This window comes from Pezoporus wallicus, unplaced genomic scaffold (assembly GCF_028554395.1).
Source record: "Pezoporus wallicus isolate ANWC-B61680 ecotype Strahan unplaced genomic scaffold, APGP_CSIRO_Pwel_v1 contig_10514, whole genome shotgun sequence".
In the NCBI taxonomy this organism is placed as follows: Eukaryota; Metazoa; Chordata; class Aves; order Psittaciformes; family Psittacidae; genus Pezoporus; species Pezoporus wallicus.
This window is the reverse complement of record NW_026637640.1, coordinates 775,507-1,059,920: the sequence shown is the minus strand read 5'-3', so window position 1 is coordinate 1,059,920 and position 284,414 is coordinate 775,507. Positions and strand designations below refer to the sequence as shown.

Sequence of the window (284,414 nt, the reverse complement as noted above, 5' to 3'; positions counted from 1 at the left end):
CCAGCCAGCTCTAAACCATCTCTTTCCTTCCTTCCCATCCACATCTTTGCACTGATGAAACTTTCTGAGAACTCTTCATGTGAAGTTTCTCAATTCCAGTGCTTGACATACAACTGCTTGGAAAAAATCAGGACTAACTGAATAGAAAGAGTATTTTTGTGGCTGAGCCATGTTGCACCATAGGCTGAGGAAGATGAGTTGTTCTGACAAGGTAGTTGTTACAAATGGTATTTAGCAGAGCTTAATAAAGCACAGCAGAGGAATAAAGCTGTTAGGCATGAAATAATTTCATTTTTTCTAACCCATAGGTCAATTACTGTTTATGTTACAGTTCTAAATAGAGCTGGGTATTGATAAAAGCTCTCTGTGAAACGTTTCCTTGTCCACTCAAGTGTACCGGCAATTACATTCCAGGAGCCTGCCAGGGTAGATAATTTTAATGATGGTTGTTGGTAAATTCCAGATGTTGTTAAGAAATTGCTCTACTTGTAGGACTAAATCTGAGCATTTCAAGGTAATTTTTGTCACTGTCTCTTGCAACTGCATTTTGGAGCCTCGTAATGGAAGTCGAGCTCATCGTAGCCTGGGGGAACCATGCCCACAAAATCAATAACTTGTCTCCAGTTCCCGTAACTTTTTTTGGCTGATCCTCCCACCACATTAGATTGCAGACATTGTACTTTGTCACTGCACATGCCTGCTGAATGTCCCAGTGATTGTTCTCTGATCTTGAGCCTAGAATTGTTGGCAGCTCTTCTGTTTGAAATTACAGCTTTTTCTTCCAGATTTGGGACTGCTTTGCAGCAGGGTGGTTGCTTTCTGTGCAGCCTCTAAGCGTGAGGAAAGAGTTCTGGACGTGTTCCCCTTGGTTTTCTTTGGTTCTTCTCTAGCTCTTACCCCTTTTCATTGAAGGATTTGGTCCCTGATCTGTCACCTACAAATACAGAAACATCAATTAATAATGCAACAGGACGTTGGCCTTCCTAGTTAAATAAAACCCCAACTAATCCAAAAGCACTGTCCCCTCAAGAAAACCCTCAGGTAAGTGATTTCTAGATGGAATAGTTTACACTCCTATCAAAGGTTATGGACTTGTAGAGATTCAACATGGTGCTGGAGTCTTCATGCAACTTTGTGGAATAGTAGGTGAGCAAGGAATTCCATCTGGAGGGGGAGCATATGCAGTCCTTCCGGCATGCAGCATGCTTCCTTGGTATAACTCTACCTCTTTCTATCCTCACTGCCTGTTTTGTGCAGCTCTTCTGCTAGCAGGCAGGCTGGCAGCCCTCTGTGTCAGCCAGTCCTGTGTCTCAGCAGATGCAGAACAGTTGGCTTGTCATCTGTGCTGGTTATTTGAGCTGCTGCTGTTACCTGATAACCTGCAGCAGTGGGATGAAATCCCGTCCACTCCCACAGCTTTTTCCTCAGGAGAACTGTGTGTGCCTGTTGTGAACATCAAGTAATTTTGTTGTTTGTTTCCCCCCCCAATTCCAGGTGATTCCTCCCAAGGAATGGAAGCCTCGGAAAACCTATGATGACATAGATGACATGATTATCCCAGCTCCTATTCAGCAGGTTGTTACTGGGCAGTCGGGGTTGTTCACCCAGTATAATATACAGAAGAAACCGATGACTGTGGGAGAGTACCGGCGTCTGGCTAACAGCGAGAAGTATGTTGGTGTCAAATGATGGGGAGGAGTTGTGTGGAAAGCCTTTCTTTCTAGAAACAAGCTGAAAAGCAAATGCAGCCTTGTTGAAGAGGAAGCATTTGGGGGGAAACTGCTTTCTCTTGGAAGTTTACATCCAGAATCTCAAATAAGTTTGTAACTTGGTGGCTTTTGGTGTAGCTTGAATCTGCCTGAAAGGAATGACTTTTCAGTCATTTATCTGTCTGTGATGAGCGTCCCTCAGGGGTTCTTGCATCCTTATCTTTTCCATGTCCTTACCAGGTACTGTACTCCACGCCATCAAGATTTTGAAGACTTGGAACGCAAATACTGGAAGAATCTTACATTTGTCTCACCAATCTATGGGGCTGATATCAGCGGCTCACTGTATGATGCCGTAAGTAGAATGTTCCTCATTTATTTTAAAAACGGACACTGACTTCCTTATTGCTTTTCTCTCCTCTAGGAACAGTAATTCAGAATTTAGAAACCTTAAAAAAGCAGGTATCTTTATTTTTCCGCCATTACCAAGGGGTGACTAAACTTCCCACCTTGATCCCGATCTTTATCATACTAGGCTTTTTTTCCCCTTTGTTTTTAAAAGGAATAAAATGTGTCAGGGGAGGTGACAGAACCAGACACAAATGCAGGCTTTAGGAGAAGCAGCTTTTGCAATGGATTGAACATACATTGTGATTCCTTAAGTTCCTGTAAGCAGATATTAAAGAATGGAATTACCAGTCACACCTAAAGAATGCTCCCTGTTGGTGCAAGCAGTGAGGTGTGAGTGTCATGGAAGACATTCTCCTTCTGCATCAGCTCACTTTGCATCTTGCTTTCACCTGCTTCCTTTCTTCAGCCCTTTCCTCCCTGTCCCTCTTCAGGTTAATTTAGACAGCGTGAAGACTGAGCAGCTTGAGTTTCACTGTCTTGCAGTTACTCCAGCCAGCAGGACGAAGCTGGGATTGCTCACATACTTGAGTGCATATTAAGCACACTGGGGAAAAGGGGTGTGAAGGTGACTCTTAGTTTCCTTTTGGGTTGTATTACTCTTCAAGCAATCTCAAGGTTAAAGATTTTGCAGAGGCTTCTGCCGCTTTGGTCATATTGAAGTCTAGTGTTTCTCATCAGCTGATAAGTGTTCATCAAATGAAGAACATCTGGATGGAATATGGCATTGAGAGAAGTGTCTTTTACCTCTACTTGTGTTTATTAGTAGAATGGTTACTTAATGGTAGGATATCACATAGTACAAGTGCCTCTTCAGAGAGTGAGAAGCCAGCAGTCATCCCTTTGCCACAAAGCGCTGGTAGCACATCCTTTTCCTGGTTATTGCTGAGCATTAAAAGTAGGCTTTCTGGAAGCAGATGGGATTAAATTAGCGTAGATGACATCAGGATATCCCCATTTTAAGGCACTGAAAGGAAGCTGTGGCTATTAGTCAGTTATAGCAAGTTCAGATGTGTTCCAGTACAAAACATTTCTTTTGAATTACAGGATGTGGAAGAATGGAATATTGGCAATCTGAACACCCTCTTAGATATGGTGGAACATGAGTGTGGCATTATCATAGAAGGTGTAAACACTCCCTACCTCTACTTTGGGATGTGGAAGACAACATTTGCTTGGCATACCGAGGACATGGATCTCTACAGCATCAACTACTTGCATTTTGGGGAGCCAAAATCCTGGTAAGTGACAGAGTACTAAGCAGATGGTGATTATGTACCTTTACTCTCTACTTTGAGACCGCTGCAGTATCTCTTTTTCCAAGTCCACCTATTTCCATCAATCTGATCTCTCCCCATTTTTTTTTTCTCCTTTCCTATTCCACAATTGAAAAGAATTTTACTTCCTTTCATGCTAACTTGCTCAGAGGCCTGATTCCCATCTTTCTAGAAAGGAGCAGAATTAGGGAGACTTGTTGACTTCACAGGTAAAGCAAGATTTCAACAGCTTGGGGAGTTTTGCAAAGTAATGCACAGGAGAGCCCTTCCACTAATGTGGGAGAGCAAATGGTGATGGGAATATGGGGATGTTTCAGGTGCACTTTAATAGTGAAAGTCTGTTCTGCATGGAGCTGTAGGCAGGAAACATCTGTTACTTTAAAACTTCCAGGATTTGAATGTGCTTACAACTCCCACGGACAAGGTGAGTCAAAGGGTTACTTTTTCAAGGTCAATTCGTAGAACACTGGGAAGCATTTTTCGTCTCTCTGATGCATAGACTGGTTTGAAAGGAATTTTCACCAAAAAAATCAATAGATAAGGGTGAAATGAAGAACCTGAGGAATCTGGGGTAAGTTACCAAGAGCTGGTGGTGTTCTTTCTCAAGCCTCCTACTTAAAAGCATAACCACAGAGACTTAGCAACCCAGAAGAGCTTTGCTGAAGATCTTGATGTGACTAATAAATATTGACATTTACGTGCAAATTGGAGTTTAAATGTCACTGGGAAGCTGCTGTCACTGTGCCCTGGCAGAGGCAGACAAGATCCTTCCATGTCCCTGCAGTATGAGTCTCTAGTGACACCAAGTATCTCCAGGCTCTTAGTGCCTGTGGGCATATAAGAGCTACTGACAGCAAAGAGACTGTAATGAATGGATGTAGTGTTCTTTTACAGTCTAGAAAAGGAGGGGCTGAATCTGTCTATTCAGCTCTAGTCTTCATGTGAACTTTAACAATCTTTCCAGCATGTCAGAAAATCTTTCCCTAGTAGATCTGAATCTTAGTCTCCCTCTTTCAAGCAGATGCACAAGAATTTTGCAGAATCTCTTATGATACATCTGTTAAACGACCTTGATCATCTCTGGAGTAGGAACAGAATGTGCCACTCTTTAGGTACTCTCAGTTTTTCCCTTCATTTTCAGCAGTGGTTCATTGAAACCCGGTTTTATTCAGTCCCCATCTCCAGTAGATGGTGCCACCAGCACACAAGAAGCACTTCCTCTCCTTTGCCCTGGTGACCACCAGCAGTGCCAGTGTCATCTTTGATGTGGTGGTTTCAGAACACAGGGGTTGGCTGCTTTAAGAGTTGTATGAAGAACTGACCTGAGGTTTTTAGGAGGGTCGTGCCATTGTGGCTGTGTCCAGCTGCTCTTTTCATACCTGCCTCTTAATCAGCCCTGCCTCATCTGTCTTCTGCTTGCTTTTTGTTCTGAACTCAGAATAGGGGATTATGGCTTTAAAAAGTAGCAATTAAGAACAGATCAGCTTGAAAAGAGAAGCTGATCCCAGCATGAAAGTAATGGCCGTTCCACAAACTCGCACTGTGAGCAGAAGTTGGAGAACAGGTAATTCATGCATACTTCATTTTGGATTTATACCTCACCTAAACTGGTTTTCTTCTTGCATGCATCTTAGGAACTTCATGCTCTTGTTTGGTATATGTGGATATCCGCATACTGTGCGTATCATAAAGATGATACTCAAAACTCAGTGCGTGAAACTGTTCCCTCACCTTTACTAAACAGTGTTGTTTCCTTAAGTTTGCTGTTGTTTCCATGGGAAGTATGGCTTGCATAGTAAAGAAAGAAACCAAAGAGGACTTCAGTCACTGCTGTTTAGAATAGAGATCATAAAATCATCTTGTAAAGTTGCTCGGGTGTTGGTGGTTAAAACTCAAAGCAGGAACATGCTCTGCACCTGCTTGGGTTTGGGTTTACTATGCTATTCGGTAAGTACTTTTCCCCCAGGGAGGGTTTTTATCCAGCCATTCTGTGTTTGTGTAGTCCTTTTATAGTAACTAGCTCTATAAACCTTACGCAGTTGGGAGAAGATGGGGATTTTGAGGACAGATCATGTTTTGGGCAAAACATTTTCCCTTTCAATGGAGTGTTCTTATTATACAGATGACAGTGTATAACACAAAACGGAATATATTGTGACAGGATGCTGCTGCTGGTTTGGCAAGCCTCTCTGCTGTTCCCTTAAGCATAAGGCAAGAGTATGCCACTTGCCCAAGTCATTTCTTCCATGTTCTTCACTATGACAGCTTCTGTTAATGAGTTCTTAAGCTCTTCTGTGGCTTCTGAGGAGTAAAGCTGAATACCCCTTAGAGCAGATCTGGAACTTTCCTGGTACCCGGGCAATCGCCAGTCTTCTGGTTGTGGTTGCAGTCATTGCAGAGCACAGCTGGGGGAGCTCTTGGACTTCAGTGATGAAATTCCAGTGGTGCAGCCTGGCTTTACCCAAGGATGGCTGAAATGGTCTGGCTTTCTGGCACCATCTCTGTGGAAATTTCCCAGCTTTCTTCATCCTTTTTATAGTCTCTTTGACTCTAACAGTGATCATCTGAGAAGCACCTCAGGGGATAGCAGGAGTGTGGAGAGTTACAAAGCCTACCACTTTGGGCTGAGCTCTAAAATAGGAGGCAGAGTTATTGTTTGGCTGTCAGAGATATTTATGTAGTGAAACCAAGGACTCTGTAGTATTCTGCTTAAAATTGTCTGCTAAAAACCATAACTCCTCTTCATGTCTCTCATAAGTTATCTGAGGCTACTTTAACCCAGGCTGTGCATCCCAAGCCTTGCTTTGCAGGTAGTGTGTAGGAGTGATGAGAAGCCACCAGCTCTGCTTTCTTGTGAAGGAAGGTGAGAAGGGAATCTGGCCAATGGAGGTTGCTGTGTGGGTTCTGCAAGAGTTTCCTGTTCAATTGCTGTGGAAGAGGTGCAGTACCTTCTTGGGGAGGTCTGCAGGATGTGTTTGGACCATGAGAAGCCACCTCAGTGGACAAAGATAAGCTGAGAAAGGAATCTGTCTCATGAGTCAGGGAGGATAGTTACTGACATAGGATTTCATAGGGGTCTTTCATTCCTGTCTTTGAAATTCTGGGTTACAGCTCTTACACAGCATGTGCTTTGGGGACTGGGATTACCAATGAAACAAATATCTGAAGATGGCTTCTTTGTACAGCTTAAAGAGCATTTGCTTGGTCATACAGCTCCTTGATTAATGTGTTGCTGTCACTGCAGAGAAGTCCTGCTGCCAACACTTTCTTGTACTGTTTCTTTCCCATAAGCAGAGTAGAGCAAGCTGCAGCAGTGTGAGCTGTCTGCACAGAGCTGTGTCACTGGGGGATGCAGGTTAAAAGCAGTGTTCAGCACTAAGTGAGGTACTTGAGCAGTAAAGGATCATCCAGTGATGAGGCAGAGGAAAGGGAGTGATGTAAGTCTCATTAAATGATTTCTCTGTGCCTGCAGATTGCACTCCATTTATTTCTGAAGTTCTTCCTTGTACTAAGAAGAATGAGCACTGTTACATATCTTTCTTTAGCCACAATGATTGCTGCTGCACAGATACCCACACTACCCCTTCCAGGTCACACTTGCCTTGCATCGAAGATGCACAGCTTTTCTGATGTGCTGTTGCTCACACGTATGCAGCTGGTCCATGTTGTAGCCACACTGCTGTTGGTATGAACTGGCAAATCAGCCTGACAGGCTGGAGAGGTCACGCAGGAGGTGTGGGCACTTTGCATCAGAGCTGTTGTGTAACTCGGTGTTGGGCTGCTCAGGCAGGGAGCTGCCAGCTTGAGGCTCCTGCTTGCTTGTTTCCCAAATGACAAAAGAATGCCCCTCTCCCATTAGTAGTTTAATTACAACCTTTTCACAGTCTTTGTTTTTTCCAAACTTTGAATGTATTTCATTTTGCAGCCCTGTATTAAACCTCTTGTGGTAGGAGCTTTTACTGTATCAATTATACATATTATGTATAATTACCTTATACGTTCGTATGCCGAGAGCTAAAATAGAGCATATTGTCAAACGATGCTAAGAGAAGATTTTTATAATGACAGAAGCAACAAAACTGAATGCCAAGCCTCATACTTCATGGTTATTATGGCATTTTATTGAGGAGCGTGTGTGTCTCAGCCCTTGCAGTTTCAGAAGTGTATTTTTAAACCCTGCAATACCCCACCGTTGCTTTGTTTCATCTCTACCAACATGTGCAATAGCCACCTGAGGGGCTTCCTGTGGGAGAGAAGTGCTGAAGGAAATGTTAAATCTCACTAATGGGAATGTGATGGATGTTCTTTGGAGGTGGAAAGTCTCTATCTTGTTTTGTCAACACCGTAACACCTGTCTGGGTAAGAAGGTATTTTGTGGCTGATCTTGCTGTATAGCAACAATATTTAATGTACCTTCTGTAAGTACTAATGGGCTCTCACACTGTATTGGTTCAGAAGCTGCAGGTGTGAACCCAGAGTGACACTGGGGACAGTAATTGATTTTTATGAAATGTCCCTGTTTCCTTATCATGATGGATGTTTAATCCCCTTTAATTAAAGCAGGGAGCCAGCTTTAGCTTTTAAGTTATATGGTCTTCTCTCCAAAACATTCCCTTGCTGAAAGTGGATCATGCCTAATCTGTTTGCCTTTGCTATCACAAAGTGTGCTCTATGCCAGAACGGCAGTTTATGTGGAATTAAGGACAAATTACCAAAGGCATTTTAAAATGATGTGATTAGCTGAAAGCAGTGGTCAGAGCTACAGTTACCTGTTAAGAAAGCACTTCTGGACTTCTGTAGTGAAAGCCTTAAGACTGCTTATTTGAAAGTCCCCAGTGTTACTGGAAGGCTTTGTTGGCTGAAGTACTATGGAATTCCTGCCTACTTTCCTTCAGGAGTAGGGCGAGTCTGTCTGTAGGAATCAAGGGACACGAGTCCTTGGGAGGACTTGCTTGTCACATCTACAGTTAATAAACTCGTAGTATCTGTTATTGATGGAGATTAGGGAAATCTCCCATTTTCTACCAGTGTTAGGATGGGGAGATTGGAAGGAAGATGTGATTGTTCCCCTGGGAGAAGGTTGTAAAAGGAGCCCTCTTTATTCTTGGCTACAAGCATACACCAAAGCAGCAGCAGATCTGAAGTGCTGAGGGTCTTGCTGCTGATTTCAGTTGTCATTGTTGTCTTAGGGAGCATTGCAGCTGTCTCAGAACTCTTGTCCTCTCTTCCCCCCAGGATAGAAAATATTAATCCCTGGAAAACTACCTTGGAGAAAGAACATGACCTAGTACTATCCCGGAGCGTAACTCTTCCAGCTTGTCTTCCTTATCCCCATTTCCCCAGCATGGTATTCCGAACCATCCCTCTGCTTTGACACACTCTACATACGTTGCAGTTTTCTGGGAGCTGGATGTCCTCTCATTTAAAGCAGATGGGCTTAATGGTTGATTCTGAATTGTATGGCAGCAGCGGGGAAGGACACTTGGCCTTTGCATCATTTGCTGCCTTCTATTCTATTCCCTCAGGGGGCCAATGCACAGGGTGCTTGAATTGATCAGATGTGACTCTAAGTGTTGATTATTGGGATCTCTCCCTTGCACCCTGGAGATCCTGTGAGTTCCTTAAAGTGAGGTTAGCTGGAATCACAGAGCTGTTTTGCCCTTGAGGGGGCTGAGGACTCTGAATTAGTTACACTGACTTTTTGTTTTGCTCCATATGGGTAATTCCCTCCCTCCCCCCCCCCCCCCCCCCCCCAAGTTTTACTTTTGCTATTTCTTGGCATTAGGGAATTCAAAAGAAGATTTTTGCAGCCTTTGCTCCCTCAGTGCCCAAGGTCTGCATCAGCCTTCTGTGTGAAATGTGTGAGTGAGGTTGTTTTGCTCTTAAATGAGTGCACACATTTGCTGTTTGTGTGTTCCACTCTGACAGTAGAGATTTATAGGCTTGTTGGGGTGGAGTGGGGGAGAAAGGAGGGGCACAGGAAGACCATTGGGCTATGATGGGCTCCTTGCAGCTCACAAATTTCCTTCCTGCCTCTGCTATCCCATGTAATCTGTTTTACAGTCCTGCAGCTTTGGATGGGGAAAGAGGAGAATTTATGGTGATGGTTGATTTATAGATTAACTGCAACACCATTTGCTCTCGGGCAGCTTTGGCAAAACAAACCCCTTTTCTGATGATAAAGGGAGAGAGGAAGGCACAGTGATACCCATTAAAGGAAATAAAATGAAAGGGAGAGAGAAAGCATGGCTGGGCAGAACAGCTTTTCACTCTCCTACCCCTTCCAAAACTGTTATAGGTGAAAGCTGCTTTGGAACAGGCTTTCTGCATTGAGAATCCACGTGCATGTTGATCTGCTCAGAGGTTCATGAAAGGAGTGATATATCGAGATGCAGAGTTGTATCCCCCTGTAATACCCTGCTAAATGGGAGCGGTGCAGCAGTGAGTTATTAATACAGCCTTTCGGCTTCATACACCGCAGTCATTAGTTAATCAATACAAACCACTCTACTGCTAATACTCAGGCGAGGCTGCCCTCGGGTCTGAGCTGGGCTGTACCTCCTGGAGGTGGTGCTGTGGGTGAAGGATGATGGAAATCTGGTGGGGAAGGGAACAGTGCTCGGTGCCAGGCTGCTCTCAATCCCAGGGGTCAGCACATTGTACAGAGGCTGAAGGAGCTCTGACCTGTGTTGTGTGGATTATCTTCCCCATCAGGTGCTTGTGATTGGAACAGTGGAGGTTTTTCTTTTTAATAGATTGTTGTTGTGTTTTATTATGCTGTTGTAGACAGATTATGGAAAGGTATTTTTTTGCGATGCAGAGGAGGCACAGTGTTCTGGGGGGGTAGGACTCGTGTTGTCTGTCTCCCTTCAACCTCATCAAACACTGAGAGGAAATGCCAGGAAGATCAAGCCAAAGTCTTGGACTGATGGGGACTGAGGAGGGACTGTGACTCTAAGAAAAGAGATGAAATTTGCTCAGCAGCCAGCTGGATGCTCATACCCATTTGGTCTCCCTCCTCCTTTCACTCAGCTCTGTGCTGTGTATGTGCTTCCTCCTCTAGAGTCCTCTTTCTGTTTCTGGTCCAAATTCACCCCATGCAAGGGGCATGGTATTAATCCATACTTCAGTGCCATTTTTGTTTCAGTCATGCATTTTATGTCCATCTTGATGGGCCTGTTTAGTTAGTTTGCTGAAATGCTAAACTCTTGGAGGCTGGGGTTCACCTGTGACTTGTGGTACCTAACTCAGCGAAGTGGAGATCCTTCTGATCTGTGCTTTGTAGCTCTCCATAATGATCTTGGAAGGTGGTAACGCTGCTGTGTGATCACATCCTCCTTTGCACAGCAGTGTCTTCAAATGGGCTCCTACTCCACTGACAGTGTTTAAGGCATGCACTGCTGTTTCCGCCAGCACTAATAATTCATCACAGCTCAGTGGTCCCAGGCTGGATTGTGAGAAGCACGTCTTTGATCCAAGAAGGCTCTTGCTGCAACTCATTCGTGTGTTTTGAAAGTGTCTGCTCAAAGCTCAGGCCTGATTTGAAATGAAGATCTGTGGAAGTCTGACAGGATCACAGATTGGTTTTAATAACTGAGGCTTTTGAACGGTGTACTCTGCCACTGAGACAAGATGGGAGGGAGATGGGCTTCCATGCTTCATATAACTCTTTCAGCCTGATCTGACTTGGGCCCTGGGGGAGAATGAGCTTGCAGATTCTGCCTTGGCATGGCGCTGAAAGCAGGGGCTGGAAGCACCAGAAGGAAGCACCAGTGGTGCTGCAGAGCTTTGTCTTTATTCACATTTTGTCAACGCTTTGGCAGAAATCAGCAGGGATTTTTTTTTTCTTTACTCAGCACAGAAAATTGACATTGGGTGATGCCAAGTGCAGTGCAAGTGGAGTTTAAAATAACAGAAGCCTATAGGAATGACAGTACTTAAATAGCACTCTGCATCCTGCATCCTCTGAGTGCCACGCAGTTGTTAACTAGTTAATGTTCTGAGGTTTCCATCCACTTCATTTCTCACTAACCAATCAACATGACAAAGGGGATCAAGTAGAAGAAATAAAGGAAACTTTACACACTGTGCCACTGATCTTCATCATGTCTTAGCTGAAACAGTTCTAGCTTTGATGCTAACAAGAACATAGGCCCTAGCTTCAGAGTAGTAGCTGTAGTTTGAAACAGTGCAGCTGGGTGGGTGAGGAGCATTAACCCTTTGGAATTTGTTTTTCCTCAAGAAAAGAAGAGTGTCAGTGCATTGTCATGGCAGTGGCATTGTACCGCCAGTGTAAGGGGGTGCCTAATCCAAAATACCTTTCCTTGCTAGCAAGCAGATTCCTTTTGTTCTCCTGTAAGCAATTATCCGTAAGTTTTTCCAAAAGCAGCGAGCAGGAGCGTGGCTGTGCCTCTGCACTGTGAAGGAGGCCAGTTGGTACAAGGCAGGAACATCTGTGATCTCCCCTGGTTACCTTCTTTCCCCTTGTTGCTTGAGTTGCAGTGAGGTAATATAAGGTCTTTGAAGCCTGATCTTCACTTGTATTTAGGTTTCTACAGTGTCCACTGCAAAAAGCAAGCAGGAATTAATAATGGTGCCAGTTTTGGGAAATAAATCTGATGTGAACAGGTTCTTCAAAACAAATACTAGAGAATGGCAAGGGATGTATATTGTAGTCATTCATCTCTGTTGGATTGTGTAGTAATTATCTTCTTGGCCAAAGTGAATGAATAAATGATTTCATAATGTTTTTCCCCAAACACCTTTTCTTAGCAAAATGCCTTCTTCATGCTGCTCATTCACTGCATGCAGAAGCAGACTATGGCTTTATTTGTATGGGTGGAAGGAGAGTCACTCCAGTGTGATTTGTAATTGTGTGCTTTGTGCCTGGCATTTGTTGCGATGAAGCTAACTGGACTGGTACATGGGTACCATTTCCAGGAGCAGATGGCTGTTCATATTAAGCTCTCTGCTTTAAAATAGTATTTAAAAATTGCATTAGAGTTCTGGAAAAATCTCCTTTCTGTCGTCATTGAGGTTTGGGTTAGTGAGCCCCTAGGAAAGCAGCCAAACGTTCAGTGGTTTTGTGCAAATCTTGTAGTTATGACTTCAGGTGTACCTCTTAAACTCATATATTTAATACTCTTTCCAGGCCATGGTGACTTTAAGGGTTAAGGAGTCTTTTAGCAGTGTGTGATTGGCACGGGTTAAGTTTGATTCTGATCTTCCAACAGTCAATCCATAAGGATTTGATCCCAGTGCCAGAGTAACCTGAGAGAATTCTGCCCATCGTCACTGGAAAGCAAATGGAGAGTTTGCAATTGCACAAACTGTAGTTTCTTAAGGGAAGAAGGAAATTCCTCATCTTACTTTACTGTTCTGTTAGCAGCAATCCTGCTTGTTGGTTCTTCATGTTGTGCTTGGCAGTGGGGTTGACAATCAGGCAGCACAGAAGAGATCTTACCCAGTGAAATAAGCCCTGTGGTCCAAGCGCTGGGAATGCTGACTGTGAGCCAGGCCCTTTCTGGGCAGGTTTGGTCCTGATTTTCTTCCTGCGCTGGTTCCCAAAGGATTGTATTGGAGCAGCTGCCTGCAGAGCTCATTTTTCCCCAAGCTTTAGAAGACAGGTTGATTTGGTGCCTTGTGTGGTTGTAATCTTGTTCTGTCATTACCTATTTACTCCTTAGTATGGCTTTTTGAGCAGATACTCCCCAGCCTCTGTGTTTATCTTTCTTCCTATGTGTATTTCAATAAAAATGTCATTATTTGAAATCATTGACACTGCTGGTTAAAGATACTGAATTCCATCATCCATTGTCCTGTGAAATGATCCATTAAAGATAAAACTGCAGACACTCGATAAAGGTTCTTTCCTAGGAACAAGGAGCTCTCTGATCCATGTGTGATCTTATCTCCAGAGCATGTGTTTGCATCCTAGATGTAAAGGAGCCACAAAAGAAGGGGACAGACAAGAGAGGCCAGAGATTTTCCTTTCCAAATAGTGATCGTGAAGAGGGAAATTGGATACTTACAGCGAATTCACCCTGGGATAACCTCAGATATTGATGAGGAGAAGAAGAAAGGGAGTTAATTTCTGTCTTTTAACAAACTGGGAGGGAGACACAGATCAAGGGAGGTTAAACAGGGAGGAACAGAGAAGTGACCACGAAAGAGAGGGAGGTGACAGCAATATCGACAAAGGACCAATCCGTTCTTGTTGAAATGCCTTTTTTGTTCATACTGGCTGCAAACTAGCTTAAAAACAGTGTGGAAAAAACTACTTTTGTTGCTCTGAGCTTTTATTTGACACTGTGAGGAGATGTCAGGTTCTAAGAGTTTTACCTGGTAGAGAAATTAGGCTGTAGAAGCAGGATATGAACTTTGCAAATGAGGGACCACCTCTCTGCAGTGATGGTTTTTAACAGCTTCTATTGAGTGATAAATACATTCTTGATAGACTAAGGGATTTTCTTTGGAGGCATTTCTGCTGTTGTGGGGGGCTAAAGATGTTGAAGATCAGGGTTCAGATTATGCATTTATGGACTCACTTTGTCTTTCAGAGAGTGAAATAATAGCTTTTTATTCTGCCTGTCATGTACGAGAGTAGGCTGGCATTTGAATCTTCAAAGGGTCGGTATTCTTGACACAACTAAATCTGCTTTGAAGACACATAACTGACCTCCAGTTTGACACATGGTCTTAGACATTTAAAATGTGCTGTTCTCTTGGTTTCTGTTCCTTATTCCAGTAATTAGAGCATGTTAAACTGTGTGGGGCCTGTTTGGCCAGACCTTGTGCAGACCCTGTGAAATTAACTTTCTTACCTTCTCCTATGGATTGCGCTGAAGTGACATTTCCAAGGCCTTGTGATTGAACCCCCTCCTGCCCAGGGAGACCAGAGAATGGGTGCACAAGATTTCCTAATCTAAGGACTGCTTAATTGCTCTGAGTTGGTGCCTCAGCTTTTGGGAGGGGCTGAGCTGAGGGGCAGGATGGCCAGGTCCTCTACCAAAGCCATAGCTTCAGGTGAGAACAGTCCCTCTTAAACAGGAAGACACCAGCAGAGAGGGCATGAGCAGGCTGAGGATTGCCTTTGATGTGGAGAAGGTATTTAACAGCTTTCAGTGCCCAAGAAGAAGAACACATTGACTTACAACTCCTTTGGAGAAGCTGCAGTGAGGAAAGAATCGGAGTTTGACTGCAAAGTCCCTGAAGAGCCTCTGATGCTGGAAGTTGCTGCTGTAGTGAATTCCCTGTTCTGTTATCCCTGGGTGACTTCGGAGCTAGTCCTTGGATCCCAGGATGGCCTGTCTGCTCTTTCTCACTGACACACTCGTTACATTCTTAACTCACAAGACATTTGCTTATTTATTTTCATTGTTCCTGATAATAATTCTTAGCCATTAGAGGGGAAAATTGTATTCAGAAATGCTGTTTCACACTTTATTTGTTTGATGATTTAGAGCGATAGAAAATAGCACATTTGCTGGCTTTTATAGTCTGATAATTATCTGCATCCATCAAGCCAGATTCCAGGGGAATAAACAAAACACCAAGAAAATTACACTATTAATGACATCCTTTATGGCAGATAGGAAGGATCTTGCTTTTATGTTAAGGATAAAAAGGGGACTGTCCAGTTCAAGTTGTATTAACAAAAGTCACCACTGTCGGGAGGTGACTGGCCAATGCATTTGTTGCTTTAGGGCAAATACCATGACCCTGGTGTCTAGGAATTGCAATCAGTTTTGCTCAGGAACTCAGCAAACTATACAGGAGTAGAGATCAGAAATGCTGGGAATGGCTTTTGTGAAACAAGTGGGGAAGCTGAAAGTCTTCTCACATACCACAGCAAGTTCTGTATTAATTCATTTCAGGGAACTGCTCTTGTTTTTGTAGAAGGAGTAGCAAAAGGTAATTTAGAAGGATCAGGATATTACTTTGAGATTGTTGGCTTCGGGGGAAGATGACATTTGAGTCATACACCTATAACTTGAGATTCGTTTCTTCCCTGTTCTGTAAATCTTGTGTTCCCTGGCAAAGCAGCAAGCCATTATTCATGCCTAATGTGACAAATCGCTGAGCAGCAGGTTTTCAGCTTAAGCTCAGCCCTTTGTCTTGGTCAACCACTGCAAGGCTGGCCCTTGGAGCTCCATACTTAAGGCACTGGTGCCTTGGTTCATTTGCAAGCCCAGTTGCTTGCAGGTTTGATAGGTCTAAAACCCGTTGCTGGTTTAACACTACATTGACTTCTCTTTTACTGGGGAACCAGGCTGAACCAGGAGGGGCAGATTCTGCACTCGAGGACAATGAGTATTTTCAGCAGTGTTGTGTGTTCTCTTGGCTGTTGCAGATGTTTGCTCTGATGCAGCAGCAGTCTATTAAAAGATGGTTATTAAGAAGGGCTGTTAAAATATTGATGCTGCCACATTCACTTCCCTTTGGTTGAGCTTGTTGGGGGCAATGGAAAATCCTTGCTCTGTCTTTGCTGTGGTTTAAAGGAAGCGTCTGTTGGAAGCTGTGGTTCAGCTGGTCCTGCTCTGTGCCCAATTCAGGCTTGCCCAGGCAGAGGGATATCATGAACCTGCTTTATAGTCCATACTACTGGTTGGGAAGACCCCACCTGAAAAGTATTCCCAGTCATGCATATAGAAAAGAAAATGATTGGATGTGCTTTACCAGGCAGCATCTTGTCACTTGGCTCTGGAATGAAAGCCATTTTGCTGTGAGCTGAGCCCCAGCCTGTGGGTGCAGGAGGGGTGGTAACAAATCCTACCGGATGACAGCATTTTGTCAGTTCCCTCTGCCAAGGAGGTTTGTCCCCAACAAGTGCCTGGCAGTTTTTCATGGTGAAAGCAGGAGGATGATACCATAAGGTTGTGCACAAAAGCCAGCCCTTGGTGGATGCTGATAATGCTCAATAACAGCACTCCTTTGATTGCAGCAGTTTTTAATCTTTCCGTGTCACCTCCATTGTTCTTGTACCTTGTAATCAATCATTTCATGTCTAGATTGAGCAAGCTCAATCTGTGCCATGCTTGCAGGAGCCTTCTGTTGCTCTTGCTGGTTTTAAATAGCAGCCCAAAGTCTTCCTTTATTGCCTATCTCTATGTAAATCAGTCGGATCTGTGAGTTTAACTTAAAACAGAATTTGACCTACTTTGAATTCTCTTCTGCAGTTGGTATTTTGAATTCCTAAGAATAAATGCAGAAGGACAGAGGTTCAAAGACTGGCCCAAAGAGAAGTTAATTTCTAAACCTGGAGCCAACTGTTACCAAGAGGCTGTTGTGTGGTTGGGCGTTCTGATTTGTGTATTATTCCATAGAGTTCTTCTAAAGAAGCTGGAATTCCTCCTTCCTTGCTGGTTTCTATCCAAACAAGTCCTTTTTCTTTTCTCTCTGTGGACTGTTCTCCAAAGCTCAGCTTGGCTTTTTGCAGGCTGCAGTCTCAGATAACACAATAACCATGTTCCAATGTATTAAACTTTGAACATCCTCAAGATTTAATTAATCTTATCTTTACAACTCCCAATTACAGGCACTAATGAAGTGAAGGTTGCATTGTAGACTGGGGATATTACATTAATCATCTGCAGCCTTGGAGCCATAAATGAGTCCTTTCCCAATCCTTCAGCACTTTTCCCAGAAGGAATGGAATGTCTCATTTCCCTGTTTTAAGGGATGTTAATCCTACAAAGAAGCTTTGGATCGGGATTAGTTTTATCACATTTATGTAAGTGATGAATGGGCTTTGTAAGGGGAAGGTTCTGAGCTTTGTCCCAGACAGATGAAATTGAATTGTTTGATAATTATGCAGTTGCAGGCACTGTCAAACTTTGGTCAGAGGATGTTGGGAGACTGTTGCTGTATTTATTATTTTATAAGATTAGGTGCTACATAGTGTTTTCCCTTCGATTTCATTTAAGCCATCAGTTGAAATCGGCTTAATGTCTAAATCTTGAAGCATCCTACGTATGATTTCTGTCCTTTGTTATCCTTCCTAACCTGGCAGAGCACAACAGGTAAGCTGGGGTTTTGTACAAAAGCAGTACAGGAGAGGGCTTCTATCTGTTTTGAGACATCCTGATGTAAGTAGAGCAATACTGTTCACCTGTGTGGTTGCCCACTGCAATATCCTGTTTGCAGCCTGTTCTAATGAGCTGTGAGGATTTTGATGTCTTTATTGGAAATAACAAAAATAATGGATGTTTTATTATTCGCATTGAAGCAGAGTTATAGCTGGCAATAAATGTCAGTGAGGGAAATGTAAATTCTCAAAACTCTGTTACAAGAAGTGCTACAAGCACCACATTTGATTTGATGCAGTGTGTGAACAGTAACTCACAGAATTCCATTGACATTAGAATGTGTTGTCATGTTAAATGTGTCCCAGGATCCCAGCCTGGTTTGAGTTGGAAGGGACCTTAAAGCTCATCCAGCTCCAATCCCTGCCACAGGCAGGGACATCTTCCACTGGAGCAGCTTGCTCCAAGCCCTGTCCAACCTGGTCTTGTAGGTACAGCAACGAACACATCCCTCCTTCACACCTTTCCAGTCCATCTGCAGTTAGTTGTGTGTTAATCTGTATCACAGGTTTTGTTTTTCAGGTATCTTCCCAGCAGAAACCATGGCTGCTCTTCCCTGTACTGATTCGTTTCTCTTTTGTCTAGTGCTGTGTCATCCCTTTGTCTTCTCAGTGTTTTCTTCTACCTTGTGAACTCCTGTGATGCTGTTGGGAAACATGAAGGCAAATGACACACATAACCTGTCTGAGGACTTTGAGTGAATTACGGGCCTTCTTCCGTGTATTACGTGTGACTGATACCTTCCAGCCTTAGGAAATACTGGTGTTATTTCCAGCCATTATTTGTGAATGTGCCGTGCTACAAGTTCTGACCACACTTGTTTCCAGCCTTTGTTTTCTTTTGCTGTTTTTACATTAGTGATGATTTTCTTCTGTGTCAACTCTCTCCCAGGTATGCCATACCTCCTGAGCACGGCAAGAGATTGGAACGCCTGGCAAAAGGTGAGCTTTGCTTCAGAGAATCACAGAATCCCAGCCTGGTTTGGGTTGTAAAGGACCTTAAAGCTCCTCCAGCTCCAACCCCTACCACAGGCAGGGACCCCTTCCACTGGAGCAGCTTGCTCCAAGCCCCTGTGTCCAACCTGGCCTTGAGCACTGCCAGGGATGGGGCAGCCACAGCTTCTCTGGGCACCCTGTGCCAGTGCCTCGGCACCTTCATTGTGTTTGGACTTGTACCTTCCTCCTGTGTTTGGACCAACACATGGGTATGTTCTTGGTGGAACCCAAAGCATGGCAGGGGAGAATCCTGCCCTTGTTTGAAACAGATTGATAAGGACTTGTCTTCAAACTGGTTCTTCCAGTTCTCGTGCGAGAGCTGCTTGGTGAACCTGCTGCATTGGTAGAATGGCTTCAGAGGCAGAAAACCTGTGGCTGAATTTTCCTACTGGTACAACTTGCCAGGTTTTCTAAAAGTTACTTTTTAAGCTATTAAGAGCCAGTAAATGCAGATGACCTGTAGGATGTGCAGTACCAGTGTCTGACATAAGTAGAGCATAAGTCTCTTGCTCTTTGTAACTTACTTTTACTGATGATCACTATCTAGTGGTTGGCGATGTATCAACCAGAAGCAAATTATCAATGATCTCATCTTTACGTTAGTTTTCTGTTGCTTAATACCTTTAGTAGTTGGGATGGGTGATGTTTTGAAACAACAGTGAAATAGAATTACTACTGCTTGGGCATTCTTCCTGCCCCATGCATCAGTGGTTTATACTATGAGGAAGTTTACTATGGAGAAATGAGTGTGCAATTAATATGGAAAATGAATAGTGGAGCTGTAAATGGGCTCACTGGGAGAGCTGTGGAGCCCATGGAGAGAATGTTAATGTGTTGCCATGTTATTGGTGCTAATCACTTAAAATGTGCTTCTTTATTAGTAGCCTTAATGAGAGCCACTTAAACTGTGCATTAAAAAGAGAAACTGCAGAGAGGGACGACAGGCTGGTAGCAGACAGTCATAATTCTAATGGAAATGCTTTTAGGACAAAAATACAAGAAAATCTGGAATCCAGTAATCCTTTCCACTTCCTGAAACCCTTTCCATTGCCTTTCATCCATTAGTTTTGTTTCCAGACCTTGGATTATTTATTTTCCTCAATGGTGATGGGTGTTGATCCTTGTGAACACATAATTTGTTACTGAATCACCCACTTGGAGTGAAACACATGGTCTTGAAGCAAAGGGTGTTACACTGGTTGAGCTGCCATTCCTGGGAGTAAAGTGCTGACATCAAGGGGTTTATTTAGGTTTTATATTGCAATTTGAGTGTGTTTAATTATTTGTGATGGGTGTGATAGCTCAGTGTGGCTCTTGTAGCTCTTTAATGGTGCTGAGATGCTGAGTCAGCTCACACTGGCTCTGCGAGCATTGTGAGTGACCACTGTGGCCAGCGAATGTGTGTTCCCCCTTCCACTGCCTTGTGAGGAATATTAACATCTAAGCATTAACATGCTTATTTTTTTCCTTTAAGGGGGTGATACATAGGGCAGATTGGTCTGGAACCATAGAATGGTTTGGGTTGGAAGGGACCTTAAAGCTCATCTGGTTCCAACCGCCTGGACGGGCAGGGACATCTCACACTAGACCATGTCACCCAAGACTCCATCCAACCTGGCCTTGAACACTGCCAGGGATGGAGCATTCACCACTTCTGTGGTTCCAGTGCCTCAGCACCCTCACAGGAAGAGCTTCTTCCTTATCAACCTGAACTTCCCCTGGTTCAGTTTGAACCCCACCCCCTGCCCTGTCGCTCCAGTCCCTGATGAAGGGTCCATCCCCAGAATCCTTGTAGCCCCCTTCAGACACTGGAAGCTGCTCTGAGGTCTCCACGCAGCTTCTCCTCTCCAGGCTGACCAGCCCCAGTGTTCTCAGCCTGGCTCCATGCGGTGGAAAAGGACATGTTCATATTCAGAGGAGGTGGTGCATACTTGTTGCTTTTGCCTTGTTCGTATTCAGAAAAAGGCTGGCCCAGGGGTGAGGTCGAGCCAAAACTCGAGCCAGACAGGTTCTGGTTCTTAATGTGCTATGCTTTTACGGAGATTTTGGCCAAGATACTCACTCCCAGACACAAGAGACTTGGATTGCTCTCAATTTAAATGGAATTTAGACTTGATGTGCCTCAGCGTGCAAGGCTTTGTCACAAAATTGATGTGGTATTTTAAGCAAGGAGGGATGTGCTAATTACAGCTTCAGTTGTGTGCTTGTTGTCTTGATCTATATATTTAGGCAGGTTTTGATTTTGTCAGCTTCTCTCTACTTAAATCCTTGATTTGATACAAGATTCCTTTAGCGCCTGCTCCTCTTTTATTGTCTTTACAGGATTTTTTCCAGGAAGCTCTCAGGGATGTGATGCTTTCCTCCGTCACAAGATGACCCTCATTTCACCCTCAATATTGAAGAAATACGGCATTCCTTTTGACCGGGTATGTACAAAGGATGCATTGAACACACTGGTGGGTTGTTGAGGTGCACAAAGCACCGCACCCCTCTCCTAAGGAAACAATTCGTCACAGGCCTGAGGAGCAGCTTGCTTCATTTCTAAACACATTATTATGCTGAGTGTATCCTATCAGTTTAAACCAGGTGCCTGCCTGTAAATGAGGATTTGTGGTTTGGCTGAAACACTCGCTGTGAAGTGCCTCTCTTCATAAGAGCTTTCACTAGAACTAACTTTGTCAACTGGGGGGCCTCTGCAGGTGGAGAGGGGCAAACTGTAATGCAAATGCTGGGGCTTATCAATGGGCAGCATAACTCACTGGGAATTTTGGAACACACTTTTTTCTCCTGGATCCAGTATGAACCAAGAACTGGAGCTGGATGTACTGGTTCAGTTGTATAAGCATTCACTGTACACCAGGCCAGTGAGGATCCATGAAATCTCTTAAGCGCTCTTATTTGAAATGAGGGGTCAGGTTTATTTGGTCTGATCATTTTAATGTGCTTATTTTTAAAGTCTTCTGGCAAGAAGTAAATGTCTTCAGCCAGGTGTGCTTACTGTGGACTTAACACAATCAAACAGCTACTGCTGCTGCATGCTGCCAGCACAGAGCCTGTCCTGCCTTTGGATGTGGAAAAGGAATTGAGTTAGAGGTACTGGGAGTCTTAACTCCAAACTCCAACGGGAAGTAGCAGAGGATGCTTGGTTCAAATTGATTTCATCCTTCCCCATCCCCTTTGCATCATCATCTGTGGATATTATGGCTATTTTTTTCTAAATAAGAGCTCTTGAGTTCTGGTATTTCTTTTTTACATGGTTTTTTGGAGTTATTCCACCTGAGACAAAGTATTGAACCTATTTGATGAGCCTGGTGATTCTTTAAGATGGAAGTAAAAGATCTGGGCTCTTTTATAGCATAAGAGCTATGAATTCATTCAATTTACTGCTCCAGGGACTGTTTCATTTTTCCTAGCGGGAGGCTGTGATGAATGAAATTTGAAGTGTGATCAAGCAGTTTATGAGATGAGCTCGCTGTCAGGGCAGGGGAGAGTAGCATGGAGCAATGTGGTGCTTATGGTTCAACATCAGTGGCCAGACTTGGCCTGGTTTGTACATGATGGTTGATATTAAATTGTTCATAGAAAGCCACAAACCGTTTTCTTTCATCATTCTATCTGTGGAACCTGATTCCCAAGTGTGAGAACACAGGTACCTGCTACCCATGGTTGAAAATAGTAAGGAAAATACCCAGCTGTGGGCTCTGACTTTGTGATAAGGATTTTCACTTTACAAATTTCAGGAAAGTGGGCATGTGGATTGGAATAATGGGGGACATCTCAGTTTATTGCATAGATGCTCCTCTGAGAAATGACTTTGGAGAGAGGAGAAGGCATTCTCTATCTTAACCATATACAGAAAAGAATACATAATCTGTAACCAGCGCAAGCTCCTGAGACATCTGACTTGAACTGTGAAGTTTAAGGCTTTCTTATGCTGCTTTCTACTTCAGTATCAGTTGCAGGCTGTGTCTTGCTGCTTCTTGTGGTGTTTATCTTGTGAAGTTTGTTTTAACCAGAAGCCAGAAGTGGTGCAATGGCTAAAAAGCATGCACTGCTTGTCTAAAGATGCAGCTGAAAATGAATCTCTGCCATTTCATTCAAGAAGTGTGTTGGGGCAGTGCTCTTGGGTCTGTTGGAGCTCAGAAAACAAAGGAAGTTCTTACAGGACTTCAAATGTTTGAATGTTGTCGGTGGGCATCATTTTCTCCAGCATAACCCATTGTTATATGTTTGCTTTTCCATCTGTCTGAGGAAAGCACCATTGACTTTGTATACTGAGTGATTTCTCATCAATAACCAGGTAAGGCAACCAAAGGAGGCTGTCAAAAGGCAGTAGATGAATACTTTCCTTCCAAGCTTATCCCAGGTCATTGTTGGTGAGCTGTGTGGTGATAGGGATGTGATACAAAGTGGTTTAAATAAGGGAGTTTCTAATTTATTGCTTGGTAGAAAGTCCTTACCTGCTTTCTGAAGCCTAACTTGGCTTCCTGCTATGAACCTTTGATTTGTGACATGATGATTCTTTGCAAATTGATGTCTGGGGTCTCCTCCATGCGGAGTATATGTAAATGCTAAGAATCTGATTTCTGTCTCCCTATTACTTACACACAGACACAAAGGAGAGGGCAGTGTACACGTGGAGGATGCTATTAATGTCAAACCCAAACTTTCTCTTTTAAGGCAAGAGGGATTATTAACATGTTACTTAAATGCAGTTCCTAATCTTGACTTACAGGAGTGTGTTTTTTATGGTGGCTTCTTTCTTCTCTATGGCACTCACTGGAAGGATGCTCTTACATGCAAAAAGGAGGAGGAGATCTCTTTAGTCTGAGCAGCCTATATCTGAATACCTCCTGTCCTGAAATAGTAGCTTTTGAAGAGGATCGCTATTATTCAGAAGCAGGGAACATATGCCATTTTTCTTTAGAAACAGAGATAGGATCCCTTCATCTGAATTCTTGGCAGATTTCAATGAAGTGAATAGGCCCACATTTATAAATCTCTATAGTGGTATTCTGTGGGAAAAAAAAAAAGAAACAGATCCATACTGGGGCTTTTTAATAATTAAAAATGTGTATTTCTGTAATCTCCTATTGATTTTTCCATTTATTTCTCAAGAGCTTGCAGAAGTCAGTAAATTTAGGGCTTTCTCCATGAGTGGCAGTTTATGCTGGCTTTCCTTCAATAGTTATTACTTTTCTGCATGGCCTATCCATCATCTTGAGTGCTTTCTAATTTATGGTAGGGATAATGTTGACAGCAGTGACATAGAGGACATACACTGTGGGCTTGAAATGAAGACACCAGGATGTAGATTTTCTGACAGAAACATAATCTTTCTGTCTTCTGAAGTTAGCAATCTACCCCTCTGCCTTGATTGATGGATGGGGTGGGTGGAAGGATGCTCCACAAAGCTGGGTAGGACTGGACTTCAGCACCTCTCATCCAGAAGTACTGCAGGAGCTTCTTGTATCATAGCAGCTTGTATTCTCTCTCCTCTTTTACTCATTCTGCTAATGCTAGTGTCAGCAGCAAGTTCAGGTGTTGGTGAAAGTTTTGACTTCTGTCTGCTCACATTTTCTGTTTGGACCCATCCTCGTGTTTGTGAGTGTAAGTTGTTTGAAATCTCCATAGGCTCAGAACTGCTGCGTGCTGAGTTACTGCTGGTGGGAAGGGATCCAAATGGAAGTGCTTTGGCATGTGACTGCTGTGAAAGGTCTGTCAGCACTTCTGGCTTGGAAAGACAGGGAAGGTCAAACTTTGCCTCTTTCACACCCTGTGGAAGGGAGGTGCTGGTGAAGGCTTGCTAAGCTGGAGAGCTGGGCTGGAAGGGTGGCTCCAGGCACTCTGCATCTTAGGATCTGTGCTGTACTCAATGACAGCCCTATTTTCCTCAATGTTGTGTCTGCATAAGATGTAAAAAGAGGATTTTTTAGAAGCATCACAGATTGATTGGCCTGTGATTACAGCTGTAATCTGTAGAGGTTTTAACCCTTATATTGATAATGTTTATAATGCTTATTGTAGTTTTAATTTTACTGCAGTGGATAAATGGTGGGCTGTAGCTTTTAGGGTGTTTGGCTTTTGGGTGTAATGGAAGTAAGACTGATAAATGTGAGTGAGGAAATAAATGTAATGCAATGTAGCATGTACTTCAGTAGGACCCTGCAATGCAGAGTGCATGTTAGGAAGGAAACCCAGTGTTCTTGGCTCCACTAGCCTGGTGGTAGGAGTGTAGATTTGGACTTAGAATGAGCTGAAGTGGTCATGATCTAAAGATTTGATTTTATAGGTGTCTGCTCTCCAGCTGCTACATTAACTGATCCATGGGGTATCTCATCCTTTTGTTTTTCAGATCACCCAGGAAGCTGGGGAGTTCATGATTACATTTCCTTATGGATACCATGCTGGCTTCAATCATGGCTTCAACTGTGCTGAGTCTACCAACTTTGCCACTTTGCGATGGATCGACTATGGAAAAATGGCAACCCAAGTAGGTGTCTGTTGGGATGAAGGGCTCTTTAAAACCATGAGCTCATGAAATACAAAGGAGAGTGGGACGCCTACCCTTAAGAACACAGAGGAAAGTGCTATTGTTTTGATGATGTGCTCTTTCAGTTGTGCTGGTTTATGCCTGTTGATACCTCTTGTCATTTTGAGGGCAAAGTAATAACTTTCTCAAATGCTGGATGTTACACACACCTTGTAAAGAGGTTGTTTTGAGACTAGTAGGTTTGGATTAGTTTTCTCATGCATCCAAACTGCTTTCTTCTCAGTGAATAAGGTGACTGATGTAACTGAATACAATTCATTAGGTACACACTGAAGGAGAAGGAATAAGCTGGGAATACTTTTAAGCTTTAATAAGACTATGGTAATAACCTTCTGAAAGGGTCTGAGTTCCTCTAATCTGTGCACTCGGTTAACTCTGAAGAACAGAGTCATGTTGAAATGCCTGTGTGGCTATTTCCATTTGGGCAAGTGTCCTGCACGTGTTGTTACTCCTGGCAGTTCTGGAGTCAGTGACAGCTTTCACGCCAGCACACGCACGCCATTCTCTTGGGTTTAAGTGTGAAGTGCAACTGATTCAACAGCATCTGTGAAGTTTTTAAGTGGGTGTCAGTTCCACGTGGTCTTTGGGGAAAGGAGAGATGATTGCGAGGGGGGGCATTTGGAAATTGCTTCAGATATTTCTTTCCAAAAAGGCAGGCTCACTTTTTGCTTTCCAATAGCATTTATAACCTTTTCTGCATTTATTTTTCTTCTGTCCACTCAGCTTGACTCTGTAGCTTTTGTAATGCATCCTAACGCTTTCCTCTGGACAAAACCAGCTCTGTTCAAAGCAGACTGCAAGTCCATCTGTGTCTCAGTCTGTGGAGCAACGTGGTGATATCCATTTTTCCTTCACAAAGCTTTATACTGAGAGTAGCAAAAGGCAGATGATTGCTGCCTGTCATCATTCCCTTCTCAGGGTTGGGATCCTGGCATCTCTTTGACCTTCCACCTTTTTGCTGTAATGCCTTTGGGCAGTTTGGAGCCAAGCTGGATTTTCTGCACAGGATTATATTGGGCAGTGATCAATGTGTGTTGATCAGCCCCAGTGGCTGCTTTGTGCCTAATGTGAGTCACTGGGTTTTGCTTCCGGAGGCTGGTGCTGTTCCTGGCACTGCAGGCTTCGGGGGATCTTGTAGAATCACAAAAACCCTTGTGCCATTTCTTCTCATTTTCCCTTTTAATAAATGAAGAGCATTAAATTGATGTAATGGCAAGTGAAATTCTCTCCCAACCAAAAAATCCTCGTGCTGAAAAGTTACTCTTTGTCCTGTGTCCACCGGTGTTCAAGTAGTGAACTCTGCATTGGTGTTTGTATCCCACTGTTCATATTCCACTGATGCTGCAGTGGCAATAACCGAGGCTCCAGGGCTTGGTGGAGGCTGGAATGGGAGTCATACATTGAATTTGTGCTGGAGTTAAAGGGATGGGTAAGAAAAACCTAGAAACATAAAAGGCCTCAAATCGGTGTTAAGTGTCTTCAACTCAGAAACAGCCAAGCAAACTTGGTTTGAAAAGGTAAAGGATCGTGTTTGTCTGCTGTGACCTTGTATAGCAGGTTTATCTGTGGCAAATGGTCATGGTATTACACCCCAGAAAATGGGGTTTATCGTCGGAATTCTGACAGACCCTTAACTACAACAGTGCCAGCAGGCACCGCTCTAATATTAAAAGCAATTTTGGCTTCAGCCATGTGTTCACAAACAAGTGACATTTGGGAAGTGCAGCTTTAGATTGAGCCTCCATGCTTACATTGTTAAGCAGCGTAGCGTGAAATTACTGAACAAGCAGCACAGAGAGCTCTGAGCAAATCTGGGCAGAGAAAGTTGAAGTGTGGAAGGAGCTGCCCAATTTATTTCCATTGCACTCTCTGACACTTGCCTGTTCAGAGGTTTCTGCTTAATATTGCCTAAAGCACACACTGCACACGTGTTAATTAACCCTTTGGTGCTTTGCTCTGGGGTTCCAGATGAGGTATGAATGCTGTTACACTGCAAGGGCAAAAGGTTTGTTTAAATCTCATTTGAAGTTAAACAGGATCTGAATGAAATACCAGCCGACTCTGTGCACTCAAGCTGGGGAGAATTCATGGAGAAGGGGGGCTTCCTGGAGGGTGTGAGTTTGGTTAACTGCTGCAGGTTTGCTGAATTTAGGGAACGGCTCTATTGACTGCAGTGCTCTCAGGCACGAATAGATTGTCCTGCCCCACATCAAAGCAGGATTTCTTCTTCTTGTCACACACTCCTTTATAAAGTTCTCAAAGTCTCGACTGTGCAGCACTCTGCAGGGACATCCTCTTACTACCCCAAAGCCACTTGGCTGGAAGATGATTCCTCTCCTTTCCTGAGGTTAGCAATACAGCTCTCATGTCCTGCCAGCACTCCTGAGACTGGGGACAAGGTGAGGTTCAGAATTAGCCACTTGTAATGTTCTCCTGAACATTATCCTGGGGATGAGATTTGGATTGTGCTCCACTGAGAGCTATGTAAGTCAATGGCATAGCACGAGAGAGAGCTCACATAGGAAGGTAATGGCTCACCTCAGAGAAACATGAACAGAGCTCTGCTAATTGCCTGCCAGATGGATGAAATGTTCTCCTAACCACAGCAGAACCTGCCGGGGCTGTAAAAATACATAATAACCAGAGTGAAGTTTAAAGATCAGCTTCTCAGGCACTGGTTCTGCTCTAATTGTACAACAAGCATGAGCATTAGCACAGGAAAGAAAAGCGATGGCTGCAGGGTTGTGTAGGAAGGTAATAGTGGGAATTTGTGCTTGTGTCAGTGCAAAATTGTCACCAGGATGAACAGATGCTTCAAAATTCCAGTAGAAATTGCTTTGGTGAATCCTGAAGTGAAAGAACTGCCTGTCCTGGTTGGCTCAAAGCTTTTTGAGAGCCTGGTGGGAGTTGTGGAGTCTCTTTCAGAACTGCTTGGCAGAAGTTGATGGGAAGGAACTGGAAGGGGACACTGCGAGGGTGTGTGCTCGTGGGGTTCATGTCCTTAGGTTGAAGTTGTAACCATTGCCTCTTACTGTAAGAACATACTGACCAAAGCATCCCTTTGATTTGCTGATCCTTCTCATAATTGCTTCTCTAGCCTCAGTGCTGAGTGCTGGGATGTGACAGACAAAATTCATGTCATCTCTCATGCTGGGTATAAATCCTCCACACTGATTGCTCTCTGTTCCCAGTGAGTGTCAATCTCCTTACATTCAGAGGAAAGGTATAACATCCTCCTTCCCTTCAGGTTTCAATGACATGGTGACAGACCACTGGGAAATAGATGCCTTGCATACAGCTGGACATTGTGCCCAGAAGTCTAAGAATTAAGAGCTCTTTAACTGTTACCCCATTTACTGTCAATGTAAATGTCTCCATCTGTCCTCGAGGAACCTCGTGTTACAGCTGACTTCTTTCCAGCCAAGGTGACTTGGAGGCCAAGCACAGCTTGCCTCTGCCACCTCATCAGTGTGAAAGGCTGTGGTTGAACAGCACATCTGTCAGTGCCTTGTCTCGGGATGGGAGAGGGACCTTCAGTTAATCATGGGGCTCCCATAGATAATCCTGGTGTGCTGTCACTAGGTCTTCCCAAATACGTGATGGGAATTCACGTTGGCATCCTTTGCGGATCAAATCCGGGGAATGCTTTTTTAGAATACAGCACTGTTTGACCAACATGAGTTTGTCACACCTGTCACAGTGTGCAAAGTAAGAAGAGATGCAGAAGGAATGAGTTAAACTTATTTTAAATCCCAAACATAGTTATAAACTGCTCAGGACTTGATGCACGGTAACCGGGACGTTCCCACCTTGGGCTGGGGTGACTTGGGGCACCTTGCTTCTGTCTGTGCTCAGGGCTTGGGGTAACCCTTGGAACACTGACCTGGGAAGGTGCTGGGTTTTAAACAGGTATTTGTTAAATGGATGAGGCCCATTTATGCTTCTCAGCCTAATTTGCTTAATTACTGCAAGGTGTAAAGCATGGTCTTGACATTTTGAATGCTGCTTAATAATGACTTTGCCAGGCCAGGCTGACTCTCCAGGAGCCCGTGATGGAAGTGCTGGATCTCTGGGATGGAAAGCTGCCCTGAACCCTGGAGTCCTGACGTTGCTGGGCTGCCACAGTCTCCCATTCCCTCTCTGCCTCGCTAACCCTGTGATTTATCGTGTGGAGGTTGTGGTGTGCTTTGTGGCTGTGGTAAATAGCGACATGAAGAATGTGCTCCCTGCAGCTTGTTCATTCAGCTTCTCTGTCGCATGGGAGACCCTGATAAAGTGTACCAGCCCCAATCATTCATGTGTCAGAGTGGAGGCTTAAGGGTCGTCTGGCTTTGGGGCTGCTAGTATGGCAAGGCCATCAAAAACCCCTTTTCGAAGCTGCCATAGATTGTGCTTTCATATGCAGCTGGTGTTGCTCTGTTGGAACTGCTTCAGGGCTGACACATGGGGGCATAGATAGGAAGAGCAGTCTTACATTCCAGCTAAGAACAAATAACTGTTCTGTTCAAGAATTGCAGAAATGGTGATGTTAGAGCTCTGAAAGGCAGTGTGAAAGCATAAAGAAGCTGTGAATGGACATTACACTTTCTCATCAGGTACCTTTCCTTTTTGATGTCCTCTGCAGCAAGTCCTTCAGTATACTGAAAGGCAACATTTTTTACCCTTCGGCCCCTTCACTTTGTGCATGAAGAGCACTTTAAAGCCCACTTTTTATTACAGTGCAGTGGGAGTAGATTGCTTATGAACAACCTCTTTTATTGTTTAACTCCATTTGGCTTCATTACTTGCCTTTCCTGATAGCCCATGCTGCTGACGCCATCTCCCACCTTGCTTCCCTGGTGGCAGTTTGCAGTTTCAGCGTTTTCCTGGGGCGGCTCATAGCTGGGTGCTTCTGAATCCTGATGTCTGAGGTTGGGCTCTTGCTTTACCAGGCTCTTTAACTGCTTCAGAAATACATGCAAGTGGGTCTGGATTATTACAGGAGAGAGACAGAAGTGCTTCATTTGGGGTGCGGTTCTCAGAGGGGTCTAATCAAGGCACTGATACACAACCTCTTGCCTCAGTATGCATCAGACCTCCCTTGATTCTAAATCATAGCATTTAGAGTTGCAAAAGATGTATTTTAGCTTTGTATCCTTTTGAAAAATGTTGCTGTGAAATACTTGCTATTACCAGGGCAAAGAATTGGATGATGTGCTAGAAGCAAACCTGAGGTTGTCACTTCATGTACCGACACGTCATATTCCACCAAGCATCATTATTCATGTTCCTACAAACTGCCTATAGATCTTGTTTGTCATCCATGGGATCCAAAATAGTGGATTTTACTACTTCATCTGTTGGTTTACAGATGTAATGCAGCACAGCATTCGCCTTTCTGTTGAAAAGAATAAAGAGCAGACGATCAAACCAGAGGATAAAAGGATATCTTCAGTCACTTAGCAAGAATCGTCTCGTGTGCCTGGCACTTCAGAGCTGTAGCTCTTCACCAAGCCATGTCAGTTCATGCTTTCTGAGCAGTTCATGCATGAGCCCAGGTTGCTGACCTGCAGCAATGCCATGGGGTGGTCAGGGTAGGCTCCTCTCACCAACTGCAAGCCTCATGGTGCAGAAGAAATGATACCTTGGGATAACCTCAGAGTGATGTTCACTATAGACAACATCATAACCCCTGGATAAAAGTCTTACTTTGTTTATTCATTGTGCTGGAATGAGTGTCACAACAGAAGGGAACTAATACTTCATTGAATCCCCTTCTTGTAGTGCTGCTGAGAGCACTGAATTTCCCTCTGTGTTCTTTCAGCCTTGTCTGAGACATGTATATAAACCAGGACCCCACTGAGATGATCCCCTCCTGCCCCACCGCTGTGGTTGTGTTTGTCTTGCAGGGATGAAGATTACATATGTTTGAAAGATTTGGGAGTATGTGGCATCCTTACAGGTATAGCCTACAGAATAGGAAGAGGTAGAAAGGAATTCTGGTGGAGGCTGCAAAATAGCTTTGCCAAACGAGAAAAAGCCAGCTCTCTACCCACAGAAATCCACATGGAACGTTATGGAAGCACATTAAGGAAGCACACAAGGAGAAGTCATGCCTGCAGCCAAGGACCAGGGGGAGTCCTTGGAAATCTTTCCCTAATTGTTTTGTTTATGAACCTCTGCAGAGGATTTCCAGTGGGTTTCCTAATGAACTGGTTTGTTGTCGAGACTCACGGCAATGCTGATAATTACACTAGAAACAGGGGGTCAAGACTCATCTTCTTTCCCACAAGCTTTCAACTACCAACCATTAAACATGAAAACTACGTGTTTTAGGTTTTTCTCCTTCTCCTCAAAGTTTAACTCCTCATGCACTTGCAGGATCCCTGCTGCTCGTGTCAGGCCTGTCCTTGGAATCCGAGTGCTTGTGTCGCTTCTGAAAGCTTGGCTAGCTGTGAGAGCATTGCTGTGCAGGACAAGTGGCTTTGAGCTGAGTGGGAGGAAAATGAGACTGGAGCCTAACCTAGTTTATTCTGTCATCGTGGCCGAGTATTGACTAGATCTCGAGTACCACGTCTGCACTGCACTAGCGAATTGGATAACTGTTCAAGAGTATTAGACTGGGAGGACTTTGTGTTTCTTCCAAAAGCTGCCGTTCTTGCCTCAGCCTGGAAATGTGTGGAGAGCAGCTTAGGAGTGTCATCTGCATTAGCAATGTGTGTTCCCATCAGTCCAGCAGGAATTTCTTAGCTGCCTTTTGCATGTAATCATCTTTCTCTCCCAGCAGCTTGCTTTTAGGCTTCATTGTTATGAAAAAGCAGGTAGGAAAAGCTTTAAGCACAGTTTTTTTTTTCCTCTGGCATTTAATGGTGCCATAATAGCTGGAAGAGCCTCAACTTGGAGTGTGTTGGGGGTTATATGTTTTAATTCCCATTAAGGCAAAGTGGGAGGCTACTGGGTCTTAAACAGCTGTGCAGTGGGCCCTGATTCCATCTGAATGTGAGGGGGTTTTCTATGAGAACCGGAGGTGCCAATTGAAGTACATCATTTTGGTGACTACTTCTACATAAGGAGAAGGGTTATTTTACATTAACGTTTTATGTGTTATGGAACAGATGGGGTTCAGTTTAGTGTTAATAGCTGGGAAGTGAGGGAAATAGCTGTACAAAAATGCTGCTGCTGAAGGTTGAGGTTGAATGAGGCTGCATTTTCCCATCTATCCTTTGATTTTATTACTTGGAGGAGACAGTCTTTTCGTTTGACTGTTATTTTCTATAGACTTATTCGTGTTTTTATTAAAAGAAAAACACTGCAGAGAAGATAATGGTTACACATCCAGTAGCCACAGATTTCCCACTATCAGTTTTGGAGTTCTAATTGATGAGACAGGGCTCCTGGTGTGGTCAGATGTTTTACCACAGTCTCCAACTTTGAGTAGCAGAGAATAAAATAAGAAGTAGAGGAAGAATGTTGGGTTTCTGTGTTTGAAAAGTGCTTCACTCTGCGTTTTCTTACAGTATTTGAGCTTAGATTGCAAATTGCCTTAACATGTCCTTATCCGGGCTGGTTAATAGTCATTAGCTCATGAAAAAGGAGAGGTGAGGCCAGGGTAAGCCTTCAGAGGGTGGAACAAATTAAGTTCTTGCAGATTTGGTGAATATATGGAAGCTCTTATTGCTGTTTTGGGTCTGAAATCCCTGGAACCGAAGGCAAAGAGCTAACCCTAAAGCTGTTTTGATTTTTGTCTTGTTTTCCACCCCCATTTTCAGGACTTGCAGCCAGTCCTTGGAGATGCCAAGTTGGGAATATTCTGTTGTTTGCTCTGTTGCTGAGACAGCTTTGTGGTTCCTGAGCACTCTGGTGTGATGGTCTGGCTACCAAATGGGGAGCAACAGAGAAAAGATGGAAAGATACTTCATTAGATCTCAGAGTTCCGTACATTTCTCACTGATCATTTGGAAGGGATGGGTCTGTCCTCCAGGTAGCCATTTAGTCATGCTCTGTGCTTTGGGTGACCACATCGCTCTTCAGTCTGTGTTTATGATTAAATACTTTGAAAGAAATAGAGCTCTCTGTATGGAAGGAGAGGCAATACATGGAAATGGGTATCATTGCCAGGGAAACACAGGCTTACTGCTTTTGTCTTGCTCTAATGGATAAAGCAGGTAGTTCATTGCAAAGGGAATTTCTTGCCCTTCTCTCTGCCCACAGTCTCCTCCTGATCTTCTCCCATCTCCTTCTCCTCCCTCTCCCACCCCTCACACACACGTGCACGTTCCCTTTTGCAGCTGTGGGAAGCGTCTGCTGTACTAAGTAGGATTTTGCTGCTGGGTCTGAGGGAAGGGTATGGAAAAATACCTTGACCATTATGGGAATGTGAATGTGACACAACTGCAGCAGCTGAGGAAATATAGCGGCATGGTCTGGAAGAAGCCCCAGAGGGAAGAGGCTTTGTGCATTATTCATGCTTGCTAGTATGAAAGCAATAAAATGAAATTAAAATTGAAATATAAACATACATCATGTTAGATTTGTGTAAGGAAAAGAACTTGGGCTACTGCAGGCTCCTGGAGATTGCAGCCCACAAAGGCATTTCTCTGACGAGCATCCAGATAGCTCAGCGTGTGCTTTCCTGATGATCTCTGTACTCTTTACATCTCTGTGAGACTCTTAAGCTGCTGGTGGTTGGAGCTGTACTGGAGACCTTTAGCCCTGCCCAACTTGGGATTTGCTCCACTTGATTTGAAGGCATTGACACAAGTGTGCTGCAGTGTGTCGGTTCGAGGGTAGGATCACAAAGCAGGCTGTTGCCCTTTTAAGCCATTTTTCATCCTTTGCTAAAGGCAGAGGAGGTCAATCTCCATAGCTCATTGATGATGTGTGCTGTGGGGTGCTCTCCTCTATTCCTCTTCGTAGCAGTGCACAGGTGCTTTGAAAACGTCTTAAGGAAAAGGGATGGAAAATGTGCTCAATACAAATCCCTTAAGCCACTCTTGCCAGTGATGCTGGTGAGAAGCTTCTGCTTGGCCAGGGATTTGAAGCATGGGCACCATGTGTGTTCCTGCTGGTCTTTGGCCAAATTGCATTTCCAGCCTTTCTGTCCTGCACTAGTTTTCATTAAGTGAATTGGGTTTTCCTAACAGTGCTCTCCATAAATCCTGCTTCCCGCTCGGCACACTCCCAGGCCGAGCAGCATTGAAATAGCCAGTGGTCCTGTGGGACAGTAGGTGAGGAGTCTATGGCTTTCAGTCACCAGAAGGTTTTAGCTTGCTCTGACCTGCTGTTGACACGTGGTTCTTTCTTGCAGTGTACGTGCCGCAAGGACATGGTGAAGATCTCCATGGATGTCTTTGTGCGGATTTTGCAACCGGAACGTTACGATTTATGGAAACAAGGAAAAGATATCACTGTCCTGGACCACATGAAACCCACAGCTCTGACTAGCCCAGAACTAGATGCCTGGAATGAGACGAAGGCGGAGTTGAAGACTAAACTGCTTCGCAGGTAAAGAGAAAAGCCAGGAAGGCAGAGAGCTGTGCCTGAGCACTGTGCTGGATTTCTGTTGCTAGGATTTTCAGCGCTGTGATTCCTAGTCTGGGATAGTTCAAACTCTCCTTTTGTTCTGTTTGTTTTGAATGATTCCTCTTGTGATTTTTCTTGGGTAATGTGCTCCCTCATTGTTCTGTTTCCGTTAAATGTTAGAGAAGCACATGTTTTCTGAAAGTAGGCCACCGTGTGCCCCCTCACATCTCATCTCTTAGCCTGCAAGACAAAAAAATCTATAGGAAACATTTATAGCTTCACTCATCAGAATGCAGGAGGACAAAAAAGCCCCATCAGTTGCAAAAGGGATTTTATGCATGCCTTTCTGTGCTTCCTTTGATCTCTGTATTAATTTTCTACACGTTGGCGGGTTTTGTGTGTTACAGCATGCTGGAGTTGAAAAATTGGCATGCTAACCTTTTACTGTTGGAATCTTGCTTTTATAGGATAGGAGATGAGGAAGAGGACAACAAACACCGGTATGTGACTTCCCCCATCAACTCTATGACTTCATTCTTTTCCCTGTCAAGTTTCTTAAAGCAGTCACTCTGAAAGCGTTTTTCACTTCGTTTGGTCATGTCTGCTCCCTTAAGGGGGCACAGAAAGTCTTTGGGCATCGAGGTTTCTCATACTGCATCTTGGGTTTGTGTAGTGTCCTGAGGTCTCCTCTTGCATCATTAGAGGACTCCAGCGCTCTCATGCCTGGTCTGGTTTTCCATTCTTGAGAGTACAGATAATCTGCTGAATTGGTAGTGGTGTGTGACGGTGAACTGGTTGTGGATAAAGCTAACTGCTCACCAGAGCAGATAAGGAAACGCTGCTGCTGCTGTCTCAGACAGTGGACTTGACCTAGAGTGTTGTAGACATAGGCTGCCAATGGGAGAACTTCTCTTCCTTCCTCAAGCTTGCTTGAAAAATGAGACTGTATTCTAGGAAATGGCATTATCACAGGGCTTTAATGTACTCAGATATAAAGTGTGTGCCCATCCATATGCTGCCTTACCCTTCTTTTTTATATCATTCCCGTTCCTGCTCTGCCTGTTACCCAAATGCGTGCAGTGTAGCACATAAGCTTACTTCTTTCTGCTGTCATCTAGTATTTGTTGAATTTCTGGGTGTGAGTGTTGGCAGTCTCTGGGAATTGTGCTGCCTTATCCAGATCCAATAGCACTTCTCTGAAATCCAGGGAAAAAAAGCTTTACAGAGACTTTAGGTTTCTGGGACCATCTTTGATAGGGACTTTGAGTAACAGTCTAAAAACTGTTGACCTAGTAATTTGATAATAGCTGATTTATTTAGGCCTTCTAGCAATGAATAAGGTAACATACCAGCTTCTCTAGCACTGGGGATTGTCTTCCAGGAGTTTTCACCCACTGTGGCATTGGACTGGTGCTCCTTTCTTTGTCTTTTCTATGTGAAATGATTCATCCATTATTTTACAACTGCTGCAGTGGGGAAGCCTGTTCCCTGCTAAATCCATGCTCCAAAAGGCATCATAAATACAGTATTTGGCAGGTAACTGACCTCTGCAATGTCGCTCCACTCCAGAGGTTATATTCCTGAAAGGTTTTCAACTATTCCATCTCTAGTGAGCTCCAGGAAAAGCAGGGCAGTCTCAGGGGCAGAAGTCGTGATTTATGCTCTGTGGGCAGTGATTCTCTGAACTCCAGTGGGGCCCTGCATCTTTTTCTTCCTCATCTGGAAACTGGGAATCTCTTTACTGCCTGTGGCTATTAAGGGTTACTTAGATAGGTGTAATGTTTGCAGTGTAAGGTGCTGTATGAGCACCAAGGATTATTTTCCCTTGTTAAGCCTATGACTTAGTAGAGAAGCCTCTCTCTTAACCTGAGCCTATTGCAAGAGATCCAGGTATTTATTTTTCCTTATCTATCCATTGTTTCCTAGACCATTTCAGTATTATCCCGAAGCAGTTCTGAAGCTGTTGCATGCTGCTTAGCAGTAGTATCTCTCCTATTCTTGCGTCTTGGAAAGACATAATTTTACTTGAAGACTGACTGTTCTCAGCAGGATGGCCTTTACTGGAAGAATGGGGTTCACCTCTGCCCAAACCTCTTCACAGATGTATCTACTTAAATTACTTTGTGGTCTGATCTTCAAAGAGAACAAACGCTGCTTTTTTTGCCAGCTCTCTTGGAAAATGGAGCTTTTAAACTCTGCAGAGAGATGCGTTATTTCTTCTCTAAGGTCATTCATCCTTAGTTACCTTGAAAAACTCAATTCCGTTTACTTTATAGCCTCAGCAAAGAGACTGGTTTAGTCTGATCCACAAAAAGCCCGGTTCTGATATGCAGATTGTCAGCTACAGAACAGCTTCATTTCTGGAGCATACAGCCTTCAGCATGCAGTTCTGGAAGCGCAGTTGCTTTCAGTAATTTGCTTTTTGCCTCTCTTCGTTTCCCCCCAGCTCCAGAGTGAGAAGAGCACTGCAAAAAAATCTTTTTTTATCTACTGGGAGTATAAAGCTTTGTGATTTAGTTCTTTTTTTTTTTGCCTGGCATTTCTACACGGCAGGAATAAAACACACACTTTACTAAAAATAGCTTCTAGCACTTGGTTCTGCTCCAGTGCTTGCTTCACCAGCTATGGAAAGTTCCAGCTGCAGTGGAAAAGTCTGACAGGTTTAGCTTCTCCTCCCACCTTGCTTTTCTCCCTGGGAGAAGGTGGTGTGTTCTTAGACTATGGGTGAAAAGTTGATGCTTCTGGGTTCAGCTCTGTGTTCCTGCTGATGAATGCCTTGCAAAGTTCACATCTCTACTTGGAGGGTTACCATATGGGTAGAGTCTGGCCATTATAAATTGCTGCTCATATTCTGTACTATTAATTCGGCTCAGGTTGAATTTCCTTCTTCCTTCTTCACTGGCCACCTGACGAAGGGCTCTGGATTCCAGTGTGCTCCAAATCTAATGAGCGGGGTGGGAGGCTGAATTCTAGAGTTTGGGGCTGATGAAAGCAGCGTGGTTGTGTTCTGCACTTGGTTACAGGGTGGGAGGTGCAAAGCCATGTGGAAGATGCAACTCTCAACAAGTTTACTTTCTTCATAGAAGCTTAGGGGGCTGCTTGGGCTTTGGGGCTGATAAGGCCCTGATGTGTTGGCTGTTGCTGAAGAGTGCTCGCACGATTCAAGGCTTTATTTTTGCCCCACTCTGCTCCCTGCCCAGTGAATTGGATGGGGCTGGGCAGGGGCTTGGGAGGGGACACAGCTGGGACAATGGGCAGAAGGATGTTCTATGCCATAAAACATTACACAGAGCAATAAATGCTGGGGTAGAGAAAGAGGGAGGGGGGTTGGCTTCCAAGGTGGCTGTTTGGAGGCTGGCTGCGCACTGGTCTGCCTGTAGGAGCTGGTGAGTGGGTTTCCTTTATGATTTATTTCTCTTTTTATTCTTTTCTGTCTCAACCTACAAGTTTTCTGACTCTTGTTCTTCCTCTTTTTCCCTCCCTGCCCCACTTGAGCAGGGGGAGGGAGTGAGTGAGTGCCTGTCTGTGTGGGTGCTTTGCTCCTAATGCAGTTCCTAACCAAAAGACATTATCCTGCATTTGGTTTTTGCATTGTGGCTGCTGTAATCTCCTCATCTCAGTGGAGCTGACTCTTTAGAAAGAACAGCATCACTCTTGGCTTGTTAGTATTAGTCTGATCATATTAATATGCAATTTTCTTTTAGTTAGACTTGTTCATAGGCCTTGGACCTTGTGGATTATACTACTGAAAAGTCACAAACTGCTTACTGATGATGCTATAAGCATTCATTATGCTGTGTTTTTAGAAAGTGGGTAATGCCTCAGAGCTGGATGGTGATGGGGAGGCATGTACAGAATGAAAAGAGATGATGGAATGGAGGCAGAAGATTAAAGAAAAATTTATAACAAGTTTTCATCTATATTTTGAACTACAAGTAAAGCAGATTTAAAATACAATTAAAATAATTCTAGCTGCAGCTTGTGGGCTTACATTAGTAATGGTGGGAAAAAGCTCTTTGGGAAGCCTGGACAATTAATGGCTGCTGTGAATGGGTCATAAATGTTGTGTTATACAAGGTTCATCTGTTTCCATTCAGATATCTGTTTTGCCCTGTAGCTACTGTTAGCTACCTTGTGTTTTCTCTCCAAAGAAGGTCCTTTTGTTTTGTATTCAGCTAAGTCACTGATCGTTTTGTGTATTGAAGGCTGTTCTTTTATGTCAAATCACACTTCTGTTCTCCTAGGTCTCAGCGAAAAAGAAGTCAACCCAGAAGACACAAAACAGAGGATCAGAAATCTCTTGGAGATGTCATGGCTATGGAAACTGCCTTGGAAGACGTGAAAGTAAAAGAGGAACTGAAAAGAGGGCCAGACCTAGAGGAAGAGGACAGAAGCAAAATGATTGAGGGAGAAGGTAAGGGCCCTGCTCACTGATGGCAGATCACTTCAGTGAAGAATTAGGGTGAGCTACCTCTCTAAAACACATTTGTAAATGACTTGTCTGCTGCTCTTTATTTCTGTTGAAATAGTAGTGGAATCTTTCCCAATATTAGAACTATGCTCACTGAAATACACCATCATTTACAACAGCCATTGATTTTTTCCCCTCTCTTTAAGGATTTGGTGCAAATAGCTTTCTTAGCAGGGCTTGAAAATTCTGCCCAAACTGTTCCAGGTTTGTAAAACACATTTATTAGGGGGGGAATGTTTTAAAATATGTCAGAGAGAAACAAATAAATATATTTTGTGTCCTCCTCTGAAAAGGAATGAAAAGTGACCTCCCCCATGCAGTTAATCTTTCCTTCTCTCCCTCCCCATTTCCCACAGAGACTGAACCAAATCAGCCTTAGGTTGTGTGGGATCCACAGCTGCTCCATGAGTCCAAGTTGCAGCTTTGTTTTTCTTAAGGCTTAGCTGAAGGAGGGAGGCTTTTGAGCTTTCTTTGCATGGCTGAGATTAATACCAGTCCTTGAGAGCTCCCAGTCCTTTCTGATTCCTTCTGCGTATGGATAGTCCAAAGGCCTGACCTCAGCCTTGGAGCCTGGGTTCTCTTTCTGTGATACCTGGAGGCTCTTCTTGTGGTACCTGTTTTTTTCCTTGCCTGTCTATGAAAGGTTGCAGTTCTTGCTGGCAGAAAGATGCTTTCTCCCCCTGATGTGTGTGGTCAGGTTGTTGTGTCTGTGAGGCACTCTCAAGCATTTCATACACACTGGCAAATTCATTTTCATCTATTGTATATATCCATTATTTGTTTAGTGCTTGAAGGAAACCGATGCTGGAAACTGTTTAGAGAGCCTTGATAATGATCTGAAAGGAGATCTGTGGAAGCTCTGGGACAAGAATTGAGGGTTTTGTTCACTTCCAGAGTCTCTTTGCTAGACAGTGGATTTCCTCTTTTCATGGGAAATAAGGACTTTGGAAATGGTTGTTGTACAGAGCAGGAGTGGCACAGTGCAGATAGTTAATTTCTATTGCCCTAAGCTTGGAAGTGTCAGCAGTGTGTTAAATTGTCTCTTGTACAAGTCTAACAGTTGGTGCTTGTAATAAATGGCCCGAAAATGCTGATATCCCTTCAGAGAAAAGAGATAAGTGACGGGGACAGATCTGAGATCATTAGAATGGCAGAGGAACAATAAAGGCTCTGTTCTAGCTGACTAGGTTCCAAATTGTACACTTAGACTACATGTTAAGAGGTCTTTAACTGTTAGCACAGGAGAGAAAAACTGATTTTCAGCACCATTGCAGAAAGTGTCACTAGAACGGGGCTATTTGCTTTGCAGTTGTGGAGGGGTCTGGTGCTCAGTGTGGCTGTGAGCAAATAACACAAGGTTCTTCATGCAGTACAGCAGTTAAATACCAGTGAGTTCTCTAGTTGTCTACATCCTACTGTCTACTTTCTCACAAGTCTATTACAGTTTCATCTTGACACCCCTTCCCCTCAAAGGGGTTGTACACCTGCAAGTTCAGCGAGCTCCCTGTAGCGTTTCACATTGTCCCTAGACAAGCAAGTCTTCTCACCATGAAGAAGCATCATCATACTACTGCTCTGCTATGTGTGTGTGTGTTGTCCTCAGCAGCAGGGCAGCTGGGAGGCATTCCTCTTTTAACCTACCACATCCATTTGTGCATAAAGGTCCCGTTCATGATAGCCAGATAGGGACTTGGAATGTTACCTTCCTTTTTCCTGACTTTTAATTTTATGGATTTGCTTGCAAACTCCTTCATTCACCTTAATGCAAAAACTTTGTTTCAGAGTTCTTCACACCAGCTGCTGTCAAATTGCCCATTTAGAAGTTAATGAAGTTGGTGAATGGCTTTTGTCGTGTTGCTGGGTAGAGAGTTTTTGGAGTGTACAGGGAGTGAATCTGATCTGGTTTTGTGCGACTGGGGAAACATCCAATTTGCCTTTCATTCAATGTTGTTGTTTCTCTAAGGAAATTCAATATTCCTTTCTCTGTGACAGAGCAAACCAGTTTATCTGAGGGACTGCCTGCACAAGTACAGCAACAACTATTTGGGCTGGGCTTGTTCCCTTTCTGTAAATGAGTGTAAATAAAGTCATCAGAGCAGACTTCTGGATAGCAACGATATGGAGGAGATTTCAGCAGGGATTTTAGCACGCAGTGTGGGATTATTCACCTTCTCTTTTCAAGCCCTTTCTCTTGCAGCTGCCTCATCATATGTGATGCTTTGTCTGGTTTTCTGTTCACTGGTTTGGCTAGTCCTTACTGGAGGAGTCTCAGTAGGTTGGAGTTGGTCATGATTAGGGTTAGTGGTCTTTTATCATCAGCAGTTTTCCTCCCCACCCTGTTGGAGGGAAAATGACCTTTTGAAGAAGTCTCATCTAGTCGTAGCGTCTGCGGGTGAAAACCAATCTCTTATGAAATAAATTAAGCACTGGCATCTGTCTGTGGAACATCTATTATTTGCTTCCCTTTGAGTGAATTGATAACTTCATTCATGAAGTGAGGGAAGTGTTGGGCAAAGGGAGCATCCATCATTCTAGATGGAATAAGGTGAGATGTGAAGGCATTTCCTGCCCTAACTTCGCTCAGTGGCCGGTAGGAATTCTAATTACTGCTGTAAAATCAGTGTATAGGGGTCCTTTAACAGATTTATATTGGGAAGGTAGGCAGGAAAGGCTTTTATGGGTCATTACTGCCTCTGGTAAAAACACCGAGAAGTCTTATCTGTTCAAGAAGTGTTTCTGTTGTTACAGCCATGTAAGAGACCTGCAGTGCTATGCAGATAAGATGAATGACAGTAAGCTAGGAGAAACAAGGACAAACAAGGGTGCTGGAAAGGATATCTCGGTAACCACCGCTGGCACTGTGTCTGTAATAAGCTTAGCTCAATGCTGTACTTGAGTTGTGCTTTAAAGGCATCTTTTAAAAAGACCTTACAGTGGAAATCTTTTGGTAATAATGATTCAGGTATCTTTGTTCAATTCCCCATTTCCTAAGGCTGGTGAATGCATCGACACGCAGTAATGCTCAGATAAGAGCTGCGCTTGCACATAGAGGGAGGAGGAAATGGGGGTGGCTCAGACACTGGAACAAACTGGTGACTAGAACAGCGTGTGCCCCCTTATCAGCCAAAAACTTTGGAGCACACCTCCTCATACATGTAGATCTATTTTTCTTTCTGTTCTTATTTAGTGTTTAGACTTTTAGATATCATTATAATAGAGTTGTTATTTATAGCTATTCCTGTGCTCATCTCTTATGTCTGTTATAAAACATGCACAAAAATAGAGATTAAAAGAAAGGATGAGGGAAAGATGACATAAACACTATTTCAGAAATACGTTTTGTTTTATTTTATTAATGGGTGAAAAATATTTTCCTCCTGCAGCCCCTTGGAGGGTTTTGTGCACCCCATTTTGGGGACTGCTGAGGCAGAAAACTTGAAATACAGAGTGAGGGCTATGTGGGTTTCGGCTTCTTAAGGGTTTCTTACGGGTTTAGATCTTTTCCCTTCAGGCAGCTCCGCTCCAGTCAGAGATTCCACAGAAATGACACAGGTCTTGTCTTCCTAAAGTGGACTTGTCTAAGTCAGCGCTGAAGTACAGCAGAGTTTGTCTCCAGGTTTCAGCCTGCCTTGTTTGAAAGGAGCAATAACACCAGGATGGAATCTGTTAGCACAGAGCTGGAGCTTTTTGATGAAGGGAGAAAAGTACCAAAAGCCTGGAGCTGTTGGTGTATGAAGCTAAACATTGCCTTTGTCTTGGAACAGGTGACGGCAAAGTGAAGGCTCGTCCTCCAAAGGTGAAAGGGGAGAGGAAGAGGAAGCACCTTTTCCACCAACACCAGCACCATCTACAAGCACCTCCTGCTCCGCTGCAGCAGCAGCCACCGCTGCCACCACCTCCTGCAGCCCGGCAGGCGCTGGCAGAGGGCGAGGCCTCGACAGCACGGCCACCAGTGCCCCCGGCAGTGCCCACCTCGACCGCAGCAGGGAAGAGCTTGTCCCCAACTCCCCTCAACATCATCCAGCCCTTGGAGGCACCAGTTGAGGAAGATGACTTTAAACCTCGGCCGATCATTCCCATGCTTTACGTGGTTCCACGGACCAAAAAGGTGGTGTTTGACAAGGAGCGCATGTCCTGCCAGCAGGCCTTTGAGCAGTTTGCCACACAGAAGAGTCCGAGTTGGCAGGAGCCGGAAGTCCCTATGGAAATCTCTGGGAAGGAGGAGGAGAATGCAGAAGCAGAAAATCGAGAGGTTGCTGCAGAAGTCGGTGATTTACAGGTACGTGTGGGCAAGGAGGTGGCAATAAGATTTGCTGGTTTTAAGCAACCACTCGAGGACCAAACTTGGAAGGAGAGGATGACTTGTGCTTGAGCCTCCAGTGGAATGATGTTGTGTTGGTGAGCCAGAGTGCTTTTAGTGGAAGAGATGGGTTATTTTGTCACTGTTCAGTCCATTGTTGCATTGATGCTAGCTGATAAATCAAACTTGTTATTGTCTGCAAAGGATAGAGAATCAATTTTTGTGCTACAGTAGTACAGATACTACTGAAATGATCATCTCAAGCAAAAGGCAGGAGACCTCTGCTGCTGCAGAGCATTGAATTCTTGAGAGTGGTAAAACCAAACAGTCCCCAGGGGAACTTTGATTGCACCAACCTTTTAATAATTCTTCTCCATTGTTTTTGACTTCCTCAGCTGATGTGCTTTGCAGTTCTCCAGCATGAGCCTTATGCCTCCGAGTGCTGGCCTGCTACGTGGTGTTGCCTAGGGATCTTTTCCATCATGAGATCTAGCACTGGAAAAGTTGGCAGAAAACTTTTCCGTGGACAACACAGTTCATGACACGTAATCTGTCTCGGGCATCTCTTTTCCTTGGGGAGTACTTGCCTGAAGACAGTTTCCAAAATAGGAAGGAGGAAAATGCTTAGGACTTAGCAGCAAGTCGGAGCAATGTGATGTAGCTCTTGTTTTCCTGCACGATGCTGCTGAAAGAGCCAATGGAATGGCAAAGCAGTTAGGGTTTGTGGGGGCAGGGAGAGATGTGCACTGCCTTACCAGCATGGCACAGAGCCTACCTTTCATGTCACTGTTTCAAAGACATAATGGCTGCAGATTTGAGAGGCAAAAACTGCTTTGCTGTGCTGCTGTAAGTACCTTCATTTCTGCTCACTCCTGTCTTAACATGGAATGTTCTTGGATTTCATTCTTAATGCTGCAGCCCTGCTGCTTGTCCTCATGTTTGTGAAGCAAAGCACGTGGCACTGTCAATTCCTAATGCAAGGGAACTCACCTGTGATGCAGTCAGTGCCTTGCACCAAGCAGACTGTGAGCCCTGTGATTAGACTGCAGTACTTAAAGTGCTCGCTGTTACAGGGGCAGTGGGTACAGCACAGTGTGACTGTGCTTGTCAGGAAGCACACTGTAATGTTCTGGTTAAATGCTTCTGGTCCTGTGCACTCTGTACATCATTCTTGTGCTACAGTTCCTCTCTGTTGATGTGATTGATCAGACTTCATAAGCTAATGGAATTGGCAGCCTTGAAGCTGGTGGGAGGCTGCTCTGATTTTAAGCAACACTGTAGTTTACCTTTACGTGACATCTCAAGAGATAGCATTTGCTTTATCTCCCACAATAATTGGCTCACAAGGCTTTATTGATCGCAGCCAAAGGCGGTGAGCAGTTTGCTGTGTAAATCCAAGAGCCTTTTCTGACAAGGATACAGCCTCTGCTGTCCTGTTCTCTCCTTTGCTTGCCAAGATGTTCTGGGGTTCCCATCGAGCGTGTTCTGGTTTGTTACAGACTGCTTCTGCTTTCTCAAAAATGAAGATGGAGATAAAGAAGAGTCGTCGTCATCCCCTGGGCAAACCCCCAACCCGCTCCCCACTGTCGGTGGTTAAACAGGAGACTTCGAGCGATGAGGGTGAGTGCACAGGAATGTTCATTGCACGTTGAATGCTCCAGTGTCTTGTCTGAGCTGAAAAAGTGCTGAAGCCGTTAACAGGACTGGATGGCCTGAAATGTTTTGTGTTACACTTAACTGGTAGAAAATGCAGCATGTTCCCATTTTGATAACCCAGTTGGAAACTGCATCCACGGGAGGTGTCCCTTCTCACTTCCTACCCCTTTTTTCTCTCAAGAAGATGATTTTGCTTTTTCTTCCAAGAAAAAGATTCTGCTGGCTGCAGAATGAGGCAGTATTTTGGGCAAAAAGGAAAAAAAAAGTTCAGAGAAAATAACGTCTTAAAGTAAAAGCTCCTTCTTGGATATTGCATTAAAATGAGGTCTGTTCACCTCCTAGGGTGGTGGAAGTTAGGTCTGCTCGTAGGTATATCAGGGAAAGTGAATTCTAACTTCTGGTTGGCTTTTTAATTGATGTGAATGTTGGGGTCCAACTTTTCTTGGCAGATTCAGAAATGGGAATTAGAAAGTTGGTGCTTAACTGCACATCCCTGGTTTTATTTTTCCCACATTCCAGTCACTTAGAATGCCCCAGCAGTCTGGATGAAGTGGTTGTGTGATGTAATTTACCACTTCTGGGTCTGGCCTACATTATAAAGTACTCAGAATATTGAGAAGTTCCCAGTAAGAGGCTGTTGCATGCTGGGGCAGGTACGTGAAGGTGTACCTGTCAGTCCCTGCCTTCAAGGTACTTACCACTTCACATTCAGAGGGACACCTTTCTTGTTCATTTGCCTTCAGAGAATATGGCCGTTGATTTTGGAGAGACTTTGCGTAGGAAGGAGCTATTCTGTACATGCTTAACTCCATTTCCTTACCAAGGATGCTACATTTGGTGTCTTGCATATGTGGAATATGAGGCAGTGAAAAGGAGTTGAGACTAGCTACCCTGTTCTGGTGTGAGCCCTTGCAGCAAACTTTGTGCTGAAGGATCCTCATTAGAAAGATCCTTTTCCCTGTTCTGACTTGTTGGATGGTGGTGTACAGGGACCTTGCTGCCTGACTCAGGAGCAGCTTTCTGTGGAAGCTGGCATTTCTTGAGGGCTGATTTACAGCACTGTTGGGCAAAATCTGATCAAACACATTCTTCCCTTCCCAGCCTGGGAATAGCAGCAGCTTTCTTCACTCTGTGCTTTTTCAGGACTAAGGTAGAAGGATGAGCTGGAGGCTGCAGCAAGGAAGAGTGAGCATGGAAATGAAGGGAATGCACATGCTGCACTAAGATTCAGTTGAGACAGATCGTTAGACTTTTCTACTTGCATGTAATTTGCTTGAAATGTAGGAGCCATCCTGAACACTGTGTCACCTAGAATCCATCCTGGAATGAGGGAAGGTGATGATAACACACAACAGTCATTTCCTTTTTCTCTCTGTCTGTCACTCTGGATTAGGCTGTCAGTTCCATTGATTTCACAGGTATCATAAATCCTTCCCTGTCTCCTGATGTGCCTTGGCTAACATGTGGTTTGGTTTTTACTACAAGTTCCTTTTCTCCTTTCTGATAACCTCAGAGCCTGAAAATCTTAAGAGGGAGGTAGGAGTGAGGAGGAGCCTCAGACTTGTTGAGAGCAGAACACTAACTACATGCTTCCACTAGTGAGCAGTGAAGCAGTGAACTCTTTGGTTTAATGTGCTGAGCTCTGGGGATAATGTTGCACTAAGATGTTTTGAGTTGCCTTGGCCAAAGCTGATCTTTTGGAACCTTTGCAGATGAACAGTGCAAGGAGTGATTTACATTTATCTTGGGTGGAGCATTTCTTGAATACTTGTAATGATTCACAATTCCTTAATAAGCAATGGCAGGAAACGTGGACCCCCAGACTGACACAAATGGATTCTGTGGAAGTCTCATCATAAAATGCCAAAGGCCTTTTAAAGGTTTTGTAGAAACAGAGAATTGGCAAAGTAATTAGCACAAGTGGTAGCTATCAGAGCTCTGGCAGGAGAGGACTGGTGGTGGATACAGATCAGAGGCTTAGTGGGGTGAACTGATGGAAGTAGCTCTGAAGCAGCTGCAGGAAAGTAAAATGAAAACTTGAACCCAGGGTATCTCATAGCCAAGATCTGTGTTTGCAGAAACAGGTATGGGGTGCACTTTGGGAAGGTGGAAACAGACTTGCTGCTGACTGGTGGGAATTGGGAGCTGCATTTGTGTCTTCCAGGGAATGCAGCTCCCAGCTGGAGAAAAGAAAGGAGGATTTCCTTGCACTTGAATCACACATTTTGAACTTGGCTTCATTAAAATGATGTAGTAGGTTTCTACAGCCAGAAAGTGGAGAGTTGTGAAGGCGTTAAATCTGGATTCTCTTCCTTCTTCTTCCTCATGGCTGGTTCCATTGGGTCATCAGTGTCTCTCTCTTGCCTACCTTCCCCGTAAAGTGGAGATTATATCAGTTCAGGGAAGTATTTGAGGCATACACATGGATGAGTTGAATGCTCTTTATGGCACTCTGCGTGTTGTCAACACATGAGCTGTTTGACCCTATCTTGCTGCATGTTGTCTCTCCTGTCTCCGCACTGGTTTGCATTTGCTGACTGTCCATGATCCTTATTTTTATTTTCTAGAAACATTTCCATTTTCTGGAGAGGAAGATATGAGTGACCCGGAGGCTTTGAAGTCCTTAATTGCCCTCCAGTGGAAGAATAAAGTACCTAATTTCCTAGCTGAAAGAAAATTCAATGCAGCCGCCGCCCTGAGCGAGCCATACTGTGCTGTCTGTACCCTCTTTTACCCCTATAACCAGGTAATTCCTGATGCTGCTCAGGTGGCCGTGGCCGTGGTGGATGCTGCGTGGTGGGGACTGGCTAAGTTATGGTGCACCCCTCTAGAATAATGAAATCAGACCCAAAGGAGTGTGTTTGGATTTGGCTGAGGCAGTGGATGGAGCCTTTGTTATTCTCTTCCCTGGCTTCTCTGCCTTTCCCTGCTTTCATTTTTCAACTCCCATTTAAAGAGCTTTGCACTGCACCCACTGTTTGATGCAGAGAAAAGATGCCATGTCAGGCATGTGATCACTCTTGTTTCCATCTCCCAGACTTCTGAATATATGCAAACAAGCAACAAAATACAAACTTCCTCAGTAAGCACATCATTTCTTAGAAACTACCAAGATGCTTTGGGATATGTTATGAGCACAAAGACAAAATCTATCAGATGAACGACTTATTTGTTCAGTTGTGTATTGATTTGTTCTTGCCTGCTTATAGAGCCAGATCTGGCTTTGTCTGTCCACTAGGAATACGTGCTTTAGATGCATATATAGATATATATATGTCTTGGAAGCTTTTCCTGAGAAAAGCAGAACCCACTCCTCCCCCCCCCCCCCCCCCCTTAAAATCCCGTGATTTATTACACAGACTGAAAATAAAACACCTGTTCTGATTGCTGGATGTTGTATGATGGATGTGAGGAAGCTGGGTACAGCTGGCCTGGTTTAATCTGTTGCTTTTAACTTGGGTCTCCTACCAGAAACCTTGAAGTGCCCTTCAGGAGAAATCCTGGTGGGAAGAGTAGGGAAGGATGGCAAAAGGATGGGAGAGGTGAAGGGAAGGTCTTGCTTTTATTGATAGGTTCCTCTTTTTGTGTTTGTTGGTGTTTCCAGCTGCAGTTTAGGAATTCCCATTTTCACAGAAGAAAACCAAGGAAGGCTTCTCCTTACTCTGATGCTTCTTTGAGCTTTCAGAATAAACCACAGATCCCAGTGCAGGCCTAAGGAGTAGAGGGAAGGAAAAGGCAGGGCTGGGGGTGTGCATGACAAAACAGGATTCAAGTTTGTTATTGGTGCACTTTGCGAGGGGGGTGCTCAGATGTTAAAATTCCAACTGTGACCAGGAAAGAGGCGATTCCATCTGATGATGTTTTCTCTTGAAGTCCTTACAGATGGATAAAGAAGCTGTCCCGGTCTCTGCAGCAGAGACCTCCTCTTTCGTCCACCTTTCCAAGTGTGGACAGAAGACCAAGCCTCTGATCCCGGAGATGTGCTTTACCTCAAGTGGAGAAAACACGGAGCCGCTTCCTTCAAATTCCTATATTGGAGAAGATGGAACCAGTCCCTTGATATCCTGTGCCAAATGCTGCCTGCAGGTTCATGCTAGTGAGTGTTTCCTTCTTCACCAAAGCCTTTTGGGCATTGAGAAACAAGTTTCTTTGTATGTTGCCTAGATTTGAATTCCTTCTTGACATTCTTACTATACCTGTCACTGAATAGTGATTCAGCTGTTTGATCCTGACAGATGGGGGATCTTATTTGACTTGCATCAGCAGGAATTACTATTGTTGTTCCCATTTTGTAGTCTGTGGGTCACTGTGCAGCTTGGCATGACTATGTATGCAACTGTTACTTCTGTACTGCATTTGTGATTGGGGTCACTTCTGGCTCAGGTGACGCAGAATGAGCATGAGGACAATGACTGCTTTCACTGCACAAATTGCAGTCTCTGTAGTGATCCAAACAGAGATGCTGCATCTTGTACACGCACATTTTCAATAGTCCAGTCTATCCATATGGTTTCAGTGGCCAAATCCTCTAGGGACAGAGGAATGTGGGCAAGATGTTCATCTGCAGTCTCAGGCAGGGTGCAGAGGAATTTAGCTTTCTGTTTTGCCTGTGCTCTACCGTGAGGACAGGACAGAAGTTAAATCTAGTCTGCTGTAGTCTCCAGTGTCTTGTTGCTTCCTTGTCGCTGTTTGTACTTCTAGACTGCAATATCCCTTTGACTTTGCTGCAGAGATTCCATTTGCTTTTATTACAGGGTTGCAGTGTTGAGGTGTGTTGTGGTTAAGCTGGCAGCATGCTGTAAAACCAGTTGGCAGCCTGCTTGTTCCGAAGAATTGCTCTCACCCAGCTGTGCTGGGTCACACCGGGAGCAAGGACGGGCAGAGAAGAAAGATTTGTGGAGGTTTCTGGACTTCTAAGGTGTTGGCAAGTCCATAATGAGGCAGAGTTGAATCCGCTTTCTTGATTCACCATATGATAAAAAGAGACTTCAGGCGCAGCAAGCAGCTGTGGATCTATATTATTGACTTTTTTGGATGTAATGTTTATCTGGTTAAGTGGATGATTTTTATGTATCAGGTTCTTGATACATAAAGTACTCAGGTGCTTTCTGAGTAACTCCGTGTGAGTTGAATTCAGTCATTTGATACTTGTTCCCCCCTGAAATATTATGGTTTTGTTAGGATAGGTACAGGCCGTGGGCTGAGCTTTGTGGTACTTAGGATGCTGGCCAGCAATTTGTGATATGTTTAGTTCTCTGCTCACTTTGTGAGCTCATGGGAATTGTATAGATCCACATCTTCAAAACTATTTTTGTGTCTTTCCCCCATTGTCTTCAGTGGCAAACCTCAGTGCCTTCTCCAGCATTTTAAGGGCTTTTCTTTGTCTTGCTTCCCTGCCTTTATCAGGGGTATAATACCACTTTCCTATTTTGGTGCTGCAGAGAAGTATGTAGGAGGATTTGATGCTTGCATTTTACAGTAATAAATGCTCTGTAAAGTCAGATGTTTCTAACATTAAATATAACTAGAAATTAGTTTAAATACTGTTAAATACGTGAAGTGCATGTATTTAATTTCTTTGAAATAATACCACTTAGCAAAGATGACTGCTTCAGACAGGCTAAAATTCACTGGTCTTATCTGTCTTAGTGCGTGAGTGCATTCCAGCAGTAGCAGCATCACTCCTGAGCCCAGATCTTCCCTTAGGGGTCAAAGTACTGCTGTTGTAGCTCTTACACAAGAGGGGGGAAAAATGCTGAGGGTTACCTGTGTGTGGTTTTCTGTTTGTTCAGTTTTAAACCTGCTGGTCCCAAATTCTTCCCCGCTTCCCAAAGATGACTTTCCTTATGCCTTTTTTTCTGCGCTTAGACTTAAATGTAGTGATTTAAATGCTACACCTGATTCCAAAGATGTTTCTGAATTGAAAAGTCAGCAGGTCAATTCTACAGCTGTTTTGGCACAACTCTGAAGGCTGTAACTTGGTTTCTTTCAGGCTGTTACGGAATACGTCCAGACTTGGTGAATGAAAGTTGGTCTTGCTCACGGTGCTCAGCCAATGCATGGGCAGCGGTGAGTGTCCATCCTCTCGGGACAGAGATGGAGAGTGGGGGGGTACAGTTTGCCTTTGTGCCATTATCTGGGATAGACATACAGTGTAGGAGAGGCTTTTGGTCCAGTTCTGAAGGAGTTTTATTCCTACAGGAGTGTTGCCTGTGTAATCTCAGGGGAGGAGCTCTTCAGATGACCACTGATGGGCGGTAAGTTTTTCCTTCCATACTGCATACTTCTGTTTCTAATCTTGTCATGCTGTGAATTTGGCCTTGATGCTCAGTGTAGCAGTTAGTTTTGGCTTTATGGAGGCAGCTGCTACTCACTGACTTGGCAGGATGAGCTTGGCTAACTGTCTTCCACTGTGCACCAGGCTTCTCAATAGCAGAGGTTAACGTGGCTCTGAGCACTTGTTGAATTTGGTTATTTCTCAGAGAAAAGTCTCTTCAGAGAATGTTTAGTTTCATGCAAGATCAGATGAATAAGAAGGTGGATCCCTGTTGTTCGGAGGCATTTACCGTGTGCAACCATGATTAACAATCAGTTGGTAATGTTGCCAAGGCTGCCAACCACCATAAATATGCCTTGATGCTAAGGGAGTCAGAGAAATGTTAAATACCCTCTTGAGTATTTAATTCAAATAATGCTAGACTGATTTGTCCCTTCACTTTTTTTTTCCAGGTGGGTCCATATAATCTGTGCTATTGCTGTCCCTGAGGCCCGTTTTCTCAATGTAATAGAGCGTCATCCTGTGGATATTAGTGCTATTCCAGAGCAGAGATGGAAACTGGTAGGTGTCTTGTGTCTGCAGAGAGTGTGAACAAGAGCCTGAAAGAAAAAGGTTTTAAGTAGACAGCTCAACATTATGTGAGGTCATAAAGTAGTCAAGATTGGAGGTGATGTTCTCTCATTTCCAGCAAGTGCACCAGGAAGCTGAATCATTTGGATGTCTTCTGAGGTACTGTCTCAGTGCTTTAGCACACAAACAGGTTGTGATTACCCTTTCCTCTCTAGGAGTGTGCTGTTTTGCTGGGCAGAGCCTAGGACACTTACCTACATGGCAGTCATGTCTAAACTACCTGAAAGCTTCATTTCCTGAAAGTACTGCACAGTGGGAGTGTGAAGGGTTGTGATAACTGGGAAGAAGCTGATGTATTGCTCCCTTGTTCATCTGTAGTTTGATTTGTCTTTCTTTACAACATTTCTCATTTTCTATCAAGAAATACCTTTTAGAAATGAATAAACATTTCTTTTTGACCATGACTGCAAGGGGAGACTCTGCAAAGGTTTTAATCCAAGTCCAGCTACAACTTGTTATTTAGTTGTATAGCCTCATCTGAGAGATTAGTAATGGATGATGCATTAGCTCAGAGCAATTAATCTTAACGTTAGTTAATGGCCCATCACTATAGTGTGTTATTGCAAAATAAATTGTGCTTTTGCTGCTTTTTTTTTTTGTACAGAAGTCAGCTGGGTGTTGGTTGGGACTGTGGTACAGGAAGGTGGTGGAGCAGTGATACATTGGTTAGCATTGATGTATTTGTTAACTGTGCAGCTGTTTAGTGCAGGCAGCCCAGGCAGGGCCTGGATGAGACATTAGGAAGAATCTCTCTCTGCTTCTAGAGTTATTTCTCTGTTGTGCAAATGGGTTTTGTACACAAATGTGAATGTAAAAAGCATTCATTATTCAGGTGGAGTGACAGAGCAGTGGGATGTGAGAGGGATAACTCTTGCAGCAGTGGTTCTTTATGGATCATCTGACATTTCCAGCATGCATCCTCTTCATTACAAGCACTTGTAACGATGAACTTAAAAATCCTTTTACACAAGACTCACTTGTATTGCTTAATGGAGCCTCATAAGGAAACATGACTTAATTCTTTAACTCTTCTGTGGCTGCCTTACAGCCCTATAAAGCTAGGGCAGTATTAATGGACATAAAACTCTGTGGCGTCACTCTGCTCTGGAGCGTTGGCTATGCCATGCACAGCCCTGCTCCACATCTTTCTGTTTCATTCCTGAAGTAAAGCTTCAGTTTTTTCATTTCTTTTCATTGTGTTCCATTTGCACCTCCTGTTATCTTGATGTCTTGGGGGAAAGGTGGAGAGTTTTTATTTGAAGTACCTTGACTTACACACTCTACTGATGTGATTTACAGGCAGCCTCAAGTTCAGGTCTTGGTCTTGAGTTTCTGTCAGCATGTTAGTGAGTAAAATGTCTTGTGCCCCAGCTGGCTCAGCTGTAGGGATGTAAAAAGTAGACTTTAATTACTCTGTGTTCGAGAGCATCAGTAGGCGAGTCCTGTTGTGTTTAGTCTGATTACAGAAACCTTTCCTCTCTGTGTTGGTCTTCAGTTGTGAGCACCATTACAACATGTGTGCATGCACCAGCAATGTCTGTTGAAAGCCGTTTGTTGGTGGTGTCACCACATACAAAGTGGAAGAAAGCAAATAAATTATCTCAAGCAAAAACCGAAATGGGTTTTAGAGTTCTGAGGTTAGATAAAGTAAAATGCATTTGGATGGCAGAATGCAAAGGCAGTGATGCTTCCAGTAGCAGCATTGGGGTGGTGTGTGGAGAAGTACAGAGGAAATCCAAATTGCTTAAGATTGTGCAGAGAAACACGCTGCCGTTGTGGAGAGTTTTGGCATTCCTGATAGGAATTCTTGGAGCACGAAGAGGAGTCCATGGAGGAGTTGGGGGGTGTCTGATGTGGAGGTGTGCAGCTGCCTTTAGGAAGATAAATTGAAGATGACTAAAAGGTGGTGGTGCAGGACCTGATGCTTTGGCAGTGACAGAGATGCTGCAGAATGAGATGAAATTGGAGAGATGGCCTGTGCTGAAAAGATAGAAAAGGAGGGAAGGAATTATCTGAAAAGATGGAAAAGGAGGGAAGGAATGATGGGGAGGTTGAGGACAGCTGAAGTGAAGGGATGGAGACAATGGAGGAAAGAGGGGTGGGGGTTGCCTTGATTATTTTTCTATGGTTTTAAATATGTCTGGTTTTAAGTGACTGTGACAGGGAGTTGCAGTGATCTCTAAAGGTACCTCCTGTTCCTTGAGTGTGGGCCAGGCCTCCCCTTTCAAACACAGAGTTTTCAGTCCGTATGTGGGTATGGCTTCATTTTAACGAATGCCGTTTCCATGCTCCCTGATGAATGGTGGATTCCGGGCCGGGGCGTGTAAATTATTTATGGCGTGGAAATTTGGAATAATGAGCTGTCATTCCTCAGTGGGGTAAATGAATTGCAGTGCTCATCAGGCAGGAGACAGCCCATTTCTTACTCTCAGCTATGACCCGACTCTCCGCTGTGCGTTTCTCCTGGAGATTTGTCTCCTGTGCTTTCAGCCTTCTCTCTTCCTGCTACCTCTTCTCCCATAGTAAATGGCTCTAAATCTACACATGCTGCCTTCCCATGGCACTGGTGCTTCTGTCCATGCCTTCTCCCTCTTCTGCATCTTTATAGAATCCCAGACTGGTTTGTGTTGGAAGGGAGCTTAAAGCTCATCCAGTCCCAACTCCCTGCCACAGACAGGGACACCTTCCACTGGAGCAGCTTGCTCCAAGCCCCATCCAACCTGGCCTTGAACACTGCCAAGGACCAGGACTTCTTCACCCCTTCCACCCTCTTCTGCAGTTCAGTCTCACTGTAGCTCACACTGGTCCTTACCTTTTGATCATATTTGCTGGGAATATTCTGTTGGTGTAGCTCTTTTGCCTGTATAAGGAGTTTTTCTTGCCACTGGGGTGTCATGAGATGCGTGCTAATTCTTTTGGCTTGGAAGAATCCTGTTTGCATCAGTAAAGGCAGATTCCTGATACTGGAGGGTTAATGTTCCCTTGTGAGGCAGTATTGAGCACACTGTAGATCAGCAGTTGTCCCTGCCGGCAGGAGAATTAGGTATTGACAGTTTAATAATGAGATCTCATTGCTATTGACTTGCTTTCAGTGCCGTGTTCCTGCTGTGCACTTTGCTGTGGTGCTTATCTGGGTTTTGAAGAGGGTTTACAGAGCGATAAAGGCACAGCTTATTAAATACTAAACCCCACGCTCTGGCAACACTGGGGCTCTGCCTTTGAATTTCCTGCCTTTTGTTAGTGTAAGTAAAAAAGCCAAATGAATCTTTGGTGTAAACTTAGTGACTTCAGTTAATTCACAGGAAGTGAATTTGATTCAGTTCAGATACCTGTGGGGCAGACCCCGGTCAGGGAGGGGGGACACTGCACAGAAATAGAGAGGAATCCATCCCCCTTTCTTTAGCGTATTTTGCTTTCAAGGAAGAGAAATCCTTTTTGGAGAAGAAATGCTCTTTTATTTGTCTTGGCTTTGGCTCTTTGCTATGGTAACATAAAACCTAACACTGAAATGTGGTCATTCTTATTTTAATTCACTGCATAGTTGATAGTGTGGTACTCCTCTTATTTTTGAGGGTACATTTTAAAGATGGCTCAGATCTAGAAGCAGAGTGACCTTGTATTTCTGGGGGTTGTATTGGCTTATTGTGTGATCTCAGGCAGCTTATGTTATATTTCTGATCCTATGGGATGCAGCAATTCATATGGATCTTAAAATTTAGGTCATGTATTGTGTAATGTTGCATACTTCGAGCACCGCTTTAATGGGAGCGAGGTGAATGAGAGGCCATGAAGAGTGGAAGAGGGGAAGAAAGATTCTGTTTAATCTCAGATGCTGCAGAAAGAAAAAGAGCCTGTTATTCATAGTATCCCAGTATGTTTATAGTGCATTTATGTTTAGGTGAGTGCATGGACTGGGGGGAGGCAGGGGTCAGTCCTGAGGGCAGTGGCTGGCGCAAGCCAGCGTGGTGTGCTTTGGAGATGCTCATCTGGAAATGGGCACTAAGAATCAGTTTCTTCTTTCCTCCTGGTATGTGGAAACCCTTTCTTTGTAACAGATAAATTACATGGCTGCATAGTCAGGTTCGTGGGCATATAATATCCCTCAGGATCTTATTTATGTGGGCTGTTCATTCTAACAAGTAAAATGCCTTTTCATCTCAAGCGTGTGATAGTGAATGAGAGGTCATGAAGAGGGGAATGTTACAGACTTCTGCCATGTAGGGTGACAGTGCCATACATTGTGTTGAAGCTGCTGCTTGCTGCTGGCATAACCCTGACCTGCGTTTCCTTGCAGAAATGTGTGTACTGTCGGAAACGGATGAAGAAAGTGTCTGGTGCCTGCATCCAGTGCTCCTACGAGCACTGCTCCACCTCCTTCCACGTCACCTGCGCGCACGCAGCCGGCGTGCCCATGGAGCCGGATGACTGGCCCTATGTTGTGTCCATTACCTGCTTCAAACACAAAGCAGCTAACCAGAACGTATGTCCGTTGGGTCGGGGCTTGGTTTTTGGTGGTTGCTGGGTTGATTGTAGAGCAGTTTCCCTGCACCCATATTTTTGCTGCAGCTTTTATGATTGCAAATGACAAATGATTCCCTTTTCTCTATCCCACAGATCCCGTTTCGAAGGGAGGTGACTCTCGGGCAGACTGTGATCACAAAGAACCGGAATGGACTCTACTACAGATGTAAAGTGATTGGCATGACCACACAGACTTTCTATGAAGTAAACTTTGACGATGGCTCATACAGTGACAACGTTTACCCAGAAAGCATTATTGTAAGCAGCTCTCTGTGGAGACTATTCCAAATGAGTACAAAGTGCAGTGTGTGCATTCCTCTTCTCTGTGCTTTGGGGTGGAACAATGAAGTAAAACTTAAAAAAACCCCGTAAAATTAAAAAGCGAAGTTGCTGCTTGCATAGAAAACCTCATACTGCTCTTCGTTACTGTTCTTCTTCTCTATGACATTCTCATTTCATGGTTTTTGTTCCATCACAAAGATGTGATTTTGCTATATGCAGATGACTTAACAGAAAGCAATGTTTGTTTTAAGTTGGATCTTTGTTTTGTGGTTGAATAAGCTCTTATTTTTCAACTGACAAGCGTGATTCATGGGGGAAGCAGATTGTTTGTAAGCACTTGTGGTTCAAAACAGGGAATTCACTTAATAGAAGGAATGTCTAGAAGGGGCTGACTTGTCAACTCATACATTCTTTTCCTGATTGTGCTTTTGATTCACCATGTGAAACAGAGCAGGTTACCCTGCTTCGTTTTGTGGATATAGAACCATAGGATGGTTTGGATTGGGAAGGACCTTAATCTCATCTAGTTCCAACCCTCTGTAATGTTATGTAGCAACTTTCATGAGCTTTGCCTAGTTCTTGAGCTTTGTTGGCTGACCTCTTTCACCCTGTGTCTTTAGAGCAGAGACTGCGTCCAACTGGGACCCCCTCCAGAGGGTGAGTTGGTTCAACTGCAGTGGACAGATGGAATTGTCTATAAGGCCAAATTTATTGCAGCCCAGATCAGCCAGATTTACCAGGTGAGTATGGAAGAGAACCCATGTGTTGCATTCCCAGAGAGGCATTTGCATGCTTGTGTGAAGCTTGATGGTGACCAGCACTGGCTCTCTGGTTTCTTGTACTGCCTGCCTATATCCACCAGTCACCTCTTATCCTACATGCAGGGTACATATACTTTCAGACAAAGACTGAGATTTTTAGTTGTGTGTTTAGATGGTGTCTAGCAGTAGGGCTTCTGGGAATGATAATAATGACAGCAGCAAGAACACTAATAAATTAAGACTATAACCCAGGACTTGCATACCGCGTGGTACAATGGAACCAAAAGCCATGGCACACAGTAGCAGCTCCAACTTCTGGTGACCAACACTGAGATGTTGTCTTTTCTCCTCTTCTTCTTGTCCTCTTCATTTGATTAAATCCTTTTTAAATGGTACCAAGGCATTGAAAATTACAGATTTGAGAAGTAGACTTTGTGCACATAATCTTGAAAAATATATGTTGAAATTTGTAAATTAATGTTATCTTAAGAGGTTTTTTTTGTCCAGTGCCTCTGGACAAAAGGCATAGGAAATCCCATATCTTTTATTTGTTTAAAATGGGTTCTGGTTTCTATCCTTTTTACACAGTGTTTAATATCTGTGTGCAAAGAGCATAATAATCCATGTTGACAGTTAATGGTCTTTTTGGTGTGTACAATGGATGTCAACTGCTTGAGAGAAGATGTGATCTAAGGTGACCCTGGTTATGAATAAGTACAATATATGGTTCCATGAAGATCTATTGTTATGCATGCTTTCCAGTTTAATCACAGCACAGGAAATTGTCATTGATTTCTTGAAGGTACAATAATTTGAAATAGGCTATTCCACAGATAGTGCCAGATGACAGAAAAATATGCATGAGTCGTCTGTGGTTTTCAAATCACACAGTAAGCTTTAAGTAAAGCTCTTATCCATGGGGAAAATAGCCTGAGTAGCTTTCCACGTTAGTTCCCTGTGTAGGTACTTTTTCAATACATCTCTCTTGGCTGTTCTGGAATAGGATTATATTTAAAAACACAGGAACAGCCTTACTCTGAAGTAAGTTGTAACTTGCTCTGATGTGTGCTCATAACAGTGGTCTAGCCCATATCAGTAATTTAGAACTGAAACAAGGTGAGGCACTGTGATAGTTGAAGGTGGCACTGCCTTCAGTACCAAATCCTGCCTTTCTACTAGGAGCTGAGCTGGTGTAGAGGAACCGCAGACAGCAGTCTGCCTCAGCTCCCTTCTGACTCTGCTCTGGTAAAACCAGAGTGGGTTTATGGTTTAAAAATGGGACCAGTAACATCTGGAACTGGCTCAACAGAGCTCACCTTTCCAAGCCTGTTCTCCCACCTGCATGGTTTCTCCAGCTGCTGTTTGCTGCACACTGAGCTTGCACAACTGAGGAGCTGCAAGACCTGGGCAGGGCAGGAGGAGTTGTTCAGAGCACAGATGCTTTCTTCTTTATGAATTGGTCTGTTCTGAACCTGACATCCCATATTAAACTGTGGTGTTTGTCCTCCTGCATTAGCCAGAAGAGTGTAGTCATTCGTGAGCAAAGGAAATCATAATCTCTTAAAAACTTTTAATAGTTCTAACATTTTTAGGTGCACGATTTCATGAATAAACATTGCTGGAAGATCAGATGCATAATTCATGAGATAATCGGTGCTTAGCAAAAAGGTTTGATGTGAGGAGTCACCACTGGTTTTTTGTACCTGGCTTTCTATTTCTTGTTAAAATACAAGTGGATTTTAGTAGCTGGAGTTGTTTTCTTGTGACATGTGAAAATGCTTTGTTTGAGATGAAAGAAATTCTTATCACCATATTGGCCTGGATACAGAGCTCCCTTTTACTGTCAGTGAAAAGATACTTTTTTCAGGCTTTGAATCAAAAATCAGTAGAAATCTGCAGTGATCTGGTTGGGAGTGGGGAGCAGAGGTGTAGTAAAGGCATTTTGGGACCCACAGGAGCACTGAATGACACAACTTGTGCTGGATAAGACAGGGGTGCCTAGCAGCACTGAAACCAGCACTTGTGGGGTTCAGCATCCTTAACACAGCTTAGGGATGCTCTTTCTACAGCAGTCCTAGAGACATGCACTGCCAGGAGCCAGGGAATCATCCATGGGAGCTGGCCCCTGATGCTTCCTTGGTATTCCCATGAAGGAACTATCATTGTCTGGGAATGGACTGTTTGAGTACAGTAAATGTGGACGCCAAGTTCTTACTTCATCCTCTGCCTACTCTACAGGTTGAGTTTGAAGACGGCTCCCAGCTAATGGTTAAGCGTGGTGATATCTACACCTTGGAGGAAGAGCTTCCCAAGAGAGTGAAGTCTCGCCTGGTGCGTATCAGAGTAACAGAAGCAGTAAAGTGGCCATGGCTTGCAGTCCTCGGTCACGTTTTCTGAGCATATTTTAGACATTAGGTGAAAGCAGCCTCCAGTTGCTGTGGCTGTAAAACCACTTGTCATTCACCAAATAGAGTAGAAGAAAGCTTTGGAAATGCTTGAGAAGCATTTAAATGATTTTCCCTTTTGCATGTTCAGGGCCGAGTTTTGTTTTCTCTGGTTAAAAGATTATGCTCGAATCACTTTACACCATATGAATTTAGTTTTATGGACTGCCATTCTGGCTGAATACTGCCTTTCATCAGAAGTGAGGTGAATGGGTCTATAGCTAAGTGGTTTCTGGAGAACTGATTAGCAGCATGGCACCAAGCCCCCATTTCTCACCAAGCAGGAGATTCAGAACACAGCTCTTACCTATAAAGCTCTTAATCTCAAAGATTAGGCTGTCTTTAACCACATACAGTGAAATTATTGAGCCTAGAAAATAGGGAGTTATTTCGTAGCTTTCTTGGTTTCACACTTGCCAGGTGTTTTCAAACCTGGTGCTTTAACCTTTAAAGCCATCTCATCTAAACAAATGATGAAACTGGGTTTTATACAAATGGAAAACAGACAGTTTTCGTCTTCATTCTGAATGTCCATCATGTCAGCTGCTGCAGGACAGGGATGGATCCACAGAGTTAACCTGTGCTAAGGAGCTCGGCTTCTGTCTTTTACAAGATGACAAGAGGGTGGTCCAGCCTTCCCTTAGGAATGCCTGAATTGCTGTGCCAAGTTAAACCAGTGATTCACTTTGAATCCTTGGCCGCTGGCAGAAGTGTGAGATGCACATGGTAAAAATGGCCTGGTGAGAGGCAGTTGTGTGGAAGGACTGGTGACAATTTGGAGGCAGCTTTGGGTGCTCATTCATAAACTCTTCAAGGGTTTTACCCCAGAGTACTTGTAACGTGTTTTCTGTAGCATAGCTCTGAATGGCTTCTCCATCTAGTTTGAGGTTGCTTATCTCAGTAGGACCTCATGGCAGAGACTGAGAGGTGAGGTTAATAATTTACTTTGTTATTCTTGAAAGACTCCTGGTGGCCAAGAAGCACCTTAGAATTAATTTCTAAGATGTGCACAGTGTTCCATTTTATTTCAGCTTGTCTAATAATAAAGACAACAGATTGGAGCCCTGAAACACAGGATTTGGAAAGAAACATAATCTCTGCAGTGAAGACATTAGGTTTTATAACAGTTCCAGAGAAAGGAAGGCAAGCTGGAAAGTGAATAGGAAGTTTCAAGCTTGATTGAAAGCTAAGGCTTTTCTCATGTACTTTCTGCTGCCAGGAGTGTTAAGCTATGCTCTGTGGACGTGATACTCACAGTGTTTTAATGTAGTACAGCAGAACAAAGGAACAAAGCAATAGGAGATAATAATTTCTACCAAGAAATGCATCTTATTTGAGAGTGGAAGAGCAGGATGAGCAGAAGCAAGTATTTGTGCAGTGATCCCCAAATGCTCTCTTTGGGCCTTTTGGTTTTTAAAGGCATTAGGGAAGCCCCAATTTCTTCTGTGCCTTCTACTAAGAGTGAATAACCTGAAGAGGCAGAGGAGGATAAGAGTATACAGAGAATTGGCAAGGCAGGAGCTGAAGTGAAAGATACTGTGAAACAAAAAGAAGGCAACTTGCAGGTTTCTCTTTCCAGTTTGGTTTCAGAAGCCCAGAATTTGTAATTTCAGCTGTTTTGCATGTTTTGGAGGTCACTTGTTCTACAGAAATACTCTGAAGCAAACCTTGCTGCCCCTGTTGTCCTGGGACACAGGCGTGCTCTCTCCCTGTTTTCCTGCTGTGCCTCTAACCCTTGTACTTCTGTGTCTCCTGCAGTCCCTCAGCACTGGGGCCCCTCAGGAAGATGTGTTTTCGGGAGATGAAGTGAGAGCAGCCAAACGTCCCCGGCTGGGGAATTCACGGAATCCAGACGAATACGGACAAAACCCAGATTACTTGGCCTTTATGGAGAGCCTCTTGCAGACACAGTATCAGCCAGGAACTCAGAGCAACATGTTTTAACCAGATTTAATAAAAGTTATTCAATTAACCCTTTTCAAGTCTGTGGATAAATAACCAGGAAACTGTGGAATTGAAGACCACGCTTGTGCAATAGCCTGCTGTGAATCTCTTTTGTCTGCTCTTGGTTTGGACTGCAAAGAAACCCTGGTCTGGCTGCACACTACCTCTACTTTGCCAGACGATGCTGACCAATGGAGTAGGGAGCTTGAGAAACCTTTAGACAGCACTTGTAGACTTTGAAAGAGCTTTGTCCTAAGGGGCCTTTGGGACTCACTCCTTTTTCTGAGGCTTGGAAAGGGTTAACATTTAACAGAGTGACTTTTTACACTATGTCAAACTCTTTTGTCTTTCAAGGTGCTATTACACTGACTACTGAAGCAGCCTTTGGAATTGTGTTTCCTGTACATAGATGTCACCTTTGTGAAGTTTTCTATGAATGAGCATTATTAAAAAAAAAAAATCAAAAATAGGAAAACAAAAAGTTTCCAAAAAAAAAGAGAAAGAAATACAAAAACATTTTTCTAGATTATGGCTTTAAAACAGAAACAAAATCCTCTCCTCTCCCCCCATCTGAAACGTGACAAAGAGAGCGGGGAGAGAGAGGGCAAGAGCAGATGTCCTGGGCAGTCCTGGGTTCTTTTTCTTTTTGTAAAGAAACACTATCCTCTTTGTAAGCTGGGGAAGATGGGCAAAGAAATGTTTCATCACTGGGGTGTTTCTTACCATTAGTTCTCTTAAAGACCTGTGATAGATGTGCGTGTTTCTACCCTGTCACCGGGAAGGGACTTGGGGGAAGAAATGGCCAAGTTCTGGTCATTCTTGTCATCTTCCTGCCCCATCTTTGCCATCACAGTTGCTTTCTAGTTAAAAATCAGCATGGCTTTCAGTTCCAATATGCCACTCCGTTTTGGCAGGTGTTCTGTTGCTGCTGCTTGTGTTAGTTCCTTTACGAGCCATCCCCCTTCCCCAGCGGTAGGCTAGAGCAGCGAGGGGTTGCTCTAGCTCTCTGGTAGGCATGTCTCCCATAGGAACCTTTTTCTTTTCTTTGTCTCCTAATTTTTATTTTATTTTTTAATTATTATTATTATTATTATTATTTTTGAGTTGTGCTCCTCACAGTGTGAGAATCATTCCATGACAGAAGCCTGGGAGGTGTTTGTATGGGTTTTCTTTTATTCTATTAAAGAAGAAATTCCCCAAATGTCTTTGATTGGTGTGACCTCCTTTCCTGAAGTAAAGACTGAGCCTTTGAATGACTCCTGGGGAAGAGGAATGCAAACTCTGCATTTGATTGGACTCAGTTCACTGAGAACTGAGCGAGCGTTAAAGGCAAAACCAGATCCTAAAGTATTGAGTGGGCAGCTCCCACTTGAACACTTGAAAATCACCTCCGGTCAAAGAGCTGTTACGGAGCAGTGCTCTGTAAAAGAGCCTGAGCCAAAACCCTGCTGAAGTCACTGGAAAGTCTTCCACTCTCTTTGGTGGACCTCTGTCAGTTCAGAGGGAAAGAAAAAGGAAGCCCTAGCACAGAGTTGGGACGGGGACGTGGCAGAGCAGAGCTAGCCAGAATGCTGCACATTTTTTCCACTTAATTCCCTGCAATTACTGGGCAGAAAGAGACAATGTTATTACCATGTTTTGGTTTTATTTTAAGCCCCTTCGCAAGGTGGTCAGTGCTTGGTGGAGAGGGTTTTAAACAATGCTAGAGCTGGATCTTAATAAGTGGGAAGGATTTGTGGGCTGGCAGATGCTAGATTAGCATCCTAAGAGACTTGATGAGTATTAAACTGTCCTAGTGAAGGAGTGGAGATAGAATCAAGCCATTTCTTTACATTTTCTTTTGGTTTTTGCTCTCCCTTGAGAAGAGACTTGGAGTTCTCTTGGTTTCTTCCTGCCTCTGCTATGGGTTCTTTCCTGTGGGGGGGTTTGTGAGCCGTTTGAAGCGGGTTCTCTTTGCGTACCTGACTTTTGGATGTTTGCAATAGCTGTGTCCAGGAATAAAACCAAACCGAGACCAATGAACGGTTCCCAATTGGGCAAGGTTCTTCCAAGCCTCGGGTGTTGCTGCTGCAGAGCTGGTTCCTGTCCGTGATGACACGATGCAGTGGAGAACTTTGCTTGGATAAAGGAATCACAATGTCGCCAGGCCGCAAGAGAAACAGTTAAAACAATGGCAAGGGAGTTTGTAAGCAGCAGAGGGTTTGGTTTTGGAGGTGGGGAGGGGAAGGGTGGGCTGGGATGAGTGGTTGGGAGCAATGGGGAATTGCCTCTGCATGTTGAAGTCCTGACTGCAATAGCACCATTGCTGTATTCATATGTAGTACCTTTTAAAACTAACTATTTATATTGTAAAAAACCCAAGTGTGTTTCCTCACCCCATATTCAGATTCTGTTGAAACGTGACCCTGGAACTGTAGAGAGCCCTTCCTTGGTGCAAGGGTGCTCCCTTTTTGTTGATTTTTCAATCCTTCTCTTTGCTTTAGGAATGACTTGTGCAGATCCTCTATAATGACCGTATTGATGGCCTCTGTGCATCAGACTGTTGAAAAGGGAAGAGGAAATGCACATTCCTCCCCTTCCTCCAGTGAAATATATTTGTAAGTGTCTGATTATGTGCTAAAAAAATAATGATTTTTTCCCCCTGTCCCCTAGATAAAGGATGTGATGTATTTTTTGCATATTTTCTCCCTCTGCCTCTAGGTTCATAATGAATTAAAGGCTGTTGAGCACTTCAGAATGACACTTTCTGGGGGGTTGAAGTCTCTTCATTTCTAAGCTTAAAGTCTTGTGTACTGCAGGAGAAGGTGGCTCCCAGATCTGATGGGTAAAGCTGGCTGCTAAAACTGAGCCGAGAGGAGCTGAGCCTGATGAAGACGAGCGTGGTCCTTTCCTTCCTCTCTGTTAACCATGCAGGAGGTTTGTCCTTGCACCCTTCCCAAAATGAAGAACCGAGCTTGCAGTCCATTTTTGTCCAAGGTCCAGGACTTGCTCGTTCAGGAGAACCATGGTTGTTCAATAGTGGTTCTAAACCCCTTTGTCTTTTCAATCACCACTTTGCTGTTCCCCTCTTTAAGTAGCATCTTCCTGAAGCTTCATTTAAACCTTTCTTTCCCATCCTGAGCCCTGATACTTTCCTACAAATTCCTCTCCAATTATTGCAGGATGAGGCTAATGCTGGAGATCATGGGAAAGAAATCTCCAACTTCCACTCTTCTGCAGTTTAACAGTTGGTTTGGAAGTAATCTGCGGAATCGCCCTAGAGGGAAGAAGCTGCTGCTACAAAGTCAGTTGGGATTCACACGCACGCCAAGCTTACCTTTGAATTTCAGATCTGCGATGTTGCTCTGAAATCGTATTAGTTCTTATTAAAGATGTCTTAAGAAGCAGCACGTGAAGTAACTGCCTGGATCAGTGATCAAAAGGCAAGGATCAAACCTTCCCGTCGCTCTAGCACAGCCTTGCAGGGTGGAATAGACATTTCCACACAAACCTCGCGAAGTCACAGTGAGTTTTTGTTATTTCCTGAGGTTTCTACAGCAAAATAGAGGTGATGTAGGGCTATAGGAAATCCTGCTGTGCCCAGGAGTCCTCAGGGAGACCATGTGAATGACTCCTGTAGTGAAGTGCTTTGCTTCCTATGCTTTCCTGTTAAGCATCATTCGGGGCTGGATGGAAGAGAGCACAACTCATTACCCTCTTTGTCTAACCTCTGCATCTCTTTTTATCCGTGGAGAAACTGTATGTCTGTGTGTGTCTGTTAAACCTAAGCAGCTGAGCTGCATCTCTTCCTGAAGCATGTTTCAATTCCCTCCTTTTGCTCTTCCACGTTCTCCGTTTGAGCCAGCTCCATCCTCTTGAGGTCTTAAGATTCCACCTCCAGCCCCGGGCAGCATGTTCATACAGCGGTACCTGCTGTGCAGCTCCATCCTGCCTGGTGCTTGCCTCTGGAGAGGGTTTTGCTTAGGACTTGGCCACTAATGGACCTGGGTTGCCCAGGTAGGGCTGAGCTGCTTTGTCTTGCACTGCAGTTTCTTCTTGCTGCGTTGCAGCAGTCCGGCTCGTTGGGCTGGTGAACAGCAGGGTGCCTTCACACAAGCAGATGTTTTGAAACCTGGCACGCAGGAGCCGCTAACACTGCCTGAGTCAGTGTCACCAACTGTCACAGGCACAATGAAGTCATTTTGTGGTCATTGCTGGCAGCAGTGGGAAGGTGGGGATCAACAGCCTGCTCGTTCCTCCTCTGAGGCCAGTGGAGGGTGGAACAGTGGATGGAGATTCATTAACTCCTCCTCTGGTGAGAGAAAGATCTTGCTGAGAAGAAATGGAGGAGGGAATTCCCTGCTTTTCCTTTGTAAAGGCCAGGATTATTTGGAAAACTAAAAATGGTGGTGGTGTTTGGGTGGAGCTCTTCAGTGGTGGGCTCCATTCATGGAGAGCCCCAGCTTCCAGGAAGCTTGTTTAGTGTCTGCTTCTTGTTCCAATAGGACTAGAAGATACCACAGTTCTTCTTGCAGATGCATTTCTGCAAGGCTCTGGCATTCCGATCCCTGGGTGCATGTTCACACGTGGGGTTTTGTGGCTTTCCCATTCACTGTTGCTCCTCTGGCTTCCAGTTCCTCTGCTTGTCCATGGGAGAGCATCCCAGGCTTTCAGGCCCTCCCTGTTTGGTGCGCTCGCTCCTTTCCTTTTTGCTTTGCTATTGGGGCTGTTCAGTTTAGGGAGGGAGCAGCTGATGGAAACCCCTTGCCGTGTGCTTTGGGCAGTTCTGCAGAACTTTGGTTCCTTGAGCTTGTTCTGTGGGTTTTTTCAGTTCCTCTTCCCTTGCTGTTCATATTGGTTCTTCACCAGTAGTTCTCCTTCAGCTTGAACAAATCACACTGGTTTGATAAGTTACTCATGAAACAGGTACACTTCCCATTGTTTTGCTTGCAATGCTTTACTCGGGGTTTTAGCTTAAGGTAGTCAGGAGCCATTTAAAACGAACTTTGCTTTGAGTTGCTTTGCATCTGGACATGCTATTTTAGTTTAACAGCAATTTCTGTTGAACTAGTGGGATTTGTCACAAGGGCTTGTCTTCTGTGTGGTGGGCATCACTCAGCTGAGGCCTCAGAGGTAGATGGTAGTAGATCAGCACATTGCTTACGTCCATTCTCTGTCTGGTTTCAGTTTCTTCACAGCAGAAGGTGAAGCCTTCCCTGCAGTAGGTTCCTTTGCTAGGGCTGCAGTAGGCAGGTCTGTGTTACTTTCCTTGTTTGGGCTTCTTTTCCCTGCTCTACCTATAGCTAAAGGTGGTCTAATAAACTTTCTGCACCCTTTTTGTACTAAAAGAGCTTTGAGCCCCCTGCTCTACTGGAAGGTAAATCAGGTAGAGCATGGCAGGGGGTTGGAACTGGATGAGCTTTAAGGTCCCTTCCAACCCAAACCAGGCTGGGATTCTGTGCTAATTAAATGATTGCAAAGTCCTGACGTGCAAATAGACCAAGCTGGAAAGAGCGCAGGTTTGTAGAGAGCTTTTTCCAGGCGTGCGGTTGTGCTTGGATGGATGAAAGTGAGGAGCAATGCTGCCAAGTGCCTGTGCTGCCCCTCTCACCAGGTAGGTGTGATAACAGCTACGTGCAGCTATTTCCACACTCTCCCATCGTCTCACACCCTGCTGCTGCGTCCCAGGGTGCCCGTGGGATGTGTGGATGGAGCCTTGTGATGAGCACCTCCCATGGCCTGAAATCACCTCCTGTTTCCTGTGGCATTAGTTTCATATTTCTTGGGTTAGAAGGACAGTTCATCCCTTTATCTCATTACAGGTTAATGAGGAGGCCCTACAAATGAGTTTAACCCCAGGGTATTTAAATGATGTCTGCGTCAGAGTACCTGGTACAGGTGATAACTGCCAGTGTTCTTTGCAGCAGAAGGTGAAGCCTTTCCTGCTCCTTCAGTTTGCCAACAGGAATAAAGATGGAACAACTCCCTTGAGACTCCAGCAGAAAACACTGAGTTCCTGTAGGTTCCTATTGTCCAGCCCCACATTCAGGTCATCTCTCTTGCTTCTCATCCCATGGAAACTCTACTGGCACACACACACACACACACACACACACACACACACACACACAAAAGCAAATTGACTTTGGCAAAATACTGTGATTCAAATGAACTGGAGATGTTGAGCTAGAATTATTTGGCAGCTTTGATAGCAGAAAAAGATAACTGCTTGCTTGACTTGCACACCAATAGGAAATTACAGGGAGTCATTTATTCTGCATGAGAGGAGCAAAAGAATTAATTTCTTTTGTTTCCAAGAGGGGAAATGTAAAGGTCGCTGTGCAGATACTGTTTGGAATCACACAGCGACCACAGCTCAGCCACTTTTCCTGTGGGATAAATAAGAATTTGGCTGTCTTTCAGCACAGTTGACTTTGGCTTACCTCTATACCTTCGCTTTGCCATCTCAGATGCCAGCTGCTAATATCCCCCAGCAAATGAGCTTGTAGCCAAGCTGCCTCTGAAGCAGGAGTGGTTCCCTCCCCTGTGCCCCAGATCATGGTTTAAAAATAAGTCAATGGACAGATCCACTGCTCATCTGCTCCATTTAACGGAGCCATCTCTCGGAAACACAGCAAATTTCCTTTGATTAGGGCTGCATGGTCACTTACCCGTGATACAGGCCAAGATGCTGCTGCCCTTTACAATAGCAGGGATTCATCTGTCTGCCTAAAAAGATCAAATGTGAGTTGATTGTGGGTACAGAAGGGTCACTGGGCAATTTTCTGTGTGGAGGAGCAATGAGACAGGGAGGAAGAGCTGTTGTGCAAGTCTCATTTCTTTCAAGGTTTAGTTCCTTTTGTTATCTTCACAGCTTGGAGTCACTAGAGAATATGGAGGTTGAAGAAGTGGTGCATCTGATTAAGCTGGGATTCAGATAGGACATGGAATTCACACTGCAATCCAGGAGCTTTGTGTCCTGGGGTGGGTGATTGCTGTGATGGGAGCTCTCCTGTAGGAAAATGGCCCAGGGATTTCCCAGCAACTGTGTGTGATAATGCTGGGAAGGGGACCCTGACATCGAGCCTCCCAACCCCACTGTGATTTATGCTTACGGGTGCTTTCCTTGACTTTGGACATCACTTTGTGTTTTCAGATTTACTCTCAAAGCTCCAAGAGCAAACTTCATGTCTGGTTGTGGCCCTGCAGCAATCACTGCAGTAGTTCACCAGGTGATTGACTGCAAAGAGGGGAAACAAAACACCGTTTCCTTGGGCACACTGGGGTTTTCTGTACACAGTTTCCATTGCAGCCTGGGCTGCTTTGGGTGCTCCTAGTCCCAGAGCAGAGTATTTCTAACCTCATGCTCCTACCTCTCCCCCTCACCAAAAGCCCAGGAAAAGGGAACATCCCTTGGGTTTCTTCCTGTGGGATAGGACCCAATGCAACATGAGTACAGCCTGTCAGTGTCTTGTCACTTCTCAGATGTGCTTCTATTTACTGCCATAATCAGTGTCCCTGACAGGCAAGGCTCAACCACTGCTCTTGAGTAGAATTGTCATCATGACAGGTCTGTTGTGGGAGAGAAAATGTGCGCCTTTCAGAGTTGTCTCTCGGATAAAGAGCAGCAGCAGAATTGGAGATTAACCCCCTGACACAGGGCTGACGTGGGGATTGGGGCAGGGGCTGCGCTCCCCTTGCCTTCAGCGGCGGGCTGCTGTTTTCTTCCCTTATCCCCTCTTGGAACAGAGAAAGGCAAAGCATTAACTGTCCTCTGTGTGCTCCTCTCCACAGATTTGCACACCTTGGATGTGTTGGGGGACACCCACACGTACCTGGATCAACTGGGCCACCTTCTAGGCTGAGCTTGGGACCCAGGCTGTGAGCTGGACCCACCGAGAAGGTGCAGTTGCACAGCTCCAGATGGAGGTAAGTGAATTCTCTCCTGCTCCTGAGCTCTTGGGGGATCCCTTCTGGTTGTGTCTGGTGGACTTCCCTCGCTGAACACCGGGAGGAATCCATCCTCCTCTGGGGACCTGGACTGAGGCTCTTCCCTCATCGTCAAATGATGGCACTTCAGTTAAAGGCGAGTTGGCACAAGCTAGTGCTACCAGAGCACTAACTATAGTTCCCTTCCAGCCCTTGCTTCAAGCTGTTTGTTCCTATGTGAGCAAAGCAGCACTGAGGCATCTCGTGATCTTGGGCCTCAGATGTATCTTGGAGACACGGGTTGGTGACATTCAATTGCTCTGCCGGTTTCCCTCTCCTGACGTCTGCCTGGATGCAGCTGAGCACAGAAACCCCTCAGCTGAGTTCCTGTGGATCTTTCAAACAGCTTCTCCTAAAATACTGGGGCTCAGTCACTGTGTGGTGGAAGAGCTTGGGCGAGCCGGGAGCCGCGCGCAAACCGCCTCCAGCATCACACCTGGGACCCGGGACCCCGTCAGTGCAGGCACAAAAACCGGGGTAAAAGGAGCTCCTGGAGGCCCAGTGGAGCTCAGGAGCAGGCAGGGCTGCCCGCCCCAAGAGCTGCTGCGTCCCAGCGTGGCTTCCTGGTGCCCGTGTTCATCCTGCATCGCCTTCTGCCGTGGGTACCGCAGCTCGCTCTTGTGGGCCTCAGTTCCTGCATCTGTCTGGCGATGCTTAGAATCCTGCCATCCCTTTCCTTCTTGTGTCTATCTCAGTTCTCAGCAGGGGAAATTCTTTCTTTTGAGCAGCCTTGCTTTCGGTTTAACAGCTCTGCTTTCCTCCAGAAAATTGCAAATACATTCACTCCAGCTGCTTTGTTCCTACACTGGGTTCATTGCTTTCCTCGGGACTTGACTGCACCGTGTTGGGTGAGGAGGAGGGAAATGCCTGCCACGAGCAGGCCTTCAGTGCTGAGCATCTCCTCTGAGTTCCAGGCATTTCCCTTAGGGCTTTCTCCAGTCTACAGCAAGGAAAAGAAAAGTAACTCGAGGTAGTGGATTGTTGGCAAGCAGCCCTTGTTTTCTATTTCAGTATTTTTGTGAGGTATTAACTCCAGAGCAGACCAGGGAAATTCACTGCATTGCGTTTTTGTGTCACAGGAGCATCCTGCATACATGATTGGGATTAAGACTGTTTGACACAGGAGTAATAAACCACAGTTGAGACAGGCTGGTGCTCTGGAAAGGGTTTGCAGTCTGTTGGGGAGATGCCACAGCTCTGCCTAGGACACAGTGAAAGGGGATGATGGTGAAACTAATGGGGACATGGGGTTTGCTGTGCCTGGAATTGTGAGCCTTCTGGCTATTTGATTTTAGTGCTGCAGTAGACAACAAGCTAATAAAGCATCAATAACACTTGAGGCAGTTGGCCACCGCTGATGTGGTTGTGGTTGCTCTTACAGGAGGGTTTGAAGGTTACAGTTTCAGGGTCAATTTGGGCAAGAAGCAAGAGTATGACATAGTATTTCTGCCACCTTTGTAGCTGCCTTCTTGCAGTGACAGGCACATGTAGGGTGCAGTGAGATTAGGAATGGATAGATTTGTTTGGAATGCTTTATTTCTTTAAAGTGACGAGCTGTTGCCACATCTGTAGACATACACTGAGCTTCCAGAGATGTGGAGAAGCTCGGAAGAAAACAAAATAAACCCGATTGAATGGCTTGTGCATTGTAAGGGTTTCACGGGTCGGGGCTGTCTCAGGTGTTAGGAGCTGAAGTGTAGAACTGCCTTTGGTGCAGATCCAGCATCCCCCCCTTAGGAAAGGCGTGAGGATTACCCATGAGAGACGCATCAAATGCACCGGCCAGGCTGGATCCTGCTGCCACCGCAGTTCCCTGGGAGAAAACCAACTTTAGATGGCTTAGAAAAGGAAAAGTCAAATCCCTGCGAATTGCTCAAGGCTCCTTTGCATTCATCCTGCATCCCCCCTTGGAAAGGAGGGGTGGGTGGGAGCCAGCTCCTCCCAGCAGCAGTGGCGGGGGGATAGGGACCCAGAGCAGGGGCCTCAGCCACTGTGTGCCCAGGGCTTCACTCATGGACCCCCCAGCTGTTGCTGCTTTCCCCCTGTGAACAAGGGAGCAGACAAAAGCTGCCAAGATCTGATAATAGAATCTGTTTGGAACAGCTGTCTGCTGACAAGTATAATAAACTGTATTAATGGTGTCATTATTATTCCCTAATTAAAAGCTAATAACTAAGAGTTAATTGCCTTTAAAAGATGAAGCAGGGCTATGGCAGGGATTTATCTCTGTTTTTCTGAGCTTGCCTGGCTCTGCTGATATTTTCAGGCTAATTAATTGAATCAAATCTTACTGAAAACTAATAATCTCTCCGTGTCGATTCAACCAATTGAATTAAAAGGTGTTTGCTGTGTGCTCGGGTTAAAACCAAAACAGATGAGTGTTCCTTGCAACTCCTTACCTGGGGTGATGACAGCCAGCGGGGCTCAGGGCGGCACGGGGCGCAGGGGCTCTCCATGGCTCCGTGGTTTATGGGGAGCCAGCAGGTTCCCCTGCTGTTGAGAGGAGCTGGTGGAACCCCATTGTCTCTAACTTGGTTATTGCTGAATAACTGCTCTTGTGTGGATGGACACAAAGCACCTGCAGCCTTAATAAATGGGTTTTTTCCAGAGACAGCAATAAAACGAGATAGATGCTGAGGTTTTCTCTTTGGCTGTCGATGAAGATTTCTGCAGTGAGTGCAGGATGAAGTCTTGTGTGAGGATCTGGTTTCATTTCATCTGATGGGCAATAAGCCATTCACAAACCTTTACTCCCAAGAGCTGGGACTGTTTGGAGGCAGGGCTGCTGGTTTCTGCTGTCCCTCATTGTCCCTCCATCACCACTGTCCCACGGGGGGGTGTTTTTGGGATGTAGGTGCCACCCCAGAGCTGTGCAGGAGCCTCCCATCCCTGCCCCAAAAAGGAGCACTTCAGTATCCCCCTTATAAAGCTCCTGATAGTTGTGTGATGCGAATTGAAAGGAACCAAATGTTCTCGTTGGAAGTTCACTTTATCAGTGTTAATCTTCTGTGTGGAGTAATTTTGTTAAAGCTCCCCAAAGAGTAAACTGTAAATTCATTAGTGCCCGTTTTGGACTGCACCTTCCTTCATTTTGGGTAAAAAAGAGATTAGAAGTCATCTGGGCTCCGTGTTAATTAAAAAGAAGATGCTCAAACATAATTCTTAATTAAACAGTAATGAGATAAGAACTTGTGTAGTCTGCTTTTAGGCTGTTGGAAAGATGCAGAGGTTCCCATTGTAATTATGTGATTTATGATCTTCCACACAAAGATGTAATTAGGCTCCCCCCCCCCCTTTTAAAAAATTAAACATTATTTAGATAAAAAATCACACAGAAATGTGAATGTGCTTTTCCTGCTGGAATAGCAATTGGGTTTGATTTATTTTTATGGTTCAACCTAAAACCTTCCCCCATAACTAAGAGGTGATGCCCTAAACTACAGGAACTTCCCCCTGCGCCTCAGAGAGCCCTATGGCTCGGGAGGCAGGTTGTTGGATGGGATGGGGTGGAAGAGGGAGATGGGGAGTGAGACATTCGAGGCCAAGAAACTGTGGAAGTGGTTTTTTCTGCTTAAAAAGGTGAAATCTGTGTTCCCAGGTGACACCTGCACAAGGCTTCCCCCTGCTCAGACCCATAAATGGTTTGTTTCTGCCTCTCATCTTCTGGGAAGAGATGGAGCCCTCAGCATGCAAATCCCCACTGGTGAGTTTGAACACCTCTGCCTCAGGGGGGTCGTGGAACTGTTCCACACAGGCACCCAGCGGAGCATCAAACAGCATCCTGCCCTGCAGGAAAGCACGCCAAAGGGGAGCCAGCTCTTCAGGGTTTCTTCCTTCAGGCGCCTGCCTGAGTCTGCTGTTGAAGCTCGGATCCCTTGGACCAGCATTGCTCCAGAGCTCATCTTCTTGTCCCAGATTCTCCTCATCCCATTTTGCTGCAGGATAGACTGTGCCTAACAGCCAAGGTGGGGAACCCACCTCGCTGGTGCAGGGGAAAAGGAAGGGCACGGTGGTTTCAGGTCAGATTGGTGCCTGAAGGGAGGGGCTGTGTGGACAGCAGTGAGGAGAGCTTCAGGTCTCACCCCTGGAACAAGCGGCCGGGTTAGAGGAGCAGGGTTCCTGGACCTTGCTGAAATAACATGAAAGAACCAACACCAGATCTCTGGATTTTGGTGCTTTGCAGAGAGTCAGCTTGGAATGGGAAGGCTCAGGGCAGAGGTGTTCATTGTGGAAACCCACAGAGGTTTGGTCAAAGGCCTGTTGCTGGTACGAGGTCTGTTTAAGGAAGGAATTGCTCATCAGTCGCAGCACCTGAAGAGCCCTGAGGTCCCACACCCAGCTGCCTTGGCACTGGCACAGGTGGTTTCTGTCGTGCCCTTCCCAGCTTAACCTGGCTGAGCAGACTGTGCTGATCCTCCTGGCACCTTCGTCCCCCTTTAGGGGAGCAGGCACAGAGCAGTTTCCCCCCTTTCCTCGTAAGGAGCAGAGCATCTCCACCTGCCCCACAGGCAGCTCTGTACGGCTGGGCAGGTGCCCGGGAGTGTGAGCAGCATCTCCTGAGTACAGCAGCCTCCAAAGTGGGGCACATGGGGGTCAGCAAGCGGTTCCCTTTTAACTTTGGAAATGCATTTCCTGGCAATTGTATTCCCAAACACTTCTAAGGCCCCTTTGTGCAGTAGATTTTCCCTTTGCTTCTCTAAAGCAGCAGAGAAGAACATGAGTTCCTTTGTTCATGGTCAGGAAGGGGCTGTTAATGCCCCACAGCTGCATTGCTACCCAAATTACACACCTGATGCCACTTTGCAATGCTCAGGGTCCTGATCAGTTCCAGTCCTGCTGTGTTCTAGCTTGCTGCTTCATTTTGCATGTGCTTGACCTGGGGTAGGAGCTCAGCAACACCAAGAGGCTTCTTTCCCTAGGGATGGAGGTTATGAATGAGGATTAGTCGTCTTTGTGTGGCAAGATGTGGTGGGTCTGGAGCTGCAGGTACTACTGGTTTCTTAGCAATAATCCTCCCAGTTTATTCTGCTTTAACACTATGGCCCTGTCCCTCCTCCAAGGCATTTTTGCCTTCTTGCTGTTTGTCCCATGGGTGTGAGGTGGTTGGGTATCGAAATGTCTCTGTCCTGCCCCCCAGATCAATGTTGTTGGTGGGTATGAAGAGCCTGGGCACCAGCTGCTTCGGGAGGCTGTAAGGAGGTTTTGGGGGTGGTGTGATAAAGCTCACACATAGAACCACCCGTCCTGGTGGTCGTAGCATCTAGAGAGGGCCCCCCCCGAGATGAGTCAGCGTCAGTGGAGGTGCCAGGAGATGGAGAAGCACAGCACCGCTCGCCCTGCCTGCGTCTGGGGGCACTGCTCCTCTGAAGGTGCCTCTCCAGCATCTCCTCCCCACCCCTTACCAGCCTCCCGTGGGTGCTGCTGCAGGGCCTGGGGGGAGATTTGTGCTTGGTTTGGGTTTGTCCTCCCCCAGATCTTGACAGCAGCGCTGGAGGGGCCGGCGCTGTCCTGTCTGTTGGCACTGGGGCACGGGGGAGATGCCACTGGAACCTCCGGCCTGCTGAGGTGGGTCGTTGTGATCGTGCCCTGAGGAGCTCTGAGAAGTCCAGGCTCAGGTTTTGTTGGGGAAAGTGCCCTTGGTGCCTGGCAGAAAGGAGCGAGGTGGCTGCAGGGGAATGACAAAGCCAGGAACCACAAACGCACGTTTCCATTGGGCTGCTCCGTGTGTTCCTTGCTGTTGCCTGCCTTTGGCCAAGGGAAGGGAAGGGGAGGATGCTGCTCTGGTGTAGCTGTGAGAGTGAGGAAGAGCCGCATCCGAACTAGGAGCTCATTGGCAAACCCAGATCCAAGGCATTTGAGGTGGGTTTCCCAAAGGGCTCCCACCTCCCCTTCACCCCTCCGCAGGAGCAGGGCCCCCACGGGTTTTAGTGGTGAATCCTGGAGCTGCAGGCTCTCGCAGGGGGCCGGTGGGCTTTGCGGTCCCCATCCGCATCCATCCCCTCGTCCACAGCTGCAGGAGGGCACCAGAACCACCTCACCTCCCTCCCCCAGCAGGTACCACGTGCGCCGGTGCCTCTCGAGTCTTAAGCGGGGCATTTGTTGCCCTAAGGAAACGGTTCGGTCCCTATTGAACGAGTGTGGGGTGTTCTCTGTTCACGGAGCCCCCAGTGCGTGAGCCCCATCCCTGCCGTGGTGGTTCTGCAGGTAAGGGCTTGGCTCTCCCAGCCAGGAGATGGAGGAGGAAGTGGGACCTGAGTTGGTCGTGTTTAGCAATTTCCTGCTCAACACCTTAGAGCGGCTCAGGCCGAACGTTGTGTTTGAAGAAAGGAGATTTTATTGGGTTTAATCATTGGGAAACATCTTAATTCCCGTTTAGAAAGGGGTTTATTATCCTCAGTAAGCCTGGGATAAACCCCTTGTGTAACCCATTAATCTAGGACTGCCATCTGCATGTATGTGTGTGCCTGTACGTGTGCATCGCGGCCTCCACACACGGATGGATGGAGCCCAAACTCTTTCAAGAGATGAAGGCGTGATGAGATGGCAGCATCGGGCCTGGGCTCTGTGCAGGCTCAAGAGGGATCTGGAGTTGCTGCTGCAGCCCATCCTTGGGTGGGTAGATAAGGAGACAGTAGAAGAACAGGCAGATTAAAGACAGACCAGGGTGAGTGTGTTGAATGCCCGGAAAGAGGTGCTGCTAATAAACAGGATCACAGCAGGTAGCTCAGGCTTCAGCTGTCTCCTAGGTCTGAGGTGCTGTGGTGATGTGATTGATGTGATGGTGGGCAGTTATGGCGAGCACAGGAAGCAGGCTGGGCTCTGTGCATGGCGGAGGTTAAAGCAATCACCACCTCGTTCTGAGGACTTGAGGCTGGTTGAGCCCTGCTTCGTCTCCAGCATGGAGTTCTCTTCAGCATCCTCAGAGCTCTGTGTTCTGCGCTTGCTGTATCCGAAATACAAGTTTAAAATACAAGCACCCCCCTCCCTTCCACCCCAGAGATGTTCCCAACAGCAGCAGGAGCAGAGGGGCTCTGCTGCACGCTCCCTCCCTGGCCTGCCTCGTGTGCCGGGCAGGGCTCTTTCCTTTCTGAGACCCTTTAATGCCTCCTCTGCCGTCTCACACAAAGTGCGGGTCAGCAGGAGCAGCGCTTGGGATTCACTCAGATTTGTCTTTGGGATCTTCGCTGCCGGCAGAGCCGGCTCCAGTCCCGCTGTTAGCTGAGGGGTCGGTGCGTGCCGTGAGACGGGCGGCGTCGAGGTGGATTTGGTGAGCAGGACGTGGGGACATGCAGGGCTCCATCCCTCCCAAACCCAGCCCCAGCCAGCACAGCACCGTCGGGGCCCCTCATCCCAAGGGGGGATGTCCAGGGCTGCTCTCTTCTGCACGCTGCCAGGGTCCTGGGACCACCCTTGCAGTCAAAGGCCTTGTGCTGCTTCCAGCAGCCGCTCTAATAGGGTTTCACTGGTGAACCAGGTCCTCTGCAGGCTCATGGGGGGTTTGGCTTCACAGGAGCAGCCACAAGGATCCGGGATGGCTCCGGCTGTGCCCAGAGTTGGTGCTGGATGAGCTGAGGGTGGTGCCGAGAGCAGGAGGGACGTGAGCAGCTGGCGATGGCCAGGGATGGGCTTTTTCTTCAGCCCCTGCTGGGATGGTTCTTGTGCTGCAGCACGGGGGCTGCTCCGAGGGGCAGGAGTTCTGCACAGCCACGGGCACGGGGCGCCTGGTGTGACTGCAGTGGGAGTGACTGAACTTGTGCTTTCCTGAAGACACCCGGGACCCATCTCCCTGCATCCCCGTGGATGAGCTGCTCGTGCTGGGAAGTTCTCTCCGTGCCTACCGGGGTATTTACTTTTTCCATTTCAGTTGTACATCTGTTCAATTACCGACTTGGAATCTGCAACCGTCTCATTGAGGAGAAGGAATTGATTTCTCAGTCCGTTACTGCTTCTCTTGCTCTAATTAAAGCCTATTGCAACCAGAAGAACACCTCCTGGCCTGGGAACTGCTTTGCCACTTGGGTAATTGTGTAAACCAAGAAAGGCTTTTCCTTTTCCTCTGGAATGTAAATCACAGCCACTTTCAAGTCTTTGTTCTGCCGGGGGACTGACGGGGCTCCTGCTCTGGGGTTGTGCAGAGGCACGGAGGCTTTTGCACATGACCCCCTCCGTGGTTTGCCATTGAGGGCTGCTGCAGCAGCTGGGTTTGCCTGCTCCCTCCCACCCCCTCAGAAGGGCTTTTCCCTGCCAGGCACCACCTCTGCTGCTCCGGTCTGAGCCCCTCTCCCCACCGCTGTGGGAGCTGCAGCTCCATGCAGCAGCACCGGGGTGGCTGCGGGGCTCCGGGTGCTGCTCATGGTCCCGCAGCAGACGGATGGGGACGGGTGGCCAGGGTGGGCTTGGTGTGGGGTAGGAAGGGGTCTGGGAGCCGCAGTGGCCCCAGAAGGGGGCTTGGTGGCTTCCAGCAGCTGCGCTCGAGCAGAGGAGGAGTAATTCAGGGCTGACCTCCGGATGGAGCAGGAGTTGTGTTAAAGGGAGAGCAGAGCGAGGGCTGTGAGGGACATTTCTCACCCTGGGCTAAAAGCTCATCAGGGTTTGCACATAAACCATGGCAGAAACACTGTGAGTCAGTTCCTGATTGCAGGAACACTGGGCTCAGCTGCGGGGTCCCCGGTGATGGGACCAGCAGGGCCAGGGATGCTCCCGGCTGCATCCGCTCCATGGGATGCTGCTTGGAGCAAACACTGAAATAGAGCCTGGACTCTCCATAAGGAGAACCTGCACTGTGATGGGTTTGGCTCCGGTCTCGATGTTTCTCTGCCCTTTAATGAAGGAGGGCTCTGCAGCTGAGCTTTCCTTGTAAAGCCCCTGTATGAGCTTTAACCCTGATCCTCTGTAAGGAACCGTATCCATTTACATCCCGAGCCCTGGTGACAGTCCTTGTCTGTAAAAACATCACCTGCAGTGATTTACTCCTTCCGCCGTGTGCTGGCATCGCTAATAAAGCTGCTGTCAAAGCTGCTGTCAAAGCTGCCTGTCAGAGCTCATATTAAAGACAGAGGAGAGAGACAGAGATTTCAAAAAGACCCTTGGATCAATAAGAAACAAGAGTTTTCCCTGCTGAAAATGGGCATTAATGGAGCATCACTTAGTGTGTAATTAAAGCAAAGGGAAGTCAGCTGCGTGCCAGGTTTCAGGCTGGTGCAGGCTGAGCTTAGAGCAAGAACTCAGGTTTGGTTTCTCTTTGCAGCCGGGGTTGGACCAGGCACATCCTCAGGCCCCAGCACGTGGGTCCAGCATGTTCAGAAGCTGCAGGCTGGGAGCTGAGCACTTTCTGTGTGCAGGTAAAAGGCTGCATCAGCGGGGCTGGGAGGTGCAGATGGTTCCGTGCTTTCAGCAGTGAGCAGAAAACCTGGTGCTTGACTTGGGTGGTGGAATGAGCTTTGCAGTCTGAAGGTGATGTAACCCCACTCACCTGAGGTGGGTCCTGGCTCTGTGCTGTATCTTGCTCATTATAATTCAGGCTGGAGCGCAAATGCTGCCGGTGCTCTTGGAGCAGGGAGAGGGGTTGGGCTGGTAAAAGGGAGGGGGGAAAATACCTGGTGGAGAATGCTTCCATTGGCCTCCAACAGCCAGGGTCCTCCCTGGCCCTTCCCTGCTCAGCTCCTTTGTGTCTTAACAGGGATGGAGCAGGGAGCTGAGGCTGGACCAAGCCGCCCAGTGAGCAGGAGCTGCTGCAGAGCCCTGCTGGGGTGATGGTTTGGTTTGGTTTGGTTTAGGTCAGTAGGTGCCGGCTGCAGCTGGCATTGAGCAGGCAGCAGTTTCTGCTTTGACTCGGCCGCCCCATCACGGTGTGGGTCCCGGCAACCCTCTGCAGTCACGCCTGGGCACCAGCAATGAGCCTCCTGCAGTGGCTGCATCACACAGAGCAACTGCAGCGGTGGGTGCCCGCTCCTGCCAACAAAGAGGTTTGCACTCAGGCCTTTCAGACAATCTTCCTTTAATACAAAGTCAATATATCTACATACACAGTGGTGTGAAAACCACTTACTGTTTCAGTTTGAAAGAACAGTGTGAAAGCAACAGCACTTTGCTCTCATACAAAGGAAAAAAACCTCCCCCCTCCCCCCAGCTTGTCCAGTCAGATTTTGCTGCAACAGACTTAGAAATTTGGGCAACTTTCACACAAATAAGAAGTAAAATCTCGAAGAAGCCTTTCATTCGATTCTGGGTTTGCTCTCAGTTCACGACAGGACCGGGACGTGGCGGGGGGGGGGGGGGGGGGTCTGGGTGGCACTTGCTGGCCAGGATTAACCCCTTGGAGAATAAAAAAGGACAAGTCACAGAGCAGTGCTCAGGGCAGCGCTGGCCTCGGGCACCCCCAGGACCCCTCCTCAGCACCTGCACGCACAAGAGCATCTTCCCCCCAGCCCCGCGCCCGGACGGCCGTGGGCTCTTCCCTACAGCACAACATCCACGGTCGGACCCTGCCTGTGCTGAGCCCCCCTTCGGCCTCGGTAAGACCCTGGTGTGGTTTTAATCCCCCAGTTCACCCCCGGCCCTGTTAAGAGCCGGAGGCGAAGGGGAGCGGGGTTGGCGCTGCCACCACCTCCAGGCCTGCCCCTCCAGAGCCATGGGATATGTCTGAAAAGCAAAAGAACCCCAAAATAAGGAAATCCAGCAAGGACGTTTTTGTTCTGACATGAGCAAGTTCAACCTTTTCAATGGTAGAAAAGCAGTATGTCGAAGGAGCAATTTGCACTGCATTTTTATATATCACAGCCATTACACGTAACGTTTCTACAGTGAAAAAATAGACTGTCTTTGAACAGAATATGAACAAATAAGCAAATTTTTCTTTTTAAATTCATTGACTGATATTCTTTGTCTTTTTTCTTTAAAAAAAAAAAGGAAAAAATACACTATTTAAAAAAAAAAGGTAATGTCACTTGTTACAGTTACATCGATGCTTTAAAGAAAGCCACTCACGGGATCTGCCTTGGAACCATCTCACTTGGGCTTTCCCACCCACTCCTACAGCTGTGCCAACGGGCGCGGGCTGGGACGGCACCGGGGCAGCCCTGGGGTCTCTGCACCAGGAGCTGGCGCCTGCTGAAGTGAATTCCTTGGGCTCCTTGCAGTGGGAGGGCCGGGGGGGCAGCGCTGGGGCTGGGTGAGTGGGCAATGAAAGGGGCAGGGGGGGCCCAGCTCTGCTCAGGTGAATGCCTTAGGGGCAGCTGGAGGTGCTGAAAAGGGGGAGCAGAGCCGGGAGCTGCCACCTCTACCTGTGGCACTGGGAGGGAGGGGGCACGGAGCCCAGGCAGGGCTGGGGTCGTGCCCCTCTCGCTGTGTGGGGTTTTCAGTATCCTAAAAAAGAAGTTTTGGAATTAGAAGAAATGAGGAATGTTCCAAGTATTCCAAAGGTGAGCTATAAAACCTCGCGCGGGGCAGGGGCTGGCTGCAAGGTGCCTGTAAGCCCAGAATCATCCCAGTGCTGATACTGAGGTTATTAAGACTCCAGCTAGAAGAACTCCTGACCCTAAGGGTTGAGATTTAGTTCCTTGTCTTTTACAGAACCCCTTCAATTCTGCAAGTGACTTCCTTTAAAGCCTGCCAACTAGATTAGTAAATGAACTGAACTCTAATGGTGTAACCAAAGTCTGTTCCTTCCCTTCTCCAGCGGTAACGTCGCCAAGGTGGGGTTTGGCTTTCGGGTCTGCCTCCCGCTGTCCGTACGTCCTCCCCAGCGAACACCACGTGAGGTAACAAGAGCAGGTCACCACTTAAAGCAGTCCTTCAGCAACCTCCTGAGCTGCCTCTTCACGGTCCAGGTTACAACATGGAGTTCCTGAAGGGGTGTTCCTCTCAGTCCTTCCCCCTGCTCCCCAATGCATTGTCCAGATGAAAAGGTACTTCTTCTGATTCAGTTTTGTAAGTTCAAGCACTCCTCCTGGGTCAAAAGAGGCCTTCCAGGACTTAAGTGGTTGGTAAAGTCTGCACAACGGATGGCTTTTTATGTTGCATAGTGATCAAAACTTCCCAGATACTCCAGAGCTGCCTGGTAACAGAACTGGTATTCATCCTATGGACAGGAAAGAGAACAAGCTTCAGAGGTTTGCAAGAGCTCCTCGGGCTCCCTGCCCTGCTTTCCAGCCTGCTTGGGCAGGAACCAGGCACAGGCTCTTTTAATCCCAAAGAGCTGCAGACTATGGGGGAAGGAAACCCCTTCCCTTTACTGTTTGTGCATCTCCTCGACACCCATCATCCCCCCAGGAACCCTTGGGACTGGGGGCTGGTTTGGAGGCACTGAGGTGGGGATGAGGGAAGACTCGAGGCTGGCAGCTGGGGTGGAAGCTTTAAGAGACTTTATAGCTGAGGTGAGCTCGGAGCAGCCTGGGCTGAGCAAGCTTCAGGTGAGGTTTCTGCCTGGGCTTGGTTAGGAAGGCAAAACACAGGCTCCAACTCAGCCAGGGCAGCGCGGGGCTTGGCTGCAGCCTCTCTCGCTGTGGCAGGATGGGTGCCCCAGTGCCCTTACCTCTGTTTGCACCATTGCAGGTCGTTGTGTTCGCAGCATCTTGACTGTCTGGAAAATATCTACAACACCCTCGTAACGCATCCTCTCCAGGACGATGCTCAGCGTGATGAACACTCCGGTCCTGCCCACGCCAGCGCTGCAGGAACGGGAGGCAAAAAGGGAGCTGAACGTTACAGTGTGCAAATGGTGCTCTAATGCTGAGGCTACACCATGGCTGAGCTGGGTCTTATGCCCACGTGAGAACTGGAGGTAGGAAAGAGCGGAACTGCCAGAGTGGGTGACCCAAAGGCATGGCGGAGAAAGTGGAATAAAATAAAAGACTCAAAAGCTTTGGGTAGTGGTGACCAGCATCAGCGTGGAAATCATTCCCACTATGCAGCATCAGGCTTCTTCAATTACAGACTGTGCAGAATGCCTCCATTCTCCTACCCAGGGGATGGGAGGTACAATTCTTGCTATCAGCAAATACCCCCAGTAGGGGCAGAGGTGCAGAACTAGGTTAAGACTGGTACAAAACACTTCTAATTCTGCAGGTCAGCTACTGATGAACAGTGTGGGTCCCATCTCCTTCAGAGCATCAGCAGTTCATACCTCTCCCTTAGGTACAAAGGGCTAAAGGCCTTGTGGGCCTGACAGGATGTGAGGTGGGGTGGCAGAAGCGTTTGGCACCCCCCCCCCCCCTCCAGACACCCCCAGGAATCTGCCCCAAAGACGGGCTGGGGAAGGAGGGGGAGAACTCCGGGATCTGAATTCTCTCTGCTCTTTCGCATGCAGAGCCCAACGGGATGTGGCCATTGGCACGAGCCTACCTGCAATGGACAGAGATGGGGCCGTCCTGGCCGAACTGCTCCTTGGTCTTATGGACCTGGCCGATGAAATCGATGAAACCTTCTCCCGATTTGGGCACGCCCTGCTCGGGCCAGTCCGTGAACTGGAACTGCCGCACGGTCCGGGACTGCCCATCCTGGGGGGAACAGCAACACTCAAACAGCCCGGCCACGCACGGCAAAGAGGATCCCCCCGTGCTGCTGCCTCACTGAGGGGCACAAACCCGACCCGGTTTGTTACAGGCAGGTGGAGGGGTGCGTGCGGGATCGGGACCCACAGCGATGAAGCCGTTTCGTGTTGAGGCTGTCAGTCCTGAGCTGTGCTCCACTGCAAACCTGCACACACGGAGGCTGCAGCAAAAGGACCATTCAAGGTGAGGTCGTGGCCTCTCCATCAATCCTGAGCCGGAGTTGCCACGGTGTCAGAACTGCAGCTGACAGGAGGATAAATCTTGTCCTGCCGGGACCGAGGAGGCATCCTCCTCCTCAACCCTGCAACTCCAATGAGCAGGTTCTATAACTGGCACCCTCCGAAGCAGGAGCCTGCTTTGAGAGGGAGGGTTCCATTTGCTAAACACACTTCTGAGATGTTCCTTTGGATGAGAAATCCGACACTGAATCTACAATGATTTGAGGGAATGTGGCCCTTTGAGTACGAGTAGCAGTGCCTCCCCTCCGTGCCACGCATCTGCCGCAGGGTGCAGAGGCTCCTGGGGTTTGTAGTGGCTGTTTGGAGAGATGCTGTTTTCTGCTTTCATCTCAAATAAGCTGCAGGTAAAACCAGAAGCTGGGTACGGCTCTACCCGAGTGAGTCACTACTGTGATTAGTGAGCACAGGTTACAAAACTACTTTCCATCTGTAAGAAGAGTCAAGCATATTCAAGTATAGTCTGTGTTTGTGTGCTCTCTTCCTCACTGCAACTAATAGGATGCTAATCCTCTCCTCCACTGATGCTAATCCCAGACTCTGTCTCACAGAGGAAGTGTTTACGCCTCAGTCTTTCCTATGAGAGCTAAACCACACCAAACTCCATTGTCTTCTGTACCCACCTCCCCTGTTGCACGGGTTTGAACCACTCCAGCCCAGCCCCAACCCTCACAAGCACATCCCGCCCCACTTACCCTGGCATCAGTGACCTTGAACTCCCGCAGGATGTACTGGGGCATGTTGTACTCAGCCATGGGATCCACCACGAAGTACTGGTACCGGGCCGAGCGCTCCGCTGGCCAGTACTGGTGGCACTTCTCCTGCCAAGGGCAAAGGAAGGGCTCCGTTAGCCCTTGTGCTGCAGCCTCCCCCCCGCTCCTCCTCGGCACGCACTCACCCGCCCCATCTCCCGCAGCTTCGTCAGCATCACCACGATGGTGGAGTTGTTCTCCCACAGCATCCGCCAGAAATCTTCCGTGGTCTCTGCCAGGGGCCCTTGAGTGGCAATGTAAGCCTTCTGCTGCCTGCAGGAGAGCCCAAACCCCGCGCTGGGTCAGCGGCGTGGGGAGGGCTGCTTGGGAAGAAGCTTTGGGAAACGCATGCAAGGGCTGGAGAGGAGGAAATCAAATGGGAATGCTAGGGAGGAACAGGACCAGGGCAAGGAGGTGGCTCTGGTGCTGACGGGCTGTCCCTGACTACATTTCCCAGCAGGCTCTCCTGGATGGAAGAAGGTGCAGAAACGTGCACGTGGGGTTGCGTTGCTGCCTCAGTTAAGGCTCAGCTTTAGGTGCCTGGGCTCTGAGCACACCAGGGGAAGGCTGCAGCTCGGGGCATGGATTGCCTGTGGGAAGCTGTCAGAAGCCATACAGAAGCAACAAAAAAGCTCATCTGTTTTTAGAAACCTCCCACTGGCACAGTGCACCCCGCACTCGCACGCTATGTTTAGGACCTGCAGCTGGAGAAGGCTTTGGTTTCTTTTAGGGAATAAGTAATTTTAAGATCACAGGGAATAAAGCTGATCAGAAGGTTCTATTTGAGTCTGTGTGGGGGTTGTTGGCCGTCAGGAAGCGGGAATTCACCTCTAGCATTGTACCACTGCATGCACGGAACCGAACAACTGACTCCCCCTGTTAAGAGCTAGTCCAGCCCTTCCCACCTCTGCATCCTTGGACTCGTACCCAGAGACCTCCCAGAGCGTGGTGGGCGGCCAGGCACTGGTTACCTGTAGCCATCGATGAAGCTGGCATTGATGTAGTCGGAGCCCTCCACCCCTCGGATGGGCTGGAGGCAGACGCGGGTGGTCTCGTAGGGCATGATGTTCACCAGGCGGTTCTTGAACTTGTTGCAGGGGAGGTTGGCGCTGATGAACCTGGAGGTGTGAGCCTTGGAGTTGGCGAGGCGCTGCGGGCAAAGCAGAGCACAACCACTGCTCACCTGCTGGGTTCCGGCTTGAGCCCTATGGAGCCCGCTTGCCCCCGTGTCCCACCGCGCTGTCCTGCCTCCTGCGGCCTCCTGTTTATTCGAAGGGAGCGGGGCAGAGCCCGAGCCGTGCCCTGAGCAGAACTTCCCAGAGGACAACTTAAACCCCCCTCATGCAAGGAGGGAGCAAATTCAGCCTCAGTGGGCAATGACCGGCGCAGCCCCCCGGGAGCAGCAGCAGTGTAAGTCAGAACAGTAATTACTTCTCTAACATGAAAGTTCCCATCAGCCTTGTAAAGGCTCCCTGTGTGCTGTGGATGCCAGCAGAACAACGCTCCTGGGGGGAACACGGAGCCTTCCCCAGGGCCTGCTGTCCCCATCCAAGCACCCACCATTACCTTGAACTCCAGCTCCATGCCTGTCACGTGCTCTCTGGCTTCGATCTGTGCCAGCTTCTGGATGTAGGTGTAGAGATTCCTGGCTGGGACCTCTGTGTTGCCACAAGCAACAGCCTCAAGCAAGGCATCGTGTATAAAGCTGTACTGGTCTTCTGTCTGTACCATGTAGTTGCGCTGTGACCTCATGAGGGTGACGTGCCCGTAAATGTCCACTGTCTTCTCATGCTTTATCCTCTCCAGCATGGCATCGATCACAATGAAGCAGCCGGTCCGTCCAACGCCCGCGCTGGGAAGGAAGGGCAGAGGATGAAGCAATGGCTTGTTCTGCCCCTGAGGAAGGGTTTCCCCTTCCCCGAGTGCCACAGGCTGCAGTAAACACAGGGTACAAACAGATGCACGAGGCCAAGAGGTGACCAAGAGACACTCAAGTGCCTGAGGAGGAACCACAGGTACTGATGGAAGGTGCGAAGCTGCCCCTGGTGCTGTGCCTGTTGTCCCTCCCCATTTCTCCTCCTCTTGCCCTGTGACAGCCTCAGGACAGATGTCTCCCACCAGACACCCACTTAGGACAATTCTAGGCAGGGGGCTCTGGGCTGAACTAAAGGCTGGCCTGACCCAAGGGCTCAAAAAGCCCCTTTAATCACTCAGATCTTCAGCAGCTGAGACACTGCTGATGCTGTAACGGTAACGTTTGTCACCTCTCTTCCTCAGTGTGCCTGTGCGTGGGGGCAACATCAAACCTGTGTGGAAATGGCATTTGGGCCTCGGCAGGGCTCTGCGGGGCCAGGCACCTGCTGCTGTTAACGAAGGGTCTCCTTTTACCACTGCAGTGCAGCCCCTTTCCTCCTGGAGCCCCCCTGGTCTGTGTTAAGGAGACCAGCGCCTGGCTCAGGCGGGTGACTGGAGCTGTGGCAAGGATTCAGCAGCTGATGTGGGGCTGGGCTCCGCATGGGGTGAGCTCACAGCTCTTTGGTCAGCCTCTGGGGCACGTGGCAATTGCCTTCTGCAAGGTTAGCGATAAGTTGCCCACTTACAAAGCCTGTTTAGAGGCAGCATTGGCTCCCCAGCAGCCTGTACAGAACTCAGATGTCTTCCCCCAGTGCAGAGTAAGCTGCAGGCTCCTCCACACCTGCCTGAGAACACGGGGATGCATCCAAGTTGAGGCTGCAGCCATCCCTCTTGGGCTGGAAACTGAATTAGGGAAAATACCTGCCCAAAGCAGCTTCTTCCAGTCTGTCATCCTCAGAGTGGCTGCAGCACTCAACCCCCCCTCTTTCAGTCACCGTCAGCTCTCTTCTTGACAGCAGCTCTGCCTCCCAAACACCCACTGCAGCGACACCCAGCAGCTTCCTAGGTCACATCCATCCTCCTCCTTTCTCAGTGTGACAAGAAACAACCCCTACACAAACCAGACACCAGCGCAGCAGGGGCTGCTTCCCACTGCTAACACGAGCCCAGTGCTTGGTGCAAACTGAACCCCTCGCTCATCAGCTCAGGGAATTCTGCACTCAGTGAAGACCCCAAGGAGCCTCCTCAGATGGTGCCTGGGACAGGAGAGCTCTGGTTGGGCACTCGCCAGGAGACTGCACCCATCTCCTAGGTGCAAATCCACATCCCTCTGAGCTGCCTCCCTTGCAGACGGTGCCGTGCAAGAGTGGGGTGAAGGAAATCAATACCTGCAGTGCACCACGATGGGACCAGCATCAGGGGGGTTGCAGGTTTTCACCCGTCTCAGGAAGGCCAGGAACGGGGTTGGGTACTCGGGAACACCGTGGTCAGGCCACGCGGTGAACTGGAACTGGCGAACCTCCCGCTTCTCACTGGAGCCATTCTGCACAGACAGAAGGGCACCGGGAGTAATGGGAGGTGCCAACACAGGCCATGCCCTGCCTGTGCCGGGTACAGGGAGCCCAGCCCCAGATAAAACCAGGCTAAAGCTCACCTTATGAAGGGAGAACGTTCGGATGCAGAACGTGGCCAATTCAATGGTGTCGAGTAACGTCACCTGAATCATGCCGTAGGTGTCTGTACCTCGGCCTGGCCAGTACTGGTCACACTTTATCTGCAAGACAAGAGGCATTGCTGAGAGCTGAACAAACCCTGCAGGGGAGGCCCATTCCAGAACCATCTTGTGCTGCCCAGGTCGCAAAAGGGAGGGAAGCACAAGAACTGTCTGTCCAGAGCTCCACAGCAGGGACAAACCCAGCACGAAAAGCTCCTACTAAGCACAGCTTTGATGCACCACATCAATCATGTAGACAATAGACTGGAATGATCCTGAAGACCAGAGTGAATGTACTGGGGCTTGTTAAACAAGAGAACTGAATGTGAAACTTGCCACATGATTAACTCGGAGACAGACCCACAAAGCATGCAGTGGGATTGAGTGTCCTCTTCTCTTGGAACTGCAAAGGAGGCTGCAGCTTTCCAGGGTGAATGCTTTGGGGTTTTTTCCAAAGCAATGAATCACGGGACTTTTAGGGTGCTGGCAAAGCAGCAGCAATCCCCCACTGACATCCATGTGGGCTGCAGATCAAAGGGATCTGCTGTTCCCCAGCCCTACCCTCCAATCCCCCAGGATTATGACTAACCAGTCATCCCTCTCCTGCATCTTACCCGTGATTTCTCCTCCAGCTTAGTCATCATAACAATAGTGGCTGAACGCTGCTCCCACACCATCCTCCAAAAGTCTCCAAAGGTCTCTGGCAGAGGCCCCTGCGTGGCAATGTAGGCATTCTGCTTCCGATAGCCATCAATGTAGTTGGCGTTAATGTAATCACTGCCCACAATTCCTGCATTAGATCAGAGCAAAAGCCAGTGAGTGAATTGCACAGGACTTTCTATATAGCTGGAAGTGTGAGGAGATGTTGGTACAGAGAATCCCCCTGCAAAAGTACTGGAGACATTGTGGCTCCATGGGGTAGAATCACAGCTGGGAGTAACAGGCTTAAAGCTTCTCCTAGCTCAAGCTCCTGCCTCGAGGGTCTGCATTGCAGGGAGACAAATAACTGCTTGCACAAGGCATTAAAGAGACCGAATCTCAAGCCTTGAAATCACGGTCATCTCACTGGTGTGCTAACAGGAGCAAAAGTCCTGGTCCAGGGCTCTTGCTTCTCTGGTCCCAAAAGGACAAAACTAAGTCCTTGTCCCAGAGCGCCCGGCAAATGGAGCTGGCTGACGCGCTGTGCTGTCCATAGTCTAATTCCAGGTGGTGAGCTACAGCTGGGCAAAGCAAGGGATAAAACCAGGCTTGATTCAGCCAGGAAAGGCTTTGAAATGAGAGCCTCTGACTTGCTCTGAGCTGCCCGCTGTCCTTTCTAGGAGTGGGCTTTTTCCCATTCACGAGTTCCAGGCTATTGAGTTACAGCTGCTTCGCCCATGTCCTCGCTTGAGGGCTTCGAGATGAGTGGCAGGAGGTGCTGCCAGAGCGAGGAGGGTGACTGGGCCGTGGCGGCAGCAAAGTGCTCTGAAGTGAGAACAGACCCTGGCAAGCGCCGATGCTCGGGCTGAGCTTCAGAGAGCCCCGAGGCTGGCACCGAGGAGCTGCTGGCGAGGGGCAGGCTCCTGCTCCCCTGTGGTTAACTCCGCACCGAGCCCTTAACTCCTGCCTCCAGGGGAGCCAGCAGGAGGGGAGCGCTACCACGATGAGATGGGGCTGCTGGGCCCCATCCCGCTGCAGGAAGGGCCATGGCTGCGTCTGCTGGCCAGGAGCGATCCACACCATCGCCTGCCAGGCCTCCAGGGTGCCTGGGGATTTCAGCTGTGGTAGAAATGGCTTTTGGTTAGATTTCTGGAGGGCTCCCTGCCCCCTTCCTGCCCGAGCTCAGACTCCAGGGGAAAGCGGCCGCGCTGCAGCAGCAGGAACGTCATCAAGGCTGAGCTTCTGGAATTAAACTCCTCTCCAGCCCCCTCGGGTCCACTCTGTGACTTCAAATGGTGGCCATGAGCCCCTGCAATGTGTCGCTGGGTGACAGAGAAGTCCCAGAATTAAAGCCACTGCTTCTTCCTGACCAAGCAGACGGCGGCAATCTGCAGCCTTGACAAATCCAGCTTTAAACAAAGAGAAAGCAACAACCAATTCCTCCAGCTCCTTTCATCTGCCAGCCCTCAGCATAAAACACAGCCTGGTAGGATGAACACAGCAGCCAAGGCATCTCAGAACCTCTCAGATGCTTGAAAATTAAGCCCTGGCCAGTCACACTTGCACCATCGGTCCCTCACGATGCCACCTGGGCAGAGATGGGATTGCTGCCTGCATCCAGCTCCTTCCTGAGAGCCAAGACCAGCCCAAAGAGCCCTTCGCTTCTACACTTGTGCTCTGTTCTTTTCCCTTCAATGACAAGGCAACTTTTTAGAGCCATTGCTTGGCTCATACAATATTAATCTCAGAATCAAACCAAGCCAGAACAATCATCTTCACAGTCAGAAAAGTTTCAAACCCCCTAATGGCAGACAGGACCAAAGCAGATTTGTGCAGCTTCTTGGCAGATCACCACGATCTCTTGTTACCTCAGAACAGCTCTGCCACTTCTCCACGTCCCTCAGCATTACCTCGGCACAGGGAGATTATTCCAGCAATTCCCTTGTCAGGAAGGCTTCTGTGTTAACCTTTCCATTCAGCAGGGGGTTATGAGGACATCCCATAGCCTCTCTACTTCGATGATCAGCTCTTGGCCACCCAAGACCAGTCTTAAATGCTTTATCTGCGCAGCACAGCCACACACAACCCGAGACGATGGATCTAAAGTATTATCTCAGCAGCAGCAACCAAAGCACGTGCCCTGCTCAACTGCATCATCTCCATCACCAAAAGCCCCCTCTCACCCCAGCGCGCACCAGAGCAGCTCTGTCAAGAGCCACGAGTTGTGAAATCCACTGTGAATTTCCTGCCTGCACCATCCCTCATGAAGCAATTTCTGACCTACGAGGCTACCACTGACCCCTTCTCTGCTGAGCCTTGCAGGGGCCAGGACTGCAGCTGGAGCTGCCCAGCGAGCACACCTCTGCGGTGCTGCTGGCACCCGCACTGCGCGGTTAGCCCTGGCCTTACTTCTCACTCATCCCCTCTCCACAGGAACGCTCCACGTTCACTGCCACCCACTGACCTGCTCCTGCTCCTCTGAAGCCCTGTGTGGGCTGAATGCTTCCTGTTAGATATGCATCGAGCCAGGATCAACAAGTGAAGGGAAGAGAGTGTCTTGCTAAACCAGCTCTTGGGATGAGGGACTACAGGGAACGTGCAGCCACCAGAGAGGTGCAGCCTGCTTCAGAGAGGTGCCTCCTCCTTGCCAAGCTCCCAGGGAGATGCAAAGAGAATATAAGGAGAGGGGAGCAGGGAAGGGAAAAGGGCATTTGCCACACGTTTCCCTGCAGCAACTTCAGGTGCTACCACGCAGGAGCGGAGGTGCTCAGTACCTTCGATGGGCAGCAGGATGACGCGCGAGTGGTCGTAGGCAATCACGTTGGCGTATCGGTTTTTGGGCTTGTTCACTTCGAGGTTGGAGTGCTCCCAGGTGAACTGCTGGCCAGGGTCAATGGACTGCAGGAAGCGGGAGAGAAATGAGAGTCAGAGAGGGGAAAAGCAGCAAATCAAGCTCTCAATGCCTCATTCCACACGGGACAGATCCTGGCTCTGAAGACGGAGCTCAGGAACGCAGCGTTCACTGTTTGCTTCCCTCAAGAACTGATCTTTAGCGTGGAAAGGCCCCAGCCTGGTGGCACATGGTGCTTATGTCCCATCTCCCCTGGTCCCAAGTGCACCCAGAGCGGTACCTGACACAATTCCCCCTCTGGCATGGTGCAACCTGGTGGCAGAAGCATCAGTGTAATTCCAGGCTGCAATACAGAGGCCCCGGAGCCTACTTCTGCACTGGATTAGTTACAGCCCTGCTGATAAACGGCCAGCAAAGGGGAGAGAACAGGCACAAGCACATCAGGATATATTTATGAAATGATGAAGAGCCTCAATCTGTGCATGGTTAAACTGAACAACCATTAAGCGGGCATAAATATACCAGTGTCTTGGTGAGTACTAATACCTAGGAAGAAGATGATTAAGCTAGGACAAGGTTTATAACCACATGTGCTAATGGGATATGAAACATCAGGGAAAAAAACTCGCTGTCATGGGCAGCAGGAAGGGACTTGGCTGCTCTGTACAGAGCAGAGACAGCAGAGAAAGCATCACTTGGGGCCACAATTCAGTGCTGAAGGTCTCCCAGGTCCAAAGGAGGGAGGAAGCACCATGGAGCCTGGCAGGGTGCATGTGAGGAGCGTGTCTGCCTGGACAGAGGAGGGGTAAGGACCCTGGCCTTAAGCAAAGGAATCAACATGGCTTTTTCCTGGAAGGGATGAAGGAGTACTCAGTGAAATGCTCTGGACAGAAAAATCCTCTCTCTTGTCTGGGTGATTCATGCCAGGTTTGGGCAGTTGCGTTGGGTTTTTCCCCCCCTCTAAAGTCCATCTGTCCCAGATATGGAAATTAGGTTAATTACATTTACCTCTAAATCCTCAGCCAGCAAATTAAATAAAACAAGGGCTTAATTCCTTCATCAGTTTGCAGAGCCCTTGGGGTTTGCCTCAATTGGAGGCTTGGCAGGAACGTGCAGAGCTGCCTTCCCCACTGCTCGCTCTCCCTCTCCCTGCCACTGTTGGATGCTGGGACAGGGTCCTGCACACACTGACCTGCATTCATCCCTCTGATCCCTCGCCGTGCACCCACTGCCCTTCCCTGCCCGTGCTCACCCAGAGCTCCCCAGGCACAGCTCAGCTCCAGTGATGGCACAAAACCACCTCACAAAATGTCCTCCTGTTGCTGCGGAGCATCTCTAACTAACAGGTATTTATCCCATTGTAACGTGCCTGCTTGCTCTCCATCCCTCTCATCATGCCTCGTGCTCACTTCATTAGTGATGTTTGTTTAGCTCTGGCTCTCCCAGCAGAGGAGGTTGTGCTGGAATGAAGCCAGGGCACTTGGGATATTGCATTATGCAAATCAGCCTTTGAAATCTGGATAGAGCATATTAAGAGCCTGCTGCTCCCCCTGCACCCCATCGCGGGGTGGAAGACCCCAGCAGAGCAAAACCCCTCCCAGTGGGTGCAGAGCCGTGAGGATGGAGCTGCTTCACGCATGATGATGTCTGCAAGTCAGACCAGGGAGAAACCATCCCAGAACCAGTCCTCTGCTCAGGAACTATCCCCTTGCTCTCTGCCTGCACACAGCACTGGGCAGTCGAGACCAGTTATCAGTCTGCAAACACCAGGGCATTTGGTGTCTTTGAACAACAACAAAGAACATTCAGTTATATGGCCAATCTGCAGTGAAAGCAGCCCATGTACCAGTGGCCCCAGCAGCACCACTGGGATTTAACCAGTGCTGATGCAGCCACAGAACCAGGAGCGGACAGGAACACGTTTGTGCCAGCACACAGCCCTTCCCAACAAGGACGCTGTGCTATGCAGAGGTAATGAGGGGGCTATGATGCTCATCACCTTCCCCCCCTCAGGCTGCCTTGGGGCTGGCCCAGCCCCTTAGCCCTGGCAAGGTGGGAATTTTACAGCCTGGGATAGCAATTGGGAATGCTGGTCACTGCGGGAGCAAAACTGAGCAACTAAACACGAGCAGGAAGGAGACAGTGAGAGCACGAAGCATCCAGGCAGGACATGGAAGGCACAAATCACCCTGTTTTCTCAGCTTTATCTCCGTGGCTGCTGATGGTGTCAGCTGTGGAGGACTCACTGCTCCTCCCAAGTACCTTCAGCTCTCTGAACCCGGGTATCACATTCCTTGGCTCGGTCCTCTCCGTGCTCCGCATTAAGACACAGGCACCCCCAAGGACAACTCCCCATCCCATCTGTCTGGCTGCCACCTTCCAGGAATGCATCCCTTTTCCTGAAGGGAGCTCGGACCCTGCCCAAGAGTCTTGCTCTTTGGCTCATAGGCCAAACCTCTTTCTGATCTGGAACTGAACAGAGCAAAGCACTGAGCAAGGACTTCATTTTCAATACACACATAGCTTCTTTATGTCAGCTAAACCCTTCTGTTTATGTGGGTGAGGGCCTTGCTGAATTCCCTGATTCCTAGCTCTGCAAAGCCATGCACAGCACTCACTCTTGCTCATACCTCATACTCTTGGGACAATTTCAGGTTATCATTAGCTTTGAGATGCTCTGTGTGTTCAGCCAGCTCGGAAACGGGGATTGGTGGGTGACTGAGCATACCTAAAAGACAAGACAGCAGGAAAAGAATCTCATTTAATAATACCTAAAATTCACCACCATTGCACACGTTATAAGAAAGAAGAAACAAGAAAGGAAAATAAATTACAATGTAAGATCTGCAATGAAAGTAGGGAGGTTAGAAGAGAAGAATTCAGGGCTCGAAATTGTGTCCTTGGAAGTAACAAATCAAAACCAAGGAAATCATAAAACCAGTAAAATGAGCGTGGTCCCTGATGGCCCCGTTTTCAATGTGTAAATCAGAGCAAACCAAAAAGGAAAATCCAAAGAGCAGATGCGTGTGAGCGATTCCAATAGTGGACTTCAAATGAGCAAACGCTGCCAGAGGAACCTACGCAGCAAATGTTCCAGCACCCGCAATGATCAGAAACCAACTCCAACACAAAGGGAAGGGAAGGGGCAGGGATCCAGCCAACCATGGTGATGTGGGGCAGGGGAAGGGAATGCAGATGGGGGGAAGCAGGGGAGGCTTTTCGGGAATTGTCCTTTGCACAGCCACTGGCTCTGTAAGCTTCTTGGTGAGCTCGTGGATGTGGTGGTCTGAGCTTCACTGCTCCGAGAGTACAACCAGGTATGGAATGGGAAGTACTGGCTCCTCTTCCTGCTCACGGCTGGGGGATGATGCTCCTCCTAGAGCACAGCCTGCAGATGGCCAGTGCTGCTCTGTCCTCACCCTCTTCCATCTGCAGGACAGGCTGTGCCAGCCCTGCCACAGCCTCTGCTGGGGATGCCATTACCTTTTGTGATGGATGGGGAGGCAAAAGATCCTCTTGCCCCTTCTCAGACTAAGTGATGGGAAGCAATTTGCTGCGGAGACTGATGCCTCCTGACCCTGGCTCACCCTTGCAATCCTCACCAGCACTCCACTGTGCCGGTTCTGATGCATTCAGTACTGCCAGGGAGCAGACCTCTTCTCCTCCAAGACACACTGGAGGGTCACACTGCGTCCCCCCACGAATGGGGCTGAGCAGCGCCTCTGTTTTCAGTCTGAAGTGCGATCTGCACACCCTGCTCCCAGAGGGGCAGCTGGAGCTCTGCGAAGAGCAGGGATCCTTCCCATCCTCCCCTCTCAAAGCCACGCTAGAAAACGAGGTGGAAAAGCGCTCCGTGCTTTGCTCATCTGCATTGGATCATGTTTTTCCAGAGGCTTCCCATGCTGTCTGCCAGCCGATCCTGCTGTGAGTGACAGCAGACAGGCAAGGACAGCAGCATGCCGAGAAGCCCTGGGCAGTGCCCCCAGTGAGGACAGGGGTGGAGAAGAGATGGAAGCCAGGGAGAATTTCGAGCCCCGTGGGTGTTGGTGTGTGACAAAGCAGCGGCGGTGGCAGCAGCATGGTCAGATACTCCGAAAACTCAGCACAGAGATGGCAAAGCAAGCATGACATCTGCAGTTTTACAGTGACTTCTGGAGAGATGCTGCCTCCCCCAGGCCTGGGGACAGGATGAGTCTGCACAGAGTGGGCATCTGAGCCACCACTCCAACAGGGCTCTCCTAAGCTAACTGGACCTTCAGCGTAGCCACCACTCAAACCAGGCATCCTGTGGCTAACTAGGCACGAGGAAACTGGCTCTGAATAGAAGGGGCAGGGGGGCACAGACAAAGAAACCTTCACAAAAACAACCCCAAAGTATTCCGGAGCCTGCCCTGGCTCCATTCTAAGCTGCTGAGGATCAGGGCAGGAAGTGCCTCCCTGCTCATGGAGGGAAAGCTCCAAGTGTGTCTTGGTGTCCTGTAGCCCACTGCACCTGGACAAGGATTTCTCCTCTGCTTCTCACCCTGGACTGGAAGGTGGCTGCCATCCAGCCCAGTACCACAGCCCCGGATGCACACTGGGGGGTTGGAAGAACCGGTCCTGTCTCTGCCCATGCGGGAGGGGAAGAACACCCTGGCTGAGAGCCCAAACCAAGCGAGTATCATAAGCACTTTGCTCAGTGTGTGTCCCTCTGCCTCTGAAAGCAAGGGCTGAAGAGGGCAGGAAGCACACCTTGAGCTGCAGCATTAAAGCCAAACACGACTCAGAACTCCTGGCAACCCAACAAAAGCTGCCTCCAGATCTCTGTGGATCTCTCTCCCTGACTTCCTTCCCCCTGGGCTGGAGGCAGCCGGGCAGTGCTTGGCCCAGCAGCACAAAGCTGGAGGCCGTTTGCTTCAGAACACAGCAGCTATGCGAAACCCCACGCGGGGTGGAAGGAAAACTATCCACAGAGAGCCCCAGCAAGGAAACTAATCCCAGATCCTCCTTGGCTCAGAAGTCAGGGAGCAGTATGGCATTCCCTCCTATGGGAAAGGCCCACTGTGCCCATCTGGAACGGGAGTCATGCTCCCCCCGAAGGCATTTCACAAGTTTCCTTCATAAAAGCTCCAGGAAAACTCATCGCTGTGACCAGCTCCTGCCAGCCAGCTCTGCCTCTTTGCTGGGGGACATCCCCAGCTCCACCCCGCTGCGAACAGCCCCTGGCTGTGAGCACATGGGCCCTTGCCTTGTTCCGCTGCTGTTAGAGACAGAAATCCCCTGGTGGGACCCATTTCTGGGGCCCTTTAGAATAAAAGAGGACCGGAAACCTCGGCAGGGATGAAGGCTTTCCCGGTCAAAACACCAAGTGCACGGGGGATCCCATTAAGGTCCAGGAGGAGCCCGATACGAAACGAGCCAGGAGCGCTGCTCCCCGGGGGCACCAGCGGCACCGCTGCGGCAGCTGCAGCAGCTCCCCTTTTGTCTGCTTTACTTCAATAACTTTGCAGAGATGAAGGGAACCGGCTCACGGGCTCCTCTGCTCAGTGGCCTCCTGGCTACCTGCAGGGCTGCCAGCCAGGGAGCCCTCCCAGCGGCATGGGGGCAGAGGGACCATTGCCATGGGCTGAGGGTCAGCCAAGGATCAGTGTGGCTGGAAAAGCCACACAGACCCCTCTGTTCTAAGGAGAGGGTTAAGGGGAGGGGGCAGGTGGACTGGGACAGTATTGACAGGAGCACTCAACCCCAAAGAGATCAATATTGGGATTAAAGTATTCAGAGACACATCCCAGCCCTCCCATCTCTGAGCACAAGCAGCAGCTGCGACTTCACACTTGTCAGCTCACATCTACCCCCCTGTTCAGCATTAAAACAATAAAATCAAACCCGCCCAGCAAAGCTGGGATCTTGGCTTCTAATGGGATGAAGTCTTTCAGAGGCAGTCTCATCGAACATTTCAATCACTTGAGTCTCTCTAATCTTATCACAAAAGACTTGATTCTCTGTGCAGCAGCCAACTTGCCAGCAACGTCACCCTAACATCTGTTCCATGGGCCAGAGCCCATCTATCCCTGCAAAGCCACTGTGCCTGGATGGCCTTCTGCATGAAACCAGGGTGTGAGGAGGACCACGGACAGGCCTCTGGTCTTTGTGCTCCTGGAACAAGGCGATGCCAAGGAACAGACACCTGCCACAGATGGGAAATGGCTCTTTCCTCGTCGGACACAAAAAGGTGCCTGTGCGGCTCTATCCACAAAAAGACAGGGGCTCCTCAGCTGCAGCTCTGGCTCTTCTCTTTCCCTGCTTTAAGAAGCAATGGACACAAAAGCACAGGCACACACACAGCGCTCACACACTGGGACACAAAGATCACTTCCTGCCCGTGAGGGACATTTAGCCAAGCTTCAGAAACGAAACATCTTTGACAATGGTGGAAAAGGAAGCCTCAAACCCGAGGTCTTTCTCCTGAAAGAGCAAGAGGATGGGCAGTGTCCCACGCTGCTACCTGGGGCTCTATTCTGCTGCTGCTGCTACCCTTGTCTTGCAAAAGGCCTGTTGTTTGATACTGTAAAACTGGAAGCGCAGTTCAGACAAACAGATGGCACAGAAACGGGGATGAGATGGGCAAACACTGCAGGAATACAGAGAATTTGGCAAAAAATAAGTATTAATAATAACAGGAACAAAACAGAACTGGAAAAGGAAAGCGACAGAAGAGAAAAAACTAATAATGGGGGGGGAAATGAAACCAACAGGAACAAAAACACACAGGAACTAACTTTCAAAGTCAAACTCAGGGTCACTGAGAGGGCTGCTCAGACCAGAATCTGCAGAAAACAGTAAAAAATAAAGAAATAAAATATACACTTGTTTAAAACTTTCATGCTAATAAAACAAAAAAACCAACATAAATCTGAAGAGGAAAAGAAAAGTTATTTTTGTGCTGCTCAGGCTAGGACACGATACCAACATGTGCTGGCCTTTCCCCTCTCCGAGCTGCAGAGATGCTCACACACGCTCCCATGCCCACCTCCCCTCTCTGTTTCGTTGCTGGGGACACTACAGGGGCTCTGCTGCTGGGTCCTCTGGCTGGAGAAGAGCCTGCAGGTCCTCTTCTAAACCACAGTGTACAGAATTCAAATTCCCTCAGTTCAGACAGCACTTCCCTACGAGCTGCACCACAATCTCTCCATCACCACCAACGCACTCCAAGCTCTGATTTTCCATTTCCATCTTCACCCAACTCTTTGCAAAATTCTGTGGGAGGCAGTTGACAAACTCTCCCAAACCCTTTAAAACCTCTCTCTGCTTTACAAGCTCTAGAGCAGTAACTGAGCTGGATAAAACTCTTTGCCTAGATAAACTCATAAAGGAAAGGTGACATCTTTCTAAAGCCAGACTGGACAAAGCCCTTTAGAGATGTGCAGACCTCTGCCCAGCAGAGCATTAGTGACAGGTTTGCACGTCTGAGCTACCTTTTACAAGCCTCTTAGACCAGAGGTACAGCATGACCAAACCAGCAGGGTCAGTGAAGACAGGCTCGCCCATCTATCCATCACTTGGAAGTGCCCTCAGCTGACTCTGTTACCCTGTGGGGACAAGGAGAAATACCCAGCAAGGGAAACACATGGAACAGCACTTCCAGCTGCTTCCTGGCACCCAGGCTAAGCTGGATGCCCGCAACCTGGTATCTTTATTTTCATCTCAATGTAGATTTTACCTGGGGGAGCTCAGCTCTTTCTCTTGGATCTCACATCACCACCTCAAGCTCCAAGAAGCCAACCTGAACACTCCCAAAGGGAGCTCCTGTTTGCACCCAGTATAGAACACTGAGCCCAGAGAAACCCAAACTGGTGCTGAGCTGAAGCTGGGAACACTCAAAAGATCCTGAACACCTTCAGACCCTCCAGCAAGAGCACCACTAAGAGCTGATTCAGGGACCTGCTGCTGAACTGCTCTGTGTTGAGTCCCTCCATGCTGGATCGAGCATTATCCTATCCCTCCACTGAGACTCAACCATTCCTAAGCTTGGGCTGATACCAATGGGCTGTTCCTAACTCTTTTTGATATGAAACCCTCAGCTCAGTGCTGCCTTTGTGCTTCCCTCTGGGTACCTACTGACCTACCAACCCTACCCTAGGAAGACTCAGACAACGCTAAGGACAGGACTGAGATGGGAAGGGCAAACAGGCGCTGCAGAAACATTACTAACAAGCACAACACAGCAAAAAAATACAAACAAACTGAAAACAACAGCCAGCCCCCCAAAAGCACAATAAATTCCCTTCCAACTCCTCAAGCACCAGGAACTCGGAGCAGAGGTGGGCACCAGAGTGCAGGCACTGCTCAGCACTGCCAAGCGTCTGTCTGTGTGAGGACGTGCCTGCGCCGTGCCAGGTCAGTGGTGGCTTGCAGAGGTGCCATGCAGGCAGCTTCGACATGCATGTGCGTGGGACACACGTGTACAAGAGGAGGGTGCTTCGAGCTGCTCTGCCCAGGAGTGAAGTGCAGTTACACGCCTGCCCAGCGGCTGCTTGCAGCGATGGGGTCTGCACCAAGAGAGGAGATGCTCCCCTCAAGCAACCCGCTGCACCCCTGGGGCAGGCCTGGCTCCTCCCCACGGTGGTTTGGCACGTATGCAGACAGCACCAGTTCCAGACGTGCCTGAAGCCCTGGGTGCTGGGGAACACGCCACGCTTCATCCCCATCACCCCAGGGTGTGGGGCACGGAGCAGTGTGGCAGCACCGGTGGTCTGGCAAAGCTTGGCATGGCCACGGCTCCTGCAGCTGCACACTTAGCTCGGAATGCACCAATTTAGTAGGTGGGAAAGCCCTTCTTCCTGCCTTGCCACTGCTGAGTAGAGGCTGTGCAAGGTCCTTGAGGCTCCCCAGCAAAGCTTTTGCTCAGCGGGCTTGCTCAGCATAGACAAAGCACGAGGTTCCTTGGCTGCACCCTGCGTGTCAAAGGCAGCACTGCAGCAGCCTTCCCGCAGGCAGGAAGGGGCTAAGGAAAGGGCAGTTGCTCCACTGCTGCCTTCCCAAGTGAGAAAGGCTGGTTAGCAGCTGGTTACCTGGGGTCTGGAAGTTGATGCGCCTCATTTCCACAGGGTCCTTTGGGTGGTGCGGGGTGATCTCTGCGTTGTTCAGCAGGCATTTTGTCCGCGGCTCCGAATCCTTCCGTTTGCTTTAGAGAACAACAACGATAACAAAAGAACTGAAAAAACAACCCCCAAAACCCCAGGACAAAAGACAAAGCCATTTATGGGCCTTTTAGTCCCTTCTGTCTTCAGCTCCTCGGGCCATGTGGAGACCTGAGCACAGCTCCCACCAAAATCAGGGTCAGATGCAGCCAAGGATCTAAGTAAGTTACCTAAAGTGTCTCAGAAAAGGGGTGAGGTTTGGAGGGGTTTCAGTGCTGCACTGGATGGGTTCACATCCCCCCAGCAGCTTTTGGGCAAGTCTGGAAGTTCCTCCTCACAGCAGCACCAGCACAGGAAGGAGCAGCTGAGGTGTGTGAGCTCCCTCCCTGCACACACAAGCCTCCTCTGGACTCTGCAGAGCTCAGCAAGCAGAAACCTTCCAGTGCTGGCCAAGCCATTCCAGCCTGGAAGAATCCGAGCCAAAACAATCATTTGGAAAAGTACACAACCTTCTGCTGTGACCTTGGCCATCAAATCCTGCTGTTGCTCTGCTGGCTTGTTTAGGAGCTGCACGCAGAGAAGTCAGAGCAGTGGTTTCCAACCTGTTCCGATCTGCAGAACCCTAAAAACGTGGGTTCAAAAACCAGTGCAGACACATACATCCTCGCCCATCACAGCTGGGCCTGCTGAGATCTGTCTCAGCTCCTTGCCAGAAGCTGAAGCCTGCCCCAACCTGCCAGCTGGGCTGCACATCCAAGTGCTTCCTACTATGTTTGCCTCAAAATGGCAAAGGTTAGAGGAGGCAATGAAAGTCTTTGCTGATGTGGCTGCTTCTCCTTGAGAAACACCTGGAAGCAAAGTCCAGTGCTGGTCTGGAGCTGTGACAACCTCTAGCAAGAGAACAGTGCTGGGAGCAGAACTTCTCCAGGGGGCAGAGAAGACGTACCCATACCCTGAGGCTTGCAAACACTGCCCTAGCCCTTCTTTAGCAAGGTGGCTCTAGAGCTCCTCACCTCTCCTGCCTGGGCTGCACATAATATGCCTGCAGCAATAAGGGCAACTACATAAGCAGAGAGGAGGTTACCGAGTACATTTTTAGCCGCTTCTTAATGTCATTAATAGCCAGAAGAAGGGACACGAGCTCTGCCAGCACTGCACGGGGCAGCATTTTGGAATGACCCCACTTTACAGCTTGGCAGCAGTTCATTTTTGCCACAGCTCTGAAACTGCTGTTACCAGCCCATTGCTTAAACCCATCAGCTACTTCCAGTGAAAGCTCTCCCAGCCTTGGAAATGGCTTGAAATAAGTCTCATTTTTACAGGCATAAACGCACTCTGTCAGAAGTCCCTGGCTAATGGGGCAACAACAGCTTCTGCAAGGGGGTGAGGACAGCTCAGCTGGGGAGATTCTGCTTCCAGTATGCCAGTGGCTCAGGGACAGCCTGGATGGAGCAGTCAGACATGGAGAAAACCCACTTTCACCTCTGACTGCAACACAAATGGGTGTTTCTCTGCTCCATTAACCCAACGTTTTATGAGCCATTTACTGTCACTGCTGCTCAGCTTGAGAAAGGGCCATTAAGCCTAGGAATGGACAAGCAGCAGAAAGCTGGCCTTTTCCTTCCTTTCCCTGCCCTGATTCAAACATGGCCCCATGCTAGTCTGACACAGGCTTTCTGTTAGAACAGATCTAGTGGTAAGAACTGTACCAGCAAAGCCCCACCACCATGGACAGGAAAACACTACCTAACACACAGCAAGAAAGAACCTCAGTAAAGGGCGAATCTGATGCTCTTACCTGTCTGGTTTGCTGTCCAGGAAAGCAGCAAGTGGAGAGAAGACAAGACAAATGTTCAGGTTAGAAAGGACTTGCAGAAGAAAGGGGAAGCACTTGCTCAGCCCTAACCCTGGCAGCATAGGTGGGACCAGCAAAGATCACCCAATGCAGATCAGTGCTAATGAGCACCAACAAGGACCACGTGTGGCCCTGACCCCAGAGTACTTGTGTGCATGGGTTCAGGTGCTGGGATGTGACACAGGCACGCGTATAATCAAACACACCTGTGCAGATGGAAGACGGAGCAGGGTTAAACGAGCTCCCTCCAGCCATGGTATGAGAGGTCCCAGACAAGGACAGCCTGGCACTGGCCACAGCTTCCATCCTGCCCCCTTGGACCTATTCTGCTCAGCATCTGCTTCCTCTCCGGTTCTCTTTCATTGCACAGTGTGGCCTGTGTGTGCTCAAGGGTCCCCCACTCTCATCCACACACCATGAGCTGCTCAGAAAGCCAAGGAAAGGGAGAGGTTTCCAGGGGTGTTCCCTCCTCTCTCCTGCAGACTCGCAGTACAGCCCTGCTCTCATCTCCCAACTCCAGCTGAAAACCAGCTGGAGAACAGGGGAGGTCCCTGCAGCTCCACAGCACAAAGGTGCTTTCTCTGCATCACCCCCACTGTGCACACACACACAGAGAGCACAGACGGGGCCTGAGGCTGTGGCTGAGAACAGGTCTTCTGAAGGAGACAGGCACAAGACCTGACAAACTCATTGCACACATGCCACAGCAGACTGTAAGACCAGCACAACTCTACTGAGGGTGCCAGTGGGTAGACTCTGAAGCAGCAAGTCCCTGCAACCTGCTGCTAATCTCTCCTGCCCCAGTCAGACCCTTCCATTCCAGCATTTGTGCCTTAGGGCTCCTCTCTCCTTGCTGGTGGAAGGATTTGCCCTCAGCTGACTACAGCACCAAGGAGGGAATTCCCTTCGGGGCTCAGAGCTGGGGACATTTAGAATGGTCACAGATGTGGACAAGAAGCATCTCTTACTTTTTGTAGAGTAGGATGGCAATGACAATGCAGATGATGAACACGACGGCCAGGACGGGCCCGATGACCCAGATCAGCCCCTCCTCTCCATCAATGATGGGCTGTGGATCAGGGTTGTCCAGCTGGATGGGGTCAGAGAATGGACTAGCAGCAAAAGTCTGAAAGACATGAAAGATTGTGGAACCCAGTTCAGAGATGGAGTGGGGACTGAAAACAGTGGGCAAGCAGACAGTATTCCACAAGAGGAACTTCTAGAGAAGATGTGAGCTCTCTGCAGCACAAACCAAATAACACCAGAGAAAATGTACTCTTCATCCTATAGAAAAGACCCTTGCCTGTGAGCATCCACATGACAGGTACCTTCCTCCTCCAGTGGTCCTGGCAAGACACACCACTGGAAGATCACATCCACTTGATGTTGTGGACTGCCTTGTGCCTATGGTTTACCTGGTCCTGCAGCCAGGGAAGTGCTTTTAGAAAACCAGTTGACTCTGACTGTGCTTCACCACAACCCTGAGCCCTCTCCATGCCACAAACACACAAACCCTTCTTGGGTTCAAAGCCTTCATGGAACCATCTGGATTTTGACAGTCAGATGGATTACAGAGAAAGAGGGAAGGGATTAAACCAAGAATTAATGCTTAGGAACACTCGGGTCTGGTAACTGGAAAAGCCCAACCCTTGCAATTAAATATAGATTAATAAAATACAGTATGTCTCCTCTGCAGGGAGAGGAGAATCAGGCACATTGAAACTCATCCGACTCCTAGCTACTGAGCATTGCCTGCTTGTTCTTCATGAGTGCTACCATCTCCCCACCCCAGGAAGGATGCAGAGACATAGAAACTACAGAAACCAAAATGCACAGAGCTCTGGGACAGGACAAGAACAGGGGATTTGGGCTGTGTCCTTGAACTCTATCAGCTCTCAGCAAGACTGAAGCAGCGCTGCATACTTGGGAGCTGCAGTGCATCCAGGCTGTTGGGAGATGCAGGACCTTGTTCTAAAGCAGAAATTACCACAAGCTGCAGTAATCCGATTGAGAATCCCATTCAGAAGCGTGTCAGCCTAATCCTTTAATATCAAATCAACAACTAAATATTTATTTGGGGAAAAAAAAACCCTTCTGAAAACCCTTCATTTCAAATAGCTCCCTGCTATAACTCCACAGGGGGATTTAAAGACAACAGAGTATTAGACTGCTTCCTATTGTGTATGTGGGAGGAGGCAGGTAAATATTAACCCAGTTGTTTTCCTAAAGCCAAACAGCACCGCTGAAGGTGCTGAAGTGGTAGAGAGCACATGGAATCTGCCACAAGAAAATGCTCCCCTCTCTGCTTGGCGAGGAACTTTGGAATGACTGGGGGTGCGACATGCTGCTCGCAAAGCAGGATGCCCGGGGGCACGGCTCTAAGGAATAACAGGACAGGCTTTACAAGAAATCACTCCCTGGAAAGGGGTTTGACTTAAAGAACTCTGGCCTTCAGTGCGGTTCTGAGCTGACAGTTCAGTCCTCTCCATTCTGGACTCCAATCCGGAGCCATAAGTGGAGCACGTCCTGCTTATGAGGACTGTCAAAATGCAGCAGCAGTGCACAAACTCAGGGCACCCTGGGAGAGCACATTTGCTGCATGCAGACCCCAGCACAAACGGCTCCAAGAGCCACACGCAAAAGCTGCACGGCTGGACTGGAAGGACTTTACAAAGCAAGCTTCAAGCTGTGGGATCTGGTGGGAGAGGTATGGAGAATGCCAGGAGGATACCAGGGTCCCTGGTCAGCAGTGGGCATGGAGGGACCCCTGAAGAGGGCGAGAGAAAGCAGCAGCACTCACAGCCTCGGGCTCCTGGAGCACAGCCAGGATGAAGATGACGTATTTCTGCCCTGGCTCCAGGGCTCTGTTCTCGAAGTTGTCGTAGTGCTTCATGTCCCCAAGGATGAAGTGGGAAGGGAGGGAGCGGAACCGGGCAGCGATGTAGGGCTTGGGGAAGTCCAGCTGTCGGGAGTGACGCAGGCTTCGGCGGCGGAGCCTGGCGATGTCCTGCACGAGCTGCGGGAAGCAAAGGAACGCTCTGAGCCCTGGTGCCTTCAGCACCATCACGGGAGCAGGAAGGAAGAAGAGCCAAACCATCCCACTCAGATACCCAAACCCCACCCTTCCCAGGCTCTCAGGTCACCATCCCATCCGTTAGAGCTCTCTCCCTACAGCTGCCTTCAGCTTCACCCACACTCACCTCCTCCAGGTCCATCTCCTCCGGGCTGCCCAAGGGGTTGAGGAATTGTCCTCCTCGGGACTTCCTTAGAGGCACCACCACAATGTAAAAAGCTCTAAGAAATGGGAACAATCACAAGAAATAGAAGGGATTACTCTCCTTCTACAAGCCACAGAAGAAGAGAGTGCACACACTGATGTGGAAGGCTGGGTTTGCCTAAACAGCCCCACTGGCTCAACCCAGCAAGCCCTTGCTTTTCATTTAGCACTGCTGTTATTGCTGCTCCTAGAATGAGCTTGGATCCAGTGGCAGCCCCTTATTTACTCCCTTTGCATTTCTCTGATATCCCCTGTTATAGCTGGGAATTGGTTCCAAAAGACAACAGTCAGGAGGCTGAAAAAGCAGGGAATGCCCCCCTGTACTGCACATGCGGCCTCCCCTCGCAACACAAACTCAGCCCCACACATCCGCAGCTTAACAGAAACCTACTGGACAGGCACCGAGCTCTTCACATCTGGGAGAATCACCACCACGTTGCCATCAGCATCAGGTTTATAGGTCACCTCTGGCTTCTTGGACAACATGTCAGCAGCGGTCCAGGCCGCCACGTTCTGCTGCAGCCCACCCATGCTATTGCCCCGGCTCATCAGGACGAAGTTGTAGAACGTGCGGGGCTTCAGGTTGGTGATGAGCTTCTTGGTGGTGCGGCCGTCCACATCCACGTTCAGCCCGTTGTACTGGATCTGCGGGAGGCAAAGAGGCACCAGAGTTGTCCCAGGAGCAAGGCTGAGACTGCTCGAGCAACCAAACTCCTTCCTCCCCCGGGCACCAGAGCTGGGGCAGACACAGGAATGGAGGGATTTGAATGGGGGGTGTCTGTCTCTTGTACCCACTGCAGGGTCCCCAAGCATAAAGCAGATGCAGGTCAAAGCCCTGAGACTTCTCCGGGAGGAGGAATTTGGGATGAGTTCCCTAGGGTGGAAGTGAGTTGGTAACAGAGGTGGGAATGGGACCCCCCAGCCCCAATTTCCAGTTCACCTCCTTGATCTAACAGTGACTGACCATTCCCTGCCCATACCCTCTTACCATCTCGTGCTCAAACCAACAGACAAAACTGCCAGGAAACTGGGAAGAAACACAGGTCTGCCTCCTCCATTGCACTTGCCTTGTATGGGGTGGGAGAGTTGTAGTTCTCAGGGAACTCCCAGCTCAGAAGGACAGATGTCTTTGTGACCATCTTCACCTTGAAGTTTTTGGGTAAAACTGCGGAGAGAAAAGTGAGGAGGAAGGGGAGAAAGGAGAAGAAAAGGCAGCAGAGGGAAGGAAGAGCAAGAAAGAGAAGGAAGAGAATGTCAGGCACTGGCAAAGGGGCCTGCCAGGCTGGGTCTGGCTGCCACTGCAGGAATGGAAGCGCTTGCTCCCTCCTCCACATTTTGCTTGAGTTTTGCCAAGTTCCATCTCCCTGCGCTCCCTATCCCCATGCCTAACCCCAGGGAGGGGTGAAAGAGGGATGTGTGGCTTTGCCCACACGCTTATGGGTCTGGGTGGCTGCTGCAGGAACGAGGTGCTGGCTTTCTGAGCATGCTCAAGTGAGGAAACCCATCCCAGGTCACGTCCTGAGGATCTGTGATGGTTCTGTTTTCTTTTGGCTGGTTGCAAAAGCTGAAGAAAACGCTCTTCCCACCTGTACAGCGACCGAGCCCCACTTCAGGTGCCCGTGAAAGAAGGGTGTCCGGACTTAACTTAGAAGAAAGTGGTAAAAGGGACTTACCTGGCACAAGGCAGAGAGGAGCTGAGGGACTCAGTGGGAAACCAGAGTGCTTTGCATTTACTCACGAGCCTGGCTGAGCCTGGCTTGACCTCTCCAGCTCTCTGCCTCCTGGCACCAGCCCCGGTTACAAGGGGAGAGAGGGAGGAGAAACCGGTAAATCCTACCTTGATCCAGCTGGAACGTCCGATACTGGACAATGGGGCTGTATGGCCCGGGGCCTTTACTGGTGTGAGCCCGGATTTTAACATCATAGGCGGTGTTGGGTTTGAGGCCGTTGAGGGTGTAGGAGTTCTCTGGGGAGGGGGGCAGGTCTTTTTCCAGCAGGTTGCCGGGAGAACCGGCTTCCCGGTAGGCCACAGTGTATTTGACGATGGCTCCGTTCCTCTCGGCCAGCACGGGCGGGAGCCAGCCAAACTGGACCGACATGGCGGTGATGTTGCTCGCCTCGAGGATCTGGGGGTAACCCTTGGGGATGTCTTCAGGGGTGGTGAGTTCCTGCACGGCTTCCTCCCCAAAGCCAGCCCGGCTTTTCACGGCCAGCTTGAAAACGTACGTGGCGCCTTTGTGGATGCTGGGAGCGGTGTACTTATCCTCCAGGGCTGTGAACTCCAAGGTAGCCAAGGGATCAACATCCTTGCGCCCAAACTGGAGCCGGTAGCCCATCACCTGGCCTTCTGCATCCAATGGAGGCTCCCATTTGACCAGAAGAGTGTTCTCCTCTGTCTGGTGCACAGACAGGATGGGCTTCCCTGGGACTGGGAGAGAAGAGAGACACCTTCTGTCAAACACAAGATAGGGTTGCTGGTGAGGAGATGCAGAGACTCAAACTGCACAGCAGCAGGCTCCTTAAATCACAGAACCCCAGACTGGTTTGGGTTGAAGGGACCTTAAAGCTCCTCCAGCTCCAACCCCTGCCATGGGCAGGGACCCCTTCCACTGGAGCAGCTTGCTCCAAGCCCCTGTGTCCAACCTGGCCTTGAACACTGCCAGGGATGGGGCAGCCACAGCTTCTCTGGGCAAATCACAGCAAGTTCTCAGCTCCACTCTGTACTTCAGTGTATCCCCTTGTAAACTGAGCTCTGCTGCCCATCCGTGGTACACGTGGAGGGTCTATCAAGTTTAGGAAAGGAGGTGCACTGCCAGCGGGAGGCACTGACATTTCTGGACTTCTTCCCTCTTCTCAGGACGGAAAGGTCCCTCTGTCTCCATTAGACAGCACAATTCATGCAGAAAGACTGGAACAGATTGGCTCAGGCTGCGAAGTCCAGAGCAACTGAGGGTGAAGTAATGAAGGATGGGAAAGGAAGGCTGGGCAGCCCCAGGTCCTGAGCAGCAGGCACGAGTCCAGCTAAGTGGTACAGAAAGAAGGAAGCACACAAGAGAGTGCAAACAGAGCCCCAGATCTGTGCGAGGCAGAGGGTAGGGAGAGCTGCTGTGTTTTCAGCCAGCTCCCTCTGTAACGTGTCAGTCAGCTCCTCCACACGTGGGGGATACTGCAGCTCAGCAGTACTGTGCCTCTGCCTAATGAGCCCTGGCACTGCCCAACTGCTAAGCGAGCCCACAGCCACAGCTAAATGACATGTGCAGGCCCAGAGGCTCCTGAAGCTGGAGAAACCAGAGCATTAATTCCAGCAGCTCACGCGTCATTTACACTCAACTCCACTATTAGAGAACTGATTTCCTTCTCTCCGCCTTGGCATTTCTTCTGGTTGAACAGGAGGAGGAGAGAGAAGGGAGTTAGGAGAGATCCTGGCCCGCTCTGGCAGCACAAGTCCAGGCTGGGAAGCTGCAGCGTGGTTAAGGGAGAGGGCAGGAGGGAGCTGGCAGGGAAGGATGGGGATCCCGACAAAGTGGGGAAACCACTCTGCCTGCTGCACCGACTGCCATCTGACCATGCGCGTGAAGGGCTGCCCCTGAAACAAACCACAGCATCACAGAACGGTTTGGGTTGGAAAGGATCTTAAGATCACCCAGTTCCAACCCCCTGCCATGGGCAAGGGTGCCAAAGGATGGCTAAGGAGCAGTGCTGGGAGAGCCTCCCCTGGAAATGCTCAGAAAGACATTAAAGAAAAGGGCAATGCCATTACCTTGATGTCTCAGTTTTATCACAAATGTTACTTTTATCAGCTGAGCTCAAAAATACTACATTTGCACAACAAATATCATTTGCAAGAAAGGAGAGAAGAAAGTGAAAGGGGGGGCTGAAGTGTTTTATTTTGCAATTGGTTTGGACAGTAAAGGAGAAAACTGGATGTATTATGGTATTTAAATTCATTCCCGAGCCCTGAATGATAAAGAAAGAAATCTTTCCTCACAGAAGCTCTATTGACTGAACACTGCAAAGGAGGTAAGACTGTTACAGAGCCATTTGAAAGATTTCTTTTAAAATGGCTATTTCAAGTTGGGGGGAAATTGAGTTTTGGGTAATAGCTGCTGTGCTGGAGAAAACATCCCTCTGTGACTGATCACCTGCACTGCAAATCCTAATGGGGAGAGATGAGGGAGGGTGACAAGAGAGAGTGATGAGGGAGGGAGGCAGAGAGAAAGGCTCTGGGAGAGAAGAGTGGAAGGGGGAGAGAGCCTTGGGAAGAAGGAGATGAGAGGAGAGAACCAGGGAGCTTGTGAGAAGAAACATGGACAAAGCCAGAGGGGGAAGAAGAAGGGGAGTGAAGGAAAGCACATTGACACTACAAGGCTGGGGACAGGAGCCTGGATGCTGACATCCAAACATACCCTGCTGTAACATCTGCAAGAGCTGGTGTCCTGGAAAGCAACCTTGCCCTCTTGTGTACTGTTCTCCAGGCAGGAGAGGAAAGAGGGCAGAGGAAGGCTGACATCCCACTCCCTTGTCTGAACACAAGAACGTAAAATGAGATGAAGATGTGAGTTAGGGCAGGGAAAAGGCAAGGGCAGGGAGGGCAGCCGCGGCTCCAGCCCTGGGTGCTTCAGGCCAGGGCTCCTGAGCCCGCTCTGTCCTGTACCCTCAGCTGAGTGTCTGTGCTGCCTCCAGGGCCTGAGCAGAGGTTTCAGGTTAATTATGCAGTGTGTCCAAAGGCCTTTGATCCCTGCAGAGGCACAGAGCAGTGTTCTTCCTGAAACAAGGGGTGATGTCAGCTTGTGCAGCTGCTGCAGGCAGGCTGAAGATGACTGCCCCCAAACTAAGAAAGAAACAGCCAGGGATGGGAAGTGAGCAGACAAAGGAAAGAAATGAAAAGAGGAAAAGCAATTCTGACAGCAGGAACAAAAGAAAAGAGATGGGCAAAACAGGCAACCAGAGTCCAACAAAAGATGGGCTGGACGAGGGACAACTCCAGATCTAAGCACCGTAGTCTTCCTCCATTACACGAGGCCATTCCCATACTGCGCAAGTGGGAATCCGGATGCTGAGAGGGCAGATGGAGTGTGCACCTCTCCTTTCTGCCTGCAGCACAACTGTCTGGAGGAGCTGGGATACCCTGCTGCCCTTTGTCATTCCTCTGGTTCAGCCCTGCCATCCTGGCGTGGCACTACATCCTCTGTACTCAGGCTGGCAGATACTTTGCCACAAAGAATAGGTCAAAGGGAGGAATGAATCCGGGTGGTATGTGGAGGCAGAGCCCAGGTCCCAGGAATGCTAGTGATGAAAGGGCAATACTGTCAGTCCTTTTCCCTCCACTGGTCCTGAACAAAGAGGGGATATATATTCAGACAGGATACGAGAAGAAGAGTGGGCAGTGTAAGGCACCACTGCCTGCCTGCTGCTTTCAGATCCTTGCAAGTCAGCACCATGACAGCAGACCTCTGGCTCTCCTGCTCCCCAGGGTACCTGTGTGTGCCAACCATCAAAGCCTCAGAGTCTCTCCAGCGCCAGACCAGGCAGAGTCTCCTTACTTCTGCTGCACTGGAATTTATTGCACAAGAGATTACAAGCAATGAATTCATCCTCTGTTGCATTTCTGGGTGTGTCTGGGCTTTCTGCAGCACTGCACAGAACACTGTCACTTAGTGAGGGCTACATGTGAGCAGCGACTTTACTACAAACACTTCTGGCTTCGGGGCAGCATGGCGGCTGTTGCAAGTCTGCCCCTCCTGAAGGGAGTGGGATGAAAGAAGCTGGGTCTGGAGAAAGAGCCTCTTGGCTTTAGTAAGCTGCTGAACCCCAATGGCTCAGGAAGACTCTTACCTGCACCCTTCGTGGTGACCACTTTTGGTTTGCTGCGAGCACCATCTCCCTTCATGGTGTAGGCGGCTACAGTGATGGAATAGGAAGTTTCAGGCTGGAGCCCAGCAATGATCATTTCCTGTTTGTGAGATTCCAAAGGGAAATCGTGTCAATATTCAGGTACAGACACACGAGTAGAGCTCTCCCCCCCGCAGGAGTCTCAGCCCTTTTCTAGCATGCAGGAACATTCACTGAATCTGAAACACAAGACACTGGGGTAGATGTGGCACTTGGCAGGAGGATGAGAGCCACGTTCCCTTAGCAAGAGGCACGCACACCCTGGCTGCAAACAGTCCCTCTGTCAACAGAGCATGTCTGCAGGGCCCTGCTTCGATGTGTTCTCTTCCAGATCTACCTCTCAGACATTCCCTATTCCAACACAAACTGCTTCAGCCATCAAAACGCTCTTCAAAGCCTTCGTTCCTCTGCAGCAGGCAGTCTCAGAGGAGGTCTCAGTGGTTGCAGGGAGATTCCATTTCTTTGCCACTTCCCCCCTTCCCTTCTCTCCTCAGAGATATTTTTTAATGCCTTCATAATAGTAAAGGGATTGCTCGAACACCAAGTGCAAGGGGACGTTTTCTGCTCTTGGCTAAATCCCCAGCACCCTCCTTCCTCCACCCTGCATCACCCTCACCACCCCTCCCTCCCAAGAGCTTTTGTAAGAGTGGCCTCAAGAGGAGCCCTTCCCCATCACATATTCAGCCCTTCCAAGGGCTGTGTTGTGAAAGGAATACCCGTGCTAAATCAAACAGGATGAGAGCCTATGCAGCAGGGTTTTCTCCAAGGCCCTGGAAAGGAGGGAGATGGGAATGTTGTGCACGTTTTATGGCCTTCCTTTCTCCTTACCCTCCCCACTGCCCCTTTGTGCTTCCAATATTAAATCTCAAGGCAGCACTTGGGAAGAATCTGCTGGTCCTGTATTGGCCCCAAAGCTGAGGAGGGAGTGGAACAGCAGAACTCCAGAGCAGGGGGCTTTTGATCAACAAGCCTGGAAGCCATTAGCTGCAGACAGGTCTGTGTTCCACAAGTCAAGAAACCTGTTCTGCTTTCACACTTGCACCAAGTTTCATTATGGTTTCAGGCACGAGGCTTTGCCTTTCACAGGACTCAGTTTCTCCATCTGCAGAAGAGAGGCCCCTCACTTTTTGTCACTAAAGAGACACGAAAGCAATCAATCCAGTAGTGCATTATCTTGGGAACCTGCCATTCCAGGAGGGAAATGCCTTCTCCTCCTGCTTTGTAGCTGTAAGATCAGGGAACACATTTAGCATTTTAGCAGCAGTAATGCCAAATGCCAAAGAGCCAAGCTGATTTTGAGGGCTACTTAAAAGGTTAAAGTGTCAATCGTGATTTACTGCTTTGTATCAACAAGTGTCTAAGCATCTTGTCCCTTGAAGGGCACAAAGCGCTTGTTCCTGCCCTCATAGCTCAGGACTTGTGAGGCTTTGAATTCCCAGTGCTTTTCAGCCTATGTTTTTCAGACACAACACAGAAGTGCTTGCAGACCTGCTCATCTCTAAGCATACGTTTGGGTAGTCCCAAATCCCATGTCCCATCTGCTTGCCCATGAATCACGGAGGAGAAGCAGCACACTCATCTCTCCTTCAGAGCTGAGAGGAAAACCCTGCAGCATTGCTGCATGCTGACAAAGTACACCATCACATGGGGCTGCAGAGCAAAGTGAGCAGGGTGGGGACAAGGCATGGGAACACCAATAACAGGCTTTAAAACAGGCACATTGGCACTGCAAACTAAAAATAAAGGAAAAAGGAAAATATCACATCACACCAGGAAATGGGAGAGGGAAGGGACAGAACCAGGATGGGAGGATTTGTACTTTTTTACTTACGTATTCTGCAGTGTCATCTGTTTCCCACTGGGCAGAGAACAAGAGAGGTTTTGCACATGAGAATACAAGAGGGGAAAGAAGGGAAAGACAGAGACACAGCATGAGGAAGGAGTCCCTGAGCAAGCAGTCACACAAGGTCAGATGTTACCAGGCCAGCATGAAGGAAGAAGTAGAGTGGGAGAAATTAGTAGATTCCACTGTGGCCTTTGCCTGTCCTAAAAGACTTCCTAGACACAGGGAGGATGCTTGTATTTAGTTCAGTGCTGGGACAGCAGTTCAGACTCTTCCACAATAGCTATTGTCTGAGTCTGCAGAACTGCAGAACGACAACATTCACCTTGTCATAGATACACTCATCTGCTCTGTCCAGCATCACTGTCGCTTGGGATGAGACAAGGCGGTGGGAGCACCCCCCCCGCCCCAACCCTTCCGCAGGAGGAGAGCAGGAGGTGAGCCCTTACCTGGGCATCAGCCAGCATGATGTCCTTGATGTGGGGCAGCCCCCGGGCCTCTCCGTTCTCCATGCGCACGTAGTGGACCTGGTAGCCGCGGATCTGGCCGTGCTGGCGGCTCTGCACTGGGGAGCGCCAGAACACCTGGATCGCGGTGGAGTTCAGCACCTCCACCTCCACCTTGCGAGGCGGCGCGCTGGGCACTGCGAGCGAGGCAACAGAGGGAAGAGTCACCTGGGGCCTGCAATGTGGAGCTTGCAGCTTCACCCCTGGGGCAGCCGGGGCCGAGCGGGAGGCTTAAAGGGGACAGCCCTCATCCGTCACCGGCCTTTATTCAGTGCGACAGGGAAGCAGTGTGAGGGATCCGATCTACGTGCATGGGAACAGATCCATCTCACAGCCCGCTCTCCTACAGGCTCCTCTGTCCTCAGAGGGAAAACCCACCTAGGTCCAGATCACAGCCGGAGGGCAAAGGCCATTTCTAATGAGCCAGAAAAGTTCTGGTCCTGCCTGTGGGGTATGAGGGTGGAGAGGGTGGGGAGAGGGGCTTGCCCTTGGCTTCCAGGCAAGGCAGGTGGGTTGGTGTAGACTCAGAACAGGAAACAAGAGCTGTCTTGGATGGAATCTGGGCTGGTTTTTACAAATGTTACTATTAATAATAATTAATTATTATTATTAATAATAATAATACAGGGCGGGACAGCTTCATGTGCAAGAAAGCCACACTTTCTCTGAGCAAGGTGTCCTACCCATTGGATGTGGGCACATGCTCAAGGAAACAGGACCCACACCGGGGCAAACTTCCTGCCTTTTTTTACACTTCTTCTATGGGATGGTGGAAATTGGGAATTTCCTTCTGTAACTTGACAAATACTCCTTGAAGGCCCTGTGTCCCCCTCACAGTGAGGGTGTTTCATGAACACATTCCCATTTCCTCCTGGTTTTATTTTACTGGAGAAATACCAGGACAATTCAAGTCTCGATGTTCCTGTTTGTGCTAAAGTCCCTGAGCTGAGCCACTTAACTGGATTCTCAACTGCTTGTCACTGGAGTGCTTTGGAAACTTGAACAGAGATTCTTCCTTTTCATCACGAACCAGAACTCGGACTTAAGGAGGAGCTGGGAACAAGGAGTGTGGGGGAAGAACTCTTAATACGTTAAAACGCTTTCTGGCAGCGACCATCTCCTCTGATTTAATTTCCTTGCTGCCTCCTTGCTCACTAAGAGCATCTTTCCAGGACAAGTGGTGCATTAACGGGTCAGAAGCTTGAGACTAAAGAACCCCCATGAAGCCAAAACCCCAAAGCAGGGAAGGACAACTCTAGGGACCCCAGTTCTCAGGGGGGGAGTCGGCAGCAAAGGATGCTGCGCGTCTCGGATCGGAGTCTCTCTGAAACCCCGTTCAGGCTTTGCTCTTGCACCACACAAGCCACGAGCAGGGCCTCGACGTGTCCTCCCTGGCGGGGGAAAAGCCCATTCCAAGGACACGTTATTCCCCAAGGGAACTCAGGAGAAAACCAGAAGAAGTGCAATTACCATCTTCATCTGTCCGGACGATAACCGGCGAGCTCTCCGGGCCCGGCCCCACCTCCGTATGAGCCACGACAGTGATGCGATACTCTGTCCACTTCTCCAGGGATTCCAGTAGGATCTGACTGGTGGTTGGGGGGATATCATTCACCTCCTTAAGCTCCGTGTCCTCCGAGTCCAGCGCTCGATAGTAGACGCTGTATCCAGCCAGGACTCCGTTTTGGCTTTCGGCCGGAGGCGGCCGCCAACTTACCAGAATGGCGGTGGATCTGGTGCTGACACATTTTACATCTTGAGGGGGGGCAGACGGTTCTACGAGGGGGGAAAATTCAGGAAGGGGAAAGGGAAGAAGGAAAAGGGGGGAGGGGGGAGGGGAAAAAAAACAACAAACAAAAGATGGGAAAGATAAAAGAAAAAAAAAAAAGGAAAATGGTAACAAAAAATCTAAAATAAAACGTACAAAAATTTGGTTTAGGAAGATAAAATTAAAAGAGAAGAGCTTTTTGTTGTTGTCTTTTGTTTTGGGGTTGTTGTTGAAACGAAAAGGTAAAACCAAAAAGCCAACGGAAATCAAATGGGGCATCGAAACGGAAATGACACAAAGCAAAGGACTAAAGCAGCGCGTGGGCTAGCCAAGAGGGGTCCTGCTGCGCCTGCCAGGGTGGCTGCTGCGAAACCACGCACCCAGCTTCACCCCAGAGAGGCCTTTTCCTTTAGCTCCCTGCTCTACCGCAGTCTGGCACTGCCCTGCCTGGGAAAGCGCTTCCTCCCCAGCTGCAGTCTCTAGGATCCTGGATTTCTTTGAAGGGATCTGTGGAAAGGAAGCAAGAAAAGGAAATCTTTTGCCAGGAGGCGTAAAATGAAGAGGCTGAACCTCCAGACAGGAGTTATTCGCTGTCCGTAGACTGAAGGAGGGGAAAAACCATGGTGGCAATGGCCAGGATACCGCCAAGCAGTGAGCCCACAGTGTGCTTCGATAGGAGGGTTTTAGAGAAGAGACTTGCAAAGGAGCAAGGCAGGGGGTTGTGGGGGTGTTCGGGTGCCCAGTGGGGTTTCCACAAGCAGCAGCAGGTCCAGCCCCCTCTGCGCTCGCTGCCTGAACCCCATCAGGGTGTTTCTGAGCATCCCAGGAGGACACCTTTGGGAGCGGGACCCTACACGCTCCATTTCTGCGGGTGGCAGCAGACAACTGTCTAAGGGCTGGGTTTCAGGCGATGGGGAAGGTGCAAAGCACAGCTTTCGAGCGCAGGGCTGCTCACTTTGGTGTTCCTGAGCTGCAGAAGGTAATTTTAGCACGCTCAGCTCAGTAGGAAGCAGGACGCCGACACCGGCTCCGTCAGACACTACGTGCTGGGGCACACACTGCCATGGCACGGCCCTGCCTTCAGGTGCTGCTAGGGAGAGCTGCAGGAGCACGGCTTTGCTGGTAGAGACACCACAGGTCTGAGACCCTGGCAAAGCCTGGGCTGAGTCACTTCTGTACCCCAACCGGGGCACTTGAGGAGAGCCTGGACCAGGCTCTTTCAGTAATCACTAATTGCAATCCATCAGGTAAGCAGAGAGAGCGATGTATTGTTCAAGGCAAATCTGCAAATCCAATCTCACCCAATGCAGTCAAACTGCAATAAATCACTTTTAACTCTCTGCAGACACTGCCAGAAACTGGGGCGTCCTTGTAAGCCCCTAAAGCATCACCTGCAAGCAGCACGGCAGCAGATAAATGCTGGTCACCATTTCTCACTTCTCTGCTGCTTGCTCATCAACAAAAAGCTCTTTTACTGAGGACTGATTTTCCCAAGTCTCTCAGTCCCATCCCTGAGTCACAAACAGATGTTTGGGCCCAGCCTGCTTTGAGGACTCAGCTAAATCAAGTCCCACGTCGCCCAGTTTGCACTGGAGTGACAGCCATGCGCTGTGCACTCCTTCACTGTGGTGCTGAGCACTCCGTCCAGTAGGACATTTTGGGTGTTACCCTCCTAATTTCAGGTTTTATCACTGGACTGAAGGGCAGAATGGATCCCCTGTCCTCAGAAATGCCCCTGCAGAGGGTGCTGACCCCCAGCCCTGGCTAGCCACGCAAAGTAATACAGAATGTGTCAAACAAACAAAACCAAAAGGAACAAACTGGAAAACAAAACAAAATCCAGCAATTTGAAACAAACAAAAGAAACCAAACATCAGAAAGGAAATCATAACAACAAAATAATGCTGGTACAAAAAGTGACTCCTTCCAGAACATTCCCAGTCTTTACCTACCTTCCACGCTTCAACTGCTAACTTATAAGACTTTCTTACGAGAGAATAAGAGCAACTGAGCTACGAGGCCAGACCAAGCTCCTGGTGGGTTTCTGCATGTGACTGGCTTTGCAAACGCCATCCTGCCCCACTGCTGGCTCCCTGGGGTGAGCAGAGCCTGAGCTACTGCAGCAAGGGCAATTCTGGACCCCAATCTACTTTCCTTTGCTAAGGAGACCAGAGAGCAGGGTGGCAGAGTCCCAAGGATGGATTTTCTCCCCCCTCTCTCCATCTGCTGTGATTGCACCTCCAGACTGCTCCTTCCCACACCCCTGCAGCAACTTAAATCTCTTTCAGGGTATGGAGGAAAAGACTCAACCCTCTTCCAGCACCCACCAGGATGCTGTTTGCTTCTTGTTTAACCCCCTCGGTGGCTGGTAGCATTAAAAGCCACCTTTCCTGCTTAGCCAAAGCCTCCATGGCTGAGAAACCCACTGCAGAGAGGGTCTGACCTGACCTACCCTTTCCATCCTGATACTCATTATGAAAGCCCCAGTGAGCAGAGCCGGAGCTCCCGCGGGCACCTGGGTTCTGGGTTTGCACTGGCGTGGTCACGCTCTCGCTTGCTCACTCACCCTCTACGCTCCAGCACAGGGACCTACCGAGAGGCCCTGGAGCGAGGCCTCCTTTGGGGATGCTCTGCACCTTCTCTGGTCAAAAAGGCAGGGTGGGTGGGTGGGTGACGGGGGAGAAGGCCCAGATCCCCCGCGGACCCTCTCCCCATCGCTCTCATCAACTACAGCACCTGGATGAGAACAGCCACCAAGTGCTGGCCGGCCATCCTGGAGACCCAGCTGGGGAAGTTCATGGCACTGTGAGTTTCCTTCACAATCCAGCCCAACCTGCGTGACCCTGGAGACGTGCATGTGCGTGGGGACAGCACGGAGATGGTGGGAGCTGTGTGCAGGACCGAAGCATCGCAGCCCAAACCAGAGGCTGCGAGCCCACCTCTGCAACAAGCCCCTTGGCTGGCGAGGGAGCCACAGCATAGGTGGGAGCCCCCCGGCCGGGAGAGGAGCATCTTTGTCTGCTGGCCTCTGTTTTCAGCAGGCAGACAGCTCTTTGGGAACCCCTTCCCACCCTCCCAGGGGCTCCAGGACACAGGAGTGTGTGCAGATCCACGCACGTGGGGGTGAGCCTGCAGCGACAGGGTGGACTGTATTTGTGAATCCGCTTGAGACCAGCCAGTACTCACCTGAGCTGCATCTTTTACATGCTTTAAAGTTGACTGTCCAAGCCACAAGAATGACCCTTACTGACCTTGTACAATACAATGTTTTTTAACCCTTTAGGTACCATAGACTTCGTATAAGTTTCATTCACTTCATCTACTGTGAGGAAGGGGGAAGGGAAGGAGAGCACAGCTAATGGGTGGGGGGAACATCCTTTCTTAGGAAGGAGCAGAGGGTAAGAAAGCCCCCGTTGCTCCTCTACGCCTGCACATGCAGCCTCACAGCACCCACCCTGCCACCCCTGTCTGGTGATGCATGCTTTGCACTCTGACATTTCCCAGTAGGAGAGTTGCCAAGGAGCCCTGGGAAGGTCATGGCTGCTCAGAGAGGGCAAACCTGCTCCTTCCAGCCATGAGATTCTGTTCAGTTTTACAAGCTACGTCTCTGGTACTTGAAGAGTTAAAACCCAGCTACTTCAAGAAGAAAAAGATACTTTACCTTTAGTTTAATGGATTTTACTTGGGTTATGATGCTCAGGAGGAGCCACCCTGACAGAGGGAGGTGGAAGGGGGTGTGCAGAAAGGTGTGCGATGCAGGGAGGGCTGCGGCATGCAGGCACATGCAGCTCAGCTCGGAGGGGCAGAGCACGGAGAGCCTGGGCAGGCTGCAGGAGGACAGAGGAGGCTTTGCTGCTGCAGACAAGATGCCATCGTGGTGTGAAACCGCCCAGCAAGAGACAGACAGAGCAGGGAGCCGGTGTCATCGGGCTGCGAGAGCATGCAGGCAGGCAAGCAGACAGCAGAAGAGAAGAGAAAGGAGAGCCAAGGAGCAGGCCAAGGAGGAGCTGAACAGAAAACGAGCTGCAGAGGAAGACACAAAAGCCTGTCCCGAGCCCGAAGGTCTGTGAGCCGAAGGATGCCGCCCGGACCAGGGAGAATTGACTCGTTCCTCCAACAGCCAGCCAGGAAAAAGTGTTTCACTGTGTTCCAGGACACTGCCAGCTCCCAGCTCATGTTCCTGAGAGCCTTCAGGCACTGAAACTATCCCTATGAAAGCTGAGCCCAACGAAACAAACCCGGCCTCAACCTGGGCATGCGCCAAGTTAGGGAAAACCCCAAAGCCTTTTCCTTTCCCAGATCCTCTTCTCTCCACCCTTCAGGGTGCACCTGCAGGGTCACTGAGCCCCCCTTCCATCAGCTCCCACCCCCCTCTTCCAGCCTGTTTTTATCAAACCAGAAAGCACAGATCCCAAACCCTCCTCTTCCGCCCATCTCCCGTGAATCTCAAGGAGGAAAACCTCTTGGAAACCAGAAGCAGAGCGTTTGACACTTCTTTTTCAGGTCCTTTCAGTTCATTTTCCCCCACCCCACAGTGATGCTCCCTCTGAAAAGTAACACACTGGAATCAGAACCAGCAGATGTGTAGCAGAGTCAGGAAAGGATTTTCTTTCAATACAGAGTAAGGAGAAAGGAAAGGAAAGGAAAGGAAAGAAAAGGGGAGGGGGACATTTGAAGGAAAGAAGGAAATAAAATCTCTTTGAATGGAGTGGAGGCCTGAGAAAGCACCAGTAAGGAATTGTGTCTATGCAGAAGCAGGCTCCCCTTTCCTCCCACTCCTGGGGGGAGAGGAAGAGGAGAGAGACAGGGGGAGAGGAGGATGTGACAGTTAAACCAGAAAGATGCTGCTCCCCCTTGTTAAGGACTCTGAGAGATGGGGGCAGGCGCCCGCTCTCCTCACACTGGTGACCAGAGCCATTTCTGAGTTAGTTCTGCTCCCGGCTACTCCAAACTGCAGCGGAGTGATTTAGTAGAGATGAGAGGAGACAGAAAACACAAAGAACAGCTGCCACAGCCACTCATGCAGTGAAAAAAACACCTCGTTTAAAAGCAAAGATCTGTGAAAAGCCCAGGTTGAAATATTGCCATCCAGGGTTATTGTCCCCGGGGCAACAGCGAAGGGAGACAATCCATTAAACTAAAACCAGCACGTTTTGGTTGCATACACTCCATCCTGGTGTCACTAACAGCCGCTCCCTCCAAGCCTCCACATGACTCCTCTTCCCCGCTCTGCCAGAGCCCAAATGGGACCATTCCCAAGCCATTCCAGGCTTGCTGCCTTCCTCCCTGCGGCTACAAAGTCGCTCATGGAAAAGAGCACGAGGACCACTTCCCCAAAGGCTGGTAAAGACGCTGGACTTGTGATGAATCACCTTCCCTTCTCTTCCTCCCGATTCCCCCACCATCTCCCTGCTCCATTGCTTGTGCCCCGCTTCCAGCCAGCTGGCTGCTGGTGGAGGGACAGGCAAGCTGCTGCGTGATGCTGGGTGACGTCCTCCCTGAGCATGCTCAGCACCACGGGCCAGCGCAGCCCATCAAGGAGCTCCTCACTGCTCCCCACCCTTCCAAGCAGATCTGGCCTCCCATCACCCCCAAAAAGCATGCACCAGCTCCGCTCCTCCTTCACACCTCAGCTCTCTGGGTCAGCAAAGGGAGAAGGTCCCCGAGGTTCCTGGAGGTGTGAACCGCCGCCGCAGCGCGCACGTCCGCCCCACAGCTCCGTACCCCTGTGCCCACCATCAATGGCTCCCTGACTGTCTTCCCCTCAGAGAAGGGTGGGAAAAGGAGAGACACCTACTAGACTGCAAGGTGCGCTCTCTGACCTCCGGGGTGAAGGCCCCCAGGCCCAGAGCCGAGCGGGCGGCCAGGCGGAAGACATACTCAGTGTTGGGCTTCAGGCCTTCCACAGTGAAGGAGGTCGCTGGCTCGAAGTTCTTCTGCACCTGGGATGGGCGAGGGGGGAAGAGAAAAATAAACCCAAACAAAAAGGGAGCAGAGGCAAACCCTGCCCCGAGGCACCGGCCCTGCTGGGGAGCAGAGGACCAGGATGCTCCGTGGGCGCCCCAACCCTCTGCGCTGCTCCCCTCCAGACTCACCTCCCTGCCGTGCTGTCCCTCCTTATAGAGGAGCTCGTACTTCACTATGATCTCCTGGCGGGGAGCGCTCCACGACAACACGATGCTCGTTTCTGTCTTGGCTTCTGCTCGGAAGTTCATCGGCTGCCCAGGAACTGACACAGCCACGGAGACGATGGGGCAGAGGAGGCAAGACCGGGGAAACCACGTTAACTAAGGAGAAGATTCCTACCCTGTGCTCTTCAAAGCCTGTGTGTGAGGAGCATGTCAGCAGCAAAATGCCACATGGCAGGGGGGCAGGCCCTTCCTTTAAAGCAATGGAGGGTTAAGTCCCACTGCAAGACTCCAGCTTATCCAGAGCTGCTGGAGATGGAAGAGTCCTACTGGATCATATGCCTTTATCCTGGCAGTGCAGAATACTGCTTTTCCCATTAATCCCAGTATTAAAAGGTTCTGGAGGTGGGAAGCCCATTGAGGACACGGGGTTTTCTCAGCAGAACCCCCAAAAGCACACTGGGGGACAGCCTGTGACAAAACATCTTTTCTTCTCAGCTCAACACATCTGCTGTGACAATTCAGGCTCTGTTTTGCTCCCTGTTATGAGAAAGGCATAAAGGGGTTCCCAGCTCATCCCTGAGAAGGTAGTTTCTGGGCAGAAGAAACTTTAGGAAGACACAAGCTTCACCACTGCCTGGGCAGTGCTTTTAGGTCTATTAAAGCCATTTAGGAACTAGAAGCAATAAGATTCATCTCTGAAACATGGCACAGCAGAAACGGATTCTCTTGGCAGACCTGCCTTCCCCACCCATGTAACCAACCACCAGGTCAGAAACCACACACCAGGCTCTCTGGATCCAGCTACTGGACTCAGCTTCCTCCCAGGAGGTTACTGCTTTAGCAAAGCGGAGTCAATAACGAAGGAAGAGCTCTAGTGCCACAGCAGCCACAGCCAGCCAACGCTATAGACAACACCACTCCCCCCCGCAGCCCAGTGCATCCCACATAGCGACCAGGTGCTCACCTCCTTGCTGTGTCTTAACCTGGATGGGGTCGGAAAGAGGCCCATCTCCCACGGAGGTGAAGGCCAGGACCCGCACTGTGTAGGTTTCGTCCTCGAGCAGGCTGCCCACCGTGGTGAGGAGGCTGTCGTCCACGTTGTGCTTCTGCCAGTTGCTGACGGGTTGATCAGGCTCCATGGTGTAATACACACGATAGCCACGGATCTGCCCGTTGGGCTCCACCGGTTCTTCCCACTGGATGATCATGGTGGTGCTGCTCAGCATCCGGCCCTGCACGTTACGGGGGGCACTGGCAGGAGCTTGTTCCCCAGTGCGAGTGACCACGGACTCGCTGGGAGGCCCCTGCCCGATGCTGTTGACTGCAGAGACCCAGATCTCGTACTCAGAGTTGGGGCTGAGCCCCCCAATGCTGTAGCGCGTGGTGGTGATGTCTTCTTTGATCTGATACGGTCCATCCTGGCTTTTAGACTTGTACTCAATGACATAGTAGGACACGGGGTCTGGGTTTCCAGAGTCCCAGGTGATGGTGATACTTGTTGCTGTTGTCTCTGTCACCACGGGCGTCCCAGGAGCCTTGGGGAGTGCTGAGAATCGGGAAGAACAGACATTTAAATAAACCCCACAGAAGCTGAAATGGTGCCTAATTGGGCTGGTTATGGCTGTAGGAGCCAGAGGCACAGCACCAATCCCAGCGCCGCAGCTCAGTAAAGTGCTGCTGAAATATTATGAACCTAGTTATCCACTCTATTATCCTCCTTAAACTGCTCCATCAAAAGGGAAGTGTTCAGCTAAACATCTGGAATCATTAGCACAGGCTTCAGCTGCACATCCGCCAGCTCACGTGGCACTAAGGAAAAGCTCCTTCCGAGCACGTAATCGGATCTTCCGACAGGCGCCGGCTCTGCCGATGCTCCAGGTTGAGTGCGCGGGCAGCGGGAGGGTGAGGATGAGCTCTCCAGAACCAAAGTACTTGGAGTGCTTCCTCTCAAGCCACAAGCATGTGTTAATGCTCATCCTCCCTGCCCCTCACCCACAACATCACCTTTGGCTTTGTTTAAGGAAGTTAAGGCCAGGCTGAACGGGGCTTGGAGCAAGCTGCTCCAGTGGAAGAGGTCCCTGCCCGGCGCAGGGGTTGGAGCTGGAGGAGCTTTAAGGTCCCTTCCAACCCAAACCACTCCATGATTCTACGACTGAGCTCACTGGAGATCGCACGCACGATGTCAGACACTCAGCAGGAAGCTGCACGTGTTTTACTACATGTTTTAGACCCTTTCCAACCTCGTCTTCTCTAGACCTGAGCACCTCTAAAGCTCTAATTTCTCCTTTCATCCTCCGCCTGGGAAGGACTGCGGATGCTTACATGCAGGACCAGAAGGGGGAACAGAATAGGAATAAAATGACAAAAGGCAGAAGGTACCAGCAGGGCAAGATTCCTCATCTGAGGAGACAGAATAGAAGCAGAAGCAATGTATCTTACGCAGCAGCTTCCTGAACTGATACGGTAAGACAGGGAAAAAGGAGAAGGAAGAAAATACTCAGGAAAATAAAGAGCACCTCAGTCCAGCCCCAGGCATCCTCCTGCTAGCACGAGCCCACTCCCTGTGCAGAAGCTCAGGAAGCGTCACATCAAGATTCTCTTGTCCCTACTCATTTCTATTGTCAGACCTTCCTCAGTGTGATGCACTGACACAACAGGATTGGTTTTCTTCATCCCTCCCCTTCTCCAAAGTATTTCTCCTCCTCTCCCCCAACCCCCCCGCATCCTTTCCCACCCCCTTTTCTCCCCAGATCCCTCGTGGGCATTGCCATCACTCAGAGCAGACACCAGCTCAGACAAAGAGCTCTACACTCACCCAACCACAGGGGCATCCCGCTTGGGTTTTAATACTCCCCTGCTGAGGACAGAATAGATTGAAGATTGCACCCGTGCTCCTCTTGGGAATTGCTAGCTGGAAGCTGGGGTTATTCCCCCTCTTGCTGAGGCAACAGCGGCCACTAAGACTCTGGAACTAGGCTCTACTGCAAGGGTACACGTGCCAGAGATCCTCAGAGCCTTGGCCGAATCTCTAACCTTGGAACAGGATGGCATGCAGGCTTCAAGGCACCCAAGGCTCCTTGCAAACTGCCCAGCAAGCCTCACAGCCCAGGACAGAAACAAGCATGCAGGGGTCTCAATCCCACTTTTCTTCATAACAAACAGCCCAGTGGTCCTAAAGCGAGGACAGATCTCAAGCCACCAGCTTCCCCCTCACTGTGGGTTTCTTTGTGCGTGGGATCCCCAAAGACACATGCACAGATCCCAGCACACGGCACTCGTGTGCCCAAGCCTGTCTTCCTGCTCATGCTCACACACCTACGCATGTACATACAGGCTGCTAACAACACGGGCTTACACACATGCAGTCAGGCACCCGCATGCCCACGCAGCCACCGTGCCCCTTCTCCCATGCACGACCATCGTTTTACATGCTTAACTGCGTCCCCACGCTCCTCACACGCACGTCAGAAAGCACAGGCACAGGCAGCAACAGGAACCACAGCCACCCAGGGGCAGTGCCACTCATGCACCGGGAAGGCTGACGGGCAGGACTGAGCTCACCTCCCCATGCTCACATGCACGAACACAACACGTGCCCACGTTTGCTCCGGTCCTGCCGTGCACCCCACGCGTGCTCTGCGCATCCCCACACGCGAGCAGGGAACCCATGCACTCGCTCACGCAGGCGTGCTCACACTCCCTTACATTTCACCGTGATCTGAGCAACGGCTTCTATGACTCCCAGACTGGACATGGCCACACACGTGTAGTTGGCTGAGTCCTTGACATCCGTGAGCTCCAAGACATTACGGCCCACGGGCATGTCATCTTCAGGCGTGAGGTCCTCGGCTCCCTGCATCCACTTGACGTAGGGCATGGGCGAACCCACGGCCACGCAGGTGATGTTGACGTTGCCCCCGGGCATGATTTCGTGGCTGACGGGTAAGATGGAGAAGCGAGGGGCCACCCGGCGAACTGCGGACGAGACGCACAGAGGTAACACAAAAACAAAAGGGACAAAGCAAAGCAAAATGAAAAACAAAAGGAAAGGAAAAGAAAAGAAAAGGAAAACAAAAGAATAATAAAGGAAAAGGAAAGGAAAAGAAAAGAAGGGAGAAAAAAGAAAAAAGAGCAAAAGAGAATTTAAATATAGATGGGGTTTGTCATCGTTTCTTTTCTTCCTTCATTCAAAACCAAAACGAAAAGAATAAATGAAAAAAAACAAAAAACCAAAAGCCAACGAAATGAAACTTCAAATAAATTCTTACTTCACAAACAATATATAGAATAGAGACATAAAAGCGGTATTTCATAGCAACAGGGTTCCATTGATCAAGATTAGACCCATCACAGCACAGATAAATACACAAAAATTTATTAGCAATTTCTCATCTTTACTGGCACGAGCTGGCTTGGCGAGCGATGAGAATGTCCTCGAGAGCGCTGGGGCCCCCAGCTCCCCGCTCCGCACCCCAGGAAACCTGCTCCTCCCCTTCTCCAGTGGAGTCTGACACCCACATCACCTTCTCCCACATCAAAACGGCTCCACCACCAGGCCTGGAGTGGTCCAGGTGCCTCCCCTCCCTCCGGCCGCTCTGCCCGAGGGATGCTGCAGAGGCAGGCTGGTGGCGAGGAGAAGGCTGGGATGGAGATGGAAACTTCTCAAGGGTTTGGTTTTTTTTTGCCTTGTTGGACTCGAAGAATTCAACAAAGAGAATTTTCACATCCCCGAATGCCAGAGGGGCACCACTTGGAAAGCAAAGAGGCAAAAACGTTTAAAAGGGAGGAGAGGGAGTCCCCGGAGCGGGATAGAATTTAGTTGGTGTCTGCGTGTGAGAACCGCCCAGGGGGAGCAGCCCCCCCTGGGGCGAGAGGGAGGTGGAAAAGATGAGAAACTCTAATGAAATTTTTGTGGTTTTCGGGTATAGAAACCCTAACGAAGCCTCTTTAAGATCTGACACGGTTCCATCGATAGATGCAGCTCTCAGAGTCACAAACATCATGCAAAATAGGTAAAAAAGAGAGAGAGAAAAAGAGAGAAAGAGAGAGGAAAATGCAGAGAAATATCATTTCTGGGCGGCTAGCAAATGCCCACATGGATACTGAATAGAAAGTGAGCGACAGAGAAAGGAAGGAAGACCAGGAGAAGGAGAACAAGGAGGGGAAGGGAGAAAGAAGAGAGAGAAAGAGAGGGAGGGGAGGGGGAAACCCACTTTAATGCTGCATACTTTTTCTAGCTGATGTGACCCAATGTGGTGGCTCACATTGTCACATCTCAGCCCTGGCGGAATAATAAATAGAATAGAATTAATAAGAAAAACAAGGTAATGAAACTTTAACGTTGAGAAAACAGTGACATGTTCTGTGCATCTCCTTAGCAGAGAGGTGGATGCAGCTTCCAGACCTTACACAGTAAGAACATGGACGCAAAGGGGAGGCTGCGGTTTCCGTGGCTCCATTTTCTGAACTAACTGGGCTGGCTGAGGTTGGGGGCTCTTCCTTAGGGATGAAAGCAGGGGAATGCGCAAGAGAGGCCCTAGGGAGGGAGCTGAGGGCAAGGACCCATCCTGCAAGCAAAGACAAAAGGATACAGACAGACCCCGAGGAGATGCAGGCACAGCAGCAGGGAGCGGGAGTCCTCCAGCTTCAGAGAGCCATGCAGTGAGCTCCCCACAGGCAGGGGGAGCAAGGGGGCAGGCACAGTGGGAGCACCGGGGGACTGAGGTATCTGTCCCTGCTGTCCTATTCCCAGGTAACCTCTCCAAAACATCAGTGGCAACTGCATCCATGCAAAAGCAATGCAAAGGACACCAGAGCTTAGCTTGCCATTGCTCTTCCCAAGTCCTAGTGCCTTCAGATGTCCCCTGGAAGCGATGTCTTGGGTTTTTCTAGTGTTTATCTTCCAGCCCCCTTCCCTGGCTGTTATTCCACATCGTGGATCTTTGCAGCTGGGAAGGGCACTGCCAGGAGAGGTAGTGGCTGTTTTCCATTTAGTGGGGCTTTGTTGAACAAAAGGCAGCTACAGCCCCGTCTCCTCCTGCAAGCTGACAAGGAGATGTCTTCACAGACGGTGTGTTCCTCCCATCGGGCTATAGGATCCTTTTCTGCACGGTTACCAGTACCCAGGAACCAGTACTGAGAGGCAAGGAAGAGAAGACTTCCAGATTTGCAGCATTAGGAGCTCAGAGATGTCAAAGGAGAATTCCTGCATGCAGGGATTTGCCAAGAGAACGGACAGCATGCCCTCACCTCCAGTGTGGCTGGGGAAGAGACTGGAATGGGGAGGGAGGGACTGCGAACTCACCTGGATGCTAACACTAGGAGATGACTTTCTGCTCAAAGGTACAAGGAGAGTGCCAGGGTATTTGCACCACCTCAGGCACTAGCACTGGCTCAAGAGACCAGGCAATACGATCCTTTCTCCCTCCTGTTATGCTGCAAGGGAAGACTTTTAGCCCTGGACATGAGGGCACGGCCCTACTGGCCACTCCATCCTTCTGTCCACTGCCTGCTTCAGGAGGTACCACGCTTCAGAAAATGGAGCCATGCGAAGACCACGCCGGTCACAATCTGAGACAAGATGGAGAGAACTTGGAAAGGAACAAGTGGGGTCAACATGCAGACAGATCTGGGGAGGGGGGGATGACTCTTCTGAGGAGGGGCTGGTATATGTCACCTTCTGGACAGGGGAGGCAAGGTGGGAAGAGGTGAGGAGAAATGGGGAGACATACGCCGGACAGGATCCGGCCAGCAAACAGCATCAACAGCAAACAACGGCAGGTGGGATGCAGACACTGAGTTGTCATGGAAACGCAACAAGACAATTAATTCAAACCGAGGCTAATTACAGAGAAATCAAAACCGAACTGAAAGAGAAAGGAAACCAAAGAGAAAAATAAGAAGAAAAAGAAAGAACGAACCAGAATTTAAGAACTGAAAAGCATCATTTGATGTATGGTGGAGTGCTGAGAATCGGAGTCTGAAGGGAACAGAGCGCTGCTGCCTGCCTGCTTCTGGGCAGGGATGGAAGAGATCCACTCACACAACACAAGCTCAGGGCTGGGGCTGTGCAGAGCATGGTCACAGCACTGCCAGGCAGCTCTGCCCACCCTCCCTGCAGCAGCCCGGGTTTTAACAGCATTTAGCACACTTAACTAAGGGGAAGCAACATCCGGGTGCCACCAGCCCAAGCTGATGTGCGTTCTGTGAAAAGGAAGGGTTTAGATTAGGGTTAGTGCTACCCGAGACCCAAAGAGGTCGCAGCACTTCTGCTGTGAATCCTGGTTTAAAAAAAGCTACACACTTGTATGTGCACAAATATACAAACATCCACGCACCGGTCTTGGGATGTGAAAATAACTCCACCATTAAACGCTGGAGAGCTCCGAGAGTCCCTGGATACATCCCTGCTATGGCTCAGGGCTGTGGCAACTGAACTGAGTTTACCAGGCAGCTCTTGGAGGGCTCGTCTCTGGGTAGCAGGAGCCATCCTGCTGCTGGTTGTTTTAATTGCCCTACTGCTCTGATTTGGCTGTTGACGTGAGATTTGTCCAGCTGAGACTTTCTGGGTCAGTGTTTAGGTCAGGGCCGAGGAGGAGCTGCAGTGGTGGGAAGAAAGGGCAGCTAGAGCTTGAGTCAAGGGCAATTTCAGCTCTGGGTCCAGCTGGGTTTCACACAGAGCAGCTGAAAGACTGAAATTTTACATGGAAGAAACCATGGGGAAGAGATTCCTTCCACTGCGCTACCCAACACTTCCAAAGGACTGGAAAGAAAGGAACAACTGCCCTCTTTGGAAAGGAAAGGTCGGGATGAGACACTCAGGGCTCGACTACAGACACTTATCTAAGAGTTTTCACCAATTTCTGGTCTCAAGAAGCACCTTCCCTGAGTTTCAGGGATGTTTGATTTCCACGGCAGCTTTGTCAGACCTGTTTTACGAAGCCAACCTTGCATGCATACACGTATGTGCATGCTCCATGTGCATGTGCAACATCTCCCGACAGACACACACAAGCAGGCACACACAAACACACAGTTCCAATGGCCAAAAAACTCCCAGGAGCTTTTTTCAAACAAGGATACAGCTTGTCATTGGTAGAACCAGGTTTTAGAACTGGAGCTGGACATTTGTGACAAGTTAATTCAATGCAGAGAAGCCATTTTGGAGGCAAGGAAAGATTTAAGTGCAGTTAGTTATGCGTCTGGTTTAATATTATCTGCTAGGTAAGTATTTCACCCAGGCAAATCTGCACCCCAAATTGTGCTTAACATCAATGTCATTAGAAATGGAACAGTTCCATAACTTCAGAGCATTGTAAAGCCAATTGGTTTTGCTGCTGCTCACGGGTGCAGGGAGGTTTCACCCAGTTTGTGTTCTGTGAGTGGCTTTTTTGGTGCATTCTTCTTTCCAATGAGAAGGTAGCAATCAACATCGCTGAGGTTCCCCACCACCACCACTCAGTTAAAACCAGAGCTGGGGTCCACAGGGTGAGAGACGTTTTGGAAAGGGACAGATTTACAGACCTGATCGGAAGAGACACTGGGAGATCCAGGGTTGACTTTTGCAACACCAGAATCCATCCTTACAATGTGTTCCCAGGAAGCTGCTAGTGAGAGAAATCTGAGGACCAGCCAAGCAGTTTGTGCTGAGGAAACCCCACCAGTTCCACTTTTTATGCCCCTTCCAGATTAGCTCAAGGAGAGAAGTGTTGGAGGAGGAGCGAGGTGGGGAAGGGAGAACGTACTAGACAAGAACCCGTCACTTCAAACCCCGATTCACATTAAACCAACTCAAAGAGAAACATAGTCTGTAATCTTCAAGGAGGAAATTAATCGGAAAAGGAAACCAAAGAAAGTGAAGTGACTGGTTGAAAGCACCAAACAAAACCAAATGGTATTAAACATTTTGACACTCAGCAAGCTGCTGCTCCAAATGAGGTGAGAAGGCGGACATTATTGGCCATTTTGGGGAGACAGGAGTCATTCCGTCTTGCTCCAAAATGAGGAGGGGGTAGGGGAAAGGGTGCCAAAATAATGTGCAGCCTCTACATTATTAGTGAAGCTTAGATTACACCTGTCCTCCCCTCCCAAAAGGTGGTCCCTGCCCCTGTGCTGTCCATGCAGCCGCCTCTGCCTCTCCCTCTCCCATTCCAATTGCAGGTTCATTCCGCTGGGGCGAGACGCTGTTCGGGTTTGGATTTCCGACCTCCGTCCCTCCAGAGGACGAGACAGTTCCCTCCTCAGGCCCATCTCCTTCCTAATTTCCTTCACAGTAAATAAACGTAAGTAAATAGGGAGATAAATAAAGCATGAGACCAAGGCTTGCGTTTGGTCCGGAGGAAATCCGTTCCCTTCCCAATCATCGTTACTTTCCCAGTTAAAGCACATCAGCTGAGTGACCGGCTGGCTGAACATCTCTGGTCTTTTGCAATTCTTTTGTTTTTCTGCTGCTTTTGATAGGATTGAACAGAAAATAATCTGATCCCAATTGGAGTTTGGTTTTCCAAGCAGCTCTGTAACACTGAACACGCACTTCACCGGTTTAGTTTTGCTATTTGAATTTGACAAGGTGTAATCTAATTTTTTCCCCTAAAACAAAGAGAACAGCGATGCAAAAGGTGTAAGAGACACAGGCAGGCAGAGATTTCAAGATCAGTACAGCACAGTGTTCCTGCAAAGTGCCCTCTATAGAGAGAGATTCATATATATACATATATATATGTACAGTTTTGATTTGGTTTTGGGGGGTGGCTTTTTGTATCCATTCCCATTCCCTGATACCCTTGAGAAATCCTTCTGCAGAAACACAGCAAAGTTGCTTGTTTTGCTTTGATTGAACTAGAATTTCAGAGCTGAGGACACCCCGAACACGGACAGGGGGCTCCCCCACCCATGGAAGTGCTAACGTCACATTCAATAGCCATCATAGACCTCTCCCTCCCTAAACTCCAGTGCCTGGCAAATGGCACTACAGGGGCAGCTCTACAAAGCAGCAGTGGTTCTGCCTCCCTCCTTTTCCACTGAAGAGCTTAGCAAGGCTAGGCTAAAAAGGTATTAAAATGGTACATTTTAAAACACCAGTGAGGGTTTTGACCTTGTTAAGTCTATCGTGCAAGGGAAATGATTTCCTTCTGACCTCGAAATGGCACTGGAAGCAAAAGCTGAGCACCCATCCACTTGTCTACTGGCGGAAGGGCCGAGCACCAGCAGCTCTGGTTTGATGCTCCAATTATACATGAGCCAAACTTAACCCAGGAGCAGGCTACAGGCTAAATTATTTGTGGAATTAGGCACATTTTAATACATTTTGATCTTGATTTCCAGAGGTCCTAGGCGCGCTATTTGTACATTTCCTATGGTCTTTATTTTAATGGATTTCAAATGGGTTTTGTTATTCTGTGTTTAGCCCTGGCCTGGTTTTATCTTTGCTTCTCTCAATGAGTCGAGGTTTTCTAGAGAGCCTTGAAAAAGGAAGTGCTCTCAGCAGGACCTGGGCTGCAGAACCTGCTTCTGGGTGACTCAGCACCGTGCTCCTGCAGCAGAAGAGGCGCGGGCCGAGCAGGCACAGCAAGGGCCTGCGCTGCTCTGAATGCCTGCAGAACCATTTCAAACTGCCTGAGCTTGAAAAGAGCAGAGCAATGAGAAGCTCGAGCCGAGGGGGAAAGGACTATCCCCGCAGCACCACAACCGCGGCCTTTTGTAACTCCTGGCAGGGCATCACTGCGTGGAAGAGGGGGATGTTCTAACTCCGGTCAATTGAGCCACAACAATCTGCCCTGTACCAAGAGCAGAGGCTGCTAAAGCCCAGCTCCACCGTGCGAGGAATGAAGCGGAGAGCTTTCCAAATGCTTTTCCCTTTCCAAATGAAGGGGAGAGCTACAAAGGGCTTGGTTTCAAGGGGGCAAACCAGCTGTGGGCATAGATCCAGGACAGCAGATACATGGGGCAAAGCCTGGACCCTGCACGCGTTGGTTCACTGATGGCTGGAGGAAAATGCCATCAGGTACAAGTGAGTCAACCTGGTTTTATCCAGGCAGCTCTTCACAGCCATTCCCATTCTCATTAGCTCTGAGAACTGCCAGGCTCCCAAAGCAGCTTCCTCTGTGCTAGGCACAGCCCTGCACTGTGCAAGGAGAGGCATGAAGCTCTCAATCATCACCAAGACATCTCCTGACACACCTGGAATCTGTCCTTTCCTGCCCTCACTATGGGCCAGTTTGAGAGTGTTTGTGTCATGAGGGATACAAAGAAGCATCCAATGGCTTTTGAAAGCCAGGTACAGCTCCCATCAAAATCAGCAACCCCATCTTCAGGTTTGCTGACTTCCTGGACAACTGGCTCAGACCAGAACCTTTCATATACCCTGGGCTGGTGGCAGAACTCATCTCACCTACTTCTGCTCTGCTTTTGTGGGTCTTCATAAAGATACTTGGGCATTTGGGCTTGGGAATTCCCTGTCAGCAAGATTCTTTGTTATTCTGGAGGATGGCATGATCTGATCAGTAATAACACACAAGGCAAACCCTCAACCAAGACTTTCAAGACCATGCCCATAACTCCTAGCAAACCAGATGAGCTCTTTTAGCCAGGTATCGAGTCTCTATTTCCCTGCCCAGTGTCATTCCATCCTATCAGGACTACCTCCAACTTAGCTTTAGTTTAGTGTTGTTGATATTATTACTATTTTATTGGCTCTTAAGGAAGAATTTCATGTTAGAACCTTCTCAGATCACAGAGATTCTAGCAGCAGCAGTGCAATTTGGACACGTTAGAAATACTTTAGAAAAGAGAAAATAAACCAAATAAAAACCAATGGTGTATAAATCCCTTTTTAATTCCACCTAAAGCCTGAAACTCCAACTCCTATTCATGAAGGAAAAATCCTGTAATTAGTAGTGATTAGCACCTTTTAGTCCTAGGCAGGAGGGAGGTGGGATGGGAACACCTCATTTCAAACCCTATTCCTTCTCTCTTGCTCTTTTTAAAGAGAACAAGCCTTTTTTTTTCTTCTTTTTTTTTGGTTTGTTTTTGTGTTTTTCTTTCTTTCAATAGAGCCTAAGGCTTGGGGGTGTCTTTTGGCTCTTGCTGGCATCAAAGTTAGAAGAGCCACAACCGGCCGCTTCAGAAACACATTGTCAACAGTGCAGCATTTTGGAGTGGTACCCTTGATTCTATGGGGAGAGGGGGAGAGACTTGAAGGGGAGAGGGGAGAATACCAGCACTGAGGGTCCGAGCACTGAAATCTCAGCATTTTAAGAAAAAGAGAAGGACAGACAGAGAGAAAGAGAGAGACAGAGAAAGAGAGAGACAGATACTGTGTCAAAACTGCACTGGATTTCTCAAAAATCACACAGCTTTAATACCTGTACACTAGGAAAGCCACTCCTTGGGTAGGTTATCGAGTAGTGAGGACTGGTGGGCAGAAGGAAATGCATAAACAGGGAAAGGAAGGGCATTCAATTCTGCAAAGGGCAAGAGCACCAAGCACCAATGGTACAACTAACACACTGCAAAACCCCCGCCTGTTTCCTATCCCATGTGGCCCAGCCCCTCAGCAGACACACATGGGAGGCAACAGAGGCTGAGTGGGGATAAACAGGGAGATGAGAAGAGGGAAAAGAGGCATTTTCAGCTAGAATGTAACTTGTCAGCTTTGTTGTTCCTGTTTACAACGGAGATGCAGCTGCCAGATGTGTCCCAGCAGCCTCCTTCAGTCTACCACTGCTGCAGTTCTCTTTGCACACTCCTTCAGAAAGGAGGGTTCTACTGCCTCTGGGCCAGGCGGTTTTCAATGTGCCTGTATAGCCAGGTAATAATGGTTAAATGATGGTGAGGAAGAGGGTAAATGGGGAGAGGCAGAGCCATGAGACCCAGCTACCCTTCTGCAGGTGGCTGGGTGCCCTTCCCTCCCGACACTGCGAGGACGAGGCATCGCCCTCCTTCCTACAAGCTCTGCTGATGGGACACGGCTCAAGCTCAGCTCCCGCACACTGTCTTAGGTGTGAGTGGAGGGAAGAGGCTGGTTACCAGTGAGCCAGGTCTGCATCGCTGGGGAAGCCCCTGGGAGCAGGGATCAGGGTTTTTCTTTGTGTGCAGGATGTGGAACAAGGGCCACACCTCCCACAAATACGTAAGCAATAACGGGACCCAGGCTCTGCTCTAACTCTTGGATGGACACCCTGGCTTCTTACCATCTTTTCCACTTCCCAGATCCCTCCCTCCCCCCAAAACAAAGGCTTGTCCCAAATAGCAGGGCTTCCATGGACAGGCGTTAGAGCTGTGTGACTCCTTTCCTCCTGGAGGGATTGAGGAGTTCAGTTACCACCGGGTGGGCAGGAACACTGGCTTCTCACAATGCGTTTGGAATCAACTACAGCACAGCATAACCAATCCAAACAGAAACAGGAACTCAAAGAGAAAGCAAAAAACCCAACGGAACAAAACCAATTGAGAAAGTAAAAGAGTAAATCCACTTGAAAAGTAACCAGAATCGGAAAACAAAAAAAACCCAAAACGATACATTATTTATAGAGAGAAAAAAAGAATTCAGAATTAATTGAAAAAGTGGCATGCAAAGAAGATTGTTACATTCTCCTATCATGCATCAGGCCCAATGTCCAAACGGCAAGGTAACCATGACGACAAAAAAGTGCAAGAACTCAGCAACATTACCAAAGGATGCATAGAGAGGCCCACAATGCAACTCAACTCATCTCCGCGAGACCCGGGAACGGCGGGTCTCGCTCATCTTAAAGATTTCTTGCTTTTTCTTTTTTTTTTTTAATAGTTTTAGGTTTTTTTTTTAGTTTATATTTTTTTAAATTTTTTTTTCTCTTAAGAATGTAAAAATGTGGGTAAAGAAAGTAAAAAAGAAAAAAACCACACCAACCTTCTCGTAGCTCTGAGGGATGTTAAGGGGGTTTGATGCGGAACACAATGACATGAGGAGAAGAGAAAAATAGGGGAAACACAGAGAGAGTAAAAAAAGGCCTTCTCAAGGCTGTCAGCTGCAAATTGATTGATTCTTTTTGTTTTTTTTTTCTCTTAACCAAAATGAAAAGAAAGGAAAAATAAAAAGGAAGATAGTAACGACCCTCTTCCCTGCCTTCCTGACGTTCCCCCTCCCATCCACCTAGGGACCTTTTAAGACCAACCAAACTCCGTACAGGCCAGGCTGTGAGCAATCCTGGGTCAGGACCAGCACCCCGCAGAGGTGCCAACCCCAGCAAGGAATTCTCACATCCTTAAGTGCTTCTGCTCTTTAGAGAAGGGGGAGAGGAACCTGCCCCGGGCAGAGAAGCCCCAACTCAGAGGAGGTCCCAGGTTGGCCACCGCTCCCCCGGCCCCTGCTCCCACCAGCCCCGCGCCCGGCCCTGCTTGTGCTACCTCCACAATGGGACTGAATAAGGCAAAACCAAGAAATAATTCGAAGAAGAAAAGAAAAGCAAACCAAAAAGCAAAGACATTTCCTTGCAATGTTCAAACTTACAACTCCTATCCCAGGTGTTCTATAGAGACAAGCATGTTATGGGAGAAACAAGTCAATTGGAAACACAAGAGTGTTCAGGACTCTTTTAAAACAAAGGGGAAAAAAAAAACGGGAAGGAAAATGTGCATGAACTTCCCCTCCCACCAAAGCAAATCCAGTTCAGAGATTTGTTACCTTTCCACGATATTAACACACAAGAAACAAGGAATTAAACAGCATGAGAAACACCCAAACCACAGGCCGAGCTCGCTTACATGCTGGTTTCTGCACTCTCTCGGCCGGTTAATGCTGGCTTGCTTTGTCAGGCAGCCTCAGGAACACACAGGCTAACTTGGATAGAAAGAGGGCTATCCACCTGGGGCCGACGCTCAGCCAGGTGTGGAGAGAAGCAGCAGCACGGTTACAACCTTTGTCTCCCGGGTTGTTTCCGAGTGGCCACAAAGGCAGAGGAAATTTAGGGATAAAAGAGTGAAAAATCCCCACTTTTTTTTTTTTTTCTGCTTCTCGTTGGGGTTTTTGTTGGGTTTTGTCTTTCAAAAAGGATCCCAAACCGTTCCAGCTAAAGCTGTCTGCAAAGGATTTAGCCCGGAGTTAGCATCCGATCCAGGCTGACGTTCCCAACAGCAGAATTTCGGGGCCCAGGCAAGAGGGCAAATTCCAATCGCAATTTTCCAGCTGGCCACAAAAGGCTATTTTAAAACCGGAGCTTGGAAACGTTCACTTCTGAAAAGCCTTCTCTCCACGTGCATGTGATTTAGGGAGCGTGAGACACGAGAGAGAGAGAAAGAGAGAGAGAAAGGAGTGCACACAGGAGCATGGCTCTGCATGGGACCGCAGAGTTAACGTGAGTGGAGGTGGGAGGCGCTTCCTCTGCCGATGGGATGGAATGGGAACAGTTTGCTGGGATGTAACTTCCCTTTTTAACTCCCAATGGTGGTTTTGTCTTTTTGTGTTGTTAAAAAGAGGGAGAAGGACCAGCCCTGCTCTCTCATTACCAAAAGGGTTTTGCTGTGGAAAGATATTAAACCAAATCTACACACAAAATAGTACAGATCAGAGAGATTAAAACCAACCAACAAAGGAAGCAGAAAGGCTCTTGCCCTACTGGGTGTGAGAACATCGAGGGGCAGCAAGCAGCAGCCTGTCCCCCTGTCATCTGTTCCCAAGGGACCTGGCGCTGTGGCAGAGCTGTCTGCTGGCTCTCTCCAGCTCCCTATGCCCAAGGCCAGCATTTGTGCCCAAGGAACCAGTGACAAGTTACTGCTGGCAAAGGGAAAACTGGCTGGGACTTAGGTGAGAAGTGACAACGCACCCTCCTGTGGCAAGGTGGTGAGGCCGGGGGCACTGAGGGCTCAGTGGAGGGGGCTGAGAGGGTCCTCCCCTCCTCTCACACCCACACCAGCAGAACTGAAACCTTCCCACTTCCAGAGAGCAGGGATCTTTTGGGAGAAAGGGGATCGTGGCCTCTTTGCAGCTAAAGCTGTTCGCTGCCCTCTGGGCTCTGCAGGGTGATGCTGGCAGCCTCTTGGGCACACTATTTTGGGTCACATTTGAGGCGGCTCTCAGGATGGAATCCTGGAAGCAGCTGGGACACAGGAAGGCCACGGGGAGGGAGGTATTTGGCAGTGTGCGAGCCGGTGCGCTCCCTACCTCTCACGTAAAGGTTAGCAGGGGAGGAGTAGCGCACTCCGGCGCTGTTGCTGGCCACGCATTCGTACTTCCCCTGGTCTGTCTCCTCGCTGCTCTCAATCTGGAGGCCACCTGGGAGGAGAGAAGAAGACCGCAGCAAAGACACAATCATCACCTTTTGGTCTGGGCTGGAAGACAGAGCAATAACCTCAGTGTTTTGCTTTTGTCCTCCCCTTTGGGCTAACAGTGGGATGCTCCCTGCGGTTCCTGAGCTCTGGAAGCACCGAGCCCTCAGCCAACATCAGCTACTGTCTGTGCTGTGTTACAGCTGGACACATACTCAGCAGGAGGAGAAAATTTAATCCCCCCCCCCACCCCATTCCAAGTGTTATTCTCCATACTGAAATGATCAGCAAAAGAACCAACTTTCGTGGCTTCCGCAATGCAGGCATTCTGCACCAGAACTCATGGAATCAACTCCAATAATCCATATTACCAGGATCCCCAGAAATCCATCAGAAGGCAGCTGACTTTCTTTCCCTTGCTTGATTTGAAGCAGTGACTGTAAAAGCAGGAGGCTTTGTCACCCCCTGCCTGGGATCCCTGGAGTATCTTTATCTCTACTACCTTTGTTTTGTGCCTAAATACCTGCTTCACAGGAAGCCTACAGGAGAGAAGAGTCGGTGTGAAAAGCACTTTACTATTAGTGAATATTCCCAAGGGAAAACCCTGTAAATACAGCGCTGAAACTTCAAAATTGCCTGGACAAAAGGATTAAGGTTTTTTTCTTAAACCTGTACATCACTGCAGCCTACAAGAACATACCCAGAGTCCCTATAAACCCTCCTGTCAGCAAACATGCAGAGATAGGCAGCATGTAACTACATGGAAGAAAATTGCCTCATTTACCTCAGAAGGCTTCATCCCTGCAAAACTTCACTGAAAATACATACTACATAAATAATTCAACAGGCTATCAAATGTTTTATGTATTAGGAGTACATGATTATACTACAGATATGGACAGAGCTCGTATGTGCTAAGACTCTTAAACTTCCATCTCTGGAAAAAATACCCCTAAATATGAAAACCAAACAATTTCAGCCCTGTGTAATCTTATTGATAACATCTTAAGTGAGGAAAGTGCAAATGGTGTCATTGTTGGTTGCAGACACAGCCCCTTCAGGAAGGAAAACCCAATGTGTTCACATGAGGGGGACGTGGAGCTCAGGTTCCTCCGTGTGTGCATGGGTGACAAAGGATGCTGCGGGGGAAGACGTGATGTGTGAGAGGGTTTATGACAGGGATGGGGGGTGACAGTGCCAGCATCCACTGTGCCTCGTAGCTCCCAAAGGCAGAGCAGAGCGAATTAAAACCCAAACTAACCCCACCCAAGCCGCTAAAGCAAAGGGAATTCATTTCAGCAGAATCTGTGGCTATTTCAGCATAAGAGGAGTCAGAAAGCAAACAGACTGAAGCTTCCCACTGAGACACCAGCTGAGCACATTTCAGACTGAATTACAGCTCGAGCATGCTCTGTCATTGGAAGCCGCATTCTGGTGGGGAGCTGGCCAGTGCACTGTTCTAGAAACTTCTGTTCATCTGGGGGTTGCTTCCACTGCTTCCAGACAAATTCTGTGTGCAGCCCATGAGCATCCCTTGTCTGAGAGCACCAAGGGGAGATGAAGCCACTTTGTAGAGCAGGAGCATGAATGAGCATGAGCTGCAGGCAGGCAGCTTCTCCAGGGGAATAAGGACTCACCCCTTTCATCTTACTGCTGCAGCTTTGCTGGTGAACGCAGTGGTTGCAGTGATACTGCAGAGGGGTCCGTGAGTTTTCAGCACTTGTCAGGAGCCCATAGAGATGATGTGCAAACAAATAAATCCCACCTACAGCACCTCCTTTTGCTTTTACCAGCAGAGAATTAGGGACTTTTAAATTTGCACGTGTAGATAAAACCAAAGCAGCTCTTCCAAGGGGTGCACACCCAATCCCTTCTGACTTTCTGTGACCGCTTGAGGTCTAGTATCTTTTTAGCTCCATTAAAGAGACAACGCAGAAGCTACTTACCATGGGTATGTTTCCCAGAGAAACCTAGGGGTAGGAGAGTGGGGAGGAAGGGGAAGGAAGGCTCTGAAGCCAAACAAATGAGTACACATTGATGGTAAGTGCTGAAGATCTGAGTGAGCAAAGGACTGGGAAACTTCCAGCACCACTGGTGGCTCGGGAGCACTTTGCACCAACCAAGAGCAGGTCCTAAGCCTTTCCCAAGCTCTGATAGCATTTAATGCTCAAGATAAACTTCAGTCCTTCACAGTCCTGGAGAGATTAGCTCTTAAAACTCTGCCATAAATCTGAGGCAGCACCGCCTGAGATGTTATTAGAATAACAGTATCAGTATTACCGAGTGCACCCAGCAAACAAAAAAGGACATTATAACCATATATAAAATAAAGACAGGTATAATAAAGATCCAGAGGTGAAGCAGGACAGGAAAACATAACAACACCACCACCAAGAATCTGTACTGAGCACAGGTCAATGAAGCAGGAACTGAGTGGAGAGAAGTGTTTGGAGAGTGGGTGAGTGAGTGAGTGAGCTGGGGATCTTACCTCGGATCGGTGTACCTTCTGCAAAGGAAACAAAGAGAGTGAGTGAAACGACTGTCAACCCCCAACCACCGGCACTGCCCGTGGGAAAAGGACCTGAGTCAAGGAAGACAGTTCCCAGTAGGAAACTTCCTGCTCTGCCTCATCTCACATGATAGGGACAGACTGAAGAGGGCTCGCTCGGGCTATTTAAGGTGGGGATGCCCTTTTTAAAGCAGTCCAATTGAGCTGGCTCTTCACAGAGCCTCCATGGCACTTGGCTTGAAAACTCTTAAGCCTGGTTCCATTTTGGTGCTAAGCATGCCAAGCTCTCAGTTAACAGCAGTGTTTGCTACTTGCAGAACGTATGATGAACCTGCATTTATCACTCCTGGAGAAAAGGGTTGGCATTATGGCCGTGTTAGCCCAGACGGGGAAAGGGATATCCAGGGACCTCGCAACATTAAGAGCTGCAGGTTTGATCCCACCTTTGCTAACAAATTCCCAGTTCCAGACTTTAGTTACTGGCACAGATGTGTGAGGAATGCAATGCCTGCCCCTATCAGGACCTTCAGTTCTCCTTCAGTGGTTCCTCACAGAGACTGAAGCCAGATGCTCTGCTCTGAAGAAGGCCACGCTACTGCTCAAGTGAAAAGGGCTGCTTCATGCAACTGCTCGGGAAGCCTCCCTAGAGCCAGTGCAGGAGGGGGTTGTGTGGGGGGGGAAGAGTCCTGCTACACTTTGGACTGCATCTCCCCTGGGTTATTTCATTCAACCCCCCTCCAGTTGTGTCTCGTTCCCTAACATAAGTCTCCCACTTAGGCAGGTCTCAGAGATGAGAGGAAGTGACACCGTGGCTGGCGAACCAGCCGCCGGCAGTGGTAAGATCACTGTCCCCCCAGTCTGACCTCCTGAGGTTGCAACCATCTTCCTTTGAAAACCCGGCAGGTCCTTTTGCTCACAGTGGCATTCAAAGTTGTCACACAGCTTATCAAAGAGGGGGTTCACTTGGTTGGTTTTTACCCCAATCCTGAGAACAGGGCAGATCCCGCACTTCCAAGTATTGCCTCTTCCAAGGGAGCAATGCAGGAGCTTCTCTGCACTGGTAGCAGTGCTGTCACTCTGCAGCACCTCTCAGCAGGGCACAGTGCATGGCAGATACCAGCCTTATGCTGGTCTCTCCTCTCCCCCAGCAGAATTATTACCCCGCTTTACAGATGGGGAAACGGAGGCAGAGGTGAAGCAACTTGCCCAAGGTCACAGAGGGAAGTCTGGCAGAGGCAAGAACAGGAGTCAAGGCCTCCTGCATGCCAATCTTCTGCCTCAGCCATCAGAAAACCTCTTCCCCCCTTATCCTTCCTGTGCTGGGGTTCAATCCTCCGTTTTCAGGATAGAAGGTAAAAAGATGTGGATGCCGATTACAGGTCGCCTTTATTTTTCAAAGGAGGTGAGGGAAGAGAGGTATTACAGTGTTAGGGTATTAGATTCTAGTTATACTCAGCTTCTAGTTAAGAGGTTAGGTTATTTGCTAGAGAAAAGTTAGCATCTAGTTAGGGTTAGGAACTAGCTAAGGTTAATAAAGCAGGCTGGTTAGGTGTCAGGACAAAGGTTGGAGAGGCAGCGCTTGGAAGAGGTGTGGGGAGCGTGTGTTTGGGCAGATCTCCACACAGGAGACGGCAGGAAGGTTTTAAAAAGCAAGAGAAAGAGAGAAAGCAGCAAAGGGTTATAGATCAACTCGGTCAAAAGACAAACAGCCTCAGATACATCCTTCTGTCTCAGAACTGAGTGAAAATCTGCCATCTGTGGCACAAATCTGGAAGGAGGCTAATGGGAGACGGGGAGAGGAGGGGAGCAGACCCCAGCATCACCCCCTGCTAGGAAGCTTCTTTGGCCTTGCCTAAGCCTGGCAGTTTCCCGCAAAGGTTCACTCTAATTGACAGGAGAAACACGCTGAAGTTCGAGCTGTGTAAGCACAGACACAACCGCAGCCATTGCCTCCTCGTGTCACTGTCCATTAGTTATCCCCTGTCCCCTCTAAGCACCAGCGATGCCCAGGGAAATAGGCTGTCAGCAGCTCTTGGAGACAGACTGTGTCTTGGAGAGCCAGGGAAGCCAAGCAATGCCACCTTGGTCCCTCCAGTTCTAACTCTGGCAGCCAGGACGCAGAGGTGAGGAGCAAACGGTGTTTTGCAAGATACCCAACACCAGGGATGGAGGGGACACAATTTGAATCCAAATGAGATCGAGGCACTTGCAAGGAAGGAACAGCAGTTTGAATGGTGGCAGAGACACAGATGGTAGATTTTCACTGTTGGAGTTTCACATCTAACCAGCTTCATGTTCAATGGAGGGGCAGCAGGATGGTGCTAGAAGAGGACATGAAATAATCATTCTGAAGAACGCTGGCAGGTCCTGTGAGACTTGGTACAGGGTCTTGGGGGTGGAGGGGAGCTGCTTGCCTGGCGTCCCAATGGCAGGAGCAAATGCATGAGGATAACCACTGGCCAGAGCAGAAAAACTAAAGCAGGAAGAACTCCCAGTGGAGATGCTGCTTTTCTGAGTGAAAAGCTGGCGTTGGGATGTCACATGCAAATACTCATATCGCTTCCACAGCCTCTCAGGAGCCAGAGATGTGCTTATTCAGGGCAAACCTGGAGGCTGCATGAGCCCAGATGGCCAGCCGAGCAGTCAGCAGCAGGGGCAAAAGGCAGCTTAAAGGACAATGCACTGGATTCTAAAGGACCAAGATGGTGCCAGGTAGAATACCACGTGCAGGTGTCCCCTGCTGCCACAGAGGATGGGATCTGCTCTTCCCCCAGCCTCTCCTGACTTCCCCCACACCTATGGATTCTCCAAGCCTTAAAAACAGGGAGAGGAAGCCAGTCCCCATAGCCATGGTTAATGACAGACAACACGTCCCCACCTCCTGTCAGGCCACGTGTGAGGACATGTGTGTGCTGTGCTCCTCTCCCCAGGCCTGCCTGCAGGGAGCTTTCTGTTCCAAACAAGCGAGCAATCACCCAGGGTCTTGTGCAGTTTTACAGGGCTGGATCCTGCCTGGCAGCTGCGACTGCCACATCTCCAATAAAAGGGGCCTTGGCACAGGGAGGGGACGTGATGGGGCTCTGCAGGAGGCTCCTGCTCCTCAAGGGATGGAGATGATATCGGGGGCAATGGCCACGATGTTCCTTTTCCCTTGCTCAACCCTTTCCCACGGCTGCTGCCCTGTGATTTACAGCTTCAATTTGAACATGCTGCCCTCAGCTCTCCCTTCTGAGAACACCAATAACCCTGTCAGATGTGAAACTCCAAGACCTCCTGCAGGTGTGAACACAATTATCACAGTTCCAGGGTACAAGCTATTGTGTACTTGGGGAATTCCAGGACAACTGTTGCTAACAGACCAAAAACCATCTAGCCAATGTTAGGAGGTTCGCATTTAGCTGTTATCTCTTTACACAGATATAGTAATCAGGATGATTATTATTCTTTCCGTAGCCTGCAATACCCCTGCAGAAATTCATTAAGAGGGCAGAATATCCTTACTGAAAGAGTTAGTACAAGAAATGCATAGCATGCCTCTCAAGAAGCTGTTACAAAGGAATTAGTTGAAAGGGCAAGGGTTACAAATCTGCACATCAGCAGGTTTGGGGGGTTTTGCTTTGATTTTTTGGGGTTTTAATTGAACAAACTTACCAAAAGTCTCTGAATGTTAAAAATGTGAGGGGGGAAAAAAGGAAAGAGAAGTTTGTTATAGGCAGTTATTTAGAGAACAAAAGACACACACAAGACAAAAGGTTTTTGTGTTCCTCTGATGGGAGAAGGTGGCTGGAGGCTGCTTCCCTTATCCCCTCTAGGTGGCACGGCTGAGCAAAGGACATTGGGTTTCTGCTCCACATGTCCTGAGACTGCTTGCACCGGGTTAAGCAAAACATCCAACTCCCTTCCACCACCAAGACCACTTAAACTCTTAAGACAACCTGGGTCTCTAAAGCTGAGATGCTCATGTATGTCTAAGGGAAGACAGAGGTTCTTCCCATCCTCCTCTGACTGACAGTTCCGCTTCTCAGTCAGTCAAAACCCTCAAGTATTAAAAGATTTCCAATTGCTTGGAAAGTTTATCTGGAAAGGAGGAGAAATAAATACTGGATAGAGAAAAGCCACTGTGGTTAATGACACAGTGGCTCCATTATACCGATGACCCAGTAACACATCCCCAGGATGATGTGAATATGATGACCACGGTCTGAGAGGTCCACAAGAACCAAACGTGGTCACAGTTACCCAGTTCTGCAGCTCTGTGTATGCCATTTCACTTGTACCTTTTAATGAGCTCATTTGCATGTTTGCCACTAACTTGTACACTGATACCAAGTCAGCTCTTAACACCCTCCATCATAGAGCAGCATAAGTGCTATCCCAGTGGCTTCATCTCCAGGGAGGATCAGGGTTACTGTCCCCTCCTGTCTCAGCCTGTCCCAGTCTCCGTCAGGGAGCAATGCACAGAGAAGTCCTCAGAGACAACACAGTTGCTGGCTTCCGTGCTAAATCTGTTAGTAGGGTTGATGAAGTTGTGATTTAGTACCAGGGTCACTCCTCCTCCCTGCACTCCTACTGTTAATCCCCAAGAGGATGGACCGGAATCGTACTGATGAGCTGTAGGTGAAAGACACTGCAGCTTATTAGCAGTGTCCTGAAGCATCCAATGCCCTAATGTGTGCTAGTGCCACACTTCTGGAGGCAAAGTTTGTTTTCTGGAAAGATAAATGTATTAAATTGAGGTCTGACTTTAGCAGGACTCCAATCAGCAGCACTCAAACAGGCACCACACTGCCCAGCACATTCAGGTCAGACACACACACCTGAAGCTGCTCTGCCTTGGTCTTGAAAGAACTGCTTTCCACTGGCCAAAATACTAACACAGTCCAGATGGCCCTGATGTGAATGTGTTTTGCCCTGGCACAGGCCTCTGCATCACAGGACATGCAAGTTTTGAAAGCCCCTAAAAGCAGATGAAATCAGAGAGCTCCCAAGTCCAGGAATCTGCACTCCCTCTCACCCAAGCAACAGGCTTCCACTCCTAAGGCTGACACAGATGCTTCAGGATTTCAGCAGTTTACTCATTCAAAGCAGCTGTAAATGAGATTAATTCTCAGCAGGTATCTTCTGATTTACCAGAAAAGCCAGGAGTTCACTCTGAGGCTAACCAACGCACTGGAATGAAAACACAGCGCTCGGGTGGCTTGAAGGGAAACAGCAGATCAAACCCAGTTAAAGAGTAGAAAGGCATTCTAGCAAGATGATGAATGTATTAAAACTAATCTGCTTGTGCATTACTCACACTTCAGATGATGGGCACAGAGCATGATATAATGCTAGTTTACCTCTCATTATTTATGCTGAGTGATTTGTTTGATTTGCATTTGCCTCAGCTGTTAGGATAAAACAGAGAGGTCAACCTCATCTGCGTCTGCAGGATTCACCAACCCCATTCAACAAAGCAGTTTAAGTATCTGCTTGTAAGTTTGCTTCACTGAGTAAGGACGTGCTTACGCAGGTGAATAAAAGCGAACTGGAACGACACTGAATCGTTTCCTCTGGTGCCTCACAGAATGAAAATCAGTATATGGAGCCTTTGCCAAAGAGGGCAAGAGGAAAACCAGACGGTGACACTCTCTGATGTTCAGCTCCAGTGTTGTGGTAGGCAGAGCTGGTTTCTTCAGAGCTGGCAGAGGTCTGGGCAGAAGCAGTTGGCTCTCCCCTGACCAGATGACTTGTAAAATGTCTGCTATGAACAGAGCAGCCCCACTTGCTTCACCAGAGCCTCTGCTCTCCCTTTGCCTACAACAATGCCATTCTTCCACCAAGGAACTCTTGAAGATGTCCCCTTTCTATGCTACAGGAATGTTCTGAGTAGCTGAAGTGACCCTGCTGGTGCTTGTGAGGTCCAACCACAGAGACACATCTTCTTTAGGCTGGGCCAAAGCCCTCAGTCCAAGGAGTATGTGAAAAGGATTCCTTCTCAGGTTAGTTTGTGTCAAATGCTCAAACTTCCAAAGCTTGTTTCATCTCTGCAGCTATGAATGGAAGTGCTTTCTCAGTGTTATGCCAAACTAAACGCACCCGTGCCCTCCTTGCACACACACACACACACACACACACACAGAGTGAACGGGCAGATTTAACATGTACAAAAGCATCTCCTGAAAAGTGAATATTGAGAGCTGTCACCGGGACACACACACAAACAAACAAACAGAAAACAAGAGAGACAGATGGACAAGCAGATGGGGAAGATGGAAAACTGACAAGAGCCACGGAGCTGGGGTGCATCTGTTCATGGAGATCTGCCCCATGGAGCACCAAGGGTCACTCCAGAATGCTCACAACTGCTCTCCAGCCATGACTGCAGGGACTTGATGCCCAAGAGATCCTGCAAGAGTTCTTCAACGCCAGCTTTGAGAGGTTCAGTTTACAGCAACAGGCTCATGTTTTGACAGTAAGAGGCTGCCTGAGCTGTGGAACCTACCCCAGGTGTGTGTGGCCTATAGAGCCGTGTCTGCCATAGCAGTTGGTTCTCCCAGCACAAACATAAGGTAATGCCCCAACCCAAACCAGTAACACCTATGTCTCTCAGTCCCCTCTTCTGCTTCAGAAACCTCTGAGCAGCCTCTTCACGTCTGTCTCTAGGTCCCAATTTCTCTAGTCTCAGACAGAGACCTTACCTGATCTCAGTTGTTTTATCCTCCCGTTGCTTGCACTGGGGTCCACGGGCAGGAAATCTTTAAACCAAGTGATCTCTGGGTCTGGGTTCCCACTGGCTGCACAGAGCATCGTGGCTGTTCGTGTCCGCTCCACCACTTTCAGCTGGGGCCCCATATCAATGTTTGGGAAGCCAGGAGGTAACTGGTCCTCTGGTGGTAGAGAGCAAAGGAAGAGTGGTTAAACACACCCTGGGAATCAGGGCAGTTGATGGAGCTCAATGGAACACACTGAAGAAAGCAGCAGGCATCCTTGCTGCCTGTGCACTGCAGTTTAAAACAAAGCAACAGTAAATAGTCCATAGATAGTTTGTGAAAATGCATTATAGAGTAAAATTCACCAGTTTATCCATTCTGTGGGACTCTAACGTCCTGCATGAAGATTCTGTATTTAAATGCAAACTCTTAAAACCCTTTGGGGCATGGGAGCAGTCACATCGAAGTTGCTCCAGGTCTTGCACTGAATCCCTCGGTCAGGGAAGTGACTGGCACTCTTTTGCTTTTACAGCAGAAGCTGTGCACATGTATCACAAAGATCCCTGCACCACAGAGTCACATTTAAAAGGAGGGGTTCATCTTCCCCCTCCAAACCCCACTGCATGAAACAAACTGCACAAGGGGAATAATGGCAGTGACTGTGTGAGGAGGCTGTGATTTTTAGCTTTATTCATTCAGATACTGCATTAGAAGAAGAGGGATGTGGCACCAGCACCTAGAAGGCAGGCTCAACTGAGCTTCCTGCTTCCTCTCAATCTTGCCTTTGCCTTCACTAATGAGGGTGAGGAGGGCAATCCTAGCCCGTGCTGCCTGATTTGTGGTAACTAGTACAAAACCCCAGTGCTTCCCCCATAATCTTTGTCACAATCTCTTAACTCCTGGGGAACAGAGCTGTCTGACACTCCTGCTGCTCAGGAACATGCCATTTTTCCCCCTCAGAAAATCAGCCTTTGAAGGAGGGCAGCTTGGAGGGAGGATACTGGCACCAGGGTGAGACTTGATAGGGATTCTCTGTCATTTCAAATGAAGCATGTTGAGGAATCGCAGCCTGAGGAATCTATGGCATTGAATCCATCCCCAAAAGCAGGTGAGGGAACAGAAGGGAAAGAACAGAGCATCTAAAAAGGGCAGAGGATTTTAAAAAGTAACATACATCACCATCAGCTCCCAGTGAAAGCAAGAGGAGCTCTCACAGCAGCAGCAGAGATGGTGGAAACCCTTGCCTTGGTTGGGCCACATCCCTGCCCGCTGCAGGCACAACCAGAGCTCACTTCCTTCTGCTGGCACATCAGGTATTGGAAGGAATGGAGCCAAACTGGGTATGGCTGAGCCCACAGAGGGTGCAAGAAAAGAGAAGTGGCCTTGCTATGGTGGGTGCTTCCTCCTCGAAGAGCAAAGCAGAGCCGCCAGATCCCAGCACTGCTCTACACAAGCTCCAAACACACACGCGTTGGGTAAGAGATATTGCATGCTGTTGTGCCTCACACTCGACTCCTACAAAGCTATGAAATCATGAAGGCAGAGCTAAAGGTTTCTGCGGTGCTCTGATACTCGAGGCCAAGAAACTCTTGCCCAATGCTGTTATTAGCAGTGCACAGCTACTGCAGAGAAGAAAAGGGTTTAAATGCCTCAATTGTGTGTTTAAAAATGCGCATTGTTTCCTTCCTCTGACCACTGCTGGAGCGCTATAAAGGATCTATTGTGACTCACTGGAGAGTGAAATGTATTAACCACATCTCTCCTCATATATCAAAGGAATCTGACCACCAGCAAAACCACGGAGCATTTTATAACTGTTAAAGTAATACAGATCCAGTATGGACAATAAATGTCGTCGTTTCAGTGCATCTGAAGCCCTTCTAAACCAGGCTATTGCATTCTAAATGCTAAACAGCTTTAACCAGGCACTGAACCAACCCTTTGAGCTCTCAGTTCACCAGGCTCTGCTTGGGCATCACAGGAGCCTCCAAACAGTGTGTGATCCTGCAGATCCCATGTACTGCAAACCCCTGGCCCCTCCATGAGTGCGCCTGGGACAGAGGGAGCCTGGGAATTGCTTCCAGCTTCCAGCCAGGCAGGCTTTTAACGTCTTCTCTTCCCTCCTGCTCTTTAACCAGGCTGTGGTGTGCTGTGAAGGAGCTGCTGCCGCATTGGCTGCAGATGACATCATTATTGATTCCTGCTTTCATCCTGCTCCCTGGTGCTGCTGCTCCACCTGGCTCAAACCCCCGGCCTCTAATTTCATCAACCAATTAATCCACAGAGAGAATAACCCTCTCGACTGGCGGGGTGTCTGCGTGCACGTGTGTTGTGTTGGGGGAGGCCTGCTACAACTATTCTGCCTGAGTGTTTCTAATTAAACAAAAATGTTAATCTTGCAGCACAATGTGCAGAATTCCTCTGAGTTTAATTAAAACAACTGCGACTCGAGGCGTGATCAGATTTGAGGATCAGATCAGTGGAGGACACATCTCTGAACATCACATATTGCACTGATTCAAGTGCTCAGATTTCCTTCCTGCCAGGAAAGTGAAACTGCTTTCATCCCCTAACTAGATTCCCTGTAGTAATGCAATTACTACCTCAGCTCAGTCCCCGTAAGACATGCACACAAGTGCCCTGCCACCCTCCCCACCAATCCCCAAACACCACCCCATCAAACCTGTCACCAAATAAGCAAGTAAGGAACGGCTTGGATCGTGAGTTCTCCTTCTAAAAGCAGCCCAGGCAACCGCAAGAACAAAAGAAACAAGGCACAAGCTGAAGATGCTTTAAGGGCACACCTGGGCAGCTGCCTGCTGCTGACTATCATGTTGGCTCATGCAGGCAGATGTTTTCACGTGTTGCCCTTGCCATATTAACAGAGCACCCTAAACACCTTGTTCATACCTGCTTAGACTGAGGTGCTTAAAGACACCCCTGATGAAAAGCTGATGAATTACCTCAAGGCCACTGAACAAAGCAGAGTGAGAAAGAACAGAGAGAGGCAGAGAGAGAAGAGCACTTCAGTGTTCATCTGTAATAAATCCTACCAGAGGATGTGCCTCGAAGCCAGCTGGGCGCATGCGCTGCCACACACGGGGTCACACAGAACAAGCACGGGTGCCCCTTGCTGCCTCCCGGGTGCTCTGGAAGGTGGCAGCTCTGTGGTTACCTAATTGGCTATGCTGGAAATGTGGATGATGAGGAAAGGTAAAGCGGCTGGTGCTGCTGCTCTTCACCCCACAGGGTGTGCACAGATGTTTAATAATGGAGAGGAGAAGCAGTGAGTGAGCATTATGGGCGCTCTACGTACTGAATGCAGAAAGCCACAACGAGGATGCTGCTCAAGTGAGGAAGAGGAGTCATTATTTGCTCTTTGAAGACATGTGGCCCAGCTCATACGTGCTGTCAGGTCTCTAAGCAGTCAACTAGCCTTGCTTCAGGGTGGAGGAACCAAGAACACAGAGAAGAAGCAGCTTGAGTGACAGGAGTTTTAAGCTGAATCAGGATCAAAATCCAGTACTCCTGGAATTTATTCCTGTTCTTTTCATTAACTTCATGAACACTCACAGCTGTCCCCTCCCCAAAAGGCCTCCTGGCATTATGTGCCTTGGGAAATTACAAGTTCTTTCCATCACTGCATATGTACCTGTGTCTTAGCTAACTGTTACTTCACAGGCAAAGACAATGCTAATACACGGAGGAGTCTCAGTAAATGCTCTGTTGAGCCCATTCATTTTGATCTGGAAGTTTTATTACGAAAACAGAAATAAACTAACAATGTTATTGAAAATTTGCAGCCTTATAAACAATAAAACATGCTTAGATCTGTGTGATGGACCTCGTAACAGTGCAGGTAATCCAGCGTCTTTCCTGGCTAACGTCTCCCTAGATACCCCCCTTAGAAAGGCATCTGAGGTAACATCACTCTGACATTATCCACAAGCTACACAACTGATCTGCTTCCAATGCTGCCTGATGTTCAGGTCACTACAAGAAAAGCAGAACAAGTCAAGTTTGAAGCAAGACTGCCAAGAACTTGTCAAGTGGCAAGGTCACATTTCCGAGGGGCCGCCTGCTCTCGAAGATGCGCTGCTGGGGGGCCCCATGCTTTCTGCTGAGCATCTAGAACTGATTTATCTTTAGCTCTTGCTGATCTAAAGCCAACCATTACGAAAAGCCCCAACCAAACAGCAGGGATCTGGCTAGAACTTTAGACATGCCCACACCAGATCTCCTCGTGGAGTAGGAGATGTGTGAGGAAAAACACAGGCCAGAATTGGTAAGAGGAATGTATGACCGCTTCCTAAAAAGACATCAACAGGGAAAAACTACTAAAAGAAGTTTTAGAAGTCTGTCCACAGCAGCCTGAATCATGCTCTGGTACCAGGTACCACAGCCCTTACCAGTTTGATAGCTCCCCTCAATTTTCCAGAGCACAGTAATCCTCAGGAAAAGACAGCATCAGCCAGCATGCAGCAAGCAACACATCAGGGCACAGTGAATTTTGTTCCATTACATTTAACTGGACCAAGCCCTGTTTTTTATGGGATCACGCTGCATTTATTACTGACTCCCAAAGGGAGACTCCATGGAACTGTCTCTATCAGCTTCAACAGAGCAAAGCACCAAACCAGTCTGGCCTCTGCCTGAACCCCAGCTCGCGCCTCCCAGCAGCAGAGGCAATGCAGGCAGAAAGCTGAGGCAAAGCTCCCTTCCCCTCAGCTGCAGGCAGATGGGCCAGCCCTTCACAGCACAAGGATCTCTGTCTCAGGCTACTAAACAAGTAAAGAAAAAGTATGATCTGTACAGAGGAAGCAGTAATGATAATAAACATGTAATCTTTGCTGGGAGCGTGGAGCTTACAGAATGATACCAACTGGGAGCTGGGTGCCTGTGCCAAGCCGCTTCCTTCATGCCTAAGTTATAATGAAAAATGACAGCAGCTGGAGTCAACAATAACTGGAAAATGCTTCCCCAAACCACTTTCCTTCCTTTTCTTCGGGCTCTGCAGCAATCAGGTTTGCAGGCACTACATCTAGCCAGCTGTGGAAAGAACAGCGAGTCTTCACAGCCCTATCAAAACTCAAATCCCTTGAGAAGCAGAGCAGGAAGGACAAACAAGCCAGAGGAGCTGCTGTTAAGAGACTCTGTGTAAGTTGAATGGTGTCCATCACAAGCTCTGCTTCCCAGAAGCTCCCCAAGGTTTCCTCTCCTGCAGCTTCCTGTTTTTAAGTGAATGCATGTGGATTTCTATCCGGGTCTGATCCAGGAGTAGTCATGTACATAAGCAAAAAGGGGTTTACTCTCAATCCCTCCAGCAGCTGCATCTAGGAGGGAAGAATGTATTATTCATGTATTATCAAGAACATTGTCTGTTCATGAGACTGCTCTGCACTGAGGTAGAGGATATCCTGTAGCTGCCCATGAACGTGTACAGCATGAAGGTACACACATCTGTGTCTAACTGTGACCACAACAGCAAAGCCACCAGGCTGCAGCATGACTGCAAAGCCCACCCTGCCGACTATGGAAGGGCACGGGCCCAGGTTTCCCTGCTCCGCGGTCCGCCAAGGGAACAGCTTCCACAAATGACAGCTCACATTCCTCTCCGAGCTGTGGAACAGCCCCCATCTTTATGCTAAGCATGAGTCCTGAAAGTGAGAGGAGACGGGAAGGAGGAGGAGGCCTTGCAACGAAAGACAGAGAAAAGACAAACAGGAGAGTGGGAGAAAGCAGAAGGGGAGGAAAGCAGAGGAATAGATGCCAGCATGCTAACTTTGTGGAGCTTAGGGGATTTGTGCTTGGTCCTTTTAACTTTCCCAGCACTTAGAAGTGTGGATAAAGAGGAGACAATCTTTGCTGTGGGAAAGCTAAGGCAAGATTAAGGATGGAATAACTCCAGCTGAGCAGGCAAGGGGAGGGTATGCTACACAAACTGCTTCCTTGGGGCTCTTCAAGAGCATCCTGGCCGAGCCCTGCAGCTGATCACTGCTCCCCAGCATTCCATGAAGCAGGTATCCTCGCTGCTCTCGCACAGTCCCCTCACCGGGCTACCAAACAAGGCAAACAGCATAGGAAGGCTTGTGTAACACGGGAGCAGAGCACGCAGTCATCATGTTGTGGTGGGATCAGCAAAGTGCGTAATTAGTCAGGTGGTGGGGAGATGCAGCTCCTGTCCTGTCATCTGCCTCTTCAGCTGACGTGGCTGATGCTGACACCGGAAGGAAGGGCTGCAAAAAGACACGTGCAAAGAACCTTGGTCCCTAAGGACAAGCACTGAGCTCAGCTCCTCCTTTCCTACAGACTGCAGCTTTCTTTTGGTGCAAAGTGCCTTGAAAACGCTGTGAGAATCCAAGGGATTTGTAAGGGCTGCAGCTGGAGGAAAACCTTCTCCTTTGCCACTGCCTGTAGCTAAATTCAAGGGGTAGAAACTTTGGAGTATGATGGCAGGGCACTTCTCCCAAACTGTCACAGCTCCCAAGGAATACACAGGAGTAAGTGTGAAGAACAAGGCTCCCAGCCCTCTGCAGTAACTTCAGCTAGACACACTCTTGTCATCAAGCACAGTTCCAATCTCCTGACAGATCCATCCCACCACGTACTGCTAACAGAAGGTTAAATGCCACGCCAGGCAAAGGAGCTACACAAAGATTTAAGTGCACCTACACAAATCTGTCAGGCATGACTGGACCACGGGCCCACATGCTCAAAGGCAGCCAGCATCTTGACAAGACAGAACCTGCCGGGTGGGCAGCAGAAGGGATATTCCCTGCTACAAGGGGAGGTCAAGGGCTTTGCCATGTGCTCTTTATGTCTGGTCTTTATTTACTGCTGTTCGTTGGGGATTTGCAGACAAATTTCACTCTGCACTATGAAGGAGGCGCTCAGTGTCTGTTCAAACAAAAGGATTTGAGATGCTCTTGGAGAGAACACTGAAGAAAAAGCAACTGGCACAGATGCAGAGCTTCCTTATGAGGATCACACACTGGCTGGAGCACCTAAACCTGTGGGTAGCCATGCTCGCTGCAGAAATAATGGCTCCTACTGCAAGTACCATGGCTTTGCTACAGCCCCTTCTGCTGCTGGCTTCATCAATAGCCAGTGTTCCCAAGCGGGGCTCCCTTCAGGAGCAAACAGGCAGGTATCCACCACAACCCTCTTGCCCGGGTCACCTGCGTTGCCCTGTATTTGAGCAGAGGACCCCACACCTCTTCTCCCCTAAAATGGGTTAGTTTTAGCAAGCAGCCCAGCTGAGTGCTTCACACAATGATGCTGCCCATCTCCGGGGTAAGAACAGCAAACGTCCAGAGGCATCCACAGCACCAGCATATTGTTCCCTCCCCCGCATCAAGTTCAGGGAGCATGCTTCAAACAGATGACATGATGGAGGCATCCATGTAAACATCCTCTACAGGGGAGAGAAGTGGGAAAAGAACCAGAACAGAAATGAAGAGGGGAACTGTTTTCTTGGTGAGAGCATGAGCAGAGGACCTCTGGAAAGGGGGAAGATGCCCGGAAGGGCAAACCAGGTACCTTGCTCAAGGGAAGAGGTTGGCATTGATAACAACTGCACAAAAGCCTCTGCAGATGCATACTCAACCTCAGCCCATTAAGTGATTCCCTCAATGAAGGTTTCCTAGGGTGTGTGGATGAGTGGTGCCACGTTTCTGAGGAGACGATGGGGACGTTTTGGTGCCGCTTATAAACCTGGGGAAGGAATTTTTATTGGAGGGGAGGGAAGATCATAGACTCATTGGATAATTCAGGTTGGAAGGAACCTCAGCCCATCATCCAGTCAAACCTCCTCAAGCGGTCCAGTTTTAGCTTTGTTTCTTACACAGGGATTTTACTCTGCAAGAGCAAAACAGACCTGACAGTTCAAACAAAGCAAAACAAGGCGGACCTGTGCCTTGGCCATGCATTTTTTAACAGCCTTCCCACTGCTAGGAAGGAACAGAGAGGCTGAGGCTCCCTTTCCCCTGTGACACTGACACATGGCAGGCAGGCGTGCTCTTACCTCGGAGGACGGTGAGCTTGGCATGGACGGTGACCTCCCCGTGAGGGTTTTGAGCAACACACTCATAAATGTTCTCATCCCGGGGAGTGCGGAGGGGCTGGATCCTCAGAACAGCACCTGCACTTTCATCAAATTCAATTGTCTGGGGGATAAAGGGGAAGAGAGACACACAGTAAGCCTCTTTGGCTTGCGAGTAGAAGGTTTGTTCCTGCTCCAAAAGGAGGCACAAGCATTTATAGAAGCACACACACTCACAAACACACTTCAGCAGCTGCCTTGCAATCCCCTACACATAACTGACATGGTCAACTTGTCTCTCCACTGACCTCGAGATGACAAGAGAACTGTCACATAGCAAACCCTGTCTCTGACCCCCCAAAAGTGCTATGTACATCTCCAACGCTCTGAAAGAGGGAGCCATGGTGATGGTGTGTGTGGGGTGGGCGTTCAGAGCACAACTGCGACGGAGGAGGAGGAAGCAGAGCAAGTGAAAACAAAATAAAGATGAACCCCCGCCTTGTTCCTCCATCTGCATGGGCAGCTGACACCACAAAGCTCCTCTCAGCACACAGCTGCCCGGCAGGGCTGAGCCCCACAGCAAATTCCACACGATGACCTCCTAGTCCTTGTTCCTCCACTCTCATTTCTATCTAAACAATGCCAATTGCTTGGGTCTGCTTGCCAGCAACTGCAACGTTACTCCAGGCTGTCCCAGGGTTAAAATAATGAGCCACGGATGAGTCTGAAAGGTGCATTTACAGAGCTGAAGTGCCATCAGCTTACTTGGGCTTTCTTAGGGAAGGAAGAAGGCAGCTTCATATTATGTCCCAGGAGGGGAAAAGAAACAACAAAAAACTTCAATAAGGTAAGTGAGCCAAGATTCCCTTGCTTTGGAACAAGCCCAGCTGTTGACATGGCCAAGAGCTTGCATTTCAGTCCTGCTGCTGTTAAAACTCCTCCCCTTCCAAACCTCCCTTTATTATCAGGCCTGAGGATGGCCAAAGAAGAGCACTAGCTGCTTTGTGTCAGTCTCTCCCTCTTTAGAGAGACACAGATTTCAAGGACATCTCTTACCTCAAACCTCTGAGAGTTCACTTTCTTCCCTTTCTTGTTCCAGGTGACACGTGGCTTTGGGTCTCCAGTGGCTTGGCAGACAAAGGAGGCCACCCCTCCTGACACACCAATTTGGTCCACAGGTTTCTTAATGAACACAGGGGGACCTTTAAGAGAAAAAAGGAATTCCCATCACTGGCACAAGGAAAACCAAATTCGACTAAACCCTGTTTGTAATTAATAGTTGTGTTATCACTGCCGTTCTCTAATGATCCCAGATGAAATGAAACCTCTTGGCCTGTTAGGAAACAACAGTCTGTATCTCCACTTTACATACGAAGGAGCTACAGCACAACATGATTACAACAAAGAGATTTCAATGCAATGATGTTGCAAAGTTTCTTTTGCTTCTGAAAAGAGGACTTCTAAACTGTTTTAGCATTCTGCCCTTGCAAAGTCCAACTAATGATCACCACCAAAAGCTGGTGAACCTGAAAACACAGAATTGTGCTCCCCAAATCCTAGCAGATGACCACAACATCAAGGAATGGGGGACATTTATAGGAACATACCCAATACAGGGGTAAAAGGTGAGATAAATGGTGTAGGAACTTGGCTTTAGGGTATGGTATGAAACCTCCTTGGCTTGCAGTACCTCTGTTTTCATCTGCAAGTGTTTCCTCTGCCCCTCACTGGTTCACATACACAGCAACAGATAAGCCATCCTTTGGAAGAGGACAAAGCCCAACAGACAGAAGCTGTGATCATTTCAAAACAATCCAGTTGTCAAGACCAAGAGCATGGCAGCCAAGTCTGCAGTCAGCTCCTGCAGTTCCCCCTTCCCCTCTCCTCATCATGAGCCATCTGAGAAAAACAAGGGATTCACGCTGCTGAGGAAGCCAAGAGCTCTTCAAACTCCTCTCATAACCAGATGCTCAAAGGTGCGGTGATGCCTGAACACACTCAGAGCCTGGGCTGTGGTTTAGCCAGCCTGGACCCAAAGGAACACCACCCTGCCACTGACTTCCATCCATGTCTGCCTGCCTTCAAAAGCTTGGAGGGGAGAGGATGCCAGGATGGGCTTTCTGACCAAGGGAGGCGTCAGTGGCCTCCTTGCGATAGGAGGACGAGGCCAGACGTGTCCGTGCTGAACCTGTATTGCCTCCATCCTCTGGGAACGCTCCCTCCGCGCTCCAACCTGCCTTCCCTGCACAGTTTCCTCTCATCTAGTTAGTTGGAAATTGATTGAAATATTGAAATGACGAGGCCACAGCTGTGTTCAAATAAAATCACTCAGATCATAAAGTTGCCGTCTGTTATTCTTGAGAAAGGAGAGCACGTGACTCTGAAACGTGCTTCTTTAGATGTACAGGCTCCCAGCCTGTAAAATAAGATAGAAAGAGCCTACCACAGAGCTCCAGAAGAGGGCAAATGGCAGCTAGAGACAAGTCTCCAGGGTCTTTTAGGGGTCGAAAGATAAAAGGAAGCATGCTCTCCTTCCCTGCCCGGTGCGGCCAGCAGGATATAAATAAAAGCCACTGAGCAAGCTCACGTGATGCAATCAAGCATTTGTTTCCATGCTGGAGGTAAATACAATTCGCTGGAGCTGTTTATGTCCCCCCGAATGCTGTGGGTACAAAGCACCAGCTTTATAAATACCCCAATCTATATTTGGAGGTCAGCCGTCTTTGCAATGTTACCGCTAAAGGTTACCAAGCAAGTCCCGCTGGAGGTAACGGCACCGGGGGATCATCGGAGAAAGGCAAACCCAAAACCTTGCTTCAGGCTGAAATACACATGCTCCCTCTGCCAGCAACCTGACTTCCTTCCTCTCTTCTCCTCAGTTCAATATCTGAAGAGGTTGCGGAAGTCAATTCCGAAGGTACAGGCAAAAACATCCAGGGCTTTTAAGAACACTTTATTGATGCAAGTTCATTTCCTAAAATAAAAGCCCCTAATAATCCTTAATGTCACATATACATTTAAATGAGTGCATGCAGGATGATGAGAGCACAGCTGAGGAGGAAAATAAGGTTCTATTTCTGTCTTGAAGAAAGGGACGGTGCTCTAAAATAAAATAGCCTGCTTGGAGGCATTGCTCAGCAGCCCTTTCCGGGGAGCTCCATGGGCTCAGTGTGCGAGCTGAGCTCACCGCAGCGCGGAGCTGCCTACGACAAACTCAGCGAGAGACAAAGAAACCCAGCCTCGATGCCTACCCCCCAACCCGCTCCATTGTGCTACTCACTTGGAAAATGAGTGAAAATCACAGCTAAATGGTTGATGCTAAAATTGCCCGAGCCTCTGAGCTCCAGACGTTGATTGTGCCCCCCCACGCTGTGCTCTCCACCTATGCACCCCCAGTCACTGCAGCACTTGTCACTGCAGCCCACGCCGACCGCACAACGCTCTCCCCTCCGAGAAGGAGCAAGGCAGCGCCATGGCAGGCAAGGTGATGGTGATACGAAGCTGGAACAAACTCCTCCGTGCTGCGTGGGACTGCCACAGCTCCGCCACGCCAGGTCCAGCCTGCAGCGAACACCGAGGTAGGATTCGCTCTCCAGCTCTGCAAACCCCTCTGAAAGGCTCCAAAAGCAGGAACAAGGCACCACGAGGAAGTGAAACACTCTCAGCCCGCTCCAAAGGGACTATGTGTTTCCCCTGGTCTGCTGGACCTCTGCTTTAAATGAACGAACAGAAATCGGAGACAGGCATTCCCATTTGACATCCCTGCACCCCAGGAGATGTTCTTCAGCATCTTCACTCATGGAGAGCTCAGAACAAGCCAGCCTTGGAAAGCCCAGGCTGGAATCCCACCTTGGCCCAGTGGTCACAAGAGATTCCTCTTTCCCCATTTCTCGGCTTCCAAAGTAGCAGAACCTGGGTTTTGGTTTTTATCAGTATCAAAACGGGAATGGAAAAACCTCGAGCTTAAAGGAATATTCCTGCTCCAAGAGTCTTCCTACAGGGCCTGGGTCTCTGGAGAGGGGGATGGAGAGGCCGGATGGCTCCTGTGTACCTGTCGTTCTTCTCCACAGCTTAACAGCCATTGAGTCAAACCGAACCTCTCAGTCCTGCCCACCACCTACACACTGCCCCAAAGCAAGAGCCGGGGCAAGCAACACCTTGGCAACCATACAGCATACAAACTGGAAGGAAGAGACACTCATGCCCCATCCATCCCATCCTGCCACCCCTTCCAGACAGCCCTGAGCCCCTGATGGGCAGGAGCTGCAATGGGGTATGGGGGTGCCCTACTCCTCCCCAGGGCACATGCACTGCAGAGCAGGGTGCAATAACCCACGTAAGGCTGCATACCAGGCAGCCTTCCTCAGAAGAGGAGAGTGCTGCTGCCTCCCTTCTCCTTCCATCCTTCTTTCATGGGGCACCAAAGCAGGAAAAGCTTTTCAAATGCAGCCATGTACAAGAAACCCCAACCCAGCATCTCCCTGGTGCCGAGACACGGATGACAAACGAGTCTGAGCAGCTTTAGAGCAAGGAGGGATGTGGGAGTGGGGAAAAGGAGGGGACGCCTCACCCGTTACACCCAAACATCCCTCAGAACTGCTGCCACGGCGAACAGACGAGGCACAAGCAGACAGCAGAAACATCAAGAGCCAAAGCCAGAGGAAAGGACGGAGAAGCCAGAGGTGGTTTGAGGAGTGGGTTTGAGGAGGGTGAAGAGGTCTGAGCTGAGAGCAGAATGGGAGCAGGGGGGCAGACACAGCAAAAGCATGGATCCTTGGCTCCCATCACGCTGGTCTCCAAAGTGAGCCCAGCACTGCCAGCACTGCAGTGGGGTCACGGAGGGACAAGGATGCATTTGGCCTCACAGACACGTCCCAGGGTGCCTGCACTGCGAAGCTCCTGCGGTAAAGCCCTCAGTGCCGACGGGCACGGGGGCTGGCACACGGCCCCGCGCCCCTCTGCCATGGGGGAGAGGACACCCCAGCCACTGCTGCCAAAATGGCCAGGAGACCTCGCTGGGGCTGGAGCTGCTGCTCTGCCCTCAGCCACAGCCACGGGGCAGGAACCGGCTGCTCCCTCGGGAACACGGCCGCCACGCTCCCCTCCAGCTGCCCCCACAGCGGAGGCCATGCTCGTAGGGGGTCTCACCCCAGAGGCACCAAGAGGTGGCCGGAGGCTGGTCCCTGACCACGCCGCTGCGTTGCCTGCCTCGCCTTCTGCAAGGAAGGAGCAGAGCGAGGGGTCCCGAGGCACCTCCACACCCCTGCACCCCGGCTCTCTGCCCCCACCTCCAGCCCCGCAGTGGGGACCCGGTGCTGAACCGAGGGGGTCAGATTCACCTCGGAGCTTCACACCCAGGGAAGCACCTCCATGATGGAGCCTGAATGAAGACAGCAGCCTGAGCCTGGCTGCAAGGGCCCCTTGTCCCCGGCGGAGCCATCCCTGCAGCCACAAACCCCATCCTTTACCAGGTCTGGCTTCCATTCCTGGTGCCCCTGGTCCCCGCTCTGGTAGAAGCCAGCACACCGGAGCCGGCATTCAGCTCCTCCTTTGCTGGCGAGTAAACACTCATTATTCCCGGCCTGGGGAACGCGGGGCCTGAGCTCCGCCACAGGAACCAAAGCGAAAGGCAGAGCACAGCCAGGCCATTTCCCGGCTGCTTGGCCAGCCTGTCACAGCCTTGCCCAGCGCACACAGCAGCCCCACTGCTCCCTCCGACAGACGGCCCCGTCGTGCTGAGCTCCCTGCGGGGCTGCCCCCCATGAGAGTGCCCACACTGCCAGGGAGGCTGAGGGCACGTCAGCCAGCAGCCACCTTTATCCGAGCTCAAAACCACCAAGCAGGTCCAAATTTACCCGTGTTTGTGCACACACACACATATGTGCTCCTCTGCCTGTCAAGAACGAAGGTAAAGATGAGACCATCGAGCCATTCACGGTCAGTGTTATCCTGCTGCTCTCCCAGGCTCCGGAATGGGGATGCAGCGCTCTGGCTCTGATGGAGACTGGGCTGACCATGGGCACTCTCCCTGCCCGCACATCCCGAGCGCGGAGGTGCCGATCCCCATTGCTCATCCCTGCCTCGGTCCAGACACCAGGAGCAGAGCAGAGGCCGCTCTCAGGGCAGCACTCAGCACCCCGGGGGGCACCGCACACAACCACAGCCTCTGAACACCGCGACAGAGCAGGAAAGGAACCACCAGAGATGACCAGAGACAGAGCTCGGGGACGCTCTTCCCGGTGCACTTCTTGGTGGGAGGAGATAAAAACCGAAGGCCACACAACAGCTTTGTCACGTCCCAGCCACCAGCTCACGTTGGCTTCAGCGCTGACATCTCTCGTTAGTTCTCACCCCTCGCTGACTTCAAGAGCAAGGAAGGAATCCGATGGTGTTCTCGCTGGCATACAAAGGGTTAAACCCCCTCTCTTCCTCCTCTGCTTCCCATCACCATTTCCCACAGGCTCACAAGGGGACAAGGAGCACAAGGTGCTCCCTAGCTACAGCCCTGGGCGGTAGCGCTTTCATCTCCCCCCCCAATCCTCTCCAGGAATGCACGATCCAGCTCCAGCCATGCACTGAGTGCTCCTCAGCTGCTGGAGGAGATGTGTTTCACACACCTGGGCTGCTGCGTGCCCTGCATTTGCGGGATCCGGGTGGGAGTGCTGAGCAGTGGGGGACAGCCTGGAAGCATGGCCGGAGGAGCAGAGGAACAGCTTTGTCACACCAGGGACCGGGAGATAGAGGAGAGCAGAGGGTAGGAAGGATGGGAAATCAGTGGGGATAAGGAGACATCAACAGGGAAGATTTAGACTGGACATTAGGGAGAAATTCTTTAGTATGAGGGTGCTGAGGCGCTGGCACAGGGTGCCCAGAGAAGCTGTGGCTGCCCCATCCCTGGCAGTGCTCAAGGCCAGGTTGGACACAGGGCTTGGAGCAAGCTGCTCCAGTGGAAGGGGTCCCTGCCTGTGGCAGGGGTTGGAACTGGGTGAGCTTTAAGGTCCCTTCCAACCTGAACCAGTTTGATTCTATGAAAATGCAAGAGAACTGGAGCAAGATGGAAAGGAGGGAGGTGTTCAGAGCCAGAGCAGGGAAGTGAAGATTACATGGAGGAGACAAACCATGGAGCAGATGAAAACGGGAGAGAGCAGCCAAATTTGAGACAGATGGAGAGTGGGGAGCAAGAATGGGATGTTTGGAATGGGTCTGTATTTCAAAGCAGCGGCATTGGGGAGCGGGGGAGCTTGCAAGAGGGGTAGAGGCAGGGAAGATGGCTCTGTGATTTACATTTGTCTTCACAAGAGGAGCCAGAGCTGCAAACCGGGAGCAAGACTGATGCAGGTGACGGGGAGGGTCTCTATGGAGAGGTTCAACAAGACTGAAAACACCCCTTTGGAAGGGTCCTGCACAGACTCTGGACCTCAAATGCAGGGTTTTACCAGCAGATCCCGCACTTCTTTTCCCCGCGGGCTGTTTCCCAGTGCCTCACAACGAAAGTTAAAACGAGGGGTTTCTGACAGGACAAACAAACAAGGAGTGAATTATATTCCATTTCCCCGTCAATAACTTCTCCCCAACCCAGTCGTCTTATCATCATAAAAAGTCCATTAAGCAGTAATTGGGGAGGCAGCAGAACGCGGGGCTGGGCCGCGGAACACGAGCACGCTCGCTCCCCAACTGGCCTTTTCTGGGAAGGCAGACAGGATAATTATAGGCTTCAGACAGAGACTTCCTCTTACTGTCAGCAGCTCCTGGCTCCCTTCAGGGAGATGGGACTGGCGAGGCTGGGAAGGGAGGGTAAAAAAAGACCAAGGATGTTTTTTTAGAAGTGAGATCTTCCACCTTGCTATTCCCCCGCTGCTGATCCACCAAAGCCTGCACCCACCTCAGCAAAGCTGGGCTAGACAGGACTGAAGGCAGGTGTATTCCCGGCTGGACACAGGGGAATGGCACTTGAAAGATTCCCCCCTCTCCCTTCCTGCAAGGCCGCAGGGAATGAAGGAGAGCAGTGAAGGATATGACCCAGCATGGGATTTAACACAAGCAGAAGATGGGTGAGATAGATCGAGAATTCATTTCATCCCCCTTTGCTACCCTGGCTGTCCAACAACCCCAATGCCTGCTCCTTTCTGACGCCAGCCTGCGCTGCCAGCTCGCACCCTGCCCCTCAGCCTGGATGAGGCAGCACACCTTCCATAGCCAGCACCGTACCAAGCTGTTCTTGCCAGGAGGTTTGTCATTTTAGGGATCTGGCACATCCATACAGGCTCCTATCTGCCACTCACTCAGATACAGACCCTTTGGAAAAGGAGATACGGGCCTGCAGCAGTGGAAGCAGGGTAAGACTGAGGCTACCAAAGATCTATTCCTAGTTCTGACACCCAAGGTGAGAAAAACCACGTTCTCCTGCCTGCTGGAGGGAAAGCATAATCCCTCCTTCTGGTCTAGTTTTCGGAGATGGAACCAGGCCTTATCGCAGGGGAACAGCAGCTAGCATGAAGTCATCCAGTTTCAGCAGGAATTCTCCAGGCTACCATCATACATCCATATGTATGGAAGGGATCCACCTCTCTCCATAGCACACAGGGTGCTTGTCTCTGCCACAGATCAGTCACAAACCCAGTGCCTGGCACCTATCACAAAGCAAAAGAGCAGGCTGGAAGCCCTCAAACCCAAGCACATCCTACCCATAGAGGCAGACAACAACGAGAGCTGAAGGATCTTCCTGGCTCGCTGGGCGATGATCACAGGAGCCAGGCTCAAGGTGATCTTTAACTGCTCATCTGCAGAACACCTCCAGTGTCACTGTATACACTCGTTCCAACAGATCCGAGCCCAGGCTGAAGATCTGGCACTCACCGGCATGCTCCGCCTGATGAGTAACCCCAGCAGCTCCACGGAGGTGAGGGAGGAAGAGGACGGAGCCAAATTAATTTGACTTTATTAATTAAAACCCCCACCAAGCCTCCTCACCCCACCGCTCTGTGGGGGCTCTGTGTATGTGTGGGGGGGAGCTATGCTCATTAATTATGCAGAGAATGCAAAGCTATCGGCCTCTGAATGAGCTGAAAGTGAGGAGGAACCCGTTCAGAGCGGGCAGAAACAGCTCCCCAAGGCAGCTGAGATTTCTCTTGCAACTTCAAAGGACAATAAATTATTCAGCGCGCTCGCGCCACTCCGCACGCTCTCACACTCTCTCCCCTTCTCAATTTTATGCTCCTGAGTCAATTAAAGGTTTGCAGGACTCGGGGAAACTTTGTGGAATGCTAAACCACGCGCAGCTCCTTCTGCTGGGCTGGGTTTGGTTTCTTCCTTCTTTAAAGCTTTGCTTTTCCTCTTGGCCTCAAAAGGCACACAGAAACGATGCTGTGCATTAGAGATGAAGCTGCCAGCACCAGGTTTAAGTTAGCCTGCATGGTACAGCAACGTTTCATGTCTGCAACAAGCAAGACGGGACATGCTTCATCTCTGCGCAATGCTGCTGTGAAAACAGGTCAAGCCATGTTCCATGTCAACTGCGTGAACCATTCATTGCAGTAGCCTCTTTCAAAGTCCTAGTGGTAGATGTCCAGAATGTATTTCTAATGCTGCCTCCTGGCACTCCTCAGGTCCAGGTTAGCCGCGATCTCTTCCACAGTCACGCTGTTATCTGCTGTGTCCTTGGACGGAGCGAGCGGCTCCTCTGCCAAGCCCTACCAGGGCTGTTTAACGTCTGCAGTATGAGAACCCCAACCCAAGCCGGAGCCCGATTACACTGGACATCAACATGGCCAGAGAAGTCCTTGCTCAGAAAAGCAAACCTGGGCAGCAAAAGGAGGGCAGGAGGGTTCAGAGGAGCAGTCACAGCGCAAGGCCGCTCCCGACTCCGTTCAGTGCCCAGTGATGGTTCTGCATGCAGCAGATGGCATAAAACGTGACTGCGCTCATGAACTTTAACAATTCCCCCAAATTAAAGGCAGCCGCAGTGCAGGGAACATCACAGCAGCTTTCTAAGGTGGGAACTGGGACCAATTAAGTTGCAAGAGAACATCCTTGACTGGAGGGGAAGAGTGGCACAGAGTAAATCAAACTGTTCTTCAGAGATTGTGTCCCACAGGCCAACTTGAGCCCAGATTCCATCCCACTCGCACTCAACAATGACATTCCTCTGGTCAGGCGGCCTTGAGACGCACTCTGCTTGCCTTCTAAGAATAATATTGGGCTTGCCAGGCCACACAAAGGGTGGGAATACCCTCAGAGATTCCCTTTAGTGCCCCGGGAGATTCCTATCTTGCTGGTCTCAAAAAGACACAACCACACAGCCCTTGGCAAGCAGATGAAAAGCTGATGTGAGCCAGGGTCTTGGGGAGATAACCAATGCAAGAACCAAGTGAAAAGGACACCCAAAGGGGAAAGTCCCACAGGAATAAGTACTGGCTTCCTGGTAAGGCCTGACCCAGAGTGAAAGCCCTCATTCTGGCACCCAGGGCTGGTGAAGACACACTTCTCCTCTCTCACACACTTTCCACACAAGGCGCTTGTTTACACAACAAACAGATGCTCTTTTCCCCTAACTTAACCATCTAATGAAGCTGAGCAGCAAGAACCTCTGCTTGGGAAAAGCTCCTTTACCAGGAGACACCCATGACTGGGTCCCAAGCACCCGTGGCTGCTGCTGTCCCCAGGTGCTCCTCAGCAGACATTAATCTAATCAGCATTTGCAGTGAGGGGCACAGCTGAGACCCGGGAGGTGACAGCATCTCCTGCCCCCAAGGAAGCGCTTTCAAAAGATGACTTATTTCCTCTCCAGTTCCTATAGGAGGCACACAGAAAAGAGCCAAAGAGCTACATCACTCAATCCAAGCAGGGAAGGTTTAATTTCATCAGGCACTTAGACAAGGTGACACAGAAGCTTAATTCAGTGTCCTTGAGTGGGATGACAACCAGCCCAAAACCCTCAGCAACCACAGCCTGGGTGGCAGCTGGCAGATGGAGAAGGCAGCAAAGGAAAGGGCAATTCAGAAACAAGGACAGCAAGGCACCTCCTTGCCTACATGGGGAACACAACCAGCAAGAGGATCTGGGAGGGAAGCAGGGATCTCTGCCTTCGAGGAGGACTCAATTCAGATGCTGCCTCCTCCTGCATACCATGAAGACTCTATCACTGAAGGAACAATGTGCGACACTAAGCCCACCACCTACCAACTGACCACACAACCTCCTACATGTCCCTACCTTAACTTCTGCACCCCCTTCAGCCCACACCCATGGGGAAAAAGCCTTTTTGCACTATCCCCCTGGCTCCTGAACCCAAGCAGGCACTCTGTCATGTACCCAAATTGCTTGTGGGGCAATTCAGCCTCCCCTCCTTTCAACATCTTCCTTCCCTTTGGTCAGTGCCGTTGCACTATCACATATCAGTCTCAAACACTTACAAATGGAGCAGCTTTCTCCCACAGTGGAGGAAGATTCACTTCAAACTGATGTCGTCTTAACACGTCTAAGATGGAGCTCCCTTGATTTTTACGACCATCTTATCTGACAACTGCTGTCTTGGCCAACAAGAGATCAAAGCCAGGACCTCCAGAGCTAAAAGCTGTGAGCTCTGCTGCGGAGGCTAATCCTCTGTGGATAAAAGCATGGGAGGGACCATTCAGCAGAGAGGAGTCAGATGCATCTCTAAGTTGCTGGGATCTGGATCTCAGTGAGACAAGCCTGCAGCCAGCCACCGGCTCCTCCATCACATGCCATGGAGCACACACATTCCACACACCTTTCTTCATTGCACCAGCTCCCGAACACAGCCCTGCTTCATCAGCCTGAACGTGGACAGGCTGAGAACACTGGGGCTGCTCAGCCTGGAGAAGAGAAGCTGCGTGGAGACCTCAGAGCAGCTTCCAGTGTCTGAAGGGGGCTACAAGGACGCTGGAGAGGGGCTCTTTGTCCTGTGCTTCCATGACTATGACCTGCTCGAGCTCCAGTCCCAACCCACCACACGCGTTTTCCACCCTCTCCACCAGCCTCACATGCGTGGTGCAGCCCCTGCTGCCATCTGCTGCCAGGCTCCACGGATGCTCTGCAGCTCACAGAGCACGAGAGCCCCCCGCGCACATGGGCCCAGCATGAATGACTCTCTTCTGCAAATTATCAGTGGAGCAAGGGCAACGACAAGGGAAGCGAGCCAGGGTAATGCGTCATCAAAGGGGCTTTATTCTCTTATTTTGTCAACTGCAATTTAGATTTAATTATTTATGGTAATAGTTCAGAGTGCGCTGGTAAGCGTTCTGTAATGTCATTTATAAAAGGAAGGAAACCTAAGTAATAACTAATGTTTGCTACTGCATCTGCTATTAAATCTTTGCTGGGGTGGAGAGAGCCACACACCAGCCTCCTGTGTATGCAAAGTACCAATTAGCAAAGCACTATTGTAAAATGCAAAGGTTTAATCAATGGGAAAAATCCACTTGAAAACAGTGAGCATGTTGATTTCAGTTATCAAACCCACTGCATTTCTATACAGTAAGCAGCCTTTTATCTGCAACTGAGAAGCACTGAGGAGTGGGTACGGTGCTCCTCCAGATAGCAGAAGAGGGCAGGAGTACCTGACCACTGCCCCAAGGCCCAGCCAAATGCACTCTGCACAGTGCTGGCAGGAAACATCCCATCCAGCTCCAGCCACCGAGATGAGACTGATTTTGCCTATGCACACAATGAGCTGTTTCAAGGTGCTCGCTGCAGAGGTTTCATGACTCAGGTCAGGTCTGACTGGGAAAAACAAGGCTTGGTTCTGTGCCCAGGTCCAGCAGCCATTTGGGAAACTATTCCCTTCCCCAGCCCCATATCCACACCTCATCTGTCCATGCTGTTGGGTGTTCTCCCAGCTGTGCAGCACATCTGGGCACAGCTCTTAGGAAGGCCTCCCCTAACTCACTGCAGCAACGTGGATTAATGCTGCTTGTACAACCAGCTGAATCCTCAACAAAATAACACATTCCAGTTAGTGAGAGGCCATTGAAAATAATCCTGGAGCGAGGAATTTCCAGGTCTGTGCCTGCCCCTGACCATACAGAAGAAACAAAGAAAGTGTCCATACACAACCAAAGAGAAAGAGAAGAAACAGGTCTGCTTTCTACCTCCCAATGATCGTCCTCGTCAGCTTCCCAAGGAAGAAGAGCAGGCAGACAGTGGTGTGGTGCTTTGGGTTTTTCATCTAAATGGCAGTTTCCTTTAAATAGAACGTTCCTGCCATGGGAAGATTTAAATCACTGACTGAGATCAATTAGCCTGGGAAACAAGGGAAGTATTTTAATGGCCATCTGATTGCAGAGGCCACAGCTCCTCCAGCGCTGCACTGGAAGAGGAGGCAAGTTCCAGCTTTCAGCCCCTGTTCTGCTGCAAGGGGAGCCGCTCCCTGTGGCGCTGGGGAGGTGCTGCCCTCCAGGAGCTTCCCAGGAGAGTCCCAGGGCTTTCCTACCTGTGACGCTGGGCTTCCCACGGCAGCAGGGACACCAGCCCAGGGCAGCACAGACCCTGGGGGCTGCAAAGCCTTGGCAGCCCCTCTGCTGAATTAGGGCAGGAAATCGGGTCAGCGCCGTGGCAAGCACCAGCCAAATGGAAGGCAGCCAAGGGATTACACGAGAGGCAGTGTGAGAGAGCCCAGGGCCATCTGATGGGAGAGGACACTGTCAGAACAGAGTGACAGCTCCTCACACAGCCTCTGCAGTTGTGACAGACAAAGCTGTTTGCTGTTTGCATGCCTCAGTGGGGAGCACTGCAGACCGGCTCCGAGGCTCCTGACTGCGCTCTCCAGGCAGAATTCAGCTGCCCCTCCAAGATCAGGAGCTACCAACTCAGCAGCAGGAGCAGGCAGAGGGCAAGGGCCATGGGGCAATTCCAACTGGCATGCCCAAAGGCAGACAGGTCAGGGAGGTGCTGCAGTGCTCAACAGGTCAGCAGAAGAGACAATGTCCAGCCCAACTCCAGCTGCACTGCAAGCAGGTAAGAGCAGCCCCACCTTGGACACCGCATCCTGCAACTGCAACGTTCCCTACGTGTGAGCAGCAGGAGTTAGAAAAGCACAAAACCTCCCCGTTCAGGATCCAAGGACACTGCAGAGCTACGGAAGAGAGAAACTTGGCTGCGAGCAGCAAGGTGTCTGCTGAGCAGTGACAGATTTCAGCAGGGCTTGGGCCATGCAACTGGTGCCTCCTGTGTGTGCTCAGCATCAGCCCTTCCTGAGGGCAGGTTTCCACCACAAGAGCTTCGGAGCAGCCCCACAGCACGTGGGATCTCCCAGCTCTGCTGGAACCTCCGAGATCTCATCCCACAGAAGACAAGGATGGACAAGATGCTCGTTCCATCCCAGCAAAACCACACCCATGGGAAAACCAAACCCACGGAGCCATGATTTTGAGCAGCAAATCCTGCAGAGTGCCCACTCCCAGCAGTGAGCACCCAGGGCCTGGGGGACACTTAGAAGGACCCCAGTTTTCACAAGCATGCAGCCATCGCAGGACGTGATTCAGGGTCCTACTTACACAGAGAGGCACTTGCACACACATGAACTCTCCATGTGCGCCTGCAAAGCTGTACTGCTTGCTTTGAAAACAAGAGCAGAGTGGTTTAGCCAAGAGTGTTACAGCAAACCAGTGGCAAGAATGAGACCCTGGAGCCCTCACATGGGATTTGCCACTGTAACCATCCCCTGTACTGCATAAAGAGGCAGGAATGGAGATTTCTGCTTTGCAATCTTCTGCTTTTGGAGGAGTCAATGGAGCCTACCTACCACCAGTGCCCATCTTCACAAGCCAATGAGGCCTCTTGTTCCAGCTGGGCCCAGGTGGAACACAGCAGCTCCAATGGTAGCTTGACCATCTACCCTAGGTGCTCATAGCATTAACCATGTATCCCGGATGCTCACAGCCTTAACCATCTACCATAGGTGCTGATAAAGAACCTACAAGGGCACTGGCTGCAACATCCTGGATAAATGGGCAAAAGGCTGGTGCCAGGCTCCTTGCTGCCAAGCACTGCACTGCTCCTGCTGCTCCAGACAGCAGTGGCTCAAACTGGAGCTTTGTGTCTATGAACACCAGCGGCACCATCTGAGGTCCAGCCTGACCCACAGCTGCACACCAAAAAAGCGGCCCTAGAACACATCTCCCAGCAAGAGCAGGATCCGCTCGTGGTAATAAACCCCGATACCAAAGTGATTACACTGAACGCTGTCACGGGCTGTGCTGAGCACAGCAGCCCTCTCACCAGCTCCAAGCAGCTTTGTGGGGAGGCAAAAAAGCCCTAATTCCATCAGCTTGGCAGAGTCTATTCCCCACTGATCCCAAGCGATCAGCCTCCATGTCGAAGGAACATTACATTGGAGTCGATGGAGATTTTCACTTGGGCTTTTTTTTGCTTCCCCTTTTCCTTTTTTTAAAGCAAGAATTGAAAGGCAGCAAACCTAAAACTGTGTTAAGCTGGACTTGGTTCACCCAGGGGAAGCACAAATGTAACATTCTCTCTTTGGATGCTGTTTTGAATCCAGCCCCAGCAAGGAACGTGACAACAGTCACTAGTGTCCGACATGCCTGAAGGGCAAGAGCAGGAGAGGACAACATGGGCGAGCCGGGGCTGGGAGAAGGGGAAGGAAGCAGAAGGAGCTGCCAGGCCCTTCCCTTCTCTCCGGTTCTGTGGCAGTTTTAGGGGCAACCTGCGCTGGCCGGTTCAAAGCAGAGCAGCAATAACTTACTTTCAGCCACGCAGCCTACGAGCAGCACAGACAGGAGGTTCACGAGGGAGACCAGCGAAGACATCCCAGGGCTGGGAAGGATCCTCATCCTCTGCAGTGGCCTTCAGCCCCAGCCGGAGGGCTCCGGCTCAGCAGGACTCGCGGCGTCTCCCCAGCGTTGTCAGCACCTGCGGAGGCACAAAGGCACTCAGAGGGAGGAAGGGGGGAAGCGGCATCCATGGGGAGGAGGCACCCAAACGGAGCCCAGAGAGAGCCCTCGCTGCGGGGGGAGGCCAGGCAGCCTTCGCCCTGGTACCACGAAGGACTCGGGCCACAAACTGCCCCGAAAGGGCGATTTTCCCACATAAGCACAAGGCAAGCAAAGGAATCCATAAACCTGGCACAGGAGGAACCACGCAGAGGGATTGCTTCCCTGCCTGGGCAGGCTCTGTGCTCACCCCAACCACCCAGCCTGACCCTCAGCCCTGGGATCAGCATCCTGAAGGCAAATGCACACTGCCAGTCTCCCAGGATCCCTACCATAAGCTGGGATCATAGCAGCTCTCCTGCATGTCCCACAGTCCCTATGCTGCCCAGTGCCTCAGCACCCCCCCCCCCCCCGAGGAACCGCATTACAGAGCTAACACAAAACTGGCAGAGATAAAACCTGGAGCAGGAGGTGCCACAGCTGATCCTGATGGATCCTAAGGCACATTCCCATGGAGACAACGCCTGGCTCCCAGTGGAGCTGCCTGCTTGCAGTTTTATCCTGATCCCTTTTCAAAGCTGGACTGGCATTAAGGGAGCTGTATTCTTAGCAGCTACCCCAGGCCTGTGTGTCAGTACTGGGAAACGCTTCATCCTTCAGTGACAGAGGTGAGCTTTGCCCCAAAAGGGCTGAAAACAGAGTAAAAACTGTGGCCACAACCTCCTGGTAGGGTCAGCAGCTGAAGAGGTTCCTCCATCAGCCGCTGAGCACCAGAACAATGGGATGCAGTGGTGTGAAGGATGCTCTCAGATGTGCATGGATTCCTTCCTGCCATTGGTTACCCCAATTAAAAATCAAACCCGGGGTTTATCACCTTTTGGAGAAGAGCCAGGTAGGGGATATTGTACAGGATCAAAGGCTTTCAAAGCACTAAGGGGATAGTGAGGTTGCTTAAGCTTTCTGATACGCATCAGGGTAAGAGACCATTGGGACAGGCAGGGTGAAGGGGCATTTTAATCCTTTTCTGTCCTGTTAACTCTCCAAAGCTGGACTGGACGGAATGAAAAGCAAAGGCAGGATAAACACGAAGCACTCGTACGTACTCAGCCCTAAAGAGCAACTTCTCAGCGACAGCTTGGGACTTGCCCTTTGAGGTTTACAAAGCCTCTGCTGTGTGCTCTATGTTAGCCCAGCTCCAACGTGCTTCAGCGCTGCCTTGTGCAAAGCAAGCAGAAATACTGATACTGTCACAAAAAAAGAGACCAAATTGGGATTATAGCACTAGGAATCTCTTCAAATGTTTGCTCTAGACACTCAGAGGAACACAAAGGCTCCAGCCAGACTTAACACGGGGATCGCAGGGTTCCAGGGCACAGAACAACGCATTGGGGTTTCTTTTGTTGTTGTCAGAGGCGAGCAGAGACTGGGAACGTTCTGAATAGCTGTGATGGGAACTGCTCATTAAACTGGGGATGTGGTGGCAATGCCAGCACAACAAAATGGGACCGTGATGCTGTTCGCTGGCTCTCCCTTCTCCAGCCATGCAGCTCCTACCAGTGAGGCTGGAGGGGGACAGGGCTGGAGTCAGAGAGAGCATCCTCCCAGCCACATCAGTTCTCTGTTACCCCCTCAAAGGCCAGAGCAGTGCAGAAGATCTTGGTTCTCTTTGTCAGAGCAATATCCCCCTTGCCACAGCCCCAGTAAATGCCTCCAAACACTAACTTGAGCCTCATCTGCTCTCCAAATGCAGCACCAGTGACCCTCCACGGCTCAGAGCAGCCAAGAGGCTGCACTGCCCCATGCAGCACCCCCTCAGGAACCCCCGATGCTGGAGCTGAATGCAGGCACATGAGGGAGACGTTCCAGCCTGGCAGCTCTGCTCCCCCACACCCAGCACAGCTTTTCACGCTGTAACGGGCTCCGATAGAGAAGGTCTGGTAAAGGGGATACAGCAACAGCTCCAAGATTAGAGAAGGAGATGCCAGAGGGTGACACTTCCGCTCCGGTGCTAATGTGCTTCCCGAGCCCTTGCCGGAGACAGAAAGTGCTGGCAGAGATATTAGGACATGTCAGCTTCAATGCAGCAACTCATCCTTCAGAGCAGGTCCGTCACTGCCTCTCTGCCCCTGGCTGTGGGATTTTCAGGACACCAAGATGTGCACCCACCTGGATCCCTCATGGATAGCAAGGAAAGACTGGGACAGGAGCTTGCTCTGCTTTCCTGGCAGCACCCTGGCACTAGGGAGACTGGAAACAGACCCTAATCGTCAGCACGATCCCTGCCTGCAATGCAGAACATGCCACGTGTGGCAAGCCAGCCGCCATGCAGCAAGGCTCTCCTGCCCTCCCGGCAGTGCCGAATTCAAGTGGCAATGGCTTTGAGGAATGCTCAAACCACGAGGGCTCTATCCCAGATCCTCTTTCCCTCTGCTTACCTTGTCTATGCTCTTGGAAGCAGGCCTGCATCACTCCTGCCTGGCTGCTGAGCACCCAGCCAAGGCCCTGGCACCACACAAGTCAACATAATGGCAGTTTTCCTGCACTGCTCCACGGACCTTCAAACCCTCTCTGAATGCTCTGGCACAAGATCTCCTGCAATGTAAGCAAACCACCTAATAGACCTCAATCCTTGCTAAAGAATGCAATTAAGCGAAGCCGTGGCCCCCCCGTGGGGTCAGATTTGTGCTAGATACGGTCACATTTCAGGAATAAGATTAATTCTTACAGGAAAAGGGCTCCTGTAAGGCATTCATTCTGTGCACGGCCTAATCTCCAGCTCTGTCTGTACAAGCATGCACCTCATCAGTGCCAAGCACAGGATCTGCACGAGCATTGTTAGCAATAATAGAACTGAGCAGCATCTGCAAGGAGCAGCTTCCCACTGCGGCTCCTGCAGCCAGCATGTAGCGAGGGCACCAAGGGTGCAAGGCACAAAGGGGGAAATGCTCAGCAGCACCCACATTTCTTAAGAGCTTAAGTTCCACTGAGAGTCAAAGGGACTTAACTTAAGCCGCTAAGATGCTTGTGAAGCTTTTCCTCCCATTTCGGAGGGTGCCGGACACCCAACTCCCCTAAGCCACTTTGAGGGGATACAGGAGGAGGGGGCCTGATCTCCAGAGCAGTTTGGCTGGCCCGGGCCTCACTGCTTCAAGAGGAGCCTGTGGGAGATGCTGCAGTTACAGCTGTGGGGATGGGTCAGCCCTATGCATGCACGCTGCCATGTGGTGCTTTTCCTCCACCCTCATGGAGCCAGCGATAGAAATGTTAGTTCTGCGTTTAAAAACCCATAAACGCAGGAGGGAGGGACCATCCCTTCATTTCACATTCACTGGAACAGAACAACTGGAAGACCAGTTGCACCACAGAAGCATTTGGGCTTCTCTTCTGTTTCAGCTGCCTGCTGAAGGGAGAAGGGTGACTTTAAAGCAATTCCCTGCGAAAAAGTTCCACCCAGATCCAGCAGATGATTAAACATCTTCATTTTCTGCAGCTGCTGCAGGAGAATGACTCCCATTAGACGTATCAATCGGAGCAAACACCTCGCAGGCAGAGGGCTGCGCCGAGGTCTCTTCTCCTCCCAGCAGCACCAGCTTAGTTTGTGCTGCGTATTAACCAAGGGCACTGGGTCACTTCATTTCCTCCCAGCAACCTCTTTATAGAGAGGCAGAAAAGCTTTTAGCAGAACCACGAGCTCATTTGTCACCTCCCCTGGGGACGGGAGAGACCAGATTTCAATTTGCCACCCCACGTTCCCTGCTTGCTCCCATCTAACACCCTGCCCTGGGCAAACCCAGCGCTGCCGGGGCTGGGACCAGGAGCCAACGCTGCAGGCTTGTGCTGTGTGCCTGGATCGGGCCCAGGACCCTAAGTGGCACCTTCCATGGGAGCAAGGAGATGCCAACGTGCCGTGCTGCCCCACGTGGGCCGTGTCCCACATTCTAGCTGCTTTGCTGGCAAGTATGAGCCTCTTTTCCTGGGGAAACAGAGCAAAAGGTGTGGAAGAGGCCCTGGGTGACATGGTTTAATGGGAGCACCTCAGCAGTGCTGGGTTAATGGTTGGACTAGGTGATCTTAAAGGTCTTTTCCAACCGAGTTGATTCTATGAAGATGTGAGCATTGGAGTACTTGTTCCTAATGCTCATATCCCCCTCCCCAGCCACTCTCGCGCTGACCAGCAAAGCCCTATTTAACGGTGGGGAGAGCCCACAGCCATCCCAGCTCCCTATCAGGCACCTGAAAGCCTGTGATGGTGATGCCTCGGCTCGAAAAGCAGCTGTGAGCACATGGGGCTGCCATGCACCCATAGCACCAACCTCCCCCACAGCTTCAATACACCTTGAGAACACAAACACACCCTGCCCACAAGCAAAGCTCACCTCAAGGCTAAGCAGTGGCTCTGGGTGCCCAGATCCAAGGGCTGGGCAGAAAACACTGAGCCCAAAAGACGATCCTGCCTGAAGAATGGGGGGTCCCATGGGGTATTTCCAAGCCTGCCTCTTCCCCTCTGGAAGCAGCCCCTCTTCTCCACTCAAACACAACTCCCAAACCCACTCCACAACGCAGGCCGCGGTGCTGGCAAACACAATTAGAGCAGCCCGTGGAGATGCTTCAGAGCTGAGCACCACTGTTTATCTAGCAGGGAGCTCCTTAGATCTTAAAATAATATTTACAAGAAAGAGGCAGAGTATTATCTTCCATGGGGAAACAAACACAGATGGAGAGAAAAAGAGCTTTGATCAGGGCTGTCTTGGTCCTATATGCTGCTTTTCATCCCCAGATCTCCAAGTGCTTTAATATGACAGTATTATCCCCTTTTACAATGTGGGAAACCAGAAGAAGCTGCACACTGAGACAGTGCTCTGAGTACGAAGTGACACTGCACATACACACACACACACACACACACTTTTCCCTCCTTTCTCAGTACCTCTGGTCCTCCCATGAGTACAAAGTGCCCAGTGCTGTCCCCAGGCAGCAGGCACAAGGAAGCCTGTGCTGGTGGCAGCTCCACAGCATGGCCAGAGAGAGGCAATGCCAGGAGCATCCTCCTGGGCTGGAGACTTCTCTGTGGCCTCCCCTCTCTGCACCCAGGGCAGGAGCTGGGCTCTCCTCTGAGATGCACAAAGGCAGGGAAGCATCTGACCCAGGATCATGTACTTCCCCTCTGCCCCATCCCTTTCTCCTCGCTCACACACAACCACACACCATCCTTTAGCATTTACCAATAAACCACTGCAGATCTGCACCACGCGCCTGACAGCATCCGTGGTCCTCAACAGCTCCATTTCCCCGTGGTTCAGGGTAATACTTGGTGTCTCTTTCTCTCTCTTTTCCAGGCCCTCGAGCTTTATTTATTTATTTCAGGAGTCATTCATCATTAGCCCCAGCTCTGCTGCCTGACAGACTGCCTGCTCCTTGGGGCACAGGCTGCATCTCGCCTCCGTGCCCACCCCGCCAGCGCTGGGTAAATAATCATCTGTCAGCCTCATCCCGCAGCATCCTCAGCACAAAGGGATCACCTCCAGCTTCTGGGAGGATGCATCGTGCTGAAGAGAGAGTCACCAACATCCCCCCCCCCGAGCACCTGCACCCCACGCCAGGGTGATGCTGGTTAATGCAACTGGTGGGGAAACAGAAGGCAGCAAAGCACCAGCCAGGCCAGGAGCATGGGAGACCAGTCCCTGCCCGCAGGGTCCCATCGCTCTGGGGCAGGACTGCAGCATCCTGCCCCCCTATTGGTGCAATGAGATTGTGTCCAACCAAAGCATCTTTCCCCAGCCTTCGGCCCAAGCAGATGTCACAAAACAGACGAAAAATCGAAAGAAGAAAGAAATGGAGGGAAGTTAATTAAGAACATGGGGCACTTTATCAGCTCCAGCTCAGAGTGCTGGTGCAGGATGTCACCAAGAACAACCCTTCTCATTATAGGCAATTGCTGATCGATCGCCTCCACTTGTTATCTTCATCAGCGCTCTGAACCTGGCACAGAGCATGTGGGACCTGCACCATGCTGGTGCCCCCATAGGAGCTCACCGTGGGTGCAGCATCTCTCTGCCACCAGCATCACTCAGGGACCCCCCAGCTTCCTCCAGGTTTTACTCCCCAGGTAGACCCAGCCCCAACATGAGCTATGACAGAAATAACCCCTTAATCCCCAAACCACACACAGGCACACCTCAGGCCAAACCCAACCCTCCTTCCATACATAACACCCTGGAGAACCTCAGCCAAGGCCTGCAGACCCAGGCAAAGGCCCCACTTAACCCCAAGAGGCTCCTGCTGCATAACATGAAGTTGGCTTGAGTTTACACTAAGACAAAGGAAAACTTAACCCCCTGCGCATCCTATTTAGGGCCCCACATGGCCAAGAGGGTACAGAGGTGCTTTCTCATTCTGGAAGAGAATTAAACCCCAGGGGCTGGAGCAGCTCAAGCCCACACACAGGCAAAAAAGCTTTGGGAAACAAAAAAGGAAAGGAACATGCTTCTATAGCCGGTACTTGACATGGCCACTTGTGTGCATGTCCCTGGATAGCCAGGCTGGCAGATGACACAGGAGAGCTGCATCCCTGTGCAAGGATGGAGGCACCTGCACTCACTGCTTTCATAAACACAAGTGAGAGGAAACAGAAGTAGTGAAGCAAACACACCAAGTTTAACCTAATTACTACCTGGTGGTAAATGAAAACCATTGTGGCAACAGCACACCTGATGGCCTGCTTTGTTTCCTCATCCCCCATGGGTTCAGTTGTGCTCCAGTTAGGAAGGGCTGGAAGCAGTGGTGGGAACGGGAGGCTGAGCCTGGCACAAACCACCCCACAAATCCCGCTGCAGCCGAGGCCGGGGATCCTGAGCCACAGTAAGAAGGATAAAGAGGTTTTCTGCCTTTGCCCACATCACCGAGCTGGCTTCACCACCACGGCTTAGGGACCAGCAAGTAAAGCTAATCAAGGTTCTTATCTTCCCTGCTCAGGAGCCCTGCACGGGAGGCCCCATTGCTGCACACTGTGGACATTCCGGAGAGCGACTCTTCATCAGGGGCTGCAGCGACGGGACAAGAGGTGATGGGTTCAATCTGGAACAGGGGAAGTTCAGGTCGGACATAAGGGAGTGAGGGTGCTGAGGCCCTGGTGCTGGGTGCCCAGAGAAGTGGTGAATGCTCCATCCCTGGCAGTGTTCAAGCGTGGGTGCCATGGTCTAGGGTGAGGCATCCGTGTCCATAGCAGGGGGTTGGACCTGGATGTGCTTAAGGTCCTTTCCGACCCAACCCATTCCATGATTCTGTGAACCCTAACTCACCACCAGCCAGCACACAGGGTAATGTGGCTCCTGCCAGCCCATCAACGCCTGTCTAATCCAACCTGCCTTTTCCTTCAGGAGTCAATATTCCTCCATTCCCTTGCCAGGCGCTCCAGCCCTGCCAGCCAACACAGGGGGTTAAACTCCATAAAGAGGATTTGGTTTTGAGCTTGCAAGACAGAAGATGAGCAAATCCCTTCCCTTGCTCTGGCAGGAATCCTGTGTCTCAGACCCACCAGCCAGGGGAGATTAAGAAAGGAGGAGAGAAAGGAAAAAACCCATCCATCATTCACTGCCATGATCTCATGTGAACCGAAGAGCTAAGCTGGGAGGATGCTAGGTCACTGCTTGGGCTGGTGGACCCTGCAGACCAGCAGCCACCAGAGCAGACTGGGCTCTCTTGGGATGCGCTGCTCAAGGTCAGCAACAGGGCCAGGAAGCCAAGTCCATGCTCCCTGCTCGCTCTCCCTCTGATTTCCTTCTGGCCTGTCCATCTTAGGGGAGCCTTTGGCTCTTGTCTTGTCCTTGGAGAGCCCCCAGCTCCAGCGGGTGCCTCCAGGACTTATTTGAATGCATTGAAGAAAGGCCCACAGAACACAGCAGCCAGGCAGGGCTCTGCTGCAGTCCTCACCTCCCGGATGAGACGCACCATTAACGGGCTGCTCAATGAGCACGAGCTGGGCTCATCCTCGTGGTGCTGCCACTCCTGCCTGGCAGCCTCATCCCACCCTGCTGCCTCGCTCCTATTAACCATGATTCTCCTGCTGTTCTGTGCTGCAGAGCGCGGGCCTGCCGGGATAACACACATCCACCCCAGAGGGCAAGGCAAAGCGACCCAGCCACTGCCCGTCCACACCAGAGATGCATCAGAGGCAGCTTAGAACATTTACAAGCATTCCGAGACTGAGAATATCCCTGCTCCAGCAGGCTGCAGGAGAGGAGCTTGGGAGAGGACCCCATTACCCAGGATTCAAACAGACCCCACCTGGCAGGCGCTTCAGTTTGTATCTGAGGTTTTGACAAGCTGGTGACACCGCCTCGTGCCTTTGGTACCCGTCAGGCAGCACAAAGATGAGGCAAAGAGAATCTTCCAAGGAGGCTGGCTCAGTATTCCTGACAGTGCTCCTGTCACTCCAGGCAGCACGGATGCACCCGCCCCCCTCCCGGGAGAGGGGGCAATGAATTAAACATGCAATAATATTTACTCTGCAGGTGAAGACCCTCATCCTGCAACGGGCTGGGAGGAGGAGGATGCTTCCTGTCCTCCATTTTCCCCAGGGCAAGGAAAAGCAGCTTCTTGCACTTGTGATACCCAAAGCTGTCCCGTGTCCAGGACCCCACTGCCTGCCCCACCAGTGCTCACTGATGACTTGTCCATTCTTGGAGGCACGGAGCCAAACAGGAACGGGTCCAACACCAAACCTCTCTCTTTCTATGTGCAGAAGCCACCATATTGCAGGAAATGCTTTTATTCTCCCTGTACCATCTGGAGGCACCGGGAAATGCAAATTCTTTCTGACCCCATCCATTACTGAAGGGAGAAATCTGATGTCCCTTGAAAGTCAAAACTTTCTGCTTCCTCCCCATGCAAGGGGAAAAGATATGGGGGAGACAGAGCTGAGTCCCCTCTGCAAGCCCTTTGGGTTTACAACACACTCTGCTTTCAGGAGCTGACTCACAGCATCCCACATCCCAGCCTCTCAGATGGTTCATTTATCCCCAGCAAATTCCTGCTGCATCCCGCTCAACAGCCGCTTGTGCTGCCCCTTGCTCCAGCCACGCGGCATGACGACAAACCCATGGCATGGATGGACCCAGCATGGGAACAGGGAAGAAAACAAGGGGTGGGGGAACCCCAAACACCTCTTATGGACAAACTCCAATCACTGGTCTGAATTCCAGCCCAGCCCCTGAGGGTGATACCTCGAGGCCAGGGCGGTTCTTACCTAAGGGGGTTCAATGCTTCCAGCAGCAATTAAAGCTTTCAAGGATGGCCCTGACCTTGCTAAGCCCGGAGCAGCCTTCACCCCGTGCTCCCTGCGCTAATGACCACAGCAGGGATGGGTGCTGGGCTGCCTGCAGTATCTACGGCCATTGGAGATTGCTCTTCCCTCCCCATCAGGATCCCCCCACTCACGCTCCAGCAGCGCCTGTCACTGCTCTCCTCCCAGAGCATGGGCACGGCTCCGGAGCACCAAGGCAGGGTGCCAGGGAGGGATTGGAGTTTGGTTTTAAAGCCTCCCCCCAGCCCCTTCCCAGCACAGCTCCAGCTCGAGTTCCCTCGTTAATCTAATTGTTCTCCTAATGAAGATCTGCAATTCCTCAAACATTAATTACCAACGGCAGCAGCAGCAGCAGCTGTGGAACAAGAGCTCCCTGTTCCTAATAATACGCTTCACACTTCTGCCTGCCACAGCTCAATTTAGCTTTGCGTGATTTGGCGAGGGGGAGATAAACAACCTCCAGCTATGGGGAGCAGGGTCTGCAGACAACCCCAGGAGGGGACCATGCTCCCCCCATGCCCAAGGTGCTCTCGGAGCACTGTAAGGCCTTGGTTGGCTCCTCAAAACCCCTTTTTCTATTCCGAATGGGCCAGGGTGGTGCCTCCATCTCCATCAGCTTTCAGCAGGTGTAAAGAGCTCTGCAAACAGCTGGACCAGCAGCAGCTGGATGCAGAAGCAGAGGCGCTACATCCCCATCCACAGCGCAAAGAAACCAGCAAGAAAGCAAGAGGGAGGAAAACAAACACCAGCAGGATGAGCTCAGGCAGCCGGGAATGAGTCAGGAGCTGGAGGCAGAGGGAACGGGGAGAGTGGCTCTGGGGGGGGTGAAACCAGCCATGGCTCCAGCTCCAGCTATGGAGATGGAAGGAAAACCAAACACACAGGGCCAGAGCCAGCATCCTCACTGCGCTCTGGGGGCAGCTCGTCTTTCCCACCGCAATCCATAACGCAGCTGTGGAAAACCACTGCCCACATTCACTAAGGTCAATGTAAGGTTCCCCACTGTCACCTCCAGCCCAAGGGCGAGATGTGCTCAGCCAGAGGAGAGCTGCCAGCCCAGTCCCTCCTTACAAACAGAGGCTCTAAAGCAGAGGTTGGGAGAGGCAGCTGGAACGACTGGAGCCAGCAAAAGCTGGAGCAGCCCCTCTCGCCAGTGCTGCGCAGCCAAAAATACACAAGGGAACAAAGCAGCACATCCACACGCACACACAGAGAGCCCACAAGAGTTTTCAGGGACAAAAGCAAACAAATGGATTTGTGAATAAATATTGATTTGACAGGAAGTCAGACAAACCCTTCCAAAGACACGCGCTGGCTCCGAGTCCCTCTCCCAGCAATGAGCTGCCGTCATCATTCCATGGGTGCCTTTGCACCACCGGCACTTGGAGCTGCTCTGAGGGGTTTGTATCATGGGAACCAACCCCAGCACTGCTGCTTTGCTGAAGTTCATCCGGGCGCCCACAAAGGGGATTACAACACTTGCTTCCCACTACAAAGCAAGGGTCTTCAGGGCAGGGATGGGCACCAGGTCATCGCTGAACACACTGGGATCTTGGGGTGAAGTCCAGACCCGGCACACATCACAGATCTGCCCTTCCCTGCCTCGCACAGCCCTTTGTGATGGGTTAGTGATGCTCCCTACAGCCCAAGGAAGCACCAAGGCACCCTCACCTCCAAGCCTTGCTCTGCTTATGGGACCCAACAGAGTGACCGAGGTGGCAAATTCCACCATGGGAGGGGAAAGACCCCAGCACCACTTCCAGGGATGCTCAGGTAATGGCTGGAGCTAGGCCATGGACCAGGTCTCGTGCTGCACCCCGGGGCTCACCAGGTGGCAATGGAGGACGTGATTCCAGGGTGAGCATCTCAGCACGGATCCTGCACCCCCAAAAGCAGGTTCCCTTTGTCCAGGTCCCTGCCAGCCCCACGAGCATGGCGAGGGGCCGGTGACGCTGATCACAGCTTTCCTGCTCATTTCTTTTCCAATGAGTGAATTAGCAGGCAGGCAGCTGACTCCAACATCCCCTTATCTCTGCTCCGAGCCCGCTGCCGAGGATTTGCATAATTTTAATCTTTCCCACCAATGAGCATGAAAAAATTAGTTTTCCACTATTTTATCTTCTCTTTGCGTTCAATAAACAGAGCTGGTGGCTCTGCTCCATGCAGTTTTACTGGGAGGCGTGAGGAGGAGGGAGGGACGGAAAATCCCACGTCTCCAAGCGCTTGGCCAGGTGGAAGGTTAAACGGGAGGAGGGAGATGGGGGAAGGCTCTGCAAAGCAGCTCCACAAACTGCAGCTGGACACAGACCGAAGCCCAAATTTCCTCACCCAATCCCAGCTGTTTTCTCCATTGTTCCTTTCCCATCTCCCAGCACCAGCAGCTTCCTCCCTTCAGCAAGACTTTGACTTCCCTCTCAAGCTAAGATTTTGCTGGACTTATTACACACAGGGCAGAAGCTCTTCCCTGTGAGGGTGCCGAGGCGCTGGCACAGGGTGCCCAGAGAAGCTGTGGCTGCCCCATCCCTGGCAGTGTTCAAGGCCAGGTTGGACACGGGCTTGGAGCAAGCTGCTCTAGTGGAAGGGGTCCCTGCCCTGGCAGGGGTTGGAGCGGGAGGAGCTTTATGGTCCCTTCCAACCCAAACCAGGCTGGGATCCTGTGACCTGCCCTGAACACAGGCTCTAGATCCCAAGAACATCAGGACTCCAGGGATGGGGTGGGAGAGGCCTGGACAATGAGATCCCACCTGCAGAACCCTCCTTGTCTCTGTCGGCAGGGACAGGGTTACCTCAGGTCCCTGCTCACGTTTCTGTACCCATGAAGGTTTCAGCTCCCGGCTGCTGCAGGTATTCAGCTCTACAGGACCTGTCCTGCCCTTCCCATGGCAGCAGCCCAAGCTCTCTGTCTGCAGCAGCTTCCATGCAGAGAAAACCGAGGCTCCCCTTGCACACACACAGACATGGTTCCTGTTTCCTTCCTCCCTGCAGAGCCAAGCGCAGGTCAGAGCACGTCTCCAGCAGGACCACATCTCCAACCAGGGCCACATCTCCAACCAGGGCCACATCTCCACCCAGGACCACATCTCCAACCAGGACCACATCCCCCACCAGGACCACATCTCCAACCAGGGCCACATCTCCAACCAGGACCACATCTCCAACCAGGACCACATCTCCACCCAGGACCACATCTCCAACCAGGACCACATCTCCAACCAGGACCACATCTCCAACCAGGACCACATCTCCACCCAGGACCACATCTCCAACCAGGACCACATCTCCACCCAGGACCACATCTCCAACCAGGGCCACAACCAGGACCACATCCCCCACCAGGACCACATCTCCAACCAGGACCACATCTCCAACCAGGACCACATCTCCACCCAGGACCACATCTCCAACCAGGACCACATCTCCACCCAGGACCACATCTCCAAACAGGGCCACATCTCCAACCAGGACCACATCTCCAGCCAGGACCAATCTCCCATCAGGGCCACATCTCCCATCAGGACCACATCTCCAACCAGGACCACATCTCCCACCAGGACCACATCTCCACCATCTCCACCAAACATGGACCAGCCTTTGAGCCCAGGGAGGTCCCATCCAGGGACCCCCAGAGGCAGGTTTGAAGCCAACTGCAACCAAAATGCAGGGACTAAGGGTAGTGGGGAGCTCATGGGACTGATCCTCACTCTATGGGGCTGGGAGCACCCCAGGCACTTGCTGTGGGGTCCCCCATCAGCACCATGATGAGGATGGGGGCACAAGGAGCCCAGGGCAAGCAGAGCAATGCCTGGCAGCCCCAAGGAGCCGGTTTGTCCCTCTCCCTCCACCCTCTTCCCTCTGATCCTGGCCTCCACAGAGCCTCTCCCTGCTCCCAGCTAATCTGCACCCCGAGGTGCAATTACCTTCCATACGTTCTCTATTTACGCTCTAAGAACCATATAATTTTCTAGACCAAAAACATAATTAAAGACTGGGAGCTGCCTGGAACGGAGCCTCCCTCCTGCCACGCTCCTATCGCCTCTAAAAATACCCCAGCACCACAGCTCTGTGCCAAGGGGCAGCTCACGGCAGGGCTGTGAGGAGCAGCCCTGCTGGGATGGGTGTCCTGCGAGGGGAATGCACGCAAGAGCACCCACTTTGGGCCCAGAAAGGGGCCGCCCCAACGGGAAGCCTGCGCTTTGCTGCAGTCGGAGCTCCAAGGAAAGGTTAATTCACATTTAACTTTTAATGTGGTTTATCTAAACAATTTTAAAGCCTCCAGCAGATGCTAATTGAGAATTAAGGGGACTTTGATGAGGCGGGAGCAGCACCAACCCTCTCTCTGCTCCTGCTCTCGGGCTCAGCTTGGTTGCAAACAGGCTCAGGTGGGTTAATGGCAGTCACCCTCCAGCAGAAACCTCCTGCAGGCAGAGGATGGGCACCCCAGGGAAGCGCTGTATGGACGCATGCCAGAGAAGGAGCCCATGGAGCACCTGGGGGGCCAGGGTGCCATGGGGCGCATGCCACGCTCTACCTTCTCCATGGAATAACAGCTTCACATCCTATAGACAGCTGAGCATGACCAAGGTCACACAGCAGGGAGGTGGCAGAGCCATGCATCCGCTCCCAGATCCCACCGGCAGGAGTGGCAAAGAAGGAACTGCTCTCGCTTGCTCCCCCCATGAAGTGCTTCCTTACTCTCAAAAGCAAACAGCACTGCAGCGGGTACAGGATGCCCAGCACTGGGTACAAGACCCACATCTGCTCCGAGCAGGAAGCCAGGGACATGCCCCATGCTCCCCGGACCTCCCCTGCCCTTGTGATCCCAAGGGACAGCCCGAGATGCTGCCAGGTGCTGAGGCAGCGCAGTCTGCACTGGGGTTAGGCACTTGCCAAGAGGCAGCCACTGACCCTCCCTGCTCATGAAGCACACCTCCCAGGAGCAAAGCAGCGTGGCCACCCCTGTGGGAGCCAGGAGCCTCTTCCCATGCACACAGCCCCATGGGCACAGCTCCATGCGCACAGCTCCATGGGCACAGCTCCATGCCCCATGCACACAGCTCCATGCCCCATGCACACAGCTCCATGCGCACAGCTCCATGCCCCATGCACACAGCCCCATAAGCACAGCTCCATGCGCACAGCTCCATGCTCCATGCACACAGCTCCATGGGCACAGCTCCATGCCCCATGCACACAGCTCCATGCGCACAGCTCCATGCCCCATGCACACAGCCCCATAAGCACAGCTCCATGTGCACAGCTCCATGCCCCATGCAGACAGCTCCATGTGCACAGCTCCATGTGCACAGCTCCATGCCCCATGCACACAGCCCCATGCACACAGCTCCATGCCCCATGCACACAGCTCCATGTGCACAGCTCCATGCACACAGCTCAATGGGCACAGCTCCATGCCCCATGCACACAGCTCCATGCGCACAGCTCCATGTGTACAGCTCCATGCCCCATGCACACAGCTCCATGAGCACAGCTCCATGCCCCATGCACACAGCTCCATGGGCACAGCTCCATGCCCCATGCACACAGCTCCATGCCCCATGCACACAGCTCAATGGGCACAGCTCCATGCTCCATGTGTACAGCTCCATGCCCCATGCACACAGCTCCATGCCCCATGCACACAGCTCCATGCCCCATGCACACAGCTCCATGAGCACAGCTCCACGTGCCCGCCGGTCCTGCACAGACACAGACACAGACGCAGGGGCTGGGAGCCGGGCCTGGCTCCCCTGGCCAGAGCAGCTGCGTTGGGTCCCATTCAGCCGCTCCTCGGCGCTGGCTGAGGGTCTCCTGGCAGCAGAGCCCCGCTGGCTGCTGCTCCCTTCCAGCTCCCATCGGCTTCATCTGCTTCCTGCGTGGATGGGCCCAGTCCCAGCAGGGCTCTGGGGAAGGAGCGGGGGCCGCACGTGCGTGGGGAGGTAGAGGAGTAAAGGAGCAATAACGGGGAGGGGAAAGAAACAGAGAAGTGAAAACCAGCTCCGAAACAGCCCTGGGGGAGCTCCGCTGGTCCGGGCATGCTGTAATTACCCTCCTGCTGCAGAATACAAAGCTCCTGGCTCGGCCTCTCCTCCAACCGGGAGAAGGAAGGTGAAAGATGATTAGGGCTCTTTTAAATATCCTGAAGGGTCAAAACAACCTTTTAACTCATCAGTGAACAAGTCCACACAGGACTGCAAGCGCTGCTTTCCATAGCTTCCAGGGAGCACTCACCCGAGCTCAAGTCCTCCCGGCCCTTTTCAACAGCCAGAAACATCACGGGAAAGGTGCTGGCAATCTATCCCCAAACCACTTCCCAGCACAAGCACCCGCCTGGACACAGCACGAAACAGAGCTGCCGGGCTCCAACCCCAGCTCCATCACCCCGTGTCCTTGGGCAAACCAAGCTGCCTTCAGCGCACTGCTTTCCACATCCTTCCCTGTAATTACGCCCTTCATCGCCTGCTCTTGTTCCCTGCCTGCGTGTGCCGCACGGCACATCCTGCCAGCACGGAGCCCACAGCCAGGGAGGAAAGCTCTGCCATCCCCTCTCCCCATTCACACGCACCTTTGCAAACACCTCAGCCAACCCAACGCAAAGCTCCACCACAAACACTTAGAATCATAGAACCATAGAATGGGTTGGGTTGGAAAGGACCTTAAGATCATCCAGTTCCAACCCCCCTGCATGGCCAGGGACACCTCACACTAAACCATCTCACCCAAGGCTCTGTCCAACCTGGCCTTGAACACTGCCATGGATGGAGCACTCACAACCTCCCTGGGCAACCCATTCCAGTGCCTCAGCACCCTCACAGGAAAGAATTTCCTCCTTAGATCCGATCCAAACTTCCCCTGTTTCAGTTTTAACCCGTTACCCCTTGTCCTGTCACTCCAGTCCCTAATGAAGAGTCCCTCCCCAGCATCCCTATAGGCCCCCTTCAGATACTGGAAGCTGCTATGAGGTCTCCATGCAGCTTTCTCTTCTCCAGGCTGAACAGCCCCAACTTTCTCACCCTATCACTTGCTTTAAGAACCCTGCTCCCTGCGAGCGCTGGCATGGTTTTAGCAGGAGTTGGTTAGAACACTGCCCAGAGGCCAAAGCACATCCCGAGTTCCCAGGAGGGAAAAGCCAAGGCACCCCACAAGTTTTGCCTTCACAGGAAAATGTCGGGCTGCACTGACAGAACCTTCTCCTGAGGTTGCTCAGCCCATCCGCAGCCTCTGAGGAAGCTGTCAGCAACCTGAAGGAGAAGAAAGCAGCATCCTCAGAGCCTCTGGGCTCACTTCAGTAAACAGCCCCCTCAGTCCACCTTGGCTTTGTGTGCCAGGTCTGTACATCCCTCACAGCACCCTAGTGCTGCTGCTCCTGCTGAAACCAGCAGCAGAAAACCTTCTGAAACCTCACTTCTACTGCTTGAAGTGCTGACAGCCCTCCGGAGAGCACTGCATTCCTCATCACCATCCTTGGAGACGGGGTCCAACACAGGCAGTGAGGGTCTGGAAGCCCCTCCAGCACAGCGGAGGCTGAAGGGATGCTCTTCTTTCATTGACTTCAGGGTTAGTTTAGATGCCTTTGAATACACCAAAGTAATCCTTCCCCATCAGAGACTGGAGGGGTCCACCCGCAGAAGGACTGAAGCTTCTGGAGGCAGGACCCTGAAGAGTCTGGAGGTGCTTTCCTTGAGAAGAAATGTGATTGTCAGGTTCTGAAGTGATGAGAGGAGGGGTCTGAGGAGGCCTTTTCCAGGTTTGTTTTCTGTGGGTTTCATTTCAGCTTCTTCCACTGGATTTACATGGGGAAAAAGGTGTCTGAGGCAGCAGCCTGAAAACACGTGCGCTTCTGTAAATCCTCCCACTTCCAAGATTGTATCAACAAAAGAAAGGAGGAGGAAGAAAAAAACCAACCATAAATAGGGGTTTAGCATTGACAGGGTCCCTTTGAAGCAGTTTCAAAGAGCTCCGCTACCTGCTCTCCTATTTGATTTTGTTCTTTCCAGAGCATCTACAGCATGTTCCTCCAGGTACCCAACGACCCCACCGGCTCAGGGCCCTTCTCTGAAGTGTTCCTTGAAGAAAGCATCCCTGGGTCACCAGCTACCACAACCACTGCTTCAGATGCCTGCCCAGGACTGTGGCTGTGCTGGGATCTATTGCAAGGCATGTTCAATGGATGAGGGGCTGCACACTGATGCTGGAGATCCAGGAGTGGCTGCTGCCCTTCCAGGCAGAGGTTGTCTTCCATCAATGATAGCCGGCACAGAGAAGCGCTGAGCCTTTCTTTTGGGTGGTATCATCATGAGTGAAAGCCAATAGGGATCTTGAGCATGCACCACACTTCGGCACTTGAAGACATTCAAAGCATCAGAGCCCTTTGCTGGACGCCACAACCTTGCTTTGAAATGAGTATTTCCAGATACTGGCTGAATACACTCAGCACTCATAAGAACAAGCAAAGCAAGAAGAGTCCCAGACCCCATCACACGCAGATTGCAGAGACCAGGGAGAAATCACCCCTTAAAATCAGTCATCCCATTGTGAAACAAACCATTTCTACACCATCAAAGCCAGGAAATCTTGCAAAATTATTAACCCATATCTAAAGCTGAGAAATTTACACACAATCCTGGTGCTGCAGGGGTCTGCTCCATGTTAACAGCAACCCAGCGCAGCTGGAGACTCTTTGGAAGAGGGCTGCCACAGCACCCTGCCCTGCTGTAAGCACTGCTTTGTCGATACCCCCATCCTCTTTGTCAGAAGCAAGCAGCTGTAATTCTAGCTCCTATAGCAGCACAGACAGCTCTGGGCAGGGGTAATTGCAGGCAGAAAGCATCTGCTGTCTGATGTGAAGGACCAGGTTGCCCTGGATGTCCTATCTTCTATCCTTTGTTTGTCCACCTCCAACAGAAAACTAAGCCTGAAAAGGGGGAGGAAGAAGGAGGTTTGTGAAGCCCAGGGTTTGAGGCTGTGCTCCATGGCCCTCTCTCCCCTCCTGAAGCCAATTTCCAGAGCAAGGTTGATGTAATGCCTACGGATCCTGCCCTCCCTCCTCAGGGAACACACACATACATAAAGACATCAACCTGTGTGAGAGAGGCAGCCCCAGGACCTGCACAGCTGATGCTGCAAGGGACAGCAAAGCCAAGGGACAATCCCGTTTCAGATGCTGACAGGAAAGAGGAACCGCATGCGCATGAACACAAGCCGTAAATACTAGGGAACTAAATCCCATGGATCTGGTGACAACAGCCCCCAGGCACATCTTTACACATTGCCTTTTCCAAGTAAATAACATTACATCAGGTTTATGGGCTTCCCTGCAACGGGCATGGTTGTAAATGCTGCAACGGCATCAATGAGGCAAAAGGCAAAACCATGAGGATCTTCTTGGTGCCCACAACATGGCTCTGCTCTACAAGGGCAGGATGAGATGGGGAACAGGGGAGGAATGTGGTCCGGCATCCCCAGGCAGTGGGAAGCGCTCCTGAACATGGACATTTGCCATTATACACCACGGGATCCCACATGAATCAGATCCCCACTTCACCCTTCCCACTGGCCAAATCATTCTGCCTCAGTTTCCCCCCATGCTACACGACTAAAGAGCGCTGAAGAGCTATTTAATAACAGCAAGTATCTAATTCACTGAAGATGTTTAAGTGCCTCAAGATTTCTGAAGAGGCTGCTATAGGGAAGGCATTAATTTCAATATCTAGTGGCACAGAACATAATGCCAGGCAGATTTTCTGCCATTCTTTTATAAGAGCTTAATAATCCTCAAAATGGTTTCATTGTTAATACCCCTGTTGTGTATTTCATTAGGGGTTTTTGGTTGTAAAGGAAGGTAAACACTCCTCATCTCTCTAGCACCTACCAGAGCCCTCCTCAGGAGTAATTACTTTATCTTCACAAACCCCTGTGTGGAGGGACCCTTCCTATTCAGACACGAGTGCATCATCCCCCTCTTCATCCAAAGCCACCCGAGATCCTCTGAGCCAGAAGAGCAGCAAAATGCTCCCTCCTCCCCCAGACTTTCATTGTCAGTTGTTGCCTCCTCTCTTTAAAGATCCACCGACTATCACAAACCAAAGGAGCAGCTCTCTTCTTCTTTATATCTAACCTGAACTTCCCCTGTTCAAGTTTAACCCCATCACCCCTTGTCCTATCACTACAGTCCCTGATGAAGAGTCCCTCTCCAGCATCCTTGCAGCCCCCTTCAGACACTGTGCATCTGCCACTGCTCTCATTATCCACATCTCAAAGATGAAGAACAGAAAGACCAGAGGAAGCAGCAGCTTGTCCAAGCTCTTGGAGAATCCCTGTGGCGTAACAGGGAGATGGAGGCTCAAATGCAAACCCAAGTTTAACACACTATTAATCTCCTTTTGGGTCAAGTTTTAGCTGTTTATATTGCAAGCTGGGAGGCCCCATGGCCAATACACAACAGCTGAGATGCTGGGATCTTCCTGGGCAGACAAGGAAAGACGATACAAAACCAAGAGGAATGGGTACCATCCTGAAAATCACAGCAATACCAATGCAAAGAAAGGGAGGAAGGAGAGATGTTCAGTTTGGAGATAAATCTCAGAAAGATGAAAAATAAACAGTTTCATTTGGCCATCTTCAGGGGAAAAAAAAACCACAACACCAAAATGAAAAACAGCATAAAGTCTTCTAAGGCCTAAAGTGAAAACCACCCTCCCCCCAAGAAAACACACAGAGAAATGCAAAATCAGCCCGAGTTTCTGATGGAGAGGCTCCAGGGTAGGCACTTACTGAAGTTTTGCAACATAAAGCTTCAATTATTTATTAGTATTATTTTTTTTCCTGGAAAAAGAGAGGAACAAAGCATCTCCCTCCTCAAAAGTTAACAACTGTGCGACATCATCCCCGCATTGTCTCCCCGGTTTATCGGCACAGCACAGCGCTGAGCAGATTCCACCCCAGGGCAGACACAAAACCACAGGGCCACAGTTTCTAATTATACCCTCTATTCTCAGGGAAATGGTTTATTTATTAGCTCTCTGAGCTTCCCTTTCATTCATTCTCGGTCCCAGTCCCGGCACAGGGGCTCTCTCGACGAGGAAATTTATTACGTTCCCTCTATTCTCCACCTCCCCTGCTCCGCGCTCTCCCACCCAGCCTCTCTCTCCTCTCCCCATTCAGCATTACAGGCAATCTCATCACTTTTAATTCAATAACTTGCAGTATAATTACTCCGTAATAACACTATTATCTTAACATTTACTCAGCAGCTGTGATCCCCTTACAGCGAGGCGAGGAGGGAGACGAGGAGGGATTCTCCAGGGAGAAGCGATGGGGAGAGACGCAGGAGAGAGACCCAAAAATAAACCTCAGATGGAGATGGTGCAGCAAGGAGCAAGAGAGGGGCGAGCGTCAAGCATGGTGCCTGCAGCTCTTCCTGAGTCCCACCATTTTATCTCCCTTTCATCTGAATCCCAAGAATCCAGCAGGTTTTGCAGGCAGAGGAGGGATACCAGGATGCTGCGTACACTCAGGCCCAGTCTGCAACACCGCGGAAGCCACTGAAGCAAACACGGTGCTCCAGGACCTCCCTGAAAAAGCTCTGCCTCCAGGTAATGGACTTAAAAATAGGGGTAGGAAATAGCCAAAGGCCCACTGAAGGAGGATCGTCTCCTGCAGAAGTCATCTATTTCAATACAGATATTAACCATTTGTATGTTATCCCAACTATCGCTCGCTACAAGACTGGTTTTAACTCCAGTCACCCCTCAAAAAAGGGGTTTCCACATCCCACAACAGCACCTTTGGGAAACAGGGTAAGAAATTCTTCTAAAGCCATAGAGTAAAACTCCAATAACTTGTGCAGCAAATGAGGTGGGGAACAGCCTGTTCAGTATCAGGCCCAACCAACCCCAAGCTTGCCTAGAGAAGCAGGCTTTCAGCCTACAAGCCCTCCGCAGCCCTCGCAAAGAACTCAGGCGTTGGCACCTTTTGCCTCCTTGCTGCGGTTTTATTTTCGATGACAGTTACACAAACAAGCCCACTGCATATTTAGGCAGAAATGTTCCTACATGCCCCAAAGAACGAGCAAGTTCCTACAGCCCCTGCCTAAGCCAGCAGGATTTTGAAGCCTCCAAGGTGAGGTCAGGTTGGCGCAGATATCAGATCCTGGAATCGCACCCGAAACTCAGCGCGAAGAGCAGCGTTACAGAATAATTCACACTCTAACGTATCTGTTTCATACACACGCTGCGGCAGAGGGGTAAACACAGTTTATTTTGATTGATTACCCAGCCTGTAATGCAGAGCTGTAATTCCATCAAGCCATCAAAGCGATTGGGCAATTAGATAAATCATGGCAGGAACGTGCCGGAGGTTTGTCTTTCGAAACTCAAAATGGAATTTCCTCCAATTCCATCGCTGCATCTTGGCTTGGGTTTAATAAGACACAGTCAGATCATTTTGGTTTCAGATTTGTTTACATGCCTCTCATCTACCAATTCCCTGGTTACTGCCGACGACAGATCCCATCAACATTAATAAGACATTTCATGCCATCTTCCACTCCACAGGCTATTTCCAAAGCAAACTAAGACTGAAATGCAGGCTGCGCGATGGAAGCCACACACCATGGCACACAACCCAACCCCTTCCTAATGCCTGGACCCCAATAATCCACGTGCAATTCACACGGAGGAGGAGACTTCCCACTCTCAGCTGGGATATGATGAAGGATGCTGCAGGGAGCCCTTGGTACAGCTCACGTTTCATTAGTTATAGCATTAGATAAACCCTTTCCTACTGAACAGATCCTGTGTGCGGACATAATTCTATGTATAGGCATTACCATAATTAAACCCACAATAAAGTAAATAAGAAAGTTTATGATGCAATATCCAGAGATCATTATTGAGCTTTTACACCTATTTAGTTCAAATTTAGGAGAAATGACAGCCCAAGAAGACATTCCAGATGGAAGCAGTTGCTTAAGAAGGTTTTAATTCCCTCTGTATTCCCTCCATGTTCCTCTCCTACATGACCGCAATCCCAAGCACTGGAGCACAGGAGAGTCCTTGCAGACTTCCCCCAAAGCTCATCCTCTTCCAGTCTGATAGAGCAGCAAATCCTAAATACCTGGGCAAAAGGCACCAGACTGGCAGCCTCACTGATGCTCTGGCTCGACCGTATCTGCGAATCTCAGCTGCAGAGACCATCCCTGTTTGAGACACAGCTCAGCTCCTGCATGAAAAGAAAAATCATTTGAGGTCTGTAGGAGCCGATGGCAAACCTCACCTTGTCATCAATGAGAGCAGATTTCATCTCAGTGCTCTGCTCTCCCAGCCCAGCAGGGAACTGCACAGGGAGAACCCCACTGAAGTCATTATTTGCCTTTGGGTTTTCTTCTTTAAAGATAAAAATAAATCCAAGCACTCTGCTCGAGTTGTGGGCCCTAACTCAGCATCCGGAATCTGCCTTTTAGAGGGTTTTAACCTGGGGGAAAGGGAGGAAAAAGCCGTGCCGAGCGGTGCACTGAAAAGCCACCCACGATAAACTGAAGAAGCACTAAATGTGGTGCCATTAAGTGAGAAAAGACCACAACTTTGATGTGACACTTGGCTGTTTGCTGGCACTATAAACTACTGCACACTAAAAAAGTTTCTTAAATGCTCCATAAACTTTAATACATTGCTGAAACACTTCGAACCGAGGATTTTATTTGGCTAGCCACAAACCTGGGCTCCGTAAGAGGCAAAGAGCAGCAAATGCATGTTTGTCTCTAGAAATGACAGGAATGTTTTCATGTCTAGAGTTTAAAACAGTGACATTAACCCAGGTAGATTTAAGAATCCCCTGGGAAGAAAGCACCTGTGTCATGTCTATAGGAGGATGTCTATAGGCGCCTCAAACAGTGATTGAGGCTCTGGGGTTCAACCTACCTCCAGTCCCTCTGACCTTTATATTCTGAGGAACAGCAACCCCTGGGCATGGGGCAGCACCAGAAGGGCAGTGAAGCACCAGCAGTGCGCTATAAACCATGAGCAAAGCAGCACAGTGGAGTTCACCTTCATCTTGGAATCATAGAATGGTTTGGGTTGGAAGGGACCTTTAGCTGATCATCCCTGGGGCCTCCTCTGCGCTTGCTCCAACAGCTCCACATCGTTGTTATGTTGGGGACACCAGAACTGCACACAATGCTGCAAGTGGGGTCTCACCAGCGCAAATCTTCTCTATTTGCCCAGACTTGATTTCTAAAGCTATTCCAGGAGACCTAAACCAGGGCACCAGCCAAGAAGCAAAACTAACCTTGAAAATATCCCCAAATGTTTTAATATTAATGTTCATTCCTCACCACAAAGAAAACCAGGTCCTCCTCATGCTTTTGCCATGCTTTTTTCCCCCAAAACAGACAATCAGCTCCCCAAAGGGACAAGGTGTGAAGCACATGAGCCACCCCTAACTCCCATCGCCTTGATCTCCACCTAGAGATTTCACACAGGACATGAGACACTTTTCCAAAGGCATTTTGTGCCCAATGAAACTTGCTGAAAACCCTAAAATCCACCAGCTGTCTTAAGCATCACTGACTCTGCGTAAAACCTAAAGCCACTTTTAACATGCCACTCATCTTCCCTATTAAGCCTAATGGGAACTGTGTGCCCCACAGCTCCCTGCTTAGGGACAGAGATGGATCTGGACAAGTTGCCCAAATCTACATGACCATGGATGCAGGGGACATCCTCCTCCCATCCCAGCCCCACACAAGCTCTCCAGCACATGGGCTGGAGCAATTTCCTCCTGGTTTCTCACACGCAGTTATTCCAGCGCTGGCACAAGGGAGAAGCAAGGATAGAAATTCATTTTGAATCACAACTGTACCTGGGGCTAAATCACTGGGACGCTGTGATTTACACATTCCCACCTCTCAGGGCAGCACATAAAGCACAGCACGGGCCCATCATTCATTTCAGGATATTGCTCTGGAACGTGCTGTCAAGCGAGTGTTTCACGGCACAGAGTGAGCCTTGCTGCAAGGAACCGGGGGCACTGTGCAAGGAGCACTCAGTGCTTGGGGTGATGCTCCACCTTCGGCAAGAGAAATGGACTCCTGGTGGTAATGGACTCCCGTTCCTTCCCCTCGGGGAAGGCAGCGCTGTAACCATCAACCACGGCAGGCTGGAGGCAAGGGTGATTCACCTAGGCCAGCAACACCCAAAGGCAGATGCTGCAAAGGAATTACCTGTCTGGGTGAAGCTTTTTCCTAGCTCCCAGCCACCACTGCTTGGCAGAGGACCTGGATGAGTCTGGTGGAGAAGCGCTTGCCTACGGTGTCCTACAGCATCCACGACATCAAAACCATTAACACTGGAGAAACGGAGGCAAATGAGCAAGTTTTCACTCCTCAGCACATACTCCATGCACTAGGTATAAGGCATGGATGGCATGTGAGCACTCCAAGGAGAACAGAAACCATTAGATACTGCAGTACAGGGAATGGGCATACAGCTGCCCACTCCCCTGCACATACTTTCATCACAGCAAGTTCTTGCCTCCTCTCTCCCAGATTTTCTGCCTTTCACTCTAAAGTTCAAATAAAACACGTTTTCAGGACGCTGGTTTTAACTTTATCCCCTATTTTTCATTTTCCTGTTCTTGGACCAGTGTTTTAAGGCTTTCTGACTTCAGAAAGCTCACAGACACAAGACCTGCTGCATTGTGATGGCCCTTGGCCACCACTTTGTTCAACACAAAGAAATCAACATTCAAAAGGCAGTTCAACAGCCTTGACAGTACGGCTACAGCAACACAAGGGAAGACTAAAGATGCCCTGCTCCAAACCCTCCAACACCCCTCAGGTGTCTTTCATGCCTTCCCGCATCTCAGCCTCCAAGTTTCCTGCATTACACGTGAACTTTCTGCTCCTCTCCACTTCCAGTTTCCTTGATTTCTGCTGGAAAGGAGGAGAAACATCCCCAGCGAGGGCTTATTCCACAGCACAAGCACGGACAGCCGCCCTCCCTGCAGCCGTGTTCCCAGAGGCAAAGGCAGAGACACTAAACGTCCCGGGCAGCGTTTACACATGGAGCTGATCCTCAAACACGGCGCTGGTTGGAGATTGGATTTCACTGTGGCTGTTCCTCGAGGTCCCCATTTCAGCCAGTTCCTGGTGGCTCTCACTGCTATGCAAACCCTCCTGCTCCGGCAGGACAAGGGACAGTATTTCCACACACACGTGGACACTGCCTGAGAGCTCCTCTCAGTCTCCCTTCTGTCAGTTTGAAACCCTTTCCCCTTGTCCCATCACTACGGGTCCTTTTCAAAAGCCCCTCTCCAGACTTCTTGTAGGCTCCCTTTATGTACTGGAAGGTCTTCCCTGAGCCTTCTCCAGGCTGAAGTAGTTTCCTTCCTACTCCTTTACTCAAGGAGATGAAGGACAAAAGATATCCCACATTCCCCTCCTCCAGGAGCCCAAAAGCTGCTGATTCCCAGTGCAGCCCATTTGGTGACCAGGGAATAGACAGATGGACAGTCATGCAAACTACCCAGATCCTCTAACAGAGCATGGAGCAAAGCTGCTGCTCGCTTCCTTAAGTAAAGGATGAAGTTTTAATTTAAGCTGATCTCTGGGGAGAGAAAGAGGTTATTGAATCCATAGGAAGCAGCAGGGAATGAACCAAGTGACCCTGAGGCCAGGCACAAGGAACCAGGATTCCCCAGGGTTACAGAGCTGGGGGGATTCACTGGCACACATCCCCTGCTCCCATGCACACACATTTCCCTTGTGCTGACTAACAGAGCAAACACATGTCATTTCTTGGGGGAAAACTGCAAAGAAAACTGATTTTCTTCCCAACCCTTCCCCCTCTTTGAACCCTCCTGCCTCTGTAGCCTGCAGAAAAGTGCCCCAAATTCCTAAATTCACTCTCTACCTGCAGCAAGAGCTGAAACCCTATCCATCCCCTCCCCCTGCCCTCCAACCACACTAATCCATCACATTCCCTGGCCTTGCAGCCCACCCCCAGCCCGACAGCAGCAATCCTGGCACCAGATGTCCACTGACAAAGGCAGCACCAAGCATCAAACAGCAATCACCCCATCACCCCTGTCCAATGGGGCCCCTGGGCAAAAAGGGAGTTCAAAAGCACAACAACCGGCCTGCAGAGCCGAGCATCCTTCATCCTGCTGCTGCTGCTGCACACCCTGGGACCAGCGCACCAGAGAGGGGCCACGCTGACAAAACTCAGCCTGCGTCTGAGCCCACTGAAGGGTTACAATTCCCCCTCTTGCACCAGAGATTTAAACCAGGGGTCACTGATGGAAAAGGGATTTAAAAACCCATAAATAATCAAACCCCAAGCAAGACATCTGTGCTCCGTCCACACGCCGCTGCAGCAGCATTAGCAACGACTTTGTTTAAATAGGACTGTTGCAAACCTCTTCCCGGCATCCTCCCCGCTGCCTGCCAGAAGGATTTTGCTCGCCAAACCACGCTCCAGATTAGCCATCTGGATTATCTGTGTTTGCTAAACCCGACCACAAGACCGGCCTTCAAGGCAACACACCCGTCTCCAGAGATTTGTTCACAGAAAGAGTGGAGGGGGGGGATAATCCCCACTCCACATCCTCAGTAACTTTTCAAATGCACTGATTTTCTTACCCTTTCTTCCCTTTTCCTTTGATTTGTGGGGGTTTGGTTGCATTTGGTTCCAGTATTAGGGGATGCTACTTACATCAGCCTCCTCTGTCAAGTCCCACCGGGCAGTTCATAGCCTCAACTCCCTTCCTTAACCCACAAATGCAATTCCAAGCTTTCCCGCAGAGAAGCAACGTGCTGGCAGGCACAGAGTGTCCCCACAGCACGCAGGAGGGATGGGGCTGTGCACGCAGAAACCCTGCCTGAAACCCATCCTGGGAAAGAACGAATGGAGAAGCCCAAGAGCAAAACCCAGCACCCTGCAATAGCCCAGATTACCTGCAGCAACTCCCTGGTGGGCTCCAGCTGATGGTTTCCCTGGTTGGTAGGATGAGCCCTACATGCCCTGTGGGGACAGCCCCTGGCACCCTCATTCCCACCTTCTCCACAGGCAGGGACCTGCACCACAAACCCTCCCAAGGCTCGAGGTGCTGGAAATGTGAACTGTCATTTTCCCTATTACAGCCAGGTTTAGTGCTGCTGCTACAGCATCATTTTATTTATGATATTACTTCTGTCATTGTAACGATCCTACATAAATTCCACATACCAATTCCATAACAATACTTGCTGCTATTATTATAATGATCCCATCTGATGGCACAGGGGCCATTATCAGAAAAATCTGTTTGTAATAGAAAATCAAGTGTAAAAAGAGGCATTAAGCCCAAATGAACTACTTAAGAATTGCCACAAACAGGGAGCTGGCCTCAATTCCCTCTGCTGTGAGGCACCACTTCCTGCCTCAATAGAGAGCAAGCTGGAATTAGCAGGTAAATCATCCTGAACTTGGGAGCCGATGCTGAAACCAAGCCCCACGGTGCTTCCTCACCCCAACCAAACCTACCTCCACATCGGTTCTGATAAAGGATTTCTGCAACACACTAAGTGCTCATGAGAGCATTAATCAGGACATGGAGAAACTGAAACCTACCCTTCCAAACCCATGAAACAACCCAGAAACAGACAGAAAGGGCTCAACAGCGCCTTTAAGAACCCAAACCTGCCCAAGCACCCAGAGCTCATGCAAAATTAAGGCAGCAGTCAGTCACTTCAGAAACGACACAAGATGCTTCAGCGAAATAAAGGTGTTGCAGTGCTCAGCTGGAGGGATCTCCATCCCTGCATCAGCCCCTGCACGTCCACAGCTCCCAGGTGCCTCCTGATTCAGAAGGTTTCACCGACCGCAACAGTTATTACTCCTCCAGAAGAGCTCTGGAAGGGCAGCTACTCCTTCAAAGCGAGCTTCTAACAGATGTTTTCCCACCGCCAGCATCTGAACACACACAGCGCCTCACACCTTCCACAGTCCCTGATTTCACCAGTTCGTTCTTCACACCCGCAAACGCAGCATGAAACAAACTCAGATGTAACAGGATTACACTTCCCCGGTGCCACAGGACACGCTGCCACCTCTGCAGCGAAGCCTTGCATGGAAATAAAGCATACCTGGGGTTCAAAACCTCTTCAAACAGAGGGCAGAGGATGGCTTGGGGGGAGTGGGAATGGGATTGAGTGCCTTTCATCTGGTTAAAAACCCAGCCCAGGTGAGCAGCATCTACAAAGTCGTTTTACACAAGGGCTGCACAGAAGCCAGCAGGAAATGAGTAAGTGGCTTCAATCCAGCTCCTTGCAGACCGGTGTCAGACAACTTGTCACTCCTACACTTGGCACCACGGGGCAGCCCCCAGAAAGGCACCAGCAAGGACAGGCTTGAGCAACCTCAGTTTTACCCTTTACACATGGGTGACACCAGCGCTGCTGCTCCTTCCTGGCCTGCGCCCACACACAGCAGACAGGGACCTGGAGCAGGAACCAGAGATCCCGGATCTATTCCTGGCACCGCTGTGACCTGCAGCAGGAGCCTGGGCACAGCCTGTCTGGCTCTTCTTGGCTGAGCAATTCAACCCATGGCACTCCAGCACTTTCGACTGGTCGGCCCTAAAAGACTTCCCAGAAGGGGCTGTGCATTGCTATTCCCACTTTGCAGACAAGGAAGCCAGCAGATTGCCACTTCCCCAAGGCTGTTTTCCTGGCACGCTCCCGCACTAGATTAAATCTAGTGAAATAGCTTTGCCTAATCTAGCGAAATAGCTTCGTTGTACAAGAATCTGTACCCACAGGCCAGATTCACCAGCGAGGGTAAAGAGGGTGTTTGAAACTTGCTGTGATCAAGGTTAAGAAACATAATAAAACACCGTATCCTGCTTTTCCAGCTCTGCAGGGTAATGAGGGATTTCCTCACGTACCTGCTGCAACTGTCACCTCTGCAGGAATTTGGTACCTCATACTAAATTCACTCTGTCTGTACACTGAACCTTCAGTTTCCTTTGGTACCTCCACCTCTCCAAGCACTGATACACATCTCTTCCAAGTCAAAAGCCTAATTGGGCCTTCTCTGCTTTCAATGCCTTTGAAATAATCCCTGCTTTGCCTCTGGGCTGCAGGAGGAGGTTGCAGAGCAGCCAAAGCAGAGAGCAGGAGCCCCAGCGCTCCCCCACTCCTCTTCTACTGGCACAAAGATTTGAAACAAGTCCTCATTTCTCCTACAGCTGACACACCTCTTTCTGCACCAGGGGATCAGTGGCACGAGTTGTATCATCCCAGGATGACAGAAGACACCGACACCTTCCCCTCTCCTTGTTCCTGGGGCAGTAACATGGAAGGATGGTGAGCGTTATGGTTTCTGCTCCAGGCAGGAGCTGCCGTCTCCTGTGCAGACCCCTCCTCCAGCTCAGTCCCACCTCCCACCCCAGCCAGCCTTAGTCACCATCTTCAAGCCCACAGCCCAAAACACTCCTCCACAAGAAGGGAGGCTTGAAAGGCACCAATCAACTGCAGACACTTGTTATGTTCCAGAAATCACAAATCATGGAGAAACGCTGAAAACGGCTCAATTAGCTCCAATGCACGTTTTTCACTTGCTCCTTTTTTTGTGGGAAAGAAAAGAAAAGGCAAGTCTGTAAATAAATATCAGCCTTGTAAAGCACGGGGCTGAGCAGCACCCCTGCAGCCAGCAGAGGATTACAGGCATGCACCCAAACACCGAGCCAGTGATGAGAGAAGCAAACCAGCTCCGTGCAGGTGGTCTGTGCCTCTCAGAAAGCCTCTTTCCAACAGATGTTCCCGTGTGCCCCCATCCCAGCAGGCTTGGATTTGGGGTTTCTCCTCCACCAAGTGCCAAAAGGAAAGATGCAGCCACACAAAGCACAAGCTAAAGAACCCTTCTTAAGAGAGAACCCATAATGCTGAGACTGCTTCTCATATATAGCAATGATCAGCTTAATCTCTACATTTTTTCCCCCTTAACTGCAGGGAAGTTCTACCCCGATGAACAATATAAATTGAGATTTAAAGTGTTCCTTCAGCTGCCTCAAGTCAGACCCACTGCTGCGCATTCAAACCCAGAGCCTTGACGTGAAAGTTACCTGCAACATAAAATTAGCTTGCCTTCGCCAGAGGGAGAAGGAAACCATAAAGGGATAAAATAAAGCCATTCCTCAGGAAAGTTCCAGCTACGAGGCTCCTGTAACAAAATGAAGCGTTTTTCCCCCCTCTTATGTTTCTAAAATTATAGATTTTAGGCAAATACGCATCTCGAGCTCGAGCAGCAGCAACGGCGAGCTAGCAACTCACGTAAAACCGAGGAGGAGAGCTCTATTTGAAGCCTGGGGACCGAACACAGCAGCTGTGCAATGTTTACGGAGCGAATAACCACTGCCCGTTCCTCAAAGCCCGTGTCCCACCCCGACCTACGGAGAGCATCGTGCGGGCGCCTGCTGCGGACCGGGACCTCCCTTTTACCCACCGAAGGCATTCCCAGCGCGGAACGCACCAGAACCACGCAGTCAAAGGGGTTAACCGGGACAAAGCCGGAGAGCCGGCCCTGTGTAAGGCGGGGGAGCGCTCCCAAAGCACGAACCGGGGGTGCTGGACGCGGCTTCCACGCTTTGCCTCTTGTTCAGCTCCCCTGAGGCAAAGGGGAGCGGGGGGGGGGGGCCTCACAACCGCCCCCGCGGCCCGCAGATGGAGCCCGGCCGTGAAGAGCTCCATGGAAGCGGGGGTCCGAAGGCTGAGCGGGAGCCGAGCCGGGGTCCGACGCGGGATGCTCCCGGGGGAGGTGGTCCCGCGGGGGAAGGGAGAGGGGATCCCCTGCTTGAGAACCGACTTTCAGTCCCGCCAGTTACCGCTGCGGGAAGGGGCTGGGGTGAGGGGCGCGACGGGAGGTGTCGGGGCGCGGGGAGGCACTTACCGGGACGGCACCGGCTTCCCACCCGCGCCGGCGGCCCGCGGAGCCTCCGGGCCCACGGGCACCGCGACCCCGCCGAGGAGCCCGCCGCGGCCCGGGCGGAGGGAGGCGGAGCCGGGGCGGGGCCGGGCCGCGGGGCCCAGGGCCCATCGCGGAGCGGAGCGGGGCGGGAGGCCCGGGGCCGGGGGCGCCGCGTCCCGCCAGGCCTCGGCTGCGCCCGCTCAGGTCCCCCGGGTTCCTCCACCCGGGGCTGAGCCTTTGGGGTACCCCCTTGGGTCACCCCGGCCCGGACATTCTGGGTCTCCCTGAGCCAGCCTTGCCCGGCCCCTCGGGCTCTGCAATCAGATAACCTCAGCACCTCCAAGCGCCCGGCAAACAAAACCCAACGACCCCAGGCAGCACAGCCTTCCCCGTTTGTTCCTCCCGGAGTCCCACAGATGTGCCGTGCTCTTGCAGCCATCTGTAAAGCGAGAAGGTAATTCCTAGCCTGAGGACTTTACAGCTTAAATAAACGCAGAAAGAGCGGCCAGTGGAGATGTGCAACAAAAGGGTTTATTCAGACACATCAGGGTATCGCGATCGCCCTGCGTACATCTTTGCATCGAGCCTATATAGGGTTTCAGAGCAGGAACAAAACACTCTGTGCTTGTCTTTTGTGAATCCTACCAAGAAGCAGGAACGGACCAAACCCCCGGCAGAAAAAAATCCCCACAACAAAACCCCCTCCCAACCCTCCCCTCTTCATTTTGCCTGTTGTTTCTTTTTTTTTTTAATTTCCACACATATTTTGCCTTTTTTTTTGGTTGTTTTTCTGCTCGGGGTTGAAGTGCGCGGTCATTGGGGAATTTTCCAAGCCAGCGACCGTAGCGGGGCTGAGTGCGGAGCAGCTCTTGGCAGGCCCCGCGCGCCTGCGAGAAGAGGGGGGGCAAAGGAGGCCACGTCCATTTTTAGATGAAATCACCCAAAATTACCCAAAGCCGAGCAGGAGAAAGCCCATCGCAGCGTCCCCGAGGCCGCACGCCAGCGCTGGGGGCTGGGGAACGCGGGGAGGAGAAGGAGGAGGAGGAGGAGGAGAACGCTGTGTGGATGGAAGCGAGGATCCAGATTGAAAACAGATGGGATTTCTCTTGCCAACCTGACATCCGAGACCGCGGGAGGCGGGGGGGAAACTTCCCCTCCCGGGAGCTGCCAGCCAAGAGATAGGAGGGGATGAGGCCCCCTGAAAAAGCCCAGTTTGGTTTCAAATCCCTTCTGGCTGGGGCTCCCCGGATGGCAGAACGGAGCCCACTGGAGCTGGGTTGTTTTTAATACTTTGAGAGGTTTGATTTGACCATTAAGGGTCTGATTCATCTGTTCCTGCCTGCTGGAGCTAAGCCCAGCCTGGCAGTCAATACTTGCCCTAGGAGACATTTTAGGGGCATTTTGCACCCACACGGATGCCTCTGCACAGGCACACGAGGGAGGGCCATGTACGTGCACCTTCACCTTCCCGCATGGCACACTGCAGCCAGGTCACAGCCTCCGCCGAGGGACGAGATGGGAGTGTGGCTGCAGAGATGCACATAAAGGAGCACCACAAACCATTGGAGAACCTCGCATCTGGCCCAGCCCTGGGCGATGAGAGGTCCTCCAGCAGCCCAAGCTGCCCGGGTTTTAGGAAGCTGCAAACAAATGATGCAACAGCCCTGAGTGACTTAGCAGTGATTCACCCAGGAGTAAACGTGCGGCTGGTCTGAAGCAGCTGCTGCACCGGGTCACATCGCTCCATCCACGCATCCCACACCTCCGTGGCAAGAGGGTTCAAGCAGCAGAGAGGGCCCTGGTGCCGTGGGGATCCACTCTGGGATAGAAGGCTCAGGACACGCACAAGCCACTAACCAACATCCAGCAAGAGACTGGCAAAGCCACCCCTCCAGTGTCCTCCCCAGCCTGGCAGGGACATGGGGTCCGTGTCCCCCCCGCAGGATTTCACAGCTACTTTACAAACCAGGAACAAAACGTTACTGCTGCGGCCTTGACCACATATTTTCCAGGGGCTCTGGGAGACGGGCTCCGGGCTAACACACACTCTTTTCATTCAGAGCTTTAAATACCCAATTGTGTCTGTTTTCAGCACGCTCATTTTTAGCATTTTAATGCTGTGGTCCCCGGCTCTCGCCCTCCTTGGACCGGCCCCAGCGTGGGGGTTTTTCCTTGCTTTAACATCTTGCAGAGCGAGAGGGGAAGGGGGTTAGCAAGAGGTCACACATTTCTCCTAACCCAAGTGTTTTTCCAGCAGGCAGGGGGTCCTGCTGGGGACAAAGACAAACCAGCCCCTTCGGCTGCCTCTTGGCTGCACCTTCCACTGCGGACCTCAGCGCAGGCGCAGGATGGGCACCGCTTTGCTGGAGCCTTTCAGGAAGGTGCAGGGTCCAGGCACAATTCCCGTGAGAGGCAGCAGGCAGCAAGCACCCATCCCCACACCCTGGCACAGCCAAAACCTCACTTAACCAGAACAAAGGGGTTGGGGGTTCCCATTGCAATCGCTTTCCCTTCTTGCCCTGTGGCTGGAGCTTTCCATGGGCCTCATCAAGTGGACTTTGGCTCATAGTCAGGCAGATGACCCCATGTGCAAAGAGAGCCTCTCTGGATGTGGCACCGCACCGTGCCACCTCCCTGGCACAAAGCAATGTGGCAGCTGCTGACTGCAAACACCCTGCTCCAAAACCAACCCTAGCTTTGCCAGCACCCCTAATGCCACCCACTGCAGTGCCTGGAGTGCCAGTGGAGGCTTGGCCCTGGGTGTATATACAGGGGTCAGTCTGGCTCTGCGCCATGGGCAGCAAAGCTGCTTCAGGTCCAGGGTCAGCTCCAGCATCTCCACTTGTCAAATCTCCCTCTTCTCCCCTTCTTCCAAGCACACTCAGCCCTACTTGCTTTTGCACGTGCTGCTGTGACCCAGCTCTTGTCCAGGCCAGCCCCAAGGCACGTCCTTTCCTCCCATCCCCACATCAGTATTCAGCATCTTCCCCATCCCATCCCATCTCTCCCAGCAATCCAAACACACCATGTCCCTGTTAACCACCCTTCCCAGGTTGCTCCAACATCAGCTGCTCAGCGGATACAGGTTTTTTTTTCCACCAAGTAATATCAAAATGATATTTATTAAATTTGCTCTCTAAGTCCCTCAATCTGCTCCATAATGCAGTGAATCTGCGAGGTGGTTTCACTGATCCCGCCTCAATGAGACCAGATTAACACAGATGATCCCGGCTTTGCGGCTCCCTCGTCCCAGGGAGGGTCAGAGGTTCTGCACAGGGGCAGAACCCGTTGGCAGCGCCGCGCCGGAGGAAACCACGTGGCCTCTCCAAACCATTTCCGAGGTTAATTCCAGGTGGGAAGGAGCGAGCGCTCTGCAGGGACACACGGCAACTTTCCAGGCTTCCCAAACCCCGTTGGGCTGGTGATGTCGGCCTCTCTTGCTCTCATCTCCAAGCCATTGATTGTACCTGCCCCCAGCCCGCTCCCCAGCAAGAGGCCCATTAAAGCTAAAGTTAGCTCCAGAAAGGTTCATCACATCCATTACCTCTGCATTCAGCTGAATTATGGAAATCATTACGATAAGGAGGCATGGAGCCTACTAGTTTCCAGGAGAGGATGCTTTACCCGTTTTTTTTCCCCCCTTCTGCTTCCACATTTAATTACCTTAAGTTTCACAGTATTTAATTCCATTTATTAAACCTTTAATACATAAAAACAACAACAACAAACCCCATCACTGGTTGCCTTTGGGAAGGGGCAGAACCAGAGCAGCATCTGCCTCCCTCAACCCCTTCTCTGCCTGGGTTGTGGACAGACCCCTGCAGCTGAGCTTGGGCTGGATGCATCCATTCATTAACTCAGTGAAGGATGGGGCCTTGGGTCCATGCAGAGGAATGGGAGCAGCACCAGCCCTGTGGCCTCCCATGGGCAGGCTGGTCCCCGAGCTGCTGCCAGGAGCTTTGCTACAACCCAGGGGGATGACACAGGAAGCAGCAGGGCTGTGGGAGCTCTATTTATCTATGTCTAAAAGTGCAGGAGCACAGTTCAATCTGCGATGCCACCACACCTGGAAAGCCCCAGCGGGGATAACAGTCCTGCAGGTACACACACAGGCATCCTTGCTCACTTACTGGTGTTACTTGTTGAAGAGATGCTATTTTAGGATGCTGATAGCAAGCCTGTGGAAACAGCAAACTCCCCACATGCTTCAAGCAAGGTCAATCTGAAGCATTAGTGTCTCTCTGGCTGCATTTTGCCTTCCCAGAGATGCTATTTAGCAATCTGGGTTACTATGAGAGCAGCATCTAAAAACCCCTTTCTCCTGTAATGCCGACCAAACTGTAACCTCCTGCCGCACTGTGTCTCTGCCATCCAAACAGGACAGAGACCAAAGAGTGAAAACAAAACCAGAGGCACAGCTGGGGAAGAGCTCAGTGCAGGGGCACCCACTGTGCCACAGAGAATCATGGGATGGGACGGAAAGGACCTTAAGCTGATCTAGTTCCAACCCCTGCCACGGGCAGGAACGCCTCCCTCTAGACCATGTCACCCAAGGCTCGTGGAACCCCTGCGAGCTGTTTCTAGACCCTTTTCTCCCAGCATCTGCAAGGCACTTTGAGGCCTGTCCCATCACACATCCAGCCAGGGCCCCACGGTTCCAAGCAGTGCAGTTTCTTCCCAGCCCCATCTTTGACAGGATTAAACCTCAAACTTGGCCTGCGTTTTGCATTTGGTTTTTAAATCAGGCATTGCTCTGGAAAAGTCGCACCAGGAAACAAACCCCAGCTCGCTGCAGTGCTCCCCGCAGCACAGCCCCGGCCTTTGATATCCCAAAACCTGCTGCTCATTTAAAAACCCAACGTTTAAGCCATCAAGCATGTTTATTTCATTTGTCCTTTTGGTGCCAGGGAAGGCTCAGGCTGCCGCACAACGTCAGCTAAAGCATTCCCAGTGAGGTCCCACACGTTGGGATGGGAGCAGTTGGAGCCCCACCACAACCCACCCCGTGGGATAGGCCAGCCTCAGCCCCACCACCCCGAGATGAACACGGGCATCCAGAGCCTAAGGACAGGACTCGGGATTCAACCCATTGCTCGCAGCATGAACGAGATCATCCCTGTCCCTCCAAAGGCAGTGACATTTTAGTTCATTGGCCATCCCTGCAGCCTGATGGCTTCTCACTGAAACACCATGGATTGCTCTGCTTGCAAAGAGGGTGCACAGAGGCAGGTACAAGGGAATATGGAGCCTAAAATGAACCCAGTTGGAAAGATGAAGCTGCTCCCTCTTCATAGTGACACGCCACCGACCATGGGTCCATCCATCCGTGGGCTCCCAGGAGCTCAGCACCAGCAGTTTAGAAATACAACTTGCACTCCATTTAAATGCTGTGAACGCAGACCTGCTCCTGGTTTAAACACTCACTGGTGCCGCGACGGGAGCCGTGAGCATCCAGTAAGTGGGCTGGTGGCTCCATCCATCACCATGGAGCTCACTTCAGTGCAAGGGCTCCCTCTTACCACCTTCCAGCCGCATTCCACAGCCACGGAGCTGCATCTCTTATGGCAACAGTAAACTCAGTGGGGACTTTCCCCACCTTTTTCCCAAAGCCTCACCAGCAGCGAGCTAAATCCAGATCTGCTCTTCACACCCACCCACGAGCTGGGGCAACCAGCAAAGGTTCCTTAGCAGGAGGAGCCGCGCTCCTCTTGCTTTGAACATGAAAGCAGCCCGAAGGAGGGGATTTTGTGGGGGAGGAGAAGATTCAGCACAAAAATCCCCCGAAACAGGGAGCAGCAAACACTGCCTTCAGCATCCCTGATGCCAAAAGGGCTCCTGTGGACAAAGGTAAGGATGGACGCTACCCAAACCAGGTGTTTCTTCTCAAATCATCTCTCAGGAGGCCTCTGTCCACTGGAGCAGCAGGACACGAGTGCTCGACCTGCTCAGCTTCCCCTGTGGCCTCCACCCCGGTGTATGTGGGGCTGACCCTTACACTTGCACCCATTTAACCTCCTGTTTACATAGTTAATATTCCAGCGAGGCAAGGCAAAACACACAGAGCACTACAGCAGCAAACAAGCTGCCCTGTTTCACAGCTGGACAAAGCCTCCATCTCTCTTGACGTGAGATCCTGCACTGTTACCACCTTTGGCATGAAATATTCCTGAAATGAGTTGTCCATGAGGAATGTTTCAGGGAGACCCAGAGGCTGCAGGAGGAGGATTCTGGATGCCACTGAGTGCCCATGGAGTTTGCTCTACAGTAACACAACCCAGAGGCAAGGATGGTCCTTCAGCCTTCCTACACCATTGACTCTGGATGCTCCCATGATGTGGTGCTTCCTTCTCAATGTCAGAAGCCAAATGGGTCTTGGTCAGCCTTTGGAGGGCAAACACAGCAGCCGACAGCCCAAAGGAGCCAGGTGATATTGGCTGCTCCTTTGAGTAAGGAAGTCTTGGTCTTCTCAAGTTCATGGGTGTCATGTGAAAACCTCATGGATTCACCACCAGCTGAGTGCTGGGTATCTGATGAAGGACGGCTCTGGATGGGCCTGTTTCACAGATGAGAAAGTTCAGGAATGACCTGGAAAAACAACGTTCCCTTGCTCTGCAGGAAAGCAGAGGATGGAGCCTGCTCCCAGCATCCTCCTCCAACAGCCACCACCACAGGCAGCAGTTTGCACTGGACACAACTTCTGAAAAGCCCTGAAAAGCCTCCAAAGGCTCAAACTCATCAAGAAATGAGCAACAACCACAGGGAAGCAAACCTATGGATGACCCAGACCTCTCATGGATCCCAAAGCACCAAAAAGGACCCAGTTCTCAGAGCACAACCCCAGAGAGGCTGGAGAGCCCCGCACTGCTCTTCCCAAAGCTGGAAAAGCTCCGACCTGGATTACAGATCAGCATCTCCTTTCCCACTGTGGGAACAGCGATGCCTTGGAGAGGGAGCAGGAGCGCAGGAGCATGAGCAAACCCATCAGAAGCAGGAACTCAATTTTGCCCATCATTATCGTTGGCTTTAACAAATAGCTGCTGGGGATGGCAGGTACTTTATCCATTTCCCCCCGTGCACATGCAGGATGATTGAAGAAATCCCTGGCCTGGTGATTTGTTTGCCTCTCTGGCTCAAAATAACCAGCTATTTATTTTTAAACAGCGGGATGCATCAAATCCTCCAATGAAGGCAATGGAGCCAGAAGGACGTGCCACACACATCATGGCACCAGCACCCGGGCAGAAGGCTTCAGCCAGGAGGAAAAAGCCACGTCCAAATCTCCCCCTTCAGAGCTGGGAAAATGAAATCAAGGGATTGCAGATTTCCACAACAAGGCATTTCCCACATCCCTGAGCCCTCCTGGAGCCCTCTGAGGTCAGCAGCAAGGGGAGGCCAGCGCAGCGCCCACATCCCCATCGGAGCTGAAGCTCCTCTCCCGTTCCAATGGCTGTAGTTACTTGCATAGGATGATGCAGGATTCACTCTTTGCCCTCTCATGGGGCTGCTCCTGGAGCACAGGAAACCCCACCAGCAATAGCAGCTGGTGCACAGATCCAGGGTCAACCACCAGCCCTCCTGAGGAAACACCACTGGGGCTGCCAGTCAGTGTCCTGGTGGTGATCTCCTGGTGGGGCTGTGTGGGCAAGAGGGAGCACAGATCCAAAGGACAGGGCATCTTCTGCATAGCTCTGCCTTGGAACAACATCCCTCAGGGGAAGGATATTCTCAGGTCTCATGACCCCAGCAGAAATGGCACAAGGAAGCCTCAATATCCCCATCCTGTCGGCCCCTACAGATGACCATCCTTACCCAGCCTAAACTCCAGCTCCTTGCCCTGCTGAGTGCACTGGAGGCCTGTGGTCACCCTCAAAACCTGAACAAGCCTCTCCAGGATCTCCTTACAGCGACCAGCAGCAAAGCCTTTAGGGCATGTAGTCCATAAGCAGCCCCAGGGGCCAGAAATGCCACTGATGCTCCCACCCCACAGCACCAGACAGGCTTCTGCAGGTCTAAAATTGAGGCCCACAAACATGATAGGGGCTGCTGGAGCTTCCTCCGCATCCCTCCCCAAGGAAGCAGGATCACATTGGAAGGACACGCAGCGATGGGGGCTTGGCCTCAGACTTCTCCCCGCCTCCTGCCCTGCACCCAGCTCCAACTGGGCACAAGGATGGATTCCTCCTCATCCTCCAAGGATGCCAAGTTGTGCCTTGAGCTGGAAAACATAAATCTTCTTATCAGCACGTTGCAACAAGTCCTTCCAGGAAGGAGTTAGGAGGGAACTTGCTCGGTTGCCCTCCTGGGGACTCGGAGCGGGGCTGGAAGCAGAGCCAGGGCTTGCAGATGTTACAGACGGGCAGTGTCCAGAGGCTCCAGATCGGGGGGGGGGGGGGGGATTCTCCTCCTCCTGAGAAGTTTTGCAATAGGACAGAAACCAGCTGTGAGTGTCAGGGCTTGGATCCCGGGCAGGAACAGAGGTGACAGGAAATCCCAAACCAGAGGAGAATGCAGCTTGTTCTGGGTCAAAAGCAGAGGAGGAAGCGGAGGCACAAGCGGAGGTGCAGAAGAGCAGCGCAGGTCGGGTCTGTACAAGGCTTCTGGGGACTCCCAACACTTGGATTCTGATGCCGAAGCTCAAAATCCCAAAGACGATCAGGAGCTGGTTCCCCAAAACTTCCAGGGTCCTTCCCAAAAGGGGCTCAGAGGATGATGAGCCAACGACTCCCCTTGCTGAAGCAGGGCAGTCCCAGTGGCATGCGGGACCAGCAGCACCATCTCCCACTGCTGCACAGATGAACGCTCCACCCCTGCCTGCTGATGGTCAAACTGCTCCCAGACTTGCTCTGGACATGCAGGGAGAAGGGTAAAGCCCCTCTGAACCATACATGGCAAAATCCCTGGGCAAGAAAACACTCTTGGCTACTAACAGGGAACTAACATCTGATCCACCACCATTTTAGAGCCCTGAACAGCCACAGCCACACACAGATACCACCACCATACCTGGGAGAAAACAGCTTTGCTTTGTGCTTTATTTATCAGCCAGACAAGCAATTCCCCACGCACGGACAGGGGTGGGAGAGCAGGAACACACCCCCGAGACACCCTCTCCTGGCTCCAAATCCGCATTCATTATGCCCAGGCGGTTTCTGGCAGGGCAGAGTGATGGCTCTCTGATTAGAGATGTGTATCAGGAAGCTATAATGAAGGTGGGACACTGACACCATGATGAATATTATATTTCAGGAAAATTTAAATGAAATGATCCATCATGCCTAGCAGATCAGCAACACCTTCTGCCAAGCACCCGCACTGAGCACAGCGGCTCCTGGACCACGGCTCCGCTTCGGGGCCCTGCGGTCACCTTGGCTGGAGGGGGAACAGCAGCAATGAGTAAAGGAAAGCACTTTGTATTTCCAAGGGCACTTAGGGAAGCAGCACCGCTAACCAGCATCACCAACCAGCATCACTAACCTGGCACCATCAACCAGCATCACTAACCCGGCACCACCAACCAGCACCACCAGCCAGCATCACTAACCCGCATCACTAACCCGCACCACTAACCCAGCACCACTACCCAGCACCACCAACCAGCATCACTAACCCAGCACCACCAATCAGCATCACTAACCCAGCACCACCACCCAGCATCACTAACCCGGCATCACCAAACAGCATCACTAACCAGCTCCTCCAACCAGCACCACCAACCCACTCACCTGCAAGAGAGTCCCAGCCTCCTCCAGCACAGCAGTGAGATACCCCTCACACAGGCTCTATCAAGCATTGGGACAACCCAGGTTTCATCTGCTCGAGGGAGTTCGGGTCCTGGCATGCAGCACACCCAGAATAGAGCGTGCTCGGAAACAGGACGGCATTCCAGCAGGATGCGGAGGGGAAGGGTTATGGAGCGGCTTTTCCCCTAAGTGAAATATTGCTGCTGGCTCAATGGAAGCAGGAGGCTCGTCCCTCCTGGGAGGAAGCTATCAGAAACCACTCTCCCTCTGAGCGTGGCCAGCTCACGGCTTGCTACCTGTTGCATTTCAGCATTGGGCAAAACGCTGCAAGAGCATAAGGCAACGTTAAAAAGCAAGAGCAGGTGCAGCAGCACGCAGGGCAGGGCCACCAGAAACGCTACGAGCTGCTGCAATCCAGACACGGCTGCATTACACATTCATCTGAATTTTAAATACAGAGCATTCCGACTGGCATCCTCACAACTGCCACAGCAGCCTCGGCACTATGGCTTTTATGGTAATTCACAGGGAGTTACCCACAAGGCACCACAGAGATGTTCTTGGCAGCCATCCTAAACTGATTTTTATAGTTAGTGCACGGGTAGACATAAATGTTTAAGAAAAGGAAAATGGAGACTCAAAGAGAAGGAGTAGACCAGGAGGTTCCTGCACTGCTCTAACCGGGAGGTTTCTGCACTGCTCCAACCGGGAGGTTCCTGCACTGCTCCAACCGGGAGGCTCCTGCACCGCTCTGCTCATGGCACATGATGGTTCAGTGCACAATGCCACTGGGTCAAGGTCTGTGCCACCAGCAGCCGCCCTGTGCCAGGGACCGGGGGACAGAAGCACCACTTGGTTCCATGAACTGGTTTGCACTGGGCAAACCCCATGCACAACCACCGTAATGCCCAGCCCTCTGCATCGCTCTGGCATCAGCGCCTCTGGTTTTCCAGAGCATCCCCCTGCTCTTTGCAGGGTGTTCCAAGTTGTGCCAGGCCAAGAGATGGCATTGGCACCACCCTGCCTGCTCCCATTGGGTGCTTGCCTTCAGGTCTGGATGCTCAGCTCCCATCTGCCCGTTCCCCAGGTTGCCCAGAGGGGTCAGCTCCACCAGCCAGCTTCCTGGAGGGGACAGGATCAGTCCCACATTGTTGGTGGAAACCACAGCATCCTAAAAAACACATTTGATGTGCTCCAACACCAAATCCTCCCTGTGACCATCCCTGCCCGCCCAGGGCCACCCTTCTGCTCCAGACACATCCCCTCCTGCGGGGAGGAGAGGAGGATTTAGCTCCCACCTGCCTGCTCCACCTCGGAGCTCCCAGCAGGAGCTTTCCATGTATCCTGAGCCGCGCAGGCCAGGGGTGACACGGGAACTTCACACGGCGACTGGAAAATGCTGCTCAGCTTCCGACTGCCCTTCCCATCCAGCGCAGGGAAAGAGTCAAAGCTGCAGCCAGCGAGTGACAGCAACGTGGGGAACAAAGGAAAGCAGCAGCACGAGGGAAAACTTGGTCGGTCCAAGCCAGAAGCAGCACCCATTTATGTTCCACAGGAACCAGAGCAGACGCTTGATGATATCAGAGCTGAGGATTAGGTTAAAGAACCATAAATCCCAAATTCATGCCGGTTTCACATGCACGAGCACACGTGTGGGTTTGCAGCACGGCGAGCAGGCAGCCTGGCCCTCCCTGCTGGCTTCACAACAGCAAAATGGAGGGAGGCACCGAATGAACCTTTCAGCTTTCAATCATCTGTGGAATTACCAGCACCCGTGATGTGGATACAGGCACACCACGGAGGAAACACAGCCCCAGTACAGCAGCGGCTCCGAGGGAGCGATGGTGAGATACACCTGCAGCACCACGCCGAGCCGACGCGCTGCATTCCAGCCCTGGCTGCTCTTTTCCAGCGATGGGATTATTGCATTTTGAAGCCAGCCCACCGTGCCCTCCCTCTCCCTCCTGCTGTCTGCAATCCCGGCTCCGTGCTTGCAGTCAAGGATGATCAAGAGCACTTTGCCTGCAGCCTTGTGGCTTCTGCACCCGGAGCACATGGATACCCTGTGTAACTCTGCTGCATCCTGTGTCAACTGCCCATAAACGGATGCAAAAGGAGGGGGGAAAAGCCCTGAAAGCAGCATTATGTGAACTTAGGGCATTTCTGAAGTTAGGATCTGGTGTAACTTAACTCATCCCGTGATGGGGTGTGGAAATCTGCCATCTCCCAGGAACACAGCAGCAAGTGCCAAAGAGAGAGAATCATTCCTGAAGGCTGGGCAGAGCAGTTTGCCCACTGTGCTCTTCAACTGGGTAAGTAGAGGCGCTGGCACAGGGTGCCCAGGGAGGCTGTGGCTGCCCCATCCCTGGCAATGTTCAGGGCCAGGTTGGATGGGGCTTGGACCGCCAGGAGCTGGGCAGAAGCAGCCACAGCCTTCCTCACCCAAACCATTTCATCTGATGTATGCAAATGTGCACACCCACGTTGGTTTAACATTGGATGGGTTGCCTGGCCCAGTTTAACTCAATAGGGTTTTAAACCTGTTCAGGCAAACTACTATCTGCTTTCTAATCTAGAGCAGCTCTGTGGAAATGCTGCCAGGGAACCAGAGCACGGACGTTACGACAGATCCTATTTGTACAACAACAATCAAACTGCAATGGCCCGAGCTGAAATAAAGCATGGAAGAAAGCAATGCTGAAATCACATCTCTCTCTGGGCTGGCCATGCCCATGCGGCAGGGCTCCAGAACCACACTCTGCTACACCAGGAGCTGTGCAAAAGCCATCTCCAAAGCTTTCCAAACCCAAAGTGGACAAACCCAGGTGAGCCCTAAATAGCCCAGGGCTGCAGCAGGCTGGACTGGGGTATGGCCAAGCCTCACTTCCCCAGGGCAGGGCAGAAGTCCCTGATGCAGCCAGCAAGTCCTAGGAGTAGGGAGGAATCCCAGCATCGTGTCCTTGTGTGTCCCCATCCCTACGAGCTGGGCTGCCATCACCCTCCTCACCACCCCTTGTCTCCAGAGACAGAGCAGAGCATCCCTAAATGGCTCCGAAGACCCACACCTCCTTTAAGGAGCTCAGTGTGTGCACAGCCCACACCGAGCTCCTCGCACCCGCGTGCCTGCACCCCCCAGGGTGACACAGGAGCACCCATGCCCTTCCTCTGCATGGCAGCACCTCCTCCTCCTCCTGCACCCAGCGTGTGCCTCTCGCACGGGCGTGTGGGAGCCACGCGCCTGCCCTCGGGAGCAGGTGGGAGGACGGGAGCCAAGAGGCTTCATTAAATAAAGCTTGAGGAGACTCCCAACCAGCTCCTTACCAAGCGCTCTCAAAAGGCAGCACGGGCGCAGCACCTGGCGTGGGTGATGCAGCAGGTTGGGTGCCCCGGGGCACGGCCATGGCAGAGGGCTCTGCAGGCAGGACACACGGCTCCGCAAGGGCTTGTTCAGACGAGCAGCAAATAATCCGACAGCGCAGACAGAGATTGCAACGGGAATGCCAAGCGCCATCAATTGCTAAGCCAAGACAATGATACCCAAGCTAGAAAAACGTCCAAGAGAATTACGTTGGATCAGACCCAGAAGTCTAAAGAGTTTGTAAGTTGGAGGAAAAAGGGGGGAAAAGACAATTCCCGTTTGCTGGCTGATGGCACAGTAAAAATAATCACTCAAATTATAAAGCAAACAATTGGAAAAAGAGGGGAAGAGCAAAAGAAACCCACAACAGTTTCACGAACAGAGCCCTTGGATTGTGCCAGCTCATTGTCTAATGCACTCTGCAGGAAAGAAACCAGCCTGAGCTTTACTACTCCGGAGCTCACAAGTTTCTGTTCCAGCCAGACACTTCCCAGCCTGGCTCATTACGTTCAGGTTCCAATATTCCCTAAAAACCCCGAGTTCTGGGGCTCCTGCCTGGAGTCACCAGCCCAGGATTCCTCATCTGCTCCCACTGACCTTGGGGCAGGCAGCAGGAAGCAAAGAGCTTCAGGGATGGAGGGAGCAGGGCCAAAGGAAGGGATTACTTGGAGTAGAAGGTTGGGTGAGTTTTTTGCGCTGTTAAAGCACTGATTCGTAACTGAAGGCATTTGCAGATTTGCCTTTTTTGAGGAGAGAGTTATGAATAATATTCATGTTCTTATCAACTCATAGAAGAAGAATTTAAAGCTCAAAGTGCTGTGAATTAAACTACTCGGCAGCACCTTTTTAATGCAGCTGAATAAGCCCTCTCCTCACCATGCGCTCGCACTGCCCACACCGACTCGGGTTAGATCTGGCTTCACTTTATCTCCGTGTCCCACCCTGGCAATTTTATCTCTGCGTGCAAAAGGCAAACTGGTTTAGTGGGGAACAGAGCGGGTTCAAGTAAAACCCATCTGCGGTGGCAGGCCGCAGGCAACACCTCACATCCATCCCGGCAGCCGCCCCCCGCACAGCCTCGTATGCCACGTGGGAAAGCAGACAAACAGCTCAGCGCGAGTTTACAACCCTGAGTTACCCTGCAACAGGGCGGGCAGCCGGATGGGACCTTCCCCTGCGCCATGCTGGGAGACCTCGACCACCCCTCCACCACCGGGCTCTACTTCAAGACCTCAAAGCAGCATCAGGAGGGGCAGGCTCCCCCCTCAACCACAGCTTTGAGGTCTCCAACTATGGTCCAAGCCCTTTAGGCAAGCGCGGCAGGCTGAAGCCGCCTATGAAGAACCACAAACACCCCCTTCCAGCCTCAGTTTCCCCAGCGTGCGGCCACATCATCACCTCGGGTGACTCTGCATCCTCATTGCCACATCTCCCCCCAAAGAAGCAGCAGAATTAAGGGTCTAACAAGAACCCACCCTCCTGGAGCAAAAGCAAAGGCATGCTTTCCCTCTTCTCCTTAGGCAATGTGTTATTCCTCAGCATCCAGACAAAAGGCAGAGCGAACCCGCTCCCCATAGAGGAGACACCCCAGGACGATGCTGCATCTACTGAACTCACGTTTCTAACACCTTGTGAGCCCCTGGATCAGGGGGACAGAGCCCCATGGGACACAAAGGGCCTGACCCCATCCTGCCAGCGAGGCTGATGCCCGAGACAACTCCAGCAGGCCCCGAGGACCTCCTGCTCCCCATCACCTCCACCGCCCTGTGCCCCAGCGTACGAGCAGCTCCGCAGCGGGGGACCCCTCTTCCCCCGCATTGCTCGGTGCCGCGGCTTCAGCTGGAAGCTCCTCTCGCATTACTCAAAGTATTGATGACATTTTCCCATTGGAAATATGGGCCCTCACCACGCACAGGAAGGAGGAGGAGAGTGCCAGCAAGCTCGTTAGCTTCCAAGTCAATCTGGCAAGGAACAATTAACAGCTTCCCACCACCGGGGTGGCAGGAGGAGGGGGACCTTCCCCTCAAGGACCCTGCCCCCCGAACCTACCCGGCTTCATGCTCAGGACCCCAATGCACATTGATTTCCCCCCCATCAGGAGCTCCTGCAGCCCCATTTCCCACAGCAGGACCTGCTCCCGGTCATGCCACCGCCTCCCCCAGCCCAGCGCAGGTTCCCAACCCCCAAAACATGCTTTTTAGACGAAGACAACACAAATCCACCCTATTTTGCTGCTGGGAACACACGGAGCTGCGAGGCAGCGCTGGCAGCGCCGGGCTGCGGGCAGGAGCAGGGGTGTGAGTGCCAGTGGGGAATGTCTCCTGCAAATGCAGGGGGTTTCTGCGGGGAGGGGATGCTCCAGACCCACATCCCATTGCCCCCCCTGGGCTCTCCCGCTCGGAGGAACGGCTGGAACCTCCCAACAAAACCCACTTCTTCCTCCCTTTGCTTCCATGGAAGCGAAGCCTCCCGGGACTCGGAGAGAACAAACACCCAAAGAGCAGAGCTGTCCCCACCCTGAGGGGGTGCAGCACCTCCCCATGGGTGTCAGCCCTTCACCAGCATGACTGTTTCCTACCATTATCCCACCTTTTGCTTCCCCAGGAAGGACTGGAACGGGATCCTCCCAGTGAAACAGACACTATTGATTGTTACCCTTATTTCGGGGGGACGAATCGCTCCCCATGTGACCAATCCTGGCTCAGGAACACCGGGGCTCCAGGGACAGCTCTCGCCTACCGCAGGATGGCCCCAGGGCTCGGGATTTCAGCTGAAATCCCAGAGAAATCCCGGAGGGTGGATGGCAACGCCGTCACTGCCAGCCCCAGGGGTGGCCCTCGGAGCCAGCTCCACCTTGCAGGAGAAGGTTTGATGCAGGGAAGGGGACCCCCCAAAATGGGGTCTCGGGTGGTTTCGGGGTGACCTGGGTCCTTTCCTCGCTACTATCACCATCAGCAGGACATTGCACAGCCAAGGGGAGCGGGGCAGGCTCTGGAGCTGGTGGGGAGGACACGGCACCCCGAGGGGCACCAGGGTTGGCAGCACCCGGGGGACACAGCCACATCCCCAGGCTGCGGCACGGCCCTGCCAGCGCCAAGGCAACGCTCCAGGGTCTCCTCCATCTCCTCCAGTACCCGCATCCCGGTGATGCTTCTCCGGGAGCGACACCGGCTTCCCCAGCGGAGCATCGCCCCCAGAGCCATCATCACTGGAGCCATAAGCCACTAGTGCCACCGAGAGGGGACGCTTCCCCGCCAGCCAGCACGGGGGTCCCCCCCATCGCTGCTCATGGCTCCTTAGCACAGGGGTGATGCCAGAACACCCCAAACCCTGCGGTCAGCGCCTGCACCGGTCACCGCACACCAGGGGGACACGGGGGAGCGGTGCCGGTGAGGGGCGCGCACGGCGGGGATGGGGGTGCCGGGGGACAACGGCGGGGGCACAGGGAGGGCGAACCGGCCGCGGGGCGGAGGCTGCCGCCTCCTCCGGTGCTCCCTCGGTACCGGTGCCCCCCTCTCACCCCCCCCCCCCACCGTGGTCCAGCGCGCCCCCTCCCTGCGCCCCCCGCTATAGCGCGGCCCCACGCACCCCTCCCATACCCCCCTATGGCACCTCCGATGCCACCCACCCCTATTCCCCCGCTACAACGCGGACCCCCCCGCCCGGCCGCACCCCTCCCAAGCGCCCCCCCCTCGCTGCACCCCCCCTTACCCCAACGCGTTCCACCTGCACCTCCACCGCCCCCCCGACACCGCCCTCCCCGCTATAACGCGCCCCTCCCCTCCGCTGTAACCCACGGGCGGTGCACGCCGCCCCCCCCATCCCCATCCCCGTTACACCGCGGCCCCTTCCGCCGCACCCCGCGCAAGACAACGCCCCCCCCCCCCCCGCTATAACGCCCCCACCCCGCCGTACCTGGCGGCGCGGCCGCCCGCTCCCATGCTGGCCGGCGGAGGGGCGCGGAAGGGCCGCGGCCGCCCTCCTCCCTCCCTCCTTCCTCCTCCTCCTCCTCTTCCTCCGCCTCCTCCCTGCGCCCGGCGGCTGCGCTGGGGCCGCGGAGCGGGGACACTGCGGCTCGAGCTCCCGCCCGCCGCCGGCCACTCGCACCGGTGACGTCATTCCCCGGGCCGCCTGACGTCACCGCGGGGCGGGACACACACACCGCACACACCTTGAAGCGGGGGGGGCGCGGGTGACGTCACCGCGGAGGCGAGGGGCGTGGCCGCCCCTTAAAGCCCCCCCCCCCCAACCCCAACAGGCGGAGCGGCGCGGACCCGGTGATGCTCCCCCCCCCCCCCCATCCCGGTCCGTTCCCCGTGTTCCCCGTTTGCAATATCCCGTTTATTTGACGTCATCAACATCTTCCCCCCGTTCAACCTGTTGCCTTCAATGTACCTCCCGCACCCCCCGCCTTCCGCTCGGCGCGGCACCCATAGGGGTAACACCCCCCGCTGGGGTGTATCCATCGCCTTTCACAGTCTGCACCTTCGGTTCTTTCCCACATTCAGTATATTCCCAGGCTTCATTTATCCCCGGATTTAGCATATTCTTTATATTCAATATGTTGAATATTCATATATTCCCCGTATTTAATATTTTCTTCATATTCAATATTTTCCCCCATATTTAGTGCCTTCCCAGATTCAAATATTCCCTATATTTATTTATTCCCCATATTCCCCATATTTAATATATTCTCCATATCCAATTATTCCCTATATTTAATGTATCAGTCGTATTCAGTATATTTCCCATATTTAATGTTTCCCCATATTTGCTCTATTCCCCGTCTCAGCGCCTTCCCCACTCTTCCCTTCTCTATTCCCCCTCCCATGCCAGTCCCGCTGGAGAGGTGATGCTCCAGAGAAATGCCAGAGAATTGGAGGAACCACTTCATTATCACGCCCCTTGCTGAAGGTCCTGAGCGTGCCGAGGCCCGAAGCCACGTCCCCAGTGAGGCAGACGGGCGCTCTGGCTCTGAGGACGAGCTCCTGCTTCCCCATCTGCTGCTCCATGACTTTCCTTGATCCCATCGCACCTCCTCACACTGACCAAATGTCAGCCCAAAGCTGGGTTTTAACCATTCTGGGCAAATCCAGCACGGAAACGTTAGTATTTCTCTTCTTCAGCACTCAAGGCCAGGCTGGACAGGGCTTGGAGCAACCTGGTGGAAGGTGGAGCTGGGTGAGCTTTAAGGTCCCTTCCAACCCAAACCATCCCCTGGTTCTATGATCCTGGGGGCCAAGAGGAGCTGAGGAGTCTCGGGGTGTGGGCAGAGATGTGGGATTGTGCTTGTTTCACTTGGCTTGTTGAGCCAAGGGATCCACAGAAGCCAATAAAGATGCGTGGGGTTCTATAGCAGCCCAGAGGGACACATAGGGGTCCATAGGAGCTCCTGGGACATATAGAGACTCATAGGAGTCTGCAAGAGCCCATAGGGACCTATAGGACCAGCTACAAGGTGCCCAATGTGGTGCTGTGGGATCCGGCCCCACCGTCTCATCTCCTGGCAGAGTCTCCGGCTCTGCATTCTCCTTCCCATCCTATCCTGCAGCATCTCTTGCAAAACAGAGATGTTACTTCCACATCCGGAAGACATCCACTGTCCCCATCAGCCCAGCTCCTTCCCAAAGGGATGCAGAGCCTGGTGGCAAACACAGCCTCACCACAGCACCCGCGTCCTATCTGCTGCATCTATCTCCTTAATGGATGTATAACACTTTACAGTAATTTCCTCATTTGTCATGCAATCAAATCCTTTGATCAGACATGGGAGAAATGTAAATATCAATTATTAACCATCCCATTCTGGTCTTGCTCGGCTGGATTTACTTTATTTTTTATAATGTTTTTTGGGGAAGGAATTGATTCATTTGCAATTCAACTCCACCATGTTCTTAATTAGGATGCTTGCATTTCGGGATAAGCTGTGTTTTTGAAGGGAGAGAGATCTGATCTAGAGCAATCGATGCCCCCATCTATATTTTATAGCCGAGAGAGAGTTGTGAAGGGAAGTGTAAAAGAAGTGGGGGGTTTCAAGCCTGCACGTAGGGGGCTGTTCTGCCACGGCTGCAAATCTCAGGGACCAAATTTGATGCTTGACTGTCATTTATAGCCCTGCAAAGCGTTGGCATGGAATGGAGAGGTGGCCAGGAAATCTCTGACAGAACATCGCTCCATCTGCAAATAGATGGGGGGTTTTGGTGGGGTTTTTTATGTTTGAGAGTGAAGCGTTTGTATAAAACCACGGCGCCTGAGGCAAAAATGGCTTTGGAGATGAAAATAATAAGGATAATAATAACATTAAGAAGAAGGGGGAAACTCAGCTGCTTGCTTTCTGGTTTTCTGGTTGGAAATGGTTTTCCACTTGAAGTTTGAGAAGATAAGGGCAGATTGGATAGGGCTTGGAGCAAGCTGCTCTGGTGGAAGGTGTCCCTGCCTGTGGCAGGGGTTGGAATGGATGGGCTTTAAGATCCCTTCAAACCCAACTCATTCCATGGTTCTATGGGGTTTCTGGTGCATTTACAGCCTCAAGAGTGCGGCTGGGGCTGCGTGCTCATTGCTCCGCAGTGCACTCTGCACCCTCATGACATTCTCGCTGGTGCCAGTTTTGCAGGAGGCAATCCCCATCCTTTCCCCCTTCGAATCCCAGGTCTGGCTCAACACCCAGGGCACCGGGAGCGCTCTCCTCGCAGCCAGGCTGTTTATTTGCTTTCTGGAGTTTTATTGAAGCTGTGAGAGTTGCATTTTGCAAGCTGTCTTCCTCCTGAAAGCGAGCAAGCTGCGCCTCTTCCTTAATCATCTGCTTTTGTTTGCTGGAAGGAAAATACCAAATATCTCATGACTTGCCATAAAGCTGTGAATGACTGCACGGATGCGCAATTGCTGGGTGTCCTCATGACTAATGGGCTTGTTTTCAGGTGCACGTGGAACCTGCGGAGACGTGGCCCCTCATCCCACTTGATTTTGGTTTTAATCAGGTGTTCCGCTAAAGCATAGGGTAGCTTTTTATCAGCCCAGTGGTGGCTGGTGTGGAAAAGTGAACTAGTCACATCCTAATGCCATCTTGTCATCACGTTGTACCAAGTTAATGTAATCCGGCCCATGAGACACATTCTGTGGGGCTCTGAAGGTCTTTCTGAAGGTGGGAGCATCCTTTATCCTCAAAACCCAACACCCGCTTCAGGGAATCAAAGGTTTCAGCTTGACCTTGAAATGTGGGGCTCGTACTGGAGCTGACTTCACTCTTAGCTCCTTTTTCAACGTGTTTTTGTTTCCACCAGGATTTAATTCCTCTAAAATCCATGTGGAAAACGAGTCTGTTCCAGGCGCTGCAGCTGCCGTGCCCAGACACGGTCACTGGTGGGATGTGTAAAGAGCTATTGATCTCCCCCTTGATGGCATTTGAATTCAGTTCTTAAATGAAAGCTGGTAAACCAACAAGGTAAAGAACAAGCGTGGGGCACGATCGATGCTCCCCGTTGCCGGTTGAAAGGGCAGGTGCCGATCCATACACCCCATCCTCTGGGAGAGGACCCCGAGCCGAGGGCCGTCACCGTGCTGCTGCTTCTGGCCGATGCTGAATGTGTGTGTATGTGCAGGCAGCCTGGGGACAACCGGGGCTGCGACTTCATCCACTTCCCTGTTTAATTCCCAGTTTTCTTCCAACCAGAGCATTTCCCTGGTCACTGGAGGGGTTTTGGAGGGCCCCCGGCTCCCAGAGCTTGCCTTACACCCTCCTGGGGAAGGTCGCATCAGCAGCTGAGGAATCGCTCCAGGATCTCATCCCAGGGTCCTCCAAGGTAGAAACTCATCTCCTCATCCTAAAGAGTGCATCTCCATTGCTGTCATCCCACCAGAACCCAGCAGCAGTGCTGGGACAATGAGACTGATGGGGCTGCAGGAAGGGGTAAAACCAAGAGGTTTTGCTCTGGCTTTGTGCCCTCTCCTTGCTCCCAGGTCTTTAACGTGCTGTTTTCCAGAGAAAGCTGCTGAGGAATGAATTCCTCTGTAACCACAGTGAGATGGGGAGCTCATGTGAATCCCACCTGTGTGCGGCTGCACCCCAGCCTTGGCCACGGTGCTTCCCGACTCAACGGAGGTGCTGAGGTTCATAGAATCATAGAAGACCAGGTTTGATGGGACCTCAGGGATCACCTTGTCCAACCTTTCTAGGCAAAGCATGATCTGGATTAGATGTCCCAGTACCTGGCCCAGCAATAATCTTTAGTGTCCGACACTGGGGAATCCACCACTTCCCTGGGGAGGTTATTCCAGTGTTGTTCTTATGGTGAAAAACGTTGATAGAGGTTATAAAGAAAACTGAAACCCCTCTCCTGTGTTAAGCAAATGGGGCATGGGGATGTGCTGAGTTGCTTGGCACCCCACCAAGGCTTGAGCTGAGGCTCTCCAAAGAACGTGTGTCTGTGAGGCACATGAAGAGGCTCCCTGGGCTGCAAGAAGCACATGTGAGGCACAGTTTGCTATGTGGGGCAACTGCAAGTGCCTTCCAGCAAGGACTGTTTGGGGTGTGAAGGTGCCTGGGGGCCATGGGGCAGCAGCTCAAGCTGGAGCAGTGCAGGGATGCGCTCAGCATCATCCCCATGCTGGTTTCCAGCAGCATCACCGGTGCTTGGGGACCTCATTTGTGGTTAGAAGATGGGCACGTGTCAGACACATAAGACATGCTCAGGCATCTCCTGCTCCTGCAGAGCTGTGGTTGCTGCTGGTGTTAGCTCAGGTACGGACCAAATGAGCCGAAACATCCACAAGTGGATGTGGGTACAAAGGAGCTCCAATGAGCCTGAAAACGTCGCAGGGCTGGGGAGAACACAACCGTGGGCGCAGCGGCGGCAGAGGAGAGCCAAGCGTCTGCACCAGAGGCCTCCCAGCACCATTTTCCCCGCGTCAGATAACACAGAAAGCAGCTGAAGCTGGATGAGATGTGCTGAGCACGCGGTCCAAGATGGAGCAGTGCCACATGGAAGCCCAGGGAAGTCTGCACTGCTCTTTGCTCCGCTGATGTTTTTCAGCTGTGTCATTGGTGCTTTGCTTTATCAAGGACATTACAGGCTGAATCCTGTCTTTGCAGTGAAAAATGACAGGCTGGGTTTTGCTTGCAGTTGCACCAAAGTCATTGGTGTTGCAGGAAGGTAAAGGACAGAGGGATTTGGCTGGTGGTCACCGCTTCATAACTGCAGAGCAAAAGCCATAAAATCTTGATGAATCTTTTTCTCTTCCAAGCCCAAAACCAGCTCTTTGTGCTCCAGCCTGGCTTGTGCAGATGTGGGGGCTTTGGATCAAGGCAGCAGCATCCTTGTGCCTGCTGCTGATGGCAACTTGTTACACACAGAAAGCAATCTGCCGGGATATAAACCATCAGCTGATTTCCCTCCGGTTTCATTTCCAGGAGGGATGTTTCCAGCTCAGCTGCTTGATGGGGCTGGAGCTCACCCCCTGCTCCGCGGTGGCTGAATCCGAGATGGGGCTTGGTGTGGGGACAGGAGCCTGTGGGATAAATATGGAAGGGGCTAAATAAGGAAAGGCTGTGTGGGATGCTGCGAGCAGCCTCGCTGCGGATGGAGCCCACTCTGCTTGCAAGGTCCAAACTCAGACCCACGCTGGGGTTTGGCTTTCCCCACCGCACACCAAAGCTGACGTGGAAGCACACCACGGCGGGTGCCCTCCCAGGGCAGCTTCCCAAACACCAGCTGGATCCCGCAGGAGCGCCGAGGGAGGGAGGGGGAAGCAATGGCTTTCCTTAGCTGGGAATCGTGCCTGGTGTTTACAGAGCCCTCAGAGCTGTAGCAGCCTGGATCTCATGAGGAGGGAGATGCGACGGCATCTCTGGGTGCCTGCGAGCAGCCCTTCATCCCGGCTGAGCCCTCCAACAGCCACTGCCCATGCCCACTGTGCAGCAAAGCAAAGGTTTCCCTATCCCGGAGGAAGCTCCCGCATCCCATGGACCCGCAGGATGGGAGACTGGACCAAGCCCTTTGCAAACAGCTCTTTTTCCAATTGAATTTCTCCCCACACAGTCCCTGAGGCTTCACTCATGCAGGGGGGAAGAGAAGTAAATGGGAATCTCAGGCTTTGATTTGCCTGCCAGTGCGGGTGGGTGGCGAGGGGGGCTCGGGGGGATGCTTCCTCTCGCTCGGCAGTCTCATTGGGCAGTTATATTTAGGCTGGTTCCCCATCTTCTGGGCTTAATTAATGAGCTGAGGTTTTCACTCGCAGGCACTCAAAGAGCTTGGGGGGAGCAGCCTGGTCACTGGGCTGGTCCTGTGCAAGCACCCAGCCTGGCAGGAGCATCTCCATGGGCTCAGCAGGACATGCCCAGCCTCGGCCCTCGGGCAGCCTGTGCACAACCGGGGCTCACACACGCGATGCCACAGCACCTACCGACAACACAGGGATGTGCTGTGTGTGCCCATGGCATCCAGCTGGGTACCACTCTCTCCAGTACACAGGTACGATGCTTTCATTGGCAGATAGGAGCCTAGGGGCACCTGGAGAGGTTTCACTCTGGCTTTTCCCCTCTCCCATACGGGTTGGATGCGCCGTGGTTGCACAGCACAGTGCTGGGTACAAGCAGTTCTGCTTCACGCTGACACACAGCCCGTGGCTGTTGCTCTAATCACGTAAAAGGCTTTCAGAGGGCGGGCGGCTGTAAATCTGCTGAGTTCTAAGCCCCTTTCCAGCTTCAGGTTGCCACCTGGCTGCTTCCCAGGTGCCTTGGCTGATTTCCCTAGGGATGTGCCAGACGCTCTTGGAGCACCTCTGAAGGCACATTGGCCATTGGTCCCTGTTAGCTGGGCAGCTATTTAGTACTCATTATAACCCACCACCAAACACATAGGGTGCTCAGGGAGATGGGTGCACATCCTGGCTCACCTCCAAGGCCACCCAATCAGCCTGGGGCCAGGGCTGGACCAGAAGCCCTCCCTTCCACAGTTTTCCCATGGGATTTGGGTATTTCTTTCCCAGGTGAGCTTTGCCTCCCCATACCTGCAGGGTTATTGCTGCAGAGCCCCTGCCTGATGAGCTCTGTCAGGTGCATCCTCATCTGTCCAGATGTGTTAGGCTTGAGCAGAGCCATGTCTGCCAGATGTGTCCCTGCACTCCTCTCCCTCTGCCTCTTACCAGATGCACTGTGGCAGGGGGGCACATGGGTGCTGCCCCTTGCACCCTGCATCACCCACCCACCCCGGGATGCTCTTAATGTCCTGGTGCAGTGATCCTCACAAAAGAAATGTCCTTCCTCCAGGGGAAAATTAGGCTAAGAAAGAAGGAAATAAGCTCTTGAAGGGGTTTTGGGGGGGTTTTGGTTTTTGCAATAGCCTTTCCTGGTGTTAATAGTAAAGCCTGCATTTTAAGCTTGCTTTCCTTCTAGCCCCAGTCAGGACCACATTCTCCCCTGGCACCACCATGGTCATTTACCCCAGCATAAAACCAGTGCAGAGAGGGTTGCAGCTCGGGGCTGAGCCATTCCATGCTCTGCACCCGCAGTCCTACAGCTCTTACCCAGCAAAGACTCTTCCACTGGTCCCAGTTTGCCTCCACACCAATAAAGCACCGGAGTTAAAGCGTACAGGAGAGAAGTGTCTGGAAACAAGGGGTTTTCTGTGTGACAGGGTTTGATGCCACAGATCTCCCCAGCTCCTCCTGTAAACACACTTACTGTGCTTCGCTTTCCCCAGGACCAGCACCATCCTCAAACAGATCTAGGTGAAAACAACCCCTTGCTTCGCCTCAGGCAGAGGTACGGGTTTTCTTCTCCAGCAATAAGGAGGTTTTCTTGTTTCCAGCTAGAAATAGGGACCACATCTCAGGGGTGATGGCACCAGAGCTACAGACCTGGAGCGGGGCTTCGGACAAGGGCCTGCAGGGACAGGCCAAGGGGAATGGCTTTAACCTGCCCCAGGGGAGACTGAGATGAGCTCTGAGGCAGAAGCTCTTCCCTGTGAGGGTGCTGAGGTGCTGGCACAGGGTGCCCAGAGAAGCTGTGGCTGCCCCATCCCTGGCAGTGTTCAAGGCCAGGTTGGACACGGGCTTGGAGCAAGCTGCTCCAGTGGAAGGGGTCCCTGCCCATGGCAAGGATCTGGATGAACTTTAATGTCCCTTCCACCCCAACCTCTTCTATGATGCTGTGAGTCTATGATTCCTGGCACAGGAGGTGCTATAGCAACAGGGGAAGGTGCTTGGAAGCAGCTGAGAGGGGAAATAAATAATATGAAAGCATCAGTGAGAAGCAGAGCAACGGTAAAAGGAGGAGGGGACCCGGTGATCCCCAGGGGAACCCGGGGCCAAAGCATCTGGGGGGGAAGCATCAGGGCCAGGCCCTCCGCATGCCCCCACCTTTTTATTCCAACTTTCCCCCTAGATTTTCCTTTCCCCTCCCCTCACTGCCACGTTTTGGCAGGATTCAGTTGCGACACCGTTACCCTTTGCTTTGTGTTCTCCCTGTCTATTTTCCACCTCGCTAAACCGAGAGAAACTCTCCAGCTTCCAGCCTTGCCAGGGGGGGCCCCGGCTCAGCCGGCACTCGTCTGTTGGCTCTGCATTCAACCATGGGGAAAAGAGAAGCCCCTTCTGACAAGGCTTGTTTTCATTGCTGATGAGCAGTGAAGCCTGCTGAGCACAGGTGGGGTGCGATGGATGACAGGCGCACATCAACAGGGCTCACATTCCGCAGGGGGACCCACCAAGCCCCGGGTGTTGGGTGGCTTTGCAGCCTGGTTGGTGATGGAATATGGGAGAGGTGAAGGGTGCAGGGACTGCAGCAGGCTCGCTCCAGCGGTGCAAGCCGAGCCTTTGGTTTGTGCTTCGCTGATCCCCGCATGGCCGCGGGGCCGGCTCGTGCTGTGATGGGTGAATGGATGTAAAGATGGGAACCAGTGCAAAAAACACGCAAAATGCATGAAAACAGCCCAAAAGCCAGGGCCTGGTGCCCCCTGCCAGACGCAGGACCTGGCTGCCACCCCAGCGGGGTCCACAGTGCGCTTTCCTCCTTGATGCAAAGATGTCCCAGATGTCCAGCTTGACCCTGGTAGGGTTTAGGCAGGGGATGGTGACGTGGGCTGAACTGGAGCTGCCGTCAGCGCTGGGCTCCCATCCCACGGTTCCAGGCAGTTCTTTAACTCTGTTGCTACTCTTTTAACATTTTCTTCTAGACTTACAGTAATTATTTCTCCAGCAGGGTGGAGATGATGAAGATAACTGCTCCTGTTGCGTGTTTAGATTAGTTTGGGATGGAGGGAGGCAGCGAGAAGCATTGCTTGGAAGGCAGTGTAGTTATGAGCTGGAAAGGGAACACCAGTGTGCAAAGCTTCTCCCTGCAAGCCCTTGGCTCCATGGAGCCAAGCTCCAGCTTTCTTTTCCACCCAGGAAGGCTTTTCCAGCTCCTTCCTGCTCCACACCACCCTGCCACAGAGCAGCACCGGTGTGGGAGTCAGAGCATGTTTGCTGACACTCTCCCACCTCCGAGCTGCATTATGCAGCTCCAGTAAATGCCCTTTCCATCTTGCGCTGATCATTAGCCAGGAGTATTCCGCTCCAGAGCTCTCCTATAATGAAAGGCACTCAGCTTCGGGATCTCAATTAACTGGAGCAAACGCTCTAGATCCTAGGAAAATACTTTGCTCAAATTATATTGCAATAATAAGATGTGCGTCCACTTACTCCTCCGGAGCGCAGCGGGCATGCGCCATGTATCTCAATCTAGCTTCTCTCTCATGTCGTTAGCTTGATCCGTGAGTCTCTTTCCCCCCCAATGCACGGAATCATTCCTAATTCCTGGGTTCCTGCGCCCACTCATAGAACACAACCAAACCCCAACACCTCCTGGCACTGCACCTCTGCCCAATAAATACATTCCAGCTCTTCATGGCTGATGCCAGGTCATTCTAATGACTCAACAGATGTGGGTGCCCGGTCCTTTGGCCGTTAACTCCCTTATTTGCAAAGCTCTCACTCCAAGAGGTGAGATCCTCACAGCTGGAATGTCACGCTCCAGCTCTGCAGGGTAATCTGGGGAGCAGGGAGAAGCAGGATCTACAGCACTTAAATAAGCAAATGTTCCATGTCACATGGCAAGGGAGGAGGCAGCGATGGGGAAGGGTTTGAGCACCTGCGTGGTCCCCACCACCACCCCATCAGCCCATGGCAAGGGGTTCTATGGAGGCAGGATGAGTGATGAGTTTATTTTGCATGTATTTATGGGGGGGGGGGGGGGGGGAGGGAGGGGTGTTGCACCTGCATGGGTGTGATGAGCAGGGATGCACGGAGCAGGGATGCACCGAGCAGGGATGTGCTGAGCAGGGAAGTGCATGAGCAGGGCTGGCAGAGATGCTCTGGTGCCTTTATGCAGCCGAACGCTGCTGCCTTCCCAATCTCGCCCAGCCTACAGGAGTCTAATAAAACAAGTCCACACGTTACAAAATCAATTTCCTCTCTATTAATTCGGGTCTCCTAAGATTTATCATCGTCTTTCATCACCAGATTAAAAGCAATTGGCAAAGCCTCAAATAACCTTTTAATTCTGAGCTGGGAGCCAAGATCCACATACACAGAGCTGTGTCCTCCAGGGGGGCACTGCCTGAATGGGATGGGGTCTGGCACCCCCGTTCCAGCCCTGGCCATGGTGCATCCGTAGCAGTCCTCCCTGCGGCGAGGCTCAGCCTGGCTCTTGGTTGGAGCGGAGTGGCAGTTGGTGATGGAATTAATTACAGTTCTTTCTCTGCCTTCAATTGAAGCCCGCACTTTGATATTTATGTTCCCAGTTGTGGGTTGTGGCCTTGATTCATTAAGATTTGCATAGTAATTGTTTTCTTCTAACGATCTGGGAGGACGGCACCGTGGGGAGACGTGCCCTGCACACGCGGGCGGGCTGGAGCACATTGCTGAGCAGCATCACCACCCCTGGGCATCTCACCTCTGACCAGGGCCAAAGGGAGTCCAAACTAGGGCTAAGGCATCCCTGCCCCACTGTTCTGTGCCCTGCATTGGATCCATCTGCATCCGGAGGGAGCGGGTGCTCCTGGCATCATACAGCTGGAAAGCACCTGCTTTTTTTTTACCTGTTTTTTGTCTTTGCAGCCATGTTTTTCATGGTAAAACTCAGATTTTCCACTGGACACACAGCTGATTTCCATGTGTTTCCTGGCTTGCACGTTTGGGTTTCATGGACAAAACTGGGCTGAAATCAAAACTTCCTTTATGGGGCTTTGAAAGCAAGCCTCCCCTGTTCCTCCAGCTCGAGCTGAGAACAGCAAAGCAACATAAAACACAGGAACCATCTCAAAGTGATGGAAATACCTGATACCACTGAAATCCTCAGCCAGCGCTGCCCTTTCCCCTCTGCCTGGCTCCCCAAACTCCTCCAAAACTCCATTTCCATTAGTACGTGCTAAACGGTTGGCTCTGGACCGGGATGGGACGTGTGGGAGAAGAGAATTCCCTTGCTGGGAGAGGAAACCAGCATCAGAAAGGAGAAAATCTCGTTCCCTTGCTCCAAAGCCAGCACCGGCTCCCTGTGCCCATGGTGGGAGTAGCGAGGGGCGATGGGAAGCGCCTGGCTCCCGGCCCGGGTTTGATGGCTCCGTTCCCCCAGTCCTTCCCCTGCTCCCCATGATGTTTGTACATGTGATGATCATTTCACGTTCCTGCGCCTCGGCAGCATGGAGCTGCGCAGCTCCAGCACCAAAGGGCTGATTTCTGCCCCAAAACATGGTTGATCTCCTCCTCACCATGGCGAAGGCGATCAGGGCCAGCAGAGCCGCGTCGCTGCAACCCTCTGTGAAGATCTCACTGCTGAGCCCTCCGGAGCAAGGTTTGATGGGTGCTGCTTCCCTGCATCTGTGATCCACTCTTCTTGGTTTCATTTGGTTTCTTCTCTTATTAGTTTGGTAACAGGAGGGTTGAGACTCTCCGGGAGCCTGACAGGATGCATCTCAGGCTGCATTTACCCATCCCCGCTCCGGCCCCACCACATCCCACCAGCCCGATCTGTTTCCAAGCCAGGAAACACAGAGAGAAAAACTTTGCAAGAAGCAAAAGCAGAGAAAGCAGCCAAGAGCCCTGCAGGGTGCTGACAGGGGAGGACATGATGCACATCCCCACCCGCCCGTGCAAACACCCAGGGGCCTAATCATAGAATCATAGAAGGGGTTGGGTTGGAAAGAGCCTTGAGATCATCCAGTTCCAGCCCCCTGCTGTGCTCCTGGAATGGGGAGGTTTTGCTGGTTTGCTTTGCTGGGTGCTGAGCACGGTGCAGAGTGGCTCTGGCTGCGGGTGTGGGTGCATCCTGCTGCCTGCACCTCATGTGCAAAGCATCACAGAGGATTTGCCTTTTGCGACTGAAAAAGTCACTTCTTTTTGTGGGGGTTTTGTTGTTATCATCAGCCTGGGGAAGAGGAGGCTCCGGGGAGAACTTTTAATGGTCTCCCAATACCTGAAGGGGCTGCAGGAAACCTGGAGAGGGGCTTGGGACAAGGGCCTGTAGGGACAGGCCAAGGGGAATGGCTTGAACCTGCCAGAGGGGAGACTGAGATGAGCTCTGAGGCAGAAGCTCTTCCCTGGGAGGGTGCTGAGGCGCTGGCACAGGGTGCCCAGAGAAGCTGTGGCTGCCCCATCCCTGGCAGTGTTCAAGGCCAGGTTGGACACAGGGGCTTGGAGCAAGCTGCTCCAGTGGAAGGGGAAGCTCATCTAGCTGGATGAGCTTTAAGGTCCCTTCAACCCAACCCATTCTATCACTGTGTGATCTCCAGCTGGACCAAGCTGCTCAGTTTTGACCTGATGCTGCAGCAGAGCTGGGTTTCCTGGGTGGATGTGCTGGTTCTGCCATGGGCACCCTTGGAGATGAAGAGGGCAATGGAGGGGCAGAGACACACGGTTGTTGGAACAAGTCCAGAGGAGGCCACGAGGATGCTCAGGGACTGGAGCACCTCCTGTATGGAGACAGGCTGAGGAAGTTGGGGCTGTTCAGCCTGGAGAGGAGAAGCTGCGTGGAGAACTCATAGCAGCCTTCCAGTGTCTGAAGGGGGCCTATAGGGATGCTGGGGAGGGACTCTTCATTAGGGACTGGAGTGACTAATTTTATGATTCTACATTGTGTGTGTGGGCACACGGGAGCTCTGGGCTGTGCTGAGACCAAGCAAAGAGCTGCCCAAGAGCTGGAGGATGGAAGGAGGCTGGGAGTAAATGACTGCACAGCTCTGAATTGACAAGAAGAGGCCGTTTAAATCCAAAGCAAAGGTTAATGATATCCTGACAGTGCCAGAGGATTCGCAGCTTCTCCTTGCAGATCCAGAGTGGGAAATTGCAGCTGAGTGACAGCCCTGAGAGCTCGAGATAGCAGGGACTGGCTTGGGCCAGGCCATAAAATATACTGGGGACAGCAGCAGTCTTTCAGCTGGCAAAGCGAAAGGTTGTGTGTGGATGACAGATGTTTATTTGTGTAGGTCTGTGTTCGAAGGGAAGGGACTGTGTTGGCTTCACAGGTTGAATGGCAATGGTTTCCAAGGTGTGTGCCTCCTCCTTTGGGGCAGGGTGCATAGAAAGGGTTGGAATCCAGCTCTGCTTCAGGTGTAGCTGCAGAAGAAAGATGCTGATAACAACAGTAGTAATAATGGTGCCTTTTTCCTCATCTCTGTACGTCCAATCTGCTTTGCAGGTGATTTTCTCTCTCCCAGGGCATCTGTGGGGACCTAACCAGTGGTTTCCCAATGGGGGAAGACCCAACAGAGCAGTGAAGAGTTCCCAGGCTCCGGCTCATCCGTGGTCACTGTTGGGTGGGTGCTTTCCCTCCCTGCCCATGCAGAGAGGTTTGTCCTCCTTTTGCTGATGCTGGAAGCAGCTCACGCCCCCGGTGCCACCGGCACTGGGTTTTGGGGTACTCAAACCCCAGCAGCAGCCATCAGCTGTAATGCAGAGCAATGGCCCAGCCTGGCTGAGCTGGGGGGGTCATGATGCTGCTGCCCTTGCAGGCGGCACCAGACCCCAGCTCGCATCTGAAGGGCGATTGAAGCAGCATTAGAAAGAGCTGCCCTGGCTCCCTCATCACAAGCCCTTCCCAGGTTCCTGCCTGCTTTTGCCCAGGCAGGATCCTGCTCTCCTTCCACCCTCATTAGAGACACGCACCGAGCGCTTTGCAGCTTCTTAAGCTATTCCCGATCAGCATCCCACGGGATGCGAGGCAGAAATGCCTCTCCTTTGAAGGGCCCACACCAAAGCTTGTATCTGAGCTTTGAACCTACCACGTGGCATTGCCTGGAATAATTCATGTTAAACATTTGCTTGTCGTGGTGCAGGGACCAGAGCCCCCCTTGCTCTGGGCTGTGTCAAAGAGCAGGGAAAGGGATCAGAGCATCTCTGGGGCATCCGTGGGGTGCCCATGGCTCTGCAGAGCACCCGGGGAGCAGCACTGTTCTCAGGTTAATAGGATGGGGCTGTGATGGGTCTTGACGCCCTGCAGAAGAGCTGCACAGGACCCATCCTGCACATGGGAAGCAGGAGGCTGGGAGCAGCCGCTGATGCTGCCATCAACAGCATTGTGTTTGTGTGTGTGTCCTTCTGATCCCTCAACTGATGCATACAAAAGTTGAGTGCAAATTTAGAGGGAAACCAGGGCTATGGCTGTGAGCAAACCCTTCATCAGTGCATTATGTTCCCCGCGAGCCAAGGAGCACGTTATTTCCCCTCGCCCTTCCTCTTGGGAAATAAAGGCAGATAGGGAGCAAAAGCAATGGGGTTTGGGATGGGATCTGGGGATGGGCTGGTGCCACCTTGCAGGGAAGGAGGAGGAAGGTGGGGATGGGACCCAGAGCTCTGCAAGCAAAGGTGAAAGACATTTATGAAGTCAGAAACCACATCCAGCTTTGGCATTGAAGAACCATCCGGCTGAGAGTCCCAGAGCGATGCGGGACGAAGGGACCTACCCTGATATCACCCCAAGGGTGCTGTGGGGGCCCAGCCTTCACCCTGCTCGCTGTAAAGGCACAGAAGGTCCAAAGTGAGGGACGAGGCTTCATCTGCACGGTGCACTGCTCCTGAAAGAGTCATTTGGGCAGATCAAATCACACTGTCAGAGCTGCACCGAGTGCGAGGCTTTGGGGCTGCGGGGGGAAACAGAAGCATCAAAAGCAGAGGAAGAAGAATTCAATATTTCTGTTTCCTCTTACCCAAATAAATTGAGATGTATTTGTGGAAGTGTCAGAGGAGCCCGCAGGAATGATACTATAAAATAACACAGCTGCTTCATGAGTCTGTGACAGACAGCATAGATTAATGTACCGGCGTTTTTATGGTCTGTTAACAATTGATATGGGTTTTAAATATATTATCTCCCATTGTATTGTCTGTCATTTTAAAAACTGCTCATGTCTATTGTGTTTGCTTTTAAGAGGTGCTTATGGAACAATCAGCCAGTCCCTTCCCCATCTCTCCTCTTCTCTCCATCCTAGATACATCATTGTCTCACCCTCTTTCTATCTTTTTTTCCCTAGATAGGCTTTCCCCCAGCACTTTCATGGGCAATTTATTCCAAAACCTATCGAAGCCTCCTCATGCTCCTTACTTCCAGGGGCTTTAAAAAGCTTTTCCACCTTCACACCTGGTTATCTTTGAAATGTGGATGAGGGGTCAGGCAGGAGCAGGGATGGGGACAAAGGGGCTGGAGGGCTGTGGAGTCCCTAATCCCGTCTTGGAGAGCAGGACCCTGAGGGACAGGGCTCCTGCCTGCCCCAGCAAGGAGGATTTTGGGCTGGATCACCCTCAAGCCTCTCCAATGAGCCCCTTCACCCAGGCAGATGCTCCCCAGGACTTTGCTTTCCCCATCTCTTGGCCACTCCCCCCAACCATGTCACATCTTGCAATGGAAGATGTGCGACCTCCTCCTCCATCAGCAGCAGCACCCAGCATTGCTGATGACTCCCCCAGCCCACCCTGGAGCTTGCACCACTCCTTGCATGGGAGACGCAATGAGATCGATGGCTGCAGATGGCTGTGCCACAGATGGAGCCAGGAGGACACATCTGGGCTGTCTCGCTGGCATCTGGCATGGAGCAGCACTTCCAGACGGGTGCGGGCCCACCAGCAGTGGAAAATGCTGCCCACTGCGAGCTCCTGCCTGGTCCCACTGCCCCCAGCCTCCAGAGCCATCCTCATACCCAAGGGACAGCAGCAGGGCCAGAGATGCTCAAGACCTCAAGTGGCTCATACCCGCTCCCTGTGGTCAGCACATATGGCCCTAAAAATGTCTTTTTCCTCCATACCTCAAAGCAGCCGTGGGGCTCCTGTGGAAGCATCGCTCATGGGGGGAAGTGAGGGGCAGTAATGGATGTGTGTTTGCATCCATAATTTTCTCGAAAGGCTTGAATTGCTATGTTCAAAATTACATGAGATTACAAGAACAAAGACGCCCTTTTGATGCTCTGTAGAAGCACTGGAGATAATGGAAGGAGAGGAATCTCATTGAGGATGAAAGATAGCTTCCTTCAGCTTCCCCTTGCTGATAAAGTGCTGCCCAGATGAGGAGAAATCAGAATAAAAAGCACCACAAAAGTAAACAAAAGGAAACAGGGCCCAGTGTTGCTCCAATGAGATAAAATTACAGCATGGAGAGGAGACAAACAGGACAATAAAGAGGAACACTCATGGTAAAGGGAGGAAGGACAGCACGGATTTGAGATGGGAACGGAGGCGCTGGGAGCAACTGTGAGGGAACCAACAAGTGGGAAACGTGTTAAAGGCGTGAAGTTTGGGCTCCTGCATCCCCTGCTGCTGTGCCCCTTTGCAACAGGAACGGCCCCTTAATGCTGTTGTGAAGATGGGATTTAGGAGGTGATGCCAGGGTCACCTCCTCCTGTGTGTCAGCCCTGGGTGGGATGGTGCTGGGGTGGCCGTGCAGTGTGTGGTCTGCTCTCTGCTGCCATGGCAACCAGGGATGCAAAACTGCTGCTTACCCCCCAAACAAACACATCCTCCCCACCACGAGACCCAGAGCATCCTCCTCGCCTTGTCCCCCCCTGCCTGGCTTTTTCCTCTTGGCACTTGGTCAGGAGCTGGCGCTGGCTGGTGGCACCCTCTGCACCAGAGGTGTCAATAACTGTGGCATCCCACGTTCCCCTGTCTGCCCATCCTCCCAGGCCTTATCTCAAGCAGATATATAGCAGATAAATAGCTGCTTTGAGTATGTTTCTCAAAATAGCTTTTTTCCCCTCCATACTTTGTACCTTCCTCATGTGTTAACCATCATGGTGGCCACTGAGCCACTGTGATTGGTGGTGTGCTCCTTGCCTCAATAGCTTGAGAGGGGCTATTCACAAACCCCTATGAAGCCGAAGCAAAGTGGTCAGCAAAGTGATGAGCAAGAGAGATGAATCCTAAAGAGAGGGACTGAACACTGCTCCCGGATGGAAGTGATGACTCCTCCAGTACCCATCCCCTCCTCACCCAGCCCCATGCTCCCATCGCTGCTAACAGCTTTCTCCCCAGGCATCAAATAAGGAATGGAGTTCTTGAAACCTTCCTGATTCTTTCAGCCTTGTCTTTCTGCAGTCCCCACATGCTATGGAGCATGTGAAAATACAGAGGGAATGAAAGCAGAAACTGTCTAAACAAGCCCAAACAGACTGGGAACTCAAATCTCACAAACCTTATGCAGCTTCACGCTTCAAATCACCTTGAGTATTTGCAGCACGCACCCGGATTGCCTTTCTATCATAATTAAATGTGTCTGTCTCCAAGCAAAGGGAGGAGAGCTTTGGGGACTTGTCACCAGCCTTAATCTCAGCTGCTGATCCTCAGCAGCGCTGTCAGGGCAGAGGCAAAATGGGGTTTGGGGGGCGAAAAGTATCCTCCAGGATGGACTTTGACAAATGTCTTTGCATTCTGCTTTCATGTGTTCAAACAGGGGGGATCCAGCCTGGAGAGGAGCAAGGGGTGATTGGAGCAGAATGGGGTTGAGTTGGGCTTGTGGGCAACTTTAGGTGCTAAGGAGGAGAAAAAGGGATGGGGATGTGGGAGTGTGGGGTGCTGAGCCCTGGTGCCTGCCCACCTCTGTCTATGGACATCCTGTCTGGTTCGGGGAAGGAGCCAAACGCATCCATCCACTGGATAAGCTTCAAGAGGATCTGGGGCTGTGCTGGTGCCCTTGGTAAGAGGAGCCATGGTTAAGCCTCTGTCCCCAGATGTGATCCCCCATCCCTGAGCACACGTCCGTGACCTGACCGTGGTAAAGGCTCCTTCTCTTCCTCCATGGGCACAGATGGTCTCATTGATAAAAATGGAGCTACTTTTGTAGATAAATGCTGGTGTGATTCCACTGAGTGGGAAATCGATGGGAATCCAATATTAATTCACCATGTCTGCAGTGGGGACAACGTTTGGACAGCGCTGAATGAAGTTTTTCAGCCTGCAGCTGGGGCAGGATCCATCCCAGCATCCGATGCCTCCATCTCTGTTTCCTTTCTCCATCCTTCTCCATCGATTCCTCCCTCTCCCAGCTCCTGTTTCCCCTCCCTCCATGCCCATTCCCAGCGGGAGACGCCGGCAAACCTTTCCAAAGGGATGGACCATGAGCTGCTGAAGGTCAGCCCGACTGCTGCTTTCTGACGGGGTGGCCTCCAGAGAGTAAATAATAATTAACCTTAAATTAAAGCTGGTTGTAATCTTTGATTGCCCGCCTGGTTCTGCGATGTGCCAAAGCCCATTTTGTTGCTGGTTTCCTTGGAGATACCACCCGGGCTCCCCACCCCCTTCCAGCTCTGCTCTGGCTTTATTTTTTTAAGCAGGTTTAAAAACAGCTATTAGGAGAGCTTGTTAATCATCATACCAGGCTGCTAATAGCACTCTGGCCACGGTTAATCATAGCAAGCTGCAAGGATGCTGCAAATGCTTTCAGTGGATGCAATTGCCCCCCCCCCCCCCCCATTGCATCGCTCTTCCCTTTGGAGCGGGAGCCTCTTCTCTACCCAAGTTGACCAAGCTGGATGCAGGATGCTGTTCCCTGGGTTCACTGTGGCTTGGCTGGTGGTGACGCCCTCACAGCACCAGGGAAGGGCTGTGCTCGGCTGAGCCCCGGTTCGCATTGCAGCCGCGCTTGCACATCAGGACGTGCGGCAGGGGAAGGATTTGGGAGCCTGGGGATGTGTACTGGGAAGCACAGGGCTCGAGCCGCAGATAAGCCCTCCCAGGGGACTCGGATGTCATTAACAAACGTTCATGGCTGCAGCCTCCTCCTTTCTCTAGCATCAAGGGAACTTGGTTTTCACTCCCCAGTGCCCCATACCTCACATGTGCTGTCAGCTGCGCATTTCCACCCAGAAAATAAGTAGGTGGAGGCGAAGCTGGAGCTGACGGACTTGTTCCTGGGTTGGCTTCATCACTGGGGCACCTTCCTCCTCCTCCCTGGAGCTTCTCCAGCTTCCTCCCGCTGCAGGTGGGGGCAGGTTTGGCCTCCCAGGTCTCAGCTTTGTAAACCAGCAGTTGCTCAGAGACTGCCCTGAACAAGGCCAGAGCATGGGGCTGGTGCTGTAAGAAACAGCTCCATCAAGCTGGGACGTGCCACCTTGCCTGATTCACACATCCTGGTGCGAATCAGGATGGAGCCGGTGGGGATGGACCCCCCCAAATCCCTGTCCCCAGCCCCTCTGGCTGCTGTCGGGTGCTGCTGTGCCCTCGTTGATCCCATTCAGCAGGGTTGGAAGTGGGTGACCCACCTGCGCGGGTGTTAATTGTGGCTCTGGCTGCTCCTGCTCCAATGACAGAGAGGGGACAGCTCTGCCGGGTGACAATAATTGTTCTCCTAATTACAGCAATGACATTTACTGGGAAGCCACCGCAATCCCATTACCTCCTCATGCTAAATTCTGTGCCTTCACAAGCACATTCCCTGTCTCCTTCCCCTGGTACAAAGCTCTCTGGATACAGGCTTGGTTACTGCACCTGCAACCATGCAGCACCATGCATAGCCCTGGGGTGCTCTGCAGGGGCGCCTCTTCGTTTGGGTTTGGGGATGGGCTTTTGGGGGGGATGGATATTGACATGTCTCATCCTGCATTTCTTAGCCTTTCACCTGGATGAGGAATGCTGGAGGATGCGGAGGTGACAGCATCCAGGCACTGCCACCCCAGAATGAGCCCATCGCATGAATCCATCACCCCCCCAAGAAGAGCAGCTAACATCCAAAGGGAGTTTGCCATCAATATTTCTCTTTCTGTATTGCAGGTAACCCCCTCGAGCCTGTGCATCCTCGTTTCTCCTCATAAGCAAGCGGAAGGTGCTCGGGTATGGTTAATTTTAAGACCCTAAATATTTTATAAATGGTTGTAATGAGCCAACGTTCTGTTTTGTTTAGCTGTTTATGTGTCATTAAGTCAGGAAGCTGTGAACAAGATACTTTAATTTAATGTGTTGCCCTCAGAAATATCTTTTAATAAAGCACTATAGTTCTTCTCTGGAGAGCCTGAGTTTGGTTAAGCTGGATAAATAACGATGATGTGATGTCTTTCAATAGCTGCTTCTTTAATCCACTCCTATTTAGATGCTACACACTGAACCAGCTCAAGCTAATTATTTAAAAGGAGGAAAACTCTAATTTTAGGATTGGGAAACCAGCTCAGGTGAATTACTTGAAAGGAGAAACCCCTCATTTTCAGGCTTGGGAAACCGAAAGAAGGGTCGTGCACAGCATCAGAGCCATGCCCCAAAGCTGGGCTTCCCTCCTAGGCTGTCCCCTAGCACCACGGTCACGGCCAAGCTGGAGTAAGGGAAGGGCTGAGCTTGAGGCTCAAAGCCACTGCGGAGAAGCAAGGCTCCTCATTGTGCCATTTGGAGGAGTCAAAGAGGTTGGCTCACCTCCAAGGCAGAGAGGAGCAGAAGCAACATCATCCCTTTGAGTTATTGTCCTCCTTTTTATAGACAAATATAGGGAAAAAGGCATCTTTCTCTCTCCAGGATGACTGCAGGGAAGTGACCATCTATTATTCCTTATTTTTTATCTGAGAAACTGAGGCTCCCCTGTAAAACTGATGGAGGAATAAGGTCATTTGTCAACCCAAGTCGTTCTCTTCCATACATAAAAACCAGGGCGAATACAGCTTTTGTAAAACCTAAATTGAAAGTAAATAGCAAGCGGGCAGTTCTTGGTGATAAAACCTCCCATTCTGTAGATTTCTGGTACAATATTTATTTTATCCTTTTTATAACTACAAGTCCTGTCTCTCTGTGTTATTAAAGTAATGCATTTGCTTAACCTGCACTTAAATTCCCTCCCAGCCTTCCTTGATTGTACATCTCACTGCTACATGTTCCCAGCCTGCTGGTCTCAGCTGGACAATTATATTAACTGCTCCTATTTGCAATTACTATGAATCATAAAGCAAGTCTGACTGGATTGTTTTTCTTTATTGAAAATGCTTAAACTTAATGCATTGCTAATGTCCCAGCCATGGGGCTGCTCCTCAGCTCTTTGGGAAGAGCCTGGCTGCCTTCAGGTGCTGCTGACAGAGCATCCTGGATGAAGGCTACCATTTCCTGCCCTCTGCCCATCTCTTCCCCACCAATACACTGCAAGAAGACCCCAACACAAGCAATTCCATTGCTACCTCGATGAGCCCAGGGGCTGGGAGGTGATAAAAGCCATTTAGCCTCATCCCAAAGTGCCCACAGGTGCTGAGCTGAAGTGCAGAGATTTAAGCCTGAGCTCATGGTGCATCTCTTCCCTGAGGCTGCCTGCAATGTGCAACGTTGTGCTGCAGAGACCCTCTCCAAGGAAGATCAGGGAAAGCCTGAGGCAAGCCCAGTGTTCCAGGCTGGAGCATGGGGAACAGGCCTGTTGCTTCCATTGCTTTTTCTGGGTGCTCCTGAGCTCCACCAATCCCTCTTGGAGTTCCTTGTCCCTGCTCCATCCTCATTTGGTAGGACAAAGTTTTGGAGGTCTCTGAAGCTCCTGGCTATCTCTGGTGTCTCTTGGCACAGAGGCAGGTGAGTACTGAGGGGGTGATGGATTTTGTCCAGCAGGAATTGGATGATGTCCCACAAAGCACTCTCATTCCCGCAACTCATCTTGCAGCCTTCAGCTGTACTTTGCTTATGAAGTCCAGCCAGGACAAGTTCCCCTTGTGCTGTGGGTCCAGGGCCCTTGATGTCCCTGGGTTACACTGGGATGACTGGTAAGAAAATGAAGGTGACCTGAAGCCATGGAAAACTGGGGAGGAAAATAGGGATATGGTGGTTATGGCAAGGCAGGGAGAGTTGGAGAGTGGAGCTTGGTTGTGCCAATGCCCATGACTGACAAGGAGCCGTGCTTGGAGAACAGGCTAAATGAGATGACTGCATTTTGATTCCTTAATTAATATGTTTTAAATGTCACTGCAGGGTGGTTCATGCCAGTCAGCTGAGAGAGCCAACGAGCTGAGTACAGATGGGCCTGACCCAAACCCTGGCATCCCACAGCTTCAGGAAGGTTTGGATTTGGCTGGGGCCTGTGTCTAACTTACTGTCACCCCCTGTCTTTTTGACCTGTGGAGCCGAAGCCACGAGGCTGATGTTCCAGCTGTGGAAAAAGGCTTTGCTCACTTGGGATGCTCTTGGGCACAGGGCTGGGAATCCAATGGCCATGGGTGCTCTTGGAGGAGCAGGAGGGAAGCCCTGGGTCAGGCTGAAGAGCTTCACAGCCCCTTTGTGACCTGGAGAAGGCTTCAGGTTTGTTTTTCTGCATTGAGGAGCTGCATTTCTGACTCTGTGTAGGACTTGCGAGCCTGAGGTGGACCCGTGCCAGCTCCGAGCATTGCCAGCGCGGTGGGTAGAGCCGCTCGCTCTGAGCTCACTCTTGCTTATGCCATAAACTGGGAGTAGCTCCAAGGACGTGGGAGAGGTTGGGCAGTGCAGAGCTGGTCCAGGATGAAGCGAGGCTGGTTAAAGCAAAAGCAAATCCGATTTCCCTTCCTAGCCCTGAAACAGGAACGTGCGGAGTTAAGTTCGGATTCGGCTCCGTGTCTTGGTTCAGCTCAAGCCGCTCCATCCGCTTTAGTCTCGGTACCATCAAAGCCTCCTTAATAAGATTTGTATCTCCACCACATTCATTTTGAGCCCGTTGTTAATGCAGCCAAAATGGCAACATCTCCATCCCATAATAGTTGTGTTTTTAAAGAATTATATGCTTGTTTTTTCTGTTTGTTTTTTAAATCACTTTCCAGGTTGAGGCAGAGCAAGATAACAGTACAGATGAAATCAATAGCACGCAGAACTGATAGAAAATTACCCGGGCTTAATAAACTTCACGCATGGCTTCCTATTGCAGCTGTATATCAAAAAGAAAACAAATATAGATGCTGTTCTGGAGAGCTGGTGAGGAGAAGTCGGTGCTGTTTGAAATAAGATGGTTATTAAAAGGGTTACAGATGAGGCAGCTTTTATCTTATTCAGGTGGGTTTGTTCCCTCCTATGCTCTTATTACATTCCCAATGGTTGTGGTTTGTGTCTAGATCTCTTCTTTCTTCAGAAAGACCTGCAAGGAATTGCTGGGTTTCTGATAGCTCTTTCTTCCCTTTATGGCTGGGCTCTGCTGAGATTAATGCTAACATTCACCCCAAAATCTGAGCAGCCGACTCCTTTCAGCAGCCGCAGCATCCTCCAGGAGGGTGACAGCCACTGAATTAGGTCCCTCACCCCCTTCCCCTGGGGAATGTGGGAGAGATCAACATGGCAAAGCAATTAAAATAATCACCACAGACCAGCAGCAAAGGCGAAGGCATAAAAAGTGGGACTAATTTCATGACAAGAAATGAGGCTCTGAACCCAGGAGCAACCAGGCCACAAAGGCAATCGCAGCGGTTTCGAGACCTGGTGAAACTTATTTACTTCTGCCTTTTCCTTGGAGGCTTTTGGGGAAAGGGGGCTCCTTCCCCCCCCATCCTGTGCTGACGCCAGGAGTTCCCTTTTTTACCTCCAGATCTTAACCCTGTGCTTCTGGTTAAACTTTTGGAAGGACAAAAGGAGAAATGGGAGCTTCTGCCCACAGTGGAGCTGCAGGCGCCATCCCTTAGAGCGTGGACCAGCTTGTGAGGGTTTTGGTTGCCTGCTCCTCCCAACAGCTTCCCAGGCAGAGATTTTAGGTGGATCTCCTCTTCACAAGGAGGGATCATAGAATAGTTAGGGCTGGAAAGGACCTTAAGATCATCCAGTTCCAGCCCCCCTGCCATGGGCAGGGACACCTCACACTAAGCCATCTCACCCAAGGCTCTGTCCAACCTGGCCTTGAACACTGCCAGGGATGGAGCATTCACAACCTCCCTGGGCAACCCATTCCAGTGCCTCACCACCCTAACAGGAAAGAATTTCCTCCTTAGATCCAATCTAAACTTCCCCTGTTTCAGTTTGAACCCGTTACCCCTTGTCCTGTCACTCCAGTCCCTAATGAAGAGTCCCTCCCCAGCATCCCTATAGGCCCCCTTCAGATACTGGAAGCTGCTCTGAGGTCTTGGGGGAGGAAAACCTCTGTGGCTCCCGGATCATGGGCTTGGGAGCCAAGACTCCCAAGTGTGGCTGAAGTTGAGGACATCTGGATTTAAACCTTGATGTTGCCCCAAGATTTCTGTGGGGCATCAGGAAGTCCTTTGGTGCAGCCAGAGAAAAGTTTTTTTCCACTTGGAAAGCCCTGGTCTCAGCCTGGAAGCTGTGTCCTTGAGCATCCTATCACCTATTTTAGGCATCGCATTGCCAAAGTGACAGCACCTAAAGTGCATCTCTGGATCTCACCTTAAATCCTGGAAAGCTCAATAAGTGCTCACATGTTATGATGATGAGTTGCCTATAACTCTCGCTAAATATGTATCTATATATATCTCCATATTCACTTAAGGGATGAAGCCATCTGACTTGAATATTTATTGCTGTGTTATTTATGCTGTGTGTTCCTATAGCCCTGGAGCAGGACCCTGAGCCCAGCCATGGGGTTTCACGGTCATTAGGAGAACGTGAAATCCTCAGTTCTCTTCCACTGCCTGTGATTGACTTCTGGGAGCCTCCAAATGATTTAGTCTGGCCCCAGATTTCCCTCTCTAGCTGGGTTAAATGGGCCCATTTCAATGCATCTCGCAGACAAGGAGATGGAGTGCTCCGGCTCCATCAGGGAGGTCAGTAAGGGAAATTGGGGAAAACCTCATTTCCATGTGTTTTAGTAGCTTGGTGAGATTAATTTTTTAGGGTTGGAACTTAATTCAACTTGAAAAATCCCTTGGAAAAACTTGAAAATACCCTGAGCTTTGCCCTCCTCCTCTGTAAAAGGGGTTGAGCCATGTGGAGCAGGAAGACCTGGCTGGTGACATCCATAGGGCCCCCGTGATGCTGTTTTATTACCCTGATAAGGTCCATTTCCATCTCAGTCAGCAAATTGCAGGCACTCTTAATGGCAAAGAGGCAACGTGAAATCACCTTGTTTATTATTGCTGAAACCTGCCCTCTGCAGCACAAACCTGATGTACTGATGTTGGCGGCTGTCCTGCCCAGTACCTCTCCCTGCTACTAAAGATGCTGAGGCTGGAAATGAAACTCCAGTTAAGAAAGCTGGTGATGCTGTAGGAGATGCTCTTCTGGGTGGGTGCACAAGGGTGGGTGCCCCTGTTTCAGTCATCCATGAGGAATGATGAGATATTTTGCAAAGGAAACAATTCCCCTCAGATTCAGAGCTGGGAGCTGAGGTCCAAACTTGCACCCGGCCAATGAAGAACCTGCTCCATTTCTTGATGCCCAACCTAAATTTGTCTGAATCTCTCCTGATTTCTCTGGGTAATTTACTAGTTCATAACTAGAAGGAAATTAGGTTTTGAAGAGCCCGTAGCCTGAGATTTATGCTGTTCCTGTTCCCTTTGAATCGGGAACCATCAATAGTCATGGCGTGTCACAGGGTATCTAAATTACAATGCACCATTTCAGCTGCCTAATTGGATGAATGAATGAATTTTAGAGGAAATTAATGAATGGTGAAGAGCTCATTTTTTCCTTTTCCCCTCCCTGTGCAAATTCCTGGCGATGTAAATCAATTGCCTGCGCTTGAAATTCATGAAGCGTTGAGGGGATCCCCACAGCTTTCCCAGCTCCCTCGTGGCTGCCTTGGGAGCTGATGGAGAAACAGAGCCAGCCAAAAGAGTTGATATGCTGGAATGGTTTTGCAAGTGGTTCTTTATGGGCGTTTTCCTGCTGTTTCCAGCCCAGAGGAATGGGGTCTATCACTTCCCCCAGGACCCACATTGGCCCAAGGATGGGAGCGATGGTGGGATGCATCGAGCTCTTGCGCTCAGGCAATTGCTTTGGGCTTTTAGTTGGTATCAAGTATATAAAGGAATATGTATAATATATGTGAGATGTATGTGTATAAATAAAAGTAATATACCAGGTATATAAAGTAATTGAATGTAAAGTAAATATAGCTATATCAGAGTGTATATATACTTTATCTCTATATAAGTATATAGGTTTATATATAAGTATGAAACTAAATATATATAGTGTGGATTGGATCTAGTTGATCTTTAAGATCCCTTCCAACCCAACCCATTCTATGACTCTATATGTGTATAAAGAAATGGGTTTCTATAGAGGTCTATGGGGTTTACTCCATCCATGGAGGGTTCATATCCTGTTGCTTTAGGGCTGCTGACCTGCCCTGGGGTTTATTTAACTGCTGGGGGAGAGCAGGGGGGCTCTAAAGGATGCTCGGTGCTGCTGCAGGGGACATGAGTTATATTGGGCATGTTTTCTCCTTCATTTGTTTTATGCCCTCTCCTGGAGAGAGGGAGATGGTCTGGTGGGGGGGGGGAGAGGAAAATGGGGTGGGAATGGGGAAAAGAGAGCAGGTATGGATGGTGCTAGGGAGAGGGGTGCGGGAAGCTGACCTATTTAGTCACATATGTGTTTATACGCAGGGCCAAGCGTACTTATTTCCTCTTGGATTTAAGGAAGGAAAGTAAAACGGGACCCAAATACCTGACCTGGTTTAAACCACAGAAAAAAGAGGGGTCCCTCTGGATTTAAGAAACTTCAGCTGAAGTTTCACCACTTGCAGCCCATTTGAATCTCACCAGGTAACTTCATTTGGTTTCCTTAATGAAGGCGGCGCAGCGGGGTTAATTCTGCTTTCTATGTAGAGAGATTAAGTAGTAGTTGGGTAAAACACTTCATCACTGAAGTGATTTTCAGGATGTACTCACTCTGAAGGCACAGATGTAATACCTGCTTTTAAATTCAATTAGCTCTGACTCAGTTGTGTTGCCTGAATACATTGCCACAGCTTGAGACAGTGTTATTCTTTAAAGCTAAAAAAAAAGGAGGAGGAACAAAAAATATGAACTAAATAAATAACTATTTGGAGATTTCCCTAAATGTGTTTTAATTCCCTCAATATGTCATGTGTCTTAACAGCTCCTGACACTCCCAGGGCTTCCCCTTTCCCTGGCAGCAATTCCCTGCACCGGCAGGCAGCCATGCGGGGCTCTAGGGTCCCAAGGAAGGAATGGATGTAGTGATGCTCAGATCCCTATTTCACAGCTTATTTTATCCCTCTTTTATGCCCCCCTCGTGCCTTGCAAGCTCAGGTGTTTGGGGGTTTCCTTCTATGCTCGTTGCTGACCAGCCACGTGCCCCAGAGCAGGCTCCTGCCTATCCCATTACCTGTTTATTGCAGTTTTATGGGACATCAGAGGGAAAGGCAAAATTAATGCTCGTGTAAACCCACTTGGAGATCCAAGGATGAAAGATGCCATAAAAATGCAATTTAATTTCTAATTAGAGACAACTCTGAAAGACAACAAGGTTCCTGTTGGATGGGATATTCCTGTTCAATGAAATCTGGAGCCGTGATGGTGCGTTTCCATGCAGCGACGGGCAGGAGCCTCCTGGAGATGATGCCCATCCACCAAAGCACTGCACTACTGGTTGGCACTGGGAGCACTGGGCTGTGGCAGCCTGGGGGGGGGTGTGTGGGGAAGGGATTTGTGCAGTGGGGAGGAAATAAGGGCTGAACTCCATGCTTTCCTGCAAAGCAAGGAGGAGACGGCTGGGGAGTCCACATCTCCCTTTGGGATGGGAATAGGTGGAGCCATCCTATTTCTCAGCATTGCTGGAAATGGGGGGGAACCAATTCATAGCAATTTATGAATTAAAGTGTATTTTAAGGCTATTCAAGCAATCCTGAACGTCTGGCTTTTGTTGTCTTTTCCCGACGCATCCATTCATTGTTTGCCTGTTTCTCTCGGCTATAAACCATCTGTTTTACTTCTGAAGCACACACATTCATGTTCACGCTCCAGGTCTCCAGTCCCAAATACTTCTCCAGGGATTTGAATGCTTTTGGGAATCCTCTGCTCTCCTCTTCCTTCTCCTTCCATCTGCCTGTGGCCACCACCACGGATGGGTTGCTCTGTGCGCACTGGGTTTGGCTCTCGTGGGCAGGAAGTTACTACCCACCCTAATAAAAGCAGATCTCAGCATCCCTGTGGGGCTGAGACCCCCAACTCCAAAGAGGGAGGCAGGGTAGAAGAAAAGAGAAGCAAAAGCTTGTTTGATTGTTGGGAACTCGAGGCATGGAGAAATTACAAGAGAGAAACTTCAGCAGAAACGGTTGGATCCTCATCTGAATTTGTTCTTACAGTCAGGCTGGGTTTCTTCTCCTAGTTCTGCCCTGATGAAGCGAGGAAAAACTCCCGGTCCATCCTGATGGAGTGAGACACAGTCGGGCTTTTTGATATCACTTCCTCCCATCATCGCTTAATTTCTCCGAGCTCTTTTCTGAGGCAGGCAGCGGGGTCCCTGGCTGCTGTGTCTTGGCTGGAGGAGCTCTGATTAAAACTCTCTTAATAGCGCGTTGGTTTTGAAAGCCTCGTGGGCTCAGCGGATCAGAGCAAGGGCAGGGCTCCCTGCAGCGAGAAGGGGTGTGCGGAGGCTGGCGAGAGGCACTCGCTAAATCCAGCCAGAAGAGCTGCTTCTCCTAATGAGTCTCCCCGGGTTTCCTGGATCTCGGAATCCTCCAACATTGAAGACGGAGTGAGAGGCCCCGGTAGCGGTGCTTGTCCTAGCAGCAGGCACGTTGGCTCATTGATTTAATGCGGCTTTGCTCCATAGATTTCTTTATTTGTAGCTGGTGAGGGTCAAGCGGGAGGCAGCAAAGCCAAACTGGTTGGGAGAGGTTGGTCAGGGATGTGTAGGGCAGTGATGGATGGAGCTGGTGATGGCCAGGAGGGACCAGGAGCCACAGGGTGCTCCGTCAGCCCCACTTGGGACAACAAACCCCACCTGCAAGGACACAGCCATGGGGCTCAGCTGCTGCTGTGCCTTTATCCATGGGGACCCCCCTGCTCATCCAAGGGGTCATATCTGCCATGGGGGGCAGCTTCAGGCCCTGGATGCACTCAACAGCTACTGCTTGGAGCTGCTTGGAGGGTTCAGAGACAAACACACCCCCTTTTTCTGCCTGAGCCTGTGGCAGGGGGCATGCAGGGGATGGTTTCAGCTCTGGGGTTTATTCCCCATCCTTTTCAGTTGCTTTCTTGCTCCTTGGGGATCCCCTGGGGCTGCCTGGATTGGTGCTCACAAGGTGCTTCTGTTGCAGCACCCACTCGTCCATCACTGCGGAGTTTGGCTGGGCCAGGCTTGGTGGGATGCAAGGACATGCCCTGAGCTGTGGTTGTGCAAGCAGAGACTTGGCCCCTTCCCAGCACTGGTTTAACTGGGGGGGGAGTGGGTTGACTCATTGGCTGCTGCAGGGGGCATTTGCTGGGAAGCAGCAGCTTTCTCTGCTGTGGAGAATCTGATTAAGCTCTTATTAAATTCATTTTTGTTTGGGTTTTTTTCCCCGTCCCTAACTTGCTTTTAGAGCCTTGGGCTGGAATTTTCCTCTAATGGTGGTTGCTTTGGTCCTGGCAGCAGCACCCTTTGGCTTTGGTTCCTGAGGAGGGATGTGCGTGCTCAGCGCTGGCTATGTGGACTTGGCTGCCCCATCCCCAGCAGGCATTGGAGTCCCCAGCCTATGTGTGGAGTCTGCTGCTGCCAGTGCAGGTGACCGTGGTTCTCCAAACATGGGTGCTAGCTCAGGAAAGCCCTGGTCCCACTCTGCCATTGCAGGAGTGTTTGCTCCCTACCTCTGTCCAGCTGGCTGGTTTTAAGTGTTCATTTCTCACTTGAGCACCTCAGAACCCCTGCTTCCAGCACTGACAGCAGCAGAAATGCGTTAGGTGGAAGGAAAATGAGGTGGAGGGTGACAAAATAAGTGCTCAGAGACTCCCCAGCAGGACCATGGGTTCTCTGGGCTCCCCACCATTGCACATTATCTGTTCCCAATAGAGGTGACTTTGAAAGGGGGACAGCCCTGTCCCCAACCCGCCCATCCCAAGGGCTGACTTGAGCCTCCTCCTCCAACTCCATTCTCCCTCTGTTAATGCATTGGAGAGGAGAGGATTTGGGTCTGAGCCCGGCTGGTTGGGACAGGGTGTCCCCAAAGCCTAATGAAAGCGCTCAGAGCCTGGCTGGAGCTTTGCAGGGAGAAATATTTGATTTATGATATGAGTCAATGATATTTCTCTGCCAAAATGCATACGAGGTACAGGCTGATGAGTCAAAGGCAGCTCCATTTCCATAATGGGTTTGTTGCCTGGAAAGGGGAGGCAGGGATGTCTGTATTAAGCAACCTGGACCCTGCACGGATGGGATGGCAGGGAAGGCCTGGGAGAGAGATTATATATACATACATATATATATATATATATATATATATACATAAAATAGGTTTTAACCCAGCATCTGAAGTGACAGTGCAAACCCACACCTTTTCAGCTATAAGCCCAAGCCTTGGATTTACCTACCCCTAATCCCCATGGACCCCTTTGCTGCCGCTCTGACACGCAGCGTGGGAGTGCAGGATGTGTATCAAGGGCTGTGATTTCATCTCCCATCTCTAAAAGTGCAATGGTTTTCCAGCAGTTCCATGATTCCTGGGTCCTGTCTAATGATTTTCTCCGTAGCTGGCAGCACTGTGACGGACCTGCCAGCTTTTGCTGTTGTATAAAGATTTCTTCTTCAAATGACAGGAAACGTGATTTCCCCCAATATTGATATTAATTCTATGCCATTATTTCTTTATTTCTGGGCTCTGAAAGCATGAAGATTTGTGTTTCATAATCCACACAGGAAGGCTGAGTTGATAGATTGGTTGCAAATGAAGAAAAGCACGTGTGGCTCTTCCCCAGTGGGTTTAATTTTATCCATCTGCCTCAATCATGGTTGCAGATTAAGTCACAATATTCAGTGGAGTTGTGTTGGCATAACTTGGCTTTTTGTTTCTCCCCTTAAACATCGAAGCAGTTCCTGGCCTCGGGAGAGATCCAACCCTTTGGTTCTTCCCTTTTCTTTTCTCTGCCTGTCCCATGGGTCCCAGCTGAATTCAGAGCCTTGCTTGAAACCAAATCCTGCACCAAGCCCAAGCTTCTTTAATCCAACCCCTTTGGATTTCTGGACCTGGGACTTGGTCCAGCGCTGGGCTATAGGAGGGATAACCCTGCTCTTTCCACCAGCGCTGCTGATGCTGTCGAGCCGCTTGCTTCATGGCAGGAAAACACTGGAAATGGCAGAACATAGCCCCCCAAAAATGGTTCCAACCTGTTTCCAATCCGGGCAGGCAGGGAGGGGCAGAGCCTCTTCTCTGGGCTACCACACACTGAGAGTTAACATCGGTGCTGAGCCAAGAGCCGCAGGTGGGACAGGATCTAGATCAGCAGCCTCCAGTCCCTAATTAAATCTTAATGAGTGGTGCTGGAGTCATTAGAGCCCATGCAGGTCCCCAGCCAGGCACTGGGAGCTGCGGGAAGAGGTGAGGGAGGCAAAGCTGAATCCACCATTAATTCCTTAAATCTATGCGCAGCATTTCTGACCCTGCCCTGCTTTCGTTTTCCTCCTGGATGATGCATTTCCACATCCAAGCTTGGGTCAGATCCTGCTGTGAGGAGCCCGGCTGATCCATGGAGCTGATGGGATGCATGGGCCAGGTTTGGCTTCTTTAAACAAACCCTCCTAATACATTTTTAAGCAATACAAGGGGGGTTTTACTGCATTTCTGGCTCCGTTTCACTGCGCAGGTGGAGGAGCAGGGTCACACTCTGCATTAAACCACTGCTGTGCTCCTGCCAGCGAGGATGCAGCAAAGATGCCTCCGGCAGCTCAGCCCTCACCCCATGCTGGAGCCATCCTCGAAGCCTGAGGTTTCATGTGCGTTGCAAAATGCTTGTTGCAATTAATTAGGATAACTCTGAGGACTCCTCACGTAAAGACAGGCCCTTTTCTTCCCAAGCTCACTCAATTTAGCTGCCACCCCATAAATCTCACAGGCGCTTTTGCAGGATGCAGTGGTTTCCAGTGGAGGGGTTTTATTCTTGTGATTTATTCAGTTAGCGATCCTTAATCAGTGAACTAACTCGATTCTTAGGGCAAGAAGGAAACCAAATGATGAAAACTGAGCCAGAAACTGGGAGGAAGTGCACAAGCACAGGGGCAGGTGTGTGGGGTCTGTGCTCTTTAGGCAGTGGTGGAGGGAGCTGTCTCACCAGTAACCCAGCCAAGTGGCTGGAACTGCAGCTGAGCAGGATCTGGCCTCTCCACTCAAGGCTGAATCCTCCTGGCACGTTGCAGACGTTGTGCTTTCGAGCTGTCCTGTCTGCAATAGAAACACTTTTCCTCTTTAAGAACCAAAGCATGAAATAAATAAACCCCCTGTCTTTTCCTTTTCACCCAGTAAATACTGCTCTCCCCCCACTCTTTCCCTTTAAAACAGCTTCTTAACCAGCCCTGAGCTGGGATGGAGAGGAGATGTGCCCTGGTCCTTGCCTCGCTGTCCTCATGCCTCGTTGCTTGTAATAAATCACCCGCAGGCGCAGCAAAGTGGGGGTTAACAACGCGTGACTCCATCCTCCATCTCCCTGTCCCAGGGCCTGGGGAGTGAGGAATGGCTGGGAAAGAAAGGATGGAAAGAGAAATAAAGGAGGTGGGTGGCTGGGGTGGGGGGGATCCTGCGGTCGGGATGCTCAAAGGCTGTGGTTTGTTTCCTCGCTGCTCTTTGCTGGCTCCTTTGGCAGGAAGTGAGGAAAAAAGCAGTGATTGAACAAACCTCTCAGTGCCTGGGTTACGTGGAAAAGCAGCTAAAACAACAACAGACAATTATAGAAGACAAACAGGGACATGGTTTTCCTAATGCAATTTCAGTCACTCGGAACACTCCTCCTGGCCCACCGAAGGAAACTTCTGTTTCAAGCTGCCTTTAGCCGCAGACATCAGATATCTGTTTCTGCTGCTTTTGTTATCAAAAGAAGTCCGCGTTAGCTCAGTTTGCACTTGGAATGCAAGAAGAAAATGTTTCCTTCCCAACAACTTTATGTATTTATCCCTTTGGCTAAAGCCTTTGATTCTGAGAAGCGCAATTAGCAAGTGGCGGGCGTGCAGTTTGACTTCTAACCAGAGAAAGTCCCAGTGCAAATGGAAAGCAGGGCTTTAATGAAACACAGCATTTCCTTTCACCTTCTTGCTGTAATTGATTCCGACCCACAGACACCTGAGCCAGTGCGCAGGCGCACACATGCAGGGGTGTATGATGGTGATGGTTCCCTGTCATCCACAGCCCTCCCAGCACAATATAAAGCAAGCAGTGCAGAGGGACTGATGAAATGGCACTCCGGTTTAAGGAGATGTTTCTTGACCTCCAGAGCTGCAGAAGAGCAGATTTCCACTTGCTTTAAGCTCCAGTTCTGTGTTGCTTCCTTTACCAGGGTCCTCATCCTGCCTGATGTCCTGTTTGTTGATAAAGCTGCTGCACACAGCTCAGAGAGAGGATTTATTGTCCCTCATTCAAGGATGGGGAAGCTGAGGAGCAAGTAGGTGGTACCCAGGAGCAGGTTCCACTTGGTGTCAGCAGCAGGGCTGGCAAAGGGACCAAAGTGTGCATCCTTAGAGCTGGGTGATGGGAGACCTGACAGACAGACAGCTCTCTGTCCATGTGTCTGCACAGCATCTGCCACTGCACGTCAGGAGCGGTTTGGGACAGCAAAACCTGGGCTCACTGTGGCATTGACCACCCAGGTCTGACACTATAAGGGCTTATTCTCTATTCTGGCTCCCTAATAGCCCAGCTCTGCTCTTCCATCCTCTTGCCACCAATTCAAACCCACTCTTTTCCTCCTTCCTAAATTCCTCAAGGCTCACCATGGTGGAGCTGCCACAAGCACCAGGTCCTGTGCCCAGGCAGGATTCCCCATTGTGCCACCCAGCTACTGGGGCCTTAGGCACCCCATTCACTCTGGGAAGGTTGTTCATTACAGCCCATTGTTCATCTGAAAGATGAATCCTTCGCTTCCTTCAAGCACTGAGATGGGCCTGATTCTCCTGGCATTGGTGGGGGTGAGCCCATGGAGAGGGGTGGCAGTGTAAATAGCCAAGGACGGCCGAGATGCACAGGGTGCAGCCGTTCTCTGAGCCCATCCCAAACACAGGCAAAACCTGCACATCCCAACCTCGCTGCAGAAGCAAAGGGGAGGCCAGCACATGGTTCCCATGAGGTCTGCAATGGGCTGAAGTGATCCTGGACTGGGGACAAGGCAGACATGGGTTGGGAGAAGTGCTACGCACACAGGGGCTTGGGGGTAGAGAAGCCTCCTATAAAAGCTGTGGGTCCCTTTCAGCTGAGAGAAGACTTGGGGATGTTCCTGCTCTTTGGGCTGGGGTCCCTCTTGCCACTGGGCTGAGGAGCTCTGAAATCCAGAAAGGACAAAGATTTAGGCCCAGGCTCACATCAACACCCATCTTCAGCCTCTTCGTCCTACCCTAGCAATACACAGACCTTAGCAATAGGCAGCTCAATCCCTGTTGGCCTGTGCTGGGGACTCCAGGCACTGCTTTGCTGTGACTGTTTTGTGCTGCTTTGGGGAAAAAAGGCACTGCTAAGTGTAAAATACCATTGACTTCGGTGCTTTAGGTGGGAACAAAGGAGCTGGATTGTTTGCCTCCAGGATGGGAGAGCAGAGCTTGCAGTAGCAGTGACTCAGAAAAGGATTTAGGGGTCATGGGTGTGTAACTCCCTCATCATGAGCTGCCAGCACAGAGCTGCAGGAAGCAGAGGAGTTGATGTGATCCTTGATTGAGCTTTGGAAAAAAAAGGGGAAAGAAAGGCAAAGAAAAGCAGAGGAGTCCCCTTGAGTCTGCACAGCACAGGGAGTCCGATGGAGCTAATCCGGGGCCAGTCCTGCTCACCGTGCTGGCCAGCCCCAAAGGCTACAGGGGCTCTGATGGTGGTGGGAGGCAAGAGGTGGGGTGGGAGGCTCAGGGTCCCTGAGGAGACGTTAGAGAGCAGTGGAGCAGAGGAATTGAACTCCTCTGTGTGTATCGGGCTGGAAACGGAGCCTCCAGCCTGCCAAGCAAAGTGCTGGAGAAGCCCTAATTGCTGGAAGCTGCCGGCAACCTTGGAGGAGGACACGGTGCAGGGCAGCGAGGGCTGATGGAGAGCAAGGGACAAGGGATTTACTGTTGCTCAGAGTCTCCAAGATGAGATTTGGTATTGGTACAAGCCAGAGGCTTTAATTCAGCTGCTGGAGGAGAAAAATAGCTGCAGCGGCTGCATTTGGGAGGAGCAGGGGACAGGCACGGTGGCCCTTCCCAACCTGAACTCATAAATCCCTCCCGCTCCTGCCCTCGGAGAGAAGGGTGTCCTGCTCTGCCCTCATGGTGTTCCTAACACTTGGAGCTCTGCGGCAAAGCCACGACTATAACTTATCCGGAGCCTCATCCAGTTGCCTGCAGGAGTGGAGGAGAAACGGGTTCTTGGGCACACATCTGGCCAGATGTGCTTCCAGGTGCTCCGCATCACGGTGGGATGGGAGGTGGAATGCTGGATGGGAGCAAGTGCAGTGATGGGGGTGTAGGGACAGGGACTCCTTCCTGAAACGTGCTGGCCTGCCACGTCTCCCTGAAGTGTTGGATCCGATTAGCACATTTGGGATCAGGAAGCAATTTTCCACATATCCTGCAGGATCCATGGAGATTTTCTGCTTTTCTCTGTATCATGGAGTGGAAAACGTCTGGGTGTAGCAATTACCCATGACTGCATGGGACATGAGCCTCAGTGGTGCCTTGGGCTGCGTGGGATGGACCCCCAGAGGACACACACAGCCCCTGAGCTGGTTTTGGGGCCCATCACCCTGGTCCCACACAGGGCTGCAGTGGTGACACAGCAGCACCCCGCAGCACCCCAACAGGATCAAAAAGTAGGGAAATAACCTTAAGAACTGAAGCCATAGAGTCTAACTGGGGTTATTGGGCTCTTCCTTCAGGCTGTCATTTGACTTTATAGATCCCAAGTGCACTGATTGGCTTTAATTGCCCTAAGCACCTTCCCCTGGACCCCCACCCACAGCCCCAGCAGTGCTATTTAAGCCCAGGTCAGGTTATGGTGTGTTCCCATCCAGTCCTGCTTTCTTCATGGGCTTTCTGTTGCGGTGTCTCCAGCCTCCTCTCCTGCCTGTTCACATCCTGGAGCTTCTTCTAGAGACGGCTCTCACCATGCTCAGGTACCCCATGATGTGTGCTGTATGTTTGTGTGCAAGCAGGGCTATGCTTGAAAACCTCTATTGGTACCATCAATGTATCTGATGCTGAGGCTTTTGTTGTCTGCTTCCTGAGTTGGGTTTCCAGCAGAAACCTGTACTCAGAATCTGGGATAAATCAGCCTTAATATTCCCAGCTCCCCCCCAGCCCAAGCTTGCCTGCTTGGTCATGGTGCTCTGGTGTTAGTCATCTCCTAGCTCGATGAATGCTGGCAATGTGTAAAGCAAGAAATGAGCTAAAACTTCCAAATCATCACTCAGAATAAAATGAAACTTGTTGGGAAGTGTCAGTGTGGCTATTTTGACAGAGCTCTGTCTTCTCAGCACAAGACTTGTCAAAACCAGCCCTCCCCCTGCTAATATCTGGGTTTCTGCTGTTCCTAAGTAGAAACAACAACTCCTGAGCCAACTTGTGCCTTGTCCTGCCAAGGTCCTTCCACCTCTTCTTGAGCTCAAACCCTTCTCCTTCTGAGAGCCAAAAGTTCATCTTCAAAGGAGACCTTTGAGTCAATCGGGAGGAGCTTCCCTCTTGTGCTGGAGGGGATAAAAGCCAAGCAGAGCCATGGAGGTCCCCCAGACCAAAGGAGAGGAGCTGCTCGTGCAGGATGGGCGTCTCCAGCTGCTTCCCAGCCTACAGCTTTCATCTCCTGGCTCTTCCCTCCCCACGCCAGCCTCCTGCCTTTAATTACGTTGTAGAAAAGTCTCACAACTCAGCGATTCAAGGTGGCATTTGAGAGGAATGATTCCCTTTAGCATAGCTGACAGCTAATTTGTGTAAAGTTTAATTACAGCCAGCATTAATTAACTGGCAGTGTGTTGCGATACTAAAGCGCGACCATCTGTTCCTTAAACCGCCTCCCCCAAATTTCAGCCCTACTAATTTCAGTGCTGAGGAGGTCGCTCCCCCGGACCCGGTGCGACCGCAGCTGATGTAGGAGGCCGTCGCCCACCGTTGGTGATGGAGCACCAAGCACTTGGAGGGGTGAATCGCAGCTTCAAGCGGTGCCACTACGTAGGCATCAGCTCTGTAGGTGTCTTTGGAGCCTGTGTGTTGCCTCCCATCTTATGTGTTTAAGAGGAGGGTCGGCTCTTATCTGCCTGCAGTGGTGGTGCAGAGGGAGGTTCAGCCATTTGGGCTGCCCAGCAGCATGTGCCAGTGCCCTGCATCGCTGTGTGGGGGCATTTCCCTTTTACTGTGTAGGGGAATACGTGGCCATGTGAGATATGAGAGTGGGGAAGAAGCCTCCAAAGCACCCATTTACTGCTCCTCTGCAGGACAGGCCTGAGCCAGCACTGCTGAAGGTCCACCAACATCCTTGCCTTTGTAAAAGCAGCATTGGGAACTCCTCCAGCATCAAAGGAGGACGCGAGTACGAGTGGCCATGTCTCCTGGTTGTGGCCCCTGAGGTGGGCTTGCAGCTCATCCTGGCTTCATTCTATCCATTCTCATGGCCTTAGCGTGTAACCAGCAAAAGCTGAGCCCTGGGGCTCACAGGTTGCAGTGGGCTAGAGCAGATCAGCCCAGCTCATCCTTCAAACAGCTTGGAATCCCCTCCAGTAAAAGGGAGATGGGGCAAGACTACACAACCAAGGGCCCCAGAGCTCTGCCCTCAATAAATCCTGCCCATCTTCAGTGCAGCTGCTTTGATCTCATCGTGTGAATCTAGATGAAAACAAATACACATCCAGGGAGACAGGAGCTTGGCCCCCAGGCTCTTGGCCAAGCCTTTGGCTTGAGGGCTTTGAACAGGGCTCAGCAGCTGCTGGTGGGAGGAATTTCTTTGGTCAAAGTGCAGCTTCCAGCTTGTTTCAGCTGCTGGCTTCAGGGTCAAATGGAGCCTCTCCTCCCAGTGCCTCCAAATGTGGAGGGAGATACCTTAGTCCTCAAGCTCAGCACTGTGGCTTTGGGTCCAGCACTTTCTCTCCTGACCTGCTGAGCTCTGCCTTTGTTGCTGGCTCCTTGCTTGGTGCTGGGGATGGAGCCTCTCTGGTGGCCCCTCACAGGGATGCTCAAAGCTAGTGAGCAGCAGGTACTGGGAGGGAGCTGATGTGCTGGAGGTGGGATGGCTTGGGGTACAGCAGAAGCCTGGGGTTTGGGAGATCCAGGCTTTCATCCCCGCTCTGATGCGAGCTGCCTGTCTGAGCCTGCTTGAATGGAACCCACGGGGAATGCTGGGACTGCGGCTCTGCTGACAACCCAAGTGAAATCCCAGCTCCATCCCTGCTACTTCCATCAAATTCCTTGGGCACAGTTAGTCTCGATGACAGGAGATGTGTGGTGTGTAACACGCTGACAGATGTGGACAGACGTGGTTGCCACCCACACTGAAACCAAACTCAGGGAGGGATGAGCTAACCCTGGGGATGGGAAAGGGTAAAACCTTGACTTTGCTGGTGTCAGTGGCAGTCTCCATGGGCTCCCATCGTCTTTGCACATGGTCATATTAACCCAGGGTGGGCAGTTACAGAGCCTGGCTTGCCTGCAAGCTCCCTGCCTGTTGTGGATGCAGCGTCAGATATCCACTTAACCTCCCACAACAGTCATTACACTAATCCATTTCAGTGGCCCGGAGCACTGCCGATTCCTGCAGCTCAGCTGATGAGAGACAACTCATCTCCTCTCCAAAAGCTCTGCTTTTTGTATTGCTTTCCCCCCAGAAAATCCCTGTTTTGCCAGGCCTGCTGCCATCCAGACCTCGCCACTGTGCAGCCGTGGTACCCAAGCTGTTCTTGTGTTCATGCCTGCTGCCAGCATCCCATGGGCGCTCCTTGCTTGCGAGCCTGAGCACACTCCCCTTGAGCAATGTGATTGCACAGCCTCATTACACTGACGAGCCTGGGTACAGAGCAGCGCTGGGGAGGCTGCAGTGGGTACAGCACAGGGCGATTCCCCAGGGTGAAGGGGATGGTGCATCCCCAGCTTTGCCCCTTGGGACTTGCTCTGCTGGGAGGGGTCAGACCTGGATTGCGGTGGGGAAAAGCTCTCCCCTTGCACGGTGATGGGGGTTGTGGGCAAGACCTCTGCCAGGCAAGAGTGTTAATGAGGCAAATGGTTGCTAGTGTAGAAGGTGTCTTCATGCAAAACAGCCTTGCAGAAGGCTGTGGTTCTACATGGAGAGCATCTTGTTATTGCTGTTGTAAGCTGCAGGTGGGGAGGGAGAGGCAGGGCTGTGAATGGGGACTGGGACCTGGTGGGACACAGCAGAAGATGGGTGCTTCAGCACCTTTGCAGGGCCTCCCATCGAGGGGAGAATCAGCACAGCTGGACGAGAGGCACCCAAAACTCAATGCTTTGGAGCTGTGCAGCCTGACTGATGCCACCACCTCTGGCTCCGCAGGGTGCCTGTGCATCCATTCACCTCCCAGTGAAATGGGGACAAGGGAAGGGATAAATCCAGCCTTAGAGGAGTGTGGCCAACGATTCTCACCTTGGCTGTTAGCAATTAGGCTAATGAATTGGTTTGTGTGATATTGTTGCCCTCTATTGGACCCAGCCTGAACGGCTCAGTTGGTGCTGATGTGCCCGTATTGGGTGGGGAAGGGTCTGGGGCTTTTCCTCGTCTTTGCGATGGGAGTGATGCTTCCTCAGTTAAAAACACTGGGGCTCCTTGGAGAGGGAGTTCTTGCCCAGAGCTCTTGTGAGCAGAGTCCGAGCTAATGCCAGACGGAGGTAATGAGCCTTGCTGTGGACTTTGGTGGAATTTGGATCAGACCATTTGCAGGCTCCAGGGATAAGTTGGTTCTGCGTTGTCTTAGTGGTGGGCTGGAAACGCACCCAAGTTATTTGCAGAGAGACTTGTAACTCAAAGGGTCTCATCATGACCCCCCTCTACTGCCTTCTTCAGAGGAGGAGAGGTGCTTCGGGGTGCCCCATGTGAGATGCTCCTTTGAGCATCCTGTCTGCTGGTGGGGGCTGCAGCAAAGCGGGGAGTCCTGGCCAGGTTTCTAGGGCCCATGTGTAGGGCCCTGTCCCACCAGATGGGATGTGCAAGGTGCACACAGGGCCAAACTGGTACCTAAAGAGGTCCTCTCCTCCCTGTCTCTCCCTTTGCACTGTCATTGTCGCACTGGTGGGATGTTGAGGGGTTACAGCACATGTTGGCAGTGCTGCTCTGGAAGAGGAATGCCCCATGGAGCTGAGGAAGCTGAGCTACCCTGAGAGCAAAGGCACCAAAACAAACAGGATCTCCCCGAACGCTAAACGTACAGAGCTAGAAATGGCTTTTCTTTCTTCCTTTTAACGGAGAGCAGGGAGGGAGAGTCGGGATAGCTGGGAGTGTTATAAATGATGACATGCCTTTGAACTAGCAGCTGGGTGAATGTCTCATCCCACGCTGTCTATGTTCATGCTCCCCTGTCATCTGCTTGCGAGGGCTAATAGAGATAAAACAATCCATGGATGGATTTCCAGGCGGAATGGTTCTGCCGGGGGTCTTGAAATAGGACTTGAAATAGGAAAGAGAGAGGCCACAGTGCCAGAATCTGCCAGGTGAGTTATACCTAGGGTAAATGTGAGGCCTTGGGAAGGAGGAAACACTTGGCTTGACCTTGTGCTGCAAAGGACCACGCTGTCATTAAAGCCTCACAAATCCTGCCCCAAAGAGGCATGGAAAACGTATGCCCTGTGGTGGAGGGTGAGCTCGGGCACTGATGGATGGCTCTGTAATGCTGCAGCGCTGCCTGGCTGGATGGCCCCTCCATGGCTCCAGAAACCCCATTCGCCTCATGCCTTACAAAGGCCTTTTTAAAGACTTGAATAAATATTTGCACAGTGCTGCTCCTTGGGCACCAGGCTCCTGCTCTAATGGGATGTCATTGGTTTCGGAGAGGTCTCGCTCCTGCAGTGGGAATCCCAGCGCTGGGTTAGAGCCCACCAAACCCATCTGGTTCTGCCTTTGCACTACTGGCTGAACCCCAAGTGTCTCTAGGTCCTGTGTCCTGGCACCCTGCTCATCCCCAGGCAGTGTCTGCCAGGGGAAACCTACTGGTTTCCCTCAGACCCGAGGATGCTCAGCCTTGGCAGTGCTGCCCGATGATGCTGTCTCCATGTGGAAAAGCAGTGTAAAGGTGCCAGGAGGCAAATGGGTGAAGGAAACAGTGTAAAGCAAGACATAGCCCAGAGCTGTGCACAAGGGAAGGCTTTGCTGGTGCAGGGCTGCTGCTCTGGGGTGGCAGGGAGTGCCAAGATGTCACAGCAGCATTGGACAGTGCTATTTAGACCAGAGCTTTCCTGGAAAGGTCAAGTTAAGATGAAGGGGTTTTTTACATATATTTCATTGACCAAAGCAAAAGCATCTCATATACTAATTAAATGCATGTCACTCGGCCACTGCTATTGCTAGGGTTATTTTTCTTGCTCCAGTGATGAATATGGGCAATTAAATCCACAGTGTCTCTTTTCTTGCATTCATTTTCTCTCTCCATCACATGCTAGAAGGTGAGAACAACCAAGCTGACAGCAGAAAGGGTTTTCAAATCCAACAGGCAAAATGCTTGGAGTCTCTCCTTTTGGACTGCAGGGCTCTTGGTTTCTGAGATGGATGCTGCTCTGCACATGCTGTCTTCCCCCTTTCTCCTCTTAATCAAGATCTCTATCTTAAGCTTTGCATTAGCCTGCCTCCAGTCTCGTCTCCCTGTTTGATTTCTACCTACTGATCTTCAATTTAGCTCTGTGCCAGCCCATGGCTCATCTTATGGCAATGAACAGGAGCTGCACACCCAGTCCTGTAACATAAATGGGCTGAGGGCATCCAGCCCCTGTAATCATGGGTGCTGTAACTTGTTCTGACACAGCCAGGGCTTCCCACAGCCCCAGACTTGAAGCTCAACAAGGTTGAGTCCTTAGGATTAATATTTGCTGTCTATCTGAAGAGGGTGGATGATCTTCCTTAGAAGGTCTTCAAAAGTGTGAGGGGGGATAAGCAGAAAGATGATGATGTTTCATCAAATAAAGATTTATTAAAGATGCTGTTCCTGTTAGACCAGCTCTGTGCTGCTCGGGGTGGCCTGGATTGATGCACTGCTCCTCTGCTTCTCTGGGTAAATGCTGTGCTGATGAATGAGGCCAGAGCTCCTTATCAGAATCAATCAGGACTCCAGTTAATTGCAGCAGGCAGGGCCAGGGCAGTTTTTCCCCTCTTTCCCCCAGCCTCGTGGCAGAGGGGCACCCAAAGGTCAGGAGAAAAAGACTGCCTCGGATCTCCATCCTCACTGCTGCAGGAGTTTGCACTCGGTCAATAAACAGGAGTAATAAGGAGATGCTTTGTGGAATGTGTAAGTAGGGAGTCGTGGATGAGCCCCATTCTCCAAGCATCCCTATTGCCTATCTATAACATGGTGATTTCTCAGCCACATCCCCTTGCTTTCTCTCTCAGGAGACTTCTGGGTTTCACTTGCACAACAATTAGTTGCATCAGCTTTCCAAGTTCCTGGTCCTTCCCTTCCTTGCATGCATTGGCCAAGCACTGTGCTGGCAGTGGGGCTGGCTGCCCTCTCTGGGCATGGCCAGTGAAGCACACAATAGGTGTTCTGAGGGGTAATGCTGCTGCTGCTGCTTCTCTGCAGGGGTTTTCAAACCTGCTTTGGTGTCCCTGGCTGTTGCTCAGTTCCTTCCTCCACACTCTCGGGCTTCTCCACAGAGCCATTCACACCCCCTGATTTCTGGGAGAGGAGAAGACTCTGGTCTGAGTCAGCAGAGACAAGATGTTGGTTTCTTTAGGATCACTGTCACACACTGGTCTTGCCTCTTCTGGCAGGAGATCCCTCTATGGAGGATGCTTCCCGACACCTACAATGCCAGGCCAGCGATGCATATGTTCCTTCCTACCCAGTGCTCCTGTGGCTGGTGGATTCCCACTCTGGGGAGACTTTTTACACTGTTGATATATCATTTCTTACATGGAGTTAGCACCTCTGACGATTTTGGGAGGTAACAGGGGGAGATCTATGGGGAAAGAAGGTTTTGGGGTCAAGGAAGGAGTCCTGTATCTCATCAAGTCTCATCTCTTTATGGGGGGTGTGGGATCAATCCTTGTGATTAAATGAAAGAACAGGTAGCTTGAAGCCTCTGAGACTTTGCAGTCTGCTCAGGTCCTGGTGCAGATGCAATGAGAAGAGCTGGGTCTTTATTTTCTAGGTATGTTTGAAAGGGAAAAGTACCAAAGAGCAGAATTGTTCTGGTGTGAAACCAGGCACTGAGCGAAACCTTGACTCTTCTGATAGCAGGAAATGAATAGGAGCAACGCAGCAGAGCTTCTGTCTTGCTCCTTGCTACTCAGCATGGGACGGTCGTGTACTTCCATCAGGGTGAAGTGCTGGTGTTCCCAGGATAGGCCCAGTGTTGCCAGCTGTAAGCATCTGTGCTGCAGCATCCGTGTGTGCAACCGAAGGCTCTGCTCAGAGCCGCTGTACTAGAAGCGGATTTGGTGAGTCAAGCTCCTTTTTCCAAAGCACTGATCCCATTTCCTCGTATTCTTAAGTAGCTCCAATCCATCTTAGTGCATTACACAAACTGGGCTGATTGTTCTACTGCAGTGACTAACAACCAGCCCTACTCTGCAGATTACCCCAGAGAGCTGGATTCCTGCCTCAGCTGTACCAGGCTTCCTGCATGCAAAGACACCTCAGGGTAACCCGATTTGTTAAGGCACACATGAAGCTTTCCAGGAGCAGGAGAGGAATGGGAGCATCTTGGGGTGTGGACAAGAGGCAGAGATGGGATGTGGAGATGGGATGGTGATAGGCAAAACTGGGCATCAGAACCTGGGGTGGGAAATCCTGCCCTTGGAGAAGGAGGAGACTGAGAAATACACTGGGTGAAGGAAGACCTGGGAGGTAGGCAGTATGGTCCAGGGAAGGAAAATTTCCATGGATATTGCAGCCTTTGGGTAGCAGAGGCTCCTGGCCCTGTGGGCAGGCACATTCTGTCCTTTATCTCCATCCCAGATGGACTTTGGAGATCAAAGGTAAGCCTCTCTGCTGCTGAAATGCTATTGATGTCAATTGGGTTGTGCTGCAGGGAAGCTGGCACTCTCCTTTTAATTACTGTGGGTATTAAGCTTGAGTTTTCAAGGTTGAAATTCCTACCTCTGGCCTGTGCAGGACCTATAGATCACTCAAGTCTCACTTAAACCCTCGAAGTAGTTCTTTACGTGTTGTTGTCAAGGCTTAGTGCTGGCTGGGTGCGTGGGGAAAATGTCTCCATTGGATGGTTGCCCGTAGGCTGCACACTGGGTGATCAGCCACCCTAATTGCTCCTGGTGATCTATAGCACTGATGTTCTGGTGGTGAAGTCAGCAGTTCCCAGTGCTGGATCCTCTGCAGCTTCCCTCTGGGTCGCAGTCTGGTGGCTCTCCCAGCAATGCACTGAACCATGCTTGTGTAGGAAAAGCCTGCAATAAAATGTGCAAGAAACAGCAAAGAGCCTCCTGGTAAATGAGATCTCTAAGTCATTCTTTGAGGCCGTGCTGGAACCTGGTTATTTCTTAATAGAGTATGTGCAGTGGAGCTCGGTTTATGGGGTAGGAGCTGGCTAAAAGGAGGACGGCTCCTGGCAGCTCACTTAAGCACGTTGCTTGGGTGCTCCCCCAAGGCAGAGTTACCACTGGAGGTTCCGTGTGGGTTGTACTGGTGCTCTGATTAGAAATGTACATGTTGGAGCATCCTTGGCTCTTCCCTCATTAGGGCTTTCTGATGGGTTCATTAAGGGCTTTGGCTGCTCCTCCAAGCTGTCCCTGGCTGGACCCATGAGACTGCATTTGCCTTCACCCTTGCCCCCAGTTAATCTTTTCCTGCACGGTTGGTATATTTCTAGTTATCTTTTTCTGACGGAAGCTTGAGACTCTGCAGGCACCATTTCCCTTCCGCTTGAGCCCTGGGACACAGACATCAGCGCTCCTTTCCCAGTAGCTGCTGTCTTCCCATCTCTTGCCTCTGTTTTAGTGACAATTAAGTTCACTGCCATTACAGCATCCCTGCGGAAGCCGCCAATCCTCCTATGAGATTTTCCCATATCACCTCCCAGCGTGGCCTTCCCAGACCTCATCTACCTCTGCTTCCCTTCCCTCCTGGTCCACAGTCAACCTGCAGCGCTGCCGGACCGGGACAGCCGTGTCCCCACACTGCTGAAGGACATCCAGCTCCCCCACCGGCCCCACAGCCGACAGCAGGATGCAGACCCCTTGCTCTCCTTTTCCCTCCTGTGTATTGTCTGTTGCAGTCTATTTGAAACGCTGGGGTAGTGCTACCTCCGGAGCAGTTAATAACCCTTGTTCAGGCTGCGAGGGCTGTGTGTCCCACCCTGGCAATAAGCTAACCTCGCTCTGTTAGGAGTGCCATTAATGCTGATGGAGGGCAGTGGATCTGACAGCTGTAGGGCTGGAGGTCAGGTTTGCTGTGGCACACAAATCAGATTTTCAGTGCAATAGGCTTTGATAACATTAAATGGAGTGAAGAGCTCCTCTCTTACCCAGATTCTCTTCCTTTTTTTTTCCTTCCTCTCCTTTTCTAAATTAAAGCAATGCAGTGTTGCATTGTAAGAAGGATTCTATTTTTCTCCTGACCCATTTCAGTAAAAATTCAGCCTATCTAGAGCGTGTGCTGCTTTTGAAGATGGGGAGAAATCCATAGATATTAAGGACACTATGATCAGCTCATCTCACCTCATGCATAATACAGCCTGGAGAATTCCCCCTGGGACTCTCCTCGCAAGTCCAGCTCTGCAGCTGGATGACACCACGGATTTTTGTGTGATTGCCCAGCAGCACCTCAAGGTCTGGCTCAGGGGTCTTGTTCAATCACTTCTCCCTCATCAGGAGGATGCTGTGGGAGGCAGCAGCCTGGTTTGGCCCATGGTGCCACCAGCATGCCGAAACCAGCGGCTCTCCATCCTGCTCCCTGCACGTCTGCAGCATCTGTGCTTTTTCAGACCTTGGCTGGAGGAGAATGAGGGCACTGAGAGTGTGCTCAGCCAGCTGGGAGTGCTACCAGCGTCTCTCCTTTCATTTCTTCCCTTTGAGGACCTGGGGTTGCCTATCTCAGGGGGGGCTACAGACCCAGGGCAGCTCCAGAAGCTCAGCAATGGATGAAGATGACTGCAGTTGTGCAGCTTAGCTAAGTCCTGTCTCCCTCCAAGCTGCTGACAGCGGAGTTACCTCCATAAAGCAATATAAGGCACCTAAATGAAGTTCCTGCCACTAATCACTGCTGAAGGACCTGTCTCCTTCCTCAGGCGGAGACAACTGCCTTTGCCTTCTCAGGCACCCTGAGGGGCCGTGTTCCGCAATGGAAGTGATTTATGGCTCCCAGGAGCCTGCACACCTTGCAGAGGAGGGCAGTTTTCTTATGAACTGCCTTAAAAATCATTTTTCCCTGTTTGTTCAGCAAATGAAATGAAACAGCTCAGTGTGAGGACCCGCAGGAAGACTTGTTTCCATCAAGTCCTTGGAAATGCTGTCATGTTTCATTCCAGGAGAAATTGGTTTGAAACTTCTCCACTGCCAAAAGGAATTCTGAGCCTGCAGCTTCCTCTCTTCCTCTCACCTGGGTTTCCCTGAGGTAGGATTGACAGATTCAGGTCCACCTTGTCAGTGGCTATCACATGTATTCATGTATCCTTTCCCAGCCTTCCCTAAGATATGGATATCTTAAAGATACCAAAGTAAAGTAGGTGCAGCTATTCTCGGAAGGTTTCTGTGTTGCAGAGATCATACTTCTCAGTATGGCAGCGTGTTTTCAGACAGCCCTTTCCCAAACTCTTGGCCTTTTAAGTCGTCATCTAACCACTCAAAAAGAGAATACTTCAAAGTACTAGACTTAATTTGCTGGCCATAGTTGTGTCATCTTGTTGCATGGTCCTAATAGAGTGATCAGCTGGCAGCCTGCTTCTTGGTTGCTGCCCACAAGAAATAGGATGGTTTATGTTTGATGAGAGCCTTTGATTTAGGAGTTTAGCCTTTGTACAGCTGTGCAGGTTGGATGTCTTGGTCATAGTACGTTAGGGCTGTTCATCTGATTTTTGGCATTTACTAAAGAGGTTTTATGCCTTTCTTTCATACGAGATTAAATGCTAATAGTAGTTTTGTGACTGCTTCCAGCTCTGCATCCCCATATGCAGTTGGGGACTTGGCTGCCTGCCCCGTGCACAGTGGGTGTTAGAGCCACCCGTACCAGCCTGGGGAGCTAGCGCTGGGTTCTGCTCGTGCTCTTGCTATAAGCACCATTGGAAATGTGTTCAGAGGCTGCCCAAATAATACGTGGTGTATCTAGAGGGGACGTGAAGATCTGCCTGCATCATGTTAGTACAGAAATTCAGCTCCCCTTAAGGCGCTTAAGCACATCTGGAGAGTGACCTGGAACAGCCCAGGTAGCGGGAGGTTACATGTACCGGTGCCGTCAGCCCTTGTGAGGGTGTGAGATTGCAACCAGCAGGCAAAGGCAGCCAATTACACCACGCTTAGAAGCTTTTCATTCTTTTTTCCACCTACCCAGCTCCACAAAGTGAATCCTGCTGTAAAGACCTCTCCCTCCCGCTGGCATCACCTCCTGTCTGAGGAGATAGTGTTTAAAGTGCCCTCAATGTTTGCAGCTCACTTTTCCTGCCAGTGTTGTTAAAGGCCATGCTGTCCCCTGCAGTGGGCTGTGCTAAGGTACTCTGCTGCTTGGGGGTAGTGTGTGTCAGTGCGCAGGGTGATGAGGAGGTGCTGGGGGCTTGTGGGCTGTGTTTTCACTGCTGATGAGAGGGCGAAGTTGCTTCACATTTATGCCTTAGTACCCCATTTTTTCTCCCCCTCTCTACTTCTTAGGTTAGGAAATAGTTTCTGCTGGCTGCAACACATGGGACAGGTCTCACCTGGGATTTCTAGATGATCTTTCACTGTGAGATCCAGGGGAGGGGAGCCAAAACTGCAGTGCTACTAGCTTCCCAATAAAAGCTAGCCTAGAGCAAGAGCTAAAGGAAAGCACAGGGGAGATTTCCTTTGGTTTAATGATAACTTATCCCTGTCACAGCTCAAGTGATGCTGTTCTCCGGTACATCAAACCTTTCCCCTTCCACTGAGCTTGCATCGTCTTTCTCCTCTTCAGCATAGTCATCTTCAAGGCCTTCTCTGAATGCGTCATCTTCATGGTCCCATTCCTCTTCACTGACATCTTCACCAGCCTGCTCAGGCAGGAGGTCACCTTGCCCGCAGATATTCACTAGTTGCTTGCAGAAGGGACACGTCTTCTTCCCAGACAGGGTGTGGAACCAAGTGTCAATGCAGACACTATGGTAAGCGTGAGAGCAGGACAGGATCTTCAAGCGGTCCCCTTCTTTGTACTCTGCCATGCAGATCACACAGGTCTCATGTTTGTCTCCCTTCCTGTACGTGTGCAGCATTGTCCCGTGAGCCCTCTTGTACCAGATGAAGCCAACTATAATTAAGGTATTGGCAAGAGCGATGTAGAATAGGTCCCTGCAGTCCTTCATGGTGAGAGTTTTCTCCAGCATTTTGACTTTTTCTTGACAAGCACTCGGATAGAGTTTGGGTGGTAGAAGTCTGACGTATGCCCCTTTCGTGCACTGCAGAGTCCTTTGCAAGTGGAGGGAGACTGATTGTCCAGTAAAGAGTGATGGTATCTCAATCAGCTCCTGGATTTCTTCATCATCAGCCCTCATGGTAGCCAATTCCTCTGAATCCCCGCTGTACACAACAGCGGTTTGGTATCCAGCCTGCTGGACATGAAGGACCTTTCTGAGGAAAGAGCAGCCATACCCCTCTATGAGTGCAATACGTGCCTCAGAGGCCTGCCTTGGTGCTGGAGGATTCTCTATTGCATGACAAGCATTTGCTGGTATCACTCCTACCAAATGCCCTGTCAGCCCTTCTGCTGGGAGTCGTGGCCCGAAGCACGCAGGCAGGGCTTTATAAGCAACGCACTTGGAGCTGTCATTATAAGCCACATAAGCAAAGATTTCTGCAAGGGTAACATTGCAAAAGGCAGCGGTGACCACAAAAGGAAGAAGTTGGAGCCAAAGATTCATGCTGAATGCAGCTGAATACAGATCTCCAGGCTGGTCCCAAAGCAGAAGCGTAGCAGATGGTCCCAGAAGCACTCTCCCACCGGGGTTTTCTCACTTGGAGCCCCAGCAGGATGGAGATCTCGGCCTGCTTCTGCCTTAGAGGTTTCTGTAGGCTGAGGTTCCCAGGATAGAACTTCTCTTTTGTTGTCTCCAGCTGCCAAGCAACACCCTTACATCACCTCTGCAGACCTGTGACATCAGCCAGTAAGTGTTTCCCAAGGCTGGGTCACATAACATTGCCATCAACCTGCTTAAGCTTCTTCCTTTTCCTTTTGGTCTGCTCCATGCATGACGTTTGTAGTTTCATCCCTCTCTGGGTACCAGTAGGATGCCCATCTCATTTTGCTGGTGCTGTCCAGGCAGGGTAAATGAGCCTCCCCAGCAGCTATGTGCCCACCACAGACTGGAATCCTTCATGCTGGTGGCCAAAGGAACTCCTGGGAAACGTGGTGGAGTGGGAAGGAGCTGTTAGCTGCCATCTGTGCTGGGGAGGGGTGATGTGGCACCTTGGATTGGTCTGGTGGACGGGCTTTTTTTCCTTAAAATTTTGATCTTTGAACCAAAAGGAAGGCAAATATATTGCTTAGGATAGAAGGGGTCTGCTGTCCGAAGGAAGTCAGTCGGTGTCTGTCAGTCAAACTGGCAGCTGGCAGAAGCTGGAAATCTCTTTTTGCCTGTGTGGCCTCATTTTGCCATTACCTAAACTGAGCAGCTCCACCTTCAAGGCCCCTGAGTGCGCAGCTAGACTTGAAGAGCCCGATACGCTTGGGTCTTGCTGGGGCTGAGCTTGTTGAACTCCTACCCCAGTGAAAGAGGGTGGTGGACGAGCTTGGAAGGCATCAACTCTTGTGTTGGGGCTTTTTACCTTACTGACTTTCAAACCTCAGTGTTGGAAATCAAACGGCTGGAAAAATGGAGAGTTCAGCTTCTAGCAGGAAAAAACTGATTTTGAAGTTGTGGTTATGGTGAGGAAGCTGGAAAAGCAGTGGAAAGCATAAGGCACAAGTGTTGTCCCTCTCTCCCAGAGAGTTTGACAGCAGGAGCTCCTCTCTTTCAGGCAATTCCCAACTTACATGGTGACTGCTCAGTGCCCAGAGGAGCGCCAGCCTGATGGGAATGCAGCAGCTCTCTTGGTTGTCGGAACAAACTAAGTATGAATATGCAATGAACCCAAGTCAGCTCGGCACCACAAATCCCCCCAAACCTGTACCTTGTAACAAACAGCCCTTTTTGTTTAATGACCCACTTGAGAGTAGCCCTGTGGTTTCCAGTGCAGTCGTGTTGGACCGAGAGTTAAAAAATCACTCGGGTACCAGGCAACTGATTTGTTACTCGCCCCCTTGGGCTCTGCTTGAGACAGATTTCCCTGGGAAAAGAGCTACAGAAAATGTCAGCAGACAGCGTGTGCGCGCCAGAGACTCCCAGCAGCTGTGGTTTCAAATCGATTTTATTCCCCCTTCATCTAAAGGGTTTTACGCTTGCAGGGAGACATTTTGATGCATTTAAAAACAAAACAAGGCAAAGGTTTGAGAAGCCAAATGTTTTCGAGGTGAATGGGAGATGAAGGAAATGGAGGCGCGCTGGGAGGCCTTCGGAGAGTGCATTCTTTGCTGGTCTTCACGCTTCTTGTGATGGCATCCATCATCCTAGTGCTCTTTCAAATCTTTGCCTCCTTACTTGCACTCAATGCCATGTTTCTGCCTCTAAATCAAAGCTTTATGGACTGTCAGTGACCTGCTGCTTGCATAGGGGTAGGGCCGGATGAAGATCCATGTGTCTGTGTGAGCTGTGACAGATGTGGGATGAAGGAATGATCAATCCCCTGTGTATCCTGCATGCTGTTGGCTCCTGGCTGCTCCAGCACCACCTCTTATGTCCTAGAATCAGCAAGGCAGGAGTGAGCAGCCTCCTGGCTTCAACTCGGATCTCAGTAACTCTCAGCAGTAACCCAGAGGGACGTGGGGAAAAAGAGAAATCCTCTTCAAGAGAGGTTGGGGGGTAAGAAAGAGAGAAATGGGGTGCAGAGAAGGCTTTGGGGAGTGAGGAAAGAGGGAAAGCTGCAACCTGAATGGGGAGCAGAGTGCCTATATCCCACCCACAGGCAGTGTGAGATGGGAAACCATAGCCTCCTTTGAAATCCCTGAATGCTGCAGAAGGAAGCAGGGCTGAGCAAGGACTTTGGCCAGGATGGTCTTGGCTCAAAGAGCCAAAGAGGTGCCCTGTCCACCAATAAACCACGTCCTGGTTCCTTCTGTGCTTTCTGTTTGCATCACTGCTGTCTGCCTCCTCCATCGTCTGTGCCCCGGAGGCTTTGGCTCCTGCTGGTGGAGGTTAAGCCAAGCATCACACTGTGGTGTGGGGCTGTGCCAGGCTGCCTCCAGCCCCATGCTGCATTCATTATAGCCAGCACCGTACTTTTCTTCTCATCCTGCCCTACCCCTGTTATATTCATGTGTTAAATACATTGCAGATGCTCCTGGACGTATTCTTGACCCATTTTCTCTGGAGCTCCTGCAATCTACTTTGTTGGAATAATTGCAATTTATTTAAATGTCAACAAGCTACACGTGGGAGACAGCAGTTGTGTGCAAGAGCAGAGCAATTACAGGGAACGGGTCCCATTTTACCACTTGAACAATGATCCAGGCTAGAAGAAAGGAAAAGACCATTTACCTCTATTAGCTGATCACTTACCCCACTGCTCCCAAAGTCCCCGTGTTCCTTTATTTCTTCTTTGGGGCTGTCACTTAGTGCAGGAGCTAGGATGTAAAGCCAGCTCTTCCTTTTGCTTGCACTGCACAGAGGTATCTGCTCAATCCAAAGGAATTTAATGCTGATTTAGACCCACAAAAGTGCCAACAGAGTCTAACTCTGGTCCTGCCCAAACGGCTTAAACTGTAACAGAGATGCGCAGGCAACTGACTTACATGGACATCATTACAGCTCCAACAAAGCATGCATCACAGGCCCCACATTCAGCATTGATGTAGCCTAGGGAATAAGTCTGGATGTTCGGGTGCATTCTTGCCTCTGAGGGTTATGCAGCATGAAAAGAGCAGCCTGACAGTGGGATGATGTGGGTTTGTACATAATCAGACTTCTCGTCCTTTATCTGTGTTAGGTCAGTGCCTCGGGTCCGTGGGCAGTCGCATTGCACGGCCGCACAACAGGCTCTACCTGGCCCCGATAGCTAAAGGCCAGGAGCAGAAAAAGCCACCAGGGAGTTGAATGTTTTGCTCAAGACATCTTGGCAGGCATCCCTGGTTCTAGCTCAGTGCCTTTCTTATCAGGGCACACCGCTCCTTTGGGGTCGTGCTGTAGGTTTAGGGCAGACCAGGCTCCTGGGGCTGAAATGCTGGGGATTTGCTGTGAAGGAAGATCTGGGGCCATCTAGTGACCTTCCAGTGCAAGCCTTTGTGCTTCCAGTGCTCCCAGTTGCTCTGAAAGGAAAGGGATGTGGGACACGCTTCCCCCCTGCTGCTGACTGAGCAGGTCCCCAGCTCCGCAGTGAGCTGGCTGGAAGGCAGACCTGCACCTTGTTGTTAATGATGTTCCTTGCTTGGAGCTGGTTTAGAAACCGGTGCGTGTAACCACCTCCTTTCATGTGGGATGAAAGGAAAGGGTGACCTGCGTCTGTACAGGAGAGAGAGCTGGGAGAATCGGTGTGTGCTGGGTAGGTGAGAAATGGAGATGTGTGTGTGTGAAGAGGGTTTGTTCCTCGCTGTTTCCCACCACGGAAAGGGGACGGCGAGCAGGTTTGGGGGAGTCCTGCAAGCCCTGCTGTGTACACGTGCCTCCGTACCACGTGCTCCTGCGCTCTACCAGGTGCCTCTCCTGGATTTCCCAAGGGTCCAGGCAATCTCTCTGTTATTACCAAGTACAAGCATGATAATCTGGGCCCTGATGCATACAGCAGATTATAAAGCAGTGCTTTGTGGACCTGCTACAAAACTACCCATAATCTGCTAACGCCCGCAATTAAAAAAGGCAGTTGAGCAAATGTGGGCCACTGCAACTTAGCCCCTATGTCTGGAAATGGATTCCAGTTCCAGCCGTTTGCCTTGTGATGGAGGGACACTTCTTTATTAGATACTGGTGCTAGAAATAATACCTTGTCGTTCCCAGCTTTGGCAAAGTGCCCTGCAAACTGTGGACATAAAGCAAAAACAACATCTCAATTGAGCTGTTTTTTTTTGTTCTTTCCAGCTAACTGAATGCAAACGAAAGGCAAGTAAAGAACAGGGCTTGTTTCATTAACCACGGGTTTGTGATAAAAATGAGCTGGTAACTGCGGCAATTGGCTCCGTTGGAATAAGCCTGCCTGTGCAGGCTTTAGGAAGTGAGAGCTTAAGAAGCAGAGTAAAAGGAGGAACCTCAGGACAAGCCATCCGAGAGCTAATGCTGCTTCTGTCCTGTGGCCCTCACATCTTCCAGCATGAAGCAGACCTGTGTGCGATCACCTCCCCACGCTGGGCAGAGCCAAGGATGTGTCTTCAGTGTTCCACTTGTCCTTGCAGGCTGCATTTCCTCACTCCTACAGATCCATATGGGGTTTTTAATCCTGCGCAGTGTTTGTGCTTCCCGAGAGGCACTGACTGGAGCTTGGGTTTGGAGGAAGAGAGGAAGGCAGAGCTGTGCATGGGGAAGGGGGGGTCTTTGTCCATAGGGGAGCTTGGGTGAGCAGGTTACTCCTGCTCGTTGCTGTGTACTCCCAGGTGGATCACGGCCACGGCGGTGACGCTGCGCAGGCAGAGCGGGCAGGTCGTGCTGCCAGCCGGGACGCAGAGCCACAGGTGGATGCACCGGCCACGGTAAGCGTGAGAGCAGGAGAGCAGCTTCGGTGCCCCCATGCTGGGGGCAGAGCCTGGCCACCCCTCCCCGCTCTGCCGCTTGCTCTCCCTCCAGCTTTGGTAGCTCCTCGTGCATCTCGCCAGGAGCTGGATGGCGGTTGTCATGGTGACCAGGATGCTGTCGACCCTGTGCAGGGGCAGGACCAGAGCGCAGTGAAGGAGGTCTGCGCGGTGGGCAAGGCACCTGCAGGCATGGCAGCTGAAGCTCCACGCAGTGTCATTGCAGAGGCAGCGCTCATCCAGGAGGACCATGGCCCCTTGCTCAGCCTGGCAGCTCATCCTCCGAAGCCTCACGTTCACCTCCGTGATGAAGGGCACCACGGGCGCTCCCTTCACCTCCCCATTCCTTGGTGCCACGTCCCCAGATCCCAGTGTGTTGGTGGTGACCTCGTGTCCACCTCGCTGAGCAGGAGCAGCTTTGGCCCTGTGCTGCTGGGGGCTGAGGGCCCAGGAAGCATGGCCCAGGGGGGTGATGGCCGCCATGGTGCCCTCAGTGAGGGGCAGGCCCAGGCACGCAGCGGGAGCTCGGCTGCCCGGCCTGGTGCTGTTGGCATGGCTGCCAGCAGCCCGCTGCAGACACAGCATCACGGTGGCCATGCAGAAAGGGGACAGGAGGGGGGGGCCCCATGGCGGTGGCAGCGAGGACGGGGCTGGGGTGCCTCAGCATAGGGGCAGAGGCTCCTATGGCAGCCCTGGCCACTGCCTTCTGGAAGCTTCCCTGCAAGTGCTGCTGCCTCGTAGGGCACCTCTGCCTTCCCCTCACACCTCTTCTGCAGCTCCATGTCTCCAGCTTGCATCCTTCTTTCTCCCATCTTTGCTTCTTTCCTCCTTTGATCCATTTCTATGGCAGCCCGGACAGGGCTTCCCTTGTGATCTTCCTCTGGGATGCTCCCCCGGACCGCACTGAGCACCCCAATGCCCCCATGGCTCCCGTTGTTCTTCCCCCTCTTCCCACCCCTATTTCTTGCCGTGGCTGTTCCTGCAGCCCCATCCCTGCCTCTGGGGCTGCTGTGGGCGGATGTGTGCCAGCCCTGCAGAGCCGGGAGCGTGGCTCCCTGGGGGAACCTGCAAAGCACAAGCTGTTGTTCCTCACCACTGCAGAACAACCCGGGCAGGCTCCCTACGGCACCAGGACGGGTGGGAGCTGCTGCAGGATGGAGGAAAACGGGATGGCTGCTTCGCAACGAGGCACTCAGCTCCTGCGGTCAGCACCCATGAGTGATGAGACCCGAGGAAAGGCCCCGCTTTGGAAATTACTGGGTTTGGGGAGCGAGATGGGGTTGAGCCAAAATCAGACCTGGATTTCAGCTTGGCACTGATCTGCCTTGTGACAGCAACTGTCTACGTGTACGGCTCTTGTTCCAGTAGTGACGGAGAGAATCCCGACAGCTTCCACTGTTCGGATGTGATTAAAGCCAGTGCAGCCCTTTGGAGACCCCCTTTTCATCACAGCTACACCATAGGGCACTGACAGCCTCCCCCAGGGCAGGGATGGGGTTTCCAGGCCATGATGGATCCTCTCTTCACCTTTGGAGCTACATGCCAGGCACACCCCTGTGTCAGGATTCAATAGCTAAGTGATGCAGAGCTCCTTTGGCAAGTGCCATGTAGGTTTGTGTGGCTGCCTTGCTCATCCTTGCTGCTGGCTTGTCTTGGAAAAGGACTTGGAAAACCAGCATGGGTTGGAAAAGCAGTGAGACACAGCTCCAGGAGCAGCAGGAATGCTGTGGGTACTGTGGGCTTCTAGAAGCACAGCTTGGGCTGGTGTTTCCTCTCTTGCGGAGATGGGAATGGCCTAAAGAGGTCTCTTCTAGGACTGCAGAACTTGCTGCTTCAGGGAAGAGTAGGGATTTTGAGTGAGGAGGTTATAAATGAGATGGTGCTAAGAGAGGGAAGGGGTGCTGGCTGTGCTCAGCAGCAATCCATAGGGATCTGCACAGATACTGCCAGTCATTAGGGAGCAATTTAGGGTCTAATAAGATCTAGGTTATTACACATTTCTTATTTCTTCCAAGTTAAGTGTGGTCTAGCTTCCCTTTTGCTCCACCTAAGATGGATAACAGATCCTCTGCTATTAAATTAAGGCAGCTTTAAAAATATGATAAACTAGCTGTGCAAACCTTTGTCGTCTGGGGCATAAACCAACCTCTAACTGCTTAGGATTAAGGAGACACTTGTCTTAAATCAGCCAGTTATTTTAACTACTCTTCTGTAAGCTGTCAGATGCCCTGCCTGCTTGTGATCACACATGGGGTTTGTGTTAGGCTGCCGTGCCAGACTCTGCTCTGAGACTGGGGCACGAAGTAAGGGCTCAAAGTTGTCTCTCCAACAGCTTGCTTTGGCGAAGGGAGGCGAGTCTGGTGCGCAGGGGAGGCTGGAAGAGCTGGCCTGAGAGAGCCTGGGGCGTCTCAGAGGGATTCTGGGTTTGCTAAGAGAGAGGACACTGACTGGCTTGCTCTGTGGGGGCAACAGGAAAAGCAGGGGGATTGAGCTGGTCATGAAAACGTAAGGTTGGAGGGAGCAAACAGCAGGTGCTTGCATGTGTGTGTGTGGGGGGTGTTGATATGGCTTTTCTGCAATGCTAAAGGGCTATATTTTGCAGTAAAATTAGTTTAATTTTGCTGGTCATGAGCTCCCAAGAGGATACGCTGCAGGCAAACTGCACTTAGGTTGGGCCCATAGGGTCAAGGCAGGGTTTTTAGCAGAGAAGGACCCTTGGCTCCAGGGGGAAGCTGGAGAGGGACCTGCCTGCACTTTGGAAGTGAAGGGAAAGCTTCCTGCTGTTTTGGTTTCCCACACCAGCACTCCCTCATTGAAAGACACGAGGTGAAGCCAGCGGCAGGCAGGCTTAAAGCATCCGCGCAGAGGTGTGCAGAGATTTAACTGCCTCGGTATTCAACTGGCTTAACTGCCGCAACCTCAGAGCACTAATGAGCCCCTGGGGAGGGAGGCAGGGAGACCAGGAGGGGCCAAGATACCGGTCCTAATCTGGCCTCGGCAGCTGAGCTCTCACCCTCCACAACAGGCAGGGGCAAGGCTGAGCCTGTGCCCTGCTCAGTGGCTGGTTTTTCTCTCTGGATGGGCTTAAACTGGCTGCTCTGTGCCGTGAAAAGCAGGGTTTCCTTGGAGCCGGCGCTGTCACCGTCTGCGTGTGCTTCCCATGTCACTGGTGCTGACCCCGCCGTTGCCTCCTTGCGTGCTGCGAAGCTGAAAGCATCACCTTCATTAGCAGAGGTCCATCTCCTCCCCTTCACCGTTTCACCCGCTGCTCTTGATTAAGTTTCTCTTTGCAGCTCTTCCAGGAAGCCAGGGGCCTGTTGTTTTGGAGATAGCCTTAATTTGTTTACTTGTGCATATGTTCTGTCTTGTACAATGCTGCTTCGCAGCTGGTCTCGAGCAGCCTACGGCACAGGAGGAGCAGCAGGTTAAGTTTAAACCAAAGGAAGCGGCTGAAAGCTGCTCTGATGTGCTAATCCGAGTGTAGGCACCCTGAGACTGATGTGGTAAAACACATTGCCATCTTGCTTTAGATAGCATCTTTATATTTATTGCTGGTTTCCATCACGATACGGGCACAGTAATGGTTTGCTTGTGCAGGATTGCAGTTCAGCTTTAAGATTCCAAGATAGAAAACTCCCTGTCTCTGGTTTTACTATGCAACTGCTCTGAGGAAGGCAAAGAGTCAGGGGTTAAGCTTGAGACTTTCCTGCTGGACAGGGCTTTGTTCCCTCAAGAACCAGACACCTGCAAAACCCCCTGCGTTCAGAAGTGTCTGCCCATGGTGTGCTCAGGAGCTCCTGCGCTTCAGAGATGCTCACCCTCCTCTGCGGCTTGGACTCTGCTAAAGCATCACTGGGGTACCTCTTCCGTGCTTCTCCTGTGTGTCAGGATCCTGCCCTGTAACCCTGTACAGTCCAGCTGTGCTCTTGGCTCAGCAGACACCAAAACATTGCTACAGCAAAGGGATTTCACCCCTACAGTGGACCCATGGAGATGGAGAGGGGCAGATCCTTCTGTGCTGCTTTCCTGCCCATAGAACCCAGAATCTGGCTCTGTCAGAGGGGGAAGAAATCACTTCAATTTTTACTGCTACTGTAAAGCTGTTACTCCCCTCCCTTCCCTTTTTAGTGGAAAAAAAAACCCAAACCTTGTTTAATTTGCCAGCTTGCAAATGGCTCCTGACTAACACAGTTGTCTTTGGCTCGATCGATCAAAGGGCTCTGCCCATGAGAACGGTGACACTTTGCAGCCTCAGATTAGCTTTGTTTCAGAGGAATTGGATGCCTTCTTAGTTGGTTTTTAAATGATTCCCTTTCCAGGTTGAGGCTGAGCCAGATAACTGAAAGCATGGAATCGATATTTTGCAGAACTGATAGAAAATTAGCCAGGTTTAATAAACTTCATGCATGGCTTCCTATTGTAGCTGTATATCAAAAGGAAAATAAATATATTGACTGGCTCTGCTTACAATAGCATCTATAAGTCACTCTGAAATAAGCCAATTGCACAAATGGTTATGTGAGGCCAGGCTGATTAGGGTAGAAAGGGATCATGCTCAGGATACCTGGGCCTTGTTCTTGCTAATTTACTACATGACCTTGAAATCCAAGGCAAATTTTCAGTGTGCCCATGAAGTTTGCCTCCTGTCTGCTTGCGTTTCACTTGGGATGCTGAGGTTGATGCTTAGTAGCTCCATGTTCTGCTCTCCTCCCCACTGCCAGGTGAAGCTGCTGGGACCTGGTGGAGCCCCGTTCCTCTGAGACAGCTCCTTATGGTCTTCCCAAGTCCATTTTTGTTTTCTACATATTGGTTTTATTCCCACACTGATTCCTATGCAGTGTGGGGGTGCAACTACTCATCTCCCACCACGGGCAGCTGGAGATTAGGACTCATAAATGCTCTGAGATCCATTGCAGTGAAGTGATGGGGCCAGGTAAGACAGATCTCAGGTGACTGGGCTTTCGCTCATGTAAAAATGCATTATTTGAAATGCATTATTTCCTGGGATTTGGGTAGAAACTGTAACTCCCTGTCCCTTGCAAGTTTTCCTTGTAATGTTTCCTGTAGTCCAGGCCTCCCTGCAGTAAATGAGCAGAGGGATATGGAGCATCCAAACTCACTTTCATCCATCTTCATTTGCCCTGCCTGTAACGGACAGTGGCCACACAACTGTCCTTTGGAAATTACAAATGCGAGACCGTAGCTGCTGCTCCATTGCTACTCCATCTATCTGCAGTGGAGAAACAGTTGCACGTAATTGTACATGGTTTGAACATGTTGCTCTTAATCCTGCGTGCAGCTGCCTACAAGGGCATCTGGCACGCAAAGTCCTGACTGCAGAGCATGTCGGGCACTGCTGCTGATGGAGCCAGACGGCATCATGAGGCAGGACGGATGGACCTGCTCTTCGTGCTGCTCTCCCAAGGGATGCTCAGTGCCAGGCAGGATGGAGGAGCAGATGTACTGCCCTTTTAGATGCATCTAACAAAGGTTCCTCCTGCTAGAGGCTGATGTGAAGTATGAGACTGGGTCAGCTCTTTGTCTCAGTCCTAAAGAGAAAGTGTCCATCCTTTGGGATAAAGGGACATCTCCAGGACTGAAACTTGCCATTTATACCTGGAATCAGTGGATAAAGGAGTGATTGAGTCCCCTGGGCTCAATCCTCTTGGCGTACACTTAAAACTGGGGGGAGAATCCGGCCTCTGAGGTTCTTTCTCCTTTTCATATGCAGTTTGCAGTCCACAGCAATCCCCCCCCCAGCAGCTCTGCCACTGTCCCTTCTGGTTTTTACCTCATACCTGAACCCAGCGCAGATTTATTCTTGATGATTTCCAGATCCATTGCAGACCATGGCTCAGAGTCTGTGACTGATGCACACCAGCAGAGCTCCCAAAACTTTGTTGGAGCAGGAAGAGGTGGTGTTGGGGTTATTTTTGTTAGTGAGCTCTAGGTGTTTCTGCAGCTTGTTGAATAGAGGTGGCTCCTCCTGCCCCGGAATGAGGTGAAAGCTGGAGCAGTCTTCCAGCTGTGCATCCACAAGGGGAAAATAACCGGGGAGGATGAGCAAGTCGTGGGTGGGGGTTATTGCTGAGGATGTTAAGCACATAACGTAATTTATTGCTTAAGTAACCTTGAAGCAGCATTCAGTGCGATGGAGCCGTTACGCTGGCATTGCAGTGGGCAAGAGGCACAACGCTCTGCTAGCGGGATGCGGTTAAGCGTGCACCTGCCTTCTTCATCATCCGGTTAACCCTGCAGCTAAACTTTGCTTCAAAAATACCTGCTTTCCTCTCTTTTCTCTCCTTCTCCACACCTGCTGCCACCACCAGCCCTCAGCATCCCTGCTTGCTGCAGCATAAGCCACCCCGCTGGATGCAGAGGAAGGGGGAGAGGTGCTGGTGAGCACCTGGGGCTGGCTCAAGTGTGTGGCTGCCCACTGGTGATGTGTGTGTGGAAAGGGGGGCCAGATGGGTGAGTGCAAAGGAGCAGGAGGTTTCCGTGTTGATGAATGCAAGGGGAAGGCAGTGGAGCACAGAGGAGAAATGTGTCTGGACCACGGAGGTGTGCGTGCGAGTGATGGCAGCGAGAATGCAACAGGGAGCTGATGTGTGATGGGCACAGACATCAGCTGGGTACCGAGGCTCAGATCTAAGGGGGGACAAAGGTAATGTCTGGGTGAGCAGGGTCTGGTTATTAAGTGTAAAATTCAAGGACTGGGGGTGTTGGTGCACAAATGGGGATGGGGGTGTGCAGGCAGCGTGGTGCTGCCAGGGCAGGGGACCAGGCATGCTGCCCACTCCACCACGGAGCCCTACAGGGCCCTGCTGCAGCTGGAGCAAATCTGACTCCTGTTGCCTTGTTGCAAACATTGCTGTTCAGAGCTCGGTGTTTGAGGCAAATCCTGTGTTTACACCAGGAAAATGAGTGTGGGTTTTGAGTGGTTTTTTTCCTTTTCCGTTGCTTTCTCTGACTCTGCAGTTCCCCACGGCAGGAATGCTGATGGGCAGATGAGAAGCTGACTGCTGGGAATTCTCTAGCACAGCTTCGCACACCCAGCACATGTCTGAGCTGCTGTGCCCTGTCTCCAAACCCATCCTCTGTCTTGTCTTGCTGGATGCTCTCTCTCCTTGCTGCTGTGGTGCTCTGGATAAAAACAAAGCCTCTGAAACGCTGGAATTTCCCTTCTCCCTTTAATGAAGATCAAGGGGAGAGTTATGTCCCTGCATGCAGGATAATAAGCGGTGCAAGTTCGCTCTCTGTACACACCATGTGGAAGTTGGTAGTTACCTCTGTTTTATTAAAGGAAGCCAATACTGCTGAGAGAAGAGTCTTTGTGAGGGTGATGCCGTCTGCAAGAGTGGCTGGATCGGGTTCACAACTTCTGACTTGGGCTTCAGCAGAAACTGATTCGGTTTAACTGAGGCTATTCACGAGGCAAAGTCATCCCTTTATTTTCCCGAAGTTTTGGTTTTGTTTTCCCCGTTTGAAATCCTTTTAATTTGGGATAAGGAGGAAATAGTTATAAGTTCCCATATGGACTTGTTTCAAAATTTAAAGCATCCGTTTTAGTCTCAAATTTTGGCTAATGAAATAGTAAACCCTTTTGTCTTACACATCACAAACTGTCAAGGTCTCTTTCAAACCCATTGGTGTTTTTATTAGTCTCTGAAACTCTCGCCTGGAATAGAAAAGCCATTTTCCACCCGGCTCTGCTGTGTCAGTTAATGTGTGAGCAATCACAGTATGCCATATTCACCGAGCAGCATATACAAATTGAATCTCTACGTGTGGTTGTCAGGAAACTAAACATGCTCGATATCTGTTTCAGACACAATTTTGATTTTTAGCAAAGCTTTTGTGGAAAACTTAGCAACAAAGACACAAAAACGACTCCTGCAATTTGGGAACAGGTAAACAAGATGTATAAAAATCCATGAAAACACGATACAGGCATCTCCAGGGATGGTTTCTTGCTGGCAATCTCATCCTTGGTGAAGGGAGGAATGAAATCAGATCCCACTGCCTTGGATCTCAAATCCCAGTGAAGTCATTTGCAGCTCGGTCAGGCTGGGGGATCACTGCAGTGCCTGAATACGATGTAGGCACCAGCTGAAGCTGGAGGGCTCAGCAGCAGTTCAAGTTCTTTCATCTCGTGGGTGGTCCTCAAGTCAGAGCCCTCCGCTCCTCTTTCCCCCTCCTTTCTCAAACCAGGCATTTGCTGATGCCATTGTTTATCCCAGCCAGGGCTCTGCTCCATTTTCCATGCTCCAAGGTAATTTTGGCCAGGCTCTTGCACGCCAGTTAAAAACCACTCTCGGGCAGGTCTCCTTCCATGGGGTGTTTGTAATCCTGCGAGGTTTGTGTGTAATAAATCTCCCCGCCTGTCTGGTTTTCATTCCGGGGGAGGCTCACGGTGTAAAATCACAGCCTGTCCTCTGTGTGCAAGCAGCTGACAAACAGCTCTGCCGCTAATTCCTTCCAGATGGGGCCAAGCCGATGTCTCCCCAGTGTCGAGCTCTGCAAATGTACCAGGCCCTTCCTCGGCTCCCTGGTCCCTGCAGCAGGGTGGAAGAGGTCCTGCTGCTGGTGTTTCAGAGTGCAGAGAAGCTCTTGGGCTCAGCGGACCACAAGAAGATGTGTTCAAATGGCAAAAACCAGCATGCAGCAAAGCAACCCTGGGTGCATCCAGAGTGACAAACCCTCGGGGCTTTTGGTAATCTCCATTTCTCCACCCTCCGTCAGCTTGTGCTGTGTCTCTCCACTCGGTCCCTTGCTAATTCTCTGTGTGTGCCCAGGTTGCAGGAGGCAGGAGGTGGATGCAAATTGTCATGGGCAGCCCTCAGCTCCCTGGGATGGGATGAGGAGTCGCCCACCTCCAGCTGCAGCAGGGAAGGTGAGGGTTGCACAAGCCAGAGGAGCTGACAGCGGGTTGCTATAAGGAGAACATCACACCAGCTTAAGAGAGAATGAATGCTGTGCCCTGTGGCTGTACCAGCACCAGTGTGGAAGGCAGGACATGACTGTGCTAACATGTAAAACCAGGGAATTCTTTACTGAGGCTGCAGGACGCAAACAGATGCTGCTGTTTGATGATGTGGGACAGAAGTGACTGAGTTATTGAACACAGCCCATGTGGTCATGAGCTTCTGGCCTCATAATCCTCTTTCAGAAACCACGCTTCATCCTACAGTGCTCAAGATTTTGGTCCCATTTTATTCCCATGGGCATCCTGGTCCAAAGCACTTGGGCTGTGCTCTGAGGTAGGGATGCTTTTGTGTTCCCAGCTTGCATTTATTTACCAAGATGCCTTTGTGGAGGACTAGACTGCAACCTCATGGTCAGCATGGGGGACTTCCCTGCTCAGGGTCTGCCTGTTCCTGCATCCCCATGTTAGAGCAGGACCTAAGATGGCACAATACCAAGGCACATTTCAAAGGCACTTCAGTCATCCTCATTATCCTCGGTGCAAGGCCCACAGGCCAGCTTTCAGCAGCACTTGGCTCCTTTTCAGGCCAAAACTTCAGTCTTCTGTTGATGCTTTCTTTCAGCTGAAGGAAGAAGGAGGTTGAGTTTTGCTTGGATTGTCCCTGGCAGAAAGAGAAAGCGCCCACACGCTCCATGTGCTTCACAGGCTGATCCAAAGCCCAGTCGATACCCTCCCTTTGACTTCAACGGAGGTTGAATTGCAGCCGACAGCACTCAATGATATCACCCCTACACCAAGCAGCTTGTGCTGCTGCTGGCTTGAAACTGCAATGACCTCATGGTAATGGTAGTTTCTGTGATCTCTCATCTGCTTCCATCCTCAGAAGATGCAGCGTTTGATGAGCTGTGCCTACTACATGGAGATGGGAGGAGAGGCAAACACAGACGTAACCCCAACAGGGTCTTCCAGAGCTGCAGAAATGCCTCCTTGCCCAAGGACAGAGCCCAATACAGACTCCCCCACACAAATACTTGCCCTTTAAGGCATGCAGCTGTCTTCAGGGAACTTGAAAAGTGATTTTATGTTTTCTTTCCCTCCCCAGCTCAACTGTTGGAATTATTTCCTCCCTTCTCCAAACGTGAGCTGTAACTTGGATGTCTTTGCTAACGAATCGAAGCTGAAGTGTCCGCTGTTTGCAGCCCATGATGTCTGATAATGCAGGAAAGCTTTTTCTGAAGGCTGGTGAGAAGGACGGCAGCTGCCTTGGTGTTCCTGGCTTTGCCAGCTCAGTTCCTTGCAGGTTTGTTGCTGTGGGCACGCTGAGCTCCTCCGGGCTGGATCTCTCTGCCTGAAGTGATGGGGTTTTGGCAGGGTGCTTGCTCTTGGAGCTGGAGCAAGGCTAGCTGGAGTTGGCAAACAGGGCCATGTGTGCCACCCATGCTGCGAGCTT

At 50.4% G+C, this 284,414-nt stretch overlaps 3 protein-coding genes across 5 annotated transcripts in view; 1 reads left to right on the top strand and 2 right to left on the bottom strand.

Annotated features, from left to right (window-relative positions):
* The window catches only part of KDM4B (lysine demethylase 4B), a 63,612-nt gene extending 594 nt beyond the window's left edge, over window positions 1-63,018 (top strand). Inside the window, exons 2-22 of one of the 2 annotated variants that reach the window (XM_057406810.1) lie at window positions 1,495-1,670; window positions 1,950-2,064; window positions 3,165-3,358; window positions 18,370-18,419; window positions 20,796-20,899; window positions 24,829-24,966; window positions 34,313-34,509; window positions 34,995-35,027; window positions 38,772-38,941; window positions 42,763-43,277; window positions 44,798-44,918; window positions 47,522-47,700; window positions 48,828-49,050; window positions 50,947-51,023; window positions 51,156-51,211; window positions 51,684-51,792; window positions 56,156-56,341; window positions 56,476-56,640; window positions 57,285-57,404; window positions 59,664-59,756; window positions 61,628-63,018. In XM_057406810.1, the coding sequence (XP_057262793.1) occupies window positions 1,495-1,670; window positions 1,950-2,064; window positions 3,165-3,358; window positions 18,370-18,419; window positions 20,796-20,899; window positions 24,829-24,966; window positions 34,313-34,509; window positions 34,995-35,027; window positions 38,772-38,941; window positions 42,763-43,277; window positions 44,798-44,918; window positions 47,522-47,700; window positions 48,828-49,050; window positions 50,947-51,023; window positions 51,156-51,211; window positions 51,684-51,792; window positions 56,156-56,341; window positions 56,476-56,640; window positions 57,285-57,404; window positions 59,664-59,756; window positions 61,628-61,813 (3,207 nt within the window). In that variant the 3' untranslated portion in view covers window positions 61,814-63,018. The remainder of the gene's footprint in view (window positions 1-1,494; window positions 1,671-1,949; window positions 2,065-3,164; window positions 3,359-18,369; window positions 18,420-20,795; window positions 20,900-24,828; window positions 24,967-34,312; window positions 34,510-34,994; window positions 35,028-38,771; window positions 38,942-42,762; window positions 43,278-44,797; window positions 44,919-47,521; window positions 47,701-48,827; window positions 49,051-50,946; window positions 51,024-51,155; window positions 51,212-51,683; window positions 51,793-56,155; window positions 56,342-56,475; window positions 56,641-57,284; window positions 57,405-59,663; window positions 59,757-61,627) is intronic. The other variant, XM_057406811.1, reaches the window with a different exon arrangement.
* Window positions 63,019-81,079: 18,061 nt separating this feature from the next.
* PTPRS (protein tyrosine phosphatase receptor type S) lies at window positions 81,080-219,577 on the bottom strand. Of its 2 annotated transcripts, XM_057406807.1 has the most exons (35): window positions 219,416-219,577; window positions 170,974-171,140; window positions 156,309-156,454; window positions 155,235-155,376; window positions 147,200-147,388; window positions 137,907-138,017; window positions 135,657-135,668; window positions 125,474-125,743; window positions 122,733-123,314; window positions 121,733-121,866; window positions 121,435-121,579; window positions 115,340-115,645; window positions 113,813-114,006; window positions 113,352-113,378; window positions 111,464-111,581; window positions 107,466-108,056; window positions 106,696-106,793; window positions 106,020-106,273; window positions 105,552-105,645; window positions 105,152-105,367; window positions 103,320-103,477; window positions 100,428-100,540; window positions 98,136-98,183; window positions 94,008-94,105; window positions 91,301-91,424; window positions 88,502-88,677; window positions 87,828-87,947; window positions 87,562-87,716; window positions 85,886-86,171; window positions 85,291-85,469; window positions 84,466-84,592; window positions 84,263-84,388; window positions 83,123-83,277; window positions 82,314-82,449; window positions 81,080-81,860 (listed from the first exon to the last, which is right to left on the bottom strand). In XM_057406807.1, exons 2-35 carry the CDS (start codon window positions 171,059-171,061, stop codon window positions 81,792-81,794), a joined length of 5,787 nt encoding a protein of 1,928 aa, XP_057262790.1. In that variant the 5' UTR covers window positions 171,062-171,140; window positions 219,416-219,577; the 3' UTR covers window positions 81,080-81,791. The 2 variants fall into 2 exon arrangements, with proteins under 2 accessions (XP_057262790.1, XP_057262792.1); XM_057406809.1 differs by lacking the exons at window positions 103,320-103,477; window positions 105,152-105,367; window positions 105,552-105,645; ... (16 more) ...; window positions 170,974-171,140; window positions 219,416-219,577 and adding an exon at window positions 102,295-102,428.
* Window positions 219,578-268,093: 48,516 nt separating this feature from the next.
* On the bottom strand, window positions 268,094-269,237 carry LOC130597885 (E3 ubiquitin-protein ligase RNF13-like). The gene has a single exon (XM_057406806.1). It carries the CDS (start codon window positions 269,147-269,149, stop codon window positions 268,136-268,138), a length of 1,014 nt encoding a protein of 337 aa, XP_057262789.1. The 5' UTR covers window positions 269,150-269,237; the 3' UTR covers window positions 268,094-268,135.
* Window positions 269,238-284,414: the final 15,177 nt, after the last annotated feature.

What these genes read in the sequence shown, in the direction of transcription:
- PTPRS (XM_057406807.1), bottom strand. Translation starts at nt 171,061, where the DNA reads ATGAGGATCCTTCCCAGCCCTGGGATGTCTTCGCTGGTCTCCCTCGTG. An exon ending in AAGAGCTCGGTGCCTGTCCA is followed by an intron (nt 105,646 to 106,019) that starts GTAGGTTTCTGT and finishes CCCATTTCTTAG; the next exon opens with AGCTTTTTACATTGTGGTGG. An exon ending in CCCATCTCTGTCCATTGCAG is followed by an intron (nt 82,450 to 83,122) that starts GTAGGCTCGTGC and finishes CCGTTCCTGCAG; the next exon opens with CGCTGGCGTGGGCAGGACCG.
- LOC130597885 (XM_057406806.1), bottom strand. Translation starts at nt 269,149, where the DNA reads ATGAATCTTTGGCTCCAACTTCTTCCTTTTGTGGTCACCGCTGCCTTT.